Source organism: Hyperolius riggenbachi, chromosome 1 (genome assembly GCF_040937935.1).
Source record: "Hyperolius riggenbachi isolate aHypRig1 chromosome 1, aHypRig1.pri, whole genome shotgun sequence".
In the NCBI taxonomy this organism is placed as follows: Eukaryota; Metazoa; Chordata; class Amphibia; order Anura; family Hyperoliidae; genus Hyperolius; species Hyperolius riggenbachi.
The window spans coordinates 414,726,277-415,014,634 of NC_090646.1; the positions used below are offsets into that span (position 1 = coordinate 414,726,277).

Sequence of the window (288,358 nt, forward strand, 5' to 3'; positions counted from 1 at the left end):
TAGGCAGGCTATCAGCGATTTTAACCATGTTACTGCCTGGCTCAATGTACATTAGTTTTAGTGCGAATTCGCACGCAAAATCGCGGCAAAAAACGCATGTGCGATTTCCCCTATTAAATACATTGCCTGCGAATCGCCTGCATTCCACACGCAGGCAAATTCTGCAGGCCCTACCGTGCAGAAAAATCCTGCACAGAAAAACGCACCAAAAAACTGACAAGTGGAAACAGTCTCATCCACTTGTATTGGTTATGCGAATCCGCATGCAGACAACGCATGCGGATTCGCTCTAGTGGAAACGGGCCCTGAGAGTAAATAGAAATCATCCATTCAGTTTCTCTGTAAATGTACAGCAAAGCAATGCAGATTTTCCACAGTGAAAATAGGCAACCTTCTCCAGTATAGGTAGCCAAGTTCCTTCCAGATATCCATATAAATATCCAGATTCTATCCAGTATAGGTAGCCTGATGTCCCTACTGTATAGGTAGGCCGTTTAAAAGTGAGTCTGAAGCAGTTTTAAAAATAAAAAACAGATACTCACCTAAGGAGAGGAAGGACTCTGGGTCTTATATAGCCTTCCGGTTCTCCTCACATTGTCCTCGTTCACCCGCTTCTCCGTTTGAATCTCCCGCTGTGGAAGACTTCGGCAGTCTTTGGAAGTGCTCGAGCTCTCGAAGACTGGCGGCACTGTACTGCACACGTGCAAGTGCTCGAGAGAGGGGGTGCTCACGCGTGCGCAGTACGGAGTGGCCCATCTTAGGAAGCTCGAGTACTTCCAAAATCTCCCCAACCTGGAAGAGGGTAGTCTACGACCGAACCCTGGACTGCTAATGGGGAGCCTGCGGGGGAACGTGCGGATCGGGAGGAGTACCGGAAAGCTCTATAGGAACCAGAGCCTTCCCTCTACTTAGGTGAGTATCTGTTGTTTATTTTTAGAATCGCTTCAGACTCCCTTTAAGTTTCCCTTTAAATATGCAATAACTGTAGAAGCAAAGTTGTTCAGATATCCTATACTGTACAAAGATTTTTTTTATTTTTTACTTTTTTACGTTTTGAATTACATTTTTTAAGTGATGCTCCATACTTAATGACAAACACACATCTCCTCAATTCAGATTTATACATCAAAAGGGTTTTATGACACATTGGGGTTGATTCACTATAGCAAAATGTGCCTTATCAGAGATAACATGCCTTATCCAAGTTAACATGTCTTATCAGAGTTAACATGCTTTATCAGAGTTAGCGTGCCTTATCAGCGAGCGCTACAAACTTATGCCTACTAATTGGCAATGATGAGAGCTCCACTCGTCCTGCCCTGAGCCTCAGCGGGTCCAATCACTTTAACCATTTAATAGCAAGCATACGTATTAAAATGTCGTGCTTTAGCCTATTACTGGCAACATAACGTTTTAATACGTCGCGCGTTGCTGCCGCCCCGCACGTGCCCGCGCTGCTACCGCCGCCATTACCGTCGGGTTTCCGTGCTATGTGATTGGGGAAGAGGACCGAGCGGTCCTCTACCCAATCGCAGTGCTGGAGTGAATGGACGTAACCGCGAACGGCGGCTACGTCCATTCACAAAAACAGGAAATTGTTACAAGTTTAATAAAGTGTAAAAAAAAAAAAAAAAAAGTGATCACTTCCTATTACGGAGAGTGTTCACTAGCGCCATCTTGTGGCCAAAAAGTATATTACACATACATGCACATACATAATATGAACATACACAGTATTAATAAATGAATACATTACACTTCCAACACCCCCCCCCCCCAAAAAAAAAACCCTTGTAAAAAAAAAATCAGCTTCAAAGAAATAACTAAATAGTTGCCTTAGGGACTCAGCTTTTTTCAATCTATATTTTATGTGGGAAAATTTATTTTAGGGGCTTGTAATTATGGCCAGAACAACAAAAAAAAAACAAACAGAAAAATAACACCTATATTTCAAAATAATATATTGTCGCCATACATTGTGATAGGGACATAATTTAAACGGTTTAATAATCAGGACAACTGGGCAAATAAAATGAGTTGGTTTTATCCACTGGAGAATGCTTAATGTTAAAACTATAATGGCTGAAATCTGAGAAATAATGATTTTTTCCATTATTTTTGTATTTTTCCCATTAAACGCATTCAGAATAAAAAAATTCGTAGCAAATGTACTACCCACAGAAAGCTTAATTGGTGGCGAAAAAAACGAGGTATAGATCATTTTCTTGTGAGAAGTTGTAATAAAGTTATTAGGGAATAAAAGGGAGGAGCACTGACAGGTGAAAATTGCTCTGGTCCGTTAGGGTAAAAACCCTTGGGGGTAAACTGGTTAAAGGAATTGTCAGGCAAAAAAAAAAAAATAGTTTCACTTACCTGGGGCTTCTACCAGCCCCATGCAGCCACCCTGTGCCTTCGTAGTCACTCACTGCTGCTCCAGTCCCCATCCACCAGCTAGTTTCGTTTTTGCCAACCTCGGGGTCGGCGGGCCGCATTGCGTACATTTTTACGCATTCCCGCTGGTGCAGGAACATTAACACATACATTTTTACGCGTTAGTGGTGCAACGTGTAAAGATTTACACGTTGCACCACTAACGCGTAAAAATATATGTGTTAATGTTCCTGCACCAGCGAAACTAGCTAGTGAATGGGGACTAGAGCAGCAGTGAGTGACTATGAGGGCACAGGATGGCTGCATGGGGCTGGTAGAAGCCCCAGGTAAGTGAAACTAATTTTTTTTTTGCCTGACAATTCCTTTAAAGGACATTATCTGCACACTTTGATTGGCCCAAAAGGCTACCTGTCAAGTACAAAGCAGAGCAGACCTAATGGTATGCAGGCATTTCTAAAGAAGTAAGAATTGGTTGTTTTATAAAAGTTTGAATTCTGTGCAAGAAAACCAGTATGTCTGTTTAGGTCTGTTTGCACCCTCTACTGGATATTACAGATAACAATTTTAGTTTCTCCCCACTCCTTACCCATCAGTAAATTTTAACATGTAATTATTTGTTTGGAGCCATTAAGTCCTGTCGTTGTCACTTTTTTTTTACTCATTTTGCTGCGTTCACTTTATTTCCAAATGCAAAAAAAGGGTTTCATAACCGTGAGCAATGTTTTGCATTTATTTAGTGCCTAATTAAGTGCATATATTAAAAGTTTGTGAAATCTATGCATAAATTAACATTTTTTTAAATCAAAATCTTTCTTCACAGCCACTGCTGATGTGTGATTGAATTAAGAACTGCACTTAGTAGGTGTATGCTGTTTACACATAGACGAGCTCTGTTTTTATTATGGAAAATAACACTCCCTGTGGCTTCAGATTTTTGAAGTTTTTGGTGCCCCCTCCCTTGAAGGTATACCAGCCAGGCTATACCAACAATGGAGATGTGACCCTGGAATAGAAGAACAAGGGTCTATGATACAAATAAATCACCCCAAAATTGGAGTAATCAAATAAGCACCCCACTCGAGCTATTGTGTTCAGGGGTCTTTTGAGAACCCTTACTCCTTTGCACAGGGCTAATCAGTTTTGGGAGCTGCTTATTAAAAGACCAGCATCTATTGACCCTGAGTAGCCCAGTGCAAAATTACACTTCAGCCCTGTTCATTCTGTTTACTAGTGTTTAGTCAAACCAAGTGCTCTACTTTATGTCCACTATACAAGACGCATTCACAGTAGGAAACATAAGAATTTTGGCTGAGAATGCTAAATGTTTGCAAATTCCTGAACCACTCACACTTGTAACGATTTGAAGAACTATTCTTTGCAAACTCAGTTCCAGTTAGTAGCAATATACATTCTTAAAGGAAACCAGAGACCATAGAACATAAAAGTGTAACGATCGGTGTAACACAGAGAGGGTCTGATTATAGGTGATCTGCAGTATCACCAAGAATACAGATATATACCTGATTATTGATGATCTGCAGTATCACCGATAATCAGATATATTACTAACCTCTGGACACCTGAGAGATATGAGTGTTTGGTTCAACAGTAATACTTTGAGAACAATACCAGGAGGACAGGAACAAGGCAGTAAGGAATACTGCTGGAGTAGTACCTTTCAGCAGCCTGAGACTCTCCCGTGGAGAGGAGTCAGACTGGGAGAGGGAAGGACCAGAGCGTGAGTGGCACCAATGGAAGGATGCCACTGGCTGATCTGTGAACTATCTCTAAACTGGGGAGATAGCTCTCAAGGTCGGACAAGCCAGGTCGGCAACACACTGACATACAAGGTACAAAGACAGGAGGCTGATTTGGTAATCCTAAGGCAAGCAGGGTTTGGCAACAGAGTATCAGATATAGCGAAGTACCAAATCAGTGAACAGAAGAGTGGTCAAGAAAGCAGAAGGTCATAACAGATAATAAACAATGCCTAGTCTTGGATGTGAGCTCCGTGATCATCAACACCCTGGAACTAGTCTGAAGTATAACAGAATGGTAACACAAGTCCCTAATCTTGGGCGTGAGGTCCTTGATCATCAACACCCTGGGACTAGTCTGAAGTATAACAGAAAGATAACACAGATTCCTAATCTTGGGCGTGAGGTCCTTGATCATCAACACCCTGGGACTAGTCTGAAGTATAACAGAAAGATAACACAGATTCTGACAATAAGGTCTGAGTGCTTCCACGTAGTGATCGCAACGGCAGACAACCAGCGAATGACCAGCTATATAGTATATATAGCCCAGCGCTCTCCAGCGCCTCCCCTAAGTGCTGGACCAATGGAAACTGGTGCAATCGTCAGCTGACCGGCTTGGTCAGCTGACTCCCTTCTGACTGTCATAAAAGTTCTGCCTCTCAGCGCGCGTGTGCGTCCTTCTGAACCTGTGTGGACTATCGGTTCCAGCCACACCAGACATGTCTTGCGTACCACCCGCCGCGCTGGACGCGGAATCCGCCACACCGCTAAGGCATGCGGTGGTTTCTCCGCGTTCGGCCATACCAGCAGATGCAGGCCCACACGTGCAGACCGCCGCGTTAGACGCGGAAACAGCCGCCTTACTCTGAGTGCACGTGGCGGCTTTTCCGCGTTTTCTGACAAAAAGTTTTATACATACCTGGGGCTTCCTCCAGCCCCATGAGCACAGATCGCTCCCACGCCACCGACCTCAGTCTTCTCCTGCGCCGGTACCGGGTCCCCTAACTTTAGTCAGTTGCGGCCAATCTGTGCAAGAGAAGTGCGCCCTTTATGTATCTCTCCGGCGACTGCCTTCTTCAGCCTTCTCTAGAGCTGGAGAAGGCTGAGGATGGTGGCGTGTACACATGAGGGCTGGAGAAAGCCCCAGGTAAGTATAAAACGTATATGTTCTATGGTCTCTGGTACACTTTAAAGTAGATGAAGGTAAAATCAGGGCTCACATAAGGTGGAATCTAAAAGGTGTGTCGAAAATCTGTCGATTTTGAAGCATAATCTTTTTTTTCTTCTTTGAATAAACATTTTTTATTTAACTTTTTCATCATTTTACATAATAAAAACTGTAAAAAAAATACAACATCAGTTTGGACAGGCTATAGGGTCACGTGTCCTAGAGTACACAGATCTGTTACACTCTCAATACTTTCAAGTTGTAAAAAGGAAGAGATTGACAGATCATAAGGTGCAAGCAGTTAATCCACTTACATCCAATTCAATATAAGCAATTCCATTGTTTTAACTAACGTTTCATAAACAGAGATGTTTTGTGCTGCAGCTGGTACAAAGAAAAATAAAAGGAACCTATCCCACCCCCCAAAACAACTATAACAACTCCCCAACCCCCAATTGCTCTCTCTCATAAGATCCTCTCATCTACAGAATTGCCTAGTGTGATAAAGTACAAAAAGTGGAGCAGTCTCAACCTCCATTCATCTGAGGTGTAGTGATCCGATAAATTGTACCGCAACAAGCATGTCCGATCAGTGTTTTGAACGATTTTGGCCCAAAACTGGTCAATTGTAACGATTGAGCATGCTGGCATGGTTGGTCAGGTGCGTGCTTGTAACAGTGTAGTGGCTAGATAGTATACTGGCTACGACCAGAGTTCGAAACCTGGCTAGAGTCAGTACCTATTCAGTAAGGAGTTCAAGGCAAGACTCCCTAACACTGCAGGGTGGCCTCTTCAGCACGTCCCAGTGGCTGCAGCTCTTGAGCACTTTGAGTCCGACAGGAGAAAAGCGCTATACAAATGTTCATATTATTATTATAACAGCACGCGATATCATGATGAATGCGTTGGAACCCCTGGCTGCCCCCCCCAGCCCCAAAGTAAATGGACCCCCAGTGCTGTTTCCTGCTTCTATGCTGCCAGGTGCATGTGTGTGATGTCATAAATGTGATACATGCTTTACACTGCGTGTGATGGTGCTCATGGGGAAGTAGAGGATGAGACCGGAAGCAGCTGGACAGATGTGGCAGCTGGAGCAGGTGAGATTTCAATGCACGGGCACTAGGGGAGCACACTAACATTTAAAGGGACAGTAACGAGGCGGCAGAGGCCATGTCACGAGGCCAATTCCCAGAAGTGTCCATGCTAAAATCGACTGGGAATCGGCTTGTGGTGTATGGGCATCCAACAGATCTCTCAACAAAGCACGACTCAGCCGGGCTTTCAGGGACAATTGTGGGTGACAAGAGTCACCCAGGGAGACGGCGAGGAACAAGCAGCCTTGACGAGGCTTAAGGAAGCCCCAGGTAAGTATTGTACCAGAGACTCTTCTTGCCTTGGTACACTTCAGGCTGGTTTCACACTATAAACCAGCATTAGCAATGCGGTGCACCCGGCGCACCACCAAAAACAGGCTTTCAGGAAACACTATGCTATTCTTTTTTCATACCGAAGAGTCAGAAATGTTCTCTCATGCCAAATATGTGGTTGGGACAGGTTATTGGGGCTAATTCCTCAGGAAGTAAAGCAGGGGTACTAATGTTGAGCCATAGAAATTTTCGGGGTAAACTTCTAGCTCAAGAATGTGATTTGGAGGAGGGTAGATGGGTAAGGGTGGACTTTGCTGCTGGCTAGTGGCAGCGTAGCGTGCGTTGCTTAGCAAGCCAATGTTTTCTCTTGCCATGCAGTAGTGACGTATTGTGCTAGTGAAGTATCCCAGTAGTGAACTATCATGACAGCAATACGTCACTACTGCACGGCAAGACAAAGCATTGGGCGTTGTTAAGTAATGCACACTACACTGCCACTAGCGTGCGTAAAGTGCATGGCGGTATCAGTAAGTCACGCTAATTTATTGACGGGTGTAACAGGGGTTTACTTGCACTGTTTCGCTGCGTTAGCAATAGTGAATCAACCCCATTCAGAGAAAACAAACTTCCACAATTTCCTTATTACATAACATCCAACGCCACAAACTTTTAGTAGCATATCAAATAATTATAAGTAAATTATAAAGTACATTCCATATTCACCTGTTTGAGCTCTCAATTTCTGGGACATGTAGTCAAATTCATCAGGTGATCTGCTCCTAGATCTGGCGTTTGTGCATTAAGGGTAGGCCTTGCCATAAAGTTCTGTGAACTTATGCATGCTAACTATTAGGGACACAAAGATATTTGATATGTCCCAAATTTACATGCCGTGCAGCGAGCAAGGTCATGACATTGAGGGTGGAGCAAAATGTACTTGTATGCCCCCTCTCCTTGAAGAAAATGCCAGTACCAGCAAATATTTCCCACAGTAACCACTTCTTACATTATATTTAAGCAGAAATATCCCCCCACAACAATTATGCAGCATGTTCCCCCCAAAAACACACTATTCAGAAGCATGTGTACCAGGCATGATAATTAGCAACATTTCTCTCAAAAGACATTCCGTATTATTCAGAATTTAAGACTTTTAATCTCCCAAAACTGGGGACAAAAAGTCATTGCGTATGCTTTTCCAAATACAGGGAGTCCCCAACTTACAAATACACGTTGATATGAACCGCCAACATGTCAGGGACTCCCTGTACTGTGTCTTCCTATGTCTCCAGTGTCCTCCTCCTCTGCTCTGTGCAGATTATTGTAAGCAGCTGGTAGCTGCGGCTTGCCTTTCAACTAATTCGAGGGTGCCCGATTCAATCAGCGGCTTCTCCTCTCACTCACTGTTCCCTAGTGACTACTTTTCCTGATCACATCATTACATGCAACTAGCACTAGGGGATAGTGTGGGAGAGGAGAGGTCTCTGATCGCTGCAGGTGCCCTCGGATCAGGTAAGGTACACAATCAGCTTTAGCTGCTATTAACTCTGCATGGAATGAGTGGAGGACCCGGTGGGACAAAAATGTGGACACGGGGACAAACAATGACACGGGGTGACAAGAAGGACACAGGAACAAATTAGGACACAAGGACAAAAAGGATGACACGGGGACAAACAAGGACACAGGGGGGAAAAAAGGTGCACAGAGAAGGACATAAGGGGGGTGAAAGAGGACACAGGCATAAAAGGGGTACACAATAGGTACAGGGGAACACAATAATTGGGGGGAGAACATCCATAAGATGCCCCTGCACCATGGACGTACCAGGTTTAGTATATTTTTTCCCCTGGTTTTTGTCCTCTAATCCTACGTGCATCTTGTAGTATGGAGTGTCTTATACAGATAGTCCTCGGTTAATGAACAAGATAGGGACTGTAGTTTTGTTCTTAACCTGAACCCATTCTTAAGTCGGAACACTGTGCCATCTCTGTCCCCTGTGCCTCCAGTGTCCTTCTCTGTGTCATGTCTGTCCCCCTCTGTGTCACCTTAGGTCTCCATTGTGCCACCTTAAATCCCCTTGTGCCTCCTTATCTCCCCTTGTACCTTCTATGTCCAGCTGTGCCTTGTGTCCCGCTATGCCTCCCTGCTGTGGCTCGTGCCCCTGTTCTTCCTGCACTCCTCCAGCCCTGTACCTTGAGCAGAGTTAGTGTAGCGGAAGCCACAACATGTCACCTGTTCCATGGTGGCCCACTTCAATCAGCGACATTCTTCACTGTTCCCCCTAGTGGCAGTTCCTCCTGATTGCGTCATTAGGCAACGCAAGAGAAGAACAGTGAAGGGAGAGAGAGGACATTGCAGATTGACGTGGGCCGCCATGGAACAGGTGAGACATGTTGCGACTTCTGCTGAGTCTACTCTGCTAAAGGAGTGGACAGCAGAAGAGGTAGTCCTTGACTTTGTGATGTCATAGCGTTGGATCGGCGGGTTGTTCGTAAGCCGGGCACTACCTGTATTCTGAAAAATACTTTCATTACTGTTAGCCCCAATCAACATAGCTAGGTAGCATCTTCCTCTTCAAAAAAACATTAGGCAGCAGTAATCCCTAAAAAAAAAAAAAAACTTTATTAGGCATCTCCTTTCCCAAACACGTTTAGGCAGCATTTCACTCCAATAAGCAGGAATACCCCCCCCCCCCCAAAAAAAAAAAAAAAGCAAAAAATAAAGTGGGAGTACCTCAATAAATCCTTAAACATTATGTCTTCTGGTCTACAGCTCAGGCTCATAGTGACCCCTTTGTGCTCCTTACAGGTTAGTGATCTAGGACCCCCCTTCCTACCCCCGTTAAGTTATTTCTTGGTGGTCTAATGGTAGACCCCTCTTATAATGTTTTCCCCGGTAGTGTAATAGTCCCCACCATCTGATTGTAAGTTCACTGGTGGTCTAGTGGTCCCCTCTCCATATAGTGTTTCCTTGGAGCTATATGATGTTGCTTGGTATCTGGTGTTGCCTCTCTCTCCCTCACATAGCATTCCCTGTTGTCTAGTGATCCTCGTCTCTCCCCCACATAGTGTACCGTGGTGTCTAGTGGTCCTACACCCTCCAGAGAACAGTGCAGGGAGCAAGGCGTAGCAAGTAACCAACCTCTCTTTCGTTTCAGCGCCATCCTATCAGCCACATTGCTGTGCCTACTGTAATGACAGGCTGGGTGATGCGGCTTAAATGCAGATCAGACTGCATCACCTGGGCTGTCATTACAGTTGCCTCGGTGTGCAGGTTTGCATGGATCGCTCCGCTGCCACTCTACTCTGCAACATTGTGGGACATGAGGGGGGAGAAGTAGGTGGGATGCCTCTCATCCTGTGACAGTTCCAGCAAAACCCAGGAGGGTTGTTAAGCATGCATAGATCTGAAAGAGGGATGATTCAAGAAAAAAAATGACAGTGGGATTCTGTGGCATAACTAAGGAGCTTGGGCTCCAGTGCAAGTTTTACATGGAGCCCCAAGCACATCCCAACACCTAGCAAGGACAGCTGAAGTATAAGATAAGTATATTTAGATTAAGGAAACAGTTTGTTAAAGGACCACTGTCTTGAATATTTTGAAATTTAAAATATATGTAAACACATACAAATAAGTATTTTTTTCCAGAGTAAAATGAGCCACCGATTACTTATTTTTCCTATGTTGCTGTCACTTACAGTAAGTAGTAGAAATCGTCAGGTTTAGGACTAGCCCATCTCCTCATGGGGAGCTATCAGGGTTTTCTTTATTTACAAAAACACTTAGTGAATGGCAGTTGCTCTGTTCAACTACCAAAAAACGTGTGCAGTGAGCAGGGAGGCTGGCCAGCATCTTTATATAAATCTTTTCCAGGGAGTGTCTTTATAAACAAAAAAGGCCATGCTGAGAATCCCCTAAGGAGAGACGGACACGGACTAGCCCAAAACGTGTCAGTAATGTCAGATTTCTACTACCTACTGTAAGTGACAGCAACATAGAAGATAAGTAATTTATGGCTCATTTTACTTTGGAATAAATATACTTCTTTGTGTTTACATGTATCTTAAATTTTAAGATTTTCCCGACACTGGTCCTTTCACATATAGAAATGATCATTACCAGCATAACACGTGAAAAACTAATAAGATGGATGAAGGAGGGCCCTTCTGGTCCAGCCGCCCCCCCCCCCCCCCCCCATGCAGTTGCAAACTCTGCACCCCTACTGGTGGGATTTGATTCCCAAAGGGAATAGTATGGAATATACGACACAGAACAGAAGATTCTCCCTTTAGGCATACCTTCCAACCTTGAGATGAGAAAGAGGGACACTTAAGCCACGCCCATGCCATGCCCCTGATCACACCCCCACCACATCCCTAGTCACGCATATGATAAACATTTCATGAGAAAAATATGTTGTTTTATAATTCAAACCACACTAGTCCGTTCTATCCTGGTTCATTTACCTTCATTTTAACATTAGTAATATATCAATTTAAAGGATGGGAATAAAGTTTAGTCAATCAAACACACTTTTTAGTAGAGAAACATGTATATTTACATAGAAATAGGGACAAAGTCCTGAAAGAGGGACAGATTAGGTGGAAAGAGGGACAGGGCTCCCAAAGAGGGACTGTCCCTCTGAAAAAGGGACAGTTGGGAGCTATGCCTTTAGGTAACATATTCTGGTAGCAAAACAGCGCTATACCACCATGCTGAATATACATATTTCCAGTTATGTACGAGATATAATTATATCAATGAAACAGCACACCGGGAAAACCTTTTTTAACCATAAAATATTTTGTCACAAAAATCCGGTGGATGCAGAAATACTGCCTTGGTTAGATTTACTATTATTACTTTACAAAAAGTTCAAGTGCACAGGGTGGTAAAAGAAAACTACCGACCGATAGTGTGACATCTAAACAGACTGCATGATTTCCCGCGACCTCTCAACCAATTACATGGCGCTCACAGTAACAGTCCAATCACATTATCGGTGCAAGCACTTCGCGAGATTTCAGATTCCCTTTCTTTCTACAGCGTTTCTGTAGCGTTTTCTTCCTTTTTCCTTCTTATGAACCTCTTCTTTCTTCTGAACTCCATAGCGATAACTTTTACCAGGCGGAAAGAAAGCTGGGTATAAGTTATAATATAGGTACCTCAGACGCTGCGAGTGCAGCACGACAGTTGCCCACACTAAATATGGCGGTGGGTAGACGTGACGTAGGCGGAAGCGTCTGAGAGCGGTGAGGAGAAGCGGCTGCTCTGCTCTCTCTGCAGTGATCGGGGTCTGGAGTCCTGATGGAAGCGATGGCGGCTTCCCGGGGCAAGAGGAAGGCGGACGGTACAAGATTGTCTGTAGGCCGGTCAGATCAGAGCAAGGTTCTTGTGGAAGGGGCTATAGTCAGGATCAAGATGGAGAACTTTCTGTAGGTATCCCCGCCGCTGCTGTGACAGGGACTACAGTGCATTACTGCTACATCTTTATGTGTCTCCCATATCCCACCAGTGCCTCCTTTGGCATCACTTCCTGACCCTCTTTCCACTTTAGTTGTGCCCTGCTTTATATATTTACTATCAAGGCAGTAACCATGTGGTATTAATATATTTACTAAGCTTTTGAAATTGATATATTTTCCCAGTGTTCTTTTTGAATGATATATATAATAATATCCCATCCATAACTGGAAATATGTATATTCAGCATGCTGGTGTCGGTGCTCCAACAATCTAACCTACACTGTCGAACTAACCTACATCCCATAGACTTTTACTATACCCTAACCTTCCCGCTATACGTTTGATAGTGAATGTAGGCTGATTCGACGTGTAGGTTATTTCATCGGAACACTGGCGCTTTTTTTCCTACTTGTCAGAATATGTTACCTAGAGGGGGAATCTTCTGTCTGTGTCGTTACATTACAACGGACAATATTATTGCAACACGATGCAATGATATTCCTATGGTGCTTTGACATTGTGTTGTGTGGCGGGTTCCAACAGCATACTGTGCATTTACATGGCAACCTGTGCACTTATTGAGGCCTCTTGCACACTGCAAATTGCAAATCTGATTTGCGATTCAGAGTTTCCCTGGATGCTACCAATAAAAGAAGAAAAACACAGAAAAAATGCAGCGTGCAGGCCTGATTAAAAATCATGCAAAATCACAAATCTGAATCGTATGTTGTGTGCAAAAGGCATGAAGCCCATTTTCATAGTACTGAATATTACACTGTATAGTCACACCACAGTGTGAAAGGACTTTTACGCTATCTTTACACTGACACATTGATTACTCGATGAGATTATAATGGCATTTTCACATTGGCACACTATCAGTGCAGAGTAGCGGTACCTGATGTCATAACATGAGGCATGCTGTGTTTAAAGAGAACCCGAGGTGGGTTTGAAGAATATTCTCTGCATACAGAGGATGGATCTGCCTATACAGCCCAGCCTCTGTTGCTATCCCAAACCCCCCTAAGGTCCCCCTGCACTCTGCAATCCCTCATAAATCACAGCCACGCTGCTGACAAACAGCTTGTCAGAGCTGGCTGTGTTTATCTCTATAGTGTTGGTCTGCTGCTCTCCCTGCCTCCTGCAGAACTTCAGTCCCCGCCTGCATCCCTTCCTTCCCTGCTGATTGGAGGGAAGGGACGGGGGCAGGGACCGGAGCTCTGCAGGAGGCGGGGGAGCAGCTGAGACTGACACTACAGATGTAAACACAGCCGCACAGCACGGCTGTGATTTATGAGTGATTGCAGAGTGCAGGGGGACCTTAGTGGGGTTTGGGATAGCAACAGAGGCTGGGCTGTATAGGCAGATCCAGCCTCTGTATGCAGATAACATTCTTTAAACACACCTCGGGTTCTCTTTAAAGAGACTCTGTAACAACAAAAACCTCCCCTGGGGGGTACTCACCTCGGGTGGGGGAAGCCTCCGGATCCTAATGAGGCTTCCCACGCCGTCCTCTGTCCCACGGGGGTCTCGCTGCAGCCCTCCGAACAGCTGGCGACAGAGCCGACTGTAGCTTCAATATTTACCTTTGCTGGCTCCAGCAGGGGTGCTGTGGCTGCTTTCGGCACGGAAATAGACGGAAATACCCGATCTCCGTCGGGTCCACTCTACTGCGCAGGCGCCGGAAACTTGCGCCTGCGCAGTAGAGCAGACCCGACGGCGATCGGGTATTTCCGCCTACTTCGGAGCCGACAGCCGTCAGAGCGCCTGCGCAGGAGCCAGGAAGGTAAATATTACGTCACCGCTGCACGGAGGGCTGCAGCGAGACCCCTGACGGATGGAGGACGGCGTGGGAAGCCTCATTAGGATCCGTAGGCTTCCCCCACCCAAGGTGAGTACCCCCCAGGGGACGTTTTGTCGTTACAGTTCCTCTTTAACTGGATGATTATCAGTTGCAGTGGAGCATACTTTTCATGTATTGTATGCTTGCATTGCACAAGTTACTTGCAATGGAATTTTCCTCTCAGCTTAGACCTGTCAGTCTTCTGCTGGATTGACCTAGCATCTGGGAGACTCCTTTTATAAAGGAGACCCCAGAGCTTCCTGCCAGATTACCACCGCTGCATGTCACAACCAGATGTTCCTTTTGTGGTTCAACCAGCCACTGCCATTCCTGCATCACCACTACTCCTTGCAGCTCAGCTCTGTAACATCAGCCAATTTGCTACCTGTGTCAGTGGCACTGTCGTGAACGCCGACCAGCAATACTGGTAATAATAATAATTGCAGTATTTGTATAGCACCTTTCTCCTGTCGGACTCAAAGCGCTTGCGAGGCAGCCACTAGAGCGCACTCAGTAGGCAGTAGCAGTGTTAAGGAGACTGGCCCAAGAAACTCCTTACTGAATAGTTGCTGGGTTACTGAACAAGCAGAGCCGAGAATTGAACCCAGGTCTCCTGTGTCAGAGGCAGAGCCCTTAAAGGGAAGGTCCAAGCAAAATAAATACTACCATTACACGGTAGTCCTAGAAGAGCATCTATGAACTTCCAGCAAAGAGCATCTATGAACTTCCAGCAAGGGCTCCCTATTGGTTTATGGTCTGAACCAAAAAGTATCCACCCTGAGGGTCATTTTCATTGGTCTATAAAACTGGCAAAGCTCTAATTACCCCCTTCTCACCCATGCAGACTGGGTAATGCTTTTAAAGAGACACTGTAGTGACACATAGTAGAATGCAGTAAATTATTCTGGATACTCTCTTTTACAATAATTTTCCTGGTTTCATCATCAAAAATGCTTCCCATATTTATGAATTTGTATGTTGCCCTGTCCTCCCAGTGATGTCACAGCTTAAAGAGGAACTGTCGCGAAAATCTTAAAATTTAAAACACAAATAAGAAGTATGTTTCTTCCTGAGTAAAATGAGCCGTAAATTACTTCTCTCCTATGTTGTCAGTTGTAAGTAGTAGAAATCTGACATGACGGACAGGTTTTCTGGCTAGTCCATCTCTCCATAGGGGATTCTCAGCATGGCCTTTATTCTTTATAAAGACATTACCTGAAAAAGATTTATTCAAAGATGCTGGCCAGCCTCCCTGCTCACCGTACACTTTTTTGGCAGTTGGGCGGAGCGACTGCCATTCACTAAGTGCATTTTGAAAATAAAGAAATCCCTGTGAACCCCCCAGGAGGACATAGACTAGTCCAAAACATGTCGGTTCTGTCAGATTTCTACTACCTACTGTAAGTGACAGCAACATAGGAGAAAAGTAATTTATGGCTTTTTACTCTGGAAGAAACTTTATTCTTAATTGTATATGTTTATATATATTTTAACAAAGGTTCTTTAAGCAGTTGAGCTATGTGGAATTCTCATCCCAGAGTATTCTGGGAGTCCAGGTATATTTGCTACTAGCTTCAGAAGTCTCTGAACTCTTAAATGGTTTAAATGGTATGGTATACTGTATATGAGCACATCCAGACTATGCACGAGTAAGGTTCCAGTAGACTGAAGCAGCTTCAATATGTCTTCTTCACCCTCCTCCCCACCGCCCATCAGATTTACAGTGAAGTATTACTGTCCTTATTTGTGTATGAATGTACTTTTTTTTTTTTTAAAGTGCTGTCCAATACAGTCTTTCAGTTTTAAGCACTGTGTTGTCTTTCCTCCTGGAGACAGGGCTGTTGCGTACCCTGTAAAAACAGTGGAAAAGGTGGAGAGTGCATTACTTGTGTGATGCATACAGTACAGTGCTTTACCACAACTTTAAAGCATCTGAACTTAGAGGAATATGGTGGCTACCATATGTGTTCCCCTTTAAACAATACAAGTTGCCTGGCAGTCCTTCTGATCTCTTTGGCTGTAGCATTGTCTGAATCACACACCTGAATCAAGCATACAGCTAATCCAGTAAGATTTCAGTTAGAAACATCTGCTTTTCATGCTTGTTCAGGGTCTGTGGCTACCTGTATTAGAGACAGAGGCTTAGCTAGACTGCCAGGCAATCTCCATTGTTCAAAAGGAAATAAATATTTCAGCCTCCGTATCCCTCTATTTTCAGATGTGCTTTAACCACTTGCCGACCGCACGCTTATACCGTGCGTCGGCAAAGTGGCAGCTGCAGGACCAGCGACGCAGTACTGCGTCGCCAGCTGCAGGCTGATTAATCAGGAAGCAGCCGCTCGCGCGAGCGGCTGCTTCCTGTCAAATCACGGCGGGGGGCTCCGTGAATAGCCTGCGGGCCGCCGATGGCGGCTCGCAGGCTAAATGTAAACACAAGCGGAAATAATCCGCTTTGTTTACATTGTACGGCCCGTAAGGCAGATCGGCGATCCCCGGCCAATCAGCGGCCGGGGATCGCCGCCATGTGACAGGGGACGTCCTGTCACAGGCTGCACAGGACGGATAGCGTCCTGTGCAGCCCCGATCACCAGGGGGCCAGGTAGGAGAGGGGGGAAGCGGAATTTCGCCGCGGAGGGGGGCTTTGAGGTGCCCCCCCCCCGCCAGCCACACGCAGGCAGGAGAGATCGGACCCCCCCAGCACATCATCCCCCTAGTGGGGAAAAAAGGGGGGTGATCTGATCTCTCTGCTTGGTGTTTGATCTGTGCTGGGGGCTGTAGAGCCCACCCAGCACAGATCACATAGATCAATGCTGGTCCTTAAGGGGGGGTAAAGGGTGGGTCCTCAAGTGGTTAAAGTAGACCTGAATTCCTTCACAGGACAGAAGAAAAACAGAGAAATGCACCCTGCATGTATTTAGAGAGTTTATCCTGTTTAATTCCTCCCTCATTTGTGTATACTCCCACATTGTAATCCAATCTCTCCCGTGTGTCACATGACTGCCCAGGGCAGATAAGCCCATTTGAAAGCACACTATGTTAACAATATGTATGTTTCCATGAATCAGGAAGTAGAAACAGTGCAGATTTATTTTAAGGTTTGTATCAGCTGTAACAAATTGTTTAAAGGTTATTATGCTGTGTATCTTTTAGAGCAGAGAGAACTTATGAGTTCAGGTCCGCTTTAAACCCTCATGTTGTCCGCTAACACATATTATACTTGCCATTACTCTGATGGATCACACTGCACTACTAATGTGCTATTGTGAATGCACCATTACAATATAATCCCATCGGGTTTGCAATGTGATTATATTGTCTGTCGTGATGCAACAGGTCAGTGTGAATGTACACACCATTGACAGATATCACCCGTCGGGGAGCAGGTACTGGTCCCCTTGGGCAACATTGCTGGGTCTGGCTGCACACACGTGTGTCAGCTGTGTAGCTGACAACATGCTGTGTTGCTGTGTGCGGAGATGACGAGGATGCATGCGGGGGAACAGCGTTGAACAGTGGGATCGTTGGGGGATCAGCGTCACTGGGGGTGTGTAGGTCCGCAGGGCAGAACACTTGAGGTTCGCCAGCTTCTGCACACACGCCTCGTTATTGGCTGAGGCAGTCGTTATCGGACACTTCGGCTGATGTATGTCGTGTTTTTTGAGAAAGGTGGGGAAGAACTAGCAGAAGTGTACTGCATAATATTGTGTTCATGCATTGATTTTAATTTTTTTTGTGTGCTTTGTGTAGCACATATGATGACTGTGAGGTGTTTCCTGGTCCTCACCTAAATATGATCGTGGGTGCAAATGGAACAGGAAAGTCAAGTGTTGTTTGTGCAATTTGTCTGGGATTGGCTGGGAAGACTTCATTCATTGGCAGAGCTGATAAGGTAATTTTTTTGTTTATACTACCTAAAGTTTTGGTGCTTATCATATTGCATGTTTATGGTACAGAGGAGCACAATCTCCATATCTGATCATCCTAGGGGTGTACATGTAAAAATAATGCTGCGGTAATTTGGGCCCCAGAAATGGCCACTAGTAGACTGACTGTAAAATTATGTAAATTTTGATTGTTGGGCAGTAGTAATTCCGATAGTAAAATGTATTGCTAAATCCCACCCTATTTTCACTGGAGCCCTCTTTAGTGATGCCTAACCCTATTTAACTCTCCTCCTGATGCTTGCGGTAGCCAAAGTACCCCCTGGGTGCTGATATAGCTGCAATTAAATTGAGGACTATGTGGCACCCATTTTACCATAGTGCCACCAGTGCCCAAATTACCTGCTTGTCTTAGGGGGGGTCCAGTTCTGTTTTTTTGATGAACGGCGGTGGGTAAGCCAGCAACTAATTATATGCACATAAGTACGTTTCTTTTTTTCTTTCTCATTTTTTATTCACTTCAGGATTGCTTTGACCTATCTTGGTTTTCTAGTTGGCAACAACTGAATGGCTTGTGATCCCTCCAAAAAATGTAATACTGATGAACTGTACCTCTCGGCCCCAGACCTTAAAGGGGAACTTCAGCCTAAACAAACATACTGTCATCAAGTTACATTAGTTAGGTTAATTAGAAAAGATAGGTAATATAATCTCTTACCCACCCTGTTTTAAAAGAACAGGCAAATGTTTGTTATTCATGGGGGCTGCCATCTTTGTCATGGGGGCAGCCATCTTTTTGGTTGAAAGGAGGTGACAAGGAGCAGGAGACCGTTCCAACTGTCCTGTGTCCTGATTACCCCTCCCAGCTGCACATGCTAGGCTTCAAATGTCAAATTCAAAATGTCAAAAAAAAAAAAATTGCACCAAAACATCAGAAATCCCATCATGCTTTGCACAGCATCAGGGGAAAAAAGCCCGGGCAGTTTTCTTTTGTGCAGCTAAAAATCAGGCTTGTATAAGAGAAACAAAGTTCTGATGCTGTGAAACTGTTAAAAAAAACGCCAAGCCTTTTCAGTGCTGCTGAGTCGATTTTTAGTCCGGAGGTTCACTTTAACTCCCTCCTCACACGGGTTCCCGACTGCCTGTCCGTCCTATCCTCTTTCATGTCCTCTCGCTTCTTAAAACTTAATATGAATAAAACTGAACTAATAGTCTTTCCACCCTCCCTGTCCACCTCTTTGCCTGATATTACAATAAATGTTAACAACATGTCTAACATCAGTTCCCAAAGCATGGTGCTTGGGGGTAATATTTGATTCTTCTCTCTCATTTATTCCTCACATCAACTCCCTAACCAGCTCCTGTCATCTCTAACTCAAAAACATAGCATGCATCCAACCTTTTCTCTCAGGATACAACCAAAATGTTAATACATGCTCTTATTATATCTCGAGTGGACTATTGCAATATACTGCTTGGTGGACTTCCAACTAAGCGACTAGCACAGCTCAATTCTGTACTGATCTCTGCTGCTCGACTCATTCATCTCTCCTCTCGCTCTTCCTCTGCTGACCCTCTCTGTCAAGCTCTTCACTGGCTACCAATTAACCAGAGAATTCAGTTCAAACTCTTAACCCTAACCTACAAAGCTCTCCACAATCGCTCTCCCCTGTACATCTCCTCACTAGTCTCCAGATATCAACCCAACCGCAATCTCAGATCTGCACATGAGCTTCTTTTATCCTCTTCTACAATTACCTCCTCACATTCACGTGTACAAGACTTCTCACGTGCCTCACCCTTCCTATGGAATGCCCTTCCACAGCACATCTGCCACTCTCCCACCTTTAAAATCTTTAAACACTCCCTCAAAACCCACCTTTTCCTTAGAGTTCTGTATTTTGTATCGGTGTGCATATTTGATGTATATCATTGTCTGTATCATTATGTATCCCTTGTTTGTTTTCTTACATTGTACAGCGCCACGGAATATGTTGGCGCTTTATAAATTAATAATAATAATAAAAAAGGGAACCTGATTTATTCAGGACAAACGACTTCCAGTGGCTTCCCAATCCGTCCAGGTGCCCACTGTTCCTTTGTAGGGTCCCTCTGAACCTATCTGACAAGAGCTTGTCTATGTTCTCGTGGCCCCACTCCCTGCCATCTATGAGCACAGCCATACTGCGCCTGTGCTAGTCCACCAGTGTGTACCAGGCTTAAAGAAACCCAGAGGTATGAGGAAAAAGTTGAGATTTAGTTACCCGTGGCTTCTTCCTGCCTCCCACAGTCTTTCTTTCAGGTTTTTCACTGTGCTTCCAATCCACTTCAGTGTGCTGCTGCCTTTTTTTCACTACAGGTAAACTTTTTAAGCTTGGTAAACATCCAGCTTTGACCAATGACTGGCACATTTTACCACCTCTATGTGGTATGAAGGCCAACAGATTTTGAATACTATGAACAGATAGTATTGGTAAGCTCTCAGACTACGTGGAAGTGGTAAAATTGGCCAATGAAAATTGGATGTGTGTACCAAGCTTTAAAGGTTAACAGAAGTAAGAGTGATCAGTTTTCGATTCTGAATCCACTCCTCTGCTTGAGATTGTGTTGTATGTATAAATAGGTGGAGCGTATTATGATAAATATAGGGAGGGTGACCACAATTCCAGGTTAGAATACCACTGGAAGAGCAGGTGGGGAAATGACCTGTACTCGCTCAGGTATGCCATTTTCCTCCTCATTCACACCTCAGAAAGGGTCAAACTTATGTAAAACATACAATACCTGACCTCTCCACAGAGGTGTGATAATACAGTACAAGAAAGGTGCCTAATAAGATAATAAAACAAAAACAGTTTAAATTGGATGACTAGTTTTGGCTTGCTTCCAAGATAGATGCCACAGTCAGCAGGACGCCAAAGAAATAGTTTATTATGCAGTTAGGCAGTGTGTTTCCTGATACTAAGCTCATTTCATAAGGTCAAGAACAAGCACCACAAAGTGACAGTCATGAAGATCGACTTTCCATTCACCTTCATGGTGAGGTTCAGTGTATGCTGAGGTTTACATTGCAGTCAGGTTTTGTGGTGTTCATTAACGGAACCAAATCAATGAAATTCAATTGACTGTGTTAAACTGTGGGGTATTTCCTTTTTCATTTTGTGGCTTAGATAAAGATGTAATTACACACAGTTTACTTATGTTATTATATCTAATACTAAAGTTTAAAAGATCAAAATCTTTTTTTGTTCACTTAGTTATAAAAGTGGCAAGGAGATTTTAAAACAGTGTACTGTATTTATAATATTACGAATAAGATTTGTTTGCTGACAATCTGATTTTTAAAAAAAATTATTATTTTTTTGAACAAAAATAAACTTAATTGCAACAATTGTGTGTTACATCCAGTAGAGAGTGGGCGTCACATAATCCTTACATAAAGACATAGATTGGCATTAAATATGACTTCCGATTCCTACATAGTCAAGGTGGAGGTTACTGACTATGTTCATTCTCTAATAAACAATCCCACTTTCCTGACTTCTGTGCTGATTCTCTAATAGGGATGGCCAATGAAATGCAAATAATTCCGACTTGATGTTCGATTATGCAAATTTTATGCAAATACATGCAGCTTGAAAATGGACTAATCATATTAAATATTCGTGAGACTTGAACGGTCCATTTTCAAGCTGCATATAGATTTGCATTATTCTGCATCAACTCTGAATTACTTGCATCTCATTGACCGATGCCTATTCTCTAACACTTGAAGTGGCAGGCCCAGAATGAGCATGCAAATATATGTTCTGGCCTGACTCCACTGGCTGGTGTGTGACTCACAATCAACTGAAGGCAAAAGCTCCGTACGACAGCCATGCAACTGACATTATTATAATGTAATGAAGAGGGCAGCCTTTACATTCCTCTCACTTCAGGTTCCCATTATAAAACTGTAGCGTATTCACTTACAAATTTCCCTGAAACTGGTGACCAGAATTCCCCATCTCTTGCTTTGAAAAGTGGAGAATCAGTTTTCTGCTTCTCAACCTGAGTGGTAGTTGAGCATCTTCATCTCCTTCACATGTGCATATCATGTTTTGTCTGTGAAGTATAGTAGTTATGATAGTAAGATATAATGGTAGTAAGGAAAACTTAAGTTTATTTCTGTCTTTTAGGTTGGACTTTATGTGAAGCGGGGATGTCAGAAAGGTTTGGTGGAGCTTGAATTGTAAGGAATTTTACTGACGGCTAAATCTTGATGCAATGAAATGATGTGCTTTCATTTTAGGTCTGGCATATCTTTTCATGTAACTTGTTTGTGAAATATTTCTGTACAATGCCATGGAAAATTCTGCAGCTACAGTTGTGTTCAAAATTATTCAACCCCCACTGAAATTGAGTGTTTTGGCCAGTTTGATATTGATTTTGATCATTTCAGTCATCTTGTTTACAATTAAATCAAAGGGGCACTTGTAAGTCAGACAAATATAACATTTATAATGAAATAACCACAAATGTCTTTTCCGTGCTCACATCATTATCAGTTTTATTCAACCCCCAAGTGACATTCATTCTCAGTACTTAGTACATCATCCTTTTCCAGTTATAACAGGTTTTAAACGTGAAGCATAGCTTGACACAAGTGTCTTGCAGCGATCTACGGGTATCTTAGGCCATTCTTCATGGGCAAAAGCCTCCAGTTCAGTCACATTCTTAGGCTTGTTCGCTGCAACTGCTTTCTTCAAGTCCCACCAGAGGTTCTCAATCGGATTTAAGTCTGGTGACTGCGATGGCCACTCCAAAATGTTCCAGCCTTTAATCTGCAACCATGCTCTAGTGGACTTGGAGGTATGCTTGGGACCATTGTCCTGTTGAAAGGTCCAACGTCTCCCAAGCCTCAGGTTTGTGACGGACTGCATCACATTTTCATTCAATATCTCCTGGTACTGAAGAAAATTCATGGTACCTTGCACACGCTGAAGCTTCCCTGTACCTGCAGAAGCAAAACAGCCCCAAAGCATGATTGACCCACCCACCCGTCCCCCCCGCCATGCTTCACAGTAAGCAATGTGTTCTTTTCTTCATAGGCCTTGTTCTTCCTCCTCCAAACATAGCGTTGATCCATGGGCCCAAACAGTTCTAATTTTGTTTAATCAGTCCACAGAACACTACCACAAAACTGCCGATTTAATTGTAAACAAAATCAATGTCAAACTGGCCAAAACACTCAATTTCAGTGTGGATTGAATAATTTTGAACACAACTGTATATAATATAAAATTTCAAGCATTGTAGTAGTGTGGCTGAGGATTATGGCAAAGGGTTGAAACAGAGCGAGGGACTAGAGCAGAGCACAGAAACTGTTTCCACATGTGTTCTCAGGCTACGTTTCCACTGTAGCGTGACATTTTCGCCTGCAAAAAATCGTATAAAAGTTTTCGGATTGGTGAAAATTTGCATGTAATTTGTATGCGTTTTTATGTGACTTTTCGTATGCGAAAATTTGCATTTGTTAAACATACATAATCTGCCTAGTAACAGCTTTGTCATGACTGCTGACAACTTCCTGTTACCATGAATCTATTGTGAATTTTCACACAAATAACGCAATATTCGCATTGCCTATACAAAGCATTGTACGCAAATCTTACGCGATGTCCGAAAATATGATGCAGGACCTCAGATTTTTTTTCAAGCGTACGAAAATTTGCAAGAAGTGGAAACGGCTGCATTGACTTACATTAGTTTTCAAATCTATGCAAATTTCTGAGCACAAAACTGACACAAAACGCACGAGTGGAAACATAGCGTCAAAGGATACATCCGAGCTCCCCCCCCCAAAAAAGACATCTACTTACCCGGGGCTTCCTCCAGCCCTCTGGCGGCTGATATGTCCTTTGCCGCAGCTCCGGTGTCCCAGAATCCCCTCCGTTGCAGATGCCAACTTCGCCAGGTCTGCATCTACAGCGCCTGCGCGAGTGGCGCTCACGTGGTCTGGAGTATTTTGTGCAGGCGCAGTAGTTCTGCGCCTGTGCAGAACACTCCAGAAGTTGTGGGAGCGATCGCAAGCGGTGCTTGTGCAGGTACAGTAGATGCTGACCTCTCCAGGTACAGAGGGGGATCCCGTGACACCGGAACTGTGGCTAGGGACATATCTGCTGCTACGGGCTGGGGGAAGCCCTGGGTAAGTAGATCTTACTCCCTGAACAGGAAGCAGCAAAAGTGCTGCAGGCAAACACTTTTACACTAAACAATCAGTAATTCAAATCAGAATCAGATTTATCTGACCTCAAGCATACTGGGTCGTGCCCAGTATTGGATTTGGCACATGCATGGCTCAGAGTAGAAGTAAAATCACAAATAATACAATGAACACGAGCATAATATCGGCAATGGCAAGATATATTTAAGCAGTGCTTCATAAGACTGGCTCCATAGCCATACCCAGCGGCTGCATCCTAAAGGGGGGGGGGGGGTCTTGGAGAGAGTTTAAGTGGTTTACAGCTGGGGGGGGGGGGGGGGGGAAGAGTTCTTTTGCAGGGATGACCTCTGGATGAATTCTGAATGAGTGGTTGAGGGAGAGTTAATCTTACCCAGCTGCCATCTGGTTTAATTTGGCCCACGCTGCTTTCCAAGCCGCGTTCACGTGACTACCGCGCTTCCTCCTTCCGGGTTGAAGAAAACTGCTTCTGGGTAAGTTTAACCCCCCCCCTCACCAGCCACATCAGCTGCACTAATTATCTGTGTGACATCCGAATGAAACTCATTTGTATTTCATCCGGAACTTATGCCTGTTTCTGTGTCTAGAAGTCCTGGTGGAGATGCTACAAAACCTTCAGCTTGAAGGGAGTCAACTGAAGAAGCAGTGGCCTGGGTGTAATGCGTCGTTGGCAATCCTTAACGCTCTGGAGCGCAGTCTGGAGTTGTTGAGGAGGTTAAGTGGAGGGAGGAGTTTCCCGATAATCCTCTCAGCTGATCTAATAAACCACCTGTAATTTGTATCGGTCACTGGTGGAGGAACCAGTATAGCAGTCCCGGATGCTCGTCAGAAACTCCTGGGCCATACTGAACTTCTTTAGTTGGCGAAGGAAGAGCAGTCCCTCCTGGGCTTTCCTCAGGGTAGAGGTGGTGTCAGCCTTCCAGCTTAGGTTGTTGAAGATGGTAGTGCTTAGGAGGCTGGCGCAGGATACTTTTTAGGCCTCCGTGCCGTCAGTGTAGATTGGAGGAGGGGTGGGGTTGTGCTTGCTGATGTTGATTATCTCTACTGTTTTGGCTGTGCTGAGGACTAAGCTTTCCTTCTTGCATCAGGGGCATATTCTTTCAACCTGCTGACGGCAGGCTATGGCAGTTCCAGAATGTATGCACTTAATACAAGACTGCAAAACGAAATGCTTTTTTTTGGAAATAAAGTACAGATAAAAGAAATCACTTTCAGATTTTGGGTGTATAATCATGATAAATCATCTTTAAAATTTCCTGACATTTAAAATATCACATGCAAAAACATGTCTCCTTCTACTGTTCAGAGTAATTCTTGCTTAACTAGGTACAAAGCATCTGGGAATCTGATCATTACACGTGAAATTCAAGTGTCCAACAACCAATCATCATGGTACATCAATAAGAAGAGTGTTTCTTTAAAGATGGTTGAAGAGCAAGTGGCTGCCATGAATATCCAAGTGGGAAATCTTTGTCAGTTTCTGCCACAGGTAAACTACTGTTGCTTCAGAATCCACGATATAGGGAGACTTTTCTTATTAGGGCAGTGCATAATCTTGCTATATGCATAACATATACAGTTTTTCTTCCCAACCTGATAAATTGGTTTGCCTCAGAATTTACCTTTAGTATGTACTTGGTGGTTTATCTGTTTACAAACTGTATGTGCTTTTAAGCATGGCCATTAGATGGCTTTTGTTCTAATGTAGTGTTGACTGCACTCTGCAGTGGCCATAAGCTGAGCTGGACTCCCATGCTCACTACACTACACAAAATGTGTAGTTTGTATCCTTCTTGGATACTTTGAATCTCTTAACCCTCCTCAACTAATGGCTTCCTAGCCTCAGTATTAATGCAGAGGCCACACAAGGACATGGTCAGTGTGCTGGGACTGCAGGAAGAAATGTGGCATAGCTTGGCTTCTGAAACAGGAAGTCAAGCATTGGACTCATTGGGACTTGGTAAGTTTTGTTTGTGGAAGCAGCTTGAGCTATTGATGTGGCAATGTTGTATGGTGTACAGCCATGCTACCAGTTTACTGTTATGCAAACCTTTACTGCTGTGCTTTCATGATGGAAATGCTGATATATTACATATCATCATGCTGTGGAATTTTCAGTTTTAAACGTAAAATATTTTTCAGGACAAAGTTGGAGAATTTGCCAAATTATCTAAAATTGAGCTACTGGAAGCAACGGAGAAGTCGATTGGTCCTCCAGAAATGCACAGATTCCATTGTGAACTAAAAAACTGCAGGGAAAAGGAAAAAGAGTTTGAGGTAACATTCATATGACTTTTTTTTTAATTGAGCTAAATTATTTTTCACTTTTTTTTTTTTTTTTAGTTTTAAATGCATATTATTATGAAAAGCGCTACAATATAATAGCTACAAATCCTATACACCAGTTAACCCATTCGCGTTCCGTCGTTTTAACTTGAGAAATGTTCACCTCCCATTCATTAGCCTATAACTTTATCACTACTTATCACAATGAACTGATCTATATCTTGTTTTTTCCGCCACCAATTAGGCTTTATTTGGGGGGTACATTTTGCTAAGAGCCACTTTACTGTAAATACATTTTAACAGTAAGAATAAGAAAAAAACGGAAAAAAATCATTATTTCTCAGTTTTCAGCCATTATAGTTTTAAAATAATACATGCCTCCATAATTAACACTCACGTATTGTATTTGCCCATATGTCCCGGTTATTACACCGTTAAAATTATGTCCCTATCACAATGTATGGCGACAATATTTTATTTGGAAATAAAGGTGCATTTTTTCCGTTTTGCATCTAGCACTATTTACAAGTTTAAAATAAAAAAAATATAGAAATATTTTATCTTTACATTGATATTTAACCACTTAATGACCGCCTAATGCCCATAGGCGTCGGCGGGTCGTTAGTGGTATAGCATGGTTTCCATGCCAGTTCACGGAGGCTGTCTCTGTGAACAGCCGGAGAGCCGCCGATCGCGCCTCGCCAGAGAACTGTAAACAGGCGGGGAAGAAATCCCAGCTGTTTACATCACACGGCGCCGTGACGTAGATCGGCGATCGCCGGCATATGATAGGCTGAAGCCTATCCTTCAATGCGCAGGATGGAAATCTGTCCTGCGCAGCCCATGGAGGGAGAGGGAGGTAAGGGGAAGGAGGGAGCGCCGAAAACGCTGCGGAGGGGGGCTTTGAAGAGCCCCCCCCCCCCGCAGATCACAAACAGCCGGCGGCAATCAGACCCCCCCCCCCAGCAGGACATCCCCCCCACCCTAGTGGGGAAAAAAGGGGAGAAGTCTGATCGCCAAGGCTCACTCCTGATCGGTGCTGCGGGCTGGAGAGCCCACGCAGCACCGATCACTGCAGAAAGCCCTGGTCCTTAAGTGGTTAAAAAGTTTAGACCCTTAGGGCCCGTTCACACTTAAAATCGCAGAACGTTTTACGGGAGTGATTTTCCTGCGATTAGCGCGGAAAAATCGCTGGACACTGCGGCGGTTTTGGAGCGATCGCGGTTAGCATGTAGCGCGGTTGCGGTTATCGCTAACCGCAACCGCGGCAGTGAGAACACTGCCACTAGCGGTTTGCCGTGAGCGGGAATCGTGCGATTCCCGCTCAGGTGTGAACGGGCCCTTAGGTAAATATTTACATGTTGTTTTTTTTTTATTGTAATGTTTTGTTTTTTTATATTAAACATTTTATTTGGGTAGTTTTGGGAGGGTGGGAGGTAAACAATAGGTTTATAGTGTAAATGTGCGTTGATTTTCATTTTTTTTAAATTTTAGTTGTAGTATTACTTTTTGGCCACAAGATGGCGGCCATGAGTTTGTTTACATGACGTCACTCTAAGCGTAACGCACGCTTAGAGCGACGCATGGGGTACGTTACAGCCAGAAAAGGCGCAGCTTCCGAGAGAAGCTGTCGCTTTTTCAGCGGGGGAGAGGAATCTGTGATCGGGCACCATAGCCCGATTCACTGATTGCCTGGCTAACGAACCGCGGGCCGGGAGCGCGCGTGATCGGCCGCGGGAGCGCGCATGGTTCCTGGACGTAGTTTCTACGTCCAGGAACCAAAATAGGTTAATGTCTTGGTTAATCACAAGTCACTACTGTCACATTAAAGTCGATTAGGCGTTTGCGCTCTATGAAGGCTTCAGCAGTGCCCTTTAGACAGCTGATTAATGTTGATAGACAGCCCTCCGCGTTATGACACAATCATCACTGTACATCCCACAAGGAATCAGACTCGCCCAGCCTATTTGACCACTGCAAGACTGGCCAAAGATCGCTTTATAGTTGTCCTGCAGTAGATCTGGCATCTGCATATCTAATGCTGGGAATACACGGCTCGATTCTGAGCTGATACGATGGCTCGACAGATAATTTCCGACATATTCGATCCTTTTGCCGCTTGATTTGTCATTTAAGCAGATTGAAAAAAGATAAGGAAAACGAGTGGAACATAAGAGAATCGAGCGGGCAAAACGATCGGGCGCAGAACCGAGCAACAGAATCGACCCGCGTATTCCCAGCATAAGGGGACGCGGAGGAGGCAGCCTAGAAGCCTGCTGCAGGACAAGTATAGAGCGATCTTTGGCCAGTCTCGCAGTGGTCAAATAGGCTGGGTGAGTCTGATTCCTTGTGGGGTTTACTGTGATAATTGTCACAAAGCGGAGCGCTGTCTATCAACATCAGTAAGCTATTTTTTTTTTTTTTTTTTTTTTTTTTTTTTTTTTGTAGTTTAACCAAAGGAATTTAAGGTGGTACCCAAGGACTGGTCAATGAGATTCAAATGATTCCAAACTGAAGCAGAATTATGCACTTTTTTAATTAGCTTGAAAAAAGACAGATTGAATCCTACCCTCTGCTTTATTTGTGTTAATCATTTTGACTGGCACAGAATGATATGCTTCTGCTCAAAAAGCTGATGAAAAAGCAGATCAGTGTGCTTTCTATTGAAGTCCTTGCATTTACTTGTGTCAGCCAGCCACAGTAACTTTTACGACTGCCATAGAAAAGGCGCACTATGCTTCTGCCGCTTCTTCAGCTAGCTGGGCAGAACATATTTCTCCATGTCAGTTCAGCTGGAGTGATAAGGGGCATGTACATTTGTTTCATGGTGACCAGTTGATTTTGCAGCCATGATCATCTTATTTAAAATAATGTGTGGCAGCCATTGCAGCGAAAGAAAATCAAGCAGGAAATGGTACAGTCCCAAGAAGCTGGGATTGCACCTATGTCCCCTACCCCTCATGGTATGCTCTGCTTCTCCACTGTGTTGTCAGTGCCTTCTGTGCACTGCAGGTTGGTGGGGAGTGTTAAATTTAACAGGTTAAACCAAAAGTCAATGGTTGATGCAGCTACAGCCATATTGTCAATGTATTCTTTAATGGCTGGTACACATGAGCTACAAATGTAGCTGGTGGCTAGCACATGGGAGCGTGTGCACGACAGATCGGCGACAGCTCATCGCCGGGTCCCTCCGCATACACACGACGGAAGAGGGATTGCTGATGCGACGGAAGCTGTTGCCGACGGTCCTAATTCAACCCCCCCCCAACCGCCCTCCGCCGGAAGCTCCGCGTGAATTCCCTATTGGTTGCTGTCGCTAGTCCGCATACACACGCGGACTAGCGACAGTCGCCAAGTGATTGACCGCGGCAATCGCCCGCCGACGGCTCAGAGTAGCGACAGTTCGGGGCGCGCGCCATACTCACGGGCGACCTGTCGCCGCAACACGCATGTGCCACGTGGTTGCAGCGATAATTGTAGTCCGTGAGTATGAGGCTTAAGAAAACCTATTAATAATTCTCCTCCATTAAGTTAGCATATATGCTTCTGTTGCTGAAAGGTAATTTACATGATTACTGATCTATGCATCTGTCTGCCAGATTCGGCTACACAATGATTACATTTTAAAAAGGGTAGAGAAATGATATAAGCAGTGATACAGGCATAAATATTTGTGACGGAAGAATGGAAGGCTACTTTTTATTACCTTTTTACAATGACAGCCCTGTGCAGCTTGCTCGCTCCCTCCCTGTCGGTGCCTGCAGGCAGTCTGTTACAGAAAAAGAGAATGGGGATGGTAGCATAGAGGCTGGTGGGTGCTTTTCATCTCTTTATTGTCAAGGCACACCAAGAAGACTGCTTCAAAATGTCCTGTAATGCATTACTGCAGGTATTATGAGGTACACATTAAACAACTGATAATGTTTAGAGAATCTATTGATTTCCTGGTGACAGGCACATTTTACAGTCATGGCCAAAAATATCAGAACCCTTGCACTTATGTTAGAAAACGCACAATTTCTCCCAGAAAATTGTTGCAATTACAAATGCTTCGTTTCTTTTGTTGGCACTGAAAGAACACAAAAAAGCAGAAATTTTTTTTTTGAGACATTCCACACAATGTCAGAAAGGGCTTAGGCAAAATTATTGGCACCCTCCGCTTAGTATTTGACAGCTTTATTGTTCATGTTGGATTCTCTGCACAGCTCAGTCAAGCGCATGGAGTTGACTGTGCAACATTACAGACAGTTCAGCACTTTAAAGCTACATAATGACCTAGTCTTTTTTAATGATGTACACACAAAACATGCAGTTGTAAGTTTAGATTTCCAAGGAGCTTGTATCTGGAGATGCTGCATTATGCTAATGATGACCTGGTAGCTGAAAACACTGATTGTAAGTGCGCTATGGGTCTCACGTGTGCTTGGAGAATTATGAAAATTGCTATTCCTGACTTATTAAAAAGAAACCACAAACATTTTGATAATGTGGCCTCAGCTGTTTAGCCCACTGACCTAGGACAAGCATACAGACAAGGGCGGGTGGTGGCATAGTGGATAGCACTCTCACCTTGCAGTGCTTGGTCCCAGCCAGGGCACTATCTGCACATAGTTTATATGTTCTTCCTGCGTATGTGTGGGTTTACTCCAGGCACTCTGCTTTCCTCCCACATTCCAAAAACATACAGATAAGTTAATTGGCTTCACTCTAAAATTGGCCCTAGACTATGAAGGACATATGACTATAGTAGGGTCTAGATCAGGCATGGGCAAACTTGGCCCTCCAGCTGTTGAGGAACTACAAGTCCCACAATGCCTTGCAGTAGTCTGACAACCACAGTCATGTCTCATAAAGGCAAATGCATTGTGGGATTTGTAGTTCCTTAACTGCTGGAGGGCCAAGTTTGCCCATGCCTGGTCTAGATTATGAGCCCCTCTGAGGGACCGTTATTGACAAGAATATATACTATGTAAAAGTGCTGCAGGAGATACCAGCTGTATGAATACTAAACAATAATAATGGTCTGCATACATGTGTTATAGATGAAATAACACCATGGATATCAATAGTTCAGGAATGCATGATAACTGGGAAAGTACCAATCTTAAAGAGACACTGAAGTGAAAAATAAGTGTATGTGTAGTTTTAGCTAAGAAATAAATTAGGAGCAGAGAAATACAGTAAGTCTAATGTTTCCAGTACAGGAAGAGTTAAGAAACTCCAGTTATCTGTGCAAAAAAAAAGCCATTGAGCTCCATGACTATCAGTCGCGGAGACCTCTGTCTTCTCTCAACTGTCAGAGGCCTCTTGCACACTGCATGCATTTCAGATTCCGATTCCGCTTTTTAATCTGTTTTTACATCCGATTCCGATTCAGATTTTTAATCTTAACTGCATGCTGCGTTTTTTGATCCGTTTTTCTGTTGAATGTATTCAAGGAAAATCGGAAACGGAATCGGAATCGGAAAACGGATTTGCAGTGTGCAGGGAGCCAGACACTGTATTTTCTTTTTCTCTCCAGAGGACAGGTCAATAGTTCACAAGACTGCTCTGAAAAAAACATTTAGAATGCTGAGTTGTGTGTAAACTGCAAATATTAGAGAATTATGCAATGTTATAAAAAACACTATATAACTGAAAATAAAAATGAGAATATTTTCTTTGCTACTAATGTTCTAGTAATTTATCCGTACTACACAACCAATTCATTATATCATAATTTTTTTTTCGCTTAAATTTTCTCTTTAAAGGGAACCAGAGATGAACGTTTCACACAAAAAAAACATATCAGTTGATAGCTTGTAAAGAATAAATGCTCTACCTGATAATTTCGCTGCTCTGGTGTGCCTTTTTTTTTTTTTAGTGTTTTTAATCCATTATTGCTCCAGGAAAAATCAAATATGGCCGGCGGCTCATATACCTACTGCTTCCGGGTTATGAGTTGTTCTGGATGTGCTGTCTAGGCTGTATGAGACTATGCTGCTATCTAGGCTATATGAGAGAGGCTGCTGTGTGCTTTCATTTTGGTATGATGTGCAGCTGCCTGTAGGAAGTGTCTCTCATAGGAATGAAACTGCAGTCATCATCAGTATCTACAGTATGCAGAGTGCACACAGATCATATTGCTCTGAAAACTTGACTGTTTCAGAGCTTCTCTCTCAGCAGGAGCAGCCCCTCCCATGTCATCACAGCTCTCAGTATGCAAAGCAGGAAATTTGAGCCAGGAGGTAGCAGGCTTGGGGCCTGATTCACAAAGCGGTGCTAACAGTTAGCACCCTGGTGAAAAGCCCTTTATCATGCCTAAACTCAGTTTAGGCATAAGTTTAGGTGTGATAAGTTTAGGCATGATAAGTTTAGGTGTGATAAGTTTAGGCATGATAAGTTTAAGCACCAACTGCGTTAGCACCGCAGTGCACAGCTGATCAAAAGTTTTGCGCTAGCAAAGTCTGGTGCACATCGCATAGTTTAATGGCGCTGCTTTGCGTGCGGGACTTTGCACGCTATCTATACTTTTTTAAACTTATCACACCTAAACTTATCACACCTAAACTTATCACGCCTGAATTGGCTTTTCACCAGCGTGGTGCAATGGTTATCACGCCTAAAGTGTCTAACTGGGTTAGCACCGCTTTGTGAATCGAGCCCATGGGCTTGAAAAGACTCCACAGAAGAGTGACTCAGGTATAATGATTCCAGGTCAAACCTAGACTGAGCCAGTCTGGGATTCTTATCACAGCTGCTAATAGACTAATTAAGCAGATAACAATGAAACTAAAAGCAGGGTAGGTGTTTATTGTCATGTTCCCACTGATAAATGTAATAAAATACATGAGGGTGCTTCATCTCTGGTTCTCTTTAAGAAGCTCTTAGTTCAACACAAGGCTGAAAATTGGTGTTGAAATAACATTAGCTATCTAGACTTTTGAATTGCCCTGCAAGGTAAATCGCTACTCTGTTTACAACTAGTTTTGAGCAGTGTTCATCTGGACTTGTATTTGTACTGAATCTGGCCATTTCAATGTAAGCATTTGATGCAGATTAGTCAACAATTAATTAATAGTTAATATAATAATTCTGGGCAGTATCAAAGTTAATTGTCTTTAGCCTTTCACTGGAACGCATTCATACCAGCTACTTTTCTGGCCTTTTAATTGAGCATATATCATTACTAGCAATCAAGGCTTCAGTGTCCTTCTGTCAATGATAGCTACCCCCTCCCCCATTATTTATTTTATTTATTTATTTTTTTAAACAATCTTGGGACACTCTCTATCCTGTCATTGGAGATCACAACATTTTATTTGTCACTGGTTCTTATTAATTTTATTAATTTTTTTTTCCAGAATGCATGTAAAAGTAAAGAAGAGCTTTTGGAATCGCTTACGCAAAGGAATGAACGGTACAAGCAGGATGTTGAGAGATATTACGAGAAGAAGCGCCATCTTGACAAAATTGAGATGTTGGATAGAAAACGACCTTGGGTGGTAAGATTCCTTTAATTTCATGTTGGGGATATAACACTGTTATAATCATGGGTCTCTATCGTTTATTCGGGACACATATTTGACATCTGGGGTATATAACCTGCTCCAGTGGGAACGGATACGTAATATGAGAAAATGGCCATACACAGGTTATATTCCCTCAGTTTCCCTTCAGGAGGCTACAGGGAGGGACATACAGTGGAGGAAATAATTATTTGACCCCTCACTGATTTTGTAAGTTTGTCCAATGACAAAGAAATGAAAAGTCTCAGAACAGTATCATTTCAATGGTAGGTTTATTTTAACAGTGGCAGATAGCACATCAAAAGGAAAATCGAAAAAATAACCTTAAAGAGGAGCTGTTAGGTATAAGGTCTCAGAGAAAATAAACACATATATCAGTAGCTAAATATAGGCTGTACTTACATTACATATGCATTTCACTGTCCACGTTTGGATTTCACAGAAGTTTTATATAGTATTTGCAGAGAATGATGCTCCTGACAGCTTATGGCAGGTTCCATGTTTGTCTGTCTCCTATGAAGCCAATTGTGTCGTCATGTCCTGCCTGCTTCCTGATCACAGAAAAGCTCGTACTGAATAACACTAGTTTGCAGTGAATATTAATGAGCCATGTGGCTAGGAACAATAGCGGACTCCTGCAGTGTACTCTGCCGGGAGATTTATCAGTGCTGTGCGCTGGACTGAGTTACATGCTATTGTTTCTTGACCCTGTAACTTCTGATTAGCAGCCGAGGGGATAGCCCCAGAATGCTTTGCAGTATGGTATGCGGCTTGTGTCTGCTTGGGAATAACAGCTTTGCTGATAAGCACACATCAAATGTAAGAGAGATTTTTATCTTCACTAATGCCTTTTTGGCTTCCTTCTAAACTGTTTAACACAGGAGAATAGAGGTTTAAATTAGCTTTTGTAGCCTGACAGTTACTCTTTAAATAAAAGATAGCAACTGATTTGCATTTCATTGAGTGAAATAAGTTTTTGAACCCTCTAACAATAAAAGACTTAATACTTAGTGGAAAAACCCTTGTTTGCAAGCACAGAGGTCAAACGTTTCTTGTAATTGATGACCAAGTTTGCACACATTTTAGGAGGAATGTTGGTCCACTCCTCTTTGCAGATCATCTCTAAATCCCTAAGGTTTCGAGGCTGTCTCTGTGCAACTCTGAGCTTGAGCTCGCTCCATAGGTTTTCTATTGGATTAAGGTCCGGAGACTGACTAGGCCACTCCATGACCTTAATGTGCTTCTTCTTGAGCCACTCCTTTGTTGCCTTTGCTGTATGTTTTGGGTCATTGTCGTGCTGGAACACCCATCCACGACCCATTTTCAGTTTCCTGGCAGAGGGAAGGAGGTTGTCGTTCAGGATTTCACGATACATGGCTCCGTCCATTTTCCCGTTAATGTGATTAAGTTGTCCTGTGCCCTTAGCTGAAAAACACCCCCAAAGCAAAATGTTTCCACCCCCATGCTTGACGGTGGGGACAGTGTTTTGGGGGTCATAGGCAGCATTTTTCTTCCTCCAAACACAGCGAGTTGAGTTAATGCCAAAGAGCTCTATTTTGGTCTCACCAGACCAAAGCACCTTCTCCCAGTCACTCACAGAATCATTCAGGTGTTCATTGGAAAACTTCAGATGGGCCTGCACATGTGCCTTCTTGAGCAGGGGGACCTTGCGAGCTCTGCAGGATTTTAATCCATTGCGGTGTAATGTGTTTCCAATGGTTTTCTTGGTGACTGTGGTCCCTGCTAATTTGAGGTCATTCACTAACTCCTCCCGTGTAGTTCTAGGATGCTTTTTCACCTTTCTCAGAACCATTGACACCCCACGAGGTGAGATCTTGCGTGGAGCCCCAGAGCGAGGTCGATTGATGGTCATTTTGTGCTCCTTCCAATTTCAAACAATCGCACCAACAGTTGTCACCTTCTCTCCCAGCTTCTTGCTAATGGTTTTGTAGCCCATTCCAGCCTTGTGCAGGTCTACAATTTTTTGTCTCTGACATCCTTGGACAGCTCTATGGTCTTTCTCGTGTTGGAGAGTTTGGAGTCTGCTTGATTGATTCTGTGGACAGGTGTCTTTTATACAGGTGACTAGTTAAGACAGGTGTCCTTAATAAGGGTGACTAATTGAGTAGAAGTGTCTAACCACTCTGTGGGAGACAGAACTCTTAAAGAGAACCCGAGGTGAGTTTGAAGAATATTATCTGCATACAGAGGCTGGATCTGCCTATACAGCCCAGCCTCTGTTGATATCCCAAACCCCCCTAAGGTCCGCCTGCACTCTGCAATCCCTCCATAAATCACAGCCACGCTGCTGACAAACAGCTTGTCAGAGCTGGCTGTGTTTATCTCTATAGTGTCAGTCTGCTGCTCTCCCCGCCTCCTGCAGAACTCCAGTCCCCGCCTGCATCCCTTACCTCCCTGCTGATTGGAGGGAAGGGACGGGGGCAGGGACCGGAGCTATGCAGGAGGCGGGGGAGCAGCTGAGACTGACACTACAGATGTAAACACAGCCTCACAGCACGGCTGTGATTTATGAGGGATTGCAGAGTGCAGGGGGACCTTAGTGGGGTTTGGGATAGCAACAGAGGCTGGGCTGTATAGGCAGATCCAGCCTCTGTATGCAGATAACATTCTTTAAACACACCTCGGGTTCTCTTTAATGGTTGGTAGGGGTTCAAAAACTTATTTCACTCAATGAAATGCAAATCAGTTGCTATCTTTTTTATTTAAGGTTATTTTTTCGATTTTTCCTTTTGATGTGCTATCTGCCACTGTTAAAATAAACCTACCATTGAAATGATACTATATGTAGAACAGTGTTCTCCCCAGAATTTTTTTTCCAGCCGGGTGGCATGAAAATGTAGCCGGGTGGGATATTAAGGTCATGATGGTCGGGAAAGGAGGGTGATGGTGTGTGCTACTATTAGGTAAGAATGGGCAGGGAGGATCATGCTGGGTGCTGCTCGTTGGGAAGGAGATTAGGTGGATCGCGCTGGGTGTTGGTGAGGTAATCATACTAGGCACTGCCGATAGGGGTAGAGGATGCTAATGGATTCCGAGGCATCTTACACTGAGTGTAGCTGTTGCGAGGGGCAATCCGATAAGAGTGCTGCCAAAGCTGGAATAATACCAGACAGGGCTGTAGACTGAGTGACTAATTTAGGCCCAAAACCACACATGCCCACAGACTGTTCTGTTATGTCTTTCAAAAAGTCTCACAATAGTCTTGGCTGACATAGTGGTAGTAAGCCCAGTGTAGACATGCTTGTTTGTCTTGCTAAACAGCATGCACTACAAAGATAAAATAAAAGTGCTTGGGGGTTTCTGCTGTGGCTTCTCCCCTTAAACAAAGTCAAACTGAAGGGAAGAGGAATAGGTGTGTCTGGGAGGGAGATAGATTTGTCTTTGAGGGACAGAGAGTTTGTGTGAAAAGGACTGGGAAAGGGGAAAGAAAAAAAAAAGAGGGAGAAAGTTTGTCAGTTAGACAGAGGGAAATGTTGTAGAGGGAGAGTGAGAGACATATGCAGGAATGAAAATGTGTGTGAGTGCACAGCTCACTGCAGGAAGTCTGCAGACTGATGTCCAGGACAGCTAGATTTACTATGTAACTTCTCAGTCTGGGGCAGAGCAGTGGGGGAAGGGAAGCAGTTGTATATGTAAAGTTGTCTAAATAATACCGGTCTCTAGCACAGAGACAGCAGCTGACCAGAAGGATTCCACTGCTTGGGGACCGTACTGCTATCAGATAACCATCTGCCTTGCTGTTATTACTCCCCCCCCCCCCGGCATGAACTAGCGCTGCTCCACACGGACCTCTGATCGGGTGAGGCTGGAGCACATGTTGGGAAGATAGGAGAAGGAGAGTCCTTCCTCTGCATGACAGGCAGATCAGCGACTCACCAGAGGGAACACAGGAAGCCCACGTTCTATCAGTTCTTTCTCTGTGTGCTCCTTCAAAAGCTCCCGCGGTCTGGCTTGTAATGTCAGGAGCTGAGGAGGAGGGCGGAGATTGTGTCAGAGTGACAGTGGGCCAGCTCCAATGCCACAGCCGCTGCACACTGTGCTGGATGAGTGTGGAGGACTCAGAGGACGGCAAATATGATTAGTGATCACAGCAGCCGGGCGGGGACTGACCACCAGCCGGGCGCTCCGCCCAGTTAAAAGGCTCTAGGGAGAACACTGTAGAAGCTTTCCAGAGGCGCCAATAGAATAAAAGTCACTTAAACGAGCTTAAAACCGATGGGGCAGTGGTGGGCCTATCCCATCCATGCAGACAAAGCAAACAAAGGAAGGACTGTGGCATCAACAGTCAAACAACAATTTATTTATACTCCACAGTAAAAATAGGCAACACGTTTCACGGGCTCAATCCCGCTTCATCAGGCCAATCAAAAAGGAGCATACAGCTTATCAGCATCAAAGCCACACTGAGCGCCTCTGTCTCCTTGACAGAGGCGCTCAGTGTGGTTTTGATGCTGATAAGCTGTATGCTCCTTTTTGATTGGCCTGATGAAGCGGGATTGAGCCCGTGAAACGTGTTGCCTATTTTTACTGTGGAGTATAAATAAATTGTTGTTTGACTGTTGATGCCACAGTCCTTCCTTTGTTTGCTTTGTCTGCATGGATGGGATAGGCCCACCACTGCCCCATCGGTTTTAAGCTCGTTTAAGTGACTTTTATTCTATTGGCGCCTCTGGAAAGCTTCTACATATTGCTAAGTCCACCCTTGGTGGAGGGTTGTACCCATCTTCTTCCCATCTACAGAGAGCGACTTTTAATCTTGAGTGGGGTCAGGTTAATCTCCCCACCTGCCTTCACAGTGGTTGCCTAATGGTAACCCTGGTTTGTGAGTATTAAATTGTTATATTACTCATTATTAATTATCATCTATACAATATCACACTATTGGGCTCTTGGTGTCCCCCCTCCCTTTATATTGAAATGATACTGTTCTGAGACTTCATTTCTTTGTCATTGGACAAACTTACAAAATCAGTGAGGGGTCAAATAATTATTTCCTCCACTGTATACAGAAAACACTGTATTGCCCTCTGCAGGAGGGAAACGGGTTGCAGCAGAGATTGAGGGAGGCTAGTGAAAATGTTCCATTGTGCTTTCTGCATTTCTATTGGCGACGGGCAAGGAGGGGGTAAAATGGAGGGTTGGGGATGCTCCACCGTCTCTGTCCCACACACAAGCAGAGCTTGGTCAGCATGACTGAATAAGTGCAGTGGAAAGTAGTTCTTTCTGATTCTGCAGTCTTCACTGCCTGGACTGACTGGAAAGCTAGTTTAAAGAGACTTTGTACTGGGAAAATCTTACATAAACATACCAGCCTGTTAGTTGTCTTCTAGCCCCCTCTGATATTTTCGCAGCTCCTGCTGCTTTCTTGGTGATAACATCACTGTTTTATTCATTGTTTTTGTAAACAATGAAGATGGCCGCCAAACAGTAAATGCATCATCAGAGCAGGTGCCTGTTTGCAGAGGCTCCACTCAAACGTGATTTGATTGCTGGAATGTTACACCACTTGTTGCCTTAGCTGCTTGTCTGGGCTCTGCACTGATCTTTCTGCACTCACAGCTGTTCACAAGGTCACAGCTCCTGAGCCTGCAGACGCTGGCTGTGAGCAGAGACCTTGTCTGACTCATACACACAGCACACACACAGAGCCTGCAGGGGGTATGGAGGAGGTGTGTATAACTTCTCCCTATCACAGCAGAGCAGTGCATTCCTCTCTGCCTCCACAAGGCTTAACAAAGAAAATATTAGATTTATTACAGAGTGCAACTAGAAAAGGCTACAGTAATCCAGACCACATTAGAACAGGTATAGGAACTTGTAGGATAGAAGAAATAAGGCTGAAAATGTTGTTAGTCTCTTTAAATAACCTTAAATTGCACAAAGACTTGTGTAGCATTGATGGAATTTCCTCTTATTAGGGGAATCCAGATTTCATATACCGCAAATTTTAAGATGTTCGCTGATCTGTTCAGCTTTGGTTCAGATTTTCATTACCTCTCTTCAGATTAAAATATCTACATTTTTTAATGTCGTGTCGATATGCATTACTCGAAAAAGCAAAATTGATTCTCTGGGAAAGAGTAAAAATAAAACATTTTTCAAAAATATGTAGTTTTTGAGAAAATCCATTAACCATTTAAAAAAATGTTTTTTAAACTTTGTAAAATTACATTTTGCTGCAGTTCACTACGGTGTACTATATAGCGAGTTCTGCATACACCTTTAAAATCAAACCTGTGATCCAGCACTGCGACCTTCTGGAAGTTTGTGTGGATTACTTGAAATCAATTCAGTTTCAAAATCGTAATTACATATAAACGTAATTGCAGAGTGTTATGTGAAATTTTCCGTAAATGATACAATTATCGCTAGGACAGAAGAAAGCGCCAGGAGAGCAAAGGTGGTAAAGAGGTTCACAGTGCAGGCAGAGGGCAGAGGTGGCACGGGGAGACACTGACGGAACACAGAGGAGGTACAGGGGACAGATTGCACAGTGTTTCAACTTTAAAAATGGACTCGGGTTGAAAACCTATATTCCCCATCTTGTTTGTCAACCAGGGACTACCTGCATTGAAAAAAAAAAACTTGTTTTCTTTTTCCCTTCCTTTGTCATGCCAGGAATATGAGAATTGTCGCCAAAAACATGAAGAAGCAAAGGAAAAGCGGGACAGTTTAAAAGATGAACTTAAGAGAAAACAAGAAGTTCAAGCACCGCTTAATCAAAGGATCCAGCAATATGATAAACAATCTAAGCAAATTGATGTAAAAATTAAAGAGAAAGTAAGTGTTAGCTAAAGTTGAGAAAGTTGGTTCTATTATAAATGTTGTGACTCATTTTTCCAGCAGCTGTAGCTTCTTGGATGTAGGATCTACTTGTATGTATATGGTTAAAAGCCTCAGTGTTATTATATAACATTGTGTCCTTCCCAGAATGTTTTCCCCCCAGCAGGCTAGCATGAAAAATTAGCTGAGGGGACATAGGACTCCTCTTGCTGTAGGTATTGAAGTATTATAGACATGTCGATGACCCAGACACCCTTCCCTCATTCCCCCCCTTCTCTCCTCCCTTTCCCCATCTGTCCCCTTCCCACTTTAACCCTCTGCTCCTCTCTAAGAGATAGAAGAAACTGATATAGCCAAATACTGCTTATTAAGACATATTAAAGAGAATAGCCTGGAACATTTGTATCTGAATAGATGTTGTAAACTTTTAAACTGGTTTTGATATGCGAAATTTGGTGTTTATACTACTCTTTGGTTCTGGATATTACATTATGCTTCATGACTATTATTGTACTGAACAAAATCCTTTCAATAAAGCTTTAAATGTTAAAAAAAAGAAAAATTAGCTGAGGGGGGCGGTACGATCGACCATTCGATTAGATAATTTAATCGAATTGAGAGAGAATCCAGAGGGAATCGTGTGTTCAATAAGACATGGGTGTCTCCCAAAAGATAAGATTGTCAGTGTTCTCACCAGAATTTTTTCCCAGCCGGTGGCATGAAAAAGTAGCTGGGTGGGGTAAGGTGAGAGAATGAAGGGCCAGTGCTTCTGTGCGCAACTCTGCTTACAGCATAAGAGGCGGTGAGCCAATGACAGCTGGGTGCTCACCAAAACTGGCTGGGTGGAGCACCCGGGTATAAGAGCCTGGGGAGAACACTGATTGATATACAAGAGGACTTATTGTGGGGAAAAACATTTCTCAGCTTTTATTTACATTTGAAAGTGTCCAGTCCAAAAATATTCATACCCTTCTCAGCAATCAATAGAAAAGCCTTTATTGGCTATTGTATGTATGTATGTATGTATGTATGTATATGTGTATATATATATATATATAATATTCCCCCCCCCCCCTGGTTACCTAAGTGCGTCTTCTAGTCCGGAGCATATTCTAGTTTGAAAAATACAGTAATTTAAAAAGTTACTGCTGTATCAAAAGCAACACAGCTAAAGTGTCAAAAATGTCAGGAATCTTAAGGGATAAAAACCTTGGAGTGCATACTAGTTAATGGTTTTGTGGGCAGTTGGGAGCATTTTTATGTTGGCTAGGGGTGGGCAGAAGGGGGGCTAAAGAGTGTAATCCAGAAGATGGGCCCTAAAGTGAACCCGAGGGGAACATTGCATCAAAAATCAAATGCTTACCTAAGAAAATGGAAAGCCTCTAGATCCTCCAGTGGTGTCCCACCTGGTCCTCTGGACCTCCAGCTTACTGTGCAGATGTGGCTGTGCTTGCGCAGGTGCGCTCATGCTTGAAGAGGACCACGGTCATGAACTTGATCTTAGACAACCTCTTGTGGGATTCCTGGGGAGGGGGGGTCGGAGAGTGTCCACGCTCTGCAATGGTGGACTTGAGGGATGGCTTTGGAAGCCTCTGGAGGATCCAGTACACTTTAAAGAGAAACTCCAACCTAGAATTGAACTTTATCCCTATCAGTAGCTGATACCCCCTTTTACATGAGAAATATGATTTTCACAAACAGACCATCAGGGGGCGCTGTATGACTGATTTTGTGCTGAAACCCCTCCCAAAAGAAGCTCTGAGTACCGCGGTACTCTGGGCAAACTGCCACAATGTAACAATGTTCACAGACAGGAATTAGCTGTTCACAGCTGTCTAACAGCCAGAACAACTAGAAACAGCTACATAACCTGCCCACAGTAACAATGTCACCATGTAATAAATGTCAGAATGTGAATCTGGGAGAGGAAAGATTTTACAATGAGCAAACACTGACTAAATCATTTATACATAATTATGGTAAAAAATGAAGCACTTTTTTTACTACAATATTTTCACTGGAGTTCCTCTTTAAGGGAATAGCCAGGGCCAGCATTTCCATAGCGGCAAACTGAAAACCACTCCCTGCATGACCCCCTCTATAGAGACCCTACAGCTGCTAGCATGCCCCTATCCTTCCAGAGGCACCACAGTTCCCTGGATGCTCCTCCCCTTCCAGAGGCACTGCAGTTTCCAACATGGCCCTCCATCACTATATATCACTGGGTTGACCACCAGAGCTGGCTGCTGGGTTACTCATTGTGAACAATGGTCCCCTGAGATCCTTGTAGAGTATTTACAGTAGAGCGCATTCCATCCATGTGTGTGCGTCATCCTTATAGGCGCCTTATTGACTGGCGGCACGTACATACTACATACTCATGTGCCGCTGGGTTACAGAGATGAGGTGCCTGTGAGGATAAAGCACAGTGGAGCGTTCCAGACAGGTAAGTGCGGACTGCGGTGAATACACTGTAGAAGCTCGGGGGGGGGGGGGGGGGGGAGGAGGGGGGGCACTTATCACTTTGGGGAAGACCAGAGGGGTTCGCCAGCCAGCACTAGGGGACAACCCAATACTACATAGAGGTGGAGTGGCATGTTTAGAACTGAAGTGCCTATATAATTGGGGGTTGGGCTTGCTGGGAGCTATGTTGCCTTTAAAGAGGAGGAGCATCTTGGGAGCAGTAGTGCCTCTATGGAGGAGGGGGGAAGAGACCTTCTTGCTGGGAGCTATATTGCCTCTATAGCAGGGGTCTCAAACTCAATTTACCTGGGGGCTGCAAGAGGCAAAGTCAGGATGAGGCTGGGCCGCATAAGGAATTTCACAATCACGGCGCATCGCCGCCTCTGCCCGCCCCTCTCACTCTTCCTTCACAGAGAGCGACGGGGAGAGGCGGCGATCCGTGCAGCGATTGACGTCAGGAGGGGCAGAGCTTAAGCTGAAAGCTCTGCCCCTTCCAGGAAATGCCGGTGGATTGCCCCCCGGGCAATTCGGGGGCTCTGCAGCCCTCGTTTAGCGGCGGAGATGCGGCGGATTACTTGGGAGCACTGAAGCGATAAGAAAGCTTTTGCCGGCGAGGGCCACAAAATATTGTATCGAGGGCCGCAAATGGCCCGCGGGCTGCAAGTTTGAGACCCCTGCTCTATAGAGTGGAAGGAGCATGCTGGGAGTAGTAGTGCCTCTGTAGAGAAAGGGTTCTTGCTGGGAGTTACAGTTTATTGCCACTATAGAGGGGCAGGAGCATGCTAAGAGCAGTAGTGCCTCTGTGAACGGGCATGCTGGAAGGAGTAGTGCCACTTTGCAGTTGGGGGACATGCTTAGAGCTGGGGGAGAGGACAAAAGGACCACCTAATGCTGCTTGTGTGTGTGTGTGTGTGTGTGTGTGTGTGTGTGTGTGTGTGTGTGTGTGTGTGTGTGTGTGTGTGTAGTAAAAAAACATGCAGTAACACTAACTCACAAGCATGCAGCTGCAGCAGAAGTTCTCCTCAGTCAGGAAACAGCTCGTCCAGTTTCCTACATCATGGTGGGAGACCTCTCCACTGTACACTGCGGAAGGCTGCACAGAGTGCCTTGCTTCTCCACATGTGAGCTCAGTCCCGATCAGCTGATCACTCTTTCCCTCCTCTGTGTTTTGCTGTCAGGTTTTGGAGGGGAGAAGGGACAAATAGCTGCCTGCTGTGGTCCTCCTGATTTGTGCATGGAGGTCTCGCTCTCTGTCTGGCTGTGCCCTGAGGGTTTCTTATCTGTGTTAGTCCCGGTCCATACACGCTGTAGACGCTGTTCCTGTGCTCCCATCAGCTGATTGGCTACTTTGCTCTGGACTCCTCTGTAGCTGCCTGCATGCAGATGCGCGCGCGGACATGCTGCAGCGTGCAAAGCGGACGGAGCGAAAAGCAGACTGTGTCCCATTGTGGGGATTGGAAATGTCGCATTCGGCTCCCCACCCGCCCCAAACATTGTTCCACCCTAGGAACTGGCCTAGGGGGCCTGCTTTTAAATCTGGCCGTTTGTCAGGAAGGAAGAAAGTCGATCTGTTAACTGCACTGAGAATCTAATTGTGTCTGAAGAAGTAATGCCTGGTATGTACAATGCAATTTCCTGTCAGATAGGTTGTATTGATTTTTTGTATTAGAAGTAATTGAAACCTTGATCTGAAAGACAAAAGGAAATCAGATTGAACCTGTTGGACATTGATTTGACCCGAAGGTAAATTGCATGGTGTGCACCAGGCATAACATGGGTCAAATGTCTGTAAACATACTTACTAATTTTTTTCTATGCCTAAATTATGTCTATTGCGTTTTACAGATTTAAATATGTATTTTTCTAATGTTACTAGGTGGTTGAGATTCGTGAAATATCACAGAAGTGCAAACAGAAACAAGAACTGTTGGAGAGATACGATAAACAGGTTTGTATGTTGATTCATTCCTGAATCAGGGCACATATACCATACAATTCTCATGGTCCCCTGTGCTAAATGCCGAGCCCAGTGCCAGCTAGCCTCAGATATTCGTACCCGCATATTTTATACCTTTTTTTTAAAGGTATTTTTACAAAGGCGCCTGAGCTCGGAGGACTGTCTAAGGCACGATACACGACCTGATGAAGCGGCTCTGAACCGCGAAACGCGTTGTCATTTTAAGTGCTACAATAAATTCTAATTTTACACTAAACCGAATGGATGTGACTACTTATTAAGGTAGGATCATTCCATTTCTTTGAACCAATAACTGATTAGTACTAGTACGTCTACCATTAGTCAATATCAATATTGACCTCTGTCCAAAAATTGGCGTTTATTATACACAGTAATTTGTATAATTATTGACAAACCTAACTAAAGCCTGATCAATAGTACCTCCAAGGGCGCCTCCTACCCTCCTGTATTGTAGCATATTTTATACCTGCACCCATTTGAGTGCATAAAAGCCTTCCCTAGTGGCTTCTTTGTGTATATAAATAGAGCAGTTTGTATCCTCATTATTTCACTGTTCGGTCTTGATGGTTCATATTTCCCATTGTTGCATTTGTATTTTAAACGAGGACTCAATCGCTTGATTGGATATATTCACTTCTAGATATCTAAAATAGTTATTTTTTGGAACATATGTTTTCAAATTAAATTGCTGTCCAAATGGCCATTCCTGCATTAGAACAAAATGTGTAAACAATGTTGCGAAAACATTTTTAGAGCAGAAATCTTACTCCTCTTTTACATTTGCATATGGCAATGTACAAGAGGAGAGATGGGACAATGCTCAATTTAAATACACCTCCTGTATGTTGGTGGGTAGCCAAATTATCATCAGGCATACGCTGTATAGATTACTCGGAAACTGCTACATGAAGCTGCTCACTCACAAATAAAATTGCAACATGTTTGGTTAGTGCTACATTTGTGCCGCCAAAATAAACATTTGTGCTGCGTTTATTTTGAAGTTAATTATTTTTTCCCCCGATTATATCACCCAGCCCCCCTGCAACACCACACAGATAAAAAAAGACACGGTTGGCCAGTGAAGTGTTTGTGCCCATTTGTGTAGCAAAAGTGATCATTTTACTGTATATGCAGCACTAACCAACCATTCAGGATTCATCTCTCTGTTGTAGTGGGTGCTGGGTGATGTCACCATCTGGAGAGGCAATGATTGCTATATCCTTCACAATGAAATCAGCACAAATCTTCATTTTAGCAGCACAAATGTAGCACTAAAGGCTGGTTCACATTAGAGGTGACTGCAATAAACGCTTAGCGATCAGCAGTGCAGGTGCAGTTTTACCCTATGATGGTGTTTCTACAGCAGCGTTGCGATTTGTTTCAAATCGCACTATATGCAGCATTTTTCTGAGAGATTTAAGCTTAAAGGAATGTGCAAGAACTCCATTTCCTTCAACAATTACCTAAACAAACCGGATGGAATTTTTATTTGAGCTGATTGATTGCAGGGGGGGGGGGGGGGGCAGCTTCACAGAGTCCAAGGAAAGGTCATGAAGCAGTTCTCATATGCCCAGATATAGGCTACATTGACACAGTAGGTTGATGTTTTTACAGTGTATTTCCATTTTTGCAGGGTAATTCACAGTCCCCACAGAAGTTTTCATAATAGTACTTAAAGAGAACCTGTACTGAGTAAAAATATTTAAAATAAACACGAGGTAACTTCAAATGAACATTGCATAGTTACCTTGCCATCAGTTCCTCTCAGAAGCTCACCAATTTCTTCTGACAATTATCCCTTCCAGTTCTGACAATATTTTGTCAGATCTGAAATAGATCAGTTGCTGTCAGTAAAAATATCAGTTGTGGTCAGTTATAGTGGAGAGGAAAACTGATGTACCAGGTAATGTCCATGTTTCCCTATGGCTCAAGGGGGCGATGTTACAGTTTAACTGTGTGCTGACCAGAAAGCTGTTATGGGTAATGGCAATTTTCAAAATGGAGGATGGAAAATCCCCTTGATCAGTGAACAAACAGGACGCGGGACAGGAGAAAGAGACTGAGGAGTAGACTACATGGAAGGCAATTATGACTTGTGTATGCTTATTTTGACTTTTACTTTTCAGTTTAGGTTTTCTTTAAGATATTATCTCCTTAGCAACCTTTCTGAAAAATTTGTCCAGCCTACTTCGTTCCTGGACATTTGTTCAGATACCTGGAACGTCCTGGTTTCTGGTTTTAAACCAGCACTGAAAGTACTGCAGTACATTAGTACAGCTACTCTTTCTGGGGAAGGATCTTTTCCCATACACCCTTTGTAGTATAGCTCTGCCCCAGGTAGTGATGTATGGATGATTGTGCTTACAGAAGTATGAAGTGGATGGACAGGTGAATAGGCACTGAGTAGGTTGCATGTTTTATGCTAGGTACACACTGAGATTTTCTGGAAGATGTACTGTCAGATCGATTATTTCCAACATGTCTGATCTGATTTCTGATCGATTTCTGATCAGTTTCCTATTAAAGTGAACTGAAAACAGTCGGAAAATTGATCGGAAATCAGATCGGACATGATGGAAATATTCGATCTGACAGTAAATCTGCCAGAAAATCTCAGTGTGTACCTGGCATAAGTCTGAGAGGAAGGACGTCAAATGGACTTCTGAGTGGACTATTTTATAACACTGAATCTTTTGACGAAAGGGGGAAATACACATTAAAGGGACTCCGAGCAGTGCAGAAACTATGGAAAGATTCATATCATTTTAAAGCTCTCTTTCTCCTCTTTCCAATGATATATAAACCGCCGCCCTACACCTTTTAGATTTCGCTTTTTTTGGCGATTGAAATTGCCACGGCCGCGATTTCGATCGCGAATATAGAGAAAACTAAAAGGCGTAGGGCGACGATTTAGAGGTCGTCAGAAAGAGGAGAAAGAGATCTTTAAAATGAAATCAATCTCTCCATAGTTACATTGTATTACACAGGGCGACTTTTTCTCAAAGTCAGCAGCTGCATTCAGCAGCAGCGCAATTTAAATCGCGAAAATAGCGAAATCTAAAAGGCGTAGGGCGGCGGTTTATATATCTTTGGAAAGAGGAGAAAGAGAGCTTTAAAATGATATGCATCTTTCCATAGTTTCTGCACTGCTCGGAGTCCCTTTAAGAAATGTAGAAACTCCTGTTTCCCAGTGCATTTATGCCTAATATCCTTTTTCCTATTTTAGAAAAAAGAATCCCGAACATGATTTCTGTAACTTTTATTCACTCGTATGGATTCTGTATTTAACTTTAGTCCTGTGTTAATTCCTTCAAACAGATTGAAGACGTTCAGCAGGGGCTAAGAATGAGGAAAGACGAAGAGTTGGAACGACAGAAAAAGATGGGCAACCTTCGCAAAATGATTGAAGATTGGCAAAATGAGCTAAGCACACTGTCCAACCTGCAAGCTGTTCAGCAAGAGCTCGATGTGATTGGGCGGCAGCTGAGTCAAATCCAGCAGGACAAATCAAACATAGAAAGTGAAATGAGTGATTTGCGTATGGAAAAGCAAAACGCAGAGGCAGAAAAGAGAGGTACCTTATAAAATACAAAATAAATGCATTGTGAAAAAGTGAACTTTAAAAAGACTATACAGTGTTGATATAAAAAGCTGTTAAAAGGTATAAAAAAAATTTTGTACACTGATTGGCATTTCAAAGGTTAATTTTCTTAATCCCTGCTGCTGCTGGCTGAAAATGAGGTTAAGCCACGCCCTCTGTAGGAATGCTGCATGGCATTGTACTGCCTTATGAGAGAATTGTAGCCTCCAGCTCACTGCCGTCTTTCTGTCACACACTGCTCTCCTAACAGCGCTGCTGATCTATTTGCTGTACAGCGTTTAAACTATCGCCACCAACACGTCACAGGGCATCATAATAAAATAGACATAATAACCCATTCAAAACGTTTTGCATTTAGCAACTCTCCACAGATGTATAGCAATTATGATCATTTATTGTGTTTATAAAGTGCCGAAATATTACACAGCGCTGCATGATAAATACATGCAATGATACAAAAGATGACAGACGTAATGTAACAAGGTTATACAACATAGGATAAAGTTATACTTGGCAAACTGGGTACAGAATACATGATCATGAGATATTGGGCTTGTTGGGTAGGTCCAGTAATACAAGTTCGAGGTGGTTATAGGAAAGGAGCACAATGAAGGGGCACACGATCATATAGAATACACTAGGGAAGGGAGAACCCTGACTAAGGCTTAAAATCTAAGGGCCTGTTTCCACTACATGCAGATTCTGGATGCAGAAAAAAGACTACTCCAATGAATGCCTATGGGCCTTTTTCCACTAAACGTGATTTTTCTGAAAAATTATGGATGGCGTGTGGCAGATTTCTGCATCATAGCATCCATAAATTTTCTGCATTTGAAAAATCGCATTTAGTGGAAATAGGCCTATAGAAATTCATTGGAGTCAGTTTTTCTGCATCCAGAATCTGCATATAGTGGAAACGGGCCCAAAGGTTGATGAGGTTTCATGCATCTAGTGGATGTGTGCAAGATTTACATAATCTAGCCCATACTAAGGAGCAGTCTGGTGACCTCTTCCACTGTCCTACCCCCACATGGCCACTCCCAGAATGTGCCACATCGCAGGGCCAATACTACGTCTTGCAATCACATGAAGGGGTAATGGGTCATAATTTAGATCATGTCTATGCCTCTATATTTTATCTCTGGGTTCAGTTGGCATAGCGGTTTTTCACTTACGTTCCTCTTTAATGTTGAGTTAAATGACCTTGTGGTAAAGCATGTTCCTACAGTATGATGACAAAAATTCCCATATTAAAGAGAACCCGAGGTGTGTTTAAAGAATGTTATCTGCATACAGAGGCTGGATCTGCCTATACAGCCCAGCCTCTGTTGCTATCCCAAACCCTACTAAGGTCCCCCTGCACTCTGCAACCCCTCATAAATCACAGCCGTGCTGTGATGCTGTATTTACATCTGTAGTGTCAGTCTCAGCTGCTCCCCCGCCTCCTGCATAGCTCCGGGTTCCTGCCCCCGTCCCTTCCCTCCAATCAGCAGGGAGGGAAGGGATGCAGCCGGGGACTGGAGTTCTGCAAGAGGCGGGGAGAGCAGCAGACTGACACTATAGAGATAAACACAGCCAGCTCTGACAAGCTGTTTGTCAGCAGCGTGGCTGTGATTTATGAGGGATTGCAGAGTGCAGGGGGACCTTAGGGGGGTTTGGGATAGCAACAGAGGCTGGGCTGTATAGGCAGATCCAGCCTCTGTATGCAGATAATAATCTTCAAACCCACCTCCGGTTCTCTTTAAGTCCTCATACACTCATACTCATCGGCAGTTCGTTTTTCTATGTATTTATGAGGTACTCTTTCATATTTGTGTTTTTTTTGTTTTTGTTCTTTGTGTGTTCAATTTTGTATGGTTGTTTTTATTCTCTATTTCCAGACAAGGGTAATCGGCTCAAGCAATTTGATAATTTAATGAATCTTAAAGAACAGAATTTACAGAAGAGGTTTACAGACACATACAATGCGGTTCTGTGGCTTAAAGAAAATAAAGAGCGGTTTCAGAAGCGTGTCTGTTTTCCCATTATGTTAGAGGTGAGCACATATAAATGTTTTTGAGGGTTCTCTGAAGATGGCATATTTTTGTAAGATGAAGAATCTCAGGAGCTGAAAGCATTGCCTGAGAGGGCAGAGCTCCACACAGTGGCTGTGTTTTTCCATCTGTTCTCTGGGATTTGGCATGCTGCTTTTCTGCAGAAAGGTTTCTTATGCTTTTAGAATAGCTTAGAGACAAAGGGGACTATATCTGTTTTTCGACTGCTTTTCCAAAACTATAACATCAGAACAGCAAATGTTAAGTATACTGGAAGAGTTGTGCAGTGAATTCCACAAATAGGCGTTTATTAGGAGCTTGGATTGGATCTATTTACTGCCTGATTCACAGCCATAATTTACTAAAGGAAAAGTGCTTTGAAGCTAACATCACTTGAAATATCTAGTCATGCATGTTTGTGTGTTTTTTTTGTTTTTATGCCCCTGCTCAAGACTGGGTCTTTTGAGCTTTTTGCATTTGTGCATTTTCTTAAAGCCTGGAGTGAAGATAAACTTCTGAGATGATTGCTTGTATGTGTTTTACAATGTAATTATAACTTGTACCCCTTTATTAATGATGGTGTTGGCAAAGTATTGCCTACTGCAAGTAACATCATCTGAAGTATCCCTTGATGCATATATATGCATATATATTGGGTGTATCAATCATGTACATTGGTTTGTATACCATTTGTTTTCTTTTTTTAATTTAAAAGATTTCTGTAATGGATTAACTGACAAGCTCCAGTACCTCCTAGGTTACACACACTATGTATTGAGAACCAAGGGTAATGTTCTTCCCAGGATTTTTTTTCCAGCCGGGTGGCATGAAAAAAAAGCTGGGTCGGGCGTGACGGGAGAATGCAGAGCTGTTGCTTCTCTGTGCTCCTCAAGAAGGGATGGATAGAAGAGTGATATTAGAGCGGACCAGCTTTTTTTTAAAGGGGGATTGGCTTTATGGAGTGCAGTGGAGATGGGTTTAAAGTAACACCTGTCCGTAAACGCATCAAACGGCTTTTATAGTGTCATGCTCAAATATGGCTGACAAAACCTTTGCACTCTGCAGATACTTGTTCCACAGTATCTCACAATGTCACAGTCAATAGATCAGTGAAGCTGTTAGCATTTACAGAAGGCCACTCCCCTGCATCTCTCATAACAGGACAACTGAAGCGAGAGGGATATGGAGGCTGCCTTATTTCCTTTTAAGCAATACCAGTTGCCTGGCTATCCTGCTGATCCTCTGCCTCTAATAATTTTAGCCTTAGACCCTGAACAAGCATATATGCAGATCAGGTGTTTCTGACATTGTCAGATCTGACAAGATTAGCTGCATGCTTGTTTCTGGTGTTATTTAGACACTACTGCAGCCAAACAGATCAGCAGGGCTGCCAGGCAACTGGTATTGTTAAACTAAATATGGCAGTCTCCACTTCTCTTCTTGTATCTCAGTGTTATGATTTGACATCCCAGTTTGATGTCAGCTCATATTATTTATATGCTCAGTATGTTAAAATATCCTGCTACATTTTGCTCATTGTTGATGCTCTATTGTTGACCCATAGCTGATTCTATATGCCACTGTAATTAATGTACCGAAAGGTTTCTCTTGACCCACACTGTCATTTGTGTTTTGTTCGTTATTTATTTGTTTTTTTGCTCTTTAAAACAATATTTTTCACAAAAACACTATAAAAATATGGCAGCCTCCATATTCTCACTTCAGTTGTCCTGTAATGTGGCTACCATAGAAGGTCAGTATCATGCAAATATTTTCTACTTGCATGCAAATTTTATGCAGCTTGAAATATGATCAACCGGGATTGAAAGGACATTAGTTTGATAAATTCAATTTAAAGCTGCATGGGAGTTGCATGAAATTTGCATGTTAAAAAAAAACATTTTTGCATGTTATTTACCGTCCATGGTGGCTATCATTTACAATGTAGGGACAGCATGTGTTTGAGTTGTGGGTGGATAGTAGAACCCCCCCCCCCCCTCTCCCCCCCCCTCCCCCTTTGAAAAACCCATGCTGGGGCTGAGGGAGGCATACAGATTGCATTCATTGGGACCTACATTTTGGGCCTCAAACATGCAAGGGAAATTTGCTAAACGGGTCTCCCTATGCTGCTAACTGTAAAGAGAGATGGCTTAAGGTGGCCACACACAATACCATTTTTTAAATATCTTTTCAATTCAAGAATTGCAATCAATTTTTCTGATTGTAACATTTCAAAAATCTGGTCAATGTACTACACATGTTCAGTTTTCCCCAATTATGAAAAAAATGATTGAAAACTCATAAAAATTGCTTTGGTATTTACAGGTCCTTCTAAAAAAATTAGCATATTGTGATAAAGTTCATTATTTTCTGTACTGTACTGATAAACATTAGACTTTCATGTATTTTAGATTCATTACACACAACTGAAGTAGTTCAAGCCTTTTATTGTTTTAATATTGATGATTTTGGCATACACCTCATGAAAACCCAAAATTCTTATCTCAAAATATTTGCATATCCTGAAAAGGTTCTCTAAACGAGCTATTAACCTAATCATCTGAATCCACTAATTAACCCTAAACACATGCAAAAGATTCCTGAGGCTTGTAAACTCCCAGCCTGGTTCATTACTCAAAACCGCAATCATGGGTAAGACTGCCGACCTGACTGCTGTCCAGAAGGCCATCATTGACACCCTCAAGCAAGAGGGTAAGACACAGAAAGACATTTCTGAACGAATAGGCTCTTCCCAGAGTGCTGTATCAAGGCACCTCAGTGGGAAGTCTGAGAAGGAAAAAGTGTGGCAGAAAACTCTGCACAACGAGAAGTGGTGACCGGACCCTGAGGAATATTGTGGAGAAGGACCGATTCCAGACCTTGGGGGACCTGCGGAAGCAGTGGACTGAGTCTGGAGTAGACAAATTAGAGCCACCGTGTACAGGCATGTGCAGGAAATGGGCTACAGGTGCCGCATTCCCCAGGTCAAGCCACTTTTGAACCAGAAACAGTGGCAGAAGCACCTGACTTGGGCTACAGAGAAGCAGCACTGGACTGTTGCTCAGTGGTCCAAAGTACTTTTTTTGGATGAAAGCAACTTTTGCATGTCATTCGGAAATCAAGGTGCCAGAGTCTGGAGGAAGACTGGGGAGAAGGAAATGCCTGAAGTCAAGTGTCAAGTACCCACAGTCAGTGATGGTCTTGGGTGCAATGTCAGCTGCTTGTGTTGGTCCACTGTGTTTTATCAAGGGCAGGGTCAATGCAGCTAGCTATCAGGAGATTTTGGAGCACTTCATGCTTCCATCTGCTGAAAAGCTTTATGGAGATGATTTCATTTTTCAGCATGACCTGGCACCTGCTCACATTGCGAAAACCACTGGTAAATGGTTTACTGACCATGGTATTACTGTGCTCAATTGGCCTGCCAACTCTCCTGACCTGAACCCCATAGAGAATTTGTTGGATATTGCAAAGAGAAAGTTGAGAGACACAAGACCCAACACTATGGATGAGCTTAAAGAGACACTGAAGCGGAAAAAAAAATATGATATAGTGAATTGGTTGTGTACTATGAATAATTACTAGAAGATTAGCAGCAAAGAAAATATTCTCTTTCTTTTCAGGTATATAGTGTTTTTTCTAACATTGCATCATTCTATAATATGTGCAGATTACACAACACTCAGCATTCAAAAATGAGTCTTTCAGAGCAGTCTGTGAAGTGATGACCTCTCCTCTAGCAGAGAAAAAGTAAACAGTTCACTTACAGTTGAGATAATAAAAGTCAGATAACAGCCCTCTCCACAACTAAAGGCCCATACACACGTCGGATTTTTGCGAACGACCCGTCGTTTGAACGTTCCGTCCGCACGTCAAATCCGGCGTGTGTACAGACTATCTTTCGGGTGATAAGACTGGTTTTCAGCAATCCGCGAAAACCAGTGTTATCACCGGAACGATAGTCTGTACACACGCCGGATTTGACGTGCGAACAACGGAACGTTTAAACGACGGGTCGTTCGCTAAAATCCGACGTGTGTATAGGCCTTAAGACTCTGTCGGAGAGTTAATGGCTTGTTTGCATAGAGATAACAACTGGAGTTTCTTAACTCAATTAGACTGATGTATCTGATCTTAATGTTTTATTTCTTAGCTGTACTACACATACAAATCATATCATAATTTTTTTTTCACTTCAGTGTCTCTTTAAGGCTGCTATCGAAGCATCCTGGGCCTCCATAACACCTGAGCAGTGCCACAGGCTGATTGCCTCCATGCCACGCCGCATTGAAGCAGTCATTTTTGCAAAAGGATTCCCGACCAAGTATTGAGTGCATAACTGTTTTTAAAACAAAAAAAAGTCAACCTTCAAATAATTATGTTCACTTTTTTCTTTTATTGGTCGGATAAAATATGCTAATTTTTTGAGAGGAATTTTGGGTTTTCATGAGCTGTATGCCAAAATCATCAATATTAAAACAATAAAAGGCTTGAACTACTTCAGTTGTGGTGTAATGAATCTAAAATATATGAAAGTCTAATGTTTATCAGTACATTACAGAAAATAATGAACTTTATCACAATATGCTAATTTTTTGAGAAGGACCTGTACATCAATCTACCACACTATTCAATTTTTATATAAATTGATAAAAGTCCTACACTCCCAGTCGTCTTTTATTGAATAAAAATGGGAAATTCACTTTTCTCAAACAAATTTCTCAAACGAATGAGAAAAAAATCTTTCCAAATTTTTTTTTTCTTACAACCGAACTTATTTTTCAAATTGGTGTAAAATTCGATCTTTTAATTGTATGGTGTGTTGCCACCTTAAGTCATTTCCACCTGCTGATTTTTTTTTGGTAAGTAGGTGTGTGTAAACAAAGGCAAAACAGAGCATAATCGTCAAGCAAAATACAAGGGGTGGAGCTACATGCTGGAGCCCGACTGACAGGGATTCAGTGACACAGCATATCCAATTTGCTGGTCCGATCATAACTCGTCCTCATTACAGGGTCTAGTAGTTTCTAAAGGCAGAGATGAGCTTCCACATTTCTTTGGTTTTCCCTCAGTGGATATCCTTACGGTTCTAACTATATAAACTGTCAATGAAATGCACCTAATACTAGCTTGTGTGCAAATATAACACAAATTGTATTCAACTTGGACTTTGGTCAGTCATATCTACATCTTGCAGTTTTTTTTTGTTAAAGGGGAACTGAAGTAAGAGGTATACGGAGGCTGCCATATTTATTTCCTTTTAATCAATACCAGTTGCCTGGCAGCCCTGCTGGTCTATTTCTCTGCAGTAGTATCTGAATAACACCAAAAACAAGCTTACAGCTACTCTTGTCAGATCTGACTTTAAAGTCTGAAACACCTGATCTGCTGCATGCTTGTTCAGGGGCTATGGCTAATAGTATTAGAGGCAGAAGATCAGCAGGGCTGCCAGGCAACTGGTATTGCTTAAAAGGAAATAAACATGGCAGCCTCCATATACCTCTCTCCTCAGCTCCCCTTTAAACAAATTATATGCTGTATATAATTTGCATGAAATGTGCATGTGAGTTGGAATGCTTTGCACCCCACTGACAATCCCTAGCCTTCACTATGCAGAGCAGGGGTCGAGTCCTGCGCGAACACGGGGGGACGACGTCCACTCACTTTTTTTGGAGAGTGGATGCCATCCACCCTAGCACCCTGGAGGGGAGCAGCGCAGTAGAGAGGAGCATTGGGCAGAGCAGCAGGGAAGGGTGGACGTCTCTCCCTCCCCCCCCCCTTCCCTCACCATGGGGCTCCTCTCCCTGGCTCTCCCCTCCATAACGATTGCGGCAGTGGCTGGCGGTGATGCGATGACTGGCAGCGGCATCAGTGGGCGGGACTTACCACCTCCAGTGTTGCGGCGAGTTGACGCTGTGCATGCCGCTGCTCTGGTATTCACTAGACCAGACTAGCTGCACGAACAGCAGAGGTTTTTAGGGTGAGTCCACTCACTTCTTTTTCCAGGACTAGGACCCCTGATGCAGAGGAATGGGCACATTTGGGTCAGTTAAAGCAAACCTGAAGCGGTGATAGGTGAGTAAAACCTTTATTATTCTGCAGCTTCTAATACATGACTGTTAGTAGATACTTATCTTAAGATATATTCGTTTCCTGTCCTGGATTGAACTGCTGTCTTCATGGGGACTCTTTGCTGTGGTTTAAGGAATCTTTTGTCAAATTGAAAACTGGGTTTATCAAAACCATTCACACCATTGAAGTTTTCATCTTTTGTTGTCATAGAACACTGTATGACACTAGAATTACTTTTTTTACACACTGATGAACAGAAGAAATACACTTTCATGCCGTTTAGTTGTGTGCATTGTGTAGGCAATTTGCATTGTAACTTGTTCAGAGCTGTCATAGTTTAGTTTTTGGTTGCCTCACTAACTAGTGTTCTTCCTCTTTTCTACGGTTGTCACGCAGTCATAATTTTTTTTTTTAATGACCTATTTAAGTACTCAAATAATTTTCAGTGGCTTAGAGATGTTTTGTGCTTTTCAGTCACCTTTTTCCAGAGTCAGTTAGGCCGGTTTCAGACGACAGATTGACGGTAGTGGTTCACCGCCAAAAACAGGCCTTCAGGGATTACCATGTTAATATGCGGTAATCCCTTTCTGACCTACATCCAAACAGGAAGTGACGCTCGCTTGCACTGCTTTCCTGTTTCCAATGTGTGTCTGCAATGCTGCCGCCAACATTTTAAAAAACCCTCTGTCTCCTTAGACTTTCATGACTTCTTTTCCGACACAGATCTCTGCACGTCAACATTGGTATGCGCTCGTGTTAGCACACTTTCGGCGCCACATGCTGCAACAGGGGTAGTATGAACTACCCCATTGACTAATTGGGCTGTGGTGGGGTGTGGTCCCAGTGTGAAGGTGCCCTCTGTGTTTTTTTGTTTTTCCTGGTATAGATTATGCCAAAATCTAACTTGGTGAGGAACGTTACTGTACCTAACTTAATAAAAAAATCAATTTTTTACAATATTTATATTATATGTATTTTAGTCAATATTTGCCTAATGTAAAATCTTCCCTCATCCTGATCTACATTCTTAATTTTATCGAAGATGCTGGCTTCTTTACTGCAGGCAAGATGAATAACTGTGAACTGCTCTGGATCAGAAGGCTGCACAACTTCACAGCCTAGGTTAAACATCGTTGGAAGGGCGGGGTTGTGTTTTTATGCAGTTGTGTTTTTCCACTTACTATAATGAATGGAAGCCATGCTTTGCGGGAGTTTGTCTTCAACCATGCATTGTGATTTCTCAGTGAATCGCAATACCTGGATGGAAACCTTTAGACTGAGCAGTCTATGCACTTCAGATGTCCTCGAGTGCCACCTTAGATCACGTTGCAGAAGACACAAATGTGGGGAAGGGGCCTTAAAAATGTTTATTGCAAAATGATTAATTACTGTTTCTTTTAATTCTGCACAGATTAATATGAAAAATAATCAGCATGCAAAATATGTGGAAAACCATATTTCTATGAATGACATGAAGGCATTTGTGTTTGAAAGCCAGGAGGATATGGAATCCTTTTTGAAGGAGGTAGTGTATAAGGTTATTTGTATAGTGCATGCTAGTAGGGTTAGTACTGATAGCGGGCTTATTTTTTTTTATATATATCTAGTTCAACTTTTTTGTTTCCTACCGTTAATAATTTTATTAAATATGTTCTAGAGCCTGTAGGGTTATATTCTACAAGCATTTTGTGAATGTGAACCTGTGTTCACTGTAGAGCATATGGGGGCTGATTCACAAAGCTTTTCAGTTGAATTATCTTACCTTATTAACTTACCATGTATCTCTCCTTAAACAACTTAAAGAGAATCTGTATTGTTAAAATCGCACAAAAGTAAACATACCAGTGCGTTAGGGGACATCTCCTATTCCCCTCTGTCACAATTTCGCCGCTCCCCGCCGCATTAAAAGTGGTTAAAAACAGCTTTAAAAAGTTTGTTTATAAACAAACAAAATGGCCACCAAAACAGGAAGTAGGTTGATGTACAGTATGTCCACACATAGAAAATGCATCCATACACAAGCAGGCTGTATACAGCCTTCCTTTTGAATCTCAAGAGATCATTTGTGTGTTTCTTTCCCCCCTGAGGGGGGAGTGCATAGCAGAACCACAACACTGAAGAACTTGGCAGCCTTCCAGACACAGGCTGACAAGTCTGACAAGGGAAAGATACATTGATTTATTACAGAGACTGTGATAGTACAAAGTGCTGCAGTAAGCCAGAACACATTAGAATAGCTTTTGGAACTTGTAGGATGATAAAAAACAGGATGCAATTTTTGTTACAGAGTCTCTTTAACTTGTGATTTAGCTTTCCTTTATTTGATTAAAAGGAATATCGAGGTGAAAATTGGTGAGATGAAAAATTTTATGTATCTTCATACTCCTAAAAAGATTTTTTTTTTTTTTATTTCCCACAATTTTATATTTAAATCTTTTTAAGTTTTTACGGTTTCATTATCGCTGCTCCATGACACATTAATTTAAGTATGCCAGAACTAAAATCTATGAACTATTGACCATTTTTATCTTTCCTGCTTTCAGAAGCCATTTTCAGCCAGGAAAGTGTTTTATGCAGGGCCAGATTTATCATTAAGCACAGTAGGCACGAGCCTACAGGCACCATGTGACCAGAGGGCGGGGAAACCTCTCTCCCACCACCCATCATGAAAGCGCTCTCACTGGAGGCTGCAGCCGCTTTGCAAAGTATCCTGCTTTGAAGTTTCTGTGTGGTGCTGTAATCTCCTCTCCATCTCCTGCCCCTCACCCTGCAACACACACACACACACACACACACACACACACACACACACACACACACACACACACACACACACACACACACACACACACACACACACACACACACACACACACACACACACACACACACCAAAACACACACACACACACACACCAAAACACACACACACACCAAAACACACACACACACACCAAAACACACACACACCAAAACACACACACCAAAACACACACACACACCAAAACACACACACACACACCAAAACACACACACACACCAAAACACACACACACACCAAAACACACACACACACCAAAACACACACACACACACACACCAAAACACACACACACACACACACCAAAACACACACACACACACACCAAAACACACACACACACACACCAAAACACACACACACACACACCAAAACACACACACCAAAACACACACACCAAAACACACACACCAAAACACACACACCAAAACACACACACCAAAACACACACACCAAAACACACACACCAAAACACACACACCAAAACACACACACCAAAACACACACACCAAAACACACACACCAAAACACACACACACACACACACACACACACACACACACACACACCAAAACACACACACACACACACACACACCAAAACACACACACACACACACACACACACACACCAAAACACACACACACACACACACACACACACACACTCTCACACTCTCTCTTCGGTGGGTGGACAAGCCGGGCAACCTGTAGATCAGGAGCGCACATAGGCAGAGCGGCTTATGCTGCTGCTATGGTGTTCTCCTTCGGCTCCCCAGCAGGCTTACAGAAGGCTTCATACCTATATATTCCCCTCCAGTGACATGCAGCGGGTGAGGGGGGCGGGCAACCTCTGGTCAGGAGCGCACATAGTCAGAGCATCTTATGCTTGTACTGCCTTCCTCACACAAAGACTGCAGGGACAGCGTGTGCTAACACACTACCCACAATGGAATCTGGCTGTTCAGGGCTGTGTAAAGTGTTGGATGGATTGGCTGTCTTCTATGGGTTACTTAAGTATATTGTTTGCAGCTCCTGGGGCTGTTGGGGTTGTTAGATGGCTGAGTATTTAGTTTGCATTTTGTGTGTGTGTGTTTTGAGGGTGCTCCGTGGTTGGTTTCAGTGCTTTTTGATGGGTGGGGTTCTGTGGTTAAATTGTTCCTTAAAGGGAACCTAAGACGAGAAGTGTCTTATATTACATACTTACCTGGGGCTTCCTTAAAGCCACTCGTCCCTCGCCATCTCCCTGGGTGGCTCCGGTCCCTGGCAATTCAGCCCGAAAGCCTGGCTGAATTGTGCCTGCGCATCCAGGTGCGCTCCTGTCCCTGGGAGTGTTCGGCGAAGATTGCTCCCAGGGACTGGAGTGCAACGGGCCAGGCCACGCATGCGAGAATGCCGGGAACCGGAGCCACTCAGAAAGATGGCGAGAGACGAGCGGGCTTAAGGAAGCCCCAAGTAAGTATGGTGCAGGGATAGAAGGGGTTATTTACCCATAATTCCGCCATCCGCCCTGCATTCCAAGGAGCCTGCACACGTCCTTTTGGTCGCGTTGCAAGCCTCACACCGGCGCACTTCCTCCTTTCGGCTTGGAGTAAGTGCGCTGGTGCAAGCTCTTTGGAACACAGGGCGGATGGCAGAATTATGGGTAAATAACCCCTTCTATCCTCGCCACACACCTGCACCAAATAAACCTCATTTAAAGCACAAGTAATCACTCGTGATTGCATCCGGTGAGCATCCCTGGTACAGTGTTCTCCCCAGAATTTTTTTCCAGCCGGGTGGCATGAAAAAGTAGCCGGGTGGGGTGTGACGAGGGAATTCGGGGCCAATGCAACTCTGCTTACCGCACAGGATGAGGAGGAGAAACGATGACAGCCGGTGCTCACCAAAATAAGCTGGGTGAAGCACCCCTCTAAAAGTGCCTGATGAGAACACTGAATATTGGTGTTATAGTTGCATTTCATACTAGGGGTGATCATTGCATTTAATATGTCGGTTAATTTCACGTATCATACCAGGGTGTTTATTGCATTTCAAAAGGAGGGGGGGGGGATTTTTGCTTTTCATATGGATGTTATTTGTTGCTGGGGTAGAGGGGTATTGCCGATAGTGTACAGGGGTCAGTATCATACGAAATTATCTGCAATACCGCTGGACCACAGCAGTAAATAACATCCATATGAAATTACATGCATGTGAACTCTGCAAGAATCGCTCCCCACCCACACACTGCCCTTTCAAGCCACCTGCACACACCTTCAACACAGGAACTGTGTTCCATATTTACTTTTTTGCATCAGTGGGCAACTTTTAACAGACTTTGCCTAACTACCACAGCCAGATTTGTGCTTTTTTCTGCTCTAGGCCAACTTTTAACAATTGTAAATCAAGTAAGGTATAAGCACTTATGGGCAATCCAGACATTCAGCACCATCCTCCATCTCCAGCAAGTTAGCTTATCTAAATTGCAGCTGACTGCAGTTGTTTGTTTGTTTTCCTAGGTCCTCTAGCTTGAAAGCTCTGCAGGCTGAAATATATCAGATAAAAAGTGCTCCTATCATTAGTGGACACATAGATCTCATACCAGTGGAAGGAGTTCCTGTGCAGTTCTCCAGGCATCAGAGCGGCATAAATCAGAACAGCTTCTGTTGAAGAGAAGCAGCCGGGATACAGAGGGGGCGGGGCAAGGAGCCCAATGCCGTGCAATACCTGATCTTATCTGTGCACTGAGTGAGTCGGCCTCTGAGCTGCGTGGAAGGGGTGGGACTGGCTGCTGACATTCATGCAGCCAGGCCAGGACAGAGGGAACACACTGATTTCGCTGGGTGTGAGAGACAATCTGCCCGCAGCTTCAGCCTCCCCCACACAGCAGTAGCCTGCTTGCACTACACTCGATCACACTAGACGTCCGCCTTCACTAGTTGAGCTGCCTGCGAGTTAACACGTGAATGCAATGCAGACACAGGCAGCCAGCAAAGTGAGGCGGACTAGCAGACTCAGCTTCTCCCTAGTAGTGCTGTTTCTACTCTGACACACCATGAGGTTTGGATCTCTGCTCACTCCCGTATGCAGAGCATGGTCCCGCCCCTTACAGCCTACCCAGCCAATCACTGATCCAGGAGGAGGTCACACAGGCAGAGAAGTCTCCTGCAGTGTATAGCGGAGGCTTTCGCTATTGTCGGAGACTGCCACTGCTAGCAGGCAATGAAGGGCTCATGGCTGCAGTTTTACAGCACCACTTTTTTCTAGTTAGACGGGCAGGAGAGCAGGTGGGCGGGCATTCAAATCAGCCGGGCGGCCCACCCACCTAATTAGGCCTGGGGAGAACAGTGCTGGTATGGTACCTGAGACTCTTCTCAGGTACACTTTAAAGGGGAAAAGAGTGCCCCTGGGGAGTATTTACCTTGGGAGGGGGAATCCTCTGCATACTAAAGAGGCTTCCCGTTAGCATAGGGGATCCAACACTGACACCCTCGAAAGTCCGCTTCTCGGCCTTTTAAGTAGGTGCAGTAGTGGCTTTCCCCTCAAGCTCTGGTGGAAATCATAGTCTGGGTTCGCTCTACTGCACAGGCACAATCGCCTCACGTCTTCACAGTAGAGTGGACTTGATTAGGTTCAGCTATTTCCACCTGAGCAGAAAGCCGCTTGTGCCCCTGCGTGCACCGGCCACTTGTTGTTGTTTTGTGGGGACTGCCAGCACTGGATCCCCTCTGCTGAGGACATTAGGATGCAGAGGCTTCCCCATCCCAAGGTAAGTATCTGATCTTTATTTTGTTGTATTTCGTTTTCCTATCGGGGAAGGGGGGATTTGTGGTTTCTTGTTTCTTTGTTTCCCCTATTGGGGTGATTTGTTGGCCAATTACTTGTGCAAAGGGACATATTACGTAATCAATAGGTGATTATATTTGTTATATTCCCCTACATTGCCCAGTGTAGGGAGAGCCATCTCTCCCTACATTGCCCAGTGTAGGGAGAGCCATCTCTCTGCTTCTCCCTCATAAGCAAAAGGGGCTGTGACTTGGGGGTGTGGTCTGTAGTGAGGGGCAGGGCTTAGGGCACCAATACTTCTGTGCCTATAGGCTCCTGAGCTGTAAATCCGGCCCTGGTTTTATAGCTGTAATTCCTTTATCAGTGAGAGTTATACTGACAGGTCCTGACTGAACAGAAATTGTTGCATACCTGCTTTTTAACTCTTAAGGGGCCCATACACTGGTCGATTTTAGCCTTCGATCGATCAGTTGGAAATCGATCTATCAGACAGGATGGAAGATCTAGGTCGATCTGCTGCTGGCATTGGATCTAATGGTCCAATAATGCAGATTTACAATAGATGTCATTCTGAAATGTATTGGAAATCTGTGCCCAGTGTGTGGCACACATCAGATTCCTGTCAGATTAGATTTGACAGGCATCTGACAGAAATCATCTGATGGTCGAATTTGCTGTAAATCTATAAGTGTATGGCCACTTTTAGGCAGCAAAAGAAGGGGGGGGGGGGGGGGGGAAGAACACTGCATAGTTATTTGTGTGCTTGGCGCTGTACATACACGTCTATCTCATCATATTGCGACACCTCAGTATTCCTTTAACTCATGATTTCTCTTTTTATTGGTTTATCTCATGAATGAGCTCTTATTTACATCATGCATTATAGCTCTCAGTTAAAGTGAAAAATAAATATGCTTTGGGAATCAACCCCATGGACAGTTTCCTAAATATTTATACCGCTGTCTACCCGCCACTACATAAAGCAAATGCTGTTAATTGAGTCTAAATTTAACACTGTTGCCCTAAAGTCATGATAGCATGATCTCACCAGAGAACATCTGCATGGAAGTGTCTTGTCCACAGGCCCCCTCCAAACTGACTGCTACTGCCCCCCCCCCCCTTCATCAAGCTCATATGACTTATAAAAGGTGCAACAGATCAACAAATTAAGCCTCGTAAACACACATATTAGGAGTGTTACCCACTGGTATCGGAACCGATCTTTCGGGTGACTATTCTAGGCTAAGTTACGTACAAATGCACCACTAGCCTGAAGGAGAGCGACTCTGTCACAGCTGATGTGTGCTAACAGCACGGAGTTCCACTGTAGCTCAATACTAACATGGATCAATCCGTGTTAAAAGGTCTCCTACCCTTAAGGTGGCCACACACCATACAATTTTTTAGATATCTGTTCAATTAAGGAATTGCAATCAATTTTTCTGACTGATTGTAACATTTAAAAATATCTGACTATTGTACCACACACCTATGCCCAATTTTTCCCCAATTATGATAAAAATGATTGGAAACTCTGACAAAATTGCTAGGGTGTGTATATTAATAAATTGACAATCTAACACACACCATACAATCTTTAGAAAGATTGAAGAAAAATATCTGGCATTCCGGATCGATAAAAATCGAAGAAAATGGGACATCCGATCGGATTTTTTAGTCGAATGAAAAAAAAAAAAAAGCTTTTGATTTTTTTCGGGAGATCAGATCGTTTTTATCGAATTGCCGTAAAATCGGATCATTTTATTGTATCGTGTGTGGCCACCCTTAGGCTGCACACCCCTCATTAACGGACTGAGGCTGTATAAGGACCATTTGCCAATGCCAGAGTGGACCTTCCAACTGTAATATCACAAATGAACCGAGAGTCTATGGAAGGTTAAAGCAGGACTCTGATTCCAACAAACTTACAGGACACCACTGATATGACCAAAAGGAATTCTTGGAAATGGCCTATGGGGAGACCCAGCTGAGTTATAAAGCATGGTGCTGCAGATCTTGCGGTAAACATGCCCCCAGCGGTATCCAGTGGCTGTTGTATCCAGTTTGACACAGGATCACTTTAAAGTGTCTTTTTTTTTTTTTCTTTTCTTGAAATGCTGTAACATAACAATACCTTCTTTATTTTGTGTCCAGGTCCGTGACTGTCGAAAACTGAAAGTAAATGCTGTCTTTTCACCATCTGAACCCATGGCGGACCGCAGGCCTGCAAAGCCAATTTCTGACTTACAGTGAGACGCTCTTCTCTTGTTTCTTCTTGCACTTTGTATATAAAAATGTGGGTGTGGCTGTGTTGTGTGTGTTGTTCATAGTTAACCACTTCCCTACCACAGGTTTTTTCTCTTAAAAACCAGAGCATTTGTCACCTGTCTGCACTCCTCCCAATCATTCCCCAATAATTTTATCACTACTAATCACAACTAAATGATCTATATCTTGTTTTTTTCGCCACCAATTAGGCTTTTTGGTGGTGGTATTTGTTTTTAGTAATTACTTTATTTTCTATGCATTTTAAAGGGAAAAAGAGAAAAAAAAAACAAAAATACACTATTTCTCAATTTCCATCCACTATAGTTTTAAAATAAACAATGTTACCATAGGTAAAGCCCACACATTTAATTGTCTAATTTGTCCTGGTTATTCCAACATTTAAATTATGTTCCTAGTACAATGTATGGCGACAATATATTATTTGGAAATCAAGATGTATTTTTCCATTTTGTGTTTTTTGTTTTCTCATTGTACTCTATTAGTTATTACAAGCTCTTATTTGCAAAGTTAACAGTAATACACCCTCATGGCATACATATTTATAAAGCCGAGTCCCTGAGGTAACTTTTTGGTATTCTCTTTTCAATTCTGTCCCTTTTTTTTTTTTTTTTTACAAGTATTTTATTTTGGAACACAGTATAGGAAAACAACAATTTTATTACTTTTGATTCAGTTTGTGACTAAAAAGAATTCACATGACATATGCCTCAGCCATAATATGTCCCAAATTATATTCTCTTGCTTGTCACGGTTAAAATGATATATCATATACACAGTTAGATAACTTCTTGGGCACACGGCACACTGTTAACTACAAGTAGCACCATTGGATTTTTCAAGGCCATTTTTTGCATCAAAAGTAATACAGCCTTTCTTTGTTAGCAAAGCCCCTGGAGTCTCAGAACATTCTATACAGGTCACAAATGTCACCATTCTGAAAACTAGAGACCCAGGCCTACTCAGATATACATATTGTGTAACAGTTTGACAAATCTGGTTTTGCTAAAATTGCATCATAACTTTGAAAATGCTATTTTTTTACAGTTGTTTTCACTTCGGGGCAAAAAAAAAATGCATATAACATAGGCCTCAACAATAATACACCCCAAATTCTATTCTCTTGCTTGTCACGGTTAAAATGATATATCATATACACAGTTAGATAACTTCTTGGGCACACGGCACACTGTTAACTACAAGTAGCACCATTGGATTTTTCAAAGCCATTTTTTGCATCAAAAGTAATACAGCCTTTCTTTGTTAGCAAAGCCCCTGGAGTCTCAGAACATTCTATACAGGTCACAAATGTCACCATTCTGAAAACTAGAGACCCAGGCCTACTCAGATATACATATTGTGTAACAGTTTGACAAATCTGGTTTTGCTAAAATTGCATCATAACTTTGAAAATGCTATTTTTTTACAGTTGTTTTCACTTCGGGGCAAAAAAAAAAATGCATATAACATAGGCCTCAACAATAATACACCCCAAATTCTGTTCTCTCGCTTGTCACGGTTAAAATGATATCTCATATGAATAGTCAAACATTTAGAATTAAAGTGAACATTAAATTTTGTTTGGCCAATGATTGGTCAATTTGACCACATCCATATAGTATGAGGGCTAACAGATTGTGTGGGCAAGTTCTCATACTACATGGGATTACAGCAAGGTATCTAAACATAAAAACAAACACAGTGGTACTCACCATTGAAGAAGCTGTTGACACGTGGAAGCCAGAAGATGGTCAGAGATCAGAGGGTGTTCGGCAGCCATGTCAGAGGTCAGAAGGTGGTTGGTAGCCAAGCCAGTGGTCAGGTGGTGGTTGGTAGCCATGCCAGTGGTCAGAAGGTGGTTGGTAGCCATGCCAGTGGTCAGAAGGTGGTTGGTAGCCATGCCAGTGGTCAGAAGGTGGTTGGTAGCCATGCCAGTAGTCAGAAGGTGGTTGGTAGCCATGCCGGTGGTCAGAAGGTGGTTGGTAGCCATGCCAGTGGTGAGAAGGTGGTTGGTAGCCATGCCAGTGGTCAGAAGGTGGTTGGTAGCCATGCCAGTGGTCAGATTCCAGTCAGTCATGCCAGAGGTCACATCCAGAAGGTCAAGTAAAGACCAGTAAAAAAACAAAATGTCCAGTGAAAGAGCAAAAAAAAACAAAGCAAAAAAAAAAAAACACTAAGGGTTAGTTCACACTGCAATATTAAAGTGTTGGTTGAAATGCTAAGTGATTTGAAAAGCTCTTGCTAATGCATTGCTATGAATGATTTTTATATAATCACACTGCTCAAGTGAGAACACACATATAGCATTACATTCGCAAGTGCTAGTGTACCAGAGCTGTATTACAGTAAATGTTTTATACATACCCGGGGCTTCCTCCTGCCCCATGCGCACGGATCGCTCCCACATCACCATCCTCAGTCTTCTCCGTCTTCTGTACCGGGTCCCCGTAAGTTCAACCAATCGCGGCCAGTCTGACGTAAGTGAAGTGCGCTCTTTGTGTATCTCTCCAGCAGCCGCTGGAGAGATACATAGAGGGTGCTCTTCTCCTGCGCAGACTGGCCGCGACTGGCTGAACTAACAGGACCCGGTACAGAAGATGGAGAAGACTGAGGATGGTGGTGTGGGAGCGATCCGTGCGCATGGGGCAGGAGGAAGCCCCGGGTATGTATAAAACCTTTACTGTAATACAGCTCTGGTACACTAGCACTTGCTAATGTAATGCTATATGTGTGTTCTCACTTGAGCAGTGTGATTATATAAAAATCATTCCTAGCAATGCATTAGCAAGAGCTTTTCAAATCACTCAGCATTTCAACCAACACCAAAAATATTGCAGTGTGAACCAAACCTAACAGAGTTAAGAAAAAAAAAAAAACAACTAATAGCGGAAGACTGTATGATACACTTCAAAGCAGGGAACAAGGCACAATGCTGCTTTTGATGGACACTGAGGACAATGGTATCTTGTGTCTCTTCTTGCTCCATTTCTGCGGCAAACTTTGCATCGTTTTTGTGGATGCTGCTTTGATGTAGTAGGGGGAAGTGGGGCAGGAAAATGCCTTGCGTGAAGTCGGATCACATCTTCAGAAACGAGTAGGTCTGGGTTCATGGCCGGTTGTCCAGACTGGAATATGAGTGATGTTATCACCTGCTCCTGAAATTTGAGGAAAGTGCCCCCGTTGCCTGCTTTCTTGTAGATGAGAAAGGCATTATGGATGGAAACCTGCATCAGATACAGTGCCACCTTTTTATACCAGGCCTTCCTTTTTCTGTCAATCCTGTATGGAGCAAGCACCTGGTCGGCCAAATCTACTGCCCCCATGAATCTATTGTAGTCCACAATAGCCACTGGTTTGTTGACGGTCACTCTACGAGACACGACTGGTGTCGTAGCCTCGGAGTGGATTGTGGTCAAAATGAAGACATCCCTTTTGTCCTTAAATTTTAGCGCCAGCAGTTCATTATTGCGGTTGCTGTAGGTCTCCCCACTTGTTAACTTTTTAGTCAGGACCTGCGGTGGCAGCCCTTTCCTGTTTGCCCTAACAGTCCCGCAGGCTGGTGTCTGAGCAGAAAATAAATATTTAAATAAAGGGACGCTGCTGTAAAAATTGTCCACATACAGGTGGTACCCTTGATGGAGTAGAGGGTTCAGCAAGTCAAGGACAATTCTTTCACTAGTACCCATGTAGGGAGGGCATCCAGCTGGCTCGATCAAGCTGTCCTTTCCCTCATAGATCTTAAATGAAAAGGTGTATCCACTCCCGCTCTCACACAGCTTGTAGAGCTTCACTCCATAACGTGACCGCTTGCTGGGTATATATTGCTTGATCCCTAGTCTTCCATGGAATGGGACTAGGGACTCATCGATTGCGATTTGTTGTGATGGTATATAGGTCTCCTGGAAGGTCTTATTAAAATGATTGACGAGGGGCCGCAATTTGAATAGCCGGTCATAGGCTGGGTCGTCAGAGGGGAGTTGCTCGTCATTGTTGACGAAGTGCATGCAGCTAAGCAACATTTGGTACCGGCGTCTAGGCATGGTGGCGGAATAAATGGGCATACAGTGAATGGGGTCTTTGGACCAGTAGTGGTGTAGCTCTGGTTTATGACAAAGGCCCATGTTGAAGGTCAAGCCCAAGAAGACCTTTAGCTCAGGGATACTTGTGGGTATCCAGTTTGCCGCAAAATGTGAGGTGGGATTTTCCCCAATTCTTTGGTGGGCGTATATATTTGTCTGGTCGCAAATATATTGAAGGAAGGTCTCTGGCATGAACAGACTCAAAAGATCTATTGGCTGCATATTGGCAGTGTCCACTAGAATTCCACTCCTGGCTGTAAAGGGAGGGATAGTAGGGACCTCCATATTAGAGGGTGACCACTGGGGGTGACTGAGCTCATAGGGTAGCTGTGCTGCCCTCGCTGGAATGCTCTGCCTTGGCCTGGCAGCCCTCTGACCTCTGACGTTCTCATGGCTGGTGATAGCTACTGGTGATTCCCCTTCTGATTCCTCTTCTGGTGCAGTGTCGGTGTCACTATCATATCTCTCCTCTCTGATGGCACCCCGGGATGTTGGTTGCTCATCATCAGACTCTGAGATGTCAGATTCTGAGTCACTCTCTGAAAGAGAGTCAGTGTCCGCTGAAGGCAGCCAGTCACTATCTGACTCCTCAATTTCTTCCCCTTCGCTGCTGCTGCTGCTGTCATCTTGCAGCATGGCGGCTGCCTGGGCTGCTGTATAAAGCCTCTTTGCCATCTTTACTAAGCGAAGTGAGGCAGGGAAAAAGTTTTCTTTTCCAATAAGATGGCAGTTAGGGTGAAAAAACACACTGCGGTGTATATATATATATATATATATATATATATATATATATATATATATATATATATATATATATATATATATATATATATATATATATATATATATATATATATATATATATAGGATATAGGGTATATAGATCTGCAGTGTGTGTATGTATATATATATATATATATATATATATATATATATATATATATATATAGGGTATATAGATCTGCAGTGTGTATATATATATATATATATATATATATATATATATATATATATATATATATATATATATATATATATATATATATATATATATATATATATATATATATATATATATATATATATATATATACCACTAAAGTGTATACCCACTGAAGTGAGTGACAGGTGTCCAATAAATTGGAGTGACAATTGGACTGACAAGGGAGGGAAGGGGTTAATGGGCAGATCAGGGTCAGGATCAGATCAGTTTATATTAAATGTTGCTAACCTCAATCTCTTGCAGGTCAAGTTATCTGAGATCTCTCTCACGAGTGATCTCAGTAACTATTACAGCAAGAGATAGTTTGTAACATGTTTACAAACTTTTTATGAATGATCACTGCCATTGGCTATGGCAGCAATCATTCAATTCTAAATGCACTGTGATTGGCTTAAGGGAACAAGAGTTCCCTCTCAACAACCACAGCCAATCAGTGCCCGGCAGGTGCACGCGCATTCACGCGCATGCGCGTGCACGATCGTGCCTGCGATCTCCCCCTGACAGCGAGCATGTTTACATTTGTGATTACGATCACTGCCATTGCCTTTGGCAGTGATCGTACTATACTGGGGCACAGTAGCGGCTGTAGGGAACTTAGTTCCCGTTCTCTAACAGCCGAGCGGCAGGACGGACACGGGTGCGCGCGCATGCGCGTCCTCGATCGCACACAGCGGAGATAAACAGCGCGGAGCGTATATACACGCCCCTTATCTGCTGATGAATTCAACAGGGGCGTGTATATACGTGGCAGAAATCCGAAAGTGGTTAAAGGATACCTGAAGTGACACCTGAATGTGACATGTGTACAGTGGTTTGCAAAAGTATTCGGCCCCCTTGAAGTTTTCCACATTTTTTCACATTACTGCCACAAACCTGAATCAATTTTATTGTGAAGAGACCAATACACGTGAAAGACCAATACAAAGTGGTGTACACGTGAGAAGTGGAACGAAAATCATACTTGATTCCAAACATTTTTTTATAAATAACTGCAAAGTGGGGTGTGCGTAATTATTCAGCCCCTAGACATTGCCTGATGAGTACTAATGACTAAATAAAGTGCACCTATGTGTAATCTAATGTCAATACAAATACAGCTGCTCTGTGACTGCCTCAGAGAGAATATTGGGAGCAACAACACCATGAAGTCCAAAGAAGACTCCAGATAGGTCAGGGATTAAGTTATTGAGAAATTTAAAGCAGAATTAGGCTACAAAAAGATTTCCAAAGCCTTGAACATCCCACGGAGCACTGTTCAAGCGATCATTCAGAAATGAAAGGAGTAGGGCACAACTGTAAACCTACCAAGACAAGGCCGTCAACCTAAACTCACAGGCTGAACAAGGAGAGCGCTGATCAGAAATGCAGTCAAGAGGCCCATGGTGACTCTGGACGAGCTGCAGAGATCTACAGCTCAGGTGGAGGAATCTGTCCATAGGACAACTGTTAGTCGTGCACTGCACAAAGTTGGCATTGATGGAAGAGTGGCAATAAGAAAGCCCATGTTAACAGAAAAGCATAAGAAGTCCTGTTTGCAGTTTACCACAAGCCATGTGGGGGACACAGCAAACATGTGGAAGAAGGTGCTCTGGTCAGATGAGACAAAAAACTCTGTGTGGCGGAAAACTAACACTGCACATCACTCTGAACACACCATCCCCACTGTCAAATATGGTGGTGGCAGCATCATGCTCTGGGGGTGCTTCTCTTCAGCAGGGACAGGTAAGCTGGTCAGAGTTGATGGGAAGATGGATGGAGCCAAATACAGGGCAATTTTGGAAGAAAACCTCTTGGAGTCTGCAAAAGACTTGAGACTGGGGCGGTGGTTCACCTTCCAGCAGGGCAATGACCCTAAACCTAAAGGCAGGGCAACAATGGAATGGTTTAAAACAAAACATATCCATGTGTTTAGAATGGCCCAGTCAAAGTCCAGATCTAAATCCAATCGAGAATCTGTGGCAAGATCTGAAAACTGCTGTTCACAAACGCTGTCCATCTAATCTGACTGAGCTGGAGCTGTTTTGCAAAGTAGAATGGGCAAGGATTTCAGTCTCTAGATGTGCAAAGCTGGTAGAGACATATCCTAAGAGACTGGTAGCTGTAATTGCAACAAAAGGTGGTTCTACAAAGTATTGACTCAGGGGGCTGAATAATTACGCACAACCCACTTTGCAGTTTTTTTTTTTTGTTCGTTTTTTTTAAATGTTTGGAATCCTGTATGATTTTCGTTCCACTTCTCAAGTGTACACTGCTTTGTATTGGTCTTTCACGTGGAATTCCCAATAAAATTGATTCAGGTTTGTGGCAGTAATATGACAATATGTGGAAAACTTCAAGGGGGCCAGAAAGTTTTGCAAACCACTGTATGTACAGTGCCTAGCACACAAAGAAGTATGCGGTGTTCCTTTTTTTCTTTCTCTTTCTAAAAGCGTTAAATATCAGGTATGTAAGTGGCTGACACAGTCTTGACTCAGACAGGAAGTGACTACAGTGTAACCCTCACTGATGAGAAATTCCAACTATAAAACACATTCCTAGCAGAAATTGGCTTCTGAGAGCAAGAAAGAGATACAAAGGGGAATTTCTTATCAGTGAGGGTCACACTGTAGTCACTTCCTGTCTGAGTCAGGACTGAGTCAGCCACTTACATACCTGATATTTAACTCTTTCAGGCAGAGAAAGAAAAAGAACACGGCATAGTTATTTGTGTGCTAAGCACTGTACATACACATGTGTATCTCATCATGTCACATGTCACTTCGGGTGTCCTTTAATTTCATGAAATACTGAGGGTCCTTTTACACTTGGGGTGGTGCAATTTGGAACAATCGCACTGAAGCTGAAAAGTCACACCGTGCAATGTAGCTGCGGTTTGGCCCAAGGAAAAAATGGCACTTCCGACATTACCATGGAAGTTGCACGGGAAGGCACTAAACTCACTCACTAAGTGTCGGAATGGAAATAATGAGTATCAGTGTTTCACATTCATAATCTTGAATCTGAATTGATAATGCATAAAAGTAGTGATGGAGCCTGCTAGTACAAAATAATCTGTATCTGCCACCATAAGTGACATTTCACATCACATGGACTTTTTAATGTGCTGGCAGCACTGCAGTGAACCAGAGGATGACGCCTTAATGAGTCTTCCCTAGCCAAATAACTTTGAACCTCTGTAAGCTACAGATTACAACCATCTCACATGTTGTGACATTTCTTCCTATTCCAGCACCCTTGAAGTAAACCTAGAGCAAGGAATGCTTTTGCAAACCAAAGCTATGCTTGTATTCCCCTCAGAAAGATAATTATACTGTACACACCTTTTTGTCTGACTAGGTAATGCAGTTTTCAACTCTTTCACTGCTTTAGCCTGACACAACGCAACTGTGTAAACACACTGGCACACAAAACTAATGCTAGGTGCTCAGGATGCAATTTTCTGACAGATTTACTGTCCGATCACTTATTTCCAACAGGTCAGGTTTTCTGTTATGTAACTGTTTAATGCTATTTTAAATATTTGGTGTAATTCAACATAAATGGCAGATTGTGAATTTTATGTGGTTTAAATCCTTTAGTCGATAATATGCAAATAATTTTAAGTGGATGCAGAATTATGCATGTTTTTTCAAGTTTATGCAGTTTGAAATTGGACCAATTAAAGGAAGCTGCGTGCGAGTCGATTGGTTCATTTTTGAGCTGCATACATTTGCTTAAAGAAAACCTGAACTGAAAATAAAAAGTCAAAATAACCATACACTGGTCATACTTACCTCCTGTGTAGTCTACTCTTCAATCCTTCTCCTCTCCTGCTTCCCATTTGTCCACTGTGATCAATGGAATTCCTAGTCCTTCATTTTAAAAATGGCTATTACCCTATAACAACGTCCTGGTCAGCACATTGTTAAACTGAAATATCACCCACTTGAGCCATAGGAAAACATGGGGCATTACCTTGCGCATTCAGTTGTAACTGACAGCTGCTGATATATAACTGACAGCAACTGGTATATTTCAGTTCTGACAAAATATTGTCAGAACTGGAAGAGATCACTGTAAGAAGCCAATGGTGAGCTTCTGAGAGGAACTGATGGTGAGGTAAGTATGTAATATTCATTTGCAGCTACGTCATGTATTTTAAATTTTACTCGCTTCAGGTTCCCTTTAAATGTGCGTAATGCTGCATCAACTTGGAATTATTTGCCTCTCATTAACCATCCCTGGCTCATATATGTATAGAGTGAGAACTGAATGTGCAATGCATTATTTTTAACTTAAAGGGATACTGTAGGGGGGTCGGGGGAAAATGAGCTGAACTTACCCGGGGCTTCTAACGGTCCCCCGCAGACATCCTGTGTTGGCGCAGCCACTCACAGATGCTCCGGCCCCGCCTCCAGTTCACTTCTGGAATTTCTGACTTTAAAGTCAGAAAACCACTGCGCCTGCGTTGCCATGTCCTCACTCCTGCTGATGTCACCAGGAGTGTACTGCGCAGACACAGACCATACTGGGCCTGCGCTGTGCGCTCTTGATGACATCAGCAGGATCGAGGACACGGCAACGCAGGCGCAGTGGTTTTCAGACTTTAAAGTCTGAAATTCCAGAAGTAAACCGGAGGCGGGGCCGGAGCATCGGTGAGTGGCTGCGCCAACACAGGATGTCTGCGGGGGACCGTTAGAAGCCCCGGGTAAGTTCAACTCATTTTCCCCTGACCCCCCTACAGTATCCCTTTAAAGAAAACCTGAACTGAAAATGAAAAGTCAAAATAAACATACACAAGTCATACTTACCTCCTGTGTAGTCTACTCCTTAATCTATTTTTCCTCTCCTGCGTCCTGTTTGTCCACTGTGATCAATGGATTTCTTCGTCCTCAATTTTGAAAATGGCTATTACCCCATAACAGCTTCTTGGTCAGCACACTGTTAAACTGTAACATCGCCCACTTGAGCCATAGGGAAACATGGACATTACATGGTGGCACATCAGCTCTCCTCTCAGCTGTAACTGACAGCAACTGATATATAACTGACAGCAACTGATATATTTCAGTTCTGACAAAATGTTGTCAGAACTGGAAGGGATCACTGTAAGAAGAAAATGGTGAGCTTCTGAGAGTAACTGATGGCAAGGTAACTATGTAATGTTCATTTGAAGTTACCTTGTGTGTTTATTTTAAATATTTCTACTCAGTACAGGTTCTCTTTAAACATGAACAGTGTATACAAATGGAGGTTGCCTAGGCTTAGTTTATTACTGGTTATACAACCTTTAACTTTGAGATCTTACTTTACTGTTGAATGCTGTAGAGGTTTGATTTTTATTGTCGCTATTGTATGGACCCTTTGAACCTTCCTATCTGAGGAATTCTCTTTGGGCCGATGCACACCAAAAAGGGCTAGCATATTCACAAACGCTTAGCGCTTTTTGAAGTGATTTTCCTAGGCAATACTAGGTAGGTGCCTAGTGACTTTCTGATCATGCCTTTTCAGATCGTTTGGGAAAAAAGCTAATTGCTGTGGGGTGCTCCATCCCATTCAAATACAATAGCTAAGCGGTTTTCAAAGTGATGGCGTTTTTAAAAGCGTTCAGAAGCGCTCTTGGTGTACACCAGCCCTTTGTCTGTGTTGCCCTTGACCTCTCGATTATCATTTTCCATGTCCTAATGAACAATGGGAGGGTTCGTTAGCCATGGCTTTGTGCCTTCAACAACATAGACAACAATTTCACAAAGGAAAACTCAACAAGTCTCGAGGGATCTTGCAGTCTCCGTTATTCAGACCAAAGATATAGTTACATAGTTATTTTGGTTGAAAAAAGACATACGTCCATCGAGTTCAACCAGTATAAAGTACAACACCAGCCTGCTGCCTGAAATATCCCTGTTGATCCAGAGGAAGGCGAAAAAACCCTTACAAGGCATGGTCCAATTAGCCCCAAAGGGAAAAAATTCCTTCCCGACTCCAGATGGCAATCAGATAAAATCCCTGGATCAACATCATTAGGCATTACCTAGTAATTGTAGCCATCGATGTCTTTCAACGCAAGGAAAGCATCTAAGCCCCCTTTAAATGCAGGTATAGAGTTTGCCATAACGACTTCCTGAGGCAATGCATTCCACATTTTAATCACTCTCTTACTGTAAAGAACCCTTTCCTAAATAAATGGCTAAAACGTTTTTCCTCCATGCGCAGATCATGTCCTCTAGTCCTTTGAGAAGGCCTAGGGACAAAAAGCTCATCCGCCAAGCTATTATAACTTGTGCAGAATGATAAAATGCCTTGCAGTGGATATTGTGGTAAAGCTCAGTTCCAAGCAGAAGCAAAATTTATAAAAATGTACATCTGTTTCTGTCAATTAGTATATATTTTTAGCTTCTAATATTCTAAATGATGATTTTGCCAAGGCTTTCCTTGCATCTCAATTGTTGCCTTGATCCACACCTCCAAAATTTTAACACCAGCCAATTATTACTTTATTATTGTAGTTCCAAATTTGCCACAAATGAGAACTGAGTATTTGGAGAGCAGTGGTTTGTTCCTATGAGCCGAAGCTCATAAGACTGAAGAGGTATGGGGGCTGCCTGTTGGCAGCACATTCAGTCCCTCGTCTTAAATGGAATTATTCAAATTAAGAGCAGAAGACATTTTCTAGGTGTGACCAAATAATTAAGTGAGCACTAAAAGTATGCGGCTGCTGTGTTGCTACTGAAATGTGTTGTATTGTCTTGGGGATCTATTAATGGAAAAACTTTTAAAGGCTTTAAATCGAACCTCTAGTGAGGATAGGCCACCATATTTATTTCCTTTCAACAATGCAAATTACTTGGCTGTCCTACTGATTATCTGATACATTTGGTGCCTTACCCAGAATGATAATGCAGATAAAGTATTGCATTTTTGCCTCAAGTGCTCATTCGGTCACTACTAAAGCCTGAAAGATCTGCAGAACCTCTAGGCCACTGGCACAATTTAAAGCAAACATAGTAGGGGTGGGACTTAAATACTTTCCTCAGTAGTTTAAAACCACTGGGTGGTCCAAAGGCTTTCCGGGTATTTGTAGAGCCCACCATTCTAGCTCCGAGTTCAATCAGTGGAGGACAAGAATATCCGGCACAATTGAGTGGATTTATTATTAGTAAAGGGCAAGTGTGTCACATAAACATAGTACAAGCAACATTCGCATAAGTGCTTATCGTGATATGGCTCTGGGTCAGGTGGTGGCTGAGGGCACCAGTCGGTGCATGGCCTGACGACCGTTTTGCAGTGCTTAGTTTCTTTTTGAGGCCAAAAGTGCACCTAGCACAGAGTTCCTCCTCTTCTTCTTGCAGCACTTCTGACCATAGACAAGCTGATCTGCACTGGGCAAGCGAGAGTAAGTTCTGTGTATACTAGAAAAAGAGATCCGAGAGCCCAATATAGTGTAGTTAGTATTGGTAAATGGATAAATGAAACAAGTATAAAAGTATACTCACAAACCAGGGTTACCTCCAGGCAACCACTGTATAAGCAGGTGAGGAGATTATCCTGTCCCCCACTCAGGAATAAGAAGTCGCTCTCTGTAGATAGAAGAAAGGGGTATCCCCCTCCACCAGGGGTGGCTATGAATTATAACGTAATGAAGAACAGAGGTGCCAAAAGGATAAAAACAGTTCTTAAAAAGTTAAAAATGCTTAGGAGGCAGTGGTGGACTTACCTCCTCCAAGCAGACACAACAAACTGTGTATTCAAGATAAGGTAAATTTATTGGTACACTCCAGGGGGTTATTCGCAATGCGTTTTGCAGGCTTAAATCCGCTTCATCAGGCAATAGATAGTTGGAGTACACAACTGGGGACAAGAGGCACACATTGGTGTATATTCGAACAAAATGCATACATATACAATTATACATTTATAACATATATGATGATTTCAATTATTTATACAATTAATTTATACCAATGTCATATGTTATATATGTATAATTGTATATGTATGCATTTTGTTTGAATATATACCAATGTGTGCCTCTTGTCCCCAGTTGTGTACTCCAACTATCTATTGCCTGATGAAGCTGGTTTAAGCCTGCGAAACTCGTTGTGAATAATCCCCAGGAGTGTACCAATAAATTTACCTTATCTTGAATACACAGTTTGTTGTCTGCTTGGAGGAGGTAAGTCCACCACTGCCTCCTAAGCAATTTTAACTTTTTAAGAACCGATTTTATGCTTTTGGCGCCTCTGTTCTTCATTACGTTCTGTGTATACGAAGTAGAATGAAGCTGCACATGGACAGCTTTTTTTCCCTCCATGGATTAGCACTTTGTTCTATTTGTACTTGCCCAGTCCGGATGTGGCCATCCATGTCCAGGTGCACTGCCACAAGAAACCTATCCAACGAGCTTTTGTCAAATAAGTTTAGACTGACCCTCCACTGGAACAGTGGGCTGTAGGAGAATCCGGGTAGTTTTTCGACCATGAAGCTTCACCCTACTGTGGTAAGTATCTTACTTTTTCTGATTACATGCTCTCTTTAAAAGGTAATAAAAACAGCAGACTTTGTAACCTTTTTACTACAGGGTAACTTCAAGGACCTTAATCATAGATTAAACACGATTTGACATACAGTATTGTATTTAAAGTTGTAGTGTATGTCCCTCTTCCTAAACCTTTCCTTTGAAATAATTCTTTCTCTTGTTCTGACTTTTCCAACAGACAATATGGCTTTTTCTCTTACTTGAGGGAACTGTTTGATGCTCCACAGCCGGTGATGAATTATTTGGTCAGTCAATATAAAGTGCATGAAGTTCCTGTGGGGACAGAACAGACAAGACATATGATTGAAAGAGTAAGTGATGGTAGATGGCATTATAGGTGCTTGTGTGACATATGTACTACTGATGGCTTTAGAGGTTCTACAGCAAGATGTCTGGCAAGTTCCTGTTCAGCACAAAGTGATAAAAGGAATAACATTCCCTGTTCATCTTTCACAAAAATAATCATTGTGAAAGGGGGGAGCCATGGTGCTCGTCTGACCTGAAAGTCGGCACTTAGGCCTCATTTTCACTAGTGCTCATCTGTCCACTTTTCAGCCACATGTATCAGTCTGTAACATTGATGTGCTGATAAATAGTGGACAGAAGGGCACTAAGTGGAAATGAGGCCTTACTTTTGGCTTACAGTTCTGCCTCTTTGATAAAAGCGGCAGTTGGTTTTAAAGTACAAAAAAATGCTCTAATTTTTTCCCATCGCGCAGCAGGATTCAGGAGTTTAATAGGCTTTATCTCTATAGTGCTGCATAATTCTGTAGAATTGTGTTAGTCGTCCAGCTATTCTTAGTAGTTCTGCTCATTTAGAGCTATGTAATGACTTAGTGTGGTCTAATTCTGTATTGCTGAGACTCGGACAGCAGTAAAATTTGACAAAACCTCACCATTCTACTGAAAAAGTGTTTGCTTTCCAATATTATATATATATATATATATATATATATATATATATATATATATATATATATATATATATATATATATATACATACATACATACATACATACATACATACATACATACATACATACATACATACATACATACATACATACACACACACACACACACACACACACACACACACACACACACACACACACACACACACACACACACACACACACACACACACACATACACACATACACACATACACACATACACACATACACACATACACACACATATATATATATATATATATATATATATATATATATATATATATATCTCCTTAAAGGGAACCAAACACCATTTTTCCACCAGTTTTTCATGTTTTATAACAGCTATAGGAGCTGCCAAACCCCCCATTCCATTTGTAGCTGCACTTATTTATCCAGAGGCAGGTGTAAATATTGCATTTGTGACTTCTCTATACTCTTTGAAGAACAGTGTCCTATCTCTCTACCCCACCTGCTGATGAAAGCTTTTATTTGCTCTATGCTTATGTATGCAATCAAATAATTGCATCAGTCCTCATGTGACTAAAATTTCTGCGGTCAGGCAGGCCCCGCCGTCCACAGAAGTAGGGTAATAAAAGCCTCTACTAAGCTCTTAAATTCTTAAATGTAAAAAGATGAGCTCAATTGGAAGTGGGTTTTTTTTTTCTTCCAACGAGCCCCATGGTTAGCATGAATTTTTAATGTGCTATTGAGATTCCCTGGGTGCTGCAAATAGCGCTTGGTTACCTTTAACCTCCCTGGCGGTAAGCCAGTGCCTGCTATGCCGCGCAGGATGATTTCTCCGGCCCTGCTGGGCCGATTTGCATAATTTTTATTTTTTTTTTGTACACGCAGCTAGCACTTTGCTAGCTGCATATACTTCCCGATCGCCGCCGCTCCGTGCCGATTTGCCGCTACCCGCTCCGCCCCCAGACTCCCGTGCGCAGCCTGGCCAATCAGTGCCAGGCAGCGCTGTGGGGTGGATCGGGACTCCAGATGATGTCATGACGTTAATGACGTCCATGACGATCGTCGCCATGGCGACGGGGAAGCCAAACAGGAAATCCCGTTCTGAACGGGATTTCCTGTTTGCGCTGATCGCCAGAGGCGATCGGAGGGGGTGGGGGGATGCCGCTGCACAGCGGCTATCATGTAGCTAGCGCTAGGCTAGCTACATGATAAAAAAAATGTTTTAAATTGCTGCGCTGCCCCCTGGCAGTTTTCATAGACCGCCAGGGAGGTTAAGGGGCCAGATCACACATGAGGCAGTAAAAATAGGACTGAAAGTAAAGATGCTGCATCGTAAAGCGTTTGAAGCAATTCAGAGCAGTGGGAAGGTCCACAGGAGAAAATGAAAGCTGTGAAACCAAAAAAAAATCAGTTTTTAAATGCCTTAAAATGTTTGAACATCATACTCAACAGCCTCTCTGCTGCTACCCAGGTTCCTCATTTTGAAGTGTTTTTTTACTGCATCTATTTATTTCTATGGACCATGTCTTTGCTCTAAAAGGCAGTGCAGTATTGGTTTTAATCAGAACATGAAGTGAGAGGAATATGGAGGCTGCCATCTTAATTCTCTGAGCTGGCTGCCTGACTTTGTGCTGATGCTCTTCCTCTAATGCTTGAAGTCACTGGCCCATAAATGAGCATGCAGATCAGATACTTTGGTCTGACTCCACTGGCTGCATGCTGGTTGCAGGTATGTGACTTAAAAACAACTAAAACTCAGTGTGACAGCCAGGAAACTTACATTGATTAGAAGGGAATTAAGATTATATATAAGTAGACCCTAAACTGGATTGCCAATGCCGTGCAATACTTTTTCACATAAACTAGCTTATGAAAATCAAGTTATTGTCTATTTGTTTCCACCTATATAGGTCATACGAGAGACTAGAATACCTCAGTTGTACACCGCAGAGGAAAAATATTCCACAAAAGTATCTGTATATAGTAACAGTGTCATCTCAAGTAATAATCCTTTGAAAGAAGCAAAATTTCTCACAGTAGCAGTGGATGCGGAAGAGAGGAGACAGGTGTATGAACAGTATGAGGTAAAACTAAGCTTGAGTCATAAAGTGTCTTGTCTATTAAGATGTGCACCGCTTTGCAATAGACTGTGTTTGGATATTAATATCTTTGATGAACAGATGTGTAGCCTGGAAATAGTGATCTTTTTTCTACTATTGTAAAATGTTCACTATATAGCCCTTTAGGTAGTTTACTTGTACTTCAACTTCTTGTGAACAGCACAACAGTATATTTACGCCCTAATTGCCACTAGTTTTGGCAGAATGATATAAAAATGAATCTGTTTTGCCAATTGTCACAACACCAGACACACACACACTCACTCTGACACAGACTCACGCTCTCTTTTTAGCAGCAGGAAGTGATACTGTTATCTCTCACCTACCTGTTTCTCACAGATTACTGCTCTCTCTTGGCTCCTACGGCAGCCAGCCTCCTGTACTTGCATGTGCTTGGTCCTGGCTTGATGACGTCATTAAGCTGGGACCCGGTACATGCAAGTACAGGAGGCAGGCTGCACTAGGAGCTAAGGGGCACTTTAGGAATGGGTAAGAGGTGAGGTATACTTACCAGCAGTGCTTCCTGCTGTCGTTATAGGAAGAAGGGAATGATGCCACTGAGCTACCAGGAAATGCCATAAGGGGGGGACCACTAGATAATTGGGGAAAGCTGTAAGGGTGTGGAAAAAACCACTAGGCTACCAGGGAAAGCTACGCTATATAAGGGGAAGGTAAACCACTAGACTACCAACGAAAGAGGGAGAGGGTGACTACTAGATGACCAGGTTGTAATGTAATATTTTAACCCACTGCATGCAGGCTTTTAAACAAGGTGTATGGTATTGCACGTGTAGTGTTAATTGCATGTCACACACCTTATACCGTGTGTTATGCAATGCGCACAGTGTGAATCCATCTGTAATCCAGACATCATTTTTTTTTTATTTTTTTTTTAAACTGATAATGGGTATAAACTGAGAAACTATTCCCTCCCTTTAAAATGCACAGGAGATAAAATAGTTCTTGGGGAAGAAAGCACCCAAAGAAAGTCTAGTTTATCTCAGGGGGGAAAAAGTGTGCTGTACACCTTTCACATTTTTGTGAATATTTTATCTTTTCATGGGATAATACTGAAAATATAACCCTTTTATACAATGTAAAGTAGTCCGAGTACCACTGGTATAACGGTGTATATTTGCTCTCCCATCAAAATAACTCAACACAGCCATTTATGTATAAACGACTGGTAAAAAAATTTTTTTAGTACACCCCTAGAGTTTCACAGGTTGTCACTGGAATCCTCTTACACTCCTCCATGTTTAAGATAGCGGATGATAGAGACCTTGTGCGCCTCCACCTTCTGTTTTTAAGAAAGTTTCACAGATGCTCAATAGGGTTATGGTCTGGAGACCTGCTTGGCCAGTCCAGCACCTTTACACTCAGTTTCTTAAGCAAAGAGGGGTCCATGCTCTCCTTCAGAATGTCACAGTACATGTTGGCATTCATGGTTTGCTAAATAAACTGTAGTTCTCCAGTGCCGACAGCACTCATGCATTCCCAAACAATGATGCTCCTACCACCATGCTTGCAAGACACTTGTCTTTGTGCGCTTCACCTGGTTGCCACTGCGCACACTTGACACCGTCTGAACCAAATAAGTTTCTCTTGAGCTTGGTCTCGTCAGATTACAGGACATAGTTCCAGTAATCCATGTCCTTAATCTGCTTGTATTCAGCAATCTGTCTGAAGATCCTGTGAGTTCTCTGCAATGAGGTGCCATGTTGAACTTCCAGTGACCAATATAAGAAAGTTTGAAAGTAATAACACCAAATTTAACACACCTGAAAGCTTATAATGCTATCAAGTAACTTGACCCCAAGAAGGGAAAATGTCTTATTGGGCAGAATTTTTATACTCTTCACTTAGGGGTGTACTCACTTTTGTTGCCATCGGTTTCAACATTAAATTTAAACTTATACAAGCTGTACACTGACTATTTTACATTGTATCAGTCACGTTTTCAGTTTTGTCCCTTGAAAAGATATAATTAAATATTTGCAAAAATGTGAGAGGTATGCTCACTTTAGAGATACTGTATATCAGTATGGTGACATAACTGGTAATAGGTATTGCTGATTAAATGGGGACAAAGCTAAAATGTCACAATTGTTCTAGTTTAAAAGGAAAACATGGTCAAGGATCTGTGGCTAGAATTTAGTTAAATAAAAATGATACTTACCTTGGGAGGGGGAAGACTCCGTATCCTAACGAGGCTGCCCCATCCCTCTGTTACAGTGCTGGCAGCCTCTCCCCCAAAAAGAAAATGGCCTATGCCACTGCGCGCATGCATAGTAGAGTCTTTCTTCTCGGGTCCTGGGGGAAATGGCTGAGCCTGATCGTGTCCACTCTACTGTGTAGGCATCAGTAGAGCAGAACCGATCGGGCTTTGCTATTTTCGCCAGTACCTGAGGGGAAAGCTGCTACTACACCTGTGTGCACCGGTGACGAGCAAATCTTCAGAGGTCCCAGCGCTGGATCCCCTCTGCTGAGGAGGATAGGGGAAGCCTTTTCAGCCAGAAGCTTCCCCTTCCTGAGGCAAGAACCCCGAGGGGCACTTTTTTTCCTCCTCTGGTACTCTTTAAATGGGTTTATAGTCATTAGCCCAAAACAAGTATTCAAACCGGTGTTCCCAGTTCACTGCTTTAATGTTTATACAATTTTAGCAACTCTTCAAATGTAATTTGTAAAGGTTCATAAGAGGTAAGCTGCTTGGTTCACTCTATTGTTTACTCTTTCCCCACTACTTACTATGCCTAATTGTTTGCTCTTTCCCCGTTTCTCTCTATTTCTAAAATGGTGTCATTATTTAGGATTCATCCATCTTTACTGTCAGCACTGTTAGAATAAATGTGTGTGGCCTATTTATAATAGAGCAGAGATCTTTCTGAAACTGACATTTTGCTTCCCTTACTGTAATTAGATTTATTTTAATAGAAAATGTGTGTGAGGGTTAAGTGCCTGCCAGTGGCCTGTTGCTGCTGTTAATTTTCAAGTCTGACAACCACTCCAATGGTGTTTATAGGAAGATTGTTATATCTAATTTGTTCCTCGATGCACTTTGATCTTAATTCACTGTTTTTCAACCAGAGTGAATTACGGTGGTTGACTTACTTGGGCATAAGAACAAATTATTTTCACAAGTACATCACGATTTTTATGACATTTCCCTGTAGAATTGAAGCTAAAAGATTGGTATGATTGTCATACAGCATGTTTTTGTCATCTATGGCAGCTGCCAATCCTTTAATCCTAGATTTCCATTTTTAAACTATTAATACTCTATATGTATTTTGTTCATTGTATTTTCATGATGTTCTTAAAGGAGTCATTTAGAGCGAGTGAGTTTTTATTAAAGCATTTGATAGGCTTTGCTTAAAGGGGAACTGAAGGAAGAGGTATACGGAGGCTGCAATATTTATTTCCTTTTAATCAATACAGTTGCCTGGCAGCCCTGCTGGTCTATTTCTCTGCAGTAGTATCTGAATAACACCAGAAACAAGCATACAGCTAGTCTTGTGGGATATGACTTTAAAGTCTGAAACACCTGATCTGCTGCATGCTTGTTCAGGGGCTATGGCTAACAGTATTAGAGGCAGGGGATCAGCAGGGCTGCCAGGCAACTGGTATTGCTTAAAAGGAAATAAACATGGCAGCCTCCATGTACCTCTCTCTTCAGTTCCCCTTTAATGCTTGACAGATTCTCATTAAAGAGAATAAGGATATGAACCCTAAACGCTACTTTTACACTGAGGTGGTGTGTTGCATTGGACTATATAATTGCAGTCATAACGCAATGGAGCAATATAGCAATGGTACATTCACATTGGTGTTTTAGCAGTGCGACAAATAGGATGTCATAATGCAATGCATGCTTGTAACGGGTGCATTAACAGTTTCAGTAAAGCATACTTCGTATGTACTGTACCGCATGCATAATGCACGATGTGACATTTCCCCGTTGCATGGGATTTGCATACAGCTCGTGGAAAGGGGGAACTTGCTGTGCGAACCTAAAACGCACATATAAAACCGCAGTGTAAATCACACACCATTACAATTTTTTTTATTTATTTTGTGCGGCATATAGACTTTAATTATGTGTGATGATTTTGAATGCATTTTTTGGCATGCAAATCAAATATACACACTGTTCCAAATTATTATGCAAGTTATATTATTCTCCGATTTTCTAAGTATTCGATGCAAACAGCAGTCAACATTACACACCATTGGAGTATAATTTGAATGTTACTGAACAAACCTACTAATAATGGTATGTTTAAGTTTTTTTTTTTTTTTTTTTTAAAGTGCACTGTTCCAAATGATTACGTACAACAGACTTCCAAAACCTTTTTATAGGTTGCGAAGAGAGGGTCATTTTTATTTATTTTTTTATTTGCAGCATTAGCTTTTTATTTCAGTAAATACAACCTTCCTATTTTAATCCATAACGGCTCAACTGGTCAAGCTGCATATTAACATAGGAGACATTAGTTGATAGCAGATTCACAATTCTTCCATCCATTGAACTTGAGTTTTTGGAGAGTTTCTGCTTGAATTTCTTGCAGGGATGTCAGAATAGCCTCCCAGAGCTGCTGTTTAGATGTAAACTGCCTCCTACTTTCATAGATCTTTTGCTTGCGTATCCTCCAAAAGTTCTTAAGGGGCCTATACACTGGTCAATTTCATCGATTGATTGTATGGAATCAATTGATCAGAAATCGATTCTATCAAATCTATCGTGTTTTTTGTTTTTTTTTTGTGGCCGATTTTTATCAATTTTAATGTGGAAAATCTAGGTCGATCTGCTGCTAGCAGCATATCAATGACCCATAGAGTTGCATTGGATCTAATGGTCCAATAATGCATTTAGATTGATTTCTAAAAGATTTAATTCTGAAATCTATTGCAAATCTGTTCCTAGTGTGTGGCATCAGATTCCTGGCAGATTCGACTTGACAGGCATCTGACAGAAATCTATCTGATGGTCGAATCTGCTGCAAATCTATAAGTGTATGGCCACCTTTAATAGGATTGAGGTCAGGTGAGAATAGGGGCCATACCAGGAGTGTTATCTCCTTTTATGCTGATAGCAGCCAATGATTGAGAGGTATTCCATGCAGCATGAGATGGCATATTGTCATTCATGAATATAGCACCCATGAGCAGTGCACCCAAAGATGAAAACATAGAGACAACAGGAGCCTAAATGGTGCAGTATGTCTCAAAGTACCATATATACTAGTGTATAAGCCGAGTTTTTGAGGCCAAAAACATGCCCCAAAAGTGTCTCGGCCTATACACGAGTCAAGTGTAACTTGTGCACCATAAAGTGCTTTAAAGAAGTCCGTACGGCCGCGTAAGCTCTGCCCCGCCCCTCTTGCCATGTGCATGGTGTTTTAAAATGCAAATGATACCTGTTGTCCGGTCTGCCTGCACTCCATCCCCCCGTACACCGCTAGATGAGCATTTTTTCTGCACACATAGCTCTGTGGCCTCTCTGTCTCCCCTGTGTCCCCGTTGGGATAAGCAGAGCAGGGATGTGCGCCGTGTTTCACATACCGGTCCGCACGCACATTGATTCCTCTGCTCAGTCTGCTGTCCTGTCACAGGCTCCTTGTTATGACGCACTCTAGCGACGTCATAATAAGGAGCCTGTGACAGGACAGCAGACTGAGCAGAGGAATCAATGTGCGCGCGGACCAGTTTGTGCAACGCGGCGCACATCCCTGCTCTGCTTGTCCCAACGGGGACACGGGGAGACAGTGAGGCCACATTCAAGTTCCAACAAAGAAGAGAAGGAGAAAAGCCCCGCACTCCACAATCACTGGGAGAATACACAACCTGTGCAGCTGCTGATTCACTGTGCCTCCACGAAGTAAACAACAACTTAGCAATGCTTGAGAGAAAAGACGTGGGCACCAGGGCACTACAGCCAACTTTTATTGCACTTTCTTGTGTAAAAACAATGTAGCAGCATCAACATGGAAACACCATAAGTTACTTCACCCGTCCAGATGACACCTGACACACAGAGCCCGTCCTCCCGACAATTGTTTCGCACCTTCCGGTGCTTGTTCACAGGATTTTAGCTCAGTGGCGTCCTATTCCAACAACGCCACGGAGGAATGGGCGTAATGAAGTAGCTGTCAAAGCCCACGCCCATCCGCCTGTCCAATCCAATCCACCACCTATTCCCATAGCCGATGAGGGAGTGCGCATAGTATTCGCGCACATCCGCCCTCAGCAACACATATATCCGCCAATCCAGGCTGCGTATGACGTCAACGTAACGCAGACGTCCGCATCGCCATGGAAACGGGTAAACACACCCGAAGATCAATCCAGGCCACTCCCTCCAAGCAATCCAAGAGGGATAGAGGCCTGTTATTGGCCCTGGCGGACTTGTTTTTGGGGCGGGGAGGAACGGACAGGCAGGCAGGCGCCAATGAACACGTACATCATTATTGCCTCACAAGTTTTTAGAGTATAATACACATTACAGATAAACATCGAGGCCTTGAAATACAATCAAACATGACACCCATCCCACGAAAAGTGCATACAGCAATTAATATTAAAGACTGAACCCACCCTATTATCCCACTAACACACTATGAAGAACTTATGCCAGCAACCACATATACAAGGTAAGTGAAACAACGACTGGGAGAGGAGTGAAAGCACGCACATTGATTCCTCTGCTCAGTCTGCTGTCCTGTCACAGGCTCCTTGTTATGACGCACTCTAGCAACGTCATAATAAGGAGCCTGTGACAGGACAGCAGACTGAGCAGAGGAATCAATGTGCGCGCGGACCAGTTTGTGCAACGCGGCGCACATCCCTGCTCTGCTTGTCCCAACGGGGACACGGGGAGACAGTGAGGCCACATTAGAGCTATGTGTGCAGAAAAAATGCTCATCTAGCGGCGCCCAGGGGATGGAGTGCAGGCAGACCGGACAACAGGTACCAATTATACGCAATTTAACAAACTATGCACATGGCGATGGGGGCAGAGCTTACACCACCGCACTGACTTGCTATGGCTGCAGCTTAAATGCTCATCTGGGGAGGGGGGGGGGGGTGCAGTGGTGGTGGGGGGCTGGGGTGAGCTGGTGGTATTGGATAACACTTGTACCTACTTTTAAACGCTCAGCACATGGTGATGGCAGCGGGAGGCGGAGCTTACGTGGTCGCTCTGGACCTGTTAGAAGTGGACCTGAACTCTTGCACAGGACAAAAGGAAAACAGAGAAATGCACCCTGAAAGTATTTAGAGATTTTAGCCTAATTCCCCCTCATCTGTGACTAATCACAAGTTTGATTTGACTTCTCTCCTTCACCTGACTGCCACAGCAGATAACATAATGTGCTTACAAATGAAGTTAACAATATGTCTGCTTCCCTGAAAGGAGGAAGCCGATAAACTGCAGATTTATTGCAAGATTTGTATTATGCTGTTGCTTATCTTTTAAAGCAAAGAGGAAGTTAGCTACATTAGGTACCTGTTGTATATCCCAATGGGCCACTCTGGGGCACACAGAGCATTATGTGACAGCAACACTGTACACATGGCAGGGGGGAGGGGGACACAGCTGTGAGGAAGCAGAGGACACTTCAAGGGTCACTTCTCCATTATTCTCTATCCTTAAAGAACTTTATGGTATGTACTACTACTACTACTACTACTACTACTACTACTACTACTACTACTACTACTACTACTACTACTACTACTACTACTACTACTACTACTACTACTACTACTACTACTACTACTACTACTACTACTACTACTACTACGTATTCCTACTGACAGATGCAGCATGTTTCTGGACAGTACCTGTCTTTATACCAACCTGCTGTCACCTACACATACTGCTCCACTGACCATTTTCATTGCATATGCCCCTTCTACCCTGTCCAAATCAACTGACTTCTCCAAGCAATGCTTTATTCAACATCATAAGGCCATTGCATTTTCTATCCTCGACTTATACCCAAGTCAATCATTTCCCCCAGGTTTTTTTAGGCAGAAGTTGGGGGTTGGCTTATACACGAGTATATACAGTATATAAAAATGAAAATTGGGCAAAGGGAGGTTGCATATGGAGCAACCAGCCACAGAAATCAGGTGGAGATGCACAAACCCTACTCCACTTGGGTACCGAGAGAGGGTAGTGGTGATTATGGTCGCAAACATGAGAAACAGCAGTAAGGTCCTTACATGTGGTATCAGCCATGTGGTGACCAGACTTAGCCCTCACAAGGAGGGAAACGAGCACAAAGCGGGTGAGAGACGCCCATGAGTGTATAAAACTGTTAAAAAAAAGAGAATAGGCTTACCTCAATAACGACAAATTCGTGTATACAGTTGAATCTCGTTATAGTAAACTGATATGGTAAACCTCTGCATATAGTAAACTCTGTTCTCAGGTCCCAGCAAATGTCTACATATAAAAAAAGACCAATTCTGATAGAGTAATCTACTTTTCCTTGTCACTTGAAATTAACTATAAAGGGTTTCTACTAGGCCTGAAAGATTTTAGGAAAAGATTGAATCGCACGATTTCTGTCAGAAATTGTGATTTCGATTTGATTCACGATTTTCGTGAGCTTGCACGATTTTCCACAGCTTGTAATTTCACAACTAGGCTCAGTTTGTGGTTGTGAGCAGAGTCCTTCCTTTGCTTTATGAGAGTCTCTGCAGGCCTGTCAATCAAGCTTTGCTTTGGCCAGTTTATCAAGCCTAGCCTTTCCTGCAAACACAATTATGCCTTTGCACAAATTTACTGTGCCCCACTGCAGCAAACAGCTATGCAGAATAGATTGTCTCAATTTCAAATTCACAGTACCCCACTGCAAACAGCTGTGCAGAATACTAAGTTACCACAGTCAGTCACAGCACAGTCATCAGCATTAGTGGAGGCAGTGCAAAAAAGTTAATTGACAGGCTGCCCGGCCAGCTAGTGATGTGGACTCGGGAGGCTGAGCTACGCGTGATTGAGAGCCTGTGGGCGGAGTCTTCCGTCCGCCCAGCCAATGACATGGAGGCGCTGGGAGGAGTGAGCCGCCGCAAGAGTGACAGACCGTGGGCAGAGTCTGCTGCCCGCTCATCTCATAGAGGCTGCAGGCACGGAAGTTGGGGAGAGAGTGAGCCGCCTCCATAGCCGAAAGGGATGTGCGAGTAACACCCACTGAGCCGCCGCCGCATGGAGCGGCAAGCTGTGGACAGCACGAGAGGGGGCTGCCTGCAGAGGGGGACGAAATCGCCGCTATGACGATCACGGAATCGCCGTTTCCGTGATCGCGATTTCGATCCCCAAACGATTTATCGTTCAGGCCTAGTTCTACTGTATATAAATATGACTCTGCACCTGGCTTTTGAAACCCTTTGGCACTTGATTTGGCCTGTGGAAGTGGGCAGAGACTCAGGAAACGTGTTGCCTGTGCTTATGATTATATTTATATACATACATTTGTAGTTAGTTATTAAGGTAAGCCACCTCCTCCTTTTCTCTGTTTTATACACTCCTGGCCGCCTCTCACCCACTTTTCTCTTTGTGTTTCTAGTTTTAAACTTGTCTGTCATGCTGCTACCCACCCCGTGGCCGTGCTCTTCCTTTTTCCCTGTTGATATCCTTACTTTGGCTTATGCAGTGATACTGAGGTCGAGCAGGGGTCACATGGGCTAGGAGATATCCTTTGTCTGATTCAGTCTGGCTGTGGAGATTCACTGTCAACAGGCAAGATGTTATGCAGCTTCACTAAAGATAGGGAAGTCGTGCGCTTGCTGCACAGTGCCTGCATACTTTAAAGCTATGACACACCTTTAACGATTACTCATGTTATATGACAATCGTACTCAGAAAGATCTTGATGGAGGAGCATTATGTCTGTGTGTCGCTAGCAAACAAGCAATTCCGTTAGCAATAAACCATTAGTGAAGGAGTCACATGAGTGTCATAGGCCTTTTACACTGAAGTTTTCTGTTTTGTTAATTTAGTGAATGGATTGAAGATCTGTCAGTATTCTTACATTTTACAGTATTCTTACATTTTACATAAAGTATGCCAGGGATAGTTTAAAGGGGAACCTTAACTGAGAAGGATATGGCCGTTTCCTTTTAAACAATACCAGTTGCTTGGCAGTCCTGCTGATCTTTTTGGCTGCAGTAGTGGCAGAATCGCACACCTGAAACAAGCAAACAGCTAATCCAGTCTGACTTCAGTACGAACACCTGATCTGCATGCTTGTTGAGGGGCTGCGGCTAAAAGTATTAGAGACACAGGATCAGCAGGAGAGTCAGGCAACTGGTGTTATTTTAAAAGGAAAAATTCATATCTCTTAGTTTAGGTTCTCGTTAAAACTAAGATGAAAGTTGATGGCCTGACCCCAAAAATAAAAAAAAATAATGCGTGAGCATAGAACAAGTTAGCTATATTATGCCATATAACTACAAGAAGAACCTTAATAGGTCATATTGCATGCATATAGAGCAGATAAAAAATATAGCACTTAGGCCTGGTGCACACCAGAGCGGTTCTGAAGCGTTTTTTTAAAACGCAGGGGGAAAACCGCTTGGCTAATGAAAGTGAATGGAATGGTGCACACCAGAGCGGGTCGTTTTTTTTTTTCCACAAACTCACTCGGGTTGCAGCATTTTTTTTAGTTTTTTGAGAAGTTTCTGCCTCAATGTTAAAGTATAGGAAAGTGGAAAACTGCTCTGAAAAATGCTAAATCAGAGCGGTTTTCCAGGCGTTTTTGTTACAGAAGCTGTTCAGTAACAGCTTTACTCTAACAAAATATGCTACACAAAAACGCTCCATAAAACGCTAGGCATGTTTAGAAAAACCTCTCTAAACATGCCTAGAATCGCTCTGAAATCTGCTTCAAAAACCGCTAGCGTTTTGCTGATCTGCTAGAGATTTTGGTGTGCACTGGGCCTTACAGAGGAAAGTGTGTTTACTCGCCTAATAACCAGCCAGTATATCTGCATGTATTAGTGCAAATGGCTAAACCCTGATACTAGAGGTGTATTTCCATTATCACAATGAAAGTAATAGAGTTCAAAATATAAGCATAAGATTATTAAGAAATATCAATGTTCAATATTAACAGAATAACATCCACCATAACAATATAAAGTTCATGCATTTTATTTCTATAGTAGTGTTGTAATCCTGGAACAGTTTCATACCTTTGCTTTGTTAAATATGTATGCACCAAATAGTGACTGAATGGTAAAATAAAGCAACAGGAGGTGGCGACTTCTTCAACAGTCTTCAAGTTTTGTCACAGATGAAGGAATTACGAATCAGAAGAAAGCCCATGATCTTCCTGCCAGTAGTAGTATTCGTAGTAACACTGCTTCCTGTGTTCTTTTAGCAAGCGTCAACGCGTTGCATAAATTGTTGCTTTATATGTTCCATAAATACCCAGCCGTCTGGATCAGTATTCTGGCTTAGTGGGTAGCTGTTTGCCATTGCTTGTACAGTGCACTGTACCTTGTAGCCTGGAGAGTTCTCACTCGATAATCCTTGAAGAGTCTTGTAGTGAGTCTCTGAATATTTTATGGGAAAAGAGGTCTGCTTGACGGGCAAGATATTCACGAATGAATGACAAAAAAGTCTGTGTTGGCAGAGGAAGGATCTGTTTTGTGTTTTCGTATGCTGCCTTCAGATGTCAGTATTGCTCTGGTCTAAACATGTCTGCAGTTGCTATAAAAGCTCTTTACTGCTCTGTTAGCTAAGAGTTTAAAGGGACTGCTGCAGGAAGGGAATGCCTGTGAAAATCTACATGCATGATGCATGCTATTTTAAAGGACTGCTGACGTGACAATGATATGGAAGCTGCCATATGCATTTCCTTTTGAGCAATGCACATTGCCTGGCTGTCCTGCTGACCCTGTTCCTCTAATGCATTTTTGTCATAGACCCTGAGCAAACATGTAGATCAGTTGCTTTTACTAAAGTCTGACTGGATTAGCTGCATGCTTGTTTCAGGTGTGTGATTCAGACACTACTGCAGCAAAAGAGATCAGCAGGATGCCAGGAGACAACTGGTATAGTTTCAAAGGAAATTATTATGGCAGCCTCCAAATCACTCTCACTTCAGGTGTCCTTTAAGGTCGGACATTTTTTGAATGGATTTGGCTCCATAGCCCTTAAAATTACTCCTTTTTAAACTTTTAGTATTTCCATGTAAAATACATTGCTAGCTTTTTTGGACATATGGTTTATTGCCTTCTTAAAGCACAACTAGACCCAAAATGATGTAAAATCCTGAAAGCATGTGTCTAATGTAAATTGTAGTTAGTGTATTTTTTTGGACCAGAAGATGCACTTTTCATACCCAAAAAAGTGGGGGGTCTTTCTGCTGCTGGGGGGCAATCCTGGAAATGCCACGTATTTGGCTGCTGGAGCTGAGCCTGCAGGCTTGCACACACTGTGGAAACCACAGCGGTGTCAGATGTATGGAGTTGCATGCATGCATGACCAGCAATGAAGAGTCAGCTGTTGTAACAGCGGTGCGCCTGTTACATGCAGCTCACACATCGGGACTGTGATGCGTGTGATTGCACTGTTTAGCCGCAGGCGCAGACTGGCAGGTAGGGAGGGGTTGCCCCAGGCCACCTTCTCTAGTAATAAACCGGGTCGGTGCTGTAGTGAATCAAAGTTTTAATCTGTAGCTCCGCAGTTGTTGCTCAGTGCTCAGCCCATACCAGCATGGCATCAAACAGCAAAAAATAGAATCTTTCTGCACTCTCCTGTTCGGATTATTAATTTAAGGGGTTACATTTTCACTTTGAAATCTACACAACAGCCATGTTCAGTTTGATATACAGTTTAGTACATTAAGCTCCTAGCAAAAAGAAACAACCGTTTAGACTTTTCAACTTTTTTGTTATTAAAAATAAAGTGGTCACAGGCAGATTATGAAGCTGGCTATATACGAAGCTATTTCACCCATTGATATAGGGTAGATTTGATCACTGTGTATTCAAATCTGCTACAAACCGTTAATGCAAACATTTCTCGATTGATCTATTTTCATTCTAAATCATTATTGTTGCTCACGCAGGATGAAAAATGTTACTTGATCAGCGGTGGGGCAGTAACGCATTCCTGACGGTGTCCGATATAGCGATGACCGACGCTGGGTGTTGGCAGTACTCTCTCCTGTCCCAGTGCATGTAAAAAAAAGGAGCCCGATATATTGTAGTAGTTTGTGTGTCAATGAGCAAAGTAAACCAATAATGGATATACTCACAAGTATGGGTTACCAATTCGGTAACCACTTCAGTTGCAGGTGGGGAGAATTATAACCTGACCCCACTCTGGTATGAGAAGTCGCTCTCTGTAGATAGGAAAAAAGGGGATGCAACCCCTCCACCAGTGATGGACTAAACTAGATACCAATTGTTTAACCAATTAATGGCATCCTGAGCCTGTTAACAGCAACAGGACGTTTCAATAAGTCGCTTGCTCCTGCCGCCGCTCCGCACGTGTGCGCACCACTCCCGCCACCGTTTACCATCGGGTCTCCGTGTTTCATGATTGGGGAAGAGGACCTAGCGGTCCTCTACCCAATCGCAATGCCTGGAATGAATGGACGTGACCAATCAGCCGCCGCGTCCATTCACAAAACAGGATGCCATCACAGTTTAGTAAAATAAAGTAAAAAACAAAAACAATTAAGTTAAAAAAAAAAGTGAACACTTCCTAAACAGGAGCGTGTTCACTAGCACCATCTTATGTTCAAAAAGTAAAATTACACATACAGGCACGTGCTGTACATACTCATACACATATTAATAACATTAATAACTTAACTGTATAGCAACCAAGCGTCTGTTGCTATACAGAGGTGCTCGGTTGCTATACAGACAACTACTAGTTCCATTTCTCCATTGATTGCCTGATGAAGCGGGATTTTGCCCGTGAAACCCGTTGCATACTGGGGCTACCATTACATATTTTTTTTTTTTTTATAAAATAACGAATCCTAGTCTGTTTTTCCTTGAGGGGAGGTAAGTCCACCAACTTCCCCCTTTTTAAACTGTTTTTAGACGTTTTTACTCAACATTGGCACATCCCGGGTCCAGTGGTTTCAATTTCATGCCACAGGTCTCCTAAACCCTGCGTCGTGTGACACAAGTTCAAACACTAGAGGTCTGGGAACATACACACCGGACCTCTAGGGTTTGAACTTAAGCTTGTGTCACATGGCTAGGAAGAAAAAAGGGACACTGAGGAGTAGAACTGCGGCATTAAGTTAAACCACCATGCTGAGATTGATTTGAAAATCTGTGTGCAATGTTTGAGCAGCCAATACAGTTGTTTTCAAAATTATTCAACCCCCAATGCTGTAAAGGGTTTTAGGGAATTTAGTGTACATTTGTAATTGTTTTCAGAATTAAATCTTACAAGGACTTTTTAAAGCCGTGTTTTTCAACCGCTGTTCCGCGACACACTAGTATGCCGTGAGATGTTGCCTGGTGTGCCATACGGCAGGGGTCCCCAACCACCGGGCCGCGGCAGGTCTGGCCTCTCGCTCCTCCCCGCGGCCGCCGCTCCTGTTACCTTATGAGCGGGCGGCCGCTTGTCCGATTAGATTCCCCCGTAGCCGCTCTCCTCAGTGACATCTCCTATTACAGCAGCGCGCTCGGCGGCTGCTGTGATGAGCAGGAAGCGGTACAGTGGTTCCCATGGTAACAGCGATGCATATCGCTGCTACAGGAAGCCGCTGTACCGCTTCCTGCTCATCACAGCAGCCGCCGAGCGCGCTGCTGTAATAGATGCCACTGAGGAGAGTGGCTATGGGGGAATCTAATAGGACAAGCAGCCGCCCGCTCATAAGGTAACAGGAGCGGAGGGGGGAGGGGCACTACCTATCCATACTAGGAAGCTATACTGGGCACTATACTAGCTATACTGGGCACTATACTAGCTATACTGGGCACTATGCTAGCTATCTGGGCACTATACAGGGGCACTACCTACCCATACTGGGCACTATACTGGGGCACTACCTATCCATACTGGGACTATACTAGCTATACTGGTCACTATACTAGCTATACTGGGGCACTATACTAGCTATACTCGGGTAACTATACTAGCCATACTGGGGCAACTAAACTCCCTATACTGGGGCAACTATGCTAGCTATGCAGCCGCACCCCAGCTCCCCTCCCCCCCCCCCATAACCCGCTGCGCACGACACTGTCCACTAGGTCGCGCAAACACCTGCGCCCCCCGCCGTTCCCCGGAGAAAAGTTTGGTCAGAAAGTGGTCCCCGGGCCGGAAAAGGTTGGGGACCACTGGTTTACAGAACCAAATGCAACTAGAATGACATCAATTGTTTTTGTAATACAATATTAAAGAGACACTGCAGCGAGAAAAAATCTCGCTTCAGAGCTTATATTCAGCAGGGGCATGTGTGCCCCTGCTAAAACGCCGCTATCCCGCAGCTACCAACTTGGTCGTAGATTTTGCTACTGCTGAGGCAGGGCTAACGGCTGCAGCCCTGCCTCACTGCGCGTCTATCAGCGGCGCATCGCCGCCTCTCCCCCGCCCCTCTCAGCGAAGGTAGACTGAGAGGGGCGGGGGAGAGGCGGAGATACGCGCTGATAGACGTGCATGGAGGCAGGGCTGCGGCCATTAGCCCTGCCTCACCAGGAAGAGATCCCCGGGACTCCACGAGGGGATTTGGGAGGTAAGGGACCCCCGTTTAGCTGCGGGATGGCGGCGTTTTAGCAGGGGCACACATGCCCCTGCTGAATATAAGCTCTGAAGCGAGCTTTATTCTCGCTTCAGAGTCTCTTTAAATGGTTTTTTTTTTTTTTTTAATTTCTTCATTGACACAATTATTCAACCCCTTAAAGACTACCACTCTTAAAGTGAACCTTCAGACTAAGAATCGACTCAGCAGCACTGAAAAGGCTTGGTGTTTTACAGTTTCACAGCATCAGAACTTTGTTTCTCTTATACAAGCCTCATTTTTAGCTGCACAGAAGAAAACTGCCCGGGCTTTTTTCCCCTGATGCTGTGCAAAGCATGATGGGATTTCTGATTTTGTTGTTCTCGTTTGCTGTTTTGGTGCAATTTTTTTTTTTTTTTTTTTTTTTTTTTTTACATTTTGAATTTGACAATTGACACTAGGGTGTGTGCAGCTGGGAGGGGTTATCAGGACACAGGATAGTTGGAACTGTGTCTCCTGCTCCTTGTCACCTCCTTTCAACCAAAAAGATGGCTGCCCCCATGACAAAGATGGCAACCCCCATGAATCACAAACATTTGCCTGTACTTTTAAAACCGGGTGGGTAAGAGATTATATTACTTATCTATTCTAATTAACATAACTAATGTAACTTGATGACAGTATGTTTGTTTAGGCTGAAGTTCCCCTTTAAGAACAGAGGTTCATTCAAGTGTTTTCGATCAGGTATTGAAAACACCTGTGGATGCTAACGAGCAGCAATCAAGCATAATAAGCACCAATTAGGCAGATTTAAAATGACTGATACTCAGCTCCTTCTAGACATTTAATGGTGTGTTTACAAACATGGTGAAGTCAAGAGAATGGTCCAGGAAGACAAGAGAAGAGGTGATTTCTCTTCACAAGAAGCGCAATGGCTATAAGAAGATTGCAAAGATGTTAAACATACTGATAGACACCATAGGAAGCATCATTCGCAAATTCAAGGCAAAGGGCACTATTGAAACGCTACCTGGTCGTGGCAGAAAGAAGATGCTGACTTTGACTGCTGTGCGCTACCTGAAGCGCAAAGTGGAGAAAAGTCCCCGTGTGACTACTAAGGAACTGAAAAAAGATTTGTCAGTTGTGGGTACTGAAGTTTCAGCTCAGACAATAAGGTGCACACTGCCTCCATGCCAGAACTCCCAGGCACACCCCCTTGCTGTCTCCAAAGAATAAGTAGAATCGACTGCAGTATGCCAAAAGTTTTGGGATAGTGTTCTGTGGACTGATGAAACAAAATACTGTTTGGGCCCATGGATGAACGCTATGTTTGGAGGAGGAAGAACAAGGCCTATGAAGAAAAGAACACCTTGCCTACTGTGAAGCATGGCGGAGGGTCAATCATGCTTTGGGGCTGTTTTGCTTCTGCAGGTACAGGGAAGCTTCAGCGTCTGCAAGGTACCATGAATTCTCTTTAGTACCAGGAGATATTGAATGAAAATGTGATGCAGTCCGTCACAAACCTGAGGCTTGGGAGACGACGGACCTTTCAACAGGACAATAATCCCAAGCATACCTCCAAGTCCACTAGAGCATGGTTGCAGATTAAAGGCTGGAACATTTTGGAGTGGCCATTGCAGTCACCAGACTTAAATCCGATTGAGAACCTCTGGTGGGACTTAAAGAAAGCATTTGCAGCGCGCAAGCCTAAGAATGTGACTGAACTGGAGGCTTTTGCTCATGAAGAATGGGCTAAGATAGATCGCTGCAAGACACTTGTGTCAAGCTATGCTTCACGTTTAAAAGCTGTTATAACTGGAAAAGGATGATGTGCTAAGTACTAAGAATGAATGTCACTTGGGGGTTGAATAAAACTGATAATGTGAGCACAGAAAAGACATTTGTAATTATTTCATTATAAATGTTATATTTGTCTGACTTACAAGTGCCTCTTTGATTCAACCTCCTTAGCGGTAACCCTGAGCTGAGCTCGGGGTAAGCCGCCGTGGAGGATATCTCAGCCCCTGGTGGGGCGATTCCTGTGCTGTAAATTGCTGTAAATTGCATTCCGATCGTAGCCATGGCGACAGGAGAAGCCAAACAGGAGATTGCGTTCTATACGCGATCTCCTGTTTACTTTTGTTGCCGGCGGCGATCGGACTAGAGGGACACATGCGCCCTCTAGTGGTGTTTTATGTAGCTACCACTCAGGTAGCTACATGAAACAAAAAAAATGTTTTCAAAAAAAGTGCAATGCAGCCTCCTTGGCAGAAAAATTAAACCGCCAAGGAGGTTAATTGAAAACCAGATGACTGAAACGATAAAAATCAATGTCAAACTAGCCAAAACACTCAATTTCAGTGGGGGTTGAATAATTTTGAAAACAACTGTAGATCATTTTGTGAACAGATTAGATCAGAGAGGGATCTATCTGATGTTTGTTCTGGTAGTTCTGTATAGGTGTATGACAACCTTAAGTAGGCTGAGTACATCTCATGACACGTCAGTTCAGGTATGCTAAGGGTTACACAGTGTTGGAGCTGCTAATGCGTACATTGGAGGGGGGAGATCTGTGTGCTTCTTGGTGCCACAGAAACAGGGTTAATATTGCTCATGGAGGGTGGATCAGGGCTAAAAAGATTTATAGAGTGTGTCAGGCCATGAATACTCAGCAGGTGTCAGGGCCTTAAAGGTTCACAAAGTTTGGCAAGGCAAGCAAAATTTGCAAAGGCTTACAATGTGTGTGTCAGGTCTAGAAAAGGTTACTGGTTTGGTCTTAGGGTGTGCCAAGGCTCTTCTAGGGTCACAGAGTATGTTGGGGCTAGTAAGGCTCAAAGTGTAGGTTCTAGGGTTTGTAGGCCTCACACAGTGTGTCAGGTCACAGGGTTAGTGTCAATGCTCTTCATGGTCACAGAATGCGTCTCAGACCATTAGGGTCACACAGTGTGTGGCAGGACTCTAAGTCCACAGAGCATGTTAGGCCTGTTTGGGGTCACAGAGCATGTGTAGAGGCTAGAATGGGTTACAGAACATATATATATGGGCTACAATGGTTTGCAGTGTGTTTTGGGGGCTTTTTATAGTGAGAGGTATATGGAGGTTGCCATATATATTTCCTTTTAAACAATACCAGTTGCCTGGCAGTCCTGCTGATTTTTTTTCTGCCCTCTGTAGTGTCTGAATCGCACACTTGAAACAATCATCTAGCAAATCCAGTCATATTTCAGCCAGAAACATTTGATCTGCATGCTTGTTCAGGGTCTATGGCTAAAAAGTATTAGAGACAGAGGATCAGCAGGACAGTCGGTCAATGTGCATTGTTTAAAAACAAATAAAAGGTTCACACCAAGAGCCGTTTCAAAGTGCCCATGTTTTGAAATGTTTGGCTAATGCAACCCTAGGAGGGTGTTCCTACATAAGCGTGGCTTTAACATCACAAAAATGTCTGCATGTAGCATTTTTTTGGGTCTGATTCCGCTTGAATTAGTATTCCAAAGGGCACATTCATTTGAAAATCACTCAGTTCAGATGTCCTTCAAGGACATAAAATATATCAGTACTTGTAAGAGTGAAAGGTTCTGCCATGCCTACTCTGGAATAGCCGGTGTTAGAGGCTATGTAAAGTGGGTGAAAGTGCATTGGCATGCATTTTGATGTATGAGCTGTAATATGGTTGCTTACGTCTAGTCTTCAGAGTGTCTTTGCTGTGGCTCCCAGTTGCAGCAAGTGAGAGAAATTAGAACTGCCCAACTTGTTCTTTGATGCAACCTTTTATTGGAACAAGTCGGTTGGGAGAATCGAGAGATGCAGCTAGGGACACTTTGCATGCGCAAATCACAACTCAGCACACCGTGCACACTCAACCTGCCCTCCCTCCACTCTACCTTTCCCTGTTCTGCCACTGTAATTCAGTGCAAATGTATGTCAGCTTCAGGAAGGGAAGAAAGGAAGTGACAAAATGAGCACCTGGCACAGGGCCTATAAAATATCTACTAGGAAATATAAGCCGGCTCATGGGCTAGAATGGGCCACATACGACTACATTTTCCATGACCGTTTTACAGTTTGGATACAGTGCCATTCTTCTCTGCGCCACCTGGCATCTCTATCCCTGGTCTCCGCTCCATTCATATTCATTCAAATGAATTGAGCAGTGACCACAAGTGGTGGTTGCAACTGGAATTCATGTAGTATTTTAGCAGGGAATACTTGCGGCTGGCAGTTGTGACTGGTAAGACCTCCAAGTTTTAGCTTTTACCACCAGTTTTGTTTTAATTTGCGATAGTTTTCTTGAATGATTATCATTGTGCATGGCAATATCTATCTATCTATCTATCTATCTATCTATCTATCTATCTATCTATCTATCTTCTTTACCAGTATAGGTACTAACTCACGGAAATGTTACAGCTTTTACCACAATTTACAAGTTTAACTTTTGTCATTAATTTAAACTGTTTAAATTCATGAGCTTACATCTTATGTAATTTCTGAGAGAGTTTCATGTGTTTGTATATTTACTTACTTAAATTTTGTTCATCTGTAGGAGGTTCAAAAAAGATGTTACGTTCTAGATGCTCAACTGACAGAGTTGAATCAGAGACAGAGGGACCTGGACAAAAGGGACAATGAATTGAGGTCACGTAAGAAAGACATTATGGACATAAGAACCAAAAAGCGGCAGTTAGAACAAAGAATAAGCACAAAGCAGGACAGGTAATCTGTTGTCCTTGTAGCCTTTCAAGAGGAACTGTAGCGGAAAAGGGGAAAAAAATTAAATAAATACATTGCAAAGTGAGAATTAAAAAAAAAAAAATAGAAAAGAGATCAAGAAATGATTGATATTTGTCATATAATTTGTTTATTTTTTGATCCTCATTCAGCCTGCATGTAATCATCATTTCTACTGGCGGACTTGAAAAAACTGACAGCTCCAACTGCCATTATTTATAACTACACCCCGCAATGCAATAGACTAAAATTGTGTGTGTGTGTGTATACACACGCACGTTGCTAGGCAGCTGGAAACGGCCTTTATTTTCCACATTGCAACAAGGCTTCCACAGTGTTGTCAGTACCTAGGTGCTGACATCACACTGTAGGAGGGCTTTCACCACGATATCAGCCATACAGATGTCCCTGATTATCTGTTTAAGAAAAAAGTAAAGATTTCTCATGGAAAGGGGCTATCCGCTACTGATTGGGATGAAGTTCAAACCTTTGTTACAGTCTCCTCTTTAAATTCTATTTGATCTCCAGACTCTGTGCGTGCGTGCGTGCGTGCACTACTTAAAGGATACCACAACTGAAATGTGACATAATGAGATAGACGTGTATGTACAGTGCCTAGCACACAGATAACTATGCTGTGTTCCTTTTTTTCTTTCTCTGCCTGAAAGAGTTAAATATCAGGTATGTAAGTGGCTGACTCAGTCCTGACTCAGACAGGAAGTGACTACAGTGTGACCCTCACTGATAAGAAATTCCCCTTTTTTAACTCTTTCTTGCTCTCAGAAGCAATTTTCTGCTAGGAAAGTGTTTTATAGTTGGAATTTCTTATCAGTGAGGGTCACACTGTAGTCACTTCCTGTCTGAGTCAGGACTGAGTCAGCCACTTACATACCTGATATTTAACTCTTTCAGGCAGAGAGAGAGAAAAAAAGGAACACAGCATAGTTATCTGTGTGCTAGGCACTGTACATACACATGTCTATCTCATTATGTCACATTTCAGTTGTGGTATCCTTTAACAGTGGTTTAACCACTTGCCGACCAGTGGCTTTCTGGCTGATCTGTGCTGCGTAGGCTCTCCAGCCCGCAGCACAGATCAGGTTTTAGCCAGGGCGATCAGACTTATCCCCTTTTTTCCCCACTAGGGGGATGTCCTGCTGGGGGGGTCTGATCGCCGCCGGCTCTCTGCGCTTTGCGGGGGGGCTCTTCAAAGCCCCCCTCCGCAGCGTTTTCGGCGCTCCCTGGCTTCCCGTCCCTCCCTCTCCCTCCATGGCCTGCGCAGGACGGTTATCCGTCCTGCGCATTGAAGGATAGGCTTCAGCCTATCATATGCCGGCGATCCCCGGCCAATCAGAGGCCGGGGATCGCCGATCTGGCTTACGGCGCTGCTGCGCAGCAGCGCCGTATGATGTAAACAGCGGGGATTTCTTCCCCGCGTGTTTACATTTTGCCGGAGAGCCGCGATCGGCGGCTCTCCGGCTGTTCACGGAGACAGCCTCCGTGAATGGACATGGAAAGGCCGCTCCGTTTCCATGGAAACTTGCAGACGACCAGTTTACGCCAATCGGCGTTAGCTGGTCGTCAAGAGGTCAATGTAGTAGTGATGTCACAGATTGTCCAATTTTACAAGAATATTTTTACATTTTACTTTTAGCTGTTTATTTGATACTAAAACTTGGTGAGAATTAATTTAACATATTATTTGTCTTTTCTTGAATTATGATTACATTCGGTTTCCTTCCATTTGCCTTGTTCTCACTAATTTTAGTTTTTCGATCAGGAGTGACCGTTTTTTTTTTCACCTGCTCAGAATAGCATTTTAAAAATATCTGAAATCATTAATGGAAGTTAGAAAGTACACCTCATGTACATTTCATTGGTGTCCAGCCTTTTTGTATTTGGGACATATTAACCAACTAGACAAGCTTTGTCTCTATTGGTTCCTCAAGACAAGGATTCTTGTGGTAAAAGTAAGGTTTCCTTTTTTTATTTGGTTTTAGACACACTGTTATATGGATGTATCAAAGTAACTAGTGAAAATAAAATTAAGTGAATTGCTTATTTTTCTACAATATTAATTTATAAATTTAGTCAGTTTGGTTATTGTAAAAGATTTGCTCACCTTTTCTTGTCCCTGGTTTACATTCTGAAATGTATCACAGGAGGCAACCGCTTTCCTGCTAGCAGGTGCATCATTGCAGAATGTTTGGTTACTCTGAAGTTCCGAAGCCAGTAGAAATAATACCTGGTCTCCCATAATGATTTGTGAGGAGAATTCCACATAGCTTAACCGCCTAGGCTGGGAAGACAGTGTCCTATATTCATTTTTGCTCTTAAATATGTGCTTGGGATTATTATCAGGGGGTGTTTTATATTTCTAGGGACACCTACATTTCTGTTCTGTGTGCCGTCCTGCCTTCCCCACTGTGCGGTCTCTTCCTCTGCTGGGTCCATCTGTTGTGTGCCCGTATCCCCTTGTATTAGTGTTATGTGTCCCCCCAATGACAGCCATGGTCCCACCCGCAAAACCATCCGATCCAGTAATAACACAAGTTGCGCAGTGTTCTCCCCAGGCTCTTTTAGCCGGGTGCTCCACCAGGCTAGATTTGGTGACCACCCGGCTGTCATCGGCTCACCTCCTCCTGTGCTGTTAGCAGAGTTGTCCTGCATTTTCATCTCGCCCCACACGGCTGCTTTTTCATGCCACCCGGCTACTATTCCAGGCCACCCGGCTGGAAAAAAATTCTGGGGAGAACACTGTTGCTGTACTTTGTCCCCTTAGTGCTACTAGGGCTTGTCTTAATATGAATCTATATACCTGTGTGTATGTGTGTGTGTATGTATATATGTATGTGTGTGCGTATGTATGTATGTATGTATGTATGTATGTGTATATGTGAGTACAGCTTTAGCCCCACCCCCTTTGAGTTTTCAGCTGCAGTGGAATTCATTTCATTTTATTGCCATGGCTTTGGACATGACACAAATAAAGTGACACTCATAAGCAAGCAGCACCACCTTGTGGGAAGCTGGAAAAAGATCAGCTAAAACAGTTATGAATAAATGATTTTGTTACAATAAATGTATCTTCAAAGCCATATTAAACTGTTGTATGAAAATCTGTAGAGTGTTTTTGATGCTCGTCTAATTGCAAACATTGTTGACTCTGTTTTCTAAAATCTTAGCTTAAAACAGTTACAGCAAGAGAATATTAATTTGGAGGAAACTGAAACCCAGACGAATGCTAAGATAAAGGAGATAAATGTCCTGAAAGGGAAGCACGCTGTTGAACTTGCCCATCTAATTAAAGTAAGTGTGTTTCTTCTTACCTGATGATTTATTATAATGGCATCAGTCAGAAGAAAGTGTGCAACTACTGTATACAGTTCATAAGTTTACATATCCTGCTTGACATTGTATTTGACCTATGGAAGCAAAATAATCTGGTGAAACACGTTTTTGTCCAATAAACACTTTTTTGGCCCTTATATTGTGGTGTTTTAGGGGAAGGAGACAAGTCACTCCTTCCTTCCTTCCTCCTCCCCTCCTCCTTTCTTCTTTCAAACTAGATATGACCAGTTAACGCCTCCTACTAGCCATCCAGTCATCTCACCTTGATGACAGGCTGGGGATTTTACCTTGGAGAGTGAAGACACATTCCCAAATGTGGACAGGTTTGTGTTCCACTACTGTCCCTTGATTATCTATCGTAGAGCCCCCCATTGTGACCAGTTATTTACGTTAGCTTCCTGTCTTACAAGATACTACACTATCAGCGGGTCTCGGTGCCATTTTGTCTTTTTTTCTTTTTTTGCGCTACTGAGCCTATGTTGTTGTGTTTCCCTCATTATTATGCCTCCTCTTATTCATCATTATGCCCTTCCATAGTATTCCAACTCCTAATAATTCAGCTTGCTAGGGAATGCCTCTTGCAGACAGTGTGTTTTTCCTCGTCCCCTGTGACATGGTGACTGTGAGTCACCCCTTCTTAGAGGTGTACATCAAACAAAGATGCAATGAGGTAGTAGATGGCTGACACAGAGCTTGCGGCGTCCTGGTTACCATGACAGCTTGGAAGCGCGCTGCAGCATCCCCAGAAACATGCTCGTGGGACAGTAGGCGCCATGTCATGCAGTTTTGGAAACTTTGCATTAAGGGGTGACCAGAAGAATTTCAATAGCAATACTTCAGATGGTTTAAAGCGAGTGCACATAGAATTTCAATTTGTTTTGATTTCTTGCCAGCTTGACGTGAATTGATGTCACCAAGTGCTGTTTTTGTGTCTTATAAGGTCGTGAAAGTACACAGCTAGCTTTACCTCTGTGTAATCTATTCTAAACAACTTTCTCTACCTTTTTAACCTAGTACTATAAATCCTTACAATTGTTAATCAGTAAGGTGATGGTTTAAAGAGACTTTGTAACAAAATGTTCAGCCTTATTTCTTCTATCCTATAAGTTCCTATAACTGTTCTAATGTGGTGTGTCTTACTGCAGCCTTTCCTAGTTGCACAGTGGCTGTATTATCTCTGTTATATAATCTAATCTTTTTTTCCTCTGACTGCTTTGTCGGACTCAGGCACTCAGGCTGGAATGTGCAGCTCTGCTTATGATAGGATAGAAGCTATACACACCCTCTCCACGCCTCCTGCAGGCTCTGTGTGAGTCACAGACTGAGCTCCTCTAAGCCTATCACATGCTGATAACTGCCATGTCTTTTGTTTGCAAACACTGCCTAAAACTGGCAATTACAAGCCAGGATTACAGCAGGTAGTAGCAGAAACAGCACAGAGGGGCCCAGGAGAACATAATGAATAGAATGGTTGTTTTTTTTATTGTAAGAATTTGAGTACAGATTCTCTTTAAAGGCACGAGTGCTGTACAGTCATGCTTTTTAGTTATAGCTGAGTAGGGGCATGATCACTGTGATGCAAATCATTTCTCTTTCCATTCAAATTCCATGCAGCTTCAAATTAGACCATTCACAATAACTTCCTGTCAAATTTTATTGGTCAGAATTCAGGCTGCATAAAATGTACATGAAAATTGAATTTTGAAAAGGAAAAATGATTTGCATCTCATTGATCATCCCTACTGAGGAACATTTGATGTTCTGTAGAAGGGACGGTGGCTAGCGAAAGAGTGAGTGGGGTTCTGCGACAACGGGGAGAAAAGAACACAATGGGCCGTTTTGTCCTTTAAAACTTATTAAAAGGGCTACTGTGCACATGCTGGATTCACAGCTGGTGTGACCTAAAACTATTGTCTCACCAGAAGATTTCCTAGCATGTATACAAGGCTTTATCTGCTGAGGCTTTATGCATTCCAGAAAAAAAGATCCGTGTGTGTGAAAGAGGAAAGGGTTCACAGTGCGCACACAGATTTATTTATTTTAAACTTGGCTTTGTGTGGAAGCTGTAACTAGCCAAAACTAGGCAGTGATGACATGGTCCCTAGTGCAGGGGAAGAGGCCAAAAGCCCCCACACGTAAAGACAGTGGGAGTTGTGTAATTGGTCATCAGGAGCCCTGCTTTTTTTTTTTTTTTTTTTTTTTTAATGCCTAATGTTAAACTTTGCTTTCTTTTCTTAGAATTGTGTATCACTGAATAGAGAAAAGGTTGCTTTAACCTTGCAATGTGCAACTGTCTTGTGGATGAAAAACCAACATGAATCTGAATACAGAGAGGCCACATCCAGACTGAAAGAGCTGGAGGTACGTTTAAAAAGGCATGCTGTACATTGTCAGAGTTTTTATTCTGGCCTAAAGATATCACTAGTATGGCGGTTTATGATCTCTGTTGCCACATACCCTCCATAGGTTCAGTTATTTAAAAGACTATTGTAAAAATTTCTAAAATTTAAAAAAATTGTTTTTCTTCAGATTTTTGTTTTACCCTGAATAGATAACACATCCTTGGTTGATTCATCATATATATCATATTTCAATACTAGTTGTACATGTAGCATGCCGTTACCGCACGCGGTGCTGTACAGATGCATCACTAGGTGGAAGCAGCATTTGGTGCAAGATGTGAGTCCCACATCCAAAAGACTTAAAGTCCAAAAACCATAAGTGATTAAACAATGCAAAGTGGCTTGCTGATTATTTGCCTGCAATAAGGTTTAGGCATAGAACTTGAACAAGCACATGCCTCTCACTTATGGTTTAGTTTACAATGACTGTTGTGTGAAAAAAAAATTTTTTAGGGAACAATTGAATTTTCAATAAGATCATTCAGATCACAAGAAAAGATTGTATAAAATTGATCCACAACACTGACTAATCCAATTACAGTGTTCTCCCCAGAATTTTATTTCCAGTTGGGTAGCATGAAATAGTAGCTGGGTGGCATGAAAAAGTAGCCGGGTAGGGTGAAATGAGACTATAGGGCCGGTGCTTCTGTGAGCAACTCTGCTTACAGCATAGGAGGAGGTGAGCTGATGACAGCCGGGTGCTCACCAATACTAGCCAGGTGGAGCACCCGGCTAAAAGCCTGGGGAGAACACTGAATTAGTTGAACAGAATGCTGTAATTAGGAGCCATCTGTACATTGTCCCCCACCATTAGGTAGGAGCATGCTGATTTAACACATAATTCCAACAAAAACATAAGTATGCCAGCAGCTACAAATACATCATATTTTATTGCACTTTCATAACAATTGAATTAAAATCTACAAATATCCCCTAAGGGGCCCTTACTATGGATAGCACTCTCCTATGTCTAGACCGGTCCCACTCACAATACAACTCATTCAAGCATCCATATACATCCAATTAGTCCAGTAACATCACATCCCATAACTACCACAGCGCTACACTGGTTATCAATTGGAGTATTACCGGATCCTGAGTTCTTATTGAATAATCCAACTTGCAATCGTAACTAAACCAGTTGTGATCGTATATTGTAATAAAATAATGCGATTATTAAGGATCGACTGAGCCCACTAGCTTCTGTGTTCTCATCCAACTTGAGCTGAAAAATCTGATCAAAAATACTATTGTTTGCTAAAAATTGTACCATACATGGACTCCTTTAAATTAACTGCTTTGGAAACTGCCTGATTTGATATGTAGCTAGCAAGGTTGTAGAATGGGTGACAGTACTAGGGCTAAAACTAGCCACGGTAAATCAATCGTCCATTTTTAATCAAGTACACAGATCATATTTATCTAACTTAATGTACTGGGAGAATGCTAAAGTACACATGGATATCAGTTCATACTGGATTTTTTTTTCTGAATTAGCCGGCACCTAGAGAATGCAGTGTTTTACAATTGTGTTTTAATTTATTATAATTAAAAATCACATTGTGTAAAATTTTGTTGCAGTTTAGGTTGCACACTGCTGCGTTTCTTATTAAAATATGGAAGCATTAATGAACCTTAAGGAAGCGGTGATCATAAAATTGCAGCAATTCTTGGTGTTCCGCGTTTTGCTAGCCACTGAGCATTTTATGTGTTTACACTGAAGCACATGAAACCGTTGATGCAAACAGACGGTAATTTCTCAACCAATTGTTCAGATACACAATCTGGAAAGAGCGTGTTGAAAAACTATTTAGAAGCTAAACATATTGTACAGTAAAAGACAGACTAGCTTTTAGGGCATAGTTTTATTATTTTATGAATATTAAAATGGTAGCTCTGCTGTGCTTTTTTTTTTTTTTTTTTTTTTTTTTTTTAAACAGAGGTTTCTTTAGCCTTGTTCACATTATGAAACGCGGATGGCCGTGCGCTTGGAGCGCAACGCATACGAACGCACGCCATCTACGTTTCTATGCGTTACGTGGCTGATCCCATTCACTGAAGTGAATGGGTCAGCCGTGCGTTTCTGCAAAAAATGCGTGCAGCATGCGTTCCCAGACCGCACTGGTCTGAAACGCATGCAGTGTGAACATCAGACAGTGCAGTCTATGCCTAGTCTGATGTCGTGCGTGGCAGCCTCCTGCACGCGTTCCCGAAACGCGGATGGGAACGCGTGCAGTGTGAATGGGGCCTTATATTTAAAGTGACCCTGAGATGGCTTAATAGCAAGAATTCTGCTCATGGTATTTAATATCTTTTGATCCTCATTACTACATGGAAGTACTCGCACGGGGGTGGGTGGTCTGTCAGCCACAGCAGGGCTTCATGGTCTATACCCTAGGTTCTCAACGTGTGGTACGCGTACCCCGGGGGGTGTTTCTAATGGTTCCAGGGGGTACTCGGGCTTGATATACTTAACAAAGCGTAACAAATTTAGAGTTTTAGAAAATGATAAATCTTATTTAAACACCAAATTAGTATTTTAGCTAATTTAAAACCAATAGTAAATGCTTGGAAGTTGCTTAGAAGCAATTATCATGTACTACGATTAAATATATATTTGTCAAGGGGTACTTGTGAGGTTTACTATTCTAGGGGAGATACTTGGAGTGCAGGGTTTTAAAAGGGGTACCAATAAAATGTTGAGAAATACTGCTCTACGCCATTCCGGCCACCAATCACCTTGTGGCTACCGATGCCTGTCACAAGGAGGAGCCGCAAAGTGATTGGCTGCATAGCGCCTACACTGAAGTGGAAGTTAAGAGGACCTGTCCTGCCTCTGAAACGATGTACAATATGAATCTCTGCCGTAACTGCTCTGCAAGATCTGGGGGGCAGCCACTCAAGACAGGTTTTTTGTTTTGTTTTTTAATTAGCCCACATGTTGAGTTTGGGGGAAGCACACAAGACTCGGATTTTTCATTTTTTATTTTTTCAGTTAGGCCACACAAGGAGGGCATACCTAGTAGAGTGAAACTACATGCACATCTTTTTCTCCCTCTGTGACCTAGTGCTGTGCTGTGCTGTGCTCTGCTGAGCATGTGGTGACCTTACTTGGGCATGCCTAGTAGGGATGTGCTTGTGCATTTTTTTAAATGCTTTCGGTGTCGTTTAGCATGGATATAGTGCAATACATTCTTGTATGTTAAAGAGTTCAAAGTCTATTTTACCTCTTTCCAACAAGGTCCAGTTCCAAGCTGCAGATGAGAGCAAACGTAAACTTATGGAAACTTGCAAAGACCTGCTGAGGAAAGCCAAGCGCACTTGTCAGCTTGGGCCAAATGATGACGTCCCACAAGAATACCAAATTGTGAGTAGTTCTGTACATCCAAAACGTCACATATGTAATGACCAGGCATAAGTGCTAGATGAATACAGAGACACAGAAAAAGATAAATTAATGCCATTGGGTTATTATACTCTAATGTCCAACTTTTTTAAGGAGCGAGTTCATGGTAATGTCAGGGACAACCATAAAGCTAATTATCAGTATGATCACATCTGTAGCTGGTCCCTATAGCAAATCCACCCACAAGCCATGTGTGCGATTTCTTTGCCTGTATATGTGAACCTCCTTCATTCTCTGTGGATGCACTGGTTACCAAGACGCCAGTCCCAGAAGTACCTTATATTTCACATGCTAGCATTGAGTGGGCTGGAATTCCCGTACCGTTTGGACCTACCGGTGTCAGCTTGTAATCCACTTTATGCTAGATACACACAATCCAACCCATATTTTCTAACACACAATCCAACCGATATTTTCTAACCTGTCCGAACGGCTTCTGATCGATTATGGGATCAATTTTGTGCTGTAGTTATCTGAAAATCGGTCTTCAGTCTAGAGTTGCTTGTGACATAGAAAACGGGAATATTTTTGCTGACAGGTTATATGTTTTCTTTCTCAGCGAAGAGGAAACTGGAACCAAAGAACAGAACACTGCTCATACACATGTAAAATGTGTTTCCACAGCAATCCTCCGGCAAATTTTCCTTGCGGTGTTTTCCCCAAAAATTTCATTCAGCTAGGCGGGTTAAAATTTTTAGCCAGGTGTCCAAAGTTTGACATGGGTGCACAAAGTAAATATAGCCTTCCACAAATTTATTGCTGGCAGTAGTGTGTTTCTAGTTTCTCTCATGTTTTTGGGAGGGGGCCCAGATTCACTTGATACAGTGTAGTTGCAGCTTTTCTAGACCATTCAAATAAGTCCTTTGGTTAGGCCCCAAATAGCCTCAAAACTTTGCCCCTTCAGGTGTTTCTTCAAGTAAGGGGACGGATAATAGTCTGAAAGGGCCAGATCTGGTAAGCAGGGTGAGATGGTGGACCAACTGGAAACCCAGGGTGTTCATTTTGGCAGTCATGATGTTGGCCGTATGTGCAAGTGCATTATCCTGCAAATAAAATATTCCTTTGGCCAACTTTCCACTGCATTTTGTCTCTATTGCCTCTTTTAGCTGTTCCAGGAGGTTAACATAATACTATTCAGTGATACTAGAGCCCTGAGTCCACTAATAGAATTCAGTCTTTGTCCCAAAAAATGAACAACATGATTTTTTTGGCCGGTTTCTGGATGTGGGAACTTTGGCCATGGGACTTTGTTGCTACGCCATTCCTTCGACTGTACCTTGTATTCAGGTTAGTGGATGTGGAGCCAGGTTTCATCCTCAGTCACTAAACTAGCCAAAAAGTCTTGAGTAGCTTTAAAATAGGCCAAAATGGCATTGGATGCTTCAATTGGTTCCTCCTGATCACTGTTCAAACATTTCAGCACCCACTTAGCTGAAAGCTTGCGCATGTCTAGGGTAGTGGTGATAACAAACCACTGCCATGAGTTGTCCAGTGTGTGAACAATCTTTTTTGCGGATATTTGCCAGTCCTTAATTAGTTTATGAACAGTTTGGCAGGTCACGAGGTCAGTTGAAATTGGGTTTCTGAAACTGAAATTCCCAGTCTTGAAATGATATCCAGGTTTTGGAAAGCAATATCTAGGTTTTAAAAGTGCTGTAGAAAGGAAGCTTCTCCCCCATTGTTTGTGATATCTCGGTGTGAATGTGCTTCACTGCCTCTCCCTGGAGATACAAAAACTTCATGATGGCTCGTAACTCCAACAGCTTAAAACTTGCTTGCGACTCTGCCATCACAGCTTCCCACTAAAAGAAAAAAGAATTAAGAATTGCAAAGACCTGAGATTTCCACAGTTACATACTAAGATATTAGGCTGTCAGATGCCTTCAAACGCTTTTTCTATTTTATATGAAAGTTAAAAAAACAGGAACTTGTGTGAGAGTGCAGATGTCTTATCTATCTATAGGTAGCCATACACTGGTCGATTGCCACCAGATCGAGCAACAGATAGATCCCTCTCTTATCGAATCTGATCGGAGAGGGATCTAATGGCTGTCCATACACTACACACAGATTTGGAATAGATTTCAGCATGAGGCTAGAAATCGTTAGATTGGTCCGTTTTTGCATAATTGATTTCACAGCAGATTCAATCACAGTGATCGAATCTGCTGTCTATCGGCGGTAAATAGAGTAACTGTATGGGCACCTTATCTCTCTCTCTCTGGTGATAATGGTATGCAACATTCCCAACTAGTGATGAAATATATCATGTAAGGTATCCATTTAACCGGGAAAAGACAAGAACCTATTTTGAGATGTTTTATAACTGTGGCACTTGTCATGTAAAATTTGTGAAGGGTGAAATATGAAAAAATGTGTAGTTTCTGCACTTGCGCCTATTGTTTTTCCATATCAAATGCCTGTAATATTGAATAATTCTTGAACACAAATATTACACAAAGAAAAGCTTAGATTGTCCTGAAAAAACTATGTGTATCACTTTGATGGCATGAGTAATTAAAATGTTATTGATTTACCAATAGTGACAGCTGAAATGACAAAATTGTCAGGAATCCTAAAGGACATCTGAGGTGAAAATAAACTAATGAGAAAAACAATTGTATTTATCCTCCTCCTAAAAAATGACCTTTTATTTTTAGATATCCCAGAGTTTTATTTTATATTTAAATTTAGTTTTTAAGGTTTCTTTTTACAGTTTCATGCGTCTGCTCAATGACACATTCATTAAAGTATGCCAGAGCTCAAACCTAGGAATTATTGACCCTTTTCTCTCCTTCCTGCTCTCAGAACCTATTTACTGACCGAAAAGTGTTTTATGGCTGTAAATAATTATCAGTGAGTGGTTTCCTGTAGTCTGACCCGGTCCTGACCCATACAAGCTGTCACTTGCATACCTGATGTTTAACTCTTTCAGGCAGAAAAAGAAAAAAAGGAACACAACATAGTTATTTGTGTGCTTGGCACTATACATACACATGTCTATCTCATCATGTCACATGTCACATCGGTTGTCCTTCAAAGTGGAAAAAAACCCAGAATGCGCAGTGGTTAAACAACTTAGCTCCTGGATTACATAGTAATTTGTCCAAGCTGGCCACATACAATCTAGCCTTCTCTCTTGGCAGTCCTGGCTGCTGTCAATGAACCTATACTTTGCTCCATGGATTTTGAATTTGGCTTACCTTGCATGGAAGTCCAGTTGTTCCTTTCTTGCCCATGCTGTGCCTCTGTCTGACCAACCAGTGTTCCTTCCACACTGACCACACTTTCTCCCAATTGAATACATAATAGTTTGGCTTCTGCACCAGTGAACAGACTAAGCAGCTTTCACATAAGGCTGGGCTTGAGAGCTGAATCTGTAGTTGCATTCTTCTCTGGCATTGGAGATTCACCACCACTGTGTTAGTGACAGCAGCCATCACATACAGTGTGTAGCCTTTACCATCCGATCGGATCTACAGCAGCCTGCTACAGGATCAATATAAGCGGTCTGCCATTCTGCTATCCAGCGACCGTGACCATAATTATTATATTATATGGTGATAATATATATGCCACTTCACATGTGTTACTGGAATATGTTCATATAAAGAGAAAATCGAGAGCCCACACTAATGTAGTATTTTAAGTCCAACAGTGATGTTAGACAAGGTATATAGAGTTCTAACTTATAGAGTTCTATTCACAAGTGGGACTTACAAATAGGCAGCCAGTTTTTCAGGCAGTAGGGGAACATAAACCTGTCTCCTCACAGGATTAAGATGTCACTCTCTGTAGAGATAGGAAGAAACAGGGGTAGACCCCTCCACCAGCAATGGACCAGCAGTGTCATGTATACAGATGAAACAGAGGTGTCGATCAGATAAAAATATGGAAAAACGGGAAATAAAAACTTTCATCCCCAGAGAAAAGTCAGCAAGATACTGTCATCAAAATTATTTTTAGTACTCCAATAATTGCAACTTGTTTGGTGGGTCTTAGGGCTAGTTCACACTGGACGATTTTTCAGCGGTTTGCTGATCACTGGCGATCAGCAATATGCTGCTGCTAATGAAGGACAATAGTAGTGTTCACACTGTAGCGATTGCCAGTGGTTAGCGATTTACTGATGATGCATGCAGCATTTTTGGAGCGATAGCATTTCAATGTTAAAGAATCACAAAACTCAATCGCTCCTAAATCACGTTCCTATACAGTGAAAAAACTGCTTTTTGCTGATCGCCGGCGATCAGCAAAATGCTACCAAGGAACCCAGTATGAACTAGCCCTGCACCCACTTCCTTAGGCAGTGAAAACGGGCAGCTGCTGCTTATCACATAACAAATGCCCACCATCAAAAATAATGTTGTGGAGTGCAATTTTTACGCCCTCGCCCCGGGTGCAATTTAGCCTAGAAACTGCCCTGAATGGAAGCTGAAGCTTAGCTTCCAATGCGCACTCTTCATTACACATGTGGGGGAGGGTCTTATCGAGTCGGCTTATACTTGCCATTGGCGTGCTGATCCCTCATCTTGTACCTCTGATAGTGACATTTGCAGCGGCGATCAGTGTTGATGCTGCAAGGGTCACGCAGCAGCATCAACATCTGGTGGCAAACTAATTTTTTTTTTTTTTTTTTGTATTGAATTCAATACAATAACCTGGAGGGAGGCCAAAGACTAATGGGCACCGCATGGTGGGTGACACAGGGCAGGTAATATATAAATGCACGCACTGAGGGTACATTTATACACTGGGGCAGCTGCAGCTCAAAAGTGTAAATGATCAGAGATTTATTTTGGGGAGTAGTTTTGAAATTTTGATTTGATTTTGTGTTTTAAGCTTTTATTATACTCCACATGTATACTAGACCCTTGCTTGACACCATTTCAGTAAGTTACAGCAGGGGTAGGGAACCTTTGGCTCGGGAGCCAGATGTGGCTCTTTTGAGGGCTGCATCTGGCTCACATGCAAATCAGTACAAATCAGTAGCAGCGCAGCTTAGTGTGACAGCGCAAGTAAAATGTTCAAAGTAGGCACGCTACTGCTGTAGCATACACTGCTAACTTACTCGCGTGACCCCAAAACACATGGCTGCTCCAATTGTTGCGCTCTGGACCCTGTCAGGTCCAGATTCCCCACACTTTGATTGGCCCAATAGGCTGCCTGTCACTTGACAGGCAGCCTATTGGGCCAAAATGCAGGGATCTCGTCCTACAAAGTGAATCGACCCCCAAGTCAGCTAGCTAATTGTATAAGCGGTTATTCGGTATTTCTCCTTTCTGGCTCGGGGAAATTGCTGATGCTGCTGCTGCTGAAACCCAAGAGAAGCTGAAGATGTCTGACACTTCCGCTGCCCAGGCACCATGGCAACGGGGACGTGAGCCCTCCTGTCCCAGTTTGAAACTTATTGTATTTCTCTCATGGATTTACATTTTAAAATATGTGGCGTTTATGGCGCTCTCAGCCAAAAAGGTTCCTGACCCCTGAGTTACAGGAAAAAAAGTTATGAAAATTAACAAACTCTATGCACAGAAAGCCAGGAAAAACTAAACGCCAAGGAGGCTAAGCGAATAGATAAGAGCTATATAATATTAGCGTACATATTCTCTTTTCTCTATAGAATTTTTTTATTTTTTTATACACTGATTGAAATCCATGACTTCTGATGTAAGATAGGTTTGGGCCTGTGCTTTTCTGCGTACATTGTACATTTTAAGATCTTCCTGATAGTAAAGTATAGGAAATATTCAGTACTTGTTTCCTTTCTTCTACAGGAATTCAAAGAGAGAGAAAGTTGTCATTTACCTAATGTTTTACCTGACCTTTCAGATAAAGATGGCTGGAAGGTATTTCTTGAAGTGGTAGTGTATAATTGTAGATTAGTGCATTATAGCAGCTTGGTTTCTAATCCTTTGTTCCTTTTATCTGCCATGCTAAATTAACACCGTATATTCCCAGATATCATGGGCATCATTATTACTAATAGAACTTGTATTTCTGCTGGAAATGTATAGGGGTTTTTAGAGCCTTTTTATTGTAGTTAGTATAAAAACTAAAAACTAATAGAAATACCATGTTTTAATTAGAAGATGAAATATTACATTTGGTGCTCCATCTACATCTCCGCTTGCTGCGGGTTTGAGGTCTCTTCTATATTTAGAATCTTTAAGAGATGAGAAAACTTAAAACTAGTCAAGCCAATATGGTATGTTATGTATGATGGAGACCAGAAAATTTGATGTACAGTAGCATCACGGTTATGTGAAACTTGCCTAACCAGCAGGCTCAACCAACCAGCACAAATCGCCGGCAGTACTCAGTGGTGAAGGCCAATTTCTTAAGGGTCCCATACACTGGTCGATTTCAGCCTTCGATCGATCAATTCTATAGAATCGATCGATTGATCAGAAATCGATTCTTTCAAATCAGCAAATCGATTGATTTGGAGCCGATTTCGATCGATTTCAATTGATTTGATCTATCTGACAGGATGCAAAATCTAGGTCGATCTGCTGGCAGCAGATCGATGACCCATAGAGTTGCATTGGATCTAATGGTGCAATAATGCATTTAGATTGATTTCCAATAGATTTCATTCTGAAATCTATTAGAAATCTGTTCCTAGTGTGTGGCACACATCAGATTCCTGTCAGATTCAACTTGACGGGCATCTGACTGAAATCTATATGATGGTCGAATTTGCTGCAAATCTATAAGTGTATGGCCACCTTTAGGCTGTTTGAGGGCTTTGCTGTGCTTTAAGGAAAATGATCAATAACCAAGTGAACAATAACAGACAATGAACCAATAACCGCCGTCTAAACATTGTACAGAGCTGCGATCTACAGCAGCGCTGTCCTGGGGACACGGCTGTCACCCTGGCAGGCACAAAAATGATCGGCTGTCATAAGCTGTAAATAAGTAAAAATATTACACAATAAAACAAATATTTTTGAAAAAAATAAACCCTGGGGGAGCGATCAGACCCCACCAACAGAGTGCCCTGTTGGTGGGGAGAAAATGGGGGGGGGGGGAGGAATTACTAATGTGCTGAGTTGTGCGGCCCTGCAGCGAGGCCTTAAAGCTGCAGTGGCCCATTTAGTAAAAAAGGACCTGGTCACTAGGGGGGTTGAACACCGTTAACAAGTGGTTAAAGACTGGGTTCCACAGCTCCCGCAAGGTTACTATACTTTCAATTACTGTATTTTAACATTTAATACAGTAGTATTTATTTAGAGTGGGGTATAGCAATGTATTAGCTAGGTCTATTTTTAACATAGTCTCAAGTGACCAGAAAACACAATTATCTGGCATCAGCTGATCCCTGTCAGTGCCAGATAACCAAAACTCTACTGTACTCACAAACGTTGGTTGAAACTGTAGATACATGTAGGGATTATAACCTGAACACACTTGGGCAGGACTGTACCTCAGGGGAGTGGTTGCACTCCAAGAAGAAAAGGAAGACACCAGGTAAAACCTGGGAACCCAAAACAGAGCATGTAATGTGTAAGTCCTGTGCAGGAGGTGCTCAGAAATAATAAAACAATTACAAACAAAATTGAGTATAATGAAATAAAATGGAGCTTGATATAAAAACCTACCTCCAAATAGCCATAGACCATGTCATTGGAAGTACATGTCGTAGTACGGTTACCACTTAATCAGGTCGATGTCTGTAGAAAAAAAAAATCCCCCTCAAGTCTGCAACAGCCTCGTCTGAGAACACGGAATGTGCTTAGCAGCTCTGAAAAAAAGAATGGCCACTAAGCTAATGGAAACAATGTGGATAAACCATTACAGCACTTTACTGTGTACTTGACGGCTCTTGATTCTCCTACAGTCCCTTATGGAAATGACGTAGCAAGCAGTGTTTTTCTTTTTTTTTAAATAAAATCTATATTTAAAAGAACATTATGTTCATTAGTGCACAGAAAAATTGTCGCAAAAACCCTGCAGTTTCTTAAAACGTGGAAAAAAGTAATGATTTGCTGGTCCTCAGAGGAGTCTAAGAACCTGCTCACTCAAGTCAACTGTTCAGGGTGATCATATACAGCAGTGGTTTCCAACCTTTTTTGAAGCCGTGACAATCACGCCAAACGCTCAGATCTCCCTTACACATCACATATGTATAGTAGAAAAATACTAATAACCACAAAATGGATGGAAATACACTTAAAAAAAATGAAGCCTAGAACCTTTCAGGAATCAGTGGGACAGTTAGGTTCCCCCACCTTCATTTGGAATGATCGCACACCGACAATTTACACTGCGCGTTCTGGCTGCAGTGTGACCCCCACTTCCATGAAGTCCGCACTCGCATTTTTGGATCCACAAACAGCATTTGTGAATTATTGCTTGGGTAGAATTGCTATGTCTAGGCTTATTTTTGAGATATTGAACAGTTTCTTTTGCCATGTTTTCTCAGGTATCCATACACTGACTTTTCTTTCAATGATTTGAAGTGTGCTTTGATAAAAACCTTGGATTAAAAAAAAAATAAAAAAAAATAAATAAATAAAAAAAATTGGGGTCTCTTGATCTATTTTGATCGAAGTAGCCATTGAAAGTTGACCAGGAAAGGTTGTCCTTTTAGGGCCCCTTTCCACTTGTTTTGCAGCACCACCGTGATTACAGTGGATCCGAGATGAAAAACTAACTAGATAAGATATATAGACAAGTTACTTGTTACAAAGTTTAGATAGTTTACACAGCAAATCTAGCTGCAAACAGCTTCAATAGAATATGATTATTTCTTCCTGTGATACAATGACAGCAGCCATGTTGTTTGTAAACATTACACAGAGGCAGGTCTATCTGCATCTTGAGCACTCAGCCTGTTAAAATGACCTAATCCCCCCTCCTCCCCTCTGACTCTGAAATCTCTGGTTAGTAATACCTCCCCCTCCTCCTGCCCAGACTGAGCTCCCATGAGCCCTTGCTACTGTCTGAAAATACCTTGGCTCTCTGAAAACCTGTGGGCGTGGCTTGTTTAGTTTATAGGGAATTAGAGTATTAAAACAAAAAAGTATTTGGCTTGAGGAATGCCCTATAAACAATAGGAAAGGAACACAATTATGCAATGAGTAAAAGCTCATCTCTGATCCACTTTAAAGGTAAACCGTAACCAAAAATTTAATTTCATCCCAATCAGTAGCTGATACCCACTTTTCCATGAAAAATATTTTCCTTTTCACAAACAGATCATCAGTAGGCTCTGTATGGCTGATATTGTGGTGATGTCAGGACCATGGTTCTGACATAACACTGTGGGAGCCTTGTTGCATTGGGGGAAATGACAGCTGTTTCCAACTGCCAAAAAAGCAAGCAGCATCTCCTTCCACTGACATCACCTGCAAGCAGTAAAAATGTCGCCATGTGTCAGAATGTAAATCGTAGAGAGGAAAGATTTTTACAATGGGCAAACACTGACTGAATCATTTATACATAATTATTGAATATGATTAAATTATTTTCACTGGAGTTCCTCTTTAACATGTAAATCACAGTGCTGTTTTTCCCTGAATCGCAATCTCCTTTCTGCCCGATTTTTGTTGCGTCTGCGCTTGTGCTCGACGGATAACAGTGCAATAGCAGGTAGTGGAAATGAAAGGAAACCGGATTTTACATACTATTCAGTTTCCTAGTGAAAAATGATCCTTAATCTGTTAGGCAGGAATGGTGGGAAATGATGGTCTCGCAACCTGGTTGGTTGATTTGCTGATTGCAATTACATTTTTAAGTGTTTGAATTGCAGTGCTGTATTTAGTACAAACTGATTCCTATTGTATTGCAACGTACTGCCTGCTGCATTTTTTTAGCTATTGCAAAGCACTTTTTTAATTGCACACATAGCAAGCGCGGGAGAAATACAATTACCGATACGTTTTTCCTCTGCGTTTGGTGATTTGCAGTGGCCTTTTCCGCTGCAAATCACCAAACGCAGAGGAAGTGACAATGTCGGGAGCTCTTGTGTTCCTATTATGACACTTTAATTTATTAAAGAACACATTTACCTACTTACCTGGGACTTCCTCCAGCCCCTGGCAGCCACGTGCTAGTGCAGGCGCAGTGGATGCCGACCTGGCGAGGGAGGGGATTGAGGGACAGATAGGCTGCCAGGGGCTGGAGGGAGCACCAGGTAAGTAGATTTTGTTGTTTTGGGTTTGTTTTTGTTTTTTGCCTGGCTGTGTCCTTTAAGCCTGGTACACACTTTCAGCTATGATTGGCCAATCGCTGGCCAATTTTACACTTCCATGTAGCATAAGGATCAACCGTTAATAAATACTATGTGCAGATAAACCCTTCTACCACATGGCAGTGGTAAAATTGGTCAGTGATTGGCAAATTATAATTGAAAGTGTGTACCAGGCTTTAGTGCTACATAACAGTAGGTGATTCAGGCCACCAGTGTCCAGCCGTAGAAGTCATAATAAGCTGTGGATGGAGTGAATCTTTGCATGTTGTTCTTCAATGCTCCACAAACCACTTCTTTCTACAGAGAAGCTACACCCTGCTTTAGGTTTTCAGCTAGAGCACACATTTTATTGTTCATTGTCCCTATTTTAAATAGTTTATGAATATTTTATCAGTTTAAATATTCATGCAAAGCATTCTCTTTCCTTGTTTTCTTAAAGGCTACCACTGGGAGTTTCAAAAATAAGTAGCAGTCAATCCTTACTCAAATGTATATGACCTTGGTTAAGAAAAAATGTTAGCCATAAACTGACAATAAGCTGTAAAACCAAGGCTAGGGCAATGCATTTTTATAAACACAAATTGTATGTATGAAGAGCAAGTGGCAATGCAAGCTTGCTGTGTGATAATAGCCTACATTGTAGTGTCCCTTGACAGAAGATGCTAAAGAACACACAGCCTCTTGTGTTCGCTCTATACAGACAGTCCCCTGCTTACAAACTACTTCAGTTACAATTTTCATACATACAAACAAAATGGTCTCCATTCCAAAATATACAGTACTGTTTTGTTTCTGCATGTTACAGTATTGTATAAACTGTTGTAAGTAGTTTAACCCATTTGGTACTAACATGCTCTGGCCTCTTAAAGAGAACCTGAACTGAAAATTAAAAGTCAAAATAAGCATACACAAGTCATACTTGCCTTCCATGTAGTCTACTCCTCAATGTCTTTCTCCTGTCCCGCATCCTGTTTGTTCACTGTGATCAAGGGAATTTTCCGTCCTCCATTTTAAAAATGGCCATTACCCATAACAGCTTTCTGGTCAGCACACAGTTAAACTGTAACATCGCCCACTTGAGCCATAGGGAAACATGGACATTACCTGGTACATCAGTTTTACACTCAGCTATAACTGACAGCAACTGATATTTTACTGACAGCAACTGATATATTTCAGATCTGACAAAATATTGTCAGAACTGGAAGGGGTTATTGTCATAAGAAAATGGTGAGCTTCTGAGAGGAACTGATGGCAAGGTAACTATGTAATGTTCATTTGAAGTTACCTCATGTGTTTATTTAAAATGTTTACTCAGTACAGGTTCTCTTAAAGGACCAGAGCAATTTTTTTAAAATTTTACACTTCCAATTTGGCTCACAATGATCAAGTGTTCAGGAGCCAATTAAACAGCATAGGTCTGTGCCAGTGGGGGTGCACTATTACATAACATGCATGGGAGCCACTGGTGCTAAAACTATGCCGCATCAGGCTCTGGCAGCCACAAGTGTGGCGTAGTTTTAACTATCAGCGGTCCTGAGACGTTCAAAACAAATTAAAAGGATGTTAGAACACCCCCCCCCCAAAAAAATGTATTCTATAGGTCCAGATCCAGAGGTGCCCGAAAGTAAATCATTTTTCCACGTTTCCCTACATGACTCAACTTACCAACTCCCAGAGCGTAACTGGTTTGTAAGTAAGGTACCTGCCTGTTTAGAGTAAATAATGTGGTTTGTGATAATATGACTTATCCAGCCATTCAGATATACTGTATATTACACTCAGCAGAGCTAAAACCTTGAAGATTATATAGATGGCTTTTGCTATGTTTTCTCATGCATACATGCATTGTTTATTTTATTAGTTTTGTGTAAGAAAGTGAACCAGTCAAAAATTGTGTAACCAGGGCTGTGGAGTCGATACAAAAATCATCCGACTCCAACTCTGACTCCTTAGGGCCCATTTACATTTAATCAGTTGGTGTGCGTTAGGCCTTGTTTACACTTAATCAGTTGCTCTCAGTTAACTGAAAGAAAACTGATTTTCAAAGTAATGCCCATGTTTTCCTATGGCACCTTTCACACTATACGCGTTTTAACTGAAATCTTCTTCCCAATGCACTGCTATGGGAAAAACGCATACTAACGCGCACCAACTGTGTAAATGGGCACGTAGTGGGTGTTGGTACGCGTTAGTACGCGGTTTTTCCATAGCAGTGCATTGTGAGACAGATTTCCGTTAAAACGCTTTACGTGTGAAAGGTGCCATAAGAAAACCTGGGCATTACTTTGAAAATCAGTTTTCTTTCTGTTATTTTTTTTTTATAATCAAAATTTTTATTATTAATACAATATGATATTACAACAAATAGTATCACAAATAGATAAAACTATACGTCCAACAGTATATCCACTCCCCCATATCAATACCAAGTAAATAGGGAATGAGCAGGACGGTCAAAGGTCCCCCTCCACCCCCCTGCCCCAGCCATCCCCCCACTCCTGAAAAACACACCTTGCGGAGTGGTCCACTGTCGTCCAATATAAAAGAAAGAGAGGAAAAAAGAGGGAGAGGGGAAAAAAAAAAAAAAAAAAGGGAGAGACGCGTATCAGTGTTGTCTCAAGAAAATATTTTATTTTAGCTCCTAAAAAGGTCCCCCTCCCCCATCTGCACCTATTCACCAGTGGTGGTTTCTATTTCAAGGTCCTTTCTAAATTCCAGCCAAGTTGCCCATATGCTGTGGAACTTATCCATTTGACTCTGTGCCGACAGAACCAGTTCCTCCATCCTCATTGTATCATTAAGGGCTTCTGCCAGATCTATAGCACCCAGCTTGGCATCCAATTTCCAATTTTTGGCTATCAGATACCTCACTGAACTCATCAAGTGCCCCAGGATAGACCCCTTTATTTGTTTTATAGTCCCAGGGTACATAGAGAGTAGCGCTATCTCCGGAGAGAAATGCCTTTCCCCTGGGTACATTTTTTCAAACCACCCAAATGCTAATCTCCAAAGGTGAGATATACTATCACAACTCCACCACATATGTACATAATCACCTGTTTTTTTTCCACATCTCCAGCAAACATCGGACGTCCCCCCCCGCCATCGGGACATCCTAGCTGGGGTACGGAACCATCGAGTCAGGATTTTATAATTTCTTTCCTGTACTTTACATGACCTAGAGAACCCATGCGTCAGAGCCAGAGCCTTTTCCCAATCTCTAGATGAAAACTGTTTCCCCAAGTCTCTTTCCCATTGTGCTTGAATGTAATCAAGCTGACTGGGCGAGATATCCAGAAGAATTTTATAGATTTTTGATAGCACATGTTCTGGACGGTGTTCACTGGCGCATAGGTTCTCAAAGGCCGTGCAACTTCTCCTTATCTGATCCAGAGGTGAAAGTGTTTTAACATAGCTACATAATTGTTGATATTGAAACTGCCCCAACCAATTCAAATTGTTATTAATTTTAGGGAACACATCCCCAAAAGCAGGGATAGTCCCATTTACCAACAATGTCTGCATTGTCGGCCAGTCCCTTCTATCAAGCCCCATAAATGTCCTGACTCTAACTGCGGGAACAAATCCCAAGTTATCAAAAATTGGGGTTAGGGGGCTTGGTATAGATGATAAGAGGGGTAGAGAAGCCTGAGCAGTCATTAAGCCGTCCCAATTTTGTAATACAACTTTCACCAATAAGGGGATATAACTTAGAGACCTCCTAGAACACACAGGGATCCAGGGCAGGGCCCTAACATCTAAGTCCATAATCTGCGATTCTAGTTCTACCCACTGTTTCCCCTCAGTACCATGACACCAATCCACTATATGGGATAATGTAATTGCCCTATAATACCATTCTATATCCGGTAGGCCCACCCCACCCTCTTGTCTACCCTTTGCTAACAAGGTGTATCGGAGGCGTGGTACCTTCTCAGGGCCCCAGATATATCTAGTAAATATCGCTTTAATTGACTTGAAAAACCTTTTGGGGATTTCTACTGGAGCTGCTTGCATTATATGTAGGAATTTAGGTAGAATATCCATTTTTAACACATTAATTCGGCCCAGCCAAGATGGCTTGCCGTATGTGGGAGAAGTTAAGTCCCTTGAGATCTGATGTAATAGTGGGGTATAATTTAACTCAAAAAGCTCATCCAGGCATGTAGGTATACAAATTCCTAAATATTTGATGTGATGTATTTGCCACTTAAACGGAAAGCCATCTCTCAATTCCAACATCAACGATCTTTCTGGTATAACTGAGTGCAACCGATTAGTGTGACGACTCGACTCTAATTTGCATATAACAATCTTGTTTGAAAGTATGTAACATAAAAGGCATTTCATTACTGCAAAAGCTTAAAAATCTGCTTTTGGAAACAAAAAGCTCCTGGCCAGAAAGTTGACCCACTACCCTGTCAGCCATCCCGTCCCGGCCTGTCCTTACCAACTTGAATGCCCCAGCGTGTTGTCTGTAAAATAAGAGTCCCTGCAGACCAGGGGCGTAACTCTGAACCACCGGGCCCACCTGCAGAAATTCTGACGTTAAATAGAAATCAAAACTAGTTCTTGGTTGGAGTAATTGTAGTTAGTGCAGACAGGAACAAAGAATATTGATCACACCCTAGGCTATCTAACTGTTGGTACATGTAATGGTGGCCATACATGGTACACTTTTTTCATACAATCTTACCATTTCTATGTAGTAGAAGGGTAAATTAAGTGAATATACTGAAAGGATAGCTTAGGCAGTTCCCTTATACTACATAGAATTGGTAAAATTGGATGAAAAAAATGTACCATGTATGGCCACCATTAGAGTGATTTGCAGGTACTCTACAGGAGAGTGAGAGGATTCTTCTTCTATTACACATTCTTTATGCATGATATGAATCAGATTTACGGGTGATAGACACCTCCGCATTCAATGTGCACAACATTCTTAGTGGATTCTCAACATCTCTGCGGGGAGTGCTTATGTAGAGTATAGTATTCTGTGTAACTTAATTTTTAGTCGCCAAGTCCAAATTTAACATCATATAACATTAGTTTATTTCATAAGCTCAGGAAATGCATACATTTGCATAAACCTGCATCAACCCAGAAATATTTCCATCTCCTTGAGACTTGACACTTGCCAGAGCATGCCCGTCCCCTTCACTGTCTGAAGTCTGCCCATGTGCCATGCATGTGCTCCAGGTTCAGCAGATGCACGGACACAGGGACAGGGCATTTATTATATAGTATATATAAAAGATTGCTGTGTATACATCAGATATACAGTCACAATCCGATATGCATATTGACTTTAAAAATACGATGACTGCTTTATTGCAGCATCTCAAATAACTTCTGTGATTGTCTTCTGCAAGATGTGGTCCAAATAGATTAAAAGCGGACATAGCAGAAAAGGATGATATGGGTGTGTTCTTTCATGGTTGCTTTAGGTGAGTTTGTTTCAGATCAGTGTACAGATGAGCTGCTCAGGTCTTTGCCAAGGGTCTGTGTCCTATATTGGAGGAAAGCGTGTGACCCAGAGATGTCACATCAGTGCACATCATTAGATTGTAAGCTCGCAAGGGCAGGGTCATCCTCCTAATGTTTACTGTTCTTGTAACAATATTTGTGCTGCTTGGAACTCTGCTGTACATTTGTTAGTTGTATCTATGTTCCCCTTGTCGTCTTATTGTGCTTTGTAAAGCGCTGCGGAATATGTTGGCGCTATATAAATAAATAATAATAATCAGAAGCAATAATAGTGATTGGCCAAGCAAGGTCACTCACTGAGGGTAAACTGCCAACATGAGGGAACACCTGTAGTCGCACTAGCTATTCACCCAAAAGGATAACAAACCGTTTTGGACAGTGAATATCTAGTGTATGTTTGTCATGTAACTGTAGAAAGAAAAACAGGATTGTTAAATCCTCCTGTGTGGGGTGTCTGAAGTCCTGCTAATTTGGCTATTCATATATTTGTGTTCTGTTAGGGTCAAGACTGTCAACTCCAGTCCTCGTGTACCAAGGGCCTCACATTTTCCGTACAGCTCAAATTAATTGATCGGACTCAATCAGGAAATGTGTGGTTCGTCAAATATGACACATTTCTCTGTTCATCCTAAACGCTGGCATGGATAGGTCCATCTAGGACTGGAGGTGGACAGCTCTGTGATAAGATGACCGTCCTTGTCAAAAAGCCCCAGTACTTGGCGCCACCTTGTGGAGGTCAAAATCTTTGTGCAGCACACATTTGCAAAGTGTGTGTGGGTGCAGAGTCTTGCATTTGTGCTGTGCAGAATATGGTAAGGCCTTGGTAGCATGTCCATTCCTTGATCTGAGTCCACCATCCCTCATAGCCAGAGTGTACATTTGTAGCACAAAGATGATGTATGTAGTGATCCTCATTGTCATCTCACAGTATTTCTTCTGTAGGCACAGGTCCAGGGATTACCCCTAATATCCTGTGATCTTTATCAAAAGTGGAATCTACATCTTGAGACACACATGAACACTAACTAATGGGGTGGGTGTAGTGGTAAGATGACCTATTTGGGTTAAATTTTGTATATGTGTATGTCCCCTAAGTTATGCATACTCCATAGTTGTTCCTGCAGTTTTCCAGCCTGCTTGATGACAATGTCGAATGCCTGATGGCAAACTGCATTAATAAGGACATTAGGTCACTGACTTTTCTATTGGTTGGAAAGCTTCTGTTCCTTTTGTAACTAGCCTGTGCTAAGGCAAGCAAGCAATAAGTAGCATCCGCTCTTGGTATGTTAATGCCACTGTTAATAGTTTCTGCAAGGAGATGGGATATGGAAATTCTTACCAGTGTGAATATAGATATAAAGTGTGTTAGACTCTACCTTCTCAGCTCATTATCATTACTAGGATGAAAATGAAATGACTGAGAGATTGTGCAGAAAGCAGAATCCTTCCACTTCTGTGATTTATTTTTTTAATGTCCACTGCAGTCACACTTTTTTTTTTTTTAAATTCTTCTTCTCTCATCCTCTCTCTCATCCCCCCCTCACTTCAGTTCAGAAAACTAGCAGTGTGCTTTCCTCAGCTTGTGTGGAACATTGTGCTGCATTGTTCTCTGTTCATGTAATGTTATCATTGCTAAGCCTGTAAATGTGGGGATTATTTTATAGCACATAAGTCTTTTTCCCTCTTTTTCATTTTCAGGCCTTCCAGTCTCTTCCACACACCCTGGAAGAAATAGATGCTGCACTGAATGAAGAACGGTCCAGGGCCTCTTGCTTCACGGGTTTAAATGCTTCTGTATGTTGTCTAGTTTTCCTGATAGTACTCACCCTCCCACGCCGTATTAAAGCTCAGTAATAATAAGCTAAGCAGCAGGAACAATATGTTTGAAATGCCAGATTTTGAATCTATTAGAATTTTAAGTAGAGTCTTTAAGAAAGAACAGAACATCATGTTCCCTTGTACCAAAAAATACTGTGCTTAACCTGGCAACTGTTATTTGCGTTGCCATGTGTCATTTCATCGTGCATTCAGCTCTAAAACGAACATCGTGGAACACAGTGAGAAGAGCGTTTTTTTGCCCAGCATTTATGAATCCCTCCTCTGAATTATTCTGAATTCTTATTATTAAAGGTTGTGGAAGACTACGGGAAACGAAAGCGAGAGATAGAAGCCATGACGGAACAGCTTACCCAAAAGAAAAAAGAGCTGGATGACTATAGGGAAAAGATATCAAAGGTATAATCACCGCAGCTGCACTGTGAGAGGAGTGTGTGGTGACTGGGGCTGAATTGAGGAATACATTGAAGTGGGTTTTTTCTGTTCTGTAAACACACAGCTTGCACCATGGCTGGTCTAATTACGACTGGACTGTGATTTATGGACAGTTGTTAGAACGCAGCATGCTCTGTTCTGCTGCATTATAAGGCTGGGCTCCCACTAAATCAGATGCACAACGATGAGGTCATATTGTAACCTGAGCGGATATGCTGTGCCCCAATGTGTGTCGGTCAACATGGTCCCACTACTCACGTTTGTTCTTCTATTCCACTGTCCCTGCCGACATTCAGGTCCTGCTCCGCTGCAGCCACCGTTGCTCGGCTCACCTGCATGCAACACTCACTGGTATATAGCTCTGAATCCCAGCAGAAGCAGGCTCCCATTGGATTGCAATGAAAATCCAGCCTAGCAACAGAGAGGATTCTTATTTGGTGCACCACTTGGTGAACCTGTTTGAATCCATCCTGTTGCTAGGCAGGATTCTCATTGGTTTTTGTCAATACAAAAAGCTTCTGCTGGGACTCTGATCTCTATAGCCGCCGAGTGTCCCTTGCAGTGGAGCCGAGCAGAGTGGCGGCAGTGCCGGAGGACCCGATATGACTGAAGACACAGAAGACAGGTAAGTTGGGCAAGGAATGTACCAGACGACAAGCCTGTGCATTCTCATAGGCTTGCATTGATTCCGGTGCAGTCAACTTTCTCAGTGATCCAGAAAAAAGGTGCAAGTTACAAATATGTGCTCCGCTTACCGCAACAGATCAAAAGGATCTATTGCACACAGGTGAGTGTGCAGGGATCCCATAAATAACAGGACATGTGAACATGTCCATTTCAAATGATGCAGGGCCGGTCAGATTTTTTTTTTTTTTTGCTAGTGGGCAGCAATAGGAGGCCCCTTGTTGTGTGGTTTGCACTTAAGCTTACATATAGCAAATAAGGTATGTTGTAGATCGCCTACCTTAAGAATGGACACTCCACTCGGTAGGATAGATGTAATAGTTTAATAGTGATAAGCACTTAGGACTCAGTGCTTATCACCATTAAACTATTACATCTATCCTACCGAGTGGAGTGTCCATTCTTAAGGTAGGCGATCTACAACATACCTTATTTGCTATATGTAAGCTTAAGTGCAAACCACACAACAAGGGCGCCTCCTATTGCTGTTTTATTCTGAGTCTAACATCCCACATCAGTGTGATTGTTATTTTTTGCCACAAACTTGTGGCAAGAAAGCTTTTTTCGAAGGAGCTGCGACCATCCACCCTAAAGACCGAGTGGAGACGGGCTTTCTCCACATGCCTATTTGAGTGGTTGCCTCTCCAAGCAACCTACACTTGTGAGTAGTATCATTTGTATATCTCGACCAGATTGCAAAGATAATACACTATAGGGGCTCCCGGTGTCTCTGTGTTTTTTCTTTTTTCGTTACATAGTATATTCACATATTGTGGATGCTGTATATTCACACAGCAGTTTGTCTACTATTGGCCTCAAAGCTAAATTTCAGGCACATTGCTAAATATACAACTGAATTAGTGTACCTGTAAAATGCCTCCTCTACCTGCTTAAAGATTAGAAATCTTGTGCAGCCAGTCCTGTGATTCAGATTGATGCTGTAGTTTGCTCTGCTATTTCTCTAATCTTTACATTTATCACCACATTCTTTCTCATTGTTCCCTCAATGTGATACGCTATTTCCAATGCTATACTCCCCTCCTATGCTATAATAAACAGCTTTATGAGTTAGTTACATGTTCTTGCATAGCAGCATCTTCTGTGAAAATGGGCCCCAGACATGCTGAAAGATAATGGCATCATCGCTGGGTATTCAGATTTTACATTGTGTTGGTACATAAAGGATTTGGATTGAGGGAAGTGTGTTAGAGGGGAGAGAATCCTGAGAAAATGTGAAAACTGCCCGTCTGATGTAATAATACATAAGTAAATATTGTTTCTACATATTTATCCAGCCCTTAGCCTCCCATCACCGGGTTTCTACAAATGTATTCAGCCCTTAGCCTCCCATCACAGGGTTGTTCCCCAGTTAAGTGTGATCTGTGCAGGTAGGCCAGAAACCACTCACAAGCCTGAGTGGTTTCTGTACTGTACGTTATCAATTTACCTGTCACAAGTTGTCCCCATTTTTCACAGGACCCAATCTTGGCAAATGGGTCACACAGAAGTGTAACACTATGGCTGTCCAGCTCCAACACTACAAAAACAAACTATCTCCTCTAGACCCAGTTTGTAGGAGGTAAAGGGCTCTACTATTCCCCTGTCTGCTTGCAGACTAATCCGTATCCTTCCTTTTTGTGTGATGCCCGAAACGGCATCACATACTCCAAATGTGGCCTCACGGATTATACAGTATATAAAGAGGCAGTAGTATACAAGCATCTTGTATTGCAAAAAAAACTACTTGCTTTAGCTGACGTTGCTTGGCATTGAGTTTTTTTTAATTTATGATTTACTATTTATTAACCAATGCTCCTAAGTCGTTGTCTTATTGTGATGTTCTTAGCTGTACTCCATTTAGTTTATATGGTGCTGTGCCATTGGCGTGTCCATTCTGACCTTACATTTATCAACGATAAATTTGATCTGCCATGTGCCTGCCAACATAGCCATGCTGTCAGTGTACGTATCCTGCCATTCAAGCTGAATAAATTAGGAAGACCAACACTGAGGTTTTTTATTTTTTTTATTTCTATACTAGTCTTGTGCAGAATTTGATATGTGGCTCCATTATTAGACCTGCTGGCTCCTGTTTTTCTAATTGATTTGTGCAGTCCTAGGCCAATGTTCTGTAGCAGCAAAAATACATGTTCATGGAAATATTGGTGGGTATAGAATTGTTCTCAGTAATTTCTTCTATTCTGTAGCCATCTGACCTACTGCTATGTGTTTTGTGCAGGTGAAGCAGGACTGGCTGACACCTTTGAAGCTTTTGGTGGAGAAAATCAATGAGCAGTTCAGCAGCTTCTTCAGCTCCATGCAGTGTGTAGGAGAAGTCGATCTTCACACTGAAAATGAGGTAGGACTCCTAGCTAAGAAAAGTCAGTATCATGTTAAGATAACAAGCAGTGCTATACTATGGTCTTCTTAAAATTCTGTGGGCCACTGTAAAATAAGGCACAGATGCTAATCATAACAAAGACCTATATCCATTTCACAACTTACAAAAATAATCAGATGTCACAGAAAGTAAATTTAGCTCAGGGGTTATTTGGACTCGTCAGATATAGACTCCTATAGGTTGCAGATTGTGGATGTCTTACTTCTGACACAATCACCATTCCCACTGCTAGCACACTCTGCGGTTGGTCTCCCATCTTTCCATTGCATTGTATTGACTCTCTCCCAGTTCTTCTCTACCTTTTCTCCCATAACCATCTTGCCTGAAAAAGTAGAGCACATACAAAATGAAATTATTAAAAAAAAAAAAAAAAAAAAATTATGTAAACTGAAATTGTGATTGGATGAAACTCTTTCCAATTCTCATCTTCCCCATTGTTTGCTACTTTAACTGATCAACTGATACAAAAGGGTGTGTCAGGCTCAGGTGATCAAAAGTGATCAAAAGAGAAAACTCACAATGATTCAACAGTTAGGGCCCTTTTCCATTAGCGAAAGTGATGCGATGCAGCTTCGCATCACTTCCGCTGGCGACCGCATCACTTCCGCATCTCCCGATGCGGAAGTGTATGGAGGGGACAGTGGGCGGATCAGGCCATGCGAGAATCTGCAGCATACTCCAAATTCTCAGATAGCTCAGCACACATTGCACGCAGTGGAAACTCTTCCATTGTCGTGCACTGAGCTCAGGACACCCGCGGTGCGATGAGGCTATGTAGCGGCATCGCACCGCAGCTAATGGAAACAGGCCCTTAAGGTTAGCTGGAAGGGGGTGGTGGTATTGGTCGGTTAAGGTTATGTATCGGTAGTGGGAGGGTTCAGTGTGAGAATAGGTTTAGCTATAGTACAAAGTTGGCATTTAAAAATTGTAAATTTACTCATAAGTACCAATATTTTACTGATATTCTACTATTGGGGTACACGTCACATGACTTTTCTGCGTAAACTTTAGATAGCGTTTCCACTGTTGAGATGTAATGCTGAACAGCTTGAGAAAGGTCGCATGACCGAAACAGCAAGGCTGTCGCTGCTACAGATTACCTTTTAACCTACTTTAAGAAGAAATAAAAGAGCTTTAATACACATTGGTGGAGGCCACTCTACTGTGAATTTATTAAACTTTAGATAGCATTTATTGAACGGCTAAAAAAAAAAAATCTTGAAATAACTGTATTAATAGGAGGTATCGAGCTGTACTCTGTACAGTTTTGGTGAGGCATTGCACTAAGTCAGTGCTGGGCCGAAATTACGCATGAGCGTAATTACGCATCGTAATTCAATATAAATTTACACGTAAGCGCTATGCGTAAATTACGGTCTTACGCGTAATTATTTACGCGTAAGCAGTAAAGTGGTATCGTAATTACACTGTCTACCGTAATTGCTAGGTATGCGTAATTTTACGAACACTTACGCGTAATTTTACACGTAATTACTAACGTACTAACATCCTAAGCAACCAATAGTATCTTCTCCCGCCCTTCAGTATAAGCGTACGTTTTGACGCATACAAATGATATGTACGCAATAACTGTCACATTGACTGCTATTGCGTACATATCGTCCGTATGCGTAAAAAAATACGCATTAATGGGTATTACGGCACTACGCGTAACATCATAGTGTAAGCGCCTACATTACGGTATCCTTACGCGTAACTGCGTAAGTTTACGCGTAATTACAGTGATGTACCGTAGATAATTTCCTACGCCGTAACCGTAATTGCGTAATGCGTAATAGCGTAAAATTACGCGTAATGATCCATAAGCGTAGATTTTTCCATTACGACCAGCACTGCACTAAGTAGTAGGAATGCAAAGGAGAATGCCTCTGTAAACAAAGAGACCTTTACTCCAGTCTCTGTTTCTTCAAAGGTATCCTGGGACACACACATGGTTACAAGGAAAGCAGTTAAATATACATTCTCTATATAGTGTCTGGTGTTAGGTGCTGTAGTTATCAGACCATGATAATTAGAGATCATCTGATTTAATCAGCCTTTAACTGATAGCAACCAATCAGAAATCTGGTATTATGACAAAATCTCACTACCCCAGAGAAGTACCTGCTTGTATGAGATCTGTTTCCTGTATTCCCCTTTAGCACTATTCAGGCTGACATGGAGAAGAGCACTGTGAGCTAATTAAACAGGCTTGTCTGCACAGCAGTGTGCTGTGTAAAGCCTTGTACACGTTAGGGCAAACTCTTATCAAGCCAGTCATCGGCTCTGTTTCAGCAGAGAATGTATCATGTCTACAGGTGTCGCACAACGCGGTTTACCGATCCGGCATGCTGGATCTCTTATTAACACAAATGAATGGGCAACTGATGAGTGCAATTAAGTTTCACTTACCCCTCCATCCAGAAGCCACTCACTCATGTGTTGCCCCATCATTGCTCCGCCCTTTCTATTGAACAGTATTTGCTGCTCAGCAATAGCCAGGATGCAATGCAAGGAGAAGAATAGTTGGCACTACAGCACAAGATAGCCGATGCTGGAGTGGACAGGCAGGGTTCACATACCTCACTGCGGTGCAGCTTGCGCGCTCTGCTCCAGACTGAAGGCAGCAAAAGAGAAAATGGGGATCGGCACTGCAGATGCTTTATTTCCAACAAGCGAGGCACAGTACATAGTACACAAAAAAAGTGGTCAAGTGACACATACCACTGCTGCGGAGTGTGGTGGTGCGGTGGGTGCTGGGCACAAATAGCCCGACGGCCGGTTTGCGCTAATAATGCGCTTCCGCGGAGGCTGTATTGCGGGGCTCCATCTTGCCGGGTATAAATAGACAATAGGTTCAGTGTGTCTGGGCCATCTATGACCGCCATAGCCTCCCAGATTGGCCAGTAAAGCGGTGGAACACATATGCGCATATCAATAGCCAGTCCACATACTTGTAGCATTCATTCACCAGTGTAATCTAAATCATTAAACTCAACAATTACGTGTGACACTGATTTGAAATGGAGTTTTCAACAGGCTGGGGGAGGGGCTACATAAAGGTAAGGCCTTTCCTAATTTTAGGAAGTTTTTTTTCCCCCAAGTTTGGTTTTGAGGTGTAATCAATGCTGATGCAACTTCCTGTAGGCCTCCGATCCCACTTCTTTGCTCAAGGACCATCTCAAATAAGTAATTATCTGCCCCACCCCACTCTTATAAGCAAGGATGTGCAGCCAGAAACTGCACCAGTGCTTTCATGACCAGTTATGGCTACTTTGATTTTTCACTTCAAGGACTTTTACGGTTCAGTCAATACATGATCGTGTGTGTGCTGCTCTCCTGCAGATGCCCTCTGGGTTACTGAAGCCATGTATAAAAGCCCTCTTCACTTTGTGCCCTTGCAGACAAAGATATATAATCGTTTTTTCTATTGCTTGTTCATGAAACACAACTTTCTGTGGTAAGGCCTTGTTTGCTTTACTGGTGTGAAAACAATGTGTGAACACTGAGCAGTGCTTTCTGTTTGTGATATGCTAATGAGTATAGAAGAGGGGAAAAAAAAACACCTTGGATCATAAAATGCATCTCCAGTCACAGAAATAAGACTACAGCTTTCCATACTGAAGTGCAAAAGCCTACGATTATATGTAATGTTTTAATTGGATACAGCAGTTGTTTGAGAAGTACTACTGACAGGTGCTATGTTATGCTCCCTGACCATAAAGTACAGATTGTATAGCCCCTGGAAAGCAGGTCAGTAAACCACTCTTCCTTCTCCCATTCTCTAGATTTACCTGGATAATGTGCTTTAGTTGGGATATGGCATTTCAGTACAGCAATGAGCATGAGCTAGCTAGCCATACCTTTCTGCCCTTAGCTGCCATTGAACACCCAAATAGGTGGAGTAAAAGAGCAGCACACAAGGATGAGGAGACACACAACAATATGCCCATTGGGCACACAAGGGTGAGGGGAGATTCAAGAGTATGCTCAATGTGCACACAAGGGTAAGGAGGGATTCAAGAATGCGCCCATTCAGCACACAAGGGTGAGACAGGACTTGAGAATACACCTATTGAGCACACTAAGGTAAGGAGGGACTTAAGAATACACCCTTTAACCTCCTTGGTGGTATTGACGGTTATACACGTCAATACAAAATATGTTGTGAACAGCATTCACATGCATACACTTCAATACTCCTGCACTGTATACTAGAACCTTGTTTGACACATTTTGGCAAGTTACAGGAAAAAGTTATTAAAATTAATTAGATCACTTTGTGCACAGAAATTCTGGGGAAATTGAATGCCAGGGAGGTTAAGGTGATGCTGGTGACTGTTGCAGACACGCACCCACATGGGTCATATGATCAGTATTTTGTGAGGGGTTTTATTTCTGCAGACTTTGTCTATTTATTTAACTTGTGAGGTTGCAAGTGTAGAAAACTGAAACTTTTTGTACTACTTAAAATTGGAGATGGTGAGTGAGATGCTAGTTTTTTCCAGATTGCACGTACATTTAGGCCTGGTGCACACCAAAAACCGCTAGCAGATCCGCAAAATGCTAGCAGATTTTGAAACGCTTTTTCTTCTTTTTCTGTAGCGTTTCAGTTAGCATTTTGCGGTTTTGTGAAGCGTTTTTGGTGTAGTAGATTTCATGTATTGTTACAGTAAAGCTGTAACTGAACAGCTACTGTAACAAAAACGCCTGCAAAACCGCTCTGAACTGGCGTTTTTCAGAGCAGTTTGCGTTTTCCCTATACTTAACATTGAGGCAGAAACGCATCCACAATCCAAAAAATGCCTCACCCCGGGAGTATGCGTTTCTGCAAAACGCCTCCCGCTCTGGTGTGAACCACCCCATTGAGATACATTGACCAAGCGGATCCGTAGCCGCAAGCGCCTGCAGAAACGCTGAAAAAGCCGCTCGGTGTGCACCAGCCCTCAACGAGGTTTAAAATTCACACAGTGAGAGATGCTTCCTGCCCAATTTCAGGTTGTATACAATTTGTATGCAAGACTGATAAATGAGTGTCCCATTGATTACAGTTTTTGGCATATAAGACGCACTTTCTCCCCAAAAATTAAGAAAAACTGGTTTCATAGTAAGCCACAGAGCATTCATTGCCTTCCAGTGTCCAATAACTGCTGACTTTATTCATGGAATACAGCTTTTGCTGCCATGCTCCTGTATTACATTTGTGAAACGATAGCACTGTTAAAATTAGCTTTTTGTTTTACTTCTGTGTGTTCTTAGGAAGACTATGATAAGTATGGCATAAGGATCCGTGTGAAGTTTAGAAGCAGCACACAGCTCCATGAGCTGAATCCACATCACCAAAGCGGAGGAGAGAGGAGTGTATCCACAATGCTGTATCTCATGGCTCTTCAGGAACTTAACAGGTGCCCCTTCCGAGTGGTGGATGAAATTAACCAGGTAATTGCATTGCTGAGTGGCCTGCATTGTTAATGTCTTGTTCAAGGCTTTCTTTTTCTAATTCAGATATTTATTGTGCTTTCAAGGGCATGGATCCAGTGAATGAAAGAAGGGTATTTGAAATGGTAGTACGGACTGCTTGCAAAGAGAGCACTTCTCAGTATTTCTTTATCACGCCAAAGGTAATCATGACGTGCCTAAAACAGTCATACACATGACGATCAATCACAAATGTAATTGCGACACATTTCAGTCTGTGTGGATTACAGTTACAATTCTAGGTCACTGTGATACAAGGTAAACCGGTATTTTTGTTATGGAGTTTATGAAACGGTTACCTCTCTCCCTCTTTGTATTGATGTAGCTGGTAGTGCAGTTAGGTGAGGTTTGTTTATTTGGATTTTGGAGGCTTTTTTTATTCTGCCATGTGGAATGTACAGGTAAGAGGAATTGTGCAGATTTCTGGTCTACCTTTCAGGTGAGATTGGTGACAGTGTCAATTTGACTTGACAACACTGACATTCCCTGTGATGCTTTAGCTGGTTCTGATCAAGTGTAATGTCCAGTAAAAACACTGCAATTATTTTGCTCTGACAGAATTTCCTGGCACATTATTTGTACAAGTATCTAATGTTAACAAGGAAATGAAATTTTCATCCCTGCCCGTTACTACTTCCTCATCTGCAGCATCAACACAGAAAATAGAGATATGAGAACGTTGAGGTTTTGTGTTATAGTATTGTATAAACTGGCATAAACAGTTTAAGATACTTTAAATGCACATTGAAAACCACCATAAAACATACGTTTATACTATTTGTCCAAATCCACGGTTGTCCAAATCTAAATTATTTATCCACGTTTAACAGACAAATTCAACTTACAATCTCCTGGAATGGAACCTGTTTATAAGTGTGAGACTGCCTGTATTTAGCTATACAAAAAAGTCATGATTTGTTACTGGCTACCAGTACTTGATCACTAGTAACATTATTCACCGACATTGGTGAGCGGTTACTCCACGCACTTGGCTTGCCTGCGGTGACTTCATGCTCGCCAATACAAGTAGCAGAATGCAGCACATTGGGCTTCATTTACAAAACTTCTCATAAATGACTTATCACCTAATTGATAAAAATAACCTTTCTGCACATTTACAAGCAAAATAATCACTCAAAGTAAGTTGCTGATTAACTTCATTTTAATATCACTTTTCTTCCCTAAACTATTGTATATTTCTGCCCTTTGGGAGCTTAATAGTGTAACATTGATAAGGTGAAAACAAAGGAAAACTGGTGAAAAATCTTTGTGAATCGTGTCCATTGACTTTTATTTTGGTCTCTAGCAAAAGAGGCAAACAGGTGTTTGTGGAAAACACTCCCTGTTCTCTCATGTTGCCTTTGTGGCTTGCTACTGTAACAGTGGCAAAGGCTAACTGGTAAACTATAAAGTGTAAATCATTCTGTTCACCTCTTTATAAGTATGGCAATTAGTTATCAACTGGCCATTTTCAAGGGGTCAGAGGAACACATTTAACCGTTAATAAACAGCAGCTGAGTCCATGATCCATAACAAGCTTTTTCTAGTCTTTGATTGTTCTACTTTAAAGATTTAAGACTATTCTTGTCAAGCTTCTCAGTGCTTAGTCAATTGGTAGAGCTCTCGCCAAATTCTTAGGAGTTTAGTGCAAAATTATGGTAATATTCATGAGCGAAAAGTACACTACAGGGTGGTCAGTGATAAACACTGATTATCTATCCTGATGTGCAGGAGACTCATCACTGATTTGCTGGAATTGCTGGCATGTACTACCATGGAGGTATGCAGGGATTTGGAGTGGCAGGGGAAGCTGTCAGACAAGTAGCATGCCAGTTGGTTTAAGGAAGCCTGAAGTCAGAGCTATAGAGTGACATTTAACAATGTATGCTGCAGATGTGGCAGCACGGTGGCTTAGTGCAAAGTTCCCCAACCCTGACCTCAAGGCCCACCAACAGTACATGTTTTGCAAGGAACCAAAAACATTCACAGGTGGGGTAATTAGTGTCTCACCAGAGCTAATTAACTACCGTATTTTTCGGAATATAAGACGCACTTTTTCTTCCCCAAAACTAGGGGGAAAAAGTGGGTGCGTCTTATATTCTAAAGGTACGGTATTTGGGCCCCAAAACATACTTACCGGTTCCTGCAGCCGCGATCCTGTCCTCCTCCGTCTGACTGCCGCCATCCAAGGGTCATCCGAGGGTCCCAGCTGTGGTCATCTGAGGGTCACAGCCATCCCATCCAGAATCCCGACATCCTCCATGGTAACGGCGTCCTCTTCCTAGTTACGGTGCTCCCTTCTGTGTGACGAGCGGCGCATGTGCGCCGGGTCACGCATGACTTCAGGCGCACGTGCGCCGGGGTCACGCATGACGTCAGGTGCACATGCGCTGCTCGTCACACAGAAGGGGGCACCGTAACTAGGAAGAGGACGCCGTTACCATGGAGGATGTCGGCGAGGCAGCAGAGCGTGATTACCGCATGGCTGCTGTCTGCAGTGAAGACGATCTGGCGACTGGGACACTGAAGAGCCGGGATTCTGGATGGGATGGCTGGGACCCTCAGATGACCACAGTTGGGACCCTCAGATGACCCTTGGAAGTCGGCAGTCAGGCGGAGGAGGACAGGATCGCGGCAGCAGGATCAGGTGAGATGCTGCAGGGGAAAAGTGTAGTGTAGTTTGTGTTGGGTGCAGGATTTAGTTAGTGTAGTTTGGGTTGGCTGCAGGGGTTAGTTAGTGAAGTGTAGTGTAGTAGTGTAGTGTAGTTTGGGTTTCTACAGGGGTTACTTAGTGAAGTGTAGTGTAGTTTGGGTTGGCTGCAGGGGTTAGTTCGTGTAGTGTAGTGTAGTGTAATTGGTGGGGGCAGCAGGGGTAAGTGAAGTGTAGTGTAGCAGGATTTAGTGTAGATGAGCAGTTCAGCTTAGATAGAGACAGTTTTGGGGGGTTTAAAGGTCCATAAGACACCCCTGCAACATAGACGCACCTAGGTTTAGTTTTTTTTTTTTTCCTGATTTTTGCCTTCTAAATCTAGGTGCGTCTTATATGCCGGAGCGTCTTATATTCCGCAAAATACGGTACTCTGTGGATTTCTACAAAACATGCAATGTTTGGTGGGCCCTGAGGACAGGGTTGGGGAACACTGGAATGGATAGCACTCTTGCCTTGCAGTGCTGGGTCCCCGGTTCGAATCCCAGCCAGCATCTGTAAGGAGTTTGTATGTTCTCACTGTGTCTGCATGGGTTTTCTCCGGGCGCTCCGGTTTCAATTCACATCCCAAAAACATAAAGACAAGTTAATAGGCTTCCCCCTAAAATTGGCCCTAGACTACAATACATACATAGACATATGACTAGAGTAGGGATTAGATTGTGAGCTCCTCCGAGGGACAGTTATTGACCAGACCATATATACTCTGCAAAGCGGAAGATGTCGTCGCTATATAAATACTAAATAATGTGTTACAAAGTCCAGATAGAAAACAAAAGATTAAAACATCACCTGAGCAAACTGCATTTTTAAAACTTGGTAGCTTCTGTTATTCCTCTTTAGAAATGGTCAATGAGATGCAAATACAGTGGTGTGAAAAACTATTTGCCCCCTTCCTGATTTCTTATTCTTTTGCATATTTGTCACACTTAAATGTTTCTGCTCATCAAAAACTGTTAACCATTAGTTAAAGATAACATAATTGAACACAAAATGCAGTTTTAAATGATGTTTTTTATTATTTAGTGAGAAAAAAAACCTCAAAACCTACATGGCCCTGTGTGAAAAAGAAATTGCCCCCTGAACGTAATAACTGGTTGGGCTACCCTTAGCAGCAATAACTGCAATCAAGCGTTTGCGATAACTTGCAACAAGTCTTTTACAGCGCTCTGGAGGAATTTTGGCCCACTCATTGTTGTAATTCAGCTTTATTTGAGGGTTTTCTAGCATGAACTGCCTTTTTAAGTTCATGCCACAACATTTCAATAGGATTCAGGTCAGGGTTTTGACTAGGCCACTCCAAAGTCTTCATTTTGTTTTTCTTCAGTCATTCAGAGGTGGATTTGCTGGTGTCTTTTGGGTCATTGTCCTGCTGCAGCACCCAAGATCGCTTCACCTTGAGTTGACGAACAGATGTCCGGTCATTCTCCTTCAGGATTTTTTGGTAGACAGTAGAATTCATGGTTCCATCTATCACAGCTATGCTACGTACACACATGCGACAACGATCGTTCGTTGAGAACGACGAACGAGCTTTTAATTGATGAAAGAACGACCTGAGTAAAGTTAGTTTTTAAATGTGTGTAACGATCTGATCGTTAGAACAAACGTTACATCAGGTAAAGCAACTATTGCGCCTGCGCATAAAAATGAGAAGTTTCAGGGAGAAATAGTGAAATGCGCATGTCAAGCCTAGTACGAACGACCGTTTGCAACGATGTACTACTTTTGCAAACGATCGTCGTTGGTTAAAATCCGCCGAGACAGAACTTTCTTTTGTAGCGATTTGGCTTGTTCGTCGTCGGTGGTTCGTTTTTTGGAACGATCGTCGTTAGTAAAGATCGGGGAACGATCGTTACAAACGACTATAGTCGCATGTGTGTACGCACGCCTTCCAGGTCCTGAAGCAGCAAAACAACCCCAGACCATCACACTACCACCACCATATTTTACTGTTTGTATGATGTTCTTTTGCTGAAATGCTGTGTTACTTCTACGACAGATTTAACAGGACACGCACCTTCCAAAAAGTTCAACTTTTGTCTCGGCGGTCCACAAGGTATTTTCCCACAAGTCTTGGCAATCATTGAGATGTTTTTTTTTAGCAAAATTGAGACGAGCCTTAATGTTCTTTTTGCTTAAAAGTGGTTTACGCCTTGGATATCTGCCATACAGGCCGTTTTTGCCCAGTCTCTTTCTTATGGTGGAGTTGTGAACACTGACCTTAATTGAGGCAAGTGAGGCCTGCAGTTCTTTAGATGTTGTCCTGGGGTCTTTTGTGGCCTCTCGGATGAGTTTTCTCTGCGCTCTTGGGGTAATTTTGGTCGGCCAGCCACTCCTGGGAAGGTTCATCACTGTTCCATGTTTTTGCCATTTGTGGATAATGGATCTCACTGTGGTTCGCTGGAGTCCCAAAGCTTTAGAAATGGCTTTATAACCTTTACCAGACTGATAGATCTCAATTACAGTACTTTTGTTCTCATTTGTTCCTGAATTTCTTTGGATTTTGGCAAGATGTCTAGCTTTTGAGGTGCTTTTGGTCTACTTCTCTGTGTCAGCTCCTATTTAAGTGATTTCTTGATTGAAACAGGTGTGGCAGTAATCAGGCCTGGGGGTGACTACAGAAATTGAACTCAGGTGTGATAAACCACAGTTAAGTTATTTTTTTTACAAGGGGGGCAATCACTTTTTCACACAGGGCCTTGTAGGTTTTGAGTTTTTTTTCCTCACTAAATAATAAAAACCATCATTTAAAACTGCATTTTGTGTTCAATTATGTTATCTTTGACTAATAGTTAACGGTTTTTGATGAGCAGAAACATTTAAGTGTGACAAACATGCAAAAGAATAAGAAATCAGGAAGGGGGCAAATAGTTTTTCACACCACTGTAAGTTCTTCTAAATTTCAAATTTCATATAAATTGTATGCAGTTTGAACATGAACCAATAAAAAGAGGAAGCCATTCTGATTGGTCCAATTTCAAGCTGCGTGTAATTTTACATGAAATTTAAATTTCAGGAAAACCTATTTGCATCTCATTGACATCTCTATTTCTCTTATTTTGTGTCGAAATGTGGGGTGATTGTAACTAGTCATCAACCAAGGTGTTCTCCGATCTTGCAAGGGGTGTAAAATTATGAACTGGCTATTACTGAGGAAAACAAAAGTTTGCTTTCTTAACCTTCCTGGAGGTAACGTTCGGGGTAAGCTGCGCAGGAGGATTTCTCAGGCTCAGGCTCGATTTGCATAATTTTTTTTTTTTTTTTTTGCTACACGCAGCTAGCACTTTGCTAGCTGCGTGTGCATACTGATTGCTGCCGCTCTGTGCCGATTCGCCGCTACCAGCCGCACCCCTCCCCCCCCCCCCCCCTCAGACCCCTTGCGCAGCCTGGCCTATCAGGATCGGGACTCCCAATGACGTCGGTGACGTCATCCCACCCATTGCCATGGCGATGGGGGAAGCCCTCCGGGAAATCCCGTTCTTTGAACGGGATTTCCTGATCGCAGATCGCTGGAGGCGATCGAAGCAGGTGGGGGGATGCCGCTGCACAGCGGCTACCATGTAGCGAGTCCTAGGCTCGCTACATGATTTAAAAAAAAAAAAAAAGCTGCTGCGCTGCCCCCTGGCGGTTTTTAATAGACCGCCAGGAGGATTAGAAAGTATTTGCGATAATTCAGGTTGGAGTGAGCTTGAGATGTCTCCCAGTGCATCACTGCTGAATATATGCAAATTAACCATTGTCGTTCTAACAAGCCGAACACACTTCCAGATCTCCTGGAATGCAATGATGTGTCAGCTTGAAATTATTACAGAGCCATAATAATACAACATGCATAGAGACTGTTTCGGATTGGTAGATCCTCATCAGTGCAAGGCATGGATTAATTTGGCTCTATGGAGTAGGACCTGAAACACCCAGAGGTACAGACTAACCAGCAAGCTCATATATTCAGCAGTGATGCACTGGGAGATATCTCAAGTTCACTCCAAACTGAAAGCAAACTTTTTTGTTTTCCATGCATTTTAGTAAGGGGGCTATTTGGACCATTGTAGCCCCTCACACACTCCAATGTGTTCTGGTTCACCATGAGCTTGCTGGCTATAACTAGATTATTGTTCATGGGGCAATGTGATGTTGAGTAGGCATATTTATGTTACAGAATTGTACATTTACATTGAGCTTGGTGCATGATGAAATTAAAGTACCCCTGCGCTGAGAGATATGGAGGCTGGCATCTATTTCTTTTTAACCCTCCTGGCGGTAAGCCCGAGCTGAGCTCGGGCTATGCCGCGCAGGAAGATATCTCAGCCCCTGGTGGGGCGATTTTCGCCATTTAAAGTGCTGTGCGCGCAGCTAGCACTTTGCTAGCCGCGCGCACAGCTTGATCGCCGCCGCTCTGCGGCGATCGCCCGCACGCAGCGGCAGAAGAGGGCCCCCCCACCAGAGCCCAGCTCTATGGGCTGGATCGGAGGCGTCTGAGTCAGGACGTCGGCTGACGTCATTCCGATCGTCGCCATGGCGACAGGAGAAGCCAAACGGGAGCGTGTTATATACGCGTTCCCCTGTTTGCTATTGATGCTAGTGTTTCATATAGCTACCACTCTGGTAGCTTTACATGAAACAAAAAAAAAATTAAAAAAAAAGGATTTTTGCCTATTTGGCAAAAAAATAAAATAACCGCCAGGGAGGTTAAACAATGGAGATTGTCTGGCTCTCCTGATCATCTGACTGTAATACTCTTAACCATAGACCCTGAACAATCATGACGATTGGGTGTTTCTTACTCAAGTCTGACTGGATTAGCCACATGCATGTTTCAGGTGTGTGATTCAGACACTACTACAGTTAGAGATCAGCAAGACTGCCAGGCAACTAGTATTGTTTAAAAGCAGGGATAGATTTACCATGAGGCACTGTAGGCACATGCCTAGAGGTGCCTGATGATAGAAAGGCGGCTCACTTTCCTCCCCGAGCACCTCCCTCTCTTCATCCGTTTGCAGAGTCGTAAATTAGGTTACTCACCCTGCTCTTTGGCATTCCACCGACGAGATCTTCCTTCAGTCGGGTGAACTTAATACTGAGAGTAACTCTGGCTACCTAATACTAATGGGCACCTGTAGCTACTTATTACAGGCAAGGGAAGAAAGGGAGAAGTGACAGCTGGGCCAGCCAGCACAATTGCGGTGTGTTTTGGTGGGGGTAGGTTCATGGAGGGTGAAATCTAAGGTGCCAGGACATCTGTGCCTATAGGCTCCTGTCATGTAAATATGGGCCTGTTTAAAAGTGAATAAATCCGTGTTCTCCCCAGAATTTTTTTTCCAGCCGGGTGGCATGAAAAAGTAGCCGGGTGGGGCGCAACGGGGGGAATGTTTACAGCATAGGACATCCCAGCACCCCCCATCACGTCCCATGCAACCCTGCACCTCCATCACATCCCATACATTACTCCTATCACATTCCATGCATTCCTGCACTCCCCTATCACGTCCCATGCGTCCCTGTATCCCCTATCACATACCATCCAGTACTGCAACCCCTATCACATCCCATGCACCTCTGTGCTCCTTATTACATCCCATGCATCCCTGCACCCCCATCATGTGCCATGCATTCCTTCAACCCCAGCTCCATTGGCAGCCTTCAAATATAGAAAGACAAGTGATGGCATTTCCTGTATTTGACGTCTATGGCGCGTTAACGCACATCGCTCCCCTATCTTATATTCCCACGGGCTGCCGCTGATCTGGAGGTCTGACTGACTACGGGCGGGCAGGGCAGCAGGAACTAGAGAAAGCAATGCAGAGGGAGACTCGCTCTGTGCGAGCAAACAGCAGCACATAGCGCACAGAAAAGCAGAAGAACTGTATGTAAATGCAGGCGGGCCTTGGATAGCATCCGGGCGGGGTTTCAAAACAGCCTGGCGGCCCGCCGACCTAATTAGTCCTAGAGAGAACACTGTACATATGGCAGCCACAATATCCCTCTCAGTTCAGGTGCATTTTAAAATGAACCTGAAGTGAAAATAAACTGATGAGATAAGCAATTGTATGCGTCATCCTCCTCCTTTTTATAGATATCCTATAGTTTTATTTCATATTTAAACATTTACAAAGTAGATTGCATGTTTTTAATTCTCTTCTCAATGGAAGTCTATTAACAGTGCCAGAGTTAAAATACATGACCTTATTGACCTGTTTCTATCTCTCCCCTGCCCTGAGAAGTTGTATTCCACCAGGAAAACTTTGATGGCTGTAATTTGCCTGTCAGTGAGGCTCACTTTATTCCAACAAGACAGAAGCTGTCACTTGTATGCCTGAAAAGTAACTATTTGAGACAGCAAAATATGAAAAAGTCTGGTTATCAATGCTTTGCACTATGCATACATGTTTACCTCATCATGTCACATGTCAACTCGGGTATACTTTTAAAACTAAAATCTTGTGTACAGTATAAAAAATTTGAGTTACGGTAGTTTGGCTGCACCATTCATGTCAAAACAATGAGCTGTTGGGATATAGAGCCACACCAATAAAGCATGTCAGGACCGTGAGGGAGAGGCTTCGCACATTTAATGTAATGTATAAACTTTCATTTGCATAAACACATCAGGCTTTTTATAAGACTGGAGAAATGTTTATCCACAGAACTGATTTTCCAGTAATGCATATGCTTGTTGAATTCAGTTTCTGGGAAAAGGCACCTGAAGTGTGATGTAAAAAGTGCTAGTGATCTAAAGAAATGTCACCTTTCACAACTCTGAAATTACTTCGTGTGTTATAAAGTTTAAGGGTCACTTTGATTTTACTGAGTCATGCACACACTAGCTCCTGTTGCTGATGTGCTTTGCCTACTACAGCATTTTCATTGAATAAGTTGTAGTGAGGAAAATGCATCAGTAGGTGGTGCTGACAGGAAGTCTGTTTGCTTGTCAGTACAACTAAATTGTAGTAAACCGTGGCATGAATGCTTTTCCTCATGTGCAAGTGACCAGGCTCAGTCATATGGCGTGCCATGTGCTGTACATGGTGTGGGCAGCTCTCACACATACATACATGCATGCATAGTGGTAACATTAGTGATAACATTATTGTAATAACTGTTCTGTAATACTTCTTGCAGAAGCAGTGTATTTGTGAAAAGTATTTTCTGTGTTGCACCTTTGAAGTCAGGAGGACAAAAGGTTCACAACAGGCCTTGTTTTGAGGGGACTGTATTCTGTCACCCCGCACAAAACACCACTGTTAACCTATGGGCTTGTCCACATATATACAGTTATCATGCGTCACAGATGAGGGAAGCCAGGAAGACCCTGTATGCAGCGGCACCCACCCACCGCTGCACACATGCGTATGAGTTGAGGCATTACTTGCCATTTTCCCCATTGCCAACACTGGTGGTCTCAGCAAATGTGTGGTTATAGAATGGCTTAATGCCTGGTTTAGCTGCTTCATGACTGCTTACTGCTTTTTTTTTTTTTTTTTTTTTTTTTAAAGCACCATTATCTCGAAAAAAGTAGGCAGTTAAAATCTAACAGAACCAATTTATTTTGTTTTCAACAGCATTTCCTGAACAGCAGTTTAACTGCCAAAATACTAGTAAGATACCAGCCAGCCTCCCTAATCACTTGCACACTAATTTGTCAGACTTTGCAACTGCTGTTCAGGAAATGCTGTTTAAAACAAAAACAAAAAACCCTGAAGTGGTCCCTTCATACAGATGCCTATAAGAATGCATTTTCTCTCTCCATACACTAAAGGACAACTGAAGTGAGGCTGCCATATTGCTGATCTATTTGGCTTTAATATTTCCTTTTAAAACCATTCCAGTTGCCTGGAACTAGCATGCAGCTAATCTTGCCAGATGTCAGAACCGCCTGATCTGCTTCATGCTTGTGCAGGGTCTATGGCTAGTAGTAGTTGAAACAGAGGATCAGCAAGGGAACCTAAACTGAGAGGGATATGGATGTTTCCTTTTAAACAATACCAGTTGCCTGGCTTCCTGGTGATCTCTCTGGTTGTAGTAGTGGCTGAATCACACACCTGAAACAAGCATGCAGCTAATCCAGTGTAACTTCATTCAGAGCACCTGATCTGCATGCTTGTTCAGGGGCTTTGGCTAAAAGTATTAGAGACACCGGATAAGCAGGAGAGTCAGGCAACTGGTATTATTTTAATCTCCTGACGACCAGCTAACGCCGATTGGCGTAAACTGGTCGTCTGCAAGTTTCCATGGAAACGGCCGCTCGTTCGAGCGGCCTTTCCATGTCCGTTCACGGAGGCTGTCTCCGTGAACAGCCGGAGAGCCGCCGATTGCGGCTCGCCGGCAAAATGTAAACACGCGGGGAAGAAATCCCCGCTGTTTACATCAATACGGCGCTGCTGCGCAGCAGCGCCGTAAGGCAGATTGGTGATCCCTGGCCTCTGATTGGCCAGGGATCACCATTATTTGATAGGCTGAAGCCTATCCTACAATCCGTCCTGCGCAGCTCAGAGGGGAAGGGAGAGGGAGGGAGAGGGACGGAGCGCTGAAAACGCTGCGGAGGGGGGCTTTGAAGAGGCCCCCGCAAAGCGCAGAGAGCCGGCGGCGATCAGACCCCCCCCAGCAGGACATCCCCCTAGTGGGGAAAAAGGGGGTAAGTCTGATCGCCCTGGCTAAAACCTGATCTGTGCTGCGGGCTGGAGAGCCTACGCAGCACAGATCAGCCAGAAAGCCACTGGTCGGCAAGTGGTTAAAAGGAAAAATCCATATCCTTCTCAGTTTAGGTTCCCTTTAAAGGAAAATAAATATGGCAGCCTCCAGATCCCTCTCGCTTCAGGTTCCCTATAAGGACAACTGAAGCAAGAGGGATATGGAGGCCATATTTATTTCCTTTTAAAGGGGAATTGAAGTAAGAGGTATATGGAGGCTGCCATTTTTATTTCCTTAATCAATACCAGTTGCCTGGCAGCCCTGCTGGTCTATTTCTCTGCAGTAGTATCTGAATAACACCAGAAACAAGCATGCAGCTAGTCTTGTCAGATCTGACTTTAAAGTCTGAAACACCTGATCTGCTGCATGCTTGTTCAGGGGCTATGGCTAATAGTATTAGAGGCAGAGGTTCAGCAGGGCTGCCAGGCAACTGGTATTGCTTAAAAGGAAATAAATATGGCAGCCTCCATATACCTCTTACTTCAGTTCCCCTTTAACGCAGTGACAGTTGACGTGCTATCCAGCTAATCCTCTGCCTCTAATACTTTTAGACATACCAGTAGACCCTGCACAAGTATGCAGCGTATCAGGTGTTTCTATGTCTATACGTATTAGTGGCAGAGGATCAGCAGGGCTGCCAGGCAACTGGTATTGCTTAAGAGGAAATAAATATTGGAGGCTTCATAACCCTCTCGCTTCAGTCGTTTAACACCCCACATATTTAATTGTAAACCATACCAGTTGCCTGGAAGTCCTGCTGATCCTGTGCCTCTTACACGTTTAAGCTGAGTACACACGTACGATAACGATCGTTTGAAAACTAACGACAATCGGACCGATAATCGTGCGCTCCAAATTTTCCAACGATCGTTTTTTTGGACGATAACGACCGTTATCGTTCAATCCGGCCAATCCAACCCGGCGGATTTTTTCGAAATCGTTCAATCGTTGCAGTGTGTACAGAGATCATCCGATAATGATTATCTGTGGAGTAGTACGCATGTTCTTATTGCCTGTCATAACGTCACTTCCGTTTGCGCACGCATTTTTTTATCATTCGTCGTTCAGTACTTTATACTTATATCGTTCACGTGTGTACACAATCGTTCATTACGAACGATCTTTTCGGTCTAATTTGAATATCGTGTAAACGTCACGAATCGTTCGTAACAACTGATCTTTATCGGACGTATATACGAACCTTTAGGCTAGGGTCACAGTAGTGCATTGTGGTGTGCTGTAACGGCTACTTTGTAACATGGCTTGGCGCACTGCGAGGCACCACCTATGCCATGGGTGCCGATTGAGTAGATCGCAATCTAACGGTAGATCGCAGAGGACTTCATGGTAGATCCTGACCCCACTACATTTTCCATTTTGTATATACAATTGTGCTCGTTAAATTGTACATAGGTAGATCATTTTGACTTTCTAATTTTTAAAGTAGCTCACAAGCCAAAAAAGTGTGGACTCCTCTCTCTGACCTATGCGATATTCACAGTGCAGTAGGTGCAGTATAACAGCGTGCGACATCTCAACACACTGCATTACCGCAAAGTGCGCACTTTAACAGTGAAGCATACCTTTCATTGATTATATGCTTCACTTTATGTGACGTAATGCATGGATAATACGTGCAGCTTTCCCATTGTGTTGCATTCTTGCCGTTATTGGGAACGCAATGCAATATCCACTGTGAACCCAGCCTTAGCCATTGATCCTGAACAGGCATGCAAATCAGAAGTGTCTGTCAAAAATCCAACAAGGAATATGTGCATACTTGATTCAGGTGTGTGATTCAGACACTACTGCAGCCAGGAAGATCAGCAGGACTGTCATATTTGTTGCATATTAAACACCAGATTCCATATACCTCTCACTTCAGGTTCCCTTTAAAATACTGTAAAGCCTAAGCTATATGCATTTTGGTGATGTTATTTTTCTTAATGCAGGCTTTATTGTGCTCTTGGTTTTGGAAAGAGAGTGCTTCGGTGATCATGTCACAGTGTTAGAAAAATACTTGGCTCATAAAAATCTAAAAATATATGCCACTGATTCTAGATATTAGGTTTCCATTTGAGTCCTCGAGGGTTGTATACATGCCAGGATTTTGGGATGGGCAGAGCCATCTTTCTTTGTGTGCTCTATCTTACTTCGTTACGTGGGTTTGTTAATTACAGCAATGCTGAATATGTATAAGGATCCCAGCCCTCAAGGGTTGGATTTGGACATCTGTGTTCTAGATACTAGGTTCTCAGCACATGGTACGCATACCCCCTGGGGATACTTGGATAGAATTCAGGGAGTACTTCAACTTGTAATAGCCAATCTATTACAGTGGGTGTCAGGATTAGAGAATGCTGAATCGTATATAAATAAGCATAAATTAGTGTTTTTAGTCTTAAAATTATAAGAACGTTTGTAAAGCTTTTATACATAAATGTGCTTCCTCCCCCTTCCCCCCCCTTTCCTTTCTTATTAGCGCATGTACTTTAAAATTTTGAAACATAGACCTTACTTGCACCCACCTCAATGGCAGTGGGAATGACAAAGGTATAAAATAAAGTCTACTATTTTTACATGTCCTGTTTTTTTTTTTTCCAAAGTATAGTAAGTGGGCAAACACATGTTTTTCTGCTTTCTCCTGTCATTGTTCGGGTGGGTAAAGTCAGGGCAGTCTCCAGACTACTTACCTCACAGGGTGCCACCGTACAGTTGAACATACTGTTACAGTGCCAGAGGAGCCCCCGGTATTAGGTAGCATAGTGCAGCCTCCCCCCGGTATAGGTTTTCAGCGGAGCCCCCAGTATTAAGTAGCCCGATTCAGCCCCCCTTCCCCCCGAGTCAAGGTTGCTACAGAAGCCTCCATTATTAGGTAGCCAGATCATGCTCCCCTCCGAACTTGTATACTTAGCCAGAGAGGCGCCCCCTCCCTCAGTATAGGTAGCCAGAGATCCCCCACACACTTCAACTAGATAGCCAGATTGCTCCCCTCCTATAGGAAGCCAGAGAGCTCTCTCCTCGTAAAGCTAGCCAGATACACCCCCCCCCCCCCCCAATTTAGGTAGCCATAAATCCCCACTCCAATCTGTATATGTAGCCAGACACCCCCTCTCCCCAATATAGGTAGCTAGTGTGCCTGCTCCCCTAGTATATAAGAAGCCAGGGTGCCCCTTCCCACAGTATATAGATAGCCAGAGAGTCCCCCTCCCCTACTATATATGTTGTCAAAGTGCCTGCTTCCTTCCCACAGTATATGGGTAGCTGGAGAGGTCTACACACTGCCTCTATCTTCTTCCTCGTAGGCCTCTATCGCGTTGGTAATATTATCCCTCTGATGACATGTCATGTAATCACAAGGGTGCTGTCACTAACTCAGTGGAAGCCTAGGAGGAACAAGATAAAGGCAGTATGTGGTTCTGGAAAGGTGGGTTACTGCTCTCTGCATGTGCCCATGCTGCCACTGTGCCTTGGGAGGTGTCCTGCCACGCTGCCCCTAAAATCTGTGCTGGGTAAGTTAAAGCCAATAACAATGGTACTTGAACTGAGTATAAACATGGATAGTTTTCACTTTCTCTGACATACTCTAGATCATTTTGGTAGCTTGTCCCCATATCTAAACTATGACACCTTACTGTAACATGTGCAGGTATACTAAAAATGTCTTGCTTCACAAACTGAGAAAGTGACATGATCACAGATGGCCACACATGATACGATTCATGTTTTTTGATTGATTGTAAATTTTGAAACACTTTCAATCTTTCCCCATTTATGAAAATAAATTATAGAAAACTCCTGAAAAAATTGCCTGGGTAATGCAATAAATTAAGTAAATATACAATCTGTCTTATACCGAAAAATTTATCAGAATTCTCCACCATGAGCGATTAATAAATGTATAAAAGTAAATAAATAGTCAATTCGATCACATTTCTGAATAAAAATACATTTTTCTATACAACGGATTTGTTTTCATTTAAAACAAATGTTGAACAATTTATTGCATAGTATGTGGCCACTTTTAGTATGTACCAAAAAATCAGATGCATAATATTTTCTTACTCATTTGTACTGTATTATGTACCGTATTTTTCAGAATATAAGACACACTTTTTCTCCCCCAAAAATGGGGAGAAAAAGTTCCTGCGTCTTATATTCCAAAGGCAGGGAATCCACGACTTCAGAACCGCCCGCCGATACGAACCGCCGAATTGTCGGAGACTCCCTGCCTTGTCCCCCTGTGTGGTCCGCCTGCCCCCAGCATGTCTCCGCTCCCCCTTGGCAACAATGACAGCAGAGAAACTCACCTTCCTATGGATTCCAGTGCTGTGTGGTCCTCCGCCCCCAGCACGTCCGCCCCCAGCATTGAGTCATGGGGAATGACTCATTGAATCATTAACAGGAGCCTGTTAATGATTCAATGAGTCAATCCCCATGACTCAATGAGTCCTTAACAGGAGACGTCGCTAGGGGAAGCCGCCCGGTACCGAGATGTCCGCAGTTCGCCGCCGCTGAGTAGGTGAGCCGCTCTGCCGCTAACTTTTCTTTTACAGGTGTAGGGCTGACATGCTGGAGGTGGAGGACCACACAGCGCTGGAATCCATAGGAAGGTGAGTTGCTCTGCTGTCATTGTTGCCAAGGGGGAGCGGAGACGGGGATGACGCACACACTGGGACAGTAAGACACACATAGTGGACACAGGAGGACAATGGGGGAGAACATGTACAAGATGCTTCTGGAACATGGACGCACCAGGTTTAGTATATACTGTATACATTTCTGCCCTCTAAACCTAGGTGCGTCTTATATTCCAGAGTGTCTAATATTCTGAAAAAAAAGAATATTCACTAGTTTATTTTGCAGTGCAGAGAAGATGAATAACAGGATTCCTCTTCTATTTTTATCAGCATTGGAACATTGAGTAGAACTACTTCATGCATTGTGCAGTTTAAGCACAGGGTATCTATGGCTCCATTATTAGCCTGATAGGCAGACAACCAAGACCGCTACTAATCTCTGTGCAGTGAACCAGATCCGTTCCGAGCAAGGCAGTCAGTGGGCCAGACAAGCAGAAAGGAAAGGGAGGCGTCTCTCGTGCCCACAGCTGCTAAGCTAGGCTTCGCCTTTCTTTTACTAGCACTAGGAAAATGTCTGATTGCTGTGACCAGCACTGACACTTGTCTTAATACAGAAATATCCACTAAATGCTAAGATATTAACAGCTCGCAGCATTCATCACGGTCTACCCTTGGCTTTTTGAAGTTTTGCAGCAGCCCCCTTGGCAGCGACTTGGTATCATGATCAACTTATAACTAAAACAATATCATAGCAATGTCTCTACCAGGAATATGGGCCAGTAGCTTTTGATGAGTGGCTCATCACCAAGAGATTGTCCTTTACTCCAGACACTTTCATAGCCTTTGTTGTCTTTTTAAGTTCTCTTTCTGAAACGCCACTTCAAAGCGATCTTCATAGCAGATAAGCAGCACTGCTCCTTGCTTACACAGCAGCATGCAATGTTGTATGCTAGCGATGTGATGTGGTGTCAGTATAGATGAGCCCTGTGCAGTTATGTCTACATACATCATGTTCAGGTTTCATCTCCATACTCCTCCACCGTGCTGTAGATAGGAAAGCGCTTGTGCTTATTTTTGGTTTGCATTGTTTATAAAATCCATTCCTTTTAAAGTAAAAATCTTCACAGCCAAAATGTTGTTTTCAAGCTGCTCTTTGTTTTTCCTCTAGTGGAGTCTAAAAAAGAGCTGACCCATTTGATGGTTCTTTTGTTAATTGAAGGACACATATTTTCTGTTGAAGACAGAAAATCCTCTGTATTGCAGTGTGTACATAATGCAGAATGGTTCCCGCCCACACTGTGAATCCGTTGTTTGGTGCAGTCATGTTACCCTATCTGCTGTAAAGTAGGTTACTTACGGTGCATTCCAAATCTGCCTTTAGTATTGATTGTAATATTAAAGCAATGTATAAAGTATGTTTTACCGTAAGAGAGTACATTTAATTAGTAAGTAAACCACACTGGGGCTACTGCTGGGTGAAGAGACTGGCCTAGAGATTGGTGAAGCAGGCCACTAACGATACAATCTTTTTCATCCAATCTTATAATTTCTATGTAATATAAAGCCCCGTCTACACGATACGATTCTTTGTGCGATTCAATTACGATTCTATTTACAATCCGATTAAATCCAACATGTCCGATCGAGATTAGATTCAATTCAATTTGCCATTGTTTTGCAATGGTGAATTGAATCGAATCCTGATCGGACATGGCTGATTTAATCAGATCGTAATTGAATCGCACAAAGAATCGTATCGTGTAGATGGGGCTTTAGGTAACTGCCTAAATTATCAATTCAATATATTCACTCAGTTTACCCTTATACTACGTAGATTTGGTAAAATTGGATGAAAAAGATTGTGGTGTTAGTGGCCACCTTGAGAGATGTATTAAGGGGAGGATGATGGTATGTGGGGCTTGTAAACTATACATGCAGACGGACAAAACTCTGGCAAGTGGCATATATATCGCCAAGAGGAAGATGCTGTCCCTGTGCCTCAAGGAATAAACCTACTGTATGATTGTCCCATTATGGTACACTCAGAACTAAGCAGTTATGTAGCTGATAGTTTGGTTTCCCTTACTTGCTGATGTTTAACTCTTTACAATATACTTTGTGACAGTATTATACTGACAGGTAGGCATCGACTGTAAGGATTCAGTTCTTAAAGTACAACTGTAGCGAGAGGTATGGGGAGGCTGCCATATTTCCTTTTAAACAATATCGGTTACCTTCAGTCTTGCTGATTTAATTGGCTGCAGTAGTGTCTGAATAACACCAGAAACAAGCATGCAACTGCTCTTGTCAGATCTGACGATAATGTCAGAAACATCTGATCTGCTGCATGCTTGTTCACCGGGCTATGGCTTATTAGAGGCAGAGGATCAGCAGGATAGACAGGGAACTGATATTGCTTAAAGGGAACCAGAGAGGAACGGGGGGTGGAAAAAGAAAAAGATTTTATACATACCTGGGGCTTCTTCCAGCCCCATAAGCCTGAATCGCTCCCACGCCGCCGTCCTCAGCTTCCTGGATCCGCCGGTACCGGGCCCGTCACTTCCGGCGGACGCGGCCAATTGTCCGCATCACAGGGGCTCCCTCCATACATGTACGCATGCGGCTGCGCAGTTAGCGGCCACATGCGTATCAGTATGGGGGGAGAACCCGGTGATGCGGAGAATTGGCCGCGTCCGCCGGCCGACTTGCCGACTCGCGGCAATGACGGGACCCGGTGGCGGCGGTTCCAGGCAGAGGAGGACTGCGGCGTGGGAGCGATCCGTGCGTATGGGGCTGGAGGAAGCCCCAGGTATGTATATTGCATCCTCTCTGGTTCCCTTTAAAAGGAAATAAATATGGCAACCTCCACATACCTCTTGCTGCAGTTGTCATTTAGAGTGAAACTTAAGTGAAAATAAACTGATGAGATAGTCAATTAATCTATCCTCTTACTCCTAGAAATTACTTTGATATCCCTCAGTTTTATGTTTAGTGTTTGTTTGTTTTTGGTTTTTTTTAAGCAGTTTTATTATTTTGTCTGTTTAATGAAAGTCTGTTCCCTGTCTCAGAGTGCTGAAATAAACTATTGACCTTTTTCAAAAATATCCACTGCTCTCAGAAGCCCAGTTCTCTGCCAGGAAAGTGCTTTATGGCTGTAATTCCATATCGGTGAAGCTGGTTTCACACCGGAAACCAGTGCTTGAGGCAACACATCGCACCATCAAAAACAGGCCTTCAGGGAACACCCCGCTATTGCGCTGTGATCCCTGTCTGGCCGCCGGCCAAGCAGGAAGTTGCTATCACCTCATGCTTTGGGTATGTGGAAATGCACTAAAGCGTATTGTCAAAATACACTTGCGTGTTGCGCCGTCGCCTCTGTGTTTGTTTAAAAATCTACTTGTCGCCCTAGACTAACATGACTTTCGGGCCGATGCAGCTCGCCGCAGAATCCACGCAGTAACGTAGTTCTGGCCCTGCGTCAGAGATGTGGCGAAAACGTCACTTCTGACATGCCGTAATGTAGCAATATGAAAAATCTCCATAGACTTTAATTGCATGGCGGTGGGGTGCGGTAAGAATACCGCACCACCTCAGTGTGAAAGGGCCTTGAGGGACACCATAGTTCGCTTGGGTCCTGACTGGAGAAAAACTCAGTTGCATAGCTGAACATTAACTCTTTCAGGCACCGAAAGAAGAAACGTAACATAGCATATGTATTGGTTTGCTAGGCACTGTACATACAAATGTATATTTCATTGTGTCACTTAAGGTTCTGGGTTACCATGGACACAAATACGCAGTCCTTTTAGGGTGTTCCTTAGGACACTGTAGCTGATCATAGTGCAGGTCTGGTCACTGGCAACGTCCTAGTACCGTAAGTTTCTATTTTGTTTATCGCAATGAACATCCTGTGTTTAGGACACTAGATTAGGTGCCATGGGCTCAGCACAGGAAGTTTGTTGCAATGCCGTGGTTTAGCATGTATTTGCTAATCTATTTAACTAATGCCTTTCTGTTTAAGGACATTTAGTAACAGAGTTTGTTGCAAACCTGCTGGGGGCAACCCAGAGCTTTTTTCCTAACAGTTATGGGTATTCATTTAAAGTTTTACTGTTACGGGTTGTTACTTGGCACCAGGTTTTCTGTCATGATTATTACAAATGTAAAACATGATCTGCTTAGCTCTTCAATGCCAAGTACATACTGTGCCCACATAGTTTAGCCCATCTACAGTCATATTTAAAACTCAGAGCAGCTAGTGTGATGGGCACAGTATTGCCAAAGGCAGGTGTGATGGGTACAGTATTGCCAAAGGCTGCATGGTCTGCCAGTGCCATGCTTTTTCATAGTGGTGAAGACTGCATCCATTACACTATTTCCATTGCCTGGCATTCTGCCGAGATATAGGACTGCTTCACTTCTGGCTAGACCCAGGTGTCACGGACTCCTATTCAATAACATTACAGTACGCCTGAAATGAGAAGCACATGATAGCTGCCATATTTTTCCTTTTGAACCATACCAGTTACCTGGCGGTCCTGAGGATCTCTTAGGCTACTGTAGTATCTGAATCACAAACCTGATATAAGCATGTGGTTAATCCGGTCAGAAACCCCTGATCTACATGGTTCTTCAGGGTCTATGGATAAAAGTATTAGAAACAGATGATCAGCAGGACAGCCAGGCAATCTGCATCGTTTAAAAGAAAATATATTTCAGCCATATCCCTCTCATTTCAGATGTTTAAGGGGAAACGTGCATGCATACATAGCCCTCATGTTAGTCTGCCGGAGCTAGGATCAGCAGAGAAGCAGTCTTAGCTCCTGTCAGAAAGCCTGGTGCTGGGGAAGGCAGAAATAGCATAGTAGTCTGTGGGCTCCCTTGGTGGCCGTCCAGCATATATATTGTGGTCTGCCCAAAAAAGGTTTGAATGGCAATACCTTTATTTAGTCTAAGCACTGTGTACTGTTAGATGAATATATAAAGTTTATATCTGGTACATTGTAGTGGATAGAACAGACTCACATTTATTTCTGTAGTAGCACTTCTTCTTTTTCCCAATGCTGAAGCCTTGCCAAAGTACACCCTCTGCATTGGGTCTTCCCCTACAGCCTGGTTCCCTCCCCTGCCTTTCCCTTACCTGCTCTCTGCCTGCTTGGATCAAATTACATCTCTTTTCACAGAGAGGGGAGAGAGCAGAACTGCTGCAGCCTGTCTTATTATGTCTGTTTGCTATAATTCTTATTGCAGATGCCTGCCTGCCTGATTGTGGGTGAGAAAATCACACTTTATTATGTGTGATTTTATATATCTTGTCAACTTATTAGGTTTAAAGCATACTAATCTATAATGTAGGTACTCCAATAACTATATTACTATCAATAAGTGATACTTTTCAAATGTGGGTTCCTATAAAAAGCGTACATGTGGGAAAGGTAGTAGGGAGCAGTGCGAATTGCAGAGCAGTGCCAAACTAGACAACACTAGCTCAGCGGGTTTTTTTTTTTTTCCCCCCTTTATTTTTATTTAGTTAGGTAGTATTGCGGCGATATGTGACGTCACTTGCTCATGGGGACGCTCTTGAACTTTAATTTTACATTTCTGCTTATAACTCTGCTGACTTGTGGTTTCCACTGAAAATAGGCCCTGATCATATTTTTCATCACATGCTTGTGTTTTATTTTACACGGATATGAATGCATTATTTGTTAGGAAATGTTATTTAACCAACTGAAAAGACTGTTAAATAGATGCATTTCCCACTGCAGTCAGTAAGTGAAATGGTTTTGCAGCCTTTCTGGTCCATTCCTCTACTCTGCCAATAAAATGCTATACTGACTTTAGTTTCATGCCTTTGGTTGACACCATCATGACATCACTTCAACTGGACTGACATTTATTATGGTCACTTGTCTTCTTGTTTATAACCCTTTCACTAGGTAAGTAACTAAAGTGAACGTGTAGTGAAGGTGATATTGAGGCTGCTATACTTCTTTATTTTAAGCAAATGCCAGTTGCCTGACTGTTGATACTCTGCCTCTAATACTTTTAGGCACAGACCCTGAACAAGCATGCAGCAGATCAGGTGTTTGACATTGTCAGCTGCATGCTTGTTATGGAGATATTCAAACACTACTGCAGCTAAATAGATCAGCAGGAGAGTCAGGGAACTGTTATTATTTAACCACTTTGTCCTCCTTGACGTATAAAAACGTCAAGGAGGACAGGCGCGCTCCTGCAGCCGATCGTGCACGCGCACTCCCGGCTGCGGATTCGGTAGCCCAGGAATCAATGTATCGGGCTATGGTGCCCGATCACTGATTCCTCTCCCCCGCTGAAAAAGCGACAGCTTCTCTCGGAAGCTACGCTTTTTCTGAAGCTATGTCCCTCTAAGCGTACATTGTACGCTTAGAGTGACGTCATGTAAACAAAATCAAGATTGCCATCTTGTGGCCAAAAAGTAAAACTACAAGTAAAAGTAAAAAAACATTACAATACACAAATATTTCCCCAAATAAAACACTATTTATATCCCACCCTCCCAAAAATGCCCACATAAAATGTTTAATAAAAAAAAAAAAATTACTATAAAAAAAAACAAAACACATAAATATTTACCTAAGGGTCTAAACTTTTTAAATATCTATGTAAAGATGAAATATTTCTCTCTCTTTTTTTTTTTTTTTTTTAAGCTTGTAAATAGTGATGGATGCAAAACGGAAAAAATGCTCTTTTATTTCCAAATAAAATATTGTCGCGATACATTGTGATAGGGACATAATTTAAACGGTGAAATAACCGTGACAAATGGGCAAATACAATACGTGGGTTTTAATTATGGAGGCATGTATTATTTTAAAACTATAATGGCCGAAAACTGACAATGAATTTTTTCATTTTTTTTTCTTATTCTTACTGTTAAAATGCATTTACAGTAAGGTAGCTCTTAGCAAAATGTACCCCCCAAAGAAAGCCTAATTGGTGGCGGAAAAAACAAGATATAGATCAGTTCATTGTGATTAGTGATAAAGTTATAGGCTAATGAATGGGAGGTGAACATTGCTCGGATGCATAAAGTGAAAGCGACTGAATGCGAAGTGGTTAAAAGGAAATAAATATGTCAGCCTTGATATTACTCTCACTTCAGTTGTCCTTTTAAGTATTCTTAAGTATTAGAGAAACAAGACCAGTAGTTTAGTCATACAACTGGAATTGTTTAAAAAATATATAAATATGGCAGCCTTCATATTCTTTTTATATTCCTTTCACTATAAGGTCACTTTAATGAAGTGATATGGTACTTAAAGATTGCATGTGAAAATGCACATTCAACTTTTTTTCTTTTTTTTTTCTTTTTTTTTTTAAACAGCTTCTTCAGAATTTGACTTATGTAGACAAGATGAAGGTACTATTTGTCTACAATGGAGAAAACATGCTTGAATCCGCCAAATGGAACTTGAAAGGTTTCCACCGAAGACGCCGAAGAGTAGCTGCCGCACCAGAATAATTTAGTTTCTTTCTTAGTAGCTGATTTTTTTTTTTTTTTTTTTTTTTTACTCTCCAGATAGGTTGTTTTAACTTAACTCTGGAAATCTACATAAGGTTTGTTTTTCTGGCAGGATTACATTTCCTAAACATGTAATTCCCACACCCGTCCTTATGTTTTACCAGCAACACATGCTTTGCAGGTAGTCTCAGATATGAACAGCTGTACTAATTTGTGTCTGAGCAGTTTACAAGATGGCTATACCTTCTTTAGTGTCCCTGTAAACAGCGTAGCACCTCATCTTTGCCGATCTTTCCTCCTCCCTGTGTTGGAGCTATCCCTGCCCTTCAAAGCTTTGACTAGACCCAATTGAGTGCATGCTTTGCCTACGCCTCGCGCACTCTTACTTTCCCATATGTTGTGCACAATGGCTGGAGATGTTCTGGTCATAAACAGTGTGGAAACATTTAGCCATGAATGCCCAGCATGGTCCTGGCCGAGTCGTCTGCACTCAGCCATGCGGTAGCATGCAGGTAGATGGCGTGGACAGAGCATGCACTCTTAGGGAAAGGTGGGGGGTTGCACAATTTATGAGGATACTAAAGAAGCCCAAAGTATGGCCACTACATACATTTTGGTTGAGTTCAGGTTTGCTTTATCTACTTTGGTGGGTATCCACAATACATTACCTGATCTTGGGACTTCAAGGCAGATTTACGAAACACGGTAGTTTAAAATAGTATGTTTCCGTTAAAATTACGGTAATTTAAAGAGAACCCGAGGTGGGTTCTAAGACTGCTAACAGCACACAGAGGCTTGGTCTGCATATACTGCCCAGCCTCTCTTGCTATCCCAATCCCCCCTAAGCCCTCCCCCCCCACCCCCCGTGCTCTGCTATGCCCCCATAAATTACCCAGCCGTGCTGTCGACACACAGTGTGTCGCAGCCGGCTGTTTACTTCTGTGTCAGTCTCGCCAATCCCCCGCCTCCTCCATAGTTCCGGTCCCCGCCTGCGTTCCTTCCTTCCTTCCAATCAGCGGGGAGGGAAGGGATGCAGGCGGGGACCGGAGCTATGGAGGAGGCGGGGTAGCCGCGAGACTGACACTTACAGAAGTAAACAGCCAGCTGGGACACGCTGTATGTCGACAGCACGGCTGGGTGATTTATGGGGGCATAGCAGAGTGCAGGGGGGATTGGGATAGCAAGAAAGGCTGGGCAGTATATGCAGATCCAGCCTGTGTGTACTGTTAGCATTCTTAGAACCCACCTCGGGTTCTCTTTAAAGGAACTCCGAGCACCTCTCATGGGCATGCCTTTAAGACTCCGACCAATACTGCAAAGTACTTAAAGATGCATACCTTTCTGTAGCATGTGCTCTCCTCTTTCATTTGAATCGCCGTTCTACACCAAATAGTTTTCGTTCAGTTTAAGAATCGTGGCTGCCATCTTGGCTATGTCCTAACTTCTGGGTCACCCCTTTCTTTTCTGTTAGAGAAGTGCATCACTGAATGAAGCAGGAAGAGGAAGTGACACGCATGGCCATTGCAAGAGGCTCCTCCAGAGGGGTCATAGCTCGACTTTGTTGGAAGTCGTCTGGCTTAAAGGCATGCCCATGAGAGGTGCTCGGAGTCCCTTTAAATTTTTAGTTGGCATGTGGAAATTTTGCCTCCATACCTTTAAGCAAGCATTTAATGGTTTGCAGATTTTCCAAATTGATGGTACATCTTAAAGCAAACCTGTCACAAGCACTCAGCAATACCAGGTGATTGTGAGATGAGAAAACGCACCATGCTATAAAGGTTTGAGTAATATGTTGGAATTATATACATACAGGAAATGTCAGGTTACCATTGAAGAACTCTGACTTACACCTAACAAAAGTATTGTCTGCCACAAGAAAATCTCTTCCAGTCTCCCACTGCTGCCAATAAAATGGTAAACTCTGCAGACATGAGAATGATTGATTACTGCACTATTTAAAGGACCACTGTCACAAAAAAATCTTAAAAATTTAAATATATGTAATTGTAAAGCTATACAAATAAGTAAGTTTCTTCCAGAGTAAAATGAGCCGTGCATTACTTTTCTTCTATGTTGCTGTCACTTATAGTAAGTAGTAGAAATATGACAGAACTGACAGGTTTTGGACTAGCCCATCACCTCATGGGGGGGTCTCAGTGTTTTTTGTTTTTTTTAAAGCAGTTAGTGAATGGCAGTTACTTAGTCCAACTGCCAAAAATGTGTATGGTGAACAGGAAGGCTGGCGAGCATCTTTGTATAAATCTTTTTCAGGGAGTGTCTTTATGAAGAATAAAGGCCATGCTGAGAATCCCCTATGGAGAAATGGACTAGCCCAAAACCTGTTGGTAATGTCAGATTTCTACTACTTACTGTAAGTGACAGCAACATAGGAGAAAAGTTATTTCTGGCTCATTTTACTCTGGAAGAAACACTTATTTTTGTGTTTACATGTATTTTAAATTTTAAGATTTTCGCAACAGTGGTCCTTTAAACACACACGAGGATGGTGTCACATGACTTTTTAACTGTTGCAATGTGCTCTTTACTTTCATTGCATGCGAACACCTGCCGCTAACTCCACATTACTCATCAGCAAAGTACAGAGCTCCATAGCAATGGGGAAACTAAAGTGAGGATCTTGTGATGGATGCAGTTGGGTAAATGGATGTGAATTGCAATTCTAATGATCGGTCCTGACTCTCTGATGAGTTGGTCAGAGTTGCACAGAAAAGGTCTGAAGTATCACAGACTCTGCTCTTTGCTCTTGCAGTTACGCACCAATTTTTGTCCACAGATGCGGAGAGCCATGACATTGTCTATTTTCTCAATTCAACTTTATTCTATAGAGTTACAAAGATCTCCTGCCTGTGACCTCTGCCCTCTGTCTATTTCTAATTGTCTCCACTCTTTGTGCCATATCCAACAACTTCCAAGGGAACTTTACCAATATGTTGGCATACACACAGAGAACAGACGTAACTGGTGAAGGGGGGGGGGGGGGGGGGCGCATCATCACACCTGATGCCTTCAAGCTGGTCATACACTAATTGTTCAGGGAAACGTGCTGAATTTAGCCGCCTATACATAGAACAGACTTTCCCAATTGCTACAATGTTAGAACCTTTAGGGGCCTTAGTTCTTGATAGATTATCCATTATATAGATTTTTTTTTTATCTTCTATCTAGTCCATTGTTTGTTCCATTTCCTTGTTAAAACTAATGAAAATGTTAAAACCGGAAAATATTTCATAGTGTATAGGTACCTTAGGTTTGCCACTTTCATGGTTTTATCATCTTTTCTCAAAGGCTAGATGATTCATAGTGGAGCCAATATTTAAATGGCTTCAAAAGTGCACTTTTTTTTTATAAATATATATTTTTTGCTAACTTTATATAAAATGGTGTGTTTATGCATCTAAGGTTTTGAGAAAAGTGCTGTTTGTTTAAGACATCACTTGGTGAACTTCAGAATGTTAGGAAATGACGAAGTCTCCTTGATATGTGTTAAAATGGGCCCCAAATCAATGCCAATTTGTATTACCTGTGTTACTTGAGCCCATTTTGTTATGATACTGGTATGCCCCCTCCAATTTGGTAGCATATAAATTGTTGGGGCATGTTCACACTGTACACATTCAAGATTATTTTCCATAATGCGTCAGCAATCTCATAGAAAATCCATGGCACTGTTCCCATTTAGTGCAGTGTGGTTAAGTGTACTGTGAAAAGTGCAGCATTTGGCACAGTTTTCTGCACACTTAGGGCCCTTTTCCACTAGCTGAATCGAAAAATCGCAAACCGCTAGCGATTTTACAATCGCTAGGGTTTGCTAAATAACATAGGAATCGCGGTAGGGTATTTCCACTACCGCGATTCATTTTTTTGTCAAACGCGATCGCGCTGCGGAGCGATCTTTGCCGCGATTTTGCTATGCAGTACAGTGCATAGCAAAATCGTGAACGCAATCGCCGGAGGTTTCCTGACTTTTGCGATTCAGCAATCGCTAGCGTTCAGCGTGAACGCTATCGACTGCTAGTGGAAAAGGGCCCTTAGTGTATTGAATGGGGGTCATGCAAAAGGCAAAGTGTCATGTAAATGTGAATGTCAGTCATGCACTGTGTTGCAGCATACAGAACAGCCACCCCTACATTTTATAGTGTGAACCCCTGCATTTGTTGAACACACTAGCACACTTCTGGCCACAGTCCAGCAATGCGGGTCTGTCTATAGCATTGATGTGTTGGAGTAAAACTGACAGAATGCTCTAATGGTTTCATTTTATGTCTATACTGATAACTGATGTCTATACTGATAACTGATAATGTTAGCATGTAAAGGAGTTAACCCCCCCTTTTTTTTTTCTTTTAACTACTGTCTGTGTCCCTTCTGGGAAAAATGTCCTCACTGTGTAGAAGTGGATAGCTTACTACAGCACGGACAGACTCAGTTTCTGTAGAGTGGGGAAGAATTGGAACTTTCACCAACTATTAATTGTCCCTCTTTTTTTCACTCCATAAGACCTAGAATTCATAAGGAAACCCACAAGCATTCATGTAACAAGAAATGAGAAGAATTTTTCCAGTATGGCCACAGACAGGAGTAAGATCCTGATAGGTTTGTTTGTTTTTTTTTCACTTTTCCAGAACTAAAAAAATTAGAGAGTTGGACTGGATATCAGCAATTCACAGTAGCTGGGAGGTTTTCACTAGTGACTGCTGAATGTCACTGCATTCCATTTTACATTGTCTGTTTAACAACGCACTTTTTTGTATGGTCTCTTGTGAATAAACAAGTCTTGTTACATTACTCTTGTATTCCTTGTTCAACAGATTTGTAGGTTGTCAAATGTAAAAGTCAGTTAACCAAGGTGGGAAATACAGTATGTAACTAACCTCGAGGCTTGTGCTCAGATTAAAGTGAATTTGAGGGGACCACAAGGTAAAAAAAATGTAAAAAGGAGCCTCTCTATCTCCAGAGCAGTGGTGTTGAACTCAAATACAAAGTGGGCCGAAATCGAGCTCTGGGACCAAGTTGCGGGCCGACATCAATGTTCTAGTGGCCACCTCTCTCCCTTATAAAGTTTCCTGGTGTCTAGTGGCCCCCTCCCTCCCCATACAGTTCCCTGATGTCTAATGGTCCCCTCCCTCCCCTATGTAGTTCCCTGATGTTTAGTGGTCCTCCCTCCCCTTTAAAGTGTCCTGGTATTTAGTGGCACCCTCATTCCCCTTCTCCTTCTCTCCTTTACCCTCCAATATAGCTGCTCTGGTGGGCTAGAGTGGGCCAAACATAATGCAACGTGGGGAAACCACATGAGGGCCAAATCTGATGGCTCCCAGGGCCATATTTGGCCCATGGGTTGGAGTTTGACATGTATGCTCCAGAGGCTTCAGGTTTCCTCCTGGAGACCACCCCGGCTGCCTGGGACCATCCTGAAGATCATGACCATGCTCCTCTTCATGCCTTGTGTGACCACGCTGCACCCGTGTGGGTTAGGCCACTTGTGCGCTGCAGCACAGAACCGCTCGTGCATGCAGTATGGCTGCACTAATGCATTAAGAGAAGCACACTTACGATCAGAAATCCAACAGGGATATGCATATGGCAATGGTGGGGCCATGAGGACGTGGGATGCCTCTGCAGGATCCTTTTTGTTTTCCCCCTTAGGTTCACCTCTGATACACTTCGCAGGCTGCTGTGGAACTTGTTCATCCTTTCCGACTGATTGTGCTTTGGTAACAGTTCTGCCACTTTTCTCTGTTAAAACTCAGGGTGACTAATATTTCAAAACCTCTTTTTCCTACATATGTAATACAAGTCATAATGTTATGTCACACACAGTAATGATGCTGATGCTTCCATAAAGAAAGACCAACCTTTGTCTATTGTTGGCTTTGGCTACACTCAAACTAGAGCAAGTGCTCTTTCAGTGCTGGACAATACAGCCTGCTACTCCCATTGTACTGCAATGAATAGATGGGAGAATCCCAGTGGGGCTTAGAAGGGCGAGTGTGGGAGTCACTAGAGCTCTTCTTCTGGAAGACCATATAAAGCTAAAAGTAAGAAATAAGTAATCCCTTCTGTTCAGCTCCATACATTGCAGACATTTCCGCCCAATGTTTTGTTTTTTGTTGTTTTTTTTTTTTTGTTTGCTCTCATTTTGTTGGGAGTGTGAATTTCCCAGTGCTTACAAGAGATACTATTTGGGAGTGTAAGTGCCTCCTACATGTTTTTATGGAAATATAAAAGTGGAGTTTAACTTTAGAATCCAAATCTCTGACTTGTGTGATCAGCGTGTCAGGCAAAAATGGTGCTGGAAATGGGCGCACCAGGTGCCACCATTGGCCGCAATGGGAATTATGGCTACAGCGGCGCTCAGGCAGTAATTTGGGTACCGTCAGACTGCACCCAGATTATGATAGAAACTGTAATTCGGTTGCCTGCAATAGCTGGCAGCTGAATTACGTCTTACCCCACAGTCCATGGCGGCCTGGAGGGGAAATGGTAATTATCGCCGCTGGGACTTTTGCAGGTGCAGGGTGAGCAGTTTTTGGCTCCATCCTGCGCCCAAATTTCCCAGTGTCTTAATTACGTGTCGTTCCCCTCTCTCCTGCCATAGAAGCTACAGAAAAGTAATGTTGGTTTTTGTAAGGACATCTGGGCCTTGCGATTTTCAAGCAAAAAAACTAAAAAAGTGTAAAGGAAAAGGAGTCACTTGTGTGAAAAAGTGCATGTCTCTCCAGTAACAGTTTCTTCCCCATGCTGCTAAGTTGACGGATCCACACGTATGATAGCGGCCTGGAGCTGCCCCTCTTCTGTCAAGATTCAGTAGAAAATGTCTACGAGCAGAAAGCACCAGTGTTGGCTTCTTGGCCCTCCTGAAAAACAGAACACAATGGAAAATGTAGATACAGCTCGCACTCCAGTAAAAATGTCGTTTAGATGTGCCTGGCTAGGAGGAACTAGCAGCCACAAGTTCCAAGTATTCGTGAATAAAGATTCAATCCAGCACCATCCAGTAATTGCTCTTTTGCTTTATTAGATGAATGCTGACTTAATCCACAACGTTTCGGAGGACAAACCTCCTTTATCAAGTGTCATCAGCATCTACAAATACACACTAAATTTCACAGCTTATATAGTTCATGATTCAAACATTGGCCAATCAGCTTGCAACAGTCGCATTGTAGCGACCAATCCCCTTCCGTCCGCCATGTGGACCTTGTGGGGAACTTCTATTTTATATGCACAAAACTGCTGCTCCAATCATAGAGCAGTAGGAGCGGCTATCTGTACTACGCAGAGGGGCAGGCGACCACCAAGCCGCCCGTGTAGATGCCGACCTATACGGAAGAAGACTTCTGGTGACGTAGCGTCAGGCCGCGCCCATACCCTGAGCGGACCTGACGGGAGACTGCACTCCGCAAGGCGGAAAATGTCCGCCTATAGACGGCATCAAATGACGCGTGGCTGAGCGGACCAATCATGCTCCGCCCCCCAGCGTCACTAGGCAACCAGATGGACGCCCGCCACTCATGCGGACAGTGCCGCTACATAAGATACAGCAACATGCTACAGAGACATATCGTGGACCTAGAAGAAAAAATAAACATAACCATAATTGTCAACCAGACATCATACGCAGCAATTAGTGCAAAGAAGAGAAGATAAATTAAATAAATGGCATCATATCATAATCCCTATTCATGCCCCTAGGTTCGAGTGTGTCTAACTTCCGAATCCAAATAGCCTCTCTATACAATAGTTTCCTAACTCCCCACGTCTAAGTGGTGGTATTTGTTCTAAAATTTGAAACCGTAATTGACTGACAGAATGGTTAGCACTATGGAAATGAGAGGGGACAGCCAATTCTATGGCATGATTTCTAATTGTACTTTTATGAGCTGATAGTCTAACTTTAATGGGCTGTGTTGTCTGCCCAATATAAAGTAAGCTACAGGGACATTTTAATGCATATATAACGTAGCGTGAGTTACAATCAAATTGTCCAGAAATCTTAAATCCTGTGCCTGAATGAGGGTGTGATACATAATCTCCTTTGATTACACTATGGCAATGGACACAATTCATACAAGGATATGTGCCGTTGGGGCGGATTGACTGACTACTCACTACTTTATGTGTGCCCATATCTGCCCGTACCAACTTATCCCTTAATGTGGGGGCACGTTTATAGGACATAAGTGGAAAACTCTGGAATTCCTCAACATGAGGGAAAGCTGTACTTAAAATCTTCCAATTGCTGCGTATGATGTCCGAAATAGCACCACTATATACATTAAATTGACTTACAAATGCTACCCTTTTATCAGTTGATCTCTGGTGTATACGATGACTTCCAGAACTATCAACATGGGTTCTGGCTTTGCTCAACAATCGTTGGGAGTACTGTCTCTTAGTGAATCTTTCCTGCATCTCATTCAAACGACGTTCCCTCAGCTGTTCGTTTTCTACATTCCTAGCTACTCTTTGAAATTGACTTGCTGGAATGGAACGTTTTGTGGCTATCGGGTGGAAGCTATCAAAACGCAACATTGAATTGGTGTCCGAAGGTTTAATATATAGGTCTGTGCCCAACCTACCTCCCGAGACACCTACCGTTGTGTCGAGAAAGCTCACCTCCCGACTGTCACAATGTATCGTGAGACGAATAACAGGACATTGTTTATGCAGATCATCTACAAACTGTTGTAGGCTCGAATGTGACCCCCTCCATATGCAAAAGACGTCGTCAATAAATCGAAGCCAACAAAGGGCATTTCTAGTAAACATTTCATTAGTATACACAAACGTCTCCTCATATGTATTCAGAAATATATTTGCATAGGAGGGGGCCACATTCAAGCCCATAGCTGTGCCCCGCAGCTGTAGAAAAAATTGGTCCTCAACTAGAAAATAATTACATGTTAATAGAAGCTGTAATAAATCACATAAAAACTTAACCTGTTTCTTGTCAAAATCAGAGGCACATGAAAGTACAGATTCAACAGCCTCTACACCCCCATCGTGTGGGATGGAGGTGTAGAGGCTTTCCACATCCAATGTAACCAGCAGTGCTCCCTCCGGTATGTCAGGCAGCTTCTTAATAGTATCAATGAACATTGTCGTGTCCCTCAGATAGGATTTACCTAACACTACAAATGGATGCAAGACTACATCTAAATAACGAGCTATCGGTAAGAATACAGAGTCTATCCCGGCCATGATGGGTCGCCCCGGTGGCCGGGATAGACTCTTGTGAATTTTTGGACAACTGTAAAATACAGGTGTAATGGGGTTCTGTTGTATAAGATATTCCATAAGTTTCTCATCTATAACCCACTATCTACCGCATTCTTTAACAGCATCGATATTTTTCCTTGAAAGGTTCTAATTGGGTCTTGATCAAGCTATGCATAAGTTGTTGTATCAGATAATAGACGGTTATACTTCATTTCTATAGTCCACCAGGTCCATCACAACCACTGCCCCCCCCCCCCTTATCTGCCTGCTTAATGATAATATTTCTATTAGTACTCAGTTCTTGTAGAGCTCTCCTTTCTTCAGCTGTTAAGTTATGTTTCACATGAATAGTACTGTCCGTAGAAGCCGTTCTCAACAGAGCATTAATTTGATCATTAGTCTGTTTCATGAATTGATCTATCACCTGGCATGAGGGTGGATTAAATCTGCTTTTTGTCCTTAATGAGGTACCATGTAAAGAAAGTTGGGTCCATGTCGGGTCTCCGTCCCTGACCAAACATGTGCATCTGGGGATTGCTAAAATAATATTTGAGGCGAATGTTTCTGTAAAACCTTTGTAGGTCAATATCCAGTTCTACCTGTTGGGGCCATGCCGTAGGGGCAAATGACAGTCCCTTCTCCAATAGTGATTGCTGAGCTGTTGTAAGTATTGTAGATGAAATATTGACCACTATAGTCTCTGCTACATGTTGCCGGACCTGTTCTTCTGCTGTCGTGGCCTTTGCCTTAACCGATCCTTTATATTTATGCTTCCTGCCCCCTCTGCGCGCTCGTCTGCGCTTAACGGAAGATCGATGATGACTGGGAGTTTGAGGCCAAAAAATCTGATGATTCTTCTGCAGGTGGATTACCATGACCATCTGTAGGTTTCGGGCGTATTGGCCTTTTACGTTTTGTCATAGGTTTCTGCCACGAATATACATAGCCCATGCTATAATCGGAAGCATCGCGTTGAAATTTCTCCCGTTTGATGATCTGTAGTTGTTTTTTTATGTGTTTCCATCTTATTTGCCAGTTCAAGAGTATATTTTCCACAATCATCAGGGTTCATATTGTCCATCAATTTACGTTTCAAATAAATGATCTGAACATCAAGTTTGGGAATTTCCTCCATTATCCGGTCAATCGTTAAGGTCATGGAGTCAAATGAGGCCTTATTCCATATTTTAGTCCATGTTAGGCAAAAATTTGTATCATTAGGGAACATCAAGGGGACTAACGTTTGATCTGATACCACGAGGGATCCGTCCCACCTTAAGGTATTCCGCTAATGTGGTGGCGTGGAGCTCCAATGAAGTACGCATTTTGGATAACTTCTCAAGTTGTTTCATAATTGATTTCTCATCCACAGTGCTCAAAAATGCTAGTTCCTCCTAGCCAGGCACATCCAAACGACATTTTTACTGGAGTGCGAGCTGTATCTACATTCTCCATTTTGACAGCCTTTGGTTTGCACCCAGTCAACATGGCCACTGCTACAATCGACGAGCACATATTCTCCTATACACTGGAGGACACTGCCAGAATCGTGGCCAAGGTGACAGTTGAGGTGGCATTTTTGAGCACTGTGGATGAGAAATCAATTATGAAACAACTTGAGAAGTTATCCAAAATGCGTACTTCATTGGCGCTCCACGCCTGGAACTGGCAAATAAGATGGAAACTCATAAAAAACAACTACAGATCATCAAACGGGAGAAATTTCAACGCGATGCTTCTGATTATAGCATGGGCTATGTATATTCGTGGCAGAAAGACAAGACAAGACAAGACAAATAACATTTATATTGCGCTTTTCTCCTTGCGGACTCAAAGCGCCAGAGCAGAGCAGCAGCCCACTAGGGTGCGCTCTATTGGCAGTAGCAGTGTAAGGGAGACTTGCCAAAGTCCTCCTACTGAATTAGTGCTGGCTTACTGAACAGGCAGAGCCGAGATTCGAACCCTGGTCTCCTGTGTCAGAGGCAGAGCCCTTAACCATTACACCTTTACACCATCAGCCATCAAACCTATGACAAAACGTAAAAGGCCAATACGCCCGAAACCTACAGATGGTCATGGTAATCCACCTGCAGAAGAATCATCAGATTTTTTGGCCTCAAACTCCCAGTCATCATCGGATCTTCCGTAAGCGCAGACGAGCGCGCAGAGGGGGCAGGAAGCATAAATATAAAGGATCGGTTAAGGCAAAGGCCACGACAGCAGAAGAACAGGTCCGGCAACATGTAGCAGAGACTATAGTGGTCAATATTTCATCTACAATACTTACAACAGCTCAGCAATCACTATTGGAGAAGGGACTGTCCATTTGCCCCTACGGCATGACCCTAACAGGTAGAACTGGATATTGACCTACAAAGGTTTTACAGAAACATTCGCCTCAAATATTATTTAGCAATCCCCAGATGCACATGTTTGGTCAGGGACGGAGACCCGACATGGACCAACTTTCTTTACATGGTACCTCATTAAGGACAAAAAGCAGATTTAATCCACCTCATGCCAGGTGATAGATCAATTCATGAAACAGACTAATGATCAAATTAATGCTCTGTTGAGAACGGCTTCTACGGACAGTACTATTCATGTGAAACATAACTTAACAGCTGAAGAAAGGAGAGCTCTACAAGAACTGAGTAATAATAGAAATATTATCATTAAGCAGGCAGATAGGGGGGGGGGGGGGGGGGGGGGGGGGGGGGGGGTGGGGGGGGGCAGAGGTTGTGATGGACCTGGTGGATTATAGAAATGAAGTATACCGTCTATTATCTGATACAACAACTTATGCAAAGCTTGATCAAGATCCAATTAGAACCTTTCAAGGAAAAATATCGATGCTGTTTAAAGAATGCGGTAGATAGTGGGATTATAGATGAGAAACTTATGGAATATCTTATACAACAGAACCCCATTGCACCTGTATTTTACATTTGTCCAAAAATTCACAAGAGTCCATCCCGGCCACCGAGGCGACCCATCGTGGCCGGGATAGACTCTGTATTCTCACCGATAGCTCGTTATTTAGATGTAGTCTTGCGTCCATTTGTAGTGTCAGGTAAATCCCATCTGAGGGACACGACAATGTTCATTGATACTATTAAGAAGCTGCCTGACATAGCGGAGGGAGCACTGCTGGTTACATTGGATGTGGAAAGCCTCTACACCTCCATCCCACACGATGGGGGTGTAGAGGCTGTTGAATCTGTACTTTCATGTGCCTCTGATTTTGACAAGAAACAGGTTAAGTTTTTATGTGATTTATTACAGCTTCTATTAACATGTAATTATTTTCTAGTTGAGGACCAATTTTTTCTACAGCTGCGGGGCACAGCTATGGGCTCGAATGTGGCCCCCTCCTATGCAAATATATTTATGAATACATATGAGGAGACGTTTGTGTATACTAATAAAATGTTTACTAGAAATGCCCTTTGTTGGCTTCGATTTATTGACGACGTCTTTTGCATATGGAGGGGGTCACATTCGAGCCTACAACAGTTTGTAGATGATCTGCATAAACAATGTCCTGTTATTCGTCTCACGATACATTGTGACAGTCGGGAGGTGAGCTTTCTCGACACAACGGTAGGTGTCTCGGGAGGTAGGTTGGGCACAGACCTATATATTAAACCTTCGGACACCAATTCAATGTTGCGTTTTGATAGCTTCCACCCGATAGCCACAAAACGTTTCATTCCAGTAAGTCAATTTCAAAGAGTAGCTAGGAATGTAGAAAACGAACAGCTGAGGGAACGTCGTTTGAATGAGATGCAGGAAAGATTCACTAAGAGACAGTACTCCCAACGATTGTTGAGCAAAGCCAGAACCCATGTTGATAGTTCTGGAAGTCATCGTATACACCGGAGATCAATTGATAAAAGGGTAGCATTTGTAAGTCAATTTAATGTATATAGTGGTGCTATTTCGGACATCATACGCAGCAATTGGAAGATTTTAAGTACAGCTTTCCCTCATGTTGAGGAATTCCAGAGTTTTCCACTTATGTCCTATAAACGTGCCCCCACATTAAGGGATAAGTTGGTACGGGCAGATATGGGCACACATAAAGTAGTGAGTAGTCAGTCAATCCGCCCCAACGGCACATATCCTTGTATGAATTGTGTCCATTGCCATAGTGTAATCAAAGGAGATTATGTATCACACCCTCATTCAGGCACAGGATTTAAGATTTCTGGACAATTTGATTGTAACTCACGCTACGTTATATATGCATTAAAATGTCCCTGTGGCTTACTTTATATTGGGCAGACAAAACAGCCCATTAAAGTTAGACTATCAGCTCATAAAAGTACAATTAGAAATCATGCCATAGAATTGGCTGTCCCCTCTCATTTCCATAGTGCTAACCATTCTGTCAGTCAATTACGGTTTCAAATTAGAACAAATACCACCACTTAGACGTGGGGAGTTAGGAAACTATTGTATAGAGAGGCGATTTGGAGGTTAGACACACTCGAACCTAGGGGCATGAATAGGGATTATGATATGATGCCATTTATTTAATTTATCTTCTCTTTTTTGCACTAATTGCTGCGTATGATGTCTGGTTGACAATTATGGTTATGTTTATGCTTATTTTTTCTTCTAGGTCCACGATATGTCTCTGTAGCATGTTGCTGTATCTTATGTAGCGGCACTGTCTGCATGAGTGGCGGGCGTCCATCTGGTTGCCTAGTGACGCTGGGGGGCGGAGCATGATTGGTCCGCTCAGCCACGCGTCATTTGATGCCGTCTATAGGCGCACATTTTCTGCCTTGCGGAGTGCAGTCTCCCGTCAGGTCCGCTCAGGGTATGGGCGCGGCCTGACGCTACGTCACCAGGAGTCTTCTTCCGTATAGGTCGGCATCTACAAGGGCGGCTTGGTGGTCGCCTGCCCCTCTGCGTAGTACAGATAGCCGCTCCTACTGCTCTATGATTGGAGCAGCAGTTTTGTTTGTGCATATAAAATAGAAGTTCCCCACAAGGTCCACATGGCGGACGGAAGGGGATTGGTCGCTACAATGCGACTGTTGCAAGCTGATTGGCCAATGTTTGAATCATGAACTATATAAGCTGTGATATTTAGTGTGTATTTGTAGATGCTGACAACACTAGATAAAGGAGGTTTGTCCTCCGAAACGTTGTGGATTATGTCAATATTCATCTAATAAAGTAAAAGAGCAATTACTGGATGGTGCCGGATTGAATCTTTATTCACGAAAAACAGAACACAGGCTTTTTTTTTTAGAAAGAGCATGTTATGAATGTGGTCTAATGCTAGGTACTTATGTTGCGTTTTTGCGGTCGATAGATGCATTTGATTGATGACTTCCATCATGTCCGATATCCATTTCCATTCACTTCTATAAGAAATCGAGCTGTAAAACAATCAAAAGTAATAAATATCAGAATCGAGTGGAAAAATGAATCGAAAATGGTTCGAACAGAATATTGACCGAAAAAAACGCATTGTGTGTACCCAGCATTGGTCTTCTTGGAGCCAGTAAATGTAAGGTTTTGTTGGTCAAAGTGGGCTCAATGTTGTGAATCTTGACCTGGTTGAATGTAATGTGATCTTTCATGTAAGGTGAGTTGACCTAGAGGCAGTGGCGGTTTTTGATAAGACAGCTGGTGAAAGAGAATGGGTGGTGCAAAAGAAGGATACAGCACATGAAATAATGCCAAGGCCCTAGTGAGCTTCGAACTTGCAACCCCTGAGCTTTAGAGACACACAGTCAATTGTGGAAATTCATAGCTGACTTCTGATTGAATTGGAGAGAGCCTTGACTAGCACTGTTAAATGTTAACTGCAAATATTAGAAGTGCAGCAGCTTGTCCTTATTCAGTTTTGGAAACACAGCTGGTTTCAGACCGAATTGGAAAGATATCATTAACCACTTGGCAACCTCTGCCACGCTTATCTACGCCCCTTTAAAATTCACCTGAGTCACAGGGGCGTGGATAAGCAACTTCTGTTTATTTTCCTGCTGTGCGCGATCGTGTGCACGCGGATGCGTGTACGCGTCGGGCACCCGCTGGTCCGTGATTGGCTGATGTGAACACATGTTCACAAAGCCAATCAAAGTGCTTGCAAGTTTGAATGAGCACTGCCAAAGCCAATGACAGTGCTCATTCATTCACAATGTGTGTAAACATTGAATCGGTCACTATGCTGTTACAGTTACTGAGGTCACTCGTGAGAGGATCTCATATAACTAATACAGCATTAGTGAGTGATCAGCATCAGTGAGGTTTTTTTTTTTTAATAAATTATACCCCCATTAAGCCCATTAACCCTTGCCTTTATGAAATGTGAAAATTGCTGTGGTTTTTAGTTGAAAACCCTTGTGGTTGAGAAGTGGTTAAAGTCCAAGTTCCAGCATATACAGTGGTTTGCAAAAGTATTCATCCCCCTTGACGGTTCCACATTTTGTCATATTACTGCCACAAACATGAATCAATGTTATTGGAATTCTACGTGAAAGACCAATACAAAGTGGTGTACACATGAGAAGTGGAACAAATCATACATGATTCTAAACATGTTTTACAAATCAATAACTGCAAAGTGGGGTGTGCGTAATTATTCAGCCCCCTTTGGTCTGAGTGCAGTCAGTTGCCTATAGACATTGCCTGATGAGTGCTAATGACTAAATAGAGTGCACCTGTGTGTAATCTAATGTCAGTACAAATACAGCTGCTCTTTGACGGCCTCAGAGGTTGTCTAAGAGAATCTTGGGTGCAACAACACCATGAAGTCCAAAGAACACACCAGACAGGTCAGGAATAAACTTATTGAGAAATTTAAAGCAGGCTTAGGCTGCAAAAAGATTTCCAAAGCCTTGAACATCCCACAGAGCACTGTTCAAGCGATCATTCAGAAATGGAAGGAGTATGGCACAACTGTAAACCTACCAAGACAAGCCCGTACACCTAAACTCACAGGCCGAACAAGGAGAGTGCTGATCAGAAATGCAGTCAAGAGGCCCATGGTGACCCTGGACGAACTGCAGAGATCTACAGCTCGGGAGGGGGAATCTGTCCATAGGACAACTATTAGTCGTGTACTGCACAAAGAAAGCCGTTGTTAACAGAAAAGCATAAGAAGTCCAGTTTGCAGTTTGCCATAAGCCATGTGGGGGACACAGCAAACGTGGAAGAAGGTGCTCTGGTCAGATGAGACCAAAATTGAACTTTTTGGCCTAAATTCAAAACGCTATGTGTGGCAGAAAACTAACACTGCATATCACTCTGAACACACCATCCCCACTGTCAAATATGGTGGTGGCAGCATCATGCTCTGGGGGTGCTATTCTTCACCAGGGACAGGGAAGCTGGTCAGAGTTGATGGGAAGATGGATGGAGCCAAATACAGGGCAATCTTAGAAGAAAACCTCTTGGAGACTGCAAAAGACTTGAGACTGGGGCAGAGGTTCACCTTCCAGCAGGGCAACGACCCTAAACATAAAGCCAGGGCAACAATGGAATGGTTTAAAACAAAACATCCATGTGTTTAGAATGGCCCAGTCAAAGTCCAGATCTAAATCCAATCGAGAATATGTGGCAAGAACTGAAAACTGCTTTTCACAAATTCTGTCCATCTAATCTGACTGAGCTGGAGCTGTTTTGCAAAGAAGAATGAGCAAGGGTTTCAGTCTCTAGATGTGCAAAGCTGGTAGAGACATACCCTAAAACAGTGGTCCCCAACCTTTTTTGACCCAAGGGCCACTTCAGCATCGGGCAATTTTTCCAAGGACCGGACAGATGCGGGGATGGGGGTGTTATTGTGTGGGGTTGAGGAGGTGTGCGGACTTGTTCTACAGGCAGGGTCATGACATGGGAACACCAGCCCTACCTAACCACTATCTCCATCGCCCTCAGCACTTTGGAAAAGTACATTTGGTGTGTCAGGTGGTGTAAAGGGGAGTACTGCCTGGGCTTCCTTATCTACTGGCAGTCATTTCCTACCATCTGCCTCCCCTCACTTTTACCCTTCCCTCCACCCCACAGCCCCTTTACTCTCCTCTCCACACTCTATTCACCCATTCCTCCTCTCTACACCCACTTCACACTTCCCTCCTCCCAACACGCTTTTAACCTTCCATTCTTCTTCCCAAACTAAGCTTTCAGCATCAGCTGCTTACCTCAGTGCAGACTGAACTCTGTGCCTGGCAAGAGACCAGAGCCTCCAAGTGATCCTTACTGCTGCCACCTGGTGTCCGGACAGACAGTAAGCATGCTGCATTACAAATAACAGACACTAGGTGGCAGCAGTAACAATGGCTGCAGACGGCTCTTCTCTATAGCGTCAGGCAAAGTTCGGTGACACTTCTCTCTGCACTGTGATGAGTCATGACAGACTGCACGGCCCAACTCAGAGCAGCCTGCGGCCCACCAGTGGGCCGCAGGTTGGGGACCACTGCCCTAAAAGACTGGCAGCTGGAATTGCAGCAAAAGGTAGTTCTACAAAGAATTGTCTCAGGGGGCTGAATAATTACGCACACCCCACTTTGCAGTTTTTTTTTTTTTAAATGTTTGGAATCATGTATGATTTTCGTTCCACTTCTCACATGTACACTACTTTGTATTGGTCTTTCACATGGAATTCCAATAAAATTGATTCATGTTTGTGGTAGTAATATGACAAAATGTGGAAAACTTCAAGGGGGCCGAACACTTTTGCAAACCACTACACTCGATAGATAGATAGATAGATAGATAGAATATTTTTACTTTGCATTTAATAAATATTTTAAATTGGCTAGACACAAACATTTTGTTTAAGAAAAAAAGACTGTAATTTTATCAGAAAATGCCTAGTCTGACCATTTCTAAATCCTCTTTTCCTCTGCAGCCTCAGTCTGCTTGCTGCAACCTCCAAAGTTGTTCTGACCCGCCTGCCTTCTTATAGCCATAATGGGCCATGAGTTTGCAGGGATACTTAGATTAAAGTAAACCCGAGGTGAAGTGGAAAAGGAGGCACAGTACCTGGCACCAAATGCAGCAGGGCAGACGCACCGGAGATGGGAACCAAGAGCGTGCACGTCCAGAAGACAGCTTAGGATAAACCCGAGGTGAGAGGGATTTGGTAGCTGCCATATTTATTTCCTTTTATGCAATACCAGTTGCCTGGCAGCACTGCTGATCCTATGCCTATAATACTTTTAGCTATAGACCCTGAACAAGCCTATATGGAGATCAGGTGTTTCTGACAATTTAGTCAGATCTGTCCAGATTAGCTGCATGCTTGTTTCTGGTGTTGTTCAGATGCTACTGCAGCCAAATAGATCAGCAGGACTGCCAGGCAACTGGTTTTGTTTAAAAGGAAGTAACCCTATCACTCTCACCTCTAGCAAGTGCAATCATTCTCTCCATATATATTTAAGTAACTAAAGAGGGGCTTTTTCAGGTTGGCTGGGTATGACCAGGAAAGCTATTAATTGCTCAGAATCTACATACTACATGCAAAGCCTGGTTCATGCATCCAATATGTATTGGCCAGTTTTACCACTTCCATGTAGTATGAGAACTTACTTGCACAACCTGTTCTTAGTATTCAAAATCTGTTGGCCCTCATGCTACATTGAGGTGGCCACTTGTGTGTACCAGGCTAAGCATTCAATAATCATGATTGGCCAATTTTACCACTTCCATGTAGTATGAGAGTCAACAGATTTTGAATACTATGAGCAGATTGTGTAGGTAAACTCTCATACTACATGGAAGTGGTCAAATTGGTCATTGATTGGTAAATCTATTGAAGGTGTGTACCAGGCTTTAGTATGTGGTAGAATTGTTAAGTTGTCACTCCAATGTCTTTGCTAGATCAGCCTCAGGCCTGGAAACCACTAGGAGCGCTTTTCTGAGTGCTTTGTGACTTGAAAAGCTTTTGCTAATGTAATGCTATGGGTGTGATCCCACTAGAGCGATGTGATTTTATAAAAATACCCCATAGCATTGCATTAGCAAGAGCTTTTCCAAATCACTAGCACTTAGAAAAGGCTGCTAGTAGGTTTGAGCCCTCACAGCTTATTAACAAATTGCCTGTAGTCATACTGGGCAAATTCTGAGCAGGATGCTGTGTGTGTGGAGCTGTCCTCAGCACCCCCTATCAGTGTTTTAGATATATGTATATATATCTAAATATATATAATCTGGATAGTATTGCTCTCTGCCACATAAAGAAACCAAACCTGCAGCGTCCACCATATGGGTAGGACTCTCCAGGAAGGGGGCAGAAACCCCCCCCCCCCTCCCCCCTTCTTGCAAAGGCTCTGACCATGTCGAGGACCAGGAACTCATCCCCACCTTAATGCTGGAGAGATGGGGGGAACAAACCCATGCATATTGAAGAAGTTCCTGGGGTGACATGATGGAATCTGGAAGCCCCTTTAATAATAAAGGGACCTCAGATGTCCATCACCTCCACCTACCAGTATTTACAACAAATGACTCAAATTAAAAAGTAAAAAAAAGTGCACAGCTGTTGAATGTATCAGAGCAGAATTAAAGTGCGGTCGCAGAAGGACTACAAGGGGCTAGAAGTAGTATTGTTGGGGGTGTCTCAGCACCTTGCTGAGGCTCCCTTTGCCATATCGACTTGTTCATTTGGCACTTTTATTGGCCTAATGAAGCGGGCTTAGACCTGTGAAACGCGTTGCCTGTGCTAAATAAAAATCTTCTGTCACATACAAGGGATTTCATTATTGAGGTAAGCCACCTCATATTATTTCCTCGATTTTAAGCTGTTTTTAGATGCTTTTATTTAAACCAGGGCGCCCCTTTACCTCTAAGGGGGCTAGAAGACCCAGGTAAGTAAAACTGGGAATATTTGTTTACTTCAGATTTCCTTTAACTTCATTTTCTTCTAAAATCTTGATTGATATGGTCACTTGCAGCCCTGACCGATTTTGGCAACCGTTTCTCCTGTCACACCTCTTTGGGGCTCCTCTAACACTGATGGGCATCCCCACCAGTTTTTACCTGACTTCATCCACAGTAGACTTAAAGGGAACCCTGGCAAAAAGCCTCTATACACCTCTTGTCCGAGGCTCCCTATTTATTCATTGACTGGACCAATGAGGATCCTCCCTTGAAAAGAAAATTGTTAGATTAAAGGGTTTATGGAGAGCTATGCAGCAGAGTCAAAGATGCTTTTTGTATTGCAGCAGAAGAAAAAAAAACAAGAGCGTATTTGGTATTTACCACTGGAGTTTCCTCAATACACTGACGAATGGGATTACTAAAGATTACCCTATGTACCTGGAGGCATACCTATGAATATGCTGCTGGGAGACTTGGGCGCAGGATAAAGCCTATATACGGCTTAGGCCCCATTCACACTAAGAAGCGCAAAACACTGGCATTTTGCGGGAGTAATTTTTCTGCGGAAAAATCACTGAACACCGCAGCAATTTTTCCGTGATCGTGTTTAGCGCTTCTATAGCACTGAAATGCGATCGCCGGGAAATCGCCTGGAAATTGGCAGTTTTTGTGTTTCGCGATTTCCGGCGATTACCGCAAATGGCCCAAGTAAGAACGGGCCCATAGGGTTTCATTACACTAGCGCTTTGAAAAGCGCTAGCATTTGAGCGTTTTGCTGAAATCGCCGGGAAAATGCTCAAGTGGGAATGGGGCCTTACTCTGCTCCTGCACAAGTCCTGGCTGTGTTAATTACTATTATCCCTCCAGGTTGATGCGGATGGTGGGGAATTATGTAATTCAGCTTCCGGCTACTGCTAGTGGCCAAATTAGTGTTTTAAAAGTAACTTAGAGGAACTGTCGTGAAAATCCTAAAATTGAAAACGCATACAAATAAGAAATACATTTCGAGTAAAATGAGCCATAAATTACTTCTCTCCTATGCTGTTGTCACTTACAGTAGGTAGTAGAAATCTGACAGAACCGACAGGTTTTGGGCTAGTCCATCTCTCCATAGGGGATTCTTAGCATGGCCTTTATTCTTTATAAAGACATTCCCTGAAAAATAATTATGCAGAGATGCTGGCCAGCCTCCCTGCTCGCTGTACACTATTTTGGCAGTTGGACCGAGCAACTGCCATTCACTAAGTGCTTTTCAAAATAAAGAAAACCCTGAGAACCCCCCTATGGGAAGATGGGCTAGTCCAAAATCTTTTGCTAATGACAGATTTCTACTTCTTATTGTAAGTGACAGGAACATAGGAGAAAAGTAATTTATGGCTCATTTTACTCTGGGAGAAATGTACTTCTTATTTGTATGTTTTAAAGTTTAAGATTTTCCATTCCTCTATAACCACTTCGCATTCAGTCGCTTTCACCTTATGCATCCAAGCAATGTTCACCTCCCGTTCATTAGCCTATAACTTTATCACTACTTATCACAATGAACTGATCTATATCTTGTTTTTTCCGCCACCAATTAGGCTTTCTTTGGGGGGTACGTTTTGCTAAGAGCCACTTTACTGTAAATGCATTTTAACAGGAAAAATAAGAAAAAATGGAAAAAATTCATTTCTCAGTTTTCAGCCATTATAGTTTTAAAATAATACATGCCTCCATAATTAAAACCCACATATTGTATTTGCCTATTTGTCCCGGTTATTACACCATTTAAATTATGTCCCTATCACAATGTATGGCGGCAATAAATTTGGAAATAAAAGTGCATTTTTTCCGTTTTGCATCCATCACTATTTACAAGCTTATAATTTAAAACAAAATAGGAATATTTCATCTTTACATTGATATTTAAAAAGTTTACTTTTTTTATTCAACATTTTATGTGAGTATTTTTTGGAGGGTGGGATGTAAATTGTCATTTTTAAATGTAGATATATGATTATTTTTATAATTTTTTTACATTTAGGTGTAGTCTTACTTTTTGGCCACAAGATGGCAGCCATGTGTTTGTTTACATGACGTCACTCTCAGCGTAACATGTACGCTTAGAGGGACGCATTGGGGACGCTAGAGCCAGAAAAAGCGAAGCTTCCGAGAGAAGCGGTCGCTTTTTCTGCGGGGGAGAAGAATCAGTGATCGGGCACCATTGCCCGATTCACTGATTGCCTGGCTAACGAACCGCGGGCCGGGAGTGTGCGTGCATGCGTGTGATCGGCCGCGGGAGCGCACATGGCCTCCTGGACGTAACTTTTAAGTCCAGGAAGGTTAATTGGTTAAAGGACAACTGAAGTGAGTAGTATCTTGAGGCTGCCATATTTATTTCCTTTTAAACAATACCAGTTGCCTGGCAGCCCTGCTGGTCTGTTTGGCCACAGAAGTGTATGAATCCCACCAGAAACAAGCATGCAGCTAATCTCAGATCTGATAATGTCAGAAAACACTGATTTGCTGCATGCTTGTTTAGGGTTTATGGCTAAAAGCATTAGAGGCAGAGGTTCAGCAGGCTAGCCAGGTAACTGGTATTGCTTAAAAGGAAATAAATATGGCAGCCTTCATATCCCTCGCTCTTCAGTTGTCCTTTAAGCTCTGTCTTCTGATGGCAGCAAAGTTAATCACTGTGCACTGCTATAGCTGTAATTCCTATTACGTTCTATGGTGGTGCCGGCTGCACCCAAATCTCATGTGCCTGGGAAAGGATAGATATCTGGGGGTGCACTTATTAAAGAAGGCACCCAGAAACCACCATAAGTCTTCCCCTCCCACCCAGGGCCTACATGCATGGGGTAGTTACCCTTACGTCTTCCACAGAGTCCTTATGTCATGGGCCATGTGGGCTGGTATTGTTCAGGTGGTGAACACCCATTCTGGCAATACTAGCCAGCATGGGGGATAAGGGAATAAAAAGGGAGGGGGGGGGGGGGTCTGTTTTTTTTTTTTTTAACTTTATTATTAGAACTTGCAATAAGCACTATTCTGATATAAGCAATGTATAACTTGTCATCTGGGTAAAGCAGGTGTAGGGAAACCTCACCTCTACACCTCTTTCTCTCCAATACAATCAGAAGTTTTAAAACTGGATAAGGAAAAAATATCTAGACAAGTTCTTCCCCACACTGCTGGCTTAGCTAATAGTAACCCAGCAGTGCAGTGACAGTTGAATCATGGGATTGGGAAAACGCATGATTTCAATACTTGCCAGCATGCCTCTCTGGAGAGAGGTTATAATTGAATCATGCCCTCTGATCTGCATAGTTTTTCCTGAGTCTGTGACATATAAAAAACATAAGCCCTAAGGTGCGTACACACATGCGACTATAGTCGTTTGTAACGATCGTTCCCCGATCTTTACCAATGACGATCGTTACAAAAAACGAACCACCGACTATTAAGGCCAACGACGAACGAGCCAAATCGCTACAAAAGAAAGTTCTGTCTCGGCGGATTTTAACCAACGACGATCGTTTGCAAAAGTAGTACATCGTTGGAAACGGTCGTTCGTACTAGGCTTGACATGCGCATTTCACTATTTCTCTGTGAAACTTCTCATTTTTATGCGCAGGCGCAATAGTTGCTTTACGTGATGTAACGTTCGTTCTAACGATCAGATCGTTACACACCTTTTAAAACTATCTTTACTTAGGTCGTTCTTTCATCAATTAAAAGTTCGTTCGTCGTTCTCAACGAACGATCGTTGTCGCATGTGTGTACGTAGCACTAGAAGATGGTCAACAAGATGCTATTAATTATGGCTTGCATGGAAATTTAATGTAAATTGATGGTACCTTGAAATTTGGCCAATCAAATGCACTTTATGCCAATTTGTTTTGACCCAATTCCAATCTACATACGATCTGCATTATATTTGTCTGCAAGTTGAAATTATTAGTATGTCATTTACTATATTGCTGATCCTCTGCCTCGTATGTATTGTATAGTACTACTGCAATACAAGTACACAGATCAGGAGCCTGATTCAATTACGAAATCCCTACAGAGATGTGTGCTGGAAAATGTTAGAATCCTGCAATTTCCTAGCTGCAAGATTAAATTGTCACCATGCTGCTGGGCAACTATTAGCTCATATTAAATTGAATGCAGCTTTGAACTGGGCACATTCAAATTGGTGGGAAGTGCATTTGATTAATGCAAATCTGAGATGTCTACAATTTACATTATATTTGCATTCAAGCCAGAATTCTTAGCTTCTCATTGACAGTCTTTAAATGGCACACCAGACAGGCAAGTGGCATCTTTATTAAGTAAGTAAACAATGACACTTGTTATTCCTAATAATGTATTGCTTTAATTCCAGTGCTTGGTAGTGCAACTGAAAGCAATAAATCAACTTTGGGTGGCAAGGCTCTATCAAACGTTCCCCGGGATAAAAGTTGTGGACAGGCACAAGTCAGCAGAATGGTACAGAAAAAAAATCCAAGGCTTTATGGATCTCTAGGAACACAGTAGTGCATAGTTAAGAAGTGGAAAGTGTTTCTTATTACTAGGACCATTTCTGGATCAGGAATTTGTCAAACTGGATCAAAGGGCTGCGAAGACAAAATGGGGAGTGCACTCTAACAAGAATCACAAACAGTGAATACAGCCACCGGAGGAACACTCTTACCTGTGTGGTTGGTTGAAAAACCCATAAGGGCTATCCAGCAAGCCCCCTTTGTCCCACTTCACGGGCACTCAATGCCTCCTGGTGGTGGGTTGGGCAAGCTTCTCCTTCTAGCCTGGGTTCATAAGCAGGCTTGGATCAGCATGCACCGGTATGCAGCAAGCAGGGTGAACATCTTCAGCTGTCTCCAAGAACATAACAGCAGAGCACTCTTACAGGCAGCGTACCAGCTCCAGCTGATCCACCCTGCACATGAACCCAGGCTGGAAGGAGGACCTCGCCCAACCCACCACCAGGAGCCGTTGAGCCAAGTTCATGGCATAGTGGGACAAAGTGAGCTTACTGCAAAGACCGGATGAGTTTTTTTTTCCAGCCGACCACACAGGTGAGAGCATTCCTCCGGTGGCTGTATTCACAGTTTATGATTCTTCTGAGAGTGCACTCCCTATTTTGTCTACCGAACCCTTGCATCTAGCACTTTGGAGCAGCACCTCAACCACTGGATTTGGCAAACTCTCTGATCTAGCACCGACAGATACACACACACAAACTGGTGAAAAAGGCTATCATGAGGTCTATAGCAACTTAAGGAACAACTAAAGTGATAGGGATATGGAGGCTGCCATATAGATTTCCTTTTAAACCATTCTACTTGCCTGGCATCCTGTTGATCTTTCATGCACCAGTAGAGTCTAAATCACACAATTGAAATCAGCACGGGGCTATTCCAGTCAAACTTCTAATAATAATGTATTTGAGGTGTTTTAAAACTGTGGCACTTATCATGTAAAAATTAGGAAGGTTGAAACAAGAAATAACTAATGTTACGCCTAATTTTCCGTGATAAAATGAATGGGATATTAAACGATACTTTTAAAAAATATTACCCAAAGAAAGCCTATATTGTCCTGAAAAGAACAATATATTTATCACTTTGATGGCATAGGTAATAAAAAGTTATTGCTGTATCAATAGCGACACAGTTGATATGCCCCCTTAAGGACCAGAGACCGCTGGTACCAGAGAACTCCGGATACTGACAAATCGCCAGACATAACTGCCGTCCATGCAGCATGCCCGGAGCTTCAGGCCACCCACTTTGCCGCCTTTATGATAAGCTTGTCAGGAGCCGCTTTTATTGGCTCCTAACCATGTGATCAATGTAAGCCAATGGGAATTACATTGATGACAGGGTCAGGAGCCAATGAAATCAAAATGCATTCATAGTCTGATATCTGCAGATCCTCATACACACCTTATTTAACAGACATTCATCTGCCTATCTGACAATCATCTGAAGATCTATCCTGGTGGATCTGATCTGCAGATGAATGTCTGTTAACCTCTTGAGAACTGCAGGGCTAAACCCTCCCTAGTGACCAGGCCATTTTTAGTAAAATTGGCCACTGCAGCTTTAAGGCCAAGCTGCAGGGCCGCACAACACTGCACACAAATGATTCCCCCCCCCCCTTTTCTCCCCACCAACAGAGCTCTCTGTTGGTGGGGTCTGATCGCTCCCCCCATGTTTGTTTGTTTTTATAATAAATATTGTTTGTTTTCTTTGTAAAAATCCCTGTTTCTTTAAAACTATTCCCTCCCTCCCGACAGCCAGCCAATTATGGCGATCGGATGTCATAGGCTTCTGCCTATGAGAGCCGATCGCTCTCTTGTCCCCCAGGGGGACAGCCGTGTCACACGGCTGTCCCCAGAGCAGCGCTACTGCTGATCGCAGCGCTGCACAGTGTAAATAGACGGCGTGATCGCCGTCTAACAGTCTCCCGAGCGGCAATAGCCGCTCGGAGACTGAAGAGGGGGCAGAGCTCCACCCTCCGAGCATGAGATGTGCGCGCGATCTCATGCAAATTACACCCCAAGGATTTTACGCCAATCGGCGTTAGGCGGTCCTGGGGCTGCCGCCGCGGCCACGCCCATCGCCGTGACGCGGTTGTAAACAGGTTAAACAAGGTGTGTATGAGGATCTGCAGATATCATAGACTATGAATGCATTTTGCAGGAACGGATCTTTTGCAGGAACAGATCTTTTGCAGATATTGATCTGTTGCATGTGTACAGCATCTTTGTGTGCAGCATCTTGCAAAGATTTTTATCTGATGGGGAGTTCAGCTCAATAGAATAGACTGTGTAGAGTATGGCTCTCATACTACTTAGAAGGGGGTAAAATTGGTCTGAGATCTTTCATTAATCTTTCAAGTGTGTAGACACCAATAGACTTTGAATGCATTTTGCAGGAACTGATCTTTTGCAGATACTGATCTTTTGTATGTGTAAAGCATCTATTTCACTTACCTGTGGCTTTTACCAGCCACCCTGTGCCTGCGCAATCCTGGAACGATCCTTCAGTCCCCCTGTGCGGCCCTGGCATTATGCGTCCTCGCTTGTGCTCACGGCGCCGCCCTGTGCATCCAGTGTGAGATCGTCATCTTATACATGTTCTCCCACATTTATTGTCCTCCTGTGTCCCCCTCTGTTCCCAGTGTGGCCTCCTGTGTCTTGGTTTTGCCTCCTGTATCCCCGGTTTTGCCTCCTGTGTCCCCAGTGTGGCTTCCTGTGTCCTCAGTGTGGCTCATCAATGGCTCCAGCTGGGAACATAGACCACTTGTCTCTTGCGCTGGTCCCCCTAGTGACAGCTTATGCTGACCATGCTATCAGCAGAAGCCGTCACTAGGGGAGCTGCACAGGAGACAAGAGGTCTGTGTTCCCCACTGGAACTGTGGATTAAGTGAGAGGCTTCCACTTCTCCTACATACACACGGGGGTGGGGGCAGAGCAGGCTAAAGGACAACTGTAGCGAGAGGTATGTGGAGGCTGACATATTTATTTCCCTCTAAACAATACTAGTTGCCTGGCTGTCCTGCTGATCCTCTGCCTCTAATACCTTTAGCCACAGCCCCTGAACAAGCATGCAGCAGATCAGATGTTTCTGACATTTTTGTCAGATCTGACAAGATTAGCTGCATGCTTGTTTCTGGTGTCATCCAGACATCACTGCAGCCAAATAGATCAGCAGGGCTGCCAGGCAACTGGTACTGTTTAAAAGGAAATAAATATGGCAGACTCCATATCCCTCTCACTACAGTTGTCCTTAAGTCAGAGATTCCCTGCATTTGCTGTATAAGACACGTGCACTATTTCTCCTTATTTTTGGAGGAGAAAAAGTGTGTCTAGAACAGCGGCAAATACAGTACTCTGTACAGTGCTGCGGAACATATCTGCGCTATAATAATTATAATAATAAACTACCTACTACTGCAGTCATGCACACACTGCAAGAATGTTTCACCTTAAATACATCAAGGACAGCCTGGACTTATTTAAAGTACACCTGAACTGACATTGACATGAGATAAACATGAATGTCATATAGTCCCATTCCAATAGAGAACTACGTTGTATTTCTTTTATTTCTTATCCTCACAGTGGGCTATTACAGTGCTCAGTTGTGTTGCAGAATAATTTGTATTAAAGTCTATGTCCAGTCTCCTTTGCAGTTCACGCTCATTATAACGTTTGCATTATGTAACTGACCACTCTGAACGTAGCCTGAAATGTTTAAAATTCCAGGGATTTGAATGACAGATCATCTCCACCTTCATTGACCACTTTTCAACATGGCTTCTCCACTTTCTATCCATTGACATTCCTTCCATCATCATTGGGGACTTTAACATCCCCATAGACACTTAACTGTTCCACTACCACAAAATTCCTCTCACTCACCTCATCCTATGACCTCTCCCAGTGGTCCTCAACCTCCACCCACAAAGATTGCCGCACTTTGGACCTAGTTTTTACCCGGCTCTGTCCAGTTTCCACATTTAACAACTCTATTCCCCCTTTCAGATCACAATCTCATCACTTTTACAATCAGCCCCTCCCTGCCTCCTCCAGCTACCGTAGTGCAGCCATCACGCCTATGCAGGAATTAGAGCAACCTCAACCTCTGCTCCTTAGCTGACTCTCTAAAACCACTGGGCTCCCTGTCATTCTACACTGACCCCAAGTCAGCATCCATCTACTACTCCACCACAGTCACCGCTGTCATGAACACAGCCGCCCCTCTCACCAACTTCTGCCCCTGCTGCATCAACAGACAGCCCTGGCTGACTGAACCCATCAAACAACTGAAAAGACAGTCCAGGGCAGCAGAACGGCAGTGGAGGAAAAGCTCCAATGCAGATGACTTCACCCACTATAAAAACACGCTGCTCCAGCTCTGGGACGCTCTCTCACTTGCAAAGCAGTCATGCTTCTCTACACTTATTTCTTCACAATCCCATAACCCTAAACAACTTTTCAACACATTCAGCTCTCCTCTCCACCCCCACGCCTCCCCCTACAACCACAAGCTTGTCTGCAGAAGACTTTGCAGCATATTTTGTGAGCAAAATTGAAACACTACAGAACAGCTTTCAAAAGCAACCCTCTTCACCGGTCCAATCACCTCTTCCTTTTCCCTCTCTGCCCGGCAGCTCCCCTACTATCAACTATTCCTCTCCACATAACCACTCACCCACTCAAACCTCCTCCCCGCTAACAATCTTCTCTGCCTTAACTGAACAGCGTCTTTCTTTACTAATCTCTAAAGCTCATCTTACTACATGCGCCTCAGACCCTATTCCCTCTCATCTTATCCTCCAGCTCTCCTCCCCCCTCATTCCTGCTTTAACAACACTGTTTAACCTTTCCATCTCAACTGGCACTTTCCCTTCTTCATTTAAACAAGCTATCATAACACCACTAATCAAAAAACCCTCTTTAGACTCTACTGCCCTTTCTATTTACCACCCAGTCTATCTCCTTCCCTTTGCCTCCAAACTGCTGTAACGCCACATTTACTCAGTTGTCTAACTTTCTCTCTGCTAATTCCCTGTTGGACCCCTTCCAGTCTGGCTTCCGCCCTCAACACTCTACGGAAATCGTTCTCACTAAGGTTGCCAATGACCTCCTAGCTACTAAAGCCAAAGGCAGATATTCGGTACTAATACTCCTAGATCTGTCCTCTGCCTTCGACACTGTTGATCATACCCTACTTCTCCAGACCCTCTCAACACTGGGAATCAAGGTCCTAGCACACTCCTGGCTCAACTCTTACCTGTCTGGACGTTCTTTCATGGTCGCCTATGCCAATACCAACTCCTCTCCATGCCCACTGTCTGTGGGAGTACCACAAGGGTCTGACCTTGGATCCCTCCTCTTTTCCATTTACACCTATGGCCTGGGACAGATAATAAGCTCTTTTGGGTTTCAATATCACCTCTATGCTGATGACACCCAAATTTATTGCTCTGCCCCAGACCTCTCCTCACTACTATCAAAAATCCCCGAATGTCTATCCGCTGTATCTACATTTATGTCATCCCGCTTCCTTACACTCAATATGAGCAAAACAGAGATTGTGATATTTCCACCTTCGCTCTCTGTTCCACCTCCCATTGTCACAATCAATGTAGATAACACCCCAATAGCATCAACCCCCAAAGCTCGTTGCCTAGGGGTAACTCTGGACTCTGAGCTCTCCTTTAAACCACATATTAACACTTTAACTACCTCCTGCTACTTCCATCTCAAAAACATTTCCAGAATCCGTCCCTTCCTTTCACAAGAAGCAACCAAAATGCTTGTGCATGCCCTAATCATCTCCCGTCTTGACTACTGCAACATCCTACTCTGTGGTCTACCAAAAAGCAGACTGGCACCTCTCCAATCCTGACTAAACTCTGCGGCCCGTCTTATCCACCTCTCTTCTAGATCCTCTGAGGCAGCCCCTCTCTGCCAATCCCTCCATTGGCTACCAGTTGCCCAAAGGATCCAGTTTAAACTTCTCACACTTGCATACAAAGCTCTACACAAGCTATCGCCTCCATACATTTCCTCTTTAATCTCCAGATACCTCCCTGCCCGGACCCTCAGTTTCTCACAGGAGACCCTTTTGTCCTCCAGCCTAGTCACCTCCTCTCACTCTCGCATCCAAGACTTCTCTTCCCTCTCCTTTGGAACTCTCTCCCTCAGCCGGTTCGTCATGCCACGAGTCTGGAAACCTTTAAACGTACTCTGAAAACACACCTGTTCAGACAAGCCTATAATTTGCTATAGGCAGCACTGAAGGCACACTGGCTCACCCACTAATCCTTGTGTTTCCTTCCCTTTTGTTTCCTCCCCACTACCCTCTAGATTGTAAGCCCGCAAGGGCAGGGACCTCATCCTAGTGTTTCTCATACTGCTGTTATTTTAACATATGTACATGTACCAACTACATATCAACTATGCATGTATCTATATTTATTCTATTCAATGTCATGACTGTACAGTGTCTTGTATTTCTTATGTATATTTGTTCCACATTATCTGTTTGTACTATGTACAGGGCTACGGAAGATGCTGGCGCTATATAAATAAAAAATAATAATAATTATCTGCAGGCAGAGGGACTCCTCAACTCCGACTCCAGCCTTGGCTGAACTGCATTCTTGTTGGACAGTTCAGCCTCCCATCTGCCAGTGCACCTTCTGGCTGCAATTTCATGTATCTGAATGGCAGTTTATAATGCCACCTGTGTTACCTGGCAGCAAAAAACACATGCTGCATCTATACATGGCCACAGATGTGTGATCAATGCACTTGAAACCTCTGCACTGCCCATGCAGAGCACTAGCAATCACCCAGCCAGTGCATGGGAGCAGCTGACAGGCAGTGAATTCACCACTTTGTGAACAAAGTCTCTGCCCCCTACAACATTACAAAGGCTGAGTTAACTCTTGTCCTTTATAAAAACTTGAGTCTCAAAAATTATAAAAGAAGAAAGAATATTTTTTTTTTTTTGCAGCACAAATGAGCACACACACAGCACTACCCATCCATACCTGTTTCATCTGTAGGTTGTTGTACGAGGTCTGGGTCTTGTTATAGTTTTGGAGAAAATACTGGATATCCTCAAATATAAGTCGACGTTGTGTGTAAGTCGACTCCAATTTTTAAACATCTTAAAGAGACACTGAAGCGAAAAAATATATGATATAATGAATTGGTTGTGTACAATGAATAATTACTAGAAGATTAGCAGCAAAGAAAATATTCTCATATTTTTATTTTCTGGTATATAGTGTTTTTTCTAACATTGCATCATTCTCAAATATGTGCAGATTACACAACACTCAGCATTCAAAATTATTCTTTCAGAGCAGTCTGTGAACGAATGACCTCTCCTCTGGCAGAGGAAAAGTAAAAAACTAACAGTTGAGTTAATAAAAGTCAGAAAACAGCCCTCTACACGACTTTGAAAGTCGTAGAGCTTAACGGCTTTTTTGTATAGAGATAACAACTGGAGTTTCTTAAATCTTCCTGTACTGGAAACAATTAGACTGATGTATCTGATCTTAATGTTTTATTTCTTAGTTGTACTAGACATACAAATCATAATATCATAATTTTCTTTCCGCTTCAGTGTCTCTTTAAGCTGGAACTTTTTATTGACCCAAGTATAAGTCTACCCAGCAAAGTTAATGGCTGTACTTAGGGACCAGGAAGAATTAACAGCTGAACTTCAGGCCCAGGACAAGTTAATAACTGCTCTGCATACAGTATTTCAGCATTTAACCCCTCCTGTCCCTTAAGTGCAGCCACTACCTCCCCCAGGCCCTCAAGTGCTGCAATTATGCACTCCCTTTTATGTAGCCCAGTATTTCCTTCCTGCCCATTTCCTTGTTAACCACTTGAGGACTGCAGGGCTAAACCCCCCTAGTGACCAGGCCATTTTTAGCTAAATTGGCCACTGCAGCTTTAAGGCCAAGCTGCAGGGCCGCACAACTCAGCACACAAGTGATCCCCCCCCCCCTTTTCTCCCCACGAACAGAGCTCTCTGTTGGTGGGGTCTGATCGCTCCCCCCATGTTTTTTTTTTTTTATAAATATTTGTGTTCGTTTTTTTTTTTTTTAAAAAGCACTTCTTCTTTAAATCCCCTACCTCCCTCCGTCCCTCCCCCCCAGCCGGCCAATCACGCAATCGGCTGTCATAGGCTTCTGCCTATGAGAGCCGATCGCTCTCTTGTCCCCCATGGGGACAGCCGTGTCACACGGCTGTCCCCAGTGCAGCGCTGCTGCTCATCGCAGCGCTGCAGCTAGGAAATAACGGCGTGATCGCCGTCTAACAGTCTCCCGAGCGGCAATAGCCGCTCGGAGACTGAAGGCAGGGCGGAGCTCCGCCCTCCGAGCATGAGATGCGCGTGCACTATGCGCGCGATCTCATGCTAAACAGAGCCCCAGGACTTTACGCCAATTGGCGTTAGGCGGTCCTGGGGCTGCCGCCGCGGCCACGCCTACTGGTGTGACGCAGGCGGCAGGAGGTTAATTGTTGTGGCCAGGACTTTCAGATCTGTGTTTTCTTAGCATTTGCTTTATGAAGAAAGTGTCACTTACCACTGGGTAAATTGTTGCAAATGGGGATGTCCCTAATAGTACACACATTACTCAGAGTGCTCAGTGTTGCCTGTGACTCGTGTATAAGTCGACCCTTATAGTTTTATTTAGTGAGTCCAACCTACATTTCTAGACTTGTAGTCGAGTATATACGGTAAGTGCTATTATCTTCAAAATGAAAGCAGCACACATCTTAATTTTTGCAGCACAAACGTAGCACTAAACAAACCTGATGGCATTTTTATTTGTGCTGATTGTAGGGGCGCCAGCTTCACAGAACTAGTTTGTGGCACCTGTCATCTCATCTGAAGCATGTTCATATTTGTTCTTAACTACATAACCGCATCACGCCAATGGATGTGACCGTGGCGGCAGCCTCAGGACTGTCTAAAGCCCATTGGCATCAAGTCCTGGGGCTGGGTTTTTCTCCGCCTTCAGTCTCTCAGCGGCGATCGCCACTCAGAGACTGTTAGACAGCTATATAGTTAGTACAGTGCAGCGATCTAAAGCAGCGCTGTACTGCCCCTGGGGGACACAGGAACAATTGGCAGTGATAGGCTGAAGCCTATCACAGCCGATCGCTGTGATAGGCAGACGGGGGGAGGGGAATTAATAAAAAAAACAAGGACATTTAATAAAAAATAAAGACATAAATATTTATTTATAAATGAACAAACATCTGGGGGGTGATTTGACCCAACCAACAGAAATCTCTGTTGGTGGGGAGAAAAGGGGGGGGGGGGGGGGAATCACTTGTGTGTTGAGTTGTGCAGCCCTGCAGCGAGGCCTTAAAGCTGCAGTAGACTGATTAGGAAAATATAGCCTGACTGGATTAGCTGCATGCTTGTTCCAGGTGTGTGATTCAGACATTACTGGAGCCAGACAGATCAGCAAGACTGCCAGGCAACTGGTATTATTTAAAAGGAAAGAAGTATGACAGCCTCCATATTCCTCTCACCCTCACCTCAGGGGTGCTTTAAAATGTGTTTTCCCTTTTTGGCAGCGATATCACTTTAACCACACTGTCACATGCATTCTCTTTGCACAAACACTTGACAAAAATCTGTACTTGAATGGCATTTTTTATTGGAACGATTTATATACACTTGTACAAAATAGGGCAATTTTACCCTTTGATTAAACAATTCCATTTGCTTTCCAAAACAAAAACAAAAAAATAAAAACCAGCAGAAATAACTTATGAAACTATACAAAAAACATTGTAAAAATTAAACAGTTGCAGAAATGACTATGCTAGAAAATTGCAAGTTACTGATCTGCATTTAAACTTGGTAACATCTTACCACTCTTTCAGAACTGGAGCTTGAGGAGCCTCCACTCTGGAAGACCAGGCGTAAGACAAATCGAACAAAAGAATAGAAATTTCCAAGATGTAATCACATATAATTCATTTATTACCATCCTTCTACAATCTGTTCTCATCTGTTGTTAACACTTGTTACTCAACCAATTTGAGATTTTTCCCTTCTCCACAATATATGGTTTTTATTTCCTACAGAAGGCAATAACAAAATTGTTGGACTCGTGACATTTAATGCACGTAAGTCAGCAACATGCTACAGATCAGTAGCCACAAGTGCCCTGCAGTACATACAAGTTATTATACAACCATTTTCAAAGAAAACAGCCTTGCCAGTTTAAGATGGTGCCTTAAACGCATTTTGAGGCCTCTAATTACAAGGCAGTTTCTGGCAGTTATCGCCACAACGTTTTCCTTTCCTATAAAATCCTATTCCTTATTACAGGGGCAGCAAGATATAATACAAAATTGACTTTTTTTCAAGTTTTTTTTTTCTTTTTTTTTTGCTTCAAATACAAAGTTTGCTGCACTGTGTTTATTTTATTGCACAATTCTGTACTGATGTTAATCATAAATTTGTATCATGATAATGAGCTACACTGACACATTTCAAAGATGAAAACTGGTAATCAAAGGTGGTCTATGAACAAACCCCCGTCTCACATCTCTACATATAATAATACAGAGTTCTATCACACTTCATGCTCTACATAACTCCTTTACATTGACTTAACAGTAAATCTGAAGTGACCCTGAAAAAAAAAAGCTATATACTCCCCTATGGAGGAAAGACTCTGTCTGGATCCTACAGAGCCTTCTTGGCCCTCTCTCCATGTGCCCATCTTTGGAATCGTTCGGAGATGTGAGTGCTGCCAAAGCCTCCCAAGGAGGTGCAACGAGGGCATAGACAGAGGACCAGCAAGGCTCTAGGGGACGCACAACCTTCCCTCTACATAGGTATAAAAAAAATATCCGTGTCACTTCAAATTTGCTTAATTAGTATCGTTTGTGTGTACAGAACCCATGAAGAAGCATGTGTTTAGTTTGACCATTTTGTAGATTTGTAAGGCTCTGATTTGCATTGAACACTTCCTGTTTTAGCACAATTGTGACTGAAAATCAGAGCCATACAACTTTACCACTTGTTAAACTTGATCACAAGTTTCTACATGGATTCTGACTTGCATGCAAGTTCCAAACCGTCTGCAACTTAGAAATGGGCTTACCAAACACATTTTTTACCACTTTCAATTGGCCTATTCCATGCTGCATTATAATTACTTGCAAGGCAGAAAAATTACCACCACACTGACCATCTCTAGTCATGACTAGAGGTGCGAAGTGATGCAAGGTGTCCATACCAGACTAAGTGGGACAGTTAAAAAGAGATATGAATAACCGTCTGTAATTATACATAGAGAATTCTGAAACAGGGGTCCACTTTTAGCTTAAAGGGGTTGGGCTTGATACCATCATTAAAAACATAACAAAACAATATGCTGTGCATGCTTGGTAAAATAACAGACAAAACACAACATACCATCTTCCCAAGAGGCAACTCCGGAATGAGAAGACACTTTTTTTTAGCTACATAAAAAACAGTGGGGGCTGGAACTAAAGCACTGAAAAGGAATGCACGGCTGTTTGTACCGACTATGAAGATGTGTCTCTTATCTGTTTGAAAGTGGATGGTAGATATCCTCTTAGATGTGCAAAGCATTGTTTATTACATAAAAATGTGATTGTGAGCTGCAGGTAGAATATGGCCCTCTCATTTATCTTTGGCCTTGAGTATTGCATACCTGCTTCAAAGCTCAAAACTGCTACAAATCAACAAAATTCACAATACAGAAGAGGCATACTAGAGATGCCAAACTTCATGCTTGCTGCGTCAGAGAAGTAAATAAGGCAGGCAACTTCTGCTGTTTTTATAGATTTGCCAAATGGTTATTTCAAAAGGACATTACAGCTGTATTTATGGCAAAGACTGAATACTGAAGAAAAAAAAGAAAAGAAAACAAAAGAAAAAAAAAAAAAACACCACTGGGCTGGAAGAGAGAAAACATTTGAAAACAGCAGAAACATAAAATGACACTTTACAGTACATGGTAAAACAAATATGAACCGAATAAAAAAGGAAGAAAACTCATACATGCACACATAAAAGCTGAGAACATATAAAGCTTGCACATATCAATACCTTATCTTCACATTGTTATGGACAAAGGTGTCCTCTGTGCCCTCAGAAACAGTGCTTTGGCTATAGCCAGAATTGTGCATTGAATACTAGAAGGCAGTGGGTATGCCTATATGGACTCCAAAAAGTCGGCGTATCTAGCTACAGAAACTGGAGGGCCATTCGGGTTAATGGAGAGGGTACATACGGGATGTGCAAGCAACTGATGCGGCCATCTTCTATGTGTTTAGCTTGCTTTCTTCCTATAATGTAGCACGTTCTAATTTAAGGTGCCACAACCTTTTAAAAACTTTAAAAAAACCTTTGATACTGCAACCAGTGATCACTATGAATAAAAATGATACTCAAACACGAAAGAAAATAAAAGTGGGAGTAGCTTCTACAGCAGCCAATCAGACTTTCAGGTGCAGCAAAACAAATAGCCTGATTGGTTGTTTCAAGTGTATATCAAGGATGACCACCAAAGCTGTTCACCATTTGTTTCTAGTTAAAGGAAACCTGAATGAGAGAAACATTAAAACTGCCATCTTTATTCCATTTTATATTAAATCTTTGATCTTTTGGTGTCATTTTTTTAAGTGAATCAAACACCTAGGGCAAGAATGTACCAGTGGTGAGAGAGCAGCTGATCTGTGTTCTCATTCTGGGTCAACAATAAAAGTCAGAGGATCAGAATGACAGTCCCGTAAAGACCATTTTTAAAAGGAAGTCCGCAATATGGATGAGTGGAGTACTCACCTGACACACATCTCATCCACTGGGGAAGTGGAAGCAATGGCTAGTAAATCAAGGCTCCTAGCCCCCAATCCATTACCCAGCAGCTGCATTTTAATGTAATAGAATGTTGCTAGTTGACAGGCAGCTAGTTAGCTTGATTTACCAGCTACCACTTGTTCTTACTAAGTCACAGAGATATGCAAGTCAGGCAAATTCTCCACTCATCTGTGACGGCATCTTCAATCTCCCTCTTGCCTCAGTTTCTTTTATTCTGAAGGGGATTGAGCATAATGAACAGGGGAGGAACTGGATGGAACGTGAATTTACAACAGCTTGGTTGCCAGGCGACCAATCATCACTCTTTATCCATTAAAAAGTATGATAAGCTGATAAGGCCACCAGCTCCTCGTTCCTCCCCCAAGACCCCTACCTATGGCTGTTCTGCTAATTGTATTTTTTTTTCAAGTCTATGCTACACATTCCTTCCATTTAACTAGAAATGTCTGTCTATGAAGTGATAAGCAGATTCTTAAGGCATGAAGTTCCAAATGGCTAACTTCTTATTGTGCCTAATGCCTACAACAGCACGAAACACAGTTAATTAAAATGATGATTAAAAAAAGTTTATGGGAAAGTGAGAGAACAAAAATGGCAAAAAGGCCCAAATTTTAGAGAAGGTTAAGTGCCTGGATGTTTACTGCCCATAGTCACTTTCCTACAGTGCTAATGACTGGACTTTGTACTGTAGCTGCAACATCAGACATTACTGTTGAGTCGCATGTATGGTTCGACTTCTTCTGCCACTCAAGGGCAATGTTTGGTTTCACCTTCGTGGAATGTAAATTTCTTATTCACCGGTTTTGTACTGAGCATGACATACAATTGATGCTTGCAAAAAATAAGCATGGTGTAAATTAAACACCAAAACAACATGCATTCAAAAAAAATAAAATTCCTGAATCTGACGTTGTGGAGCAAATTCTGCTCCTCTCAATTTAAAGCCACAGCAAAACGCTATAAAATGTTATAGAATAAAAAAAAAAATATATGTTGGTATCGGAAGTGGTGAAGACACATGCGTCGTAATTCAATCACAAAATAAACATTTCCTTAACGTCACTTTGACTAAAGTTCACTTATCTTCAAATCATAAAGACTAAATGATGTTTTTTTTTTCACTTATAAGCTGAAACATGTTGAAGCTATAGTTTATACAACTTGTCATACTTAATAACCACTATAAATCCAATTTCAAACCTGTAATGTTTCTATACACCTTAAAGCAAGTTAGGACGCTGTAAATACAATGCTCAAAGATCTTAGGTCAAATACTTAACAGACAAACATCACTTTACCTTTAGTAACAAATCTTATCAGCAACAATTACACACAGAATAAGGGGTGCTTTTGTTTGACCATGTACATAGAAAACCCCACAAGTTTCCTTTTTATTTTCGTAAGTCACTCTATATAATTTGTGCTTGTTGTTGACCTTAATTTTTTTTTATTTCCCTTCTGCTCAATGTGCAAAACCAGAAATGCTTGTAGTTGTCCTCATTTAGCCTTTTTAAAAGTTCTTCCCCTAAAACCACATGCTGCCTCTGGCAGTTAAACATAAAATCGTTAAACCAAACCATAGTTTTTTTTAAGTTTTTTTAATTTTTTTTTTTTTATTCTGGCTATCTTGACTGGAAGAAGTATTCTGCTATACGGAATAAAGAATTAGGTGTTTCAAAAAACTGAAACAGAGGTAGAAAGTGTATAATGTTATTTTTTTTTCCTGACATTCCTTATTTCATAGTATAATTGAACTGTAGTGTTTTTTTTTCTTTTTGTATATAGATTTTGAACAGTCTTTATATGGCCTAAAGACAAACAAAACATTGCACGCTGTATACTGTAATACTAATTGAAAAAACAGGATATATATATATATATTAAATAAAGAAAATCAAAACAAGGTAAGGTGCCCAGTGTGCTGTACCTCTAACTGTTTTGCCTTTAGAGATGATCAATTTGTCCTGTCTGATTTGTCCTATAGGCTGTATCACGTAAGATAAAACAGGAAGCACACGGACCACATGATCACAAGATAGAAAGCAGCTAATCTGAGACAGGAGCGTTTTGTAAGACAAAACAATCACCTGTGACACTGTAACGCCTGGAAACTAAGCAGTCCGCTAGAAAATTGCACCATGTCCATTTGCTACCCACCTGTGTTTTAATGGCCACAGAAGATGGAGGTATTTTTGTACATGCTAAATATGGACGATGAGATGCTAACAAGTCAATGCAAATTTTGTTAAATTTTATACATGTTGGAATGGGGCCAATCAAATGCAGCAGCTGGTTATTTAGCTTTTGTGGCACCATCTGTAAAGCTGTGCACATAATTCGTGATACATCAAGCTAGATCACTAGCAACTGATCTCTACTGGCCTCCAGGAACGTCGTTTGAGGTTCCCCCTGGTGGTGCCGCCCCCTCACCATCCCTCCACCTCTCTACATAAAACCAAACAGGGTGTTTGTTAAGCGGACAATTATTTCTGGTGAAATATATGAAAAGTGTTTATGTAGCGTTAAACGCCGACTGGCAGGCCCAGATTTATCTCACGGGAGCCTATAGGCACAGATGTCCTGGCATCTTAGACTTTGCCCTCCATCAACCTACAAACCCCCACTAAACTGCACCATAAATGTGCTGGCTAGCCCTGCTGTCACTTCTTCCTTACTTCCCTGGCCTGGCATAGATACAGGTGTCCCTTAGCATTAGGTAGCCAGAGGTACCCTCAGTATTAAGTAGCTAGTGGTGCCCCCCCAGTGGAATGCTGAGAACCGGGTGAGTAACCTCTCATTTACACACCACTTGGGGCAGGAGGGAGGGAGGCACTAGAGGAGGGGAGTGAGCCACCTTTCCATCATCAGGCGCCTGTAGGCACGTGCCTACAGTGCCTTATGGTAAATCTGGCCCTGCCGACTGGCCAGACATGCGATCATATGACATGTCTGCTTCCTGGCTTATTCTACTTGCTTTCACCTGTAAGAGAAACTGATAATTTCTACTCACCACTAAATAAGTATTACATTTTCCAGTTTACTTCTCTGATCAGATTATTGTATTCATTGGGGGGGAAAAAATCCTCAGTTTGCAAGAAGATTTTTTTCCCCCACTACTGCTCTAATAAAACTGAACTGCACTGAAAATTAATGGAGAAGTAAAATAAAGGTCACTTGAAATAAAGATGCAACATATACACATATGTAATAAATTCTCAACCTTTGGCAAATTATATTTTGCACGCTCACCCTTTAATATCATCAGCCATGTCAGGCTAAAAATAGTGTTTATTTAGGGGATTACAGATTTATATATGAAAATGGCTCTCCCTGCAGAGCACTACTTCACATATAGGCCTATTCAGTAAGGTAAAGAGAAAAGTGCCGCACCAAACCAAGGAAGGAGTTGCCAAACAGCCACTCCACCCTGCAAATGCACTCTCAAAATGCTGCACACAGGACTTGTCCATGTACTACAATGGACAACAGACGGGTCTGTTGCAGAAAAAGTCTAGCAGATGGTATTTTGGGGTGTTTGAATGACACCAGTTCACTTCCAAGCAATACATGTAACAATACCAGGCAAGGCACTGCCACACATGCTAACATATCCTAAGTGTCTGTATGCACCACAATGGTAGGAAAGAGTACTGCATTCCTAATGCAGCTATGTTTTCAGTTTTGTGAACATGGTTGAAAGCAGCACACTGCAGTCAGGAAATTTAACACAACTGTGGCTAAACTGTAGTAAATCCACCTCTGTATACAAGCCTTTAAAAGCAAGATATTTAGGCAAGTGGAGATGACAAGTCTCTAATCTTCCCCCTCATGCATTTTCCCAGTTTTATAAGCACATTTAAAGGAACAATATTGATTTACATATTTTTTTCAATTGAGATAGTAATTGTTTGGGAAGTGCTGCTAAGTACTGGTGTATACATTTCACTAGCAACCTCTTTGTTTACTGTTATCAAAATACTTTCAAACTTTACTGACACCAAAACTGACTGCAAAATGAGCCACGAGGAGAGGGGAAATTCCCCTTACACTCGATCAGTTAACCCTGTGTGTAACTCTGTGTGAGAGAGAGAGAAAGCTCCCAACAATTGCAGCTTCTGTGCCCTGTGTTTCTGACTGAAGTGTCTGAAGAGAGCAGAGGAAACTTGTAATGAACATTTGTAATTGTCACAGCTTTTCATACTGTTTTTGCTTTCAGAGAAAAATACTCTGTAGTCTGATATGCAACACTGGCTGTGCATTGAAGCACACACCCCTTCTGCAATTGATTTGTCCCAATATAGCTAAATCCTACACTCAATAAATTAAAGCTTTTGCCTCTGATATTTAACATAAAAAGTAGGAAAATGTTTACACAGCTACTTATTTGTACATTGTCATTTTAGAACACTTGGGTATTGATAGTATTCCTTTAAGAAGAAAAACTTGTTAATGGAATTCCATGACTGCTTACTTCTCCCGCTTTCTGCTCCCTAGACTTCCCTACACAATTTCTACTTAGTTAGTCCAGGCATAGTACCCTAATATGGGCATTTTGTCACTATGGTGGGCAGTGCCCGACTTTCTGGACATTGAGGAAGATTTTATAGGCAGTATATAACTTTGTGGAACTTAATCAAGGTACTTGCAAGTGTTTTCTTTGTGCTTACTGGAGTGGGTAATGTAGAGGGTGGGCATCACAGGCACATCCTGTTCTCCTTGCAAAACTTGAAGTGAGAGGAATACAGTAGCTGCCATCTTTACTCTCTCTTTTTAAAGAATGCCAGTTACCTGGCTTGTATGTTGAACTTCTGGCTTTAGCTGTTTTTGAGTCACCACCTGAAACAATTATGGAGCCAGTAAAGTCAGACTGGAGTCAAAGCATCTGATCTGCATGCTCATTCTGGGCCAGTGACTTGTAGTATTAAATGCGAAGCATCAGCACAGAAGTCAGCCTGGTAATCGGCATCTGTCTAAAATGGACATTAAAATACAGGTAAGTTACACATATTCGCAAATGCATGATAATTCATGGGGGCCACGTCACAACAGGCTTCTTCTGAGGGCAAGTCCTCACGTGTCTCTAAGTGGATATACTGTACCTTTAAATTCTACATGGCTAGTTGACATCTATGCATGTTTAAATGCACATTTCCCACACAGAGGTGCATTTCTAACTGAACACGCATTTTGAACATGCAAGCATTTAGGCCTGGATGAATGAGCTCATGATACCACTGAATAGGCACATGGGACACATCACTTTGCACTTGGTAGGGGGCACAGCACTTTGCACTTTAAGAAACTTTGCTGGATAAGCCACGTTGTAGAAAAAAAAAACTTTTCCCAAATGTATCTGTGACTATTATCCATAGCATTTTAATATAAACCATTTTGTATTTTAGGATTACTAGTCCTTTAAATTAGAAATGTAACCATTTTATCCCTGGCTTGCATTCATCTATATGTCCATTAGACTCCATTAGATGCACTCCTAATGTACTATCCACACGGAAAAGAAAAAATCTGAAAGACACCAAATGAAAGAGGCACTAAAGCCCTGTGAAAATTGTACAAAACGGTATAAAAAGGGAGAGCCGTAGCACTTGCATGATTATAAAAATGATTCCACGGGTAATTAGAGTATTTTATAAAGGGGGGGTGAGTACTACAGCTAATATTTCTTCCCCGTGCATATATGTCATTATTTTTAAAGGCTAAGTGAATCAGTGAAACAACATGTAAAAAAAACCTGACTGGCCTTGGTTAGTAATGCCTTATGACATGGCATCCCTATCATTTAATTAGTAGGATCGCTAAAATGAACCACTCTATAAGACAAATAGCTGATAATGTGGAGTTGCTCACAACAGTTCTTTCTACCATTTCAAATAAGAAAGATTGGAGTGCTTATGCCATGGAATGAACCCAACTATGTACGTACAAACACATAAATTTGTAAACTGCCTGTCTGGCCGGATTATGCATAGTTATCCCCCTCCCAGCTGAGAGGCCTAGTATACCAAATAGTCAGCCTCTACAATATGGATCAAGTCTATGAGTATAGGCGTCGTGTGAACTAGGAAACATAAGGTGCAAAAAAGTCTTCATCCTGTTTGGTGCATCTGGTTACCAAACAAAGTTATGTAAACATGGATTGAGTAATCATATCAAGAACCTAAAAATTACACAATGGCGAGGCATTTAAAAGAATGACATTTTCTGTCAGTCTGAGTGTGTAGGATGCCATTTGAAAGGGTGATACTGTAGTGGATGCAGTGATGGACCAACTGCCTGGCATTGATCTATAGAACAGACTGCTTGCAAGTTTGCATTGCTCAGTGTTCCATGCTTAATCTATTTAAGCACTGAATAGATGGCAATGCGTCTGTTAAAAGCTGAGTCAAACATTCTGGTTTTGCAAAAAAAAAACTGTCATTGTTATGTGAAATATAAAATAGGCATAGCAACCCACAGTTGTAATAATATGACCCTCTCGTATTATTCTAAACTTGCAGGGTAAAGAGATACAAGTTCGTTCAAGGTCTCCCACAAAGCCGTATGTCATTCCTCAGCGGATGCAATCCAAGTAGACAGGGAGACATTCTGCCCTAGAGTAGGCTTAAATAGATCCAAGGGAGAACGTTTATCTTGGATACTGCAAACTAAATTTGATTACTGAGCATTGTATCTGTTGTTATCAGCAGTTTATATTTATTTATGCCCCAGACTGGGGTAGTAAAGTTCTCATCCTCTAGGCTCTCCAGCTTAATGTACCTTAGGTCCTTTCATGTTCACTGAGCTCCATTCAATAAGAAAGGGTGCTGCTCCTACAAAGTGCACCTTGTGAGTTCAGTCAAGCTAGCTGACTGGCGAGGTCCATAATAGTGGGAGACTAGTATTCCATCAACAGTAAAACACATATTTCAAGACATCATAAGCACATCCACAAGAAACCAGGCTCAAGTTCAGTCTAGACCTGCTTGTTTCATAAGATGCGTACGCTCCAAATACCATATGGTTTCATTGAAGAAAAAAAAATTCCCTTGTATATGTAAGCGTGTGTCCTCGTACTTTCACAAATGTAAAGCTAATCCATTGTGATTTCTATTTTTATAAACACATATTCATGCCAGCGCAAGCACAAGAGATCTTACAGTCAAAACCGTGATGGTACAGATTACACCACTACAGAAAAAAATACCTAGAGTTGTGTGCCACCAAAAGAAACAGAGCAGCATTTTCCTTTAAATATACTGCTGCAGAAGTATGAATGTTGGAACTGCTACATTTCCTTTGAAAAGATGCAAGTAGATGATATGTACAGCAGCTGAGATTCTTATTTGACAGCTTTATGAGTCGAAGATGGTTTATTCAGATGAAGGCAGAGCTGGACCTCTTGGACCTTTTGATCATGCTGGGATGGAAATCTGTGTGACGGCGGGCGTGCTTGGTCAGATGGTCACTTCTCATGAACCTCTTCTCACACAGAGGACACCGAAACTGCTTCTCGCCCGTGTGGGTCCGATAATGGCGGGTTAGCTCGTCAGACCGAGAGAACTTTTTAAGGCAGTCTGGCCATGTGCACGGGAAAGGACGTTCACCTATGGGGGCAAAAAAGAATTACCTAAAAAAAGAGGAAGAAAATTCCATCTAGAAATATATACAATCTGCATATTTAACTACCTCTTCTTCAAAACCTTTTCAGAAAAGTGTAGTAGCTAAATAAATGTAGAACCTCAAAAGTGAGATTAGTTGTGTTCAGTTATTCACCTAATCCTGAATTAAAGCTCTATAATGTGTGTGACGCCCCACATCACACACATTATCAAGTTTTTAATTCAGGATTAGGTGAATAACTGTGAACACAACTAACCTCACTTCTGACGTTTTACATTTATTTAGCTACTACACTTTTCTGACGTTGAACATTTAATGAGATGGAGTTAAACTATTTCTATTTATTCACAATGCAACTTTAGCTCATGATAACCTCTATGGAAGATTGACCATGTCTGATTAGAGGTGTCTATCAATTATACAATCCTGATTGAACAATATTACCAAACCTATGTAGTAGAAAGGTAAATTGAGTGACTATACTTTGAATAGATATTTGAGGTAGTCTTTCATATTACACTGAAGTGGTAAGATCGTAAAATCAAGATTGCATTATTAATGGGCACCTTTAGGCAAAATTAGGACCTGCTTTGCTAAGGTTTCTCAGCTGGACAACACAAGTGATCCAGTAAACCTAGACTGGACTTACAATATTAAAGATCGACTGCTATTAGGTAACATCCCATGTCTGGGTCAAGCACATGGCTGAAATGGTAGTAAATTAGGAGTCCCTTGTAGCACCAGACCTGAAACCATAACTTTTTGGAATAAATCTAGGTTGTCCTGGATGTATTAAAAAAATCTGGTGTGGACATAGGGCTGGACAACATTTAATTCAGCAAATGTTTAGCACTGCCCCCTGCAGTCTGAAGGTTGCACACTCTTGCCACCTACCTGTAGACCCTTTATTCATACATGCAGACCACATCTGCAAGATTACTTATTTTCTCAGATGATCTCCAGTCTGAACCTTTCTAAATCATGGACCAGTGCAGACTGAGCTCTGTGAGGATCCATTATATCATTTATTATAAAGGTCTTTATTGACATGAGATACAGTCATCCTGCTCAGCTGTTTATCACATTTATCACATGAACATTGCACCAATATTGGTGATATATCAAACCACTCATTAACATTGTCTATATTTGTATTGCTCATTGTCCTAATCGTACAGATTTTTAAACCTCTTATGTATCTATGTTCCCCGCTATTTATTTTGTACTATGTACAGCAGTACGGCGGATGTTGGCACTATATAAATAAATAAAAATAATAATAGAAAAAAAACCTGCTGGCAACAAAAGTGAGTACCCCCTAAGTGAAGAATGTCAAACTTCTGACCAATTGGACATTTTCCCTCCCCTGATTCATGTTATTCATCAGTGTTACAAAGTCTAGTGTGTGAATGGGGAGCCTGTTGAATTTGGTCTTATTGCTTCCACATTTTCTCATACTGGTCACTGGAAGTTCAATATGGCACCTCATGGCAGACAACTGAGGGAACCATGAATGTCAACATGTACTGTGACATACTGAAGCAGAGCATGATCCCTTCTCTTTGGAAATTCTTTTGTTACAATATGCCATAGAATGGAAAATGTTCCGATTTGCCACTGTTTCCCCAAGTACTATCAATGTTCATGTGGTGCTTGTCCTCCCCTCTCCTTGTAGCTCAAGCTAGAGAATTACAGTACACCCAATTACTTCTGTCTGTGGAACTTTTGAATGCCAGCATGTAGTAAAAGCTGTCAATGCATATGTCTAAGGCCAGCTTGAAAAGCAGCCCTACTCAACACCACAGGACTTAAGGTAGCCATACATCTAAAGATGATGGGCAGATTGGACCAAGAGACAAATCTCTCTCTAATTTAATCTGATTAGAGAGAGATCTGTTGGCTGACCATACACCGCAAGCTCATTCCCACAATTGATAAGGAATAGGCCTTGTGACGACGCATCTGACCGCCTTGCCGGCCTGACGCTGTGCCCCTAATGTTTAATGTTCCCATCCTGGTGCCCAGCGCGAGCTATACATTACCTGTCCGTGGCCTCTGCTTGCTCCGGGCTTCCTCTGTTGTACATACACGCGCGCCCCACGTGGACACCTAGTAACATGGGTGCGTGTGTGACGTCTGACACCACACATGCACCAACGTTACTAGACAATTATGTGGTGCACGTGTATGGACAGCGGAGGAAGTCTGGAGCAAGCAGAGGCAGCAGACAGGTAATGTTTAGTGCACACTGGGCACCGGGGGGTACATTTTACATTAGGGGGGACAATGCCGAGGGTTTTGTTGCATTCATCCCGATATCGCTCACCATTACAACCGTGCACCTCAAGCAAGTCAACCCTACATCTTGCAGCAAGTCCGATGAATAATGTCAGGCATGCACTTGGCGGCACCGATTTTCATCTGATTCCGATTATAATAATCAAAGGTCGACCGGGGCCAAGTCGCCTGATGCATTGCCACCTTTAGACTTCACTTAGCCCTTGGCAATGTTTAGTGATCTGAAGACTAAAATGTTTGTTAACCCACCTAACAGTCTAATTTTGAATCCCTAACCACATCTTCGTAATATGAGTACATTCCTAAACAGGAATTATATTGTCTTTTGACTTAAAACATTGTACAGCTAGGTTGCAAGGTGTGTGGCCAGCCCAGCTGATGTTTAACCACTTCACCACTGAGGGGTTTTACCCCCTGACCACCAGAGTAATTTTCACCTTTCAGCGCTCCTTCCATTCATTCGTCTATAACTTTATCATTACTTATCGCAATGAAATGAACTATATCTTGTTTTTTTCGCCACCAATTAGGCTTTCTTTAGGTGGGACATTATGCCAAGAATTATTTTTTTCTAAATGTGTTTTAATGGGAAAATAGGAAAAATGTGGGGAAAAAAATAATTATTTTTCAGTTTTCGGCCATTATAGTTTTTAAATAATGCATGCTACTGTAATTAAAACCCATGAAACGTATTTGCCCTTTTGTCCCGGTTATAAAACCATTTAAATTATGTCCCTATCACAATGTTTGGCGCCAATATTTTATTTGGAAATAAAGGTGCATTTTTTTCAGTTTTGCGTCCATCCCTAATTACAAGCCCATAGTTTATAAAGTAACAGTGTTATACCCTCTTGACATAAATATTTAAAAAGTTCAGTCCCTAAGGTAACTATTTATGTATTTTTTTTAATTGTAAATTTTTTAATTTTTTTTTAATTACAAAAAAAAAAAAAATGGGGAGTGTGGGAGGTAATGAGTTAATTTTATGTGTTAAAAGTCATTTATTTGTATGTTAAAAAATGTTAGGGTGTAGTTTACTATTTGGCCACAAGATGGCCACAGTAACTTTCTGTTTTAATGCGACCTCCAAGCTTCCTTCCGGAAGCTTGGAGGAAGAATAAGGAGGCTGGACACGTGAGTTTTTTCTCACAATGATCGCGCTGCCCATAGGAGAGCAGCTGATCATTGCGGGGCTTAGATCAACGAACGGGAATGGATTTTCCCGTTCATTGATCTCTGGGCGAGCGGGCGGCGGCGGTTTTACTAGCGGCGGGCGGCGTGTTTACGAGCGGGAGCGCGGGCAGCGTCGGGAACGCGGAAAGTACGTGTTTCTCCGTCCCTGGTTTTTAAAGGATGGAAAAAGGGGCGGAGAAATACGTACGCGCGGGGGTAAAGTGGTTAAACTAGGGGTGCAGGATTTAAAAGAATGAGATACTCACATCCCACTCAAATTCCTGCAACAGATATACAGTAAAGACAATTTTTAAAAATAAAGATGGTCAATTAAATGCAAATTGTATGCAGTCTGGAGATGATCCAATCAAAATAGTCAGAAAGTGCTTCTGATTTCAACCCCAAGCTGCATAAAATCTGTACGCAAACTGAATTATAAGCATCTTATTGCTATTATTTATAAAGAAAGAACATTGGCTGGCTCCTGGATATTCAGGAGGCTGGGTACTACACCATCACAGTGTTACATTTGCTTCTATAAAGAGGTGTGGCCTATGCTGCCATTTCTTCGATGTATCTGATAAAAAAAGGCTGGATGCAGGTGGCAATTTTTTTATAATCCTGAAACTCACCTTTAGGCCTCTTTCACAGTGGGACGTTGCGTTTGATGCGACGTTAAAGTCGCACAACGTGCCCCTAACGCAGCGCATGTAGGTTATGAAATTGGACGTTATTTTGCACTCCGTTATGTGTCTCTTGGTGCAGAACAACGCAAATATGAAGGTGAAGTCAGAAATCCCAGTGGCACACTTCCTGTCCAGCACGGAGTACATCACTGGGTGACGGGCAGGAGATGAGCGTGTGGCGCTATGCATGTGACCCTGTTGACGCACTCTGCCACAGAGTCATATGTATCTAGTTTTTGACGTTGTGGTGCAATGCGATAAGGGCGGTGCATCGCATTATTTTGGCAGTCAATTTACAGATTTCTTTCTGATCGGGGAGAGATCTGTTGGGTGCCATAAAAACGTAGGCTAATTCCTAATCGATTTCAGCATGAAATATTTCGGAAAGCGGCCTTGTGATACTACCCCATCCCCCGAAATGTTAGATGGACCCCGCAGCTCATTTACCGTCCACTATCCCTCGAGTGTCTGCCGCTGTGCCCGCAGTCTTCTTCATTTGCGCCATACATGGCTGCTGGCATATTGCACGTGGGGCACATGTGTGATGTCACCTAAGCACCCCACGTGCAATACACCAGCAACCATGTGGGGTGCCAATGAGGAAGAAGAATGCAGACATTTGGGGGACGGTGTGACACAAGTATTAATGCACGGGCACCGGGGGTACAGCATTTGAGGGGACGCGATGGGGGTTCTCATCGCATTCATTGTTTGCAATTGTTGCACGCCATTATTGCCGCACACTTGATCAAGCATGTTGGCCTGAGATTTTCCAGCATGTCCGATCGATACATGTGACCAATGAAATTGGTTGAATCGTTGATTGGCATACTCTGGACGGCACCAATTTCCATCCGATTTGATAATTATCGAATTGGATGGTCGATCGCCCACCAACAGATGTATAGCCACCTTATTGCTGATTTTATAGTTCATCTTCTCTTTATGCATTAGAGTAGGTGCCCATATATTACTCGATTTCAGCAGCAATAATCCAGCGAATTCCATCATAATGACCTAATTTTTCAGAGATCGATGCCACAATATGACCACCTGATTGATCGTTGCAATCGATTTCCAGGCCATAAGGGGTCAAAGAGATCGATTGGGGGTACCCATCGGTAATGGCATTCTATTTCCCAACAACTGATGGACTACTGGTTGGTCTCCCCCAAGTGTATGTGTACCTTCCGGGCCCTGGTGAATCTGTCCACCGGCGCGACTCCTAAATTCCTCCTGTGTCCAGTGTCTTCCTCCATTGCCGCCCAGAGCCTGTACCATGTGACACCGCCAATGAACTTACGTCACTACATGGAGCAGCGTCACATGGTACAGGCCCTTCACGGTGAGAATTGGAAAAGACACTGAAAAAGCGAGGATTTAGGCCGGCATGACAGTTGGCCCTTTAACACTCACCATAGGCCTGAGGCTGGGCAACACATTACATAGGTTGTACAGCCCAGCAAGCAGAGGTGGCTGAGGATGATTTCAAATAGATTTCATGCTGGAATCTATTGGAAATCTGTCTGGGGTGTTTGGGCAGGCAATAGATCCCTCTATTTGAACCTTTGACCAGAGTTCTGCCAGTATGTAAACCAGTAAGGAGTCTATGAGCAAGCCTCTCTTTTTAATCTGCCAGGAGAAAAGCAGAATATAAATGTTTTTTTTTTTATCTGATGGTCAATCTGGTGGCAGATCAAAAGTGTATGGGCACCTTAAATATGTTGCAGATAGAACTGATCAGACCTGATGGGTAGATAACAGGTATACTGACACATCCTGTAGAGAAGCAGTGTTGGGAAAATGCATACTGTGAGACATGGGAAATTGCAACCCCAACCCCCGATGGTGAACGTTTGCAGAATGCAGCGATGAAGTTAGGAGATTATCAAATCCGCAAACTCAGGTTGATTCAGCACACTTAGGTTAAACGTTAACAATTTAAAGCCTAACTAAAGGAAAATACTTTAGGATTGGATAATAAAAGGGCTTGGAACCTCTTCTGGGTTGTTACTGTTGCCTGTGTTTTTTTTCCTTACCTGATTGCAAGTATGTAATTCTCTCCAAGAGGGACAGGCATCAATAGTTTTTAAATTTGGTGTGAAGAGTTACAATCATTGTCCATTTTCTCCCACTGTCCATCACTTCCTGTCCACTAGGATTCATACTGAGGTCATGGAGGTCCATGGCAGCCCCATGAGGCTAAATTGTGGTTAAATCTCCCCAATGAGGACACAAACAGTAGTAAGAACTTAAACAACAATTCTAAACCTGTTTCATAATATCGATTTATTTTCTCAGAGTTGAGGTGTAACTGGCTGTATAGCCTAGACAACTCAAAGCTTAGATCGAGGATTGCCATGTGTTAATATGTTGGTTCTATGATCCATTAAATACATGCAGGCCGAATCATGAGTTTGCCCCATGTTTGAGTTTGCCCCACGTGAAAGGAGTAACACATGGTTTTCATCAGTGGGATGCCAAATGTGATGGCCTTGCAGTTACCCATACCTGCCAGCCATATTTACTCTGAATGGGAGAATGCTTCACCACCGGAGTTGTCATAACCGTGAAAAATGGTTGTTTGAATGGTTGCCATGGTTTTGTACTCTGCAGAACTGAGACCTCATCATGTGAAAAGGGGACTGTCTAAAAGCGGATGGAGACAAAGCCATGTGGCAAGGCATAGTAACTCTCTCTTCAAACACGCCATCACCTATGCTGCAGGAAACTTTCACAGCTGAGGTGGTTAATCTGTATGCTGCCCTTCCTTATGAATGTAAGAGTTCCTTTTACCTGTCTGAGACACGATAATATGAATCATAGCTCCATATACATTACGGTATAGATCAGCTGTAAATTCCCAGTTGTCCTGATCTCATGATGCAGCAGTCATGCACAAATTAAGCACTCCATTTATTCATGACCGGTGCTGTCTTGCTGTGACTAAATCTACAGTCATTAATAATCTGGTTGCCTTGGCACATGACACATAGCACACTCAGCATTACAACACTGTAACGTTTAATTGTTTAGAATCTTGGGCTCATAATGTAATTAGCACCCCTTCCGTGCAGCCGTATACTTTTATAGAGCAATATATAAGGACAAGTGACATCTAGTAACATCTTGTAATGCTGTGCAATGGCACAGCTATATGAAAGGTACTAAACAAAACTTATAGCCATTCCTGTTACTTACATAAGCCACAAAGCTCTATTAATAGACAAAAGCAAGATGGGTGGTCAAAAATAGCACATCCCATCATTTGGCTTTGTGTGAAATACAGGATGATTTAACTGCGCAGCGTTAACTGGTCCAGGGTTCGATGTTGTCATACAGCGAGCGTTCCTAAGGACATACACAGACACGCTGTATTCCATAACAGACTGTGCAGGGAGCATTACTAACAGTCTTTGTTCCAAGCCTCAGCTGTTTCACAACTTCTTTAGAGAGAAGCTGGTACAAGTGAGCATGGCTGTACTTTTCCACCGACACACCCAACCTTTACTCTTTCCTGCCTGCAACCAATTAACTAAATGAAAACAAAAGATTACTGCCTAGGGTTGCGTTGGGAGCACAGAGTACACTAGGTAATTCTTGACACTGACCGATTTTTTTTTTCTTCACATGCCCATAATGTGCGATCAGCCTAGGAAGAAATAAAATACAACAGCGTCAAGGCTAAAAGCATGTGATGTCACCTCTAGCTTCAGGTCTCTCTGTGGTATATTTGGCAGGTTTAGCAGGGTAACTGCAATGTCATCCATACTGATTAAAATGCAGACAAGATGGAAGCTTTCTAATCTCAAACCACAATTTGTACTTTTCAGTGTCATGCCATGAATCATCCTACCCCCTTATTTAAAAGATAGACCATGGAACAAGCTGTATCTGGCAATGTGAATCATTCAGCTGGTCCTGAATTGTGCATTTTACTGGTGCGTAGTCTAACAGCAGAGAGAGAACACAGCTGCAGAATGCAGATCTGAATAATCTAGCAATTTTACTACCATAATAAAGAGGTTTCAAAATCTAATATCTTGTGGAAATGATGTAAATAAAGCGTTGTTGTATTTAATGTCATCGTGATTCAGCTGCTGTTTGAGATAGAGTGTCTGCGAGATACACTATATGCTGTCTGAGCGCTGGCAGTGGAACAGCAGAAACACAATATCCTCAGTCAGTCTCAGTGGAAGAGGTAATATGAGGTCACCTACTTGGTATGGGAGTGCGGAAGCAGATAATGAAGAATGCGATTAGACAGTTCGCTCTTACCCCTGCTGGCTCGTAATCAAACAAGGAAGAAAAAACTGAAATATACAAAACTGACAAGACTGGGGGAACAAGTAGAAATACTTTAAAAGCTGCTGATTCTAAAAATAGACTATGCTTCAGAACATGCTGACGTGAAGTCTTCTAAATGTTCTAACACTATTTTAAGCTCTACAAATAAAAAAAACAAAACCTGAACAGGGCAATAAGCTCTGTAACTAAGTAACTAATGTCCTTAGTGGTAACCTAGTAAACTCTGTTCTGCAACTCCGGTACTGGTCTACCTGCAATACATGACGTTGCAATTTCAGGACAATGTCAGTCACTTTTGAACAGTCGTCCGTGGCCAGTGGACAACGCTACGCACCTGCCGAGGTCTCTAACTTTAATGAATGACACTCAAACAGGTGCATGGTGCTTCTTTGGTGACGTCAAGCTGCAATTCACATGTAAGAGGGAGCCACCCACCGGTTGGCTGGGGTTACTAAAATAGGCGTAACCAAAGGGTGTTCCCCCGAATCTACGGGAACCACCCCCTTTAAACTCAACAACACATTACTACAACCACGTTGCCAAAGCAGCATTTATTACCGGGAGGAGACACAACTCTTCTACTATTTTGGGTCAAGGAGCCACCAGGGAGGAGAACCAGATAACCAATTATAGGTCACCCAATACCCACTACACCTGGCTCCGACACTTTATTTTTCACTGCAGAATGTTCCGGCACTCTGAGTTGCCAAGGAAAGGAGGGGTTATCAATGACTCTAGTGTTACGGCAACCTAAAACTAATGGGAGATCTACCGGACTCGGTACTCGGGTTTGTGGGGTTATTATCAACAGCATGAAAGGTTTATTTCCATTTGAGTTATACTTTTAACTATCCATTATAGTTCTTTATGCAGAAACAAGGGTTATGGAGAAGAATTAGACAAATTAAACATTTGTACCCTTAAATTATATACATGGAACCCAATTTTCTCATGTATCTAGGCTATGCCATACATGGAGATCTCACTTACATCTTATGTACCTGTGCAAAATGATTAAAGATACCTTTCTGCAGTCTTCAAAGACTCAGAACTGCAGAATTCAAAGATGACCTTTTGAAAGCAAAGGCAACTGACTTGATACAAGAATATCATCACTGGACAGTACCCACATAATACTTCACAGCACGTGGCACTATAATTTCAATACTGTGAGAATAAAAAGCCATGGCTCAAATGACTGAGGTCCACAATGATCATGTGATAGAAGTGTCTAGACAGGTGCTGCTCCCCACTTATTGTATCCTGACCCAACCATATTGGAGGATCTCCATTGAGGTTACCATGACACAAACATACAACCAGCAGTCTTGTAGGCTAATTCATCAAGCCTACAGAGACATAAATGGCAATGTAAGGAGCTCTAGGTCTCCTCACTTATGTGGCTTCTTGCAGCTGCCCCTGGGGAGTACTGACCTGTGTGGACTCTGTAATGGGCTTTTAGATGGGAAGATTTGCCATAGACTTTGCCACAGCCAGTGTAAGGACACCTGTGCCTCTTTTCACTAGTGCTGCTGGTGGGGCGTGGTGGGGAGTTGGGCGTGTCCGGGCTGGGTGGGCGTGGCTGCGTGGAGCCAGGTTCGGGGCTGTAGTCCATATGGCTGGGAGTAGTACTGCTGCTGCAGCTGTGGCTGGACTCTGTGGTCACGTCACTGTCCGAGCTAAGCTCCTCGTCGCTGTAGACGGGGGAGGACAGCGGACGGTACTTGTTTAACTCCAGCAGGCTCTTTGCTATAGTCAGCAGGGTGCAGTAATCCTTCCAGGCTTCCCCCGGCCCCTCGTGGTGCTCCTTAGTCAGGGCTTGCTCGGGCATTGTGCGCAGGTGCAGGCTCTGCTCTTGCTCGGTCATCTTCCTCAGGTGCAGGGCAGAGTCTGCAGGTGTCGGCGGCTTGTCTAAAGGCTGCGCTCCTTGCTTCAACTCTTGCGTCTCGGGATGCTCAGCCGTAGTGCGGTTAGAGATAGACACCAGACACTGAGCTGCCACGAAGTCCATGTAGGCGACAGCTGTCATTGCCGAGGCAGGCTGGCGTAGGAAGGAGAGACAAGTGATCCAGAGAGAAGTAGTCTAGTCGGTGCGTCTCCTGCAGCTATCAGTGTGTGCTCCTCAGCAGCACCCAGCCCCTCATCTTCATCAGACAGCACTAGTCTGGGACCTCCCCACTTCTAGTACACAATGCCCCTCCTGTGTCTGCAGCACACTTTTCCTTCTTTCACAAACTTGGGAGAGACAAAATGCAAGCATCCCACACGTGGCTGGCAGCATTCAGGTCTGCCTGCTACAGAGGCAGCAGCAGCATTGTGTCTTCGCTCTGTAACACAGGAGAGGAAGCGATCAAGTGGGCACAAGGTGCTTTGTCTCCCTCAATATTCCCAGTGCATTCATCCTCAATCATAAAGAGTCTATGATGAAATCTCAGACAAAGCTGTATATGAGACACTTTTTTCCCCCTGCCTCACTCACTCCCCCCCACCTCTTGTCTCCTTCCACTCTCAGGGTTCAGGCATTCTCCTGCTCAGTAACAATTTAACAGAACCCCACGCGTCACAATGGGATGCGGCTCCCATAGGTTCTAAGGGAAGAGGACATTCTATTCTGTTTACCTCCATCCCTCTTCCAATCAGGGCGCCCCCCCAGCCAGAGGCGGGGAGACAACTTAAGTAAAGACCAATCAAATTCCTCCCTCAGTTTCCAGCGTGCTACTCCGCCAGACACACATACACACACTTACAGACGGGCACACAGCTGGCTCTTAAAAGGGCGATGCTGTACCATATGTCCTCTTTCTCAGGCTGTTACTTCGGGATTACGACGTATGTGCTCTTTCAGGCTGAGTTGCCTTATCTACTGAAACTGCGTATACACTTATTTTCCTGCTCAATACATTTCAAGGGGCATTATTAGCACAGGAATATCAGTGTTGGCAAATATTAAAGGGAAAGACACATTATTTTTTCAGATGATTAAACTTGTCCTGCTTTTCAGCAAAACCTTTGAAAACAGTGCAAATCTGAACCTAAACTCTAAGAAAAAAAAAATTTCACTTACCTGGGGCTTCTACCAGCCCCCTGCAGCCGCCCGTGCCTGTGCCGCCACAGAACGATCCTCTGGTCCCCCGCAGCGGCTACATTTCATTTTGATGGCCACTGCACCTGCGTGGCCCTGGCCACATGCATCCTCAATCATGTTCCTGCCGCCTGGAGCATCCTGAGCTTGCGCAGTATGAGAAATGTACTGCGCATAGGCAGGACACTCCTGGCAATGTGTGCGTGAGTGAAGATGTGCACGGCCAGGGCCACGTAGGCGCAGTAGCCATCAACTGGCCTAGTCACCGAAAATGAAGCTCAGCTACTGCGGGTGACAGGTCAGGGGGTGCTTTAGGCATAGACAGTACAAGCCATTGCCTGGAGTGCCATTGGTCCTGGGGGCGCCATGTTGCTGGATTAAGCCACGCCCCCTGGTCGAAGTCCCACCCCTGACTAAGCCCCGCCCCACAGGTGTTCTATTACTTGCTTCTGCTGCATCTGCTTAGCGTAAGTTGCAGGCAGCTGCCACTGTGTCCTTCTGTGCCTTGTACATCCTCCCCCCTCCCCCCTTTGTGCCTCCTTCTGTCCCTTTTGTGTCTCCTTGTGCTTCCTTCAGTCCCTTGTGCCATGTCTGACCCCATGTTTGTCCTTCTGTCTCCCTTTATGCCTCCTGTCTACCTTTGTGCCTCCTTCTGTCTTCATGTGCCTCCGTATGTCACCGTGCCTCCGTATGTCCCCTTGTGCCTTTCTTTGTCCCCCTGTGCTACCTCTGCCCTCCTGTTCCTCCTTCAATCCCACTCTGCCTCCTTCTGTCCTCATGTGCCTCCTTTTGTCTCCCTTTGTTCCTCATTCTGTCTCCATGTGCCTCTTCAGTCCCCATGTGCTACCTCTGCCCCCTGCGCCTTCCTCTGTCCTCCTGTGCCTTCTTCTGTCTCCCTGTGGCTTTTTCTGTCCCCCTCTGCCTCCTTCTGTCTCCCTGTGCTTCCTTACATCCCCCTCTGCTTTTTTCTGTCTCCCATCATTCCTCCTTCTGCCCCCTTTGTGTCTCCTTCTTTCCTCCTGTGCCTCCTTTTGTCTCCCTTTGTGCCTCAATCTTTCCCCCTTTGTGCCTCCTTCTGCCCCACTTTGTGCCTCCTTCTGTCTCCCTGAGCTTCCTTCTGTCCTTTTTTGTGCCTCCTTCTGTCCCTCATGCCTTCTTCTGTCCCCCTGTACCGCCCACTGCCCCTCTGTGTACCTCCTTCTGTCTTCCTGTGCCTCCTTCTGTCCTCCTTTGTGTCTCATTCTGTCCCCCATTGTGCCTCCTTTTGTTGCCCATTGTGCCTTCTTGTGTCCCCCTGTGTGCCTCCTTCTGTTCCCTTGTGCCTCCTTCTGTCCTCCTTTGTGACTTCTTCTGCTTCCTTTTCTCCTGCTGTGCCTCCCTATGTCGCCCTGTGTGCCTTATTCAGTTCCCCTGTGCCTCCTTCTTTCCCCCTTTGTGCCTCATGAAAGTGGAGACCTGCCTATGTGTATTTTCTGGTGAAATGCTGCCCGCATTGTGTATTTTCTGGTGAAACGTTGCAGCCTTTATGTGTATTTTTCCGGTGAAACTGCCGGAATACGATTATTTTCTGGTGAAACACTTCCACAATACGTGTATTTTCTCATGAAACGCTGCCGCATTACAATTATTTTCTGGTGAAATGCTGCTGCATTACGATTATTTTCTAGTGAAATGCTGCCACATTACGATTATTTTTGGAGGGGGGAGAGGGGAAGAGCCACCACAGGTTTTCTTGCCTGGAGTGACAAAATGGCTAGAGGCACCCCTGGGACAGGAGGATTGTTCCGTGACGGCGCAGGCACAGGGCAGCTGCAGGGGCTGGTAGAAGCCCCAGGTAAGTGAATTTTTTTTTGCTTTCAGTTTAGGTTCCCTGAAAAAAAGGTTCTGGTTAAATGATCAGCAGTTTGGTCTGATTTGAGCATGGTCATTTCCAGGCTCCTGTTAAACAGAAATTTGCATGGTTAATTTACTCATTTGAGAATCTCACTGTCATCCTGTCCTGACAGGAAGTGCTAGATCAAACCCAAACTAAGAATATAATGTTAGCCATATACCGGTCGATAATGACACACTTAGATAGCCATTGGGTAGTAGTTACCAAATATACTACCTTATCCTTTGGATAAAGATTTTCCTTTTTTTCTGATCACCCCTTCAGTAAATACACTGCCCAGAATAGATCAAAGTTGACTGGATATGTTAAGGGCAATAAATCGTTGCAAGATTTGGTCAAAGCGATCAAATCAGACAGTAGAATCAAAACTTGTACGGCCAAACTAAGGGTCTGTACACACCTCAACAAACTCCCTAAGTACGAGAATCTAGTGTGTGTATGACAGCCCTGGTACTGCCATCATCTTGTCTGAACGCAGCCAGACATCATTGCCCTCACTTGCACTTTGGCCCTTCTGTCCACTGTGACAAGAACATGTCACTTACCTGCAGGCTAGCGATGTGTCTGTGCAGCTTCAGACACAAACGCTTGCCAAAGGGATCGGGTCCCCATCCTTGCTGGACGACAGTTGTTGGAAGTGTGTGCAAGTTTTCTTGCAGATACTCAGTAAGGCCTGGAGCCCACTGGCGGCGGTTTTCAGGAGATAGTGAAACGCATGTGGTTCCCGAACCGTGGAGGTCCCACGATTTGAAATGTGATTCCTGGAATAATCAGGATTTGGTTCTGCAGCCAATAATGCAATCCCTTTGGGATCGCACCCAAAATGCTGCTTGCAGCACTTTGCAATCATGCTGTGATCGCAATACTGCCAGCTGAACTACCACCATCAGGTTCCACTGTGGCAGCCCTTTGCCGATTGCCAGTGATCGGAAATTGCTGCCAGTGGGCCCCAGGCCTTAAGGTCACCCACAAGTATGTTACAGATGTGATGGTTTAGAAAAGAATTGCTGTGCAGATCTGCTACTGCCAAACAACTTGTGATTTATGGGCAGGGGAGGACAAGTGGGTGGCTCCCTGCAGTGGGGACTACCAAGGAAAGACAATAGCATTGGGGCGTTCAAAAATTCAAGAAGGAGATACAATAACTATTCAAGCAGTTATGTTGAAGTATCATTCATACAACATATGTCGGGCAAAAGCCCTTCAACAGTTGTGACTTTAGGCCTTTATTACCAGTGATCTGCAAAGCACTGCACCAGTGAAACCCTGTGGGGGTGGTTCCACTAGCAGCATTGCAATCGCAAATCGCTGCATGCAACATTTTTGGGAGCAACTCCAGAACTATCACCTCAGTGGCTGCAGAGAAAAATCATGATCGTTCTGGGAACCACGGTGATATTGTGCCAGTTCCGCAATTTGGGAAATCATAGGCGCTTTGTGATTACCCGCAAAGTGCTCTTAGTGCGTCCCTAGCCCAATGATCTTAAAGTAAAGCTATAACTTTACCTGTGTTATGCGGGGCATACACGGGTCGTCCCGGCAGCTTGATTAGCCGCCAGATCGACTACCGCCGCGTCCCCTCTCGTCCCCGCCACCGTCCGGATCGATTCCCGCTCGTCCCCGCGGGCGCTTCCTTATCTTCCGCTCGACTCCCTGCTATTGTCCGCCCGCGGGGATCGAGCGGGGAATCGATCCGGCGGGTCATCGGACCTGTCGGAAATTATCAGCTGGAGCATCAGCGGCTCGATACACAGTACAGAAACGTACCGTGTATCCCCAGCATTAAAGTAAGACTGTAACAAAAGAAACAGCCCCATGGGGTTACTTACGTCGGGATGGGAAAGCCTCTGGATCCTAATGAGAGTATGGCCCTGTTCACAGGCCTCATTTTCTGTAACACTGCTTATTCAGGTCCCTAACGGCGGTTCCTTGCTACTGCACGGACACAAGCCCTCTTGGGCTTGCACAGTGCAGGCACACTTGTTCATGTACGGGAGCACGGCCACAAGCTTCCACGGGTTCCCAGCATCCAGAGGTAGTCTGCAGGAGGACGCTTTCCTCTGCTGAGGTAAGTATCTAACTTTTGCCTCCTCCAAAGGTACAGGTTTGAAAAATACAATCTGATGCCATTCAGATATATTACATCTATAGCAAATTGTACCTGAATATACTGTATATGAACCCTGCCTTAAAGAGAATCTGAAGCTTAAATGGAAAACAAAACAAATACTTACCCAAGGAGAGGGAAGGCTCTCCGTTCCTCTCCTCGTTCCCTCGCTGTCTCCCCCATTTAAATCTTCCGCTGCGAAAGGCTTCAGAAGTTTTCGGGAGTGTGGTCCCGAAGACGGGTGGCTCTGTACTGCGCACGCGGGAGAGAGGGCGCTCGAGCATGGGCAGTATGGAGCGGCCCGTCTTCGGGAGCCCGAATGCTCCCGAAGACTTCTGAAGCCCACCCGAAGCGGAAGAGAGCAGTCTCCAACCCAACGGTTGGAGGCTGCTAATGGGGGTGCCAGCGCAGGAACGACGGGATGAGAAGAGGAACCAGCAGGCTCTATAGGACCCAGAGCCTTCCCTCTCCTTAAGTATTTGTTTTTGTTTTTATTTTGGCTTCAGACTCCCTTTAAATTCAGTTCAGTTTTGCTTTATGCAATTACTTAAATTCTGACAAGAAAAAAGTTCTGATGTGGCACGCCGGTACATTGTAAGAGATTCTGACAAGCCCAGTTCAGTTTCTGAAGATGACAGATGCATCCACGTTATCATTGGTTACAGATGTTGTTTCCCGTTTTTGAATACGTCTCCAAAATAGCTTTCCTGTGATGCATCTAGTTTTGGACCTTTTCTGTCAGGAATTGGTATACCCTCACACAAAGTGTTATGTGTTGTCATCGAATGTGATTTATTGATGGCACTATTCCAGCCTTCCACAGTGCCAGTCCCAAAAGATTCTTTAGCCTTGGATCTAGCAATGTTGCTGGAAAGTGTCTCTCTGTACCTGTAAAATTGCTATGCAGATTATCTGCAAAACAAATCTTTAGAGCTGCAATAATACGATTGTCCATGTTTTTTAAGATATTTTTTAAACTTAAATTTTTGGGGCAAAACTGGATGTAATGAAGGTTTAGTATTTATTAACAGTTATTTTGTAGCACTGTCAAACTGATATCCCAATCACGTCTAAAAGAACGTTTTTATCAACTGAGTACAATTTTTTCATTGTTTATTTTAGCTGCCTTAACCCTTTCCAATCTTATTTCCCGATCACCCACATTCCACCAGCACTCAACGGGAACCTGAGATCTCGTTACTGGTGGTATTTATACTTACCTGGGGTTTCCTCCAGCCCCATGAGAACCGTGGGCTCCCTCACTGTCCTCCCCAGCCACTCCGTTGCTTTGTAATCTCCGCTGGTAATCTGGCTGGCCACACAAGCAACCTCTACCGCGCTCCCATGATTGGGGTGTGTGTTCAGCCGGCCGCGTATGCACATAAACACACGACTGGCTGCGACTGGCCAGACTACTGGAGGAGATTACAAAGCAACAGAGGGAGATGTGAATGATCAGGATTTGCAGTGGCAGGCTGGCAGCTGTGATCTGTACCTACTCATAACTAGATTGAGGAGGTGACCTGGCATCAGTGGCAGAGGAGAGGCCAGCTTGTGCACTGTATCTGCCCAAATGCGCAAACGCAACATGTATATTACATGACGCAGCGGCGGGGGGAGGAGCTTGCAGTGATCAGAATGTCGGACATAGATCTGAAGGAAGTGATGCTGTGCTGGAGTTTATCCGACAACAGTGCCATCTAGCGGCACCCAGTATGTCTAACTTTGGTTCTATAGAGGAAAATCCAATGTAGGACATAAACTAATTATGAATTGGAAAAGGATAAGTGCCAACTTGGCCATGTTTTCAGCCACTGGTTTCCCTTTCACATGAACATTGTTCCGCTGTGCTGAAACAGTTTCAGGGTTTTATTGACTTACTTTTATATTACCTGTTTCAGTCTAAAGGCCTGTACCCACCTCGCCATTTTTCCGATGAGCGGCAATTTTTTCAGTGACCGCAATCTCGCTGCATTGGTACAGTTGCACAATTTCGCAAATGACGTTTAATGCGCAGCGATAACTACCATCGCAGCGGATTGGTTCTTTAAGATCCCCGACGACTCCACACAAAGTGCCACAATTGGTTGACTTCCCGTTCGCGCTCGTCATGTTGTGTGTACCCAGTGGTCGGATAATGGATGAGGGAGCGCTCGTCGTCAAGTGACGTCTTCAGGATCCATCTTCCTGGGTCGAGAGGTGAGTAACATTGTAGCTTTTGAGGGCTTCTAGCTTCTGATAGAACATGTCCTTTTTCTATTTGTACTACAGTTGCCAGGTGAAGAGAATCTATGGGTCAACAGGGCATTATGTTGTCCACATTAACACTGCTATAGTATGTGGCCTGTTAAAATTGACTTCTTAGCCAAATCTCTGAAATGTATTTAAGTTTTTATATAGCGCCAACATATTACACAGCACTGTACACATTGCACAAGTATATTGTCTTGTCACTAACTGTCCCTCTGAGGGGCTCGAAATCTAGTCTCTACTATAGTCATATGTCTATATATGTATCATGTAGTTTAGTGCTAATTTTTTTAGGGGAAGCCAATTAACTTATCTGTATGTTTTTGGAATGTGAGATGAATCCAGAGTGCCCAGAGGAAGCCCACACAGACACAGGGAGAACATACAAACTCCTTGCAGATGTTTACCTGGCTGGGATTCAAACCAGGGACTCAGCGCTGCAAGGCGAGAACGCTAACCACTACGCCACCGTAATCAGTGAAATCAGCACTTTTTACTACTGAGAAGGGCCTGATATCCCTGGCACACATTCACACAATGGAATTAGCGTTTTCGTCTGTTGATGGTCACTGATAGTTTTATGCTACTACCAGTATTCCCAAACCAAGGCTTGTCGGTTAGTGTATGACTGGTGTAGGGTACACTAGCATGAATATACAGATTCAAGGAAAGTTGTTGAAAAAAAAAGCAATTTAGTGACTTGTGCATACTGTACTTAATACAATTTACCGGTAGTTATCCAAATTTGGTTTCCAGTGTATGCACTCTAACCTTGACAGACATCTTATGTCACTCTGTTGTACATGCAAAGTGACATCACAGACCAGACATGCCTGAGGAGTCTCAGAATAGACAATTTGGTCACGATTTGAATTAGAAGAAGGCCCCATGGGCTAGGAGGAGACATCCCATTGCAGAAGCATGTAATGCCACAGCATGCTCCATGACTCACTACAATACTTCTGCTTTACTAGCACAAAAGCCATGTTGGATGCATGTTTCACAGTTGTCATATCCTTGAAATACCTATAAGGCCATCTGTGCTCCTCCATTACTGTCTATATTCTGTAGGCACCTTATGTTACCATGTTATCTCATATCTTTGAGATTGAGGAATAAGTCACTGCTTAAGGGTGCCTAGGTTTGTGCATCCATCATAATTTTGCTTCAGGGGCCCACGATCTGTAATCAATCCACTGGCTGTTGGAGTGGCAGACTTTTAGCATGGGGTTAGGATCCTGGCATCCTCTTCCACCCTGTAAATGCCCTTCTGGGACTGTTCTGGAGTTAATAGGCATGCTGCTGGTTGGGAGTATATATTGTTTCTTCTCTTTTGGCGTACAGGACCTACAACTTTCCACCAAAACTCATTTACAGAGTATATAGTTTTGTCAGTACCAAGCTGTATACAATTTACAATAATTATTAATCACAATCACGGTGACCAGTGGCCTAGCAATAGGAGATGCAGAGGTTACGACCACACCAGGGCCCTTGGGCCAGAGGGGCCTACTGGGGGCCCTCCATCCATCTTATTAGCTTTTCATTGATGCTATGCTGATAATGAACATCTCTATATGTGCATTGCAGAGTAGTAATCCTTAACAAACTGTTTCCTTACTCTAAATATACCTCTCTAGCACTGCAGCGATCCTTGGTAGGTTTTGGGGCTCCATATCAATAGAGTGCTTGGACGAAGCAGGTGGTTTAGGCGCACATCGCCGGGCACCAAAACCAGGTGCCCCATAGCAACAATGTAATGTTGCACAGGGCGCGGTAGGCTAATTAACAGGCTTCCGTGGTTGCCAGACCCTGATTACATCTCCCTCTGAGTTGCGACAACTCGGAGGGGGAATAGTATTTAATGCTGCTGGGTAGTTTTGCAGCAGCAGGGAAATCCATCATTCTTCTCTCCTGGTGCCCAAACTCACCAGCCATGCGTATATTTGTATGCTGCTTCGGGCCCCATGTGAAACTCGCGCTAGGGCCCCAGACCCCTTTGTTACATCACTGACAATTACCATGTCTAGTAAGCAAGTCGTCTGCATGCAATTTCTCTTCCTGCTGACAACCACTATATGAATTCCACCATCATGTTTTACAGTTGTCACCAGATGCAGACTTCATAACCATAACATACCACAAAGAGGAGAAACCCCCATTTTGCCCAAACACTGTACAATTTACATAACATACACTTTATTTCTTCCTTAAAAACAATTCCTATATTTGACAATCTGACATGTGTGGCCCCAGGCAGATAAGGAGGTGAGGAGGAATGATCAGTAGATCAGTAGCTAGAACCAGCTATTGACTAAAAAGTTTCACTTTTCAGCCACAGCAGATTGATATACCGTAATATATTTCTATGTACATGCAGTCTCTGCTTTAGTAGCATATGCTGAGTTGGAGGGCTATGTTTTTTTCTTTTAATCAAAGCACGACTTTCATATTTATAAACAGCTTTTCATCTTCTTCAATCTACTCTCTGCCTCCAGAGTTAATGAGTAATGTACTGCATCATGCCTTTAAGTGACTCAACATTTCTATTTATAAACGTAACAAAGTATGTTACGCTTCATGCAATCGTCCAGTCATATGTATGACTGCAAAATAAGACTAGTCAATGTATTACAGACACCTGCTGCATTACATAGGAGTCTAAACATCCACCCTTTATTCACCGTATACTCAGGTACTGGTCTCTTTGATTTACTAAGGAATCCTTTTTTTAATTATTATTATTTAGTGTTGATTGCATGAGAATGTAAATTGCCCAATTAACTCATATCCATAGAGTAGGGTCAGGTTGCATTGCTTAAGAGTGCCTACATCTGAGGCCCCATGAAAGTTTTGCTATGGGGCCCCATCATCTCTAGCTATGCCACTGGTGACTTGGGAAGAATATGATCGTGTCAGTGGAAATAATTTTTCATGATTTATATGCTATCGCTGGCATCCTTGCAATCAGGAATGTGCAAGCAATACAAGAACTGCATTTAGGCTGCTTTCACAGTGGGACATTAAAGTCCCACATTAGAGCAGCCTGTAGCGCAGCCTAACTCACAGTAATGAAAAATCAATGTGCTGTTCAGAGTGCCCACGTTGCGTTACATTGTAACGCTGCACGTTAAATGAAAGTGCAGCATGCTGTGCGTTATACTGGGCTTTAGCTGCGTTAGACTGCTTGCACATGCTCAGTGACTAGCCACATGGCTAATTAATATTCACTGCACTGTGGTGACGTAACCTGGACTCGTAGCCTTATCCGGATCATGAATGAATTGTTCTTTTGATCCGGATCTTTTTTGTGAGTCGAATTATCCGGATCATCACAATGAACGAATCGGTTCACAGTGGATGTCTGTCTGGAAGAAACCGGAAAATTTATACTTACCTACCGGTAATTTTCCTTTCCTGTTGAATCTTCATGGCAGCATACTACGGGTTAGCCCCGCCCACTAACCCTGCCAGGACCAGTCACTATAAATTTTTGCTCCACCCCACCTGCACTGCTTTTGTTTCTAGTACTGCATTTAGACTGTCGAGTTCAGGGTGGGTCCCTCGTATGCTGCCATGAAGATTCAACAGGAAAGGAAAATTACCGGTAGGTAAGTATAAATTTTCCGGTTTCCTGTAGAATCCATGGCAGCATACTACGGGACTTAACTAGATAAATAAATGGGAGGGATTTCATATGTCATGCCCAAAAACAAATAAATTTATTAATCTCACATACATCAGAAGATTGTCTGAACATATGTTTTATACAAGAAAATATTCACAAGTCAGGTATCTGTTGTCGACAGCTGTGCTGAGGAAAGTACTGTCCTTCCGAATTGGGCCGTAGAGGATGCCCCCGGGTCTACCCTGTAATGGTTGATGAAGGTGTTGGCCGAGGACCAGTTTGCCGCTCTACATATCGTCTCTGACGAGACTCCTGCCAGAGCTGCCCATGAGGTGGAGATTGCTCTAGTAGAATGCGCGGTTACGTTTTCCGGTGGTTGTGCCCCTGCTGCTCTATATGTTTCCTTAATCGTTCTCACGAGCCATGAGGCGATCGTTCTTGTTGCCGCAGGTTGTCCTCTGCGGTAGCCTGTGGGTATTACAAATAACCTGTCTGTTTTGCGAATCTCTTTAGTCTCCCTTAGATATTTCTTTAGAAGTATTGGTATGTTTAGCGAATTCGGTTCCGCCGCTGATTCATCTACAAATACAGGCAGATTCCACTCCTGGTTGAAGTGAAAGGCAGATGAGACTTTTGGGACAAACTGTAGGTTAGGTGTTAATGTCACTCTGTCAGGGAAGAATTGAAGATGCGCCGGATCGATGGTAAGAGCCTGGATCTCGGATACTCGACGTGCAGAGGCAATCGCCACCAAGAAAACAACTTTGAGCGTGAGGTTCACCAAGTTGCAATTTTCCAGAGGCATGAATGGTGTTCTTGACAACCCCAGGAGCACTGTGGGCAAGTCCCACTGTGGATATTGGTTACGTCTCGGTGGTCTCAACTTGGTTACCGCCCTGATAAACTGTAAAACCAAAAGGTGGACTGCCCATCTCTTATCTGTTAGTGCAGAAATGGCGGAGATTTGGCCCTTTATCGTTCTCACTCCAAGACCCATGTCAAGCCCTACTTGTAAGAATTCCAATATAATAGATATTGGTGGGTCCATCGGATCTATGCTTCTTTCCGTCATAAAGGATGTGTATTTATCCCATACTCTATGGTATGTTCTATTTGTAGACAGCTTCCTCGCTTTCAGCAAGGTTTCGGTAACCGCGACCGAGCATCCTATTTCCGCCAGTTTCCTCCTCTCAACTTGCACGCCGTCAAATTGAGAATTTCGGGATGAGGGTGCAGTATCTCCCCCTGGCTGAGCAACTCCCTGGGACACGGTAGTTTGAATGGAGGTTCTACTAACAGTTCCTGCAACAGGGGGAACCATGGCCTGCGCGGCCACCAAGGAATGACTGCTAATACCGTCACTTCCTGTTTCTGTATTCGCTTGAGAAGGTGGGGAATCAGTGGTGTCGGTGGGAACACATATGCGAGAGTGCAATTCCATTGTGCTGTTATTGCGTCCCAAGCTTGTGCCTGCTTGCAACGAAATCTTGTTATGAATAATGCGCATTTCGTGTTCTGTGGCGTTGCCATTAGGTCTATTTGCGGTTTTCCCCATTTGTGGCAGATCAGTTCGAAGATGCGAGGGTTGAGTGACCACTCGTTGTGATCTACCCAACCTCGACTCAGGGTATCTGCTGTCAGGTTCTGAGTACCTGGTATGTGTATAGCTGATAGTAATGTCAGGTTCTCCTGCGCCCAGTTCATAAGCGGAGCTACCTCCCTCAGTAGTGTTCCACTGCGAGTGCCCCCCTGATTCCTGACGTAGGCCACAGCCGTTGTATTGTCCATTCTGAGGGTGACAGATTGTCCCTTTATTTCCTCCGCAAAGTATCTGACTGCGTTCCAAGCTGCCCGGATCTCCAATATATTGGCAGGTGTCCCCCTCGTGGGTGTTCTCCATTTGTTCTGAACATATGAGTGCCCCAGATGAGCTCCCCATCCCCATAGGCTTGCGTCGGTCGTGATGTATAACGGGGTTTGCTCCCGAATCCTGTGATGAACCTGCAGGTTGCTCGCTTGTTTCCACCATTTCAACTCGTCCTTCATACACTGTAGGATTCTTATTTTTTGTTCGTAATCTTGTCCTGTCCACTGATTCAGAAAGAGTCTTTGTGATCTTCTCATGTTCCATCTGGCCCATTTGACCATAGGTATAGCCGCCACCATCGTTCCGATTATTCTCATACACTGTCTCGCTGTCAATAGCGTTGCTGTGTGTGCTTCTGACATTCTCTGAATGGTTGAATAGATCTTCTCCTGAGGCATCTTTATTGCGTTGTCTACCGTGCTTATCTCTGCTCCCAGGAAGATTAGAGTCTGTGTTGGCACTAGTTTGCTCTTCTTCCAATTTATTAGCCATCCCAGAGCTTGTAGGGTGTCGAGTAAGATCTTTCTGCTCAGGATCAGCTTTTCCTCTGAGGATTCTATAAGCAAGATGTCGTCTAAGTAGTGATGCGTTCGCAGGCCCTCCTCCCTGAGGGCTGCGATTACATTTACCAGAATCTTCGTAAATGTTCTCGGTGCCGTGCATATACCAAAGGGCAGCACCCTGAACTGAAAATGGAGCTCTCCTATGGCGAACCTGAGGAACCTCTGGAATTCTTGGTGAACAGGTATGTGTAAATACGCATCCTCTAAGTCGACCGCCAATAACCAATCTTCTAGGTGAATTGAGGGAATTATGGTTTGTAACGATTCCATCTTGAATCTTTCTTGTAGGATATAACTGTTCAGTATTCTTAAATCTAGCACAGGTCGTAGCTCCCCTGACTTTTTTGTAACGAAAAATAAAGGGGAGTAAACTCCCTTGTTCCTTTCTTCGTACGGAACGTGAATGATTGCTTGTTTCTCCAGCAATTCCTCTACGTATGTCTGAAGTACCTGCAGTCTGTCCTGCACTGTAGGTATTCTTGTGGCCACAAACAAATTCTCTGGTGGTTGGGTTCTGAAAGTCCACGAGTGTCCCTCCTGTAATGTCTTTGTTACCCACCAGTTTTTGAACTTCTCCGCCCACAGATGGGCATAGTTCGCTAATCTGCCCCCTACTGCTTCTCTGTGAGCGGTCGTATATTCAGAAGGATTTCTGATCCTGAGTGCTGGTGTTAGCGCGTTGTTTATTGTATTTTGAGAGGGTTGATTGTGTGCCTGGCCACTTCCGACGAAAATTCTGAGATGATCTGTTAGATCTGAAGTCTCTTTGTCTGGATTGGAAGGGTCTTTTATCCCCGGGCCTCTGTCTCCTTAGGCGCCTATCCTGAGGGAGCAGCCCAGACTTGCCTCCCGTTACTCTCGATATAGCGGATTCCAACTTGCTTCCAAATAGATTTTGACCGTCATAGGGAATTTTACACCACGTAATACGTGAATTGGGGTCGGCTGACCATGGCTTTAACCACATAGCGCGCTTCATAGTGACCGTATGGAGCATTGCGCGACCGGAGCATCCTAACACGTCGAATGCGGCCTCGCCTATGAAGTCGGAAGCGAGTTTAAACTCATCGAGAGCTGAACAGATAGTCTTATTATCTACTCCTGCCTGGACTGCCCCCTCAAGATTATCCGCCCAGGTTCTTATGGCCCTTGCCACCGATGTGAGCGCTATTGCCGGTCTGCAGGCATTTCCCATTGCAACGTAAGCTCGCCTAATGTCCTGATCCATCCTCCTATCCAACGGGTCTTTAAAGGCTACCGAGTCTTCGGCAGGGAGGGTAACATGTCGTGCGAGTCTGGTTACTGCCGCGTCTACTACTGGTGCCCCTTCTAGCTTATTAATTAGTTCACCCTCTATGGGATATAATTTTCCTAATCTATTCGCCAATGGCGGTTTTCTGTCCACTTTAGACCATTCTTCTTGAAATATGTCCTTCACCTCCTCCATAATGGGGAAAGATAGTACCCTCTTCTTGAGATGCGGGTAATACGTCTTAGATTTGCTAGGGGGTTCCTCTGGCTCCTCCCATTCTATCGCTTCACGGACAGATCTTACAAACGGGGGCACAAGTGCAAAGTCAAACCCTACTGCAATCTCCTCTGTGTCCTCAGTGTCGTCTATTGGGGAATTATCGTCTTGATCTCTAGGCTTTGGGCTAGCATCCGTAGAGGTATTAGCTTGTTCCTTAAGTGTCTGCTGAACTATATCTTTAATAAGTGAGGGGAGATCCTGCTCCTGAGGTATTTCCTCTACTGGAAATGCAAAAAAACAGTCCGAGCAAACAAGTTTTCCCGGCATTGTCTTGTGTCCACATGCCCAACACTGATCGGCGTCAGGTTGTTTACAGGGTCCTCTTCTACTCTGTGTCTTCTGAGAAGACTTGGAATACTGAGTGGATGAGGAGGAGGCTCCAGGCTGGGGTTCATTGCTGAAAGACACATAAGAATATATTATATTCTCAGTGTGCAACTGAACCTCCTTTAAAAAAAAATAAATAAATAAATAAATAAATAAATAAATAAAAATATATCTATATATCTAGTGCAAACTTAAAAACGCTGCCTACCTAGAGTCTTGAGGCTGATCTGTTTGCTGGGAAGTCTGATCCATGATTTACACAGATCACTGAAAACAGATGATATATACATTAGAAATCCATTACCCTGAAATGTAAACAGAGTTTGCAGGGATATATTAACAGTGCACCGTACCTGCAACGTTGCTGTAGCTGTGTTTGGGGAGAGGAAGGGATGTAATACACTTGTCCTGAAATATACAGACATTACCCCATTAGTCCAGCACTTTACACTAGCCTGATTTGAAATGTATCAAAAGCGCAGGGCTGCATAGCCCCTCTCACCAGATCCACGTGTGGTCAGTCCGTCTGTCCTCCTTGCTACAGCGTTAGCTACCAGTCCACGCTGAGCTAAATGGAGCTGTGAGGACGGCATCTTAGGTCACTTCCTGTTAACCCGGAAGTGAAGGCTGGAACACACAGGGGAAGTCCTCCCCGAGCAGCAACCATCCTGGAGAGCATCCCAGCAACACAGGCTCCAGCCTCGGGGGGAGGTCCTTCCCAGTGCTGCCCGGACATGCTGATTTACAGCATATAGTCTTTCTGCACCCCCGAAAAGATCAGCAGAAAAGGGGGCGACTTCCTCTGACCTACTGCCACCTTTAGTGGCCCTGATCAGAGCTTCGCATAGCGGAGGGGACCATGCGGAGGCTGTCAAGAAAACAGCAGGTAGGCAGAAAAGAAAAACGAAAAGGAAAAACCTCGACTAGTCCCGGCTAGGACGGGAAAAAAAAGCAGTGCAGGTGGGGTGGAGCAAAAATTTATAGTGACTGGTCCTGGCAGGGTTAGTGGGCGGGGCTAACCCGTAGTATGCTGCCATGGATTCTACAGGAAACAGGAACATACAGAATGCACAGTGCAGGAAAAGTCCTGTTCTGCTAGTCATTTCACCCCCAGTCTGCTTCCCTAGTAAAATGATTCAAATGATTTGGTTCAAAGATCCGGATCTTTTCAATGATTCGATTCGAATCACCTGAATCCTTGAAAAGACCTGGACTTCCCATCACTATCCTGGAGCGGCTGTTCTATCAGTATAGGAAGAACGAAAACAGAGCACCAAGAGCTGCATAACGTGGCTCAATCTGACGTCCAACTTCAACACCACCATGCGTTGCGTTAGGGGCACGTTATGCGATCTTAAAGTCCCTAAAACGCAATGTCTTGGTGTGAAAGAGACCTTAAAGCAAACCTGAAGTGAGGAAACTTCGTTCAGGTTAGATATTTACCTATGGAGAGGGAAGGCTCTGGATTCTACAGATACTGGTATTCTCTTCATCTCCTCCTATCCCCGTTCCCCATTCAAATTTTCTGCCTTTGGAACTTCTTGGCAGCCTTCAAAAGCACTTGTGTCCATGAGTGCTTCCAAGTCAAGCGGATCCGCACTGCACATGCGCAGGTATACTCCTTCGTGTTCCAGTGTGCAATAGCGCCATGCGTCTGCGCAATAGCATTCTGCCCAGACCCAGGACACTATTGCATGCTGAACACAAAGGGTATGCGTGGCCAGGCCTGTTGCCGAAGACGAAACTAACTGGCAGCGGGAGACCGGAGGATCAGTGAGTGACTGAGAGGGCACGGGACCACTGCAGGGGTCTGGTAGAAGCCACAGGTAAGTAAAACTTTTTTTTTCTTTACAGTGGCTTAAAGGGAACCTAAACGGAGAGGGATATGGATGTTTCCTTTTAAACAATACCAGTTGCCTGGCAGCCCTGCTGATCTCTTTAGCTGCAGTAGTGGCTGAATCACAGACCTGAAACAAGCATGCAGCTAATCCAGTCTGACCTCAGTCAGAGCACCTGATCTGCATGCTTGTTCAGGGGCTGTGGCTGAAAGTATTAGAGACACAGGATCAGTTGGAGAGTCAGGCAACTGGTATTATTTTATAAGGAAAATCCACATCCTTTTCAGTTTAGGTTCCCTTTAAGTGTCCCTTTAATCTAACTATTCCTTCAGGGTCTCTGAGCAGACTTGATGGGGCTCGGCTATTTCCACCAGGGTCCGAGTGTGGAGCCTCTAGTGGGTCTGCGCGCACGTCGACAAGATGTTTGGGGGGTCCCAGCGCTGGATCCCCTCTGTTGCGGAGGACGGATCCAGAGGCTTTCCCCTCCTGAGGTAAGTACCCCCCAGGGGCACTTTTTTTCTTACAGGTTTAAGTTTGCCTAGATTAGTTGCATGCTTGCTTCAGGTGTGTGATCCAGACTCTACTGCAGCCAAAGAGATCATTCGAACTGCCAGGCAACTTGTATTATTTAAACGAAAACATAATATGACACCCACCCTTTCCCTCTTACTTCTGGAATACATGCACCACCAAGTTCCCCTGAGAGTGAAAGTGTTTATACAGCAAAGGCACATCATTGTAATATTTCTCCACTCTTCACTATAGACACTGCTTGCCATAAAAGTCATTATCCTCTGAAAACACCTTTAGGTATGTAGTCAAAGGGTATGTGTGGAGTTGTCTTTCTTAACAAAATGAACTCTCACTCATTTTTTGAGCGTTTTGGGAGCGATTAAGAACTCTAGCGATTTCCCTAAATGCTCAGCTAATGTTAATGGATGGGCCAAATTCCACTGGAGCGATTGCGATTAGCAAAATCTCTATCGCAGGCCATGCAGCGTTTTGGTGGCATTAGCGTTTCTGCAATGTAAGTATATAATCACTGGCGTAATCGCTCATGAATCGATACACATAGCGATTTGAGTACGATTTTAAATTCATGTAAACTGTAAAGAAAATTATGATACAATGAAAGGACCAATCAAAATTAAAATCACAAATCGCTACACAATCGCTAGCAAAAAGCTTACACTTTTTAAAATCGCTCATTAAAAACTCTAGGGATTGCGATTTGTAGTGGGTTCCAGGGCTCAGCCTTGATTTGCAAACGTGGTCATGAGTTCAGGTATGCTTTATATCACTGTAAACCCAACTGAGCAGTCAGTACAGTGCAATGATGTCACATCTCATACACAGGGAAATGAAACTTCATGGTACATGGAGAGATTTCCAGGACAAGATGAGCGTCTCCTGCAGAGTGATGTGTTCACAGGCCTTCACTGCTCACTCAGCCCCTTCCCTATGGAATTTGTTTGTAAAGAATGAACAACATGGAAATAGGCACACCTAGGCTTTGTGGCTAAGCCAGCTCACCTATTAGAGCAAGTGCCACATGCATTTTCCAGCTAGAAACACAGCGTACAAGCTGTACAGTTAGCAACGTTCTGTTTACTCTGCCAGAACAAAATGTTTAGTTTGATTTGAGACTGATATATTAATGTGTTTTTCCTAAGAACTGGAGTTATTTTCCCACAGCCCCCAATCAGATTACCCAATCGGATTATGCATTTAGCTCTATGCACTCCATATTTCAACATCAGTGTTTTATGAAGTCAGATGCAAAGAAAGCTGGAGCAACTGTACACCGCTTGCCCAGAGCAGCCAATTATTTTCATCTGTTAAATTAAACTTGTATTATAATAGTTTTTTTGTGGGCAACTGAAAAAAAACGTTTTATACATACCTGGAGCTTCCTCCAGCCAGCTTCAGGCTTATCGGCCCCTTGCCATCCTCCTCCGCCTCCTGGTTCTTCAGCCTGGTAATTTGGTCAGTTGGTGCAATCCTGCCGAGCACTGTCCCATCGCCGGGAACGTTCTACACCGTCGCAGAACTCTCCTGGTGTGCTGCGTTTTCCAACTATTAAGGTAACTCATATACTATGTATTGGAGCCCAAATGCTCCAATACATGTCCTGTGTTTGCGATTTCCAAAATCACAAGCGCTCTAGTGGGCTCAACACCATTGACTTACACTAGCAAAGAGCTTTTGAAAGCATCTGTGATTGTCAGAGCTTCAAAAATGTGCCCAAAATCACTCTAGTGTTTCCCAGCCCTTAGTGTGCGTACACACATGCAATTTTGATTGGCCAATTTTAGCACTTACATGATAGCTTACCTACACAATGGGCTCTATTCACAAAGCATTATTGCATTCGGTAATGCTGAAAACAGCTGATTTTACCAATCACCATCTCACATTCCAATTCACTAAACCCATCATCGCACAGAAAATAACCATTACCGACTAGTGAGGTAAATTACCGACTTGTGCGGTAATTGCCTCAAGAGATGTCAAGAAACTGCAATTCACAAAGATTTCCGCATTAAGTTTAGCGGGCAAAAGTGTTCGGTAATTTTCTCCAGATCATAGCAGCCGATAACTGGCTCTCCCCATGCTGTCTCTGTGCGATAGATTTGACAGACAGCCTTTGGGGAGAGCCAGGCAGCCAATAGGGAGAGCCACACAGCCCTGCTTCTCACTCTGATTTGAAGCGAAGGGTAATCGGGTGGGACTTTCAGTGTAGCAGAGCAGAGGAGGAACACTTTCAAAAGGCATCCCTTCATCCCTTTAGATGTGCTTTATTTGTATTGTAGCATACAGAAGAGCTCCCCCTGGTGACTGCATCACATCTAAAGCAATAACAGGGTTGCACTGTAGGGAAAACCTCTGAGTCCTACACACAGCTCCCATGCCTGCCCGCTGACCTGCTACATGCTGGTAAGTCACACCAAGCAGGGGTTAGTGAACTGAGGCATGTTTGTTCAGTAAATTACCAAACTTCTGCCTCATGAGGGAAAACTTTAGGGAATTTGGAAAAAAAAGTGTGAAATACCGGATGAGGTATTTTACCGAAGACAATTATTTTACCGACCTGCCCTTTGTGAATAGAGTCCAATATGTCCATAGTATTCAAAATCTGTGGGCCCTCAACTACATAGAATTGGTAAAATTGGTGAAAACCTGCAATGGCAAACGCACATAATACTTTCCTATGGAGATTTGCAGTGAAGTGGGTGTAATGTGCATTTTTCTGCTGCAAGAAAAAAGACAAGCTAAGTTGCTTTTTTTTGCACACCACATGCAAATCCTTATTGTTGACTGTCAGCTGGCTGACTATCAAGTGTGCGAGACTGCAAAGGTTCATCCGTGGAAAGACGCAGCAGTTTTCCGCAGAATCAATTGTGACCCCTGCCTTAGTCACACTACAGGGACACTACAGGGACACTGCGTGTTGACACTCCACCCAAAGTGACTGCTACCTGCCCTCTGGATTAGTGTAGAGGCCAGTCTATGATATGAATGATGAAGTGAGAGGGGACATCCATACCAAAAACTCCATCAGAATCAGGGTTCCTTGCAAGGGCCAAGATCAACTTTATTGGGCCTCTTTCACATGAGCATTTGACAGAGGTGTGTCCATTGCCTGTCAGCTGTTCCTGTGGATTTGCTGAGCGCTTAAAGGCAACTGTTAGCATATAGCCTAGTCAAGTAGTGTGGCAACCCTCCTCAGCATCCCCATCTGAGTGGATGGCAACCCCCAGTTAGATGTGACAGGCACTGGTTGCCTACTGTGCAGCATCGTGTATACACATGTTGGTGCGTGACTTTTCTGGACATCATAGAAGCTGCAGATGACTACATAAAAAGTGAAAGCCTATAGGAACCGACAATAGAGTTGTTCGCTTCTTCTGTCACCTTCTGTCTTCATCTGACACCTTCTCCATCACAGCCGCCATCACTACCACAGGGGACAAGTGCTGCAATACCAATGGGAGCTCCGGCTAAAGCATACTGCCTGGGCCTCCCACTAGATAGCAACAGAGCAATGGGAGGCCTTCAATCCCACTGAGTGGTGAAACAATGAGAATTCTCCCTGGGGAGGAAGGATTCCAATTGATCTGTATTAAACCATTGGGAAGCCCCAGCAGTATGCTCCTGCTGGGGCTCCCATCAATACTGCGGCGCGTGTCCCTGTGGTGGCTTACCTCTGTGGCAGCGGACCAGAAGCAGGCTTCGGACATGCGACAGGTGCAGCATAGAATTCCTTGTAAAGGCAACCTTGCTAACCTTACTCAAGTCTCCTCCCTGTATCCAAAATTGGAAAAAAAATGTAGTTATGACTGGAGTGGGGAGTGGAGCCCTGCAAACATTATCTCGAGACAGATAATGTGTGCCAGGGTGTCTTCCAACAGCATAAGCCATTTTGCTGCCTAAGGGCTGGAACCCACAGGAGCGCTTTTGGCAGCACTGCGATACGCTAGCAGTTTGCCAAAACGCTGGGCTAATGTTAATGGATGGGGCAACTTCCACAGGAGCGTTTGCGTTTCTCAGAAACGCAAACGCAGGACATGCAGCATTTTGGGAGCGTTAGCGCTTCAATGGAAAGTATTGAACCGCTAGCGGAAACGCTCAGCAAAACCTAAACTGAGCGGTTTTGCTAGCGTTTTGCGGTTCAGCACACTGTAACAAAATGAAAAATAATTCCCAGGACCAATCAGGATAAAAACGCAAAACGCAAAACGCTAGGCACCCGCTGGGGAAAAAAATACAATGTTGCAAAACACGACCAAAAACGCGCATGAATCCGCTTGCAAACCGCTCAGGCAAAACGCTAGCGGTTGCGTTTTGCGTTTGCGGTTTTCAGTGGGTTCCAGGCCTAATACAGCTATGCAGAGCGGCAGGGAGCTTCTTTATATTTATCAGCTCAAGGTGGCTGGATCGGCTTCTCCTCTCCTCCGCTGGTGCTGCACTACACTGTACTGATATGACGTGATGTAACCCAGGGTATGGTGTCAGCGTTGCACTGCTGCCACTCTTCCATCACTGGGTGGTGCTGCACCGCTGACACCATCCCTGGGTTACGCTCACATGTCAAGTCATGTGATCGGAACTCCAATGTGTTAGCATTGCAACGTCGCCAGTGGAGATGCCATCCAGCTGCCCAGAGTAGGTAAATATGAAAGCTCCCTGCCAGGCTGGGGAAGGCACACATCCCCAACGGCAAGGATGCAGAACATATTTTATGGTTACTTTCACACTGTGTCCATTGGGTTGCGTCGCAACGAACAATAATGCAGTGATATACCTATGGTGCTATTGCATTTATTGCATTGCGGCAGATTCCATTGGGATAACACAGCATGTAGTGCATTTACAGGGCAACAGGCAGGTTTACAGTGGTAGTGAGGCATACTTTCATTGTACTGCTTCCTCACTGTATGGTCACACCACAACAGTACCGCGCCATGCGAGTTTTTGTCTACGTTCCGTTGTAATTGCAAGACATCAAAGCACAATTTACATATTGTGAAATGAGCCTTTAACATCCATCAGAAACTGCTTGCTATTTACTGTGCAGTGACAGGATAGTGTGCCTTTAATGACAAAATGGAGCTAGTTCCCTAGTTTTCCTTAATGTGAGATGCTTCTGAAAACAGTGCAAGAGCAGGAAAAGGATGAGCTGTGTCCATAGCAACCTACCATTATCTCTCACATCAATTTTCAATTGGAATGTATCAAACAGAGAAAATAACTGGTTGCTAAGGACAACATCAGCTTTTCCTTTTAGACAGCTTTGAGTGACTGTCTATTGTTACTATTTTTGCTTGTTCCTTGCCTTCAACAAAAAAAAAACCCATTGTGATTCTCTCCCTACAACCATCTGTGATAAAAGAAAAAAAACAATGCTATGTTCTGTTACCCATCTTCCAGCTGAGAGGCTGAGACTATACATTGCAATAATAGGATGCAGGCTTCACAGGGCTTTTGCTGAGTGACCAAGAAGGATCCTCAGAAAAAAAGCCTGGAGGAATTACTAAATTTAGCTTATTTCTTATGCATATGATTAAAAACTGGATAAAGTCAGCTCAGGAGACATGAGTAGACGGGTTTTTTTCCTCATTAACTCCTTGCAGTACCCCAGCGTCCTCAGGCTCCCCATATGACCTCACCTACAGAAAACATTACAGCTGCAGCTTTCAAAGAAAACACATCAATCTTCGGATTCAGCTTTTGCATCCATGTCTGTATGCAGAGAATTCCCATGAACTCTCCCGATTCATCGGGAAAAAGTGCGCCTGATGTCTCATTCAGAACATGCCTTGTTTACAAGATGAGCTGTGGCAGCGCCGCTTTAAGAAATTGTACTGCAGCAAGCAGCAGGGAAGTTCATCTGAGGACACAGATTCAGTTCTCAGAAATCCCCTCTGCTGGAACATGCAGTTCGCTGTTGCACATGAACAGACTGCCCTGGATTTGAAACTGCAGCCCGCCCTAAACTGTACAGGGACAAAACTGGGAAGCTAACAATGTGATCCTAAAAAAACCCTTTGTTCCATTATGTCGCGTTTTACTGATCACCACTTAGAACTGTCACTTTCATGATATGGGTTCCTGTCTGGCTACAGTGACCAAACGTGATCCAGCCAAATCGTCTGATTTTTACGCTAAAATGCTTGATTGCGTATTAAAAAAAGAATAAGCAATTGAATCAAACTTGATCAATTTATATCGATTGATTTCATAGAAATGATCAATCCATGTCAGAATGGGCGTGGTGGTGAACTGTATTCAATCCGCCCATAAAATGCATCGTTGTATAAAATAACGTGGGGGTAAAATGAAGAATCAGACTGTACAGCTATAATCTGAGCTCTCATGTTTCTGTAGAATCTCATCACAATTGATATTCTGTATGTTTTAAAATAAAGATCACAATAGTAATGTATACTGTTGACGTATAAGTACAGCATATCCAACCTGCGCTTAAAATAAGCTGATTTACAAGTCAAACCCTTTCAGTGCTGTATTCCTGCACATAACAACGAGGGCAAATGGGGTAACGCAATAGACTTGCAGATAATGCAGGAAGAGAAACACACGTTTGGGGTCAAGCCCAACTCTGTTTGGTGACAACAGACGCTAACTAGCAAACACATGGCTTGCAGCCAAAGTAGCAAAACGTGAGCTGTCTCAGGCAAGCAGATTCTGCTAGAATATTTCATGCAAGGCACCAAGTGAAAGGCTGATGATGTGGGCTGCTGGGTGAGGTGCTGAAAAGAGCTATAGATAACATTGGAAGCAGCTTCTGCAGCTGTTGATTAGTAAGGGATGTTAGAATGGATTTCTCGAGTCAGACACAAAGAACATTCTTCATGCAGTAGTGTGCCACCTACTGATTTGCTTTGAGATAGATGCCCAAGTAGGTAGGGCCATAATACTGTACAGTACCTTAACTACAGTGCTTCAGAAATGCATGGGATATTGCTACAAAATATTTTCACAGAATAAACACATCTGGATAATGTCTTGCAAGAATTATGAGCTTACTTTAATGCTCTTTATTAGCTTCTGCTTGCAGAGAAAGTCATCATTTTTATGGAGTAATTCTCTCCCTAGCAAGCAGAAAAAAAGGACTGTTTGGCAACTGGGGAAACTTGAGCAGAAAGCTTGTTTTTTTTTCTCCAGAAATCCTAATTGTGCAGCAGGGTAACACCAGTATATTGGATTAGGTTGAACAGGGTTGCAATGTATAAGGCGCTTGGCAGTATTATATGCAGGCTGAGGATTCTCCTTTATTGACTTGTCTCTAAGTACACACATGTATTTTTCTAAAGACACAACAGTTTTTGCTTATAACTGGCAGTATATTTTCCTTTTTTTTTGTGTAGTTGTTTCTTATTATCTGCTTTTTGACGTTCATGCCACTAGGCAACTTTCACACTGGCACGTTGTGGTGTGTTGCGTCGGACAATATAATCTCATAGCAAATGTGATAAGATAATATTGTAATGGGATGTTCAAATCATCACGTTAGCAGTGTAGTGCTGCAGAATTGGTCAGAATAATGCGATGCATGTTATGCGGTACTGCAGAACATGTACGTTTACCGTTATGATGAAGTATTGAGGCTTTTTAATCATTAAACTTTATTTATAAAGCACTAACATATTACGCAGAGCTGTGCAATAGAGAGGGGAGACATTACAATATTAAACAATGCTATATAGACAGTGGCGTACCTACCATAAGGCTGCAGGTGCTCACAGCACTGGGTGTAGCCATGTCTAGGGGTCCCACTGTGGTGCTCAGCCACTGTGTTCTTCCACCTGGGACCTTTTTTCATAGTTCGGGCAACATTCGGGAATATATCAGCAGGCAGTGCATGGGACTGTACTACTTTTTGCACTAGATGTAGCACCCCTCCCCTTTCCTGTCTCTACACACAGCCTGCAATGAGTGAATGTGCAGAGAAGCAGGGTAAGTGGAGAGAATGATTGCTGTGCAGCAGCTGGGACATTAGCAGGGAGATGTGGCAGGATGTGTTCGGTACTGCAGAAGTTGCCTGTCATTAGTAGCCATGTGCACTGGCTGCTGTAATACCAGAGTGCCCTAGACTACTGTATTGATTATTTATCCTGATCAGAGTAATTAATCAATAATGCCAGGCAGTCTGCTGTTGCAGAAGCCAGTGATACAGGTGCTGAGTAGGGATGCTCGGAAAATTCCACAGAATTATGAATTCCGTGATTCCGGCCGGAATTAGGTTAATTCCGATAGTCGAAACGGAATTCCTATACCTCTCAAACGGAATTCCGCAGAAATTTTATAATTCCGACGGAATTTCCCAAATCTCCCTCTCTCTCCCTCCTCCATCCATCCATCCATCCATCCATCCTCTTATATCATGCAGTAGGGAATTGCAGATTTTCAAAACAGCTTATATACCATAGCTGGGATTTGAACCCAGGACTCAGTGTGTAGTAGGTATCTGTCTTAACCTCTAGACCATGACCCACACTACATGCTAAAGCTGGCCTAGCATAAACCATACTACCATTATGATCAATTCGATAGAAAAAGTAGCATGATTAAGGATTTGTACTTTTTGAAAAGCATGCTTATATACCATAGCTGGGATTTGAACCCAGGACTCAGTGTGTAGTAGGTATCTGTCTTAACCTCTAGACCATGACCCACACTAAATGCTAAAGCTGGCCTAGCATAAACCATACTACCATTATGATCAATTCGATAGAAAAAGTAGCATGATTAAGGATTTGTACTTTTTGAAAAGCATGCTTATATACCATAGCTGGGATTTGAACCCAGGACGCAGTGTGTAGTTGGTATCTGTCTTAACCTCTAGACCATGACCCACACTACATGCTAAAGCTGGCCTAGCATAAACCATACTACCATTATGATCAATTCGATAGAAAAAGTAGCATGATTAAGGATTTGTACTTTTTGAAAAGCATGCTTATATACCATAGCTGGGATTTGAACCCAGGACGCAGTGTGTAGTTGGTATCTGTCTTAACCTCTAGACCATGACCCACACTACATGCTAAAGCTGGCCTAGCATAAACCATACTACCATTATGATCAATTCGACTAAAGACTAGCTCACAGTGCTCAGTTGTGTAGCAGAATAATTCTGCATGTCAACTCACTGCCTATACAATTCTGCAGGCTTTGTATTAAAGGAAACCTGAGACAAAGCAGTTAAAAGAATTTATACTTAGATGGGGTTTCCTTCAGCCCCCTTTAGGCCGTAGGCTCCCTCACCTTCCTCCCGGGACACTTCGATCCTCTGTTGGCCAAACCAGTCTCTTTGCTCAGTCGTCCCAGTCAGCACATATTGTGCATGCGTGGTCCTGCACCCCCCACCCCCAATCATGCTCCCACTGCTCCTTGCGGAGGTAGCCCATGGCCTAAATAAAGCCTTTGTCTCAGGTACACTTTACATTCTATGCCCAGTCTCTATTGCAGTTCACACTCATTATAACACAGGCAGGTATGTATTAGGCAGTCTAGAGAATTGTCTGTTTGACTTGCTCAAACAAAGTGTACATGACGACTGAAGAGCAGATGATTCGTCTTGAATCAGCTGCTCCGCCCCATCTGTAGCGGTAGCGCTGATTTGGCCACAGATGCACTGCTAAGCATTCAAAGTTGCTCATAAACAGCTAATCTGAGTGGCAACAATGGCTTAACCACTTGAGGACCCAGCCTTTACCCCCCCCCCCCCTTAAGGACCAGCGCTGATTACTGAGATCTGTGCAGGGTGGGCTCTACAACCCCCAGCACAGATCAAACATTAGGCAGAGCGACCAGATCGCCCCCCCTTTTTTCCCCACTAGGGGGACGATGTGCTGGGGGGGGGTCTGACCGCTCCTGCCTGCGTGTGGCGGGCGGGCGGGGGGGCACCTCAATGCCCCTCCACCGCAGGATACGCCCTCTCCCTCTCCTCCCCCGGAGATCGGAGGCTACACAGGAACGGATCTGTCCTGTGCAGCCTCTAACAGGCTACTGCCTGTCATGTGACAGCGATCCCCGGCCGCTGATTGGCCGGGGATCGCTGATCTGGTACAACGCTGCTACTGTTAGCAGCGTTGTACAAATGTACACAAAGCGGATTATTTCCGCTTGTGTTTACATTTAGCCTGTGAGCTGCGATCGGCGGCCCGCAGGCTATTCATGGAGCCCCCCGCCGTGAATTGACAGGAAGCAGCCGCTCGCGCGAGAGGCTGTTTCCTGATTAATTAGCCTGCAGCCGGCGACGCAGATGTACGTCGCTGGTCCTGCGGCTACCACTTTGCTGACGCGCGTTATGAGTGCGCGGTCGGCAAGTGCTTAATGTAAGAATAATGCTGCTGTATGTGAAATACTGGTAATTTCTGTACAATTAAAATTTGCTGCCATAGCTGATCCACGCGACAATATCGCTTTTACACTCCTCTGTAGCAGTGAGTGCCTTCCAGTTTCTAGATATCTATTTTGGTCGGAGTTTCTCTTTAAGCAAAGGACAGCACGGTGACTAAGTGTTTAACAATCTTTTCTTGTACTTCTTGGGCCCAGGCTTTGGATCCAGCTAAGGATGACTTGTTTATGTAGTCTGCAGTATATGTGCTCCTTGGGTTTTCTCCAGGTGCTCTGTTTTCCTTCGAGATCCCATAATGACATACTGGTATTCAAGGCGATCATAACATAAATTTTGTGTGTACACTCAGGTGCAAACCCAGAATTTTAAAGGGGGGGTGGGATTCCTGAATGGTCTCCCTCAGCCATGCACAACACAGTATAATAATATGGTAAGACATATGTCTCTGGGTGCACACAATGCAATTTACCGTCCGACTGACAGGATCGGACAATTATTTCCAACATGTCCGATCTGCTCCCGATTGACAACAGGATCGATCAGGAGCAGTTTGGATACAGATAATGACGACAGCCAACATTAGTAATGAAGGGGAAAGTGAAGCATTCACCCAGCAGGGGTACAGAGCTGTGCTCATACCTGACTCTGTGCTCTGTTAAGTTCCCCAGAGCTGTTCCAAGCTCTGTAGACATGCTGCTGCTCCATCCAAAGTCAACTGTAGCAGAGAAAGAAAGAGGGCAGTGCTGTGAGCTGCAGGATGCCTGCAGATATTCTGGTGTCACAGCTCGTGCCTGTCCCCAGACACTGCACTGGCCCTGGTCTGAGGGGGGATTCTGGGCAGCTGTAATCCCCCCCTGAACTTGCCTGTGCTCAGTATCAAAACCAAATATATGTACTATGCCCCTTAAAATGAACTTGGAGCTGCTAGAAAGCATGTAATGAACAGAGCAGGCTTTTGATAAATGCTGCCACCAACAAAATTGAGGTACTCATGATAAAGAAGTAGCCACTTGGGACTGTGGAGAAAACCTAACAGCCATTTATTGTCCTGTGACACCCTGGACCAGAGGATGCAAAGCATCCACTTCATCAGTGTGTCAGTCCCAGCGCCCCCCTCTTGTACATGTGCTGCCTTTAATGTACTGCCGTTTGGAAATTAAGTTATTTATTTCCCACAGCTGTCGCCCTAGATCTTTCTCTGTTGACCAAATTAGCCTTTGGCATGTGATATAGACATTTGCCCTGATCTCCGTGGGAAACAGGTATAGATTTAATAGTTCTGTGGACTCATCAAGATCCTGGGCACTCATACATGGTGCACTGTGGATTTCACCAAACACATGCAGTGTGCAAGTACATCAGACCTAGAAAGCACTGATCCCACTTATGTGTTGCACAGGCTGCATGCATTTTGGTCCACAGAACAGCACTGCCCCATTCAGTATTACAGTATTATTGAATGGGATCAATGCAGCAAGGGAGAGTAAGGCCTGGAACCCACTAGAGCATTTTTTTTAGTGTTTAGGGAGCGCTTTGAATCGCTAGCGATTTCCCTAAATGCTCTGCCAATGTAAATGGATGCACTCACTATAATGCACTAGAGAAAAGCAAAAGTCCTCCATGTCATGGCACTCCCTATAATGCCATGTAGGAAAGAGCACAAGTCCTCCATGTCAGGGCACTCTCTATAACGCCATGTAGGAAAGAGCACAAGTCCTCCATGTCACGGCACTCACTATAACGCCATCTAGGGAAGAGCACAAGTCCTCCATGTCATGGCACTCCCTATAATGCCATGTAGGAAAGAGCACAAGTCCTCCATGTCACGGCACTCCCTATAATGCCATGTAGGAAAGAGCACAAGTCCTCCATGTCACGGCACTCACTATAACGCCATCTAGGGAAGAGCACAAGTCCTCCATGTCACGGCACTCCCTATAATGCCATGTAGGAAAGAGCACAAGTCCTCCATGTCACGGCACTCACTATAACGCCATCTAGGGAAGAGCACAAGTCCTCCATGTCATGGCACTCCCTATAATGCCATGTAGGAAAGAGCACAAGTCCTCCATATCACGGCACTCCCTATAATGCCATGTAGGAAAGAGCACAAGTCCTCCATGTCACGGCACTCACTATAACGCCATCTAGGGAAGAGCACAAGTCCTCCATGTCACGGCACTCCCTATAATGCCATGTAGGAAAGAGCACAAGTCCTCCATGTCACGGCACTCACTATAATGCCATCTAGAGAAAAGCACAAGTCCTCCATGTCACGGCACTCACTATAACGCCATCTAGGAAAGAGCACAAGTCCTCCATGTCATGGCACTCCCTATAATGCCATCTAGAGAAAAGCACAAGTCCTCCATGTCACGGCACTCCCTATAATGCCATCTAGGGAAGAGCACAAGTCCTCCATGTCACGGCACTCCCTATAACGCCATCTAGGAAAGAGCACAAGTCCTCCATGTCATGGCACTCCCTATAATGCCATCTAGAGAAAAGCACAAGTCCTCCATGTCATGGCACTCCCTATAACGCCATCTAGGGAAGAGCACAAGTCCTCTATGTCACGGCACTCCCTATAACGCCATCTAGGAAAGAGCACAATTCCTCCATGTCATGGCACTCCCTATAACGCCATCTAGGAAAGAGCACAAGTCCTCCATGTCATGGCACTCACTATAACGCCATCTAGGAAAGAGCACAAGTCCTCCATGTCATGGCACTCCCTATAACGCCATCTAGGAAAGAGCACAAGTCCTCCATGTCACGGCACTCCCTATAACGCCATCTAAGGAAGAGCACAAGTCCTCCATGTCATGGCACTCCCTATAACGCCATCTAGGGAAGAGCACAAGTCCTCTATGTCACGGCACTCCCTATAACGCCATCTAGGAAAGAGCACAATTCCTCCATGTCATGGCACTCCCTATAACGCCATCTAGGAAAGAGCACAAGTCCTCCATGTCACGGCACTCCCTATAACGCCATCTAAGGAAGAGCACAAGTCCTCCATGTCATGGCACTCCCTATAATGCCATCTAGGGAAGAGCACAAGTCCTCCATGTCACGGCACTCCCTATAATGCCATTTAGGAAAGAGCACAAGTCCTCCATGTCACGGCACTCCCTATAACGCCATCTAGGAAAGAGCACAAGTCCTCCATGTCAGGGCACTCACTATAATGCCATGTAGGAAAGAGCACAAGTCCTCCGTGTCACGGCACTCACTATAAACGCCATCTAGCAGGCTTGCTCTCCAGGACTCCCGAATGCGAATTTACCCAAATTATTCGGCTAAATTTCAGCGTTCCTGAAGTCGAAACCGAATGCGCTGGACCCGAAGGCGGCCGAATGTGCGCATTTGAATTCGGCCAGATGACGCGTCCGGTTCGGCTTCGGGAGTGTCGCGGGCCAATCAGAATTCCTCCAGCCGAGTCCCTGGCAATGCTAGCAACCAATCAGAGGAGGGGAGCCTGGCCCTCCCCTCCTCTATATAAGGCGGCGGCCATTTTGCGGACCTACGCACTTGTGTGACTGAGCTGGTACTGAGAGCATCTCCAGTGCTGTGCTGCGTGTCTGATCAAGTGTATTCTGTGCTAAACCTAGCGTTTTGCTTCCTAAACACCTCCTAAACACATTCATTGTACTGTTGTATAGATAGATAGTAATTTGATTGTTTGTAGTCAACTAGTGTGTACTGTATACTGTGCTAGGCTAGTGTTAGTCTGTGTGCAGGCTAGGCCTGCTAGCCTAGGGCAGCCTTAGCCTACTACTAGCTTAGGTAGGTTAGGGATTCTAGTTAGTTGTGTACTATAGTAGTTTAGTTAAATTGTACTGCTGCTGTTTGCTGTAGTCTGTTAGTTTATAGCTTCAGTACTGTTAGTTAATACTAGTTAGTTACTGATTGACTGTGTACAGGCCAGCATCCCTTGTTGTCACCTGCTGTGTGACTGACATTTGCCGGCCCACCCTGTTGATTGCGTCTGACCGTGTGTGACCGACCGACTGTAATTGGTCACCCACTGTCTGACAGTTAGTTATATTGTTTACTGTTTAGTACAGCAGGCGTTTAATAGTTACTACCTGCGCCTACAACCGTACTACTGCTAGGTCTTCCACTACTACTACCACCACCCACCCCTTTATTTAATTTTTTTCATTTGTTACTGTGTGATTTCTTACCTTTCTGTAGTAAATTGTTACATTCACAGGCCAGCATCCCTTGTTGTCACCTGCTGTGTGACTGACATTTGCCGGCGCACCCTATTGATTGCGTCTGACCGTGTGTGACCGACCGTAATTGTGACCCACTGTCACACGAGTTAGTACTGTAGAGACTCACTGTTAGTACTACTACTACTACTACAAAAAAAAATAAATTCATTTTTTGTTGACACTTACCACCAGTCACTCACTCACCACCACTACCAACCCAGACTTTATTAAAGTTTACACCCTTTCCCGCCGTTTTCTACACATTTGTTTATTCGTATATAAGTGCAAAATGACTGGCAGAGGTAGAGGACGAGGCACCACCAGGAGAGGCAGCGCCATTGCAGCAGCCAGTGCCAGCAGCAGCAGGTCTGTGACTGGTCCGCCGCCAGCCACTGACCGCAGAGTTGTGGAGGAGGGAGCAGAGGCGCACGCCTCCCGCTCACATGCTGAACGGGTTGCTTGCCCGGGCCATGTGCTCCCAGCTCCTGCCAAATTCCTTCGTGCAGGAGGGGAGTGACATGAGAGCGCTGCTGCATTTTGGGATCCCGGAGTGGCAAGTCCTCAGCCGCCACTACTTCTCCCGCACGGCGATCCCAGCAGTGCACCGGTTTGCCATGGCGAACGTGGGCCGCGCACTCGATCACACTGTGAGTGCGCGGATCCACATAACCATGGATTCATGGAGCAGCCGTTTTGGGACAGAAAGCTATCTGTCCTTTACGGCACACTGGGTCAGCCTGGTGGAAAGCCCGAGCGAGGAAGCAGCAGGTCCACCCTCGGGCGCATCAGCAGCAGCACTAGCCGCCCACTATGTGGTGCCACCACGCGGGGTCAGGGGAGAAGCAGCAGCTCCCGCCACCAAACGACAACGCAACAGCAGCGTGAAGGCCTGCCACTGCCAAGCGCTGCTGGAGATGGTGAGCCTGGGGAAAAACAGTCTGACATCAGCCAACGTGCTCCGCTACCTGAGGGAGCAGGAGAAGACGTGGCTGACCCCCAGAGGCCTCCGAGTCGGATTGGTGGTGTCCGACAATGCCGCCAACCTGTTGGATGCCATCAGCAGGGGACACTTATCCCACATCCCCTGCTTGGCCCACGTCCTGAACCTGGTGGTGCAGAAGTTCCTGCGCACCTACCAGGGGGTGGATGAGCTGTTGGAAGCGGGGCGGAAAATTGTGCATCAGCGGAAAATTGTGCGCACTTTCCGCCGCTCAGCTGCTGCTGCATCAAAACTGGCAGAGATTTAGCAGCGCGAGGGCCTTCCACCACACCGCCTTGTCATTGATGTGCCGACTCGCTGGAACTCCACCCTGGCGATGTTGGAGCGGCTGGTTGAGCAGAGGAGGGCTGTCAACCGGTACATCGTGGAGGCCACTCTGGAAGGCAACACCAAACTCCAGCTCTTCACCAACGCACAGTGGGGGCAGATGCAGCAGGTCTGCTTGGTGTTGGCTCCCTTCCTGCAGAGAACCAACCTGGTGAGCCAGGAGCGGGCATCCCTCTGCCAGTGGGTGCCCTTTGTTTGTCTGCTGGACAGGGCACTTGGCGATTTGGTGGATTTGGCGGAGAAGGCCCGGAACCAGCTGGAACAGCAGCCGCCTGCGCAGTCCACTGCTGTGCAGGAATTTGAATCCCTGGAGGAGGATGAGGAGGAGTTGGAGGTGCTGGACGTCGCTGCTGAGGGGGAACAGCGGAGCGCAGCAGCAGTGGTGCGAGGGTGGAGAGAGGAGGAAGAGGCTCAGGAGCCAGAGGAGGACGCTGACCCTGATGTCTCTGTGTCACGGACCACCCTGTTCCCCATGGCAGCGCACATGCTGCATTGCCTGCGCACAGACCCCAGGGTGAAGCAGATGCAAGCGAGGGAGGACCCCTTCATCAGCATGATCCTGGATCCACGGCTGAGGGGGAAGTGGGCTCAGTTTCTGCCTGCTACAGGACGTGAGCAGCGCACAAGCGAGTTGCAGCAGCTCCTTGTTCGGCAACTGGAGGAAGCCTTCCCCCAGGCTTCCACCCCCTCTGTCCCTGTCCAGCCAGCACAGCAGCCGGTGCCTGCAGCCAGCAGCAGCAGCGTCAGGCACCCAGGAGACCTGCTGTCATTGACACAGGCGCTCTACATGACGGTAGAGCAGCCAAGAGAGGAGGTGCGTGCAGCAGCCACCTCCTCTGAAAGCCACAGCCAGCGCATGACCCAGATGGTGGCTGAGTACATGGGGTCCTTCAGTGGGCTTGACACCGGCAGCGTGGACCCCATGGAGTACTGGGTGGAGCGGTTGCACATCTGGAGTGAGCTGGCGCAGTACGCCCTGGAAGTCCTGTCTTGCCCCCCTTCCAGCGTGCTGTCCGCGAGGTGCTTCAGTGCGGCCGGTGGCGTGCTCACCGAGAAGCGCTCTCGTCTGTCCACAGAGGGAGTGAACAGACTGACATTTTTGAAGATCAACCAGGCCTGGATTGAAGGCACGTTCCTGGCACCTACTGTCGGCGAGAGGAGGACATGAGGTGCCTGGGAATCATTCTTTGACAACATAAACCTTCATTCCCGGGGTCCTGATAATTTGGCCTGGTGTTTCTTCACTTGCTGTGGTAGTAACGCTAGCTACCATGGCCCGTGACATGCCTGCTGCTGCCACACGTCACTCCTCTTCCTGCTGCTGTTGCTGATGTATTTATATATTCATGAATTTACTGATTTATTTATGAATTTATTTATTTGTGTATTTATTTATTGTATTTATACAGCGCCAACATATTGCGAAGTGCTGATTTTCATCCACCTGCTGTTTACCACACAATGCATGCCTGCTGCTGCCACACGCACTCCTCTTCTTGCTGCTGTAGTTATCCTGCTGTCTGTGCTCCCACCGCCAGGGTCCACAGAATACATTGCCTGCTGCCATTCGCTACTCCTCCTCCTCCTACTGCTGAGTTTATCCTCCTGCCTGTCTGTGTTCCCACCGCCAGGGTCCACAGAATTATGCGCTGCTGACATGCGCCACTAGCTATTACGCCACTACAATAGCTATACTGTTGTATAAAAAAAAGAATTCTGAGGTGTCTGGGTTGAAAACTGTGCTGTCCCAGTTGTGCATTGGGCAACTGTCCGGAACCTCCTCCTGCTCTTTGGTGTTTATTTTCAGCCATGGTACCAACGCTAGGTACCATTGGCCTGTCGCATTGCCTGCTGCCATACGTCACTCCTCCTCCTCCTCCTCCTCCTCCTGCTGCTATAGTTATCCTCCTGCCTGTCTGTCTGTGTTCCCACCGCCAGGGTCCACAGAATTATGCGCTGCTGCAATGCACAACTAGCTATTACGCCACTACAATAGCTATGCTGGTGTTGAAGATAACATTTTACAACAGTACAGTTCTGGAAAAAACAATGAATGTTGGTGGTGGACAGTGAAGAAGAAGAACAAGAAGAAGAAGAAGAACAAGAAGAAGAACAAGAACAACAAGAAAAAGAAGAACAACAAGAAGAAGATGAAAAACAACAACAAGAAGAACAAGAAGAAGAACAAGAAGAAGACGAAGAAGAAGAGGAACAACAACAACAAGAAGAAGAACAAGAAGAAGAACGACAAGAAGAAGAAGAAGAAGAACAACAACAAGAAGAAGAACAAGAAGAAGAAGAACAAGAAGAATAACAACAAGAAGAAGAACAACAACAAGAAGAACAAGAAGAAGAACAAGAGGAAGAAGAAGAACAACAACAAGAACAAGAAGAAGAAGAACAACAACAACAAGAACAAGAAGAAGAAGAACAACAAGAACAACAAGAAGAACAACAAGAAGAAGAACAAGAAGAAGAAGAACAAGAAGAAGAAGAACAAGAAGAAGAAGAAGAGAAGATCCAGGTGAAGAAGAACCAGATGATGATGATGAAGAAGGAGAATAAGAAGACGAAGAAGAACCAGGTGAAGAAGATGAAAAAACAATTGAAGATGAACCAGGTGAAGAAGAAGAAGAACTTAAAGAACCAGATGCCAGTGAAGAAGAAGATGATGAAGATGATAGTAATGAATGATTGATGACGAGAAACAAAAAGAGGGTAAAACAGAAAAAGAAGATGGTAATATGCGTAATATGTTGGCGCTTTATAAATACAATAAATAAATAATAAATAAGAAAAAGATGGAGAGAGAAAAAAGAAGACGGTGACAATGAATAAACAAGAAATGCTGAAAAAAAGGTTTTCCATCACATTTTTCTGTTTTTTTTTATATTAGACCTATTTACACGTGATTTCCCTTAAAAAAAAAAACAAACCCATCCGAATTCGCGAACATGAATTTTTCCCGAATTTTTTTATGCAACCCAAACCGAACCCGAACCAAATTCGGTGATCGCATCTGAATCAGAATTTTCCACGGGCCCGAAATCGAATGTACCCGAATCGAATGTTGGTACATTCAAGCAACCCTGCCATGTAGGGAAGAGCACAAGTCCTCCATGTCACGGCACTCCCTATAACGCCATCTAGGAAAGAGCACAATTCCTCCATGTCACAGCACTCACTATAACGCCACCTAGGGAAGAGCACAAGTCCTCCATGTCACAGCACTCACTATAACGCCACCTAGGGAAGAGCACAAGTCCTCCATGTCACGGCACTCACTATAATGCCATCTAGAGAAAAGCACAAGTCCTCCATGTCACAGCACTCACTATAACGCCATCTAGGAAAGAGCACAAGTCCTCCATGTCATGGCACTCCCTATAATGCCATCTAGGGAAGAGCACAAGTCCTCCAGGTCACGGCACTCCCTGTAACGCCATCTAGGAAAGAGCACAAGTCCTCCATGTCACGGCACTCACTATAACACCATCAAGGAAAGAGCACAAGTCCTCCATGTCACGGCACTCACTATAATGCCATCTAGGGAAGAGCACAAGTCCTCCATGTCACGGCACTCCCTATAACGCCATCTAGGGAAGAGCACAAGTCAGAAAGAGGTTCAAATAGCAGTTGTTCTACACATGTGCTCCTCAAACTTGTTTGTGAGTAACAATACAGCACCTTGTCAGAGTGGGCCCATAGGCATTGCTTAGCTCCCAACTGACATTAAAGGATACCCGAAGTGACATGTGACATGATGAGATAGACATGGGTATGTACAGTGCCTAGCACACACATAACTAGGCTGTGTTCCTTTTTTTTCTTTCTCTGCCTGAAAGAGTTAAATATCAGTGAGGGCCACACTGTAGCCACTTCCTGTCTGAGTCAGGACTGAGTCAGCCACTTACATACCTGATATTTAACTCTTTCAGGCAGAGAAAGAAAAAAAGGAACACAGCCTAGTTATTTGTGTGCTAGGCACTGTACATACCCATGTCTATCTCATCATGTCACTTCGGGTATCCTTTAAAAAGAACCAAGCTGGCAGGGGAAACAACAGGGAGGAGGGGTTGGGACAGTAAGTACAAGAGGTCTGGATAGGCAGTAGTAAGTGAAGGGTGCGTGGGCACAATGTCATTATAGTGCAGGATAGTTCTCATTATTTGACTGTTATTGTTTGCATTTTTGCGTGCATCTTTCTGACGCATCTCACAGGCATTTGTGTGTGATATGTTAAAATGCGCATATCCACAGCAACAATACAATTTTTTTTAATGCAAAGACAAAATAAAAAGCCTTTTACCCTGACTGGACTCACGACTGTCAATCAGTAGTGCAAAACGAGCTAGCCTCTGCTCTAAACCAGTCCACAGATTTTGTACTCAGGCCAGTCTTGGATAGCAATAAAACCTTCTTTATTGGAAAAAAATGAGGAGGAAGTAAGACTTACATGTTTAAAAGTCTTACTTCTTCCAAGTTTCTCCAATAAAGAAGATTTTATTACTCTCCAGGAATAGCTTGAGTGTCAAATCACTTTCTGTGCAAATTTTAATGTAAGACTTGTGCAGGAAAGGAGCGGAATGGGTATTAGGTGCAAACAAGCCCACTGATTAACAATGGCTGTCAGATGGAGTGCGCTGCTGCTTGAGGGAAAATGTAGACTAAGGCACACATTAGGTATGAGCCTTGAAGAGTGCATGGGTACAAGTAATTGTCATAAACATGATGCTTTTCCACTGCGCTTTACAAAGCATGAGTACTGAAGGCTTCAGCTAGAAAAGTAATGCAAGGTAGTGTCTCTATGAGGAAAAATCCTCACAGTGGATTAAATAATACCGTCTAGGAGGCGCCAATTCGTGCGCTGCTAAAAGGCACCCTGTGCATCTGTTTCTGACAGGGAATGGGACTGGCTTTCCATGAGGGTGTATATTGTCAATCACAAAACTTGCTTCTAGGTTGATAGAGATGGTTATGTCTAGGAGAACTCATGGAGAAGCAAGTGATCAGTTTGGTCATTGTCATTTTGTGGCCGTTATGAGATGAATCTCTGCACGTATGAGTGTACAGAAGGTAATGATGTGTGCTCCTTGGAATTTTGCCACAGACATGAAGCACGCTCTCCCCAATTTTGAGATATTTAGCACCACTGTAAGTAGAATGAGCCTAGATCTGTGTTTTAGTTACAGATGCTAAACGAGTCTGCCTGCAAATCATGACCTGTCATCTAATAAAATAATTTGCTATACTGTAGGAAAATTATGTGACAAAGGAGGGTACTTATCCGTTAGCCGGGCGCATCCTCTAGGTGGCGACAAAACTCCACCAGAGTTACATCTTTCCCTACTATCCATGTCGGCCTGGAGGGGGAATAGTAATTAGCGCCACCTGCCGGATGCGCCCGGCTAACGGATAAGTACCCAAAGGAGATTGCAAACTGTAGAGCAGATGAATTTGTATATCTGGCAAGAAAGAGACATTTCACGTTCAAAACTTGTTCTAAGTTCCCCAATGTTTACAGAGTGTAAGAGGTGATGCAACACAGTGGTAAACATGTACCTGTCCCAACTCTTTTGAAATGTGTTGCTGGTACCAAATTCAAAATTAGCATTTACTTTTTTTTCCAAATTTGCTGTTGTTTTTATATTATATTGACTTAAATATAGGGTTTACATACTTGTAGATTCTGATTCCAGTTACACTAGCACAGAGTGGGTGTAGTAATGTATTGACCAATAACCATATGGATCAATATACTAATTCCAGAAATGAATATTTAGAAAGGTTCTAATACTGGAAAAGTCATGTTTATCGTGCACCTGTCCGCCCAGCTCCCTGGCACATGCGCAGTACAAAAAACCCACGGACACACAGCCAGGGACAGGAAGAATGACGCAGGGACGGTTAGGTTTTATTATAGAGGATTCTTGTGCAGTTTTAAAAAGAAAGATGATGTTATATTACATGCCATGTGTGAAATAACTGCTTCAAGTTACTCAGTTTCATAACTCTCTGCTTACAGTCACAATCTCACATACAATAACAGAATATAGTGAGGTATTTGTTAGATTGGTGATTTTAACTTGACAAGCAGCTGACCTATTGACCTAATATCAGAACAGTACATAACCCAAATAATCAAGTTGCAGACAGAGTGTGCAAGGTCGGGGTTGTGACACCAGTTAGAACATTAGGAGTTGTTTGACTTATTTGTTTACTCAACAGGTCTGGTCCTAGTGACTGTTGGTGATGGTAGAGCATATTGCTCAATATAACTATAGCCAGAGCAGAAATGTCATTATAAGCACAGTGTCCAAGGATGGTTTCATTTACTGGCTACCACATGACACTCAACACAGGACTGATTCACATAAATTAAATAATAAAGAGAACTCTCTTGTATGCTGGACCCCTGAGGTGTTTTGGCGTGCCCCACACTTCTTTGGATGGGTTCCCCACGGGGAGGGTGTCCAGCCTGTTGCGTGCCTCCCGGCGATCTTATGGGACCTCGGGCGATTTTGCCCTGTACACACATGGGCAACCCCAGAATGGGATGGCAACACCGAAATTTGAGTGGGCCTATTTCCCCCTTTTCTTCTTCCCATTGGGGGGCCGGTGTCGGCCCTTTGGGGTTGGCTTGGGGGATCCACTCGGGGTGTCAGTGTGTGGGGTCCACCGCCCCCGGTTTTACTGGGGGCCGTCCGCGCGGGCTGGGGGCCTCCCCTGTGTACTTATCCCTGGTCACCCCAATCCACCAAGGGGTGCCCAGATTGGAGGTGGATCTTGTCTGCCCCTGTTTGTATTTGTATGTGTATATATGTAAATTTCCTTATGTGATCTTGGATTCACATTATGTGGATCTTTTGGATGCCAAGGTATTGGCTCTTCTTTCTATGAAAGAATCCCTTTTTGCTCTCCTCCCTCCCTTCTCCCATACCCTCCTGTTGCTAGACCTTAATTTATATTGTCGGGTTGCACACGTGGTCCCCCCCTTTTGCTGAGCGTCGGCAAATAATATCGAGCTGAATTTTATATGTAAAAGGTGGAACGCAGCGTGACCAAGCGTCCTGGTGGACGCGAAACGGCCGTCGCCGACCTTTCTACAGCCCTGAGCACCCACCTCCACCCCGTACAGATGTCGCCATGATCTACAGGTGATATGTACCATGTCCTATGCCGCACATGTTATGTCTACGTAATAAATAAGCTGAATGACGGATGGTGCCCGATCTTTTCCTTTGTTGACAATGATCCATGGTTACCTTTCTTCCTGTATGTACTACACGGAGCACACGTCAGTGGCTATTTTGTGCATAATTGTGTATTGGGACTCACTGTGCGGGAGTTCGTTTGGCCTGTATCCTTTGACCCACAAGATCCCCTTTGTTGATTGGAGGAGTGCCACACTACCCTTCTCTTTTGGAACATGATTCACATAAATTCCCAACATGCAACGATTGTGGGATATCTCCGTGATCAGCGCACAAGATGTACGCTGACACTGCGGAAGTCCTCCACAAGCGTGTCAAATGATAGAAACCAGCTTTTGGTGCAAAGCACCAGTAGAGGGGAATTTCCTCCGGCAGATGGAGCTGTGGAGTGCAGAGGAATAAAGCCTCTGCGCTGCCACAGATGCCAGATGGAAATTGTACGAAGGGAAGCTACACAGGGCAAGATAGCCCCCAAAGAGAGAGAATGAGCACAGGGACAGAATGTATGTGTGTCCACCAATCTAGTCGCCACCCAGCGACGGTGAACACACAACAGCAGAAACGAAGTGGGAACGCAATCGCAAGAGTGGCGATTGTCAAATAGTGACACAAGACCGAGTAAGACAGAACACAAGAGTAGTGTTAGGCTTGGTGGGCTTATTCTCCACCGTCAGCATGCAACACATAAGCTGACGTGAAGGAGGTACACACACCAGCACAAGGAATCAGGATATCCCCAGTTTAGTGGAGGAGAGGACTGACTCCAATAGGAGATTGTGGCGCACAGAGCCGGTGCAGATCTGAACAGCCACAAACAATACTTCGTGATAACGTCTCAGCGCAAAGTAGCGCTGAGCGCATAAACCAGAACTGAGGAGATCAGGACAGGTAGACAGAATGAACGCTTGCTTAACTAGCCACTACTTAGTGACAGCAATACTTCTGAAACATTCAGAGGACAGGGCTGAAGTTCCCTGACTACTGTGATATCAGAGAGGGACTCAACATCTTTAGCTAAATCAGACTGTGTACAGGGCAAGGTATCAAAAACGCTTGCTGACAAAGACAATGTTTCAATAGCTTCTACTTCACTGGGCAGAGATTCATCAAGTTTTACTAGAGCAGACTGTAGTTCCAAAACAGCTGCTAAACAAGTGAATACTACTGCAACACCCACTGAAGTAAGCAGTGCCTCAGACTCCTCTGCTAGAGGATCTGAAGTATCCAAAGTACTGGGTGAAGCATAAGACTCTGCGACCACAGCTTCACTGGACAGGATCACTGAACAGGCCATATCGCAGGGCAAAACCATGGAAGCACCTGCTGGACAGCGTAATGATTCTGTGACCTGAGCTTCATTGGAAAGATCTACTGCATAATTCATGGTACAGGGCAAATTTACTGGAACATTTTCTGAACAAGGTAATAATTCTGTGATTTCGGGTTCACATAGCAAATGCTCTGAGCTATTCACGAAACTAGAGCGAGGTGTAGAAACAGGAAGATCAAGACACAGTGTTTGCACATCTGAATCACTATTCAATTGTAAAATTGGGAAATTCAGATGCTGGGGTTCTGAGGTTTCTAGACAGGATTGCTGGGACTCAGAAACTAATGTAGTGTATCTATTGGCATCTGCTGGATCAGACAGGAGTTGAACTTTATTAACACAGGTAAATTCTACAGAAGTATTTGCAGAGGCAGGCAAAGATTTTCTGATGTCTGTTTCATTGAACAAAGACTCATGAGTACTGGCTAGGCTGGACTCAGAAGTCAGCAGGACCTCTGGGTCCTCTGCTGAGAAATTTGTGCAGGGCAAGGTTAAGGAAGTATAAGTAATTTCTGTCTTACTGGGAAGTAACACTGAGTTATCCATGGTGCAGGGTGGAATTACAGGAACTTCAATTTCACACAAAAGGAGCTCTGAATCACTCGCTGAATCAGCCAAAGGTGCTGAAGCAGGCGAGTCCTCAGGAACTGAGGAAGTGGAACAATCTCCAATTGACAGTGTGTCTTCCCTGGTATCAACTGATTGAATCGCATAAAAATCGTCCAAAATCATTTTCCACACATCGATCAATGGAGCCACAAAGTCATACCCACACACACCAGTTTTTATTAGGTTATAGGCAGACTTAATGCATGCATTCAATACTAATTCACTTTTTGCACTGTAGAATTGACAAAATGAACTTGAATCACTCTTCCATTCACAAACCAGGGCTTCCATCTCTCCTTTCTCAAATGGAGGATCCCATACATACTTAACAGCTGAGCATTCAGGCTGATCACAGTTTGCAAATGTGGTTGTGGCAGAAACATGTATTGGGTTATTTAGCAGGCGATTGGCAGATTTCTTATTCCTAAGGATCTCCAATACCTGTAGCAAGTGTTGAACTGTAGTGTATGCAAATCTCCCTTGCTGCACGAATAAATTGATCTGTTCAATACTCTGTAATATATCTTCATAGTCATACTCAGATAATTCTTTTAGACAAAAATCTTTATCTTTATTTAGACAAAAATCTTCCTGGCCAGTGATGAAAGTTCATTAGTAGTTTCATAGGTCCATTTTACTCCCCTGAATGGTAACTGGATCTCATTATCTGCTAATGGCGGAGTCTCATTACAGATCTGATGCGCAGTTGCTAAGGGCAACGACTTCGCTGATTGTAACGCTTTTCTTTTGGAGCGTTTACGTTTGGCTTTAGACCCTGCTGCCTTAGGTGATTTATTCAAAGCAGAAGAAAAGTTATCAGAACAATTATCTGCTTGCTGATTATTTTTGCAAGCAATTGAAGGAGCAGCTGATTGACAAGCTGCCAGGAGCTCATTAAAAGGGTAAGGCAAGTTAGTTTTGCGCAGCCAGTTATGGATCACAAACGCTAGAAATTCCAGCGGTCTCTCTTTCAAATTGGTATGATCCAGGACATCGTAAGCCCACTGAAACAATTTTCCCTTAAACAAAACATAAACTAGCTGGGGGGCCCACGTTGAAACAGGAGTAGCCTGGAGCTTGGGATTGGCCAGGAACCTGGTACATTCAGAAAAAAACTCATTTACTGTTTCAGAATTAAGTTTCTCAAATTTCTTAAAGGAACAGGAACCATAACAAACAGTGTCATTTTTGCTGGAACCCCCCCCCCCCCCACACACACACAATGGGGATTGGTAATGGGGCTACCATAATGTTAGGCTTGGTGGGCTTATTCTCCACCGTCAGCATGCAACACATAAGCTGACGTGAAGAAGGTACACACACCAGCACAAGGAATCAGGATATCCCCAGTTTAGTGGAGGAGAGGACTGACTCCAATAGGAGATTGTGGCGCACAGAGCCGGTGCAGATCTGAACAGCCACAAACAATACTTCGTGATAACGTCTCAGCGCAAAGTAGCGCTGAGCGCATAAACCAGAACTGAGGAGATCAGGACAGGTAGACAGAATGAACGCTTGCTTAACTAGCCACTACTTAGTGACAGCAAGCGTCCACAACAAGACAGACTGGAATGAGGCAGCCAATGCGTTGCAGCGATGGCGTGCCTCACAAAGACAGGACAGGATAGTCAGGAAATAGGAGGATCAAGATAGATGAACGTAACACAGACAAATATACAATAAGTATGTTTTCCTAGCGTATTACAATTACAGCTATCAATGAAACTATTTGTAACGTCTGACTAACATATGTATATATCGGCTATGAACCGATATATGACATAAGCAGGGACACTGACTAGGACTGGAGCAATACAGGGAACAGGACTCAGAAGGATTCGCTATCTCTTCGCAGAGATGAACGCAATCCACAAACAGAACCAGGAGCAGGATAACTAACTCAGCACGGGTGATCACAATACGCGCAAACTACCAAAACGTGCTGGAAAGCTGACTAACTGAACACAGGATATAAACAGTTCATGTACGTATACATCAGCGACACTGATGTATCAACGTAACACGAATACAAGGAAAATAACAAAACGTGCAAGTATGCGTATATATTGGCGATGAACCAATATATGACACAAGACAAGCACAGTAACAACTTCTAGAAACAAGAGCAGAACTAGGAGGACTCGCTGACCCCTTCGCAGGAGTCAGCGCAGTCCACACAGACTAGGAACGAGGTGGGAGCCGCACAGAGTAACAGACAGAATCTGAGACTATGGTAGCCCATGGAGCATTGCAGGAAGCAGTTCTTTATACTGAGGTCATCCAATGGGAGCAGACATGCAGATTCCCACACAAGTGAATGGAAATTAATCACAGGCTGACAGCAGGAAAAGGCAGACAATGATATGCAGTCTGCAGGAAAGGGATTGCCACCCCATTGCAGCAGACAATGTTTGTTTTCACAAAAGCATATTAAACTGTCATTAACTTCAGAGCGACTGCAGATGGAATCAGCAACTAGTTTAAGTGCAAATCAAACTATGCAAGCAAATGCATGTAATGACATCAGAACTGCTTGGGTTGCAATACCACTGCAGCCAGCAGTAAACGCTGCAGAAGCGATCGTGACAAGTAGCAAGAAAGACACAGCAATAAACAATGATCAAAACGTAAGGAAAATAACAAACGCTAGCTAAACGTGAACACCGCACTCATTCGCAACAGCGAACGCGTTTAAGACACGATCACCATGCGTTAGGCGCCCAATGATAAGCGTGCCACCCTAACTAGCCACAAGTAACACAAATGAGCACAAACAGACAAGACAGACAGGTGAGGTAGCCAGTAGCAACCGCTGCTCCAGCTTACACTCCAGGAACACAGATCAAAAGGATCCACAGCCGCTACCACTAGAGGCTAGTGCGATCCAAACAAGACAGACAGATGAGATAGCCAGTAGCAACCGCTGCTCCAGCTTACACTCCAGGAATACAGATCAGAAGGATCCACAGCCGCTACCGCTAGAGGCTAGTGCGATCCAAACAAGACAGCGATTCGCTATCAACCCCCGCTGGCGATAGCGCAATCGCGACAGAAAAAACAAGACAGAACTAGGCAATACAGATAAAAACACAACCTGACTGCACTAGTGAGAGTGCAAAATGCACTCTCCAAGAATTAGCTACACTAAGATAGCAATGGCTGCCACTCCAGGTGAGTTCAGCAGGAACAACCTCTATGACCAGCAAAGGATTCTGGGAGCCCATGGTATTTATACTGCAAGCCTTCAAAAGATGCAGCTAGGCAGTTTGCATGACAAGTGTATGCAAACGGCTCAGCAGCAGAGCAGGTCTGAAACTTGCAAAGCAAAGACAGGTCTCTCTTCCAGAGACCTGCAGCCCTCAGACTTAAGGAATGGACAAACAGCTGTATGCCTGTACAGACAGCTAAGCAGATCGTTACACAACAGCTCTAAGATGGACAGTTATACCCCTTCTAAGTGACAGGAATTTCTCTACCTGCTCCCTTTGTTATATATGTAACTTGCCAGGCCCTTTAACAAAGCAGTCTCCAATATAATGGTCTTGGCAGCATGTCTACTGTAACATCTTTGTGTTAATGTTGATACATTGTCTATCAGTGCCAGCAGCTCAGTGCTGTTGTGTTTAGGTGCAGAGAGATTGGTGCCAGAAATAATAATAATTGAAAAGAATGTAAGCAGTAATGCTAGCCATACACACTTTGATTTTTCTAATACATTTGTGATAGATTACATCACTGTGTCAGTAATCTATTACTCCAATACATCTGTTTGTTTCACTTTTATTCAATCTTGTGCACTTTATCCATCAAAGGGGGTTTGGCAAGAATGTTGGGGGATTGATGGCCTATATGCGCTCCCTTGCACTGAGCAATACAACTGCAGAAATATTATATTTATTTATTCATTTTAAATTTTTCCCTATTGGTCTATAGAGCCCATGTGAAGGCGCCAGGGATGCATTCTGGGATTGGAACAAGACCAATCTTCAGTCAAACAGACAGAGCCACCAATTTGGTACCTGTGGCAGTCAATTTCCTTGATAGACTGACCGACCCATTCACAAATAGTGATGGCCCGAACGGTTTGCATGCGAACTTATTTGCGCAAACATCGCGGGTTCGCGTTTGAACATGAACTTTATGCAAGTTCGACCCTCCCCCTATACTACATCATTGGGTTAAACTTTGACCCTCTATATCACAGTCAGCAGACACATGGCAGCCAATCAGGCTGCACTCCCTTCTGGAGCCCCCCCCCCTCCCTTATATAAGGCAGCAGCGTCGGCTATGTTCTCACTCTGTGTGCTGCAGTATTAGTGAGAAAAGGGAGAGACATTGGAGAGATAGCAAAAGCGATAGTTAGGAGGTCTGTTAGCTTGCTCCTTGCTGATATTTGTTGCTAAGAAGCACCCCAAAACAGCTCTTTTGAGAGCTAATGTTCTTGTGATTTTTTTTTGTGTGTGTGGCCCACTGACACTTGCATATACAGCCCTGTCTGTTGCAGCTAGCCCTTGCTAATTACTATACTGTGCCAGGCCCAGCACATTCAGTGCCTACCTTTTCACTGCACCTGTGTGTGTGAGACAGCTGCACATTTGTAATACCAGTCCGTGCATACCTGTTCACTGCACCTGTGTGACAGCATGCAGTTTTATTTACCAGTCACTGCATACCTGTTCACTGTACCTGTGTGTGTGACTGCTGCACATTTGTAATTCCAGTCCATTGCGTGTACATGCCTGCCTAATTTTTCTGGCTGCACTGCGGCTGCATCAACAAAACAAAAGGCATGTACATGTGTCAATTCCCCTTCGTGATCGTTACCTTGCCGCGTGAAGGGGCTTGCATATCACAATCAAGCAATGACTGCCAGCTATATGAGTGTGTTGGGGGGCACACCCAAGATAATAAGGTTGTTGCTTCATTGTGGACAGACCAAATTCGATCAGCTGGACAGTCACTGTTGTTCTTTCATTGAGCGTCCTCAGCCCGGCGACCATATGGGCTTAAAAACCGCCATTGACCTGCACTCTCGCCATGGTGTGCACCAGTCCAGCACGGCCATCACTACACAAACAGCTGTTTGCGGTGTGTTACACAGTGAGTTTGGTCTGTCAGTGTGAAGCAGTACACTAATTACACTCCCTGATTGATGTACACACAAGATGTTTTAAAGCACTTTATGCCTCCAATTTAGCATGCAAGGTGATTTCTGCCCTTAAAACGCTGCTGTGCGTCAAATCCGTAATTTTCCCTGGGACTTTTGGCGTGTATCCCACTTCGCCATGCCCCCCTCCAGGTGTTAGACCCCTTGAAACATCTTTTCCATCACTTTTCTGACCAGAATTCATGTTTGAAGTTTTCAAAGTAGTTCGCGTTCGAGGTTCGTGAACCTAAAATCGGAGGTTCGAGCCATCTCTATTCACAAAACAACTTTTATAGTCAATTAGTTAACTGAATTAATAAAATTACTGAATCAATTGAAAACCAATAACTGTGACTTGATGTATTTAAATTAATTACAGTAAAATCCACTTACAGTAAACTTTAAAGGACCTGGCCAAGTAGTTTTATCAGAAGTTTACTACAACAGAATTTGTCATAGATTGTTCATACAGACACATGACCAGACCAGGGGGCTGAGTTTACTACAGCCAGAGTTTTACTAGATCAGAGCCTAAAACAAGATACTTCTGTATTTGGCAAAATATGATCAGGTATGATCAGGGCAGTATTAGTAAAGGCAGTACTTTGTTTGCACGGAGGAGTTGTAGTGTATTGATGGCTGCATAGTTTTGTACAGCAAGCACAGATGTATTGAGTGCTGTGGCTTTATTGATTTCCAGTCAGTTTCCTGATTAAATATACTTGGGCGGTGGTGCGTGGCAAAATGGTCACTTGTCAGCAATCAATTTCCAACTGACGAGTAACTGATTGTTAAATTAGGCTGCTAGCACATTGTAGATGGGCTTGTTAAAGGACAACTGAAGCGAAAGGGATATGGAGGCTGCCATATTTATTTCCTTTTAAGCAATACCAGTTGCCTTACTATCCTGCTGATTCTCTGCCTCTAATACTTTTAGCTATAAAGCCTGAACAAGCATGCAGCAGATCAGGTGTTTCTGACATTATTGTCAGCTCATCGTCTGGTACGCTGGAGCAACCGCCAAAGACAAATACAAACTCCAAAGAGTGATAAAAGCAGCAGAAAAGATCATCGGTGCCCAACTGCCTTCGCTAGATCTCCTCTGCTCCACGAGAATGAAGACAAGGGTCTCCAAGATCTTACTCGACCCCTCCCACCCAGGCAGACGATACTTTCTGACCTTTCCACTGGGACGCTGCCTGAGATCCATCCCCGCCAAGACCACTAGGCGCATGAACACCTTCTTCCCCCAAGCGGTTCTCCTGCTGAACTCACTGAACTCAAACCCCCCCCCCCCCTACATCCCGGGGACACTCTAGCCCCAGGCATCACTTCCTCTCAGCTGCAAACTCTGACACCCCCCCCCCCCCTTCGAGACTCTAATTGAGACTGAGATGGCCTAAATGTATGTATGTATGCATGCATGTTTACCCTGCTTGCCTTTGCTATGTTTTGCCATGTGTTGTTATATGTCCCCGATCTACTCTTGCCATGTGAACCACAAACAAATCCAGGCACACCACTCGGTGTGCTTGGCGATAATAAAGATGATTCTGATTCTAAGAAGATTAGCCACATGCTTATTTCTGGTGTTATTTACATACTACTGCAGCAAAATAGATCAGCAGGGCTACCAGGCAACTGATATTGTTTAAAAGGAAAAACATATGGCAGCATCCATATACATCTCACTTCAGTTGTTCTTTAAAGAGAGCCCAAGGTGGGCTCATAAAAAAAAACCTAGGCTACCTGATCCAGGGGGCTGGGCAGATCAGGTAGCGGCCAAAACCGCTGTTCCTGTGGACCATACTGGCCCATTTTCACTTTGTGACCTCTGGGTCACAACGCTGGAAGGAGAGATTGTGTCTCTCATTCACAGTTTGCAGGGAGCAGCAGGAAGCAGCAGGGGGCATGGCCAGGGACAGAGAGCTGCCCAATGGCAGCTCTGGAAAGCCTGCCGAACCACCCCTGTTTACCCCCCCATGTTTACCTTCGACATATCGGCAAATAATGTTGCTAAATTCGGGGGGCCATAGCGCGGTGGTGAGAGGTCAGAGAGCGGCGGTGGTGTGGGGACACAGAGGCATGTCATGAGGCAGAGAACATGCCTCGGTGTCCTATCTGCCCCCCCACGAACCGCCTCGGGTTCTCAACGGCTGTCATTTGGGTGCAAGGAGAACCCGAGAGTTGGCTCTCACTGCGCTAGGTAATCTAGGGGAATATAACAAATATATTCCCCTACTGATTACCTAATATACTCCTTTTGTGGCATAATTCCATGGTCCGGCTATTGCCGGCACCTGAATTAAAGTGTTTTTAGCGAATTTCCCCCATGCCACTATAGCCATAATTAACATTTCAGTCTATGGCAGCAGCCAAATCAGGCGCAGCAGGGGTCAAGCGGCGAAGTAGCCTGAATCGAAAGCATGAATCACACTTGGAAAAATTGAAGGTGTTTTGCTGCAATGCAAAATGGTATGGGAAAACGCAAGTAATGCTTTCTTATGAGGCAGCTGCGTTTCAGCAGCCATCTGCAATGCTGTACAGCATATAAAAAAGATACACCTCCACTACGTTTCCAGACATCGCATGCGAGTCCATATTGAAATTCCTGGCTATTGTAAAAAAAAAAAAAAAAACACCTGCCTTTAGTTGCAGACAAAATGCATATATTGTGCTGCAAAATGCTTACAGGGAATCATCTGCAATTCCTGCAGACATACAGCAGGTGTGATTCCTCCCTGTGATTCAGCATTAAAAATGTGTAGTATGGGACAGAAAGGGATATGCATATGAAGAGAAAGAGCTTGGGGTGCAACCTTACTCTCTAGTTTTAAAGTGAACCTGAAGTGAATTTAAAAGTATTAAACAGACAATTGCCTCATGTAGTAGGGTGGTTGCATAATCCTTTTGTTCTTCCTCCCTAATACAGTGAAGCGCTCTGTCAACCTCCAGGCAAAACTTCCTTTCCCCTCTTCAGCTTCCCCATCTCCTGCTTCTCAAATAGACACACTGACAAGGGGAAGGTGACCGTGCATTCCTGTCACATTGTGAGTAGAGAGAGTAGGGGCATCCCAGCCAAGCTTTGAGGGCCCCAGTACACTAGTGCACTTCTGTCCGCTTTTCAGAAAAGTGTATCAGTCCGTAACATTGATGTGTTGCTGAAAAGCAGAAAGAAGCACACCCGAGGGGCCTTTTACACTAAAAATCACATATTACAATTGCAGTTGCACTGCAAAAAATTGCAATTCCAGCATGTCTTTTTTCTTTTTTTTGCATTTTTGTTTTTATTGAATGCAATTGCAACAACGAAAAAAAAAACGCGTTTGCCTTTTTTTTTAATCCAAAAACACAGGATTACCATGACTTTTTTGTGATCGTCAAATGATGCAATAAACCCAATACATGCGTCAGGATTTTCCATGGAGCTCTTTTACCCCCTACACTAACCTGAATGTAACTCTTATACTACCTCTTCCGCTATACCAACCTTGTCAGTACTAGTTATCCTCTTAAGGACCACGGGTTTAAACCCCCTAAAGACCAGGCCATTTTTCACAAAAAGGGCCACTGCAGCTTTAAGGCCTCGCTGCAGGGCTGCACAACTCAGCACACAAGTGATTCCATAACCCCCCCCCCCTTCCCCCTTTTCTCCCCACCAACAGAACTCTCTTGAACTATTCATAAGCAGGGCAGTGTAGCGGTTAGTGCTGTCACCTTGCAGCACTGGGTCCCTGATTTGAATCCCAGCCAGGTCAACATCTGCAAGGTGTTTGTATGTTGTCTGTATGGGTTTTCTCCAGACTTTCCAGTTACCTCCCACATCCCAAAAACATACAGATAAGTTAATTGGCTTCCCCTTAAAATTGGCCCTAGACTATGATACATACACTACACAATACATACATAGACATATGACTATGGTAGGGACTAGATTGTGAGCCCCTAAGAGGGACAGTTAGTGACAAGACTATATATACTCTGTACAGCGCTGTGTAATATGTCAGCACTATATAAATACTCAAATAAATAAGCAAGGCTATGGTAATCTTCACACCCATAAGAGGTGTAATCACTAAGACACCTAATATGGAGGAAGGACTCCTGTATTGCATGTAATACCGTGAATACATGATGAGATTTCTCAGCAGATTTACTGTCCGATCGTTTTTATCTGATCAATTTCCATTCACTTCTATGAGAAAGCGATCAGATAAACCATCGAAAATCAGCTCGGACCTGTCGGAAATTATCTATCGAACCATCTATCTGCCAAAAAAATCTCATGGTGTATTCCCAGCATTAAAGAAAACCTGTAACTTTAAAAAGTTCCCCTGGGGAGTACTCACTTCGGTAGGGGGAAGCCTCCGGATCCTCTTGAGGCTTCCCCCGTCCTCCTGTGTCCCACGGAGGTCTCGCTGTGCCTCTTCGAATAGCGGGGATGTAAGTATTTACCTTCCCAGCTCCAGCACAGGCGCAGTATCGGCTCTCTGCTCGGAGATAGGCGGAAATAGCCAATCGCTGCCGCAAGTCTCCTGCACCTGCGCGGTAGAGCGGACCCGACAGAGATCGGCTATTTCCGCCTCTCCGTGCTGAGAGCCGCAACAGCGCCCCCGCTGGAGCCAGCGAAGGTATATATGACAAGCCTTGTCAAGCTTGTCGAGCGAGGATTGCAGAATGCTTCGGGGGAGCCAGCGCTGGATTGCCTGCAGCTACAGGGATGGGGGAAGCCTCATTGGGACCCTGAAGCTTCCCCCTCCCGAGGTAAGTGCCCCCCAGGGGACGTTGTTTTTGTTACAGAGTCTCTTTAACCCCCTCCTATATCCCCCCCCCCCACCCGCAGCTCTGAATACTGCATTGAAATATTGTAGAAAACATCACTTTTAAAAACACTGCATAGCGCAATGAGTTTTCATGGACCCTCAGACTGTGGTTTATTTGCATCACATACTGTGCTAATAATCATGAACAGGTGGAGGGCAGATTCTGTTGTTTCTACAGATAAAACAATGGTCCTTCCAGCTGCAATGCAAATACCGGCAGTCTCCAGAATAGTTATCTCCAGACTCATTCAGATAGATGAGTCAGCCAGCTGGCTGGGGAAAGTTTTAAAAATCTACAGCTGATAACTTTAGAAGGACAAAAATGTTTTAACTAGAAATATTATAATAAAATCCCTTCATAGTAAACTCCAAGGGACCAAGAAAATAAGTTTTCTATATCAGAATTGTTCATACATTGTATAATTTATGCAGATGCATTTGCTGGGACCCGAGGACTGAGTTTACTATATCCAGAGGTTTACTACATCAGAGTTTACTATAACGAGATTCTACTGTATTTTGCCAGAGAGCTTAGTCCAACGGCACCTCAGGGAGTTTCCTTTAAAGCGGTATTGTCACCATAAAAATCAAATTTCAACAGCAACTGGTCTGAGTGTATTAAATGATAAAGATGCTAAGCCTGCTTTCAAAACTTTCACAACTTTTTCTGCTGTTATGATTTGGAGTTATCACATACTTAAGGAGCACTGGCCCTTTAGTAGTCGGTGCTAAAGAATTGCATGCTGGTGGTTCTTTTTATCTATAATCTATTCCTCCTCTTCCCTTTATTTCCCTGCCAGCTTCTTATCTGAAACCTAATCCCCTACTCACTTGTATTTACAAGCAAGGCTGAGGCGACTCAGCGATTGGAGGAGACAAGAAAAAAAGTAAAGGGCAGAAATGACATCACGAGTTAGCCTTAACTGTGGGCAAAAGACATGGCCCCCACCAGGAACAGAATTCTCGTAATTTACTATATAACATTCACTGAAATCAAAATGTGGACAGTATAATACATGTGTTATATAAGTAGATCAAAAATGTATCTACTTATATATGTGTTTTTTTCCCTGGCATAGTATGGCTGATCCTACTGCTTTAAGAAATTGTTAGAAGGTTTAACTCTTCAATATTGATTTGAAAATAGAATAATTATTTTGATTGGACTGTTCTTTAAAATAGATCTAGAAACATGCAGAAAAAAGAATTGGTATAGGGAGCACTGAGGCTAGTTACAAATTACAAAATTTATTAATTAAATAAGTAAGAGAAAGCTACAAACAACAAACTTCATTCACACATTCCCCCTTAAAAACAGATCCTGGCCATGGATCTAATGAGGTAACCCGCAGTTCCACCAGGAGTGCACTCCTATCAAAAAAGCAAAACTGACATGTCAAATAAATATTCTTCGGGCCCCAAAAAGTAGCTGGCCAGGTAGGTAGGCAAAACCCAGAAGCAGGCAGAGAAGCAAATTCTTCTGCACCAGCCTCTGTTAAGGCTCAACCCGTGTGCTGTACTTTGAAGTGGCACGCTTCTATGTAGTTCACATATACGCCCTCATTACAGACACAAGTAACTAGTGTCTAACCTCCAGTCCTTCATGTACATAGAGCTTTTAACAAAGCCCCAAAGGAAAACTCACGTGACCCCAGGATGGTCTAAAATGCATGCATCTCTAGTCCAGAGGAACCAAGCCTCAATTTGTGCGATGTAGCCTTGTTACTGGAGCCGGCCATTAAATCCAATGGTACGGTCAAATCCGTGTCAATACATGTAGCAGAGAGGGAGGAAGAGTGGCGGAGGCACGGGGAACGCTGATGCGGCGCTAGTGCGGTGAAGCTTCCGGGGTACGCCCCCTCACGTGACGCGTTTCGTCACTGTCCCGTGACTTCCTCAGACGTGACGTCACCAGCGTGGTTGCGCCCTTATATAGCCATGGCAACCACGCTGGGACTTGGCTGGAAGTGGATTTGAATTTAAAATCAAAGCGTTGCTGCGCTTCCTCTATAAGGGCCCGTTTCCACTAGAGCGAATCCGCATGCGTTGTCTGCATGCGGATTCGCACAGCCAATACAAGTGGATGGCCCTGTTTCCACTTGTCAGTTTTTTCCAGCGTTTTTCTGTGCAGGATCTTTCTGCACGGTAGAGCCTGCAGAATTCGCCTGCGTGAGGAATGCAGGCGATTCGCAGGCTATGTATTTGATAGGGAAAACGCACATGCGTTTTTTGCCGCGATTTCGCGTGCGAATTCGCATGAAAACTAATGTAAATTGAACCAGGCAGTGACATGGTTAAATTCGCATATACCCTGCCAATGCGAAATCGCATGCGAAATCGCGGCAAAAGCGCACGCGGAATCGCATCCGCATGCGATTTCGGCAGCGGTGGAATTCCAGCGATTCGCACCGCACTAGTGGAAACGAGCCCTAATAGTTTCAATGCGGAACAAAAAGATGACACAGCGCAGTGAAGGTAAGCCAACTGTCACAAAAACGCTTTCAGATTCAAGTCTCTATTTAAACCCTGCGGAAACAGACTACCACAATCAAATATAAATTTGGATTCCTTCCGTAGAAGTTGTTTATCATAATCACCTCGACTGGCACTAATATTCAGTTTAAAGATCCCCATAAACCGAAGTCCAGAGACATTGCCATTGTGTACAGTTCTAAAATGCTGGGCCAGGGGATTAAGCCTTTTTTTATCAATTGTAGTGCTTTTTATATTTGAGATATGTTCCCCAATACGCACATTGAGAGGTCTATATGTTTTTCCAATGTATATCAGGTCACAAGGACATCTGATCTGGTAAACTACTTTTGTAGAAGAACAAGTGATATAATCATTAATTGCAAAAGATTTTGATCGATCATAATTGAAAAATCGATTACCAGATTGGACGTGCCTGCACACATCACAGTCCAAACACTTATGCATTCCTCTGTTAGAGTTCTTTTTGGGGGATTTATTCCACCCAAACTCACTGGAGACCAACATGTCACCCAAATTGGTACATCTTTTGGCAGCCATATGTGGGTAATCACCCACAATCCCCGCCATTGCTGGATCCCTTTGTAAGAGATGCCAATATTTTTGCAAAATTTGTCTAATCTCACCAAAGTGAGCTCCATAGGTCGTAACAATGCGGGAAACCTCCAGTGGTTTGGGTACCCCACTGATGGGGGCACCATGCCCCTCTTTACGCCTTTTGGCCAATAGTTCACTTCTATCACGGGCCAGAGCCCTGTGGTATGCAGTTATAATCACACGGTTGGGGTATCCCCTTGCCAGTAGCCTGCCCCTCAAATCCCCGGCTTCCTTTTTGAAATCAATTAAAGTATTACAGTTTCTCCGTAATCTAGTGTTCTCTAGTAATCTAGTGTTCTTTGCTGCCCTCCTGGTCCTCCTGGGTTTGCTGAAGTCAGTCTGTCGGCGTACAACTGGCTAGAGAAGGAGGAGGATGTCAATCTCCTCTCTAAAGTCTCCATCCTCAAGGGCCTGCTGGAATTGTTCCATTTTTGACCTGTCTGACACTTTCTTCAATCAGTTTTTTAACATTGTGTTTGTATAAACTGGGTATAAACCCAGTAATTGGTGTTGTCCAGATTCCAGAATAATGAATAATAATGAATAGTGAATAATGCGCGGGCCGCGTTCAATGCAGTCTAGCATGAATTGAGCCATGTGTGCCAGAGAGTCCTGCCAGACTCCTCTATCTTCATGTTCTTGTAAGCGTTGTGATTGTTGTGATGCACCATATTCGTCACCAGCATCACTTTCTTCCTCTTCTGCTGTCCTTTCCCGCTAAATTGTGGAAGTCCAACGTGCACCGCTCTGTCCCTCGGCAGTGGGGGCATCCAATTCCTGCTCCAACTCCAGCTGTTCCTCGTCCTGTTCTTTGTCATAGCTGGGACCAGCGTTTCCTGAGGCAGGTTGCCTGATGTTGGTATCATCACGCTGATCGTTTTCATCTTCAGAATCCCCCACTTGCATCATGCCAGCGGTTTCCATCTTCAACATTGATTTCTTCAGTAAACACAGCAGTGGTATTGTAATGCTGACTGTAGAGTTGTCACTGCTCAGTCACGCAACGTGGATTGCTCAAAATTTTGGAGGACTTGGCAGAGATCCAACATGGTGGCCCAATCAGATCCACAGAAGCTTGGTAGCTACTAGCTGCTGGAATGCGCCTCGGCACTGCGCAAAAGCGTGCTAGCATGTGCAGCGTAGAATTCCAGCGCGTAGGCAGGGACATCACCCAGCGAGCGATGGTGCGCTAGATTGAAGCGCTCCTGCATCTCTTGGTGAGTCCTTCAGAAGCGGTACTGGACTTTTAACAATGGTTTTTTTTTTTTCCTTCAACAGAAGATCTGCCACGTTGGAGTGAGGAGGACGCCGCCGACCCCGACACCAAGCTGAACCCCGGCGAACTCCAAGCAGAGGATCTTCAGGAACCCTCAAGGCTTTGAGCAAGCTGAGGAGGATCAGCAGTCCCGACGAGACCTCTCCTCATATGCGACTGAGTGCAGTGGAGCTCCCCAGAACAACCTCTCAGTTGTCACTTTGTCACTGGTCACTTTGTCACTTTGTCACTTTGTCATTTTGTCACTTTGTCAGTTGTCACTTTGTCACTGGTCACTTTGTCACTTGTCACTTTGTCATTTTGTCACTTGTCACTTTGTCACTTGTCACTTCTCACTTTGTCACTTGTCACTTTGTCATTTTGTCACTTGTCACTTTGTCACTTCTCACTTTGTCACTTGTCACTTTGTCATTTTGTCACTTGTCACTTTGTCACTTGTCACTTCTCACTTTGTCACTTGTCACTTTGTCATTTTGTCACTTGTCACTTGGTCACTTGTCCAGATGATCTCGGTACACCTCCTGAGATTCAAATTCCTGCACACATTGCTCTGGGATTTGGGTGTGATGAATGATGCATCTAACTGGCCACCGGAGGCAATTAAGGCCTTCAAAACATTGAAAGCAGCTTTCTGTTCCGCCCCCATTTTGCGTCATGTTGAGTTGTTGACGTCATGTTCATCCTCGGCCTCGCCTTGCATTTCAGTGCGAGGTGCATTTTCCACAGAAAAAGGTTGTGAATCCGGGCACAACATTTGTGGCTGTTCCATTGACCTTTCACAGGTAGAAGATTGTGGGGGTGGGAATAGCTCCTCCGAATAGCCCATTGTGTCCTGAAAACTACTCATTGCATTGCTTTGCGCACACATTTTTTTGTCCTCATGCAAGGCCTGAGTTGCACCTGAAAGCGTGGCCTTCTCCTCCTGCGCCTCCTCCTGTTCCATCACATCTGCTGCTGCTGGGTTAGCGTTGACGCCCGGTCCCTGTTTATTGAACCTCTTATCTTTATTACATTTATGACTGCATGGCGGTAAAAAGCATGCTATCCGCACGCTTCTTGTCCTCATGCAAGGCCTGGGTTGTTGTGTCTCAAAAAGCATGGCCTTCTCCTCCTGCGCCTGCTCCTGTTCCATCACGTGTGCTGCTGCTGCTGGGTTACCGTTACCGGTCCCTTTTCCTGGAACCTCTTCTCTGTATTACATTTATGACTGCATGGCGACAAAAAGCATGTTACCTGTCCAAAGAAACATGACATTTTCCACATTTAAAAGACAGTTTTTCCTTTGAAACTTTACAATCAATTTTCTCAAAAACTATAAGCTCTTTTTCAAATATTTTTTTTCCTCTTGTACCCACTCCCAAGGTGCACATACCCTGCTAATTTGGGGTATGTAGCATGTAAGGAAGCTTTACAAAGCACGAAAGTTCGGGTCCCCATTGACTTCCATTATGTTCGAAGTTCGGGTCGAACACCCGAACATCGCGGCCATGTTCGGCCTGTTCGGCCCGAACCCGAACATCTAGATGTTCGCCCAACACTACTGGAGAGATACACAAAGAGCGCACTTCTGTGTAGACTGGAGCTGACTGATGTAAGTGACGGGACCCGGTTCCCAAAGCTGTGGGCAGCGGAGGACGGCGGTGTGGGAGCGATCCGAGCGGATGGGGATGGAGGAAGCCCCAGGTATGTATACATCTTTTTAATATTTTCAGCTCTGGTACACTTTAATAAACTTTTCTCCTGAATTTTCTATCAGGAGGTAAAAGACAGAACATACCCAAACTGAGTGTGATTACATTTCATCTACTTTATAGTACTTTCTTAATTGCAATGTGCTACAAAGTTATTTTGTTGATAAGATGAAAAATGATCTCTTTGGAGAAAACTTGGGAGAAAAGTTAACTGATTTATGGCTCTAAACTTAAAGGGCACCTGAAGTGACATATGCCATGAGAAAAACATGTATGCACAGAGCCAATCGTATACAGGACTAGGCATTTTAATTTTTTCTCACTATAAGAGTTAGGAATTATGGCTCTCTTTGCAGTCAGACTAGAGTATAACCCTTACTGATAACTAATTACAGAACATAAAACTCCCGCATGGCAGAGACACATTCTGAGTGAAGGGCATGCATAGAAAAGGTCAATAGTTCAAGATGGGAGCTGTAAAGCATTAAAATCTGTCACCGTTCACCTGAGATATTAAATTATTTAAACTTATGGTATGTATTTAACTTTTAAATATAAAATAAGATTGTATAGATTCAGGAAAATAATACTAAGGAGTAGAACTATAGATACAATTGTTTTTCTCATCAGTTTATTTTTAGTTCCAGTTGCCTTTTGTCCACTGGTTAAATTTGTGCAGGTTTTTTTTGCAGGTATACAAGAAATTTTAGACAGACATACCTAAACCATGGCTTTTAGAATCCACAGCACCATTCTGTACATGGCTGTCGTAAAAGGAAAGGACAGCCATTGCACTGTGGTTATTCTTTAGGCCCTTATTTTAGGTAATCTCAAATTTTTTTCCCCCATAGGAACCTCCACCTCAATTGCCTTCTCTGACCCGACCACATTTTAAGATGGAACTAACTTTCATTGAACCTTCTATGATGTTTGGATGTTTAGATTGTGTGCTGCATAATAAAGCAGTGTACTGTTCATCTCCTAAACCTAAGAGTGGTTATGCTCGGGTCATATTGCCACTGTTATCTTTATATTTAACTTATACTCACATATATATTTATGTAGAAGTTTGGGTTTGTTGAACTGTAGATTGAAGATTAAATATGTTCTGTGCCAAAGTACACATGCTGACTGCCAATACGAGGCACTCACTCTTCCCACCTAGTGTTAAGCTTTCACAATTCACGTTACCCAGCCCATATACACAATTTATTAGGAGGGCTGAGAACAAGGAATAGTGTTTATATTCGATGGTCAGTAAGAGAAAAAAGCCATTGTAATAAGCTGCAGCATTTAAAAATAATTTACACATGTGGCTGACATATTGGTCATGCAAAATAAATCCTGTGATATGCTGGAGAATTTTACCTATTAAGGCCCATTCCATGCAAAATTGTTATAAATATATAGTTTTAAAGATTTAACTGTGATGCTGTTCAATTCAAAGCAGAGTCTGTAGGTACTTCGTAAAAATGAAAGATGGTAGAAGAAGACATAAAGACGGTTTGATTTCAAGTGATATTGGTAAATGATTGATATCTACCTGATACTGATCATTTCCTTGATCTGCCGCCAGTAGATATTAGACAAGATTTAGAAAAAAATTGCTTCTATTATTGATTATATCACCAATGCCACTGTACAAATCTATTGAGCTATTCAGAGCATAATCATCCGTCAGGCAACCTAGGCAGGTGCCTGGGGTCTAGTGAGTGTCAAGGAGCCCAGAAGCCACCTTCTCTGACCTCTCTCCACTTCAGTTTACCAAAAGGAACACAAAGGGGCCCCAAATCTACTACCGTGCCCAGGGCCCCATTACATCTAAATCCATTTCTGGAGCTATTGTTCCTCTGTGAGAGGTGCCTGGCTCTTCTACTGACCACATATGCTATTGCTCCGTTGTTGTTGCCTGATGAAGCGGGATCAAACCTGCGAAACGTGTTGCATATTTGCAGTTCATAAATAAAATATATTGGCTGTCTTTACTACAGTCGTTGTGTGTCTACTTGGAGGAGGTAAGTCCACCACTACCTCCTCTATTTACCAATAATTTGGTTTTTAAGCTCATTTAGCTTCATTTTATCCTTTTGGCGCCTCTGTTCTCCTGCATAATATTGAGTCCACCCTGGGTGGAGGGTTGAACCCCCCTTTTTTCTCATCCACAGAGAGCGACTTCTTATTCCTGAGTGGGGTCAGGAAAATCTCCCCACCTGCCTTTACAGTGGTTGCCTAATGGTAACCCTGGTTTGTGAGTATTAATATTTACTCTATCTAGTAACCATTTACCAGTACATATTACACTATTGGGGCTCTTGGTGTTCCTTGTTTTTAAACAGTTGGATTGACTGGAGCTGCATCTTATCAGTTGTTGTAGAAATGCTGTTGCAGTTCTACAACAGGTGATGATACATCTCACAAACCCACATTTTGACAGAGAGCTGGGGAATTTGGAGAATTTAGAGGCTAAGGAAAATTTAATTAATCAGAACAAAACACCATCTTCCATTGATTTATGGCCCAGTTATCATGACATGCACTTTTTGTGATAAGAGGTCATCTGGACACACTTTGATGTACTGACCGGACTGTAGATAGTTTATGGTAGTCACGATCAACTACTGTAAATAGTTAACCACTTGCCCACCGCCCACAGCCGATGGGCGGCGGCAAAGTGGACGCCGAAAGGACCGCAATACGCCATTCGGCGGCGGCTCCTTTTGGCTCTGCGGGGCAGCGATCTCGTCACTGGTGACGCGCGCTGCCCCTGGCAACAGGCTCCGCCCACCCACGACGTCATCCCGCCGGACGGTAGTAAGCACCGGCGGGATGTAAATACTCGGTCGCCGCATACAAAGTGTATTATACAGGCTGCCTCCTGCCCTGGTGGTCCCAGTGATCGAGGGACCACCAGGGCAGGCTGCAGCCTCCCTAAGTCGCACCCAAACACACTGATCTGCCCCCCCCCCTGCCCTCTGATCATCCACAGCACACCTCAGACCCCCCCTGCCCACCCCCAGACCCCTGTTTGCACCCAATCACCCATCAATCACTCCCTGTCACTATCTGTCAGCGCTATTTTTTTTATTAGGCCCTAATCTGCCCTCTGGGGTCTCCTGATCACCCCCCACACCCTCAGATCCTCCCCAGACAACGCCCCCTGTGTACTGTTTACATCCATTCTCCCCACTAATCACCTGTCAATCACCCATCAATCACCCATCAATCACCCCCTGTCACTAACACTGCCCCCTGGGGGCTACTGATCACCCTCCCCCACACCCTTAGATCCTCCCCAGACCCCCCCCCCCCCCTGTGTACTGTATACATCTATCTTCTCCTGTAATCACCTGTCAATCACCCATCAATCACCCAACAATCACCCCCTATCACTGCCACCAATCAGATCAGACCCTAACTTGCCTCTTATGGTCATCTGATCACCTGCCCGCACCCTCAGATCACCCGCAGACCCACCCTCAGATCACCTCCAAAGTGCATTGTTTACATCTGTTCTGCCATCTAATCACCCATCAATCACCCCCTGTCACCGCTACCAATCAGATCAGACCCTAACTTGCCTCTTATGGTCATCTGATCACCCGCCCGCACCCTCAGATCTCCCGCAGACCCACCCTCAGATCACCTCCAAAGTGCATTGTTTACATCTGTTCTGCCATCTAATCACCCATCAATCACCCCCTGTCACCGCTACCAATCAGATCAGACCCCTATCTGCCCCTAGGGCACCCGCCCACACCCTCAGAGCACCCTTAGCCCCCCCCCCTGTGTACTGTATACATCTATCCTCCCCTGTAATCACCTGTCAATCACCCATCAATCACCCCCTGTCACTGCCACCCATCAGAGCAGATCCTAACCTGCCTCTTACGGGCATCTGATCACCCACCCACACCATCAGATCGCCCGCAGACCCACCCTCAGATCACCTCCAAAGTGCATTGTTTACATCTGTTCTACCATCTAATCACCCACTGATTACCCATCAATCACCCCCTGTCACCGCTACCAATCAGACCCCTATCTGCCCCTAGGTCACCAGCCCCCCCCCTTCATAACACCCTTAGACCCCCCCCCAGACCTCCCCCCCTGTGTACTGTATACATCTATCCTCCCCTGTAATCACCTGTCAATCACCCATCAATCACCCCCTGTCACTGCCACCCATCAGATCAGATCCTAACCTGCCTCTTACGGGCATCTGATCACCCACCCGCACCATCAGATCACCCGCCCACACCCTCAGAACACCCTTAGACCCCCCAGACCTCCCCCCGTGTACTGTATACATCTATCCTCCCCTGTAATCACCTGTCAATCACCCCCTGTCACTGCCATCCATCAGATCAGACCCTAACCTGCCTCTTACGGGAATCTGATCACCCACCCACACCATCAGATCGCCCGCAGACCCACCCTTAGATCACCTCCAAAGTGCATTGTTTACTTCTGTTCTGCCATCTAATCACCCACTGATCACCCATCAATCACCCCCTGTCACCGCTACCAATCAGATCAGACCCCTATCTGCCCCTAGGGCACCCAATCACCCGCCCACACCCTCAGAACACCCTTAGACCCCCCAGACCTCCCCCCCTGTGTACTGTATACATCTATATTCCCCTGTAATCACCTGTCAATCACCCATCAATCACCCCCTGTCACTGCCACTCATCAGATCAGATCAGATCAGACTCTAACCTGCCTCTTACGGGCATCTGATCACCCACCCACACCATCAGATCGCCCGCAGACCCACCCTCAGATCACCTCCAAAGTGCATTGTTTACATCTGTTCTGCCATCTAATCACCCACTGATCACCCATCAATCACCCCCTGTCACCGCTACCAATCAGATCAGACCCCTATCTGCCCCTAGGGCACCCAATCACCCGCCCACACCCTCAGAACACCCTTAGAGACCCCCCCAGACCTCCCCCCGTGTACTGTATACATCTATCCTTCCCTGTAATCACCTGTCAATCACTTGTCAATCACCCATCAATCACCCCATCACTAACACTGCCCCCTGGGAGCTACTGATCACCCCCACGCCCTCAGATCCTCCCCAGACCCCCCCCCCGTGTACTGTATACATCTATCTTCTCCTGTAATCACCTGTCAATCACCCATCAATCGCCCGTCGATCACCCCCTGTCACTGCCACCAATCAGATCAAACCCTAACCTGCCTCTTACGGGCATCTGATCACCCGCCCGCACCCTCAGATCACCCGCAGACCCACCCTCAGATCACCTCCAAAGTGCATTGTTTACATCTGTTCTGCCATCTAATCACCCACTGATCACCCATCAACCACCCCCTGTCACCGCTACCAATCAGATCAGACCCCTATCTGCCCCTAGGGCACCAGCCCCCCCTTCATAACACCCTTAGACCCCCCCAGACCTCCCCCCTGTGTACTGTATACATCTATCCTCCCCTGTAATCACCTGTCAATCACCCATCAATCACCCCCTGTCACTGCCACCCATCAGATCAGATCCTAACCTGCCTCTTACGGGCATCTGATCACCCACCCACACCATCAGATCGCCCGCAGACCCACCCTCAGATCACCTCCAAAGTGCATTGTTTACATCTGTTCTGCCATCTAATCACCCACTGATTACCCATCAATCACCCCCTGTCACCGATACCAATCAGATCAGACCCCTATCTGCCCCTAGGGCACCCAATCACCCGCCCACACCCTCAGAACACCCTTAGACCGCCCCCCCCCTGTGTACTGTATACATCTATATTCCCCTGTAATCACTTGTCAATCACCCCGTCACTGCCACTCATCAGATCAGATCAGACCCTAACCTGCCTCTTACGGGCATCTGATCACCCACCCACACCATCAGATCGCCCGCAGACCCACCCTCAGATCACCTCCAAAGTGCATTGTTTACATCTGTTCTGCCATCTAATCACCCACTGATCACCCATCAATCACCCCCTGTCACCGCTACCAATCAGATCAGACCCCTATCTGCCCCTAAGGCAACCAATCACCCGCCCACACCCTCAGAACACCCTTAGACCCCCCCCCCAGACCTCCCCCCCGTGTAATGTATACACCTATCCTTCCCTGTAATCACCTGTCAATCACTTGTCAATCACCCCCTGTCACTGCTACCCATCAGATCAGATCAGACCCTAACCTGCCTCTTACGGGCATCTGATCACCCACCCACACCATCAGATCACCCACAGACCCATCCTCAGATCACCTCCAAAGTGCATTGTTTACATCTGTTCTGCCATCTAATCACCCACTGATCACCCATCAATCACCCCCCATCACCACCTGTCACTGCTACCCTTCAGATCAGACCCCTATCTGCCCCTAGGGCACCCAATCACCCGCCCAAACCCTCAGAACGCCCTCAGACCCCAGCCCTGATCACCTCACCAGTGTGTTGCTTGCATCTATTCCCCCCTCTAATCACACCTTGAGACACCCATCAATCACCTCCTGTCACCCCCTAGCACACCTACCCATCAGATCAGGCCCTAATTTGCCCCGTGTGGGCTCCTGATCACTCGGCCAAACCCTCAGATCCTCCTCAGACCCCCTTCCGATCACCTCCCCAGTGCATTGATTGCATCTATTTTTCCCTCTAATCACCCCCTGAGACAGCCATCAATCACCTCCTGTCACCCCCCTAGCACTCCCATCCATCAGATCAGGCCCAATACAACCTGTCATCTAAGAGACCACCCTGCTTATGACCGGTTCCACAAAATTAGCCCCCTCATAGACCACCTGTCATCAAAATTTGCAGATGCTTATACCCCTGAACAGTCATTTTGAGGCATTTTGTGTCTTCTTTCTAAAATGGGGTCACTTGTGGGGTTCCTATACTGCCCTGGCATTTTAGGGGCCCTAAACCGTGAGGAGTAGTCTAGAAACCAAATGCCTGAAAATGACCTGTGAAATCCTAAAGGTAGCAGCCTCTGTACCTGCAGGAGGCGTGCTCGCAGTCACTCTCCCACAGTACTTTTGTGCCTGTGCAGCACACTCTTGGCTACGTGAGCGCTACGTGAGTGGCTATAATAATGTGCAGCCAGTAAAAACAACTGTTGACCAACCCGTGGCTACACACGCTCTGACGCAGCCTGCAGGTAAAACACGTTAGTGTCCTTTTGGTCCTCATCAATGCATGGCAGGGATTGATAGGGCTCTATGGGATAGGGCTTGGTCCAGTACAACAGAATACCCAAGAATATCAGCTCAGGGTGACCCAGAACCACTAGGAAAGTATAGGGGACTAAAAGAGACCAAAACACCCTCCTACTAAAAAGCAATGTTCAGTGCAAGGGCCTGATTCACAAAATATCCTTATGCGTGCCAATTTTTACTCCTACCAACACAACCCTCTTTATTCAGTTGCTGCCTTATATATCCTACTCTTTATCAGGTGCCATTGCAAAAAGAAAAATCAATGTTATTCCCTCCCCCTCAGTGGTTTTAATGTTGTGGCTGATTGGTGTATAAATGTGTCATAACTGAGCTTACCTTGACTTGAAAACAGAAGTGAAAATCTGAGTGTGATTGGTGGCTATGAGGCTGCATGAGGGTCAGCCTATGAGTGGATGTAGGTCAGTGGTCTGGCTATAATTTTCTTAATGTAGTTTTTGACAGGCCCTATGTTTTTAGCAGTCACTCAGTATACCGAGCTTCTGGCCCTCACGCAGAGCTTTTCATCAGAGCACACAATCTGAACATTCTCATCCAATTTCTGCTGTGTTCCATGAACATTGATTAATTTCCTGCGCTGGCAGAATTGTTTCTCTCTGTACCTACTTAGAAAATATCATCCCATTACATTTCATCATTTGCAGCCACACTACATGGCCTGACCCAGTAATATAGTGCCCTGCCTGCTCCGCTTAGTGATTTGACAGTTACCGAGAAGTTCTGTGTGTACGACTCAATGTGCTTTTCGCAAAACTGGTGTGCTGCTCACTTTCCGGGAAAAACACGTTGACCCTGAGCGTTCCGTACTATTGCTGTCTCATTGTTTGCATGAAGAAGCAGAGGAAGGAGAGAGTAGTCACGCACAGCCAGTGGAGAGGGTGTGTGCGGAGGAGGCCAGTGTGGGAGGGATCCAGCCCTGTGCGTGGAGATGTACTTTTCAATGTACTTTAGCTAATGGTGGGCGTGCTGCATAATGCAAAGGCTTCAGGAAATGTTGCCTGCCTCCTCTGCGTGTTTATCCTCCTGTTGAGCCGAAAGTCCCCTCTCCCTCCCTCTTCTTCTTTTTCCCTGTACTAATAACAGCTGCAGCATGCTAAGAAAATAACATTAGTCACAAGACTTCTCAGCATGAATACAGTGCTTATCATGTACTGAAGGGGGTGTGTGCAGCAGGTGGATGATCGCGCTGAAGGACAGTGCGCAGTTATGGCATGCTATTATACGTATCTCCCAAGTCCAACTGTCTTTCTAAGTGGTGGGACTGTTCCTATTTAGAAACGAAATCCCTCTTTTTCCTCAATTGTCCCATTCAAAGATCTGATGTTCAGGTAACTATAAATAAGGCCCGGTTTACATTAGACTTAAAAAATGGTCTGTTCCCGGATGGGAATGGAACAGATCCAGGCTGGGCAGAGGCAAGAGAGGCTCCAGCCTCAAGGTGCAGTGTAGCAGGGGTGCACAACTCACTCACCTATTGTGATGATCCGCTCAGCTGGCTGCACAGGCAGACAGCTGTTTGTCCATTCCTCTAGTCTGTGGGCTGCAGGTCTCTGGAACAGAGACCTGTCTTTCCATTGCAAGTTTCTGGTCTGTTCTCTTGCTGGGGAATTTGCATACATTCGTTATGCAAATTCCCTACCTGCCTTCTTTAATGACTGGCACTATAAGAGCTTTATGTTTCCCAAAAGGCTTTGCTGGTCATTTCCTTTCCATGGTCTGTTCCTGATGGACACTGCTGGAGTGTCAGCCATTGCTATCTAGTATAGTTAATTCCTGGGGGTTGTTTTAGGCTCCCCTTCTAGCCCAGTCAGGTTGTATTATCTGTATTGCCTGTTCTGTCTTGTCTTGCCTGTTGCCATTGTCCTGTCCCAAAGGTGGTCGACAGGAAATGGTTCTGATCTCTGTTATTGGAGTATAGCTGGTGCAGCGGTTGCTACCAGCTATCTCTTCTGTTCTGTCTCCTGGGATCGCGCTAGCTACTTTTCGCTAGCGCTGGGGATCCTTCTGTTCTGTCTTCTGGGATCGCGCTAGCTACTTTTCACTAGTGCTGTGGATCCTATCTCTCGCTTGTCCCTGTTTTCGTGTGCCTGTCTTGTCTGCTACGCTTGCTGGAGGCTCGGTGAGGTAGCCGTTGAGCAGGCGCTCGCGTCCTCTGTTTCATGTTTGTCTGTCGATGGTTAGTTAGGCGTGCTTGTCTCTATTGTGCTTATCACGTGGAGACCGCGCATAACCGCGTGCACTGTTGCGAATGAGTGCAGTGTTCGCGGTTAGCTAGCGTTTGTTATTTTCCGTATCTCCTTATTGTATTATTTGCTGTGCCTTTGCTACCCTCGTATTCTATTCTGATCTGCCTTGTGTCACGTCTGGCGATCGCACCTCTCGCGATCGCGTTCCTATTTCATATCTGCTGTTGTGTGTGCACGGTCGCGGGGTGGCGACTGGATTGGCGCACACACATACAACCTGTCCCTTTGCTCAATCTCATTCGCAATCGCCTCTCTTGCGATTGCGTTCTGCGCTTCGTACAATTCCTGTCTGGCACTTGTGGAGGTACAGAGGATTGGTTCCTCTGCACTCCCCAGCGCCATCTGCCGACAGGAATTTCCCTCTACAGGTGCGTAGCACCTTTTGCTGGGTGCCTGCAAATATACGCTTGTGGAGGATTTCCGCCGTGTCAGCGCACGCGTTGTGCGCTGATCACGGAGAAAGTTCCACAATCGTTACACCTATCCTATTGTTTTTGAAGCAGAGAGAAATAAGAAAAGGGGATGCATGGCAGTTACTGCAAGCCAGACAATTAGAGGACAATAAGAGATTAAAGGACAACTGAAGTGAGAAGTATATAAAGGATGCATAACTCCCAACTTTTTGAGATGAAAAAGAGAGACACTTAAGCCACACCCCTGCCACACTCCTGACCATGTCCCCATCACACCCCTATTCACGCATACCATAAAGATTTCATAAGAAAAATAAGTTGTTTTATAATTCAAATCACTCCGGTCCTTTCTATCCTGGTTAATTCTCCTTAATCTTAACCTTTTAAAATTAGTAATATATCAATTTAAAGGATGGGAATTAAATTTAGAGTCAATCAAACACATTTTTAGTAGAGAAATATAAATATTCACATAGAAAGAGGGACAAAATCCTGAAAGAGGGACAAATGAGGAGGAAAGAGGGACAGAGGGACAGGACTCCCAAAGAGGGACTGCCCCTCCAAAAGAGGGACAGTTGGGAGCTATGAGGCTGCCATATATTTATTTCCTTTTAAATAATACCAGTTGCCTGGCAGCCCTGCTGGTCTATTTGGCTACTGTAGTTTCTGAGTAACACCAGAAACAAGCATGCAGCTAATCCTGTCAGATCTGACAATGAGATCAGAAACACCTGATCTGCTGCATGCTTGTTTAGTGTCTGTGGCTAAAAGTATTAGAGACAAGAGGATCAGCAGGACAGCCAGGCAACTGGTATTGCTTAAATGGAAATAAATACGGCAGCATCCATATCGTTCTCACTTCAGTTGTCCTTTAAGGTTTTGGGGGTTGGGAGTCCTGGGGTGCCTCTTAGTCTAATAGCAATCAGTGTGTGACGACTGGGGTGGGAGGGATGGAGGGGCACACATTGATGTCTCAGCCTTGGGTGCTGTAGGACCTTGTCCCAGCTCTGGATCCAATGTTAACCTATGGATCCATTCACATCCGCCCGTTCAAACGGATCCGTTCCGCATGATACGCTGAACGGACCTCAAGTTTCCTGCAGCACCAATGTTTCAGGACCGCTGAGCCCAGCATAACGGAAGCTGAAGTGATGCAGTGGGTGCAATGAGAAAATAGAACGTTTCTTCACACTAGTTCTAAAGAAAAAAATACACTTTGGGGGTCGGGATCTGGGGGGTTGTGGGGAAACGGAACAGAAGCAGCAGAAGGAAAATGGAGATGCGGAGAGTGAAAACAGATCCATTCGACCGGTGATCAGATCAGTTTTCACGGATCTGTTTGCCACGTCAATGCAAGTGTGAACAGGACCTAAATGTAGTGACTGGATAGTGTTATGGTTAAGGGCACAGGTTTGAATCTCAGCTCTTCATGTTCAGTAAGCCAGCACCTATTCAGTAAGGAAACCTTGCGCTAGACTCCCTAACACTACTACTGCCTATAGAGTGTGCCCTAGTGGCTGCAGCTCTAGTGCTTTCAGTCTGCCAGGAGAAACGCGCAATATAAATGTTATTTGTCTTGTCTAAAAACCAGTGGCTAAACTTCTGAACTTCATGTTAAGAGTCTGAGTTATTAAATAGTTTGTTTTCAAATTGTAATATAATCCAAAAGTAATTTAAAAAATAAAGTATTTTGCACATAAAAGGTTTTTTTATTAGGTATGGCTGAAGACGTGATGTAGGAGTTTTTTTTGCCCTGATATTTATGCCAATTTTCTCATTACAGAAAGCTGGGAGGCATGCTAAAGCCTTTTTCTTCTACATACAGCTGAGCCAGATTTCTTCACATGCAAAATGGCCCAAAGGCTGGGAGGATGCTGTGTGTGTGTCTGTCTATAAAGTGTGCATGGGGGCGGTGGCATAGGTGAGGCCTGGGTGCAAGTTTTACATTGTGCCCCCTCAAGCACAAAACTGCGTACAAAACAATGAAACAAAGCACCAAAAGCTGCCAAGGGCCATCACAGTGTCAGAGAGGAGTAAGGAGAGGGAGGGGAACCATTTGATGATTAGCACTATTCAAGGCACAGACATATAGGGGTTGATCATTACCAGCACAGCACCAATAAAGAGCTTATATAGTGGTTTAAGAAGGGCCCCTCAGGTCCAGGAACCCAGTGCATATGGAAGAGGAGGGAGGCTGCATGAGGAATGTACATGTAAGTAGGGAACGTCTGTAC

At 43.7% G+C, this 288,358-nt stretch overlaps 2 protein-coding genes across 3 annotated transcripts; one reads left to right on the forward strand and one right to left on the reverse strand.

Moving 5' to 3' along the window:
- The first annotated feature begins 11,713 nt into the window (after nucleotides 1-11,713).
- Nucleotides 11,714-162,839, forward strand: SMC5 (structural maintenance of chromosomes 5). Of its 2 annotated transcripts, XM_068236253.1 has the most exons (25): nucleotides 11,714-12,124; nucleotides 17,746-17,887; nucleotides 22,058-22,110; nucleotides 25,429-25,591; nucleotides 26,245-26,379; nucleotides 33,732-33,872; nucleotides 40,536-40,697; nucleotides 45,040-45,111; nucleotides 48,460-48,715; nucleotides 50,623-50,777; nucleotides 58,259-58,372; nucleotides 65,590-65,684; nucleotides 79,497-79,629; nucleotides 82,156-82,329; nucleotides 102,616-102,785; nucleotides 105,986-106,109; nucleotides 108,390-108,512; nucleotides 111,795-111,920; nucleotides 117,737-117,808; nucleotides 129,352-129,447; nucleotides 129,784-129,888; nucleotides 132,848-132,967; nucleotides 138,269-138,448; nucleotides 138,535-138,630; nucleotides 161,835-162,839. In XM_068236253.1, exons 1-25 carry the CDS (start codon nucleotides 11,997-11,999, stop codon nucleotides 161,970-161,972), a joined length of 3,273 nt encoding a protein of 1,090 aa, XP_068092354.1. In that variant the 5' UTR covers nucleotides 11,714-11,996; the 3' UTR covers nucleotides 161,973-162,839. The 2 variants fall into 2 exon arrangements, with proteins under 2 accessions (XP_068092354.1, XP_068092361.1); XM_068236260.1 differs by lacking the exon at nucleotides 117,737-117,808 and having other exon boundaries at nucleotides 11,715-12,124; nucleotides 161,835-162,838.
- A 35,664-nt stretch (nucleotides 162,840-198,503) lies between these two features.
- Nucleotides 198,504-217,994, reverse strand: KLF9 (KLF transcription factor 9). Its single transcript, XM_068236272.1, has 2 exons — nucleotides 216,970-217,994; nucleotides 198,504-207,054 (listed from the first exon to the last, which is right to left on the reverse strand). The coding sequence occupies exons 1-2, from the start codon at nucleotides 217,562-217,564 to the stop codon at nucleotides 206,825-206,827; spliced, it is 825 nt and encodes a 274-aa protein (XP_068092373.1). The 5' UTR covers nucleotides 217,565-217,994; the 3' UTR covers nucleotides 198,504-206,824.
- Nucleotides 217,995-288,358: the final 70,364 nt, after the last annotated feature.

Excerpts from the sequence above, each read along its gene's own strand:
- SMC5 (XM_068236253.1), top strand. The coding sequence starts at position 11,997 with ATGGAAGCGATGGCGGCTTCCCGGGGCAAGAGGAAGGCGGACGGTACA. Across the intron at positions 22,111-25,428 it reads GGTTTGGTGGAGCTTGAATT|GTACAAAGCATCTGGGAATC; the intron begins GTAAGGAATTTT and ends TTGCTTAACTAG. Across the intron at positions 25,592-26,244 it reads TTTGTCAGTTTCTGCCACAG|GACAAAGTTGGAGAATTTGC; the intron begins GTAAACTACTGT and ends AATATTTTTCAG.
- KLF9 (XM_068236272.1), bottom strand. The coding sequence starts at position 217,564 with ATGACAGCTGTCGCCTACATGGACTTCGTGGCAGCTCAGTGTCTGGTG. Across the intron at positions 207,055-216,969 it reads CCATTACAGAGTCCACACAG|GTGAACGTCCTTTCCCGTGC; the intron begins GTCAGTACTCCC and ends TTGCCCCCATAG.